Source organism: Delphinus delphis, chromosome 17, assembly GCF_949987515.2.
Source record: "Delphinus delphis chromosome 17, mDelDel1.2, whole genome shotgun sequence".
Classification (NCBI taxonomy): domain Eukaryota; kingdom Metazoa; phylum Chordata; class Mammalia; order Artiodactyla; family Delphinidae; genus Delphinus; species Delphinus delphis.
In genome coordinates, this window is record NC_082699.1 from 3,344,156 (window position 1) to 3,632,513 (window position 288,358).

Below are 288,358 nucleotides of genomic sequence, written 5' to 3' on the forward strand. Positions count from 1 at the left end.
GCAATGAGAAGCCAGCGCACCGCAACGAAGGGTAGCCCCCGCTCGCCACAACTAGAGAAAGCCTGCGTGCAGCAACAAAGACCCAATGCAGCCAAAAATTAATTAATTAATTAATTTAACAAAAATGACCTTATGGTCAAGCCCATTCTGACACATGCTCAGTTCTGATGCTGTGCATTATCTGCCCTACAGGACCCCTTGCAGCTGCTGGCCTTCAGGCTCAGAACCACAACTAGTCCTGGTGGGGAGGAACCATAACCTCACAAACAGATTGAGCAATCGACACCAGGGCTCTGCGGCCTTGACACAGAAAACTAGGACTTAACTGTATCGTGTAAGAAGGGATTAGCATCTATATTTTGCTTATTATGATAATACATATAATGTAAAATTTACCATCGTAATTATTTTTAACTGCACAGTTTTATTTTTAAACTTGATAAGCTGCTTAAATGCCTATTACCTTGAAGAAGCTGACACCTCAGGGAACAGAGAAATCAAACCTACTTCTAGTTTGCTGAGCTGAGAAAGAACAAAAATACTGTGCTCCAGAGATGTCAAAGTAGCAAGGTTCCCCTGCAACCTGAGGCACCAGGCTGGGCACAGGGGCAGCGATATGGTCCCCGGAGGGCTGGACGGTTTGATGCTGGTGCAAAGCAGCCTCCCCGGAGGGAAAACAAAGCAGGCTAACCTGCTCACTTCTCTGTTTTCATATGGGTAACAACCTCAACTTCAAGTCATTTTCTCTGATAATGTTTTGTTCTCGGATTTGTACCATCCCTGGGGTTATGATAGAGTTAAAAATATAATATAACGCTATAAGTAAAACTTATCAATTATAAACTATATGTTAGAGTTGAGAATCACGTTAAGAATTTCCATAACTGAGAACATGTCTCTCTCTCGTTTCATCACTTGTACTACAAAAGGAGATAAAAATAAGACGGGCTTCCCTGGTGGCGCAGTGGTTGAGAGTCCGCCTGCCGATGCAGGGGACACGGGTTCATGCCCCGGTCTGGGAAGATCCCACATGCCGTGGAGCGGCTGGGCCCGTGAGCCACGGCCGCTGAGCCTGCGCGTCCGGAGCCTGTGCTCCGCAACGGGAGAGGCTGCAACGGTGAGAGGCCCGCGTACCGCAAAAAAAAAAAAAAAAAAAAGACTTGCCCTGAAGCTCCATGAGGTTGGTATGAATATTATCTGTTGGAAACATGGGGTGAGACTACTCACAAAAACTATAACATGCAATTCATCCAGATAAAACTAGAGTTTATTAAGAGAGCACCCTAAAAGACAACGCTCTTTATTTGGAAGGCTAGGAACCAGAATCCTAGCTTTAAAATTCAGGAAGGATCTGTGCCTGTCCACAGTCTGCATACAGATATTAAAATAATCCCTAAATGGTTCCCTTGGTGTAGGTCTTATTGAAGAAGCAGAAGAATATACTGAGAAGCCAGAATCACACACAAGCTTTCTTTGTTTACACACGAAAGGAACTTACGGAAAACAAGTCCTATTGTTTAACAGAAAATTTATATCATTCTCTTTCCTCTGAAATTCACATTTACAGTCTTTCCCTCCACAGAAATGTACCCTATTTAAATATATTCTTATGCCTAAAAGTTTTTAGCGATCACTTTTCTGCAAGATAGATAAAGATAAATGGATAGATATTCTTTCTAATTTCTTAGCAGTCTTGTTTTCCAAATATGAAAAAGCAATGTCTCCTGGATTGAGTTATTCACATCAATGTATTACAAATTTTAATAATTACTAAACATGAACGGGTAAATTTTTATTATATTAATGGGGCTAAAGGTTGGGTCTTTTCATGTATCCATTCATGAAGATTATTGATTGCTAAAATAAGACAGGGGTAAGTTTTAATTGTACACCTGTTTGCCATTCACATGGCCCTCAGTGTTAAGAAGTAACTGTACCCATAACGAGTACATGGGAGAGGAAGGAGTTTTCTTATAGCACTGTCACTGAATGTTTGAACTGCTTCTGACTTATACGGCCCCTCCAAAAAAGCACACACTGACTTAGCTTGAAAAAACTATTTTAAACGATCTATTGGCTGACAGTTCACTTAGGTCCTGTTTCAGTCGTGTTGACAGCAAAGATGTGAAAATCAATTTGACTTTGATTTGTTACCAAGTCAATCCTCTTTCTCAATGTGGGGAAGGCATTTCAAAAATAGGCTTTTTCAGAATTCCCTGGCGGTCCAGTGGTTAAGACCCGGCGCTCTCACTGCCGAGGGCCTGGGTTCTGTCCCTCGTTGGGGAACTAAGATTCCACAAGCTGCGTGGCACGGCCAGAAAAAAAAAAAAAAAAAGGCTCTTCCTAGACTTCCAAATGCTGCTCATTAAACTTGATCGTCTTTAACTTACAGATACCTAGTTTACCAAGTTGGTATACGACTGGAGTGAAAACAAAATGTATAAAACTGAATGTTGAATATTTTAGGATTTTTCCCATTGACTATAAACTAAAACATACAGCTTCATACTAAATTTCAATATTCTTGGTTGTGTCTGTCTGCCTTAAAAAAACACGACTCATGTAGAGAAAATACGAATTACTGTATAGAAATAAATGAACAATAGTTAATAATTTTAAATGGTTAAATTTAGAATCATGAATTTGACAGGATGACAACAGCATGCCAAGACTTTAACTGTATCACGAATTAACTGTTAAGTAAATTAAACTGGTTTTCTGACCTTCAGGGTATTGATTGGGTACGGGGGATATTTCGTCTCTATTCATGCTTAGAATTCTCTGCTTGTAACAGTATAGGATAATCTTCTCTTTGGAAATAAACAGCCAAAAGAAGAGATTCTACTGTGTGGCTAGCAGGTATGGAGCTTACAAAAGACATATTAGTGATTGTTATTAAGTACAATGTACTCCCGGCCTTCAACAATCTGGCAAGCGTGAAGGAAAATAGTTTTTTTGCCCTTTGAGTCTGAATAAAACTTTGTGAAAATGTAAAACAATTAGGTATCTGCTGGATATGCCTTTTTTTTGCAAACATGTAGCATTTATCTGCCAGAAGTAAACACGAATCTTTTCACCTCTTCCTCCTTGAAACGCTACCATCCTGGGAACTGCAACATGGTCCACGGAACGGGCCAATGAGAGGGGTCTGTCTCGTTCCTGAAGTGTGGAGGGTTTGTCTGGGAACGGATGATGCTTCCCAGGATGCTCTTCACAAACCTTTACTACCTGATTCCGCGGACACTTCGAATAAGACCTGCAGCTTGGCCGTGAGCTTGTATCTGGATGGATAGAATGCCATGGCCTCAATCTGTAACGAGACTCCCAAGCCCAGCTCTCAGGGAGCTCTCCCTAAAGAGGAAGCACTGCTCTCAGCAGTCAGGACATGAAAGATGAGGGCACAAAATAAAAAGTGGCATTCTCACGCTGCCCCACTCTGCAGTGTATCTGAATTCAGAACATCCCAGGATTGACCAAAATACTGTTTCTAATGTCACATTCACTCAAGAGCAATCTAGTTAAGACGCAGAAAACCCCACACGGGTTCATGGAACTTTGATGAAAAGAGCTTCGCCAAGACCAAGATCTCAGATTCTTCTTGTTTTGTGAAGTGGGAGAAAGAGGAAGTGAGGAGAGGCATGACCTCAAGGTGCGGCCCGTGTGGAGGACACTGTCACAAAAGATGCAGGCAGATGCTGAGACTGCCGTCTGCTTCCTTCCCCACGGACCGGTGGTGACCCGTCATCAGCTGCGATGCCGGCTTGGTGGGGTCCTCTCTGTGGGTTCCATGGTGGCCCGTGTCTAGTTGATGCATTCTTTCCAGGCGCCATGTTTAATAGGCGCATCTTTGCAAGATGGTCCTGAGGGTGGGTGTGGGAGACCACACGGTGGCTCTTCCACCCGAGCACGGTGGCTCCCTCTCTCCTGAGTGGGTGGGAAAGGTCTCATCCCGCCGGGATCAGTCAAAGCAGAGAACGGGTCATCCTCAGAGAGAGCAGGGCTGGTTAAGAATGACCAATGCTGTGAAGTCTGTTAGGTGAGGACTGACAGGTACCTGCCCCATCCAGCAACAGGGATGTGGGCGGTCAGGTGATAAGAGCAGTCACACGGGGGGAGCAAGGGAGGCCGCCAGGTGACTGAAGACTGAGAAAAGGCCCTGTGGAAAAGTTACACAGACCTCGAGTCTCATCTTTTCCTCTGTGATTCTCTTCCCCATTTCTCCAAACCAAAGCAATACATCACTCCTGGCAACCACATGAAACATTTTTTTTTTCTTACAGGATTCATCACATCTGCCTTATATTAAAGCTATGATTCCTCTCTTCCTGTATTACAAACTCTTCAAAGATAGAAAGTAGCATCTCTTACACATTCTTTTATACACACACACATACCTGGACACACACACACACACACACACACACACACACACACACACACACACACACACACACACACACACACACACACACACACCTGGACACAATAAGTACTTAGGTCAGTCTTGCACACAGCAGTTTTTTCTTCTTTTTTAATATCTTTATTGGAGCATAATTGCTTTACAATGGTGTGTTAGTTTCTGCTGTATAACGAAGTGAATCAGCTATACATATACATATATCCCCATATCTCCTACCTCTTGCGTCTCCCTCCCACCCTCCCTATCCCACCCCTCTAGGTGGTCACAAAGCACCGAGCTGATCTCCCTGTGCTATGCAGCTGCTTCCCACTAGCTAGCTATTTTACATTTGGTGGTGTACATATGTCCATGCCACTCTCTCGCTTCGTCCCAGCTTACCCTTCCCCCTCCCCATGTCCTCAAGTCCATTCTCTATGTCTGCATCTTTATTCCTGTCCTGCCCCTAGGTTCTTCAGAAACTTTTTTTTTTTTTTTTAGATTCCATATATATGTGTTAGCATACGGTATTTGTTTTCTCTTTCTGACTAGCTTCACTCTGTATGACAGACTCTAGGTCCATCCACCTCACTACATATAACTCAATTTCATTTCTGTTTATGGCTGAGTAATATTCCTTTGTATATATGTCCCACATCTTCTTTATCCATTCGTCTGTCAATGGACACTTAGGTTGCTTCCATGTCCTGGCTATTGTAAATAGAGCTGCAATGAACATTGTGGTACATGACTCTTTTTGAATTATGGTGTTCTCAGGTTATATGCCAAGTAGTGGGATTGCTGGGTCGTATGGTAGTTCTATTTTTAGTTTTTTAAGGACCCTCCATACTGTTCTCCATAGTGGCTGTATCAATTTACATTCCCACCAACAGTGCAGGAAGGTTCCCTTTTCTCCACACCCTCTCCAGCATTTACTGTTTGTAGACTTTTTGATGACGGCCATTCTGACTGGTGTGAGGTGATACCTCATTGTACTTTTGATTTGCATTTCTCTAATGATTAGTGATGTTGAGCATCCTTTCATGTGTTTGTTGGCAATCTGTATATCTTCTTTGGAGAAATGTCTGTTTAGGTCTTCTGCCCATTTTTGGACTGGGTTGTTTGTTTTTTTGATATTGCGCTGCACATAAATTTTGGAGCTTAATCCTTTGTCAGTTGCTTCATTTGCAAATATTTTCCCCCATTCTGAGGGCTGTCTTTTCGTCTTGTTTATGGTTTCCTTTGCTGTGCAAAAAGCTTTTAAGTTTCATTACGCCCCCATGTGTTTATTTTTGTTTTTATTTCCATTTCTCTAGGAGGTGGGTCAAAGAGGATCTTGCTGTGATTTATGTCATAGAGTGTTCTGCCTATGTCTTCCTCTAAGTTTGATAGTGTCTGGCCTTACATTTAGGTCTTTAATCCATTTTGAGTTTATTTTTGTGTATGGTGTTAGGGAGTGTTCTAATTTCATTCTTTTACATGTAGCTGTCCAGTTTTCCCAGTACCACTTATTGAAGAGGCTGTCTTTCTCCACTGCATATTCTTGCCTCCTTTATCAAAAATAATGTGAACATATGTGAGTGGGTTTATCTCTGGGCTTTCTGTCCTGTTCCACTGATCTATATTTCTGTTTTTGTGCCAGTACCATACATACTGTCTAGATTACTGTAGCTTTGTAGTATAGTCTGAAGTCAGGGAGCCTGATTCCTCCAGCTCCGTTTTTGTTTCCCAAGATTGCTTTGGCTATTCGGGGTCTTTTGTGTTTCCATACAAATTGTGAAAGTTTTTGTCCTAGTTCTGTGAAAAATGTCATTGGTAATTTGATAGGGATTGCACTGAATCTGTAGATTGCTTTGGGTAGTAGAGTCATTTTCACAACCTTGATTCTTCCAATCCAAGAACATGGTATATCTCTCCATCTGTTGGTATCATCTTTAATTTCTTTCATCAGTGTCTTATAGTTTTCTGCATACAGGTCTTTTGTCTCCTTAGGTGGGTTTATTCCTAGGTATTTTATTCTTTTTGTTGCAATGGCAAATGGGAGTGTTTCCTTAATTTCTCTTCCAGATTTTTCATCATTGGTGTATAGGAATGCAAGAGATTTCTGTGCATTAATTTTGAATACTGCTACTTTACCAAATTCATTGATTAGCTCTAGTAGTTTTCTGGTAGCATCTTTAGGATTCTCCATGTATAGTATCATGTCATCTGCAAACAGTGACAGTTTTACTTCTTTGTCAATTTGGATTCCTTTTATTTCTTTTTCATTTCTGATTGCTGCCTCACCTGGCTTTTAAAAGTGCTTTGCCAAAACCCTTTGGGGAGCTCGGGGCTTTTAGGGCATGAGCCACCTCGTCTCCTTGCATGGCCCTGCAGTAAACCTTTCTCTGCTCCAAATTCCTATGTTCCGGTTTGTTTGGCCTCACTGTGTGTCAGGCACACGGACTTGCATTAACACGGGGAAGGTGTGCCGAGGTATCTCCACTTTAATACAGAGCAAGTCCACTTCTATCCATGATAAATAGTGGGGTTCCACTCATTTTAAATAGGGTTCTACTGCATGGCCATCTAGTTGCTTATCTAGTAAAATCTGGGGCTCGTTTTGACTTTAGAATATCTTTCATAGGTGGCTGCCCCTGATTTTCCTTGTCTCAACCAAGTAGTTGTTAAAGCTGAGTGCAAATCCCATAACCTTGGGTAAGTCGCTGAACCTCCCTCAGGGCCTCCTCTTCTCTAAAAGAGGGGTAACAGTCGTAGCCTCACAAGAGGGCTGTTCTAAGCTTCAGGAGAGGTAAAGCATTTAAAGCACTCAGTGCAGGCCTTCCACAAAGCAGGCACCCTCACGGCACACTCACTGATTTTAGAATCACTACCGCTCAGCAACATTTTATTCTACACAAGTCTAATAGGAAGTTCCTGCCTTATCCAGAGCCAAAGATCTGTCACCAGACAACGCAGGATGGGTCCGACCTACCCCAGTTTCTTCAATGCGTTTTTGTATGACCTACTTTGAAGTGCAGCTCACACATCACTGGATGTTCTCTGGTTTTCCACTGTTTCTCACAAATCATGATGCCCAAGCCTGAGCATGATGCTCTAGCTATTCCCACGCCAGCATCCCAGGGCTGCCCACCTCCCTCGTCACACATGCTCTACTGCTGTAAGGGAATGCAGACGGCACTAGGGTTGACGGCCACGTGGCCTGTGGACCCATAGCAGGAATGTTCTTCGTGGAAGCCCCGAGCCTGTATACACATCTGTCAAGATGCACCTGCCCGGCTACTTAAGGAATTGGGATTTTCTGGACTGTGAGTCTCAAAGGTGACAATAGTTATGGGGACTTCCCTGGTGGTCCAGTGGGTAAGACTCTGCGCTCCCAATGCAGGGGGCCCGGGTTCGATCTCTGGTCGGGGAGCTACATCCCGCAGGCATGCCACAACTAAGACCTGGTGCAGTCAAAAGAGATAAAGAAATTTTTTTTTTTTAAAGAAAGGGACAACAGTTACATCGGAAAACCAAGCCCACTCCTCATACTTCCCTCACTCCCGTGTCCACCTTGCCCTCTAGAAATCGTGCTGTTTGTTCCTCAAACAAATAGCGCTGTTTCTTGAGTCCAGGCCTTTTCACAACAGTGCTCTCGCAGGTAACGACAGTCTTCACACCCTCTCCTCTCCCGCCGGCTGGTGAACCTCTACTCAGCCTTCGACATTCAGCTCTAGGATCATCTCCTTTAAGACGTCTTCCCTGAAGCCCCAGGCTAGGTTAGGGGTCCTAAACTGGGACCCAATCTGTGCCCCTAATCTATCTATTCTTACCATAGCTATCTTTGAGGACCTTGATAAATGCTATTCTTTTTCCCCACCTGAACGTGAACCCACTGAGCATAAGGCCCAGTGGAATCCTTGTGACTAATACAGCTGCCGCTGGAAGCTTCAAGCAAGTAAGTTCCGCCATATTGAACCCCAAATCTCGACTCACCCTCCACCCCCGTCACGGCAGGGGTGGGCACCAGCCAGGCTCCTCCCAACAGGGGCAGACGCTCCTGCAGGCAGCTCACGCCCTGGGGAAGTGGAGATGAAGGACCGTGATCCACGGGCCAAGTTCCTCCTCCCAAACTCACCATGAGCTCAATCACTCCCTCTCCTGGACCAAGTGAGGGAGGGGCCCGAGAGGCCGGGTGGGTTACATGCTGGAGCCCTCTGCGTGTAAGGGCAGGTCACGAGACAGAGGGCACGTGCGGGATGGGGGGCGTGTGCGGGAGATGCTCCCTTTCACTTCCCTCTGGCACTTAGCAAAGCTAGCGAACATCTTCACCTAGTGCTGCCTCTCCTCTCTCACTGAACTAACTGTAAGCTGCTTGAAGACAATGCCTATTGTCTAGTGCACGTCACACCTGAGCTGGATTCACTCTCCTTGAGATCTGTGTCCCTCCCTTCAACTCACAGACACCAGCCACTCAGGGACATAAGCTCTGGAGCTTAGGTTTTACATTTCAGTCTATGATCCAGTTTGCGATCACCTTTTTATACGGTGCAAGGTATAAACGGAAGTTTATTATTTTGTGCACGGATATCCAGTTGCTCCAGTAACGTGAGTTACCCTAAATATATCACCACAAATATTTAACTTATAAAACTTGAAAGTTAAGCAATACCTTTTCCCTTCTCCCAAGTAAAGCAAGGACACAAACTCTGATCACGAACCTCACAAATCATGTTCCATTACGTGCAATATTTTCGTTCTACTTTGTTTTTATTTTAATCTTCCAAATTAGGCCTCATTTGTTTAGTTTTATTCCAGCAAGCTCTGTTTCCAGACTCTATTCTGTCCCTGGTTTATACACTGATTTTTATGCCAGTACCACCCTGGCTCTATTGAAAGCCAAGTACTGTTAATGCCTCCAACTTTCAATTCTTTCAAAATTGTTTCAGCTCTTCTAGGTCTTTTGCATTTGCACGTAAACTTTAAAATCGGTTTGTCTATTTCTACAACAAAGCCTGCTGGTATTGCTGTTGGGATTGTATGGAATTTGTGGACCAGCTGGGGAGAACTGACACCGTTACCCCACTGCATCTCCACATCCATGATCATGATGTATCTCCTCATAAAGTTCATCCTCTTTCATTTGCCTCAGCAATGTTACAGCTTTTAGTGCACAGATCTTACACATATTCTGTTAAATTTTTGAAGTATTTTTACATTATTTCCTTTTTTTTAAAACAACAAATATTTATTTCTTGTTTTCACGTCTTCAAGGATTAGAAGAGGTCTCTGCTCAGAGTACGCACTAAGGGACACGGATAGCAGATTAGCCACGGTCTCTAACATCGCCAATTACTGTTTTTACACTATTTTCAATTTCAGTTTCCTGTTGTTGGTTGCCAGCACAGAGAAATGTGTGTTTACATATGGACCTTATGTCCTGTGATCACCCAGGACCACACACCTGGGCCTCAGGGATGCTGGCCTTCTGCCAGGCTGATGATGGGCACCAATGGCCCCACTCTTCCTGCCCCGCTGTCACCCAGCTCACCTCCCCCCTCTCCTCTCTGCCTCAGGGATTTCTGCTGAGGGTTTTCTAGGTATTCTCCCGTGTGTATCACCTCACTGCCTATTACTTTCGTCTGAGCCTCATGCCAACATCTCAAAGGAGAGGTCTGGGTCAGCATGGCTGTCCTCCCGGGCCCGCACCCAGACTGCACCGCAGCCCGGCCTGGCCATGGCCGTCTCCTGATTTGCTGCCTTTGGGTCAGGCCCCCATTCCGAGCCGTCAGCTGTGCGGGTGCAGAGAGTTGCAGGGAGCCGCCAAGGCAGCATCCCTGCACAAAGCCCCAGGCAGGACCACTGCTCTGGAGGCATTACGGGCACGGCTGCTCTCTTCAGAGCAAAAACCCTCACTTTTTCCATCTTTGCTCCCGACAGTTTCTCCTGATGTCTGTGCCGCCCGGGGGGAGGGTCCCAGCCCCACCCACTAACACATCACACGGTGCGTTTGCTTCCCCTTTTACTCCATCACAATCTGGTCTCAGATGTTCAGCATTCAAAGAGAGACATGTTAAATGCCAAGAATAATTGCTGTAGAAGAAACGTTTTAGAAGAAAATAGAATCTTAAGGATAGGACTTGTTCTGTTATTCCAAAGGTAGACCTTGCCCCAAATGTTGAAATTTACTAGAAACTGATACTGTCTCAAAGCAAGTAAACACTCTTAACTAGAGCTGTTTGCAATAAAACAGGTAGCCTGTCACTGGTATACATTGAGAAGAGGCAGGATATCTGTCATGCTACATAAAATAGTCACATGTAATGATTACAATCTGTTCTCACTCCTTTACACGTACTAATTTTAATTCGCACCACCTCAAATGTTAAACATTGTTAGAATGGACAGACGCAAAAATCCCTCCAACTCTGAGGCCGTACACACTGGCACATCCGCCCCCTCACTCCCAGGGTTAATCTAGGCTTATTCTAACATGGATCTTACATGTCAACTTTGATTAAATTTTGGGAGTTCGAGTTAAACATTCTCTCGGCTTCCTACCCAACCCCACTCAAATGCTCCAATGGATAAAAAAAGAAATAAAAACAAATCAAAAGGAATAAACCCACAAAGAGAACAAGAGAGATGACAGCAAATACAGGAGAGCAGATGGACAAATGGCAACTGACTTAGGTTTCTGCTCTTGTCCCTTAATAACAGCCTGCCAAGGGGTAGGCGGGGGGAAGGTGATGGAAGCAAGTCACTTAGCACACCAGATCACCCACCCCCTCTTCCCCAGGCTCAGGAACTGGAGCCAACGGGTGTCCTGAAGTTAAAACTCTGGATGTGTGACAGTGGGATTCCCAGACCCCTTCTGTAACGTAGTTATCGTTACTGTTGGGTTACATCTATTTTCTTGCACTTTGTTTTCTATGTGGCCCCTCTCTTCTTTGTTTCTGTTCCCCCCGCCCTCTCTCCAGGTTAATCAAGTATTTCTAGTGTTCCATTTTATCTTCACTAATGGTTCTTTGGCTGGACCTCCTAGTTTATTGTTTTAATGGCTGCTCTAGGGAATTAAATGTGCATCCTTAGTTCATCACAGTCTACATGTTATACCCCTTCATGTATCATGTAAAAACCTCATGAGAGTGTAATTCCATTTCCTCCTCCTTGCAACCTTTGTGATGTTGTTGCAAATATGTTATTTCTACCTGATACATGGTTATTCAATAGTTTTTGTACATTGGTTCTTTCAGCTAAGCTCCCTGATATTTTCTTTCTTCCTTTGAGAGGGGAAAGAGACAAAGGCACAGACAGGTACCAGAAGGTAAGGCATCTTAGAACCAGCGTTCCTTCAATCATAGAAATGTTTCTTCCACTTTTTTTCTATTTTTGGAAGAGTAATCAACTCTCTTTCTCTGCTAAGAATTGAAAGGGAATGTGTCCTCAGTGTCGGATTTGCATGAATGTTGAAGTAACATAACATTTGCAGTAAAAGTCAGTCTTCTTTCCAACTGACTTTTCCACTGGAAACTTTTTCAGAAAGTTAAAGGAGCCACATCTCTTAACCAGAACGAACACTGTGTACAGCAAAATAAGGGAGACATTTCAAGCTCAAAAGTGATTTCATCACAAGGTTCAGATTTGGAAAGTGACTGACACCTACTAACTTTGAATGTTTTCAAATTTTAGTCTCAAATATTCTCTATTTTCAAAGGCAAAGGATGAGAATGGAGCACCTTTTAAGCAATTATCAAATAAATCAAAAGCATCGAAACTTGGCTCTGTGCTTTCCAAGATTTGACAGCTAGAAGGTATGAAATTATTTACATTTTAACTATATAAAAACTAACCTCAATTACTCCGATGTGGCTAAACAGGAAGTGTGAAGATTTTTTTCAATTGGATATGTTCTATAAATCTCGTATTTGTGGCTGTCCAGGTACAATGTGAGGGAACAAGCTTTACCTGCCAGTAAGATGTCCCTTTCACACATCTTTTAAAATATAAGGGTCAATATAACCCAAAAAAGTTTTCCAAAAAAAATTTTTTTAAACAATAAAACAAGTTAAAAATAATTTTTAAATGGGTAGAGGACTTGAATAGATATTTTCCCAGAGAAGACATACAGATGGCCAAGAGACACAGGAAAAGATGCTCAACATCACTAATCATCAAGTAAACGCAAATCACAACCACAATGAGCGATTACTTCACACCTGCTAGAATGGCTATTATCAGTAAGACAAGAGAAAACAAGTGCTGATGAGAACGTGGAGAAAAAGAGACCCTATGCTATGCACTGCTGGTGGGAGTATTAACAGGTGCAGCCACTAAGGGAAACAGTACGGAGTTTCCTCAGAAAGTCAGCAGCAGAACTGCCATACAACCCAGCAATTTCACTTCTGGGTATTTAACCAAAGGACATGAAAACATTAATTCAAAAAGATACCTGCACCCCAGTGTTCACAGCGGCACTATTTACAATTGCCAAGATATGGAAGCAACCAGAGTGCCCGTCAATAGACGAATGGATAAAGATGTGGTACATATAGACAGTGGAATATTACGCATCCATTAAAAAAAGAAGAAAATCTTGCCATTTGTGACAACATAGATAGACCTAGAGAGTATTATGCTAAGTGAAATAAGTCAGAGAAAGACAAATACTGTATTATTTCACTTATATGTGGAATCTAAAAAACAAATAAATGTAACAAAATATAAACAAGAGTCATAGATAGAGAGAACCAACAGGTCGTTGACAGAGGGGAGGGGATGAGGGAGGAGAGAAATAGGTGAGAGAGGTACAAACTTCCAGTTGCAAAATAAGTGAGCCACAAGTATGATGTGTACAGTGTGAGGAACAGAGTCAATAATTATGTAATCTTTTTTTTTTTTTTTTGCGGTACGCGGGCCTCTCACTGTCGTGGCCTCTCCCGTTGCGGAGCACAGGCTCCAGACGCGCAGGCTCAGCGGCCATGGCTCACGGGCCCAGCCGCTCCGTGGCATGCGGGATCCTCCCGGACCGGGGCACGAACCCGCATCCCCTGCATCGGCAGGCGAACTCTCAACCGCTGCGCCACCAGGGAAGCCCTATGTAATATCTTTATACAGTGACAGATGGTAACTAGACTTATTGTGGCGATCACTTTGAAATGTATGGAAATATCAAATCACTATGTTGTGTAACAGAAACTAACACAGTGTCGTAGGTCAACTGTACCTCAAGACAAACAAGCTCATATAAAAAGAGATCAGACGTCTGGTCACCAGAGGTAGGGGGTGGTAGGAGAGGGGTTGGATGAAGGTGGTCAAAGGTACAAACTTCCAGTTATAAGATAAATAAGCACTAGGATATAATACACAATATGATAAATATAACTAACACCGCTGTATGTTATATGTGAAAGTTGTTAAGAGGGTAAATCCTAAGGAGTTCTCATCATAGGGAAAAAATATTTTTTCTATTTCTTTAATCTTGTATCTATATGAGATGATAGATGTTCATTAAACCTGCTATGATCATTCCATGACACATGTTAAGTCAGATCATTATACTGCACACCTGAAACGTACACGGTGCTACATGTCAATTATATCTCAATAAAACTGGAAGGAAAAGAAAAAAAGAGGTGATTCTCAGGTTTGGAATTTGACACTTGGGTAACCAAATATGGCTTATAGCTTGTCAATGGATAGAATATTAGCTGGTCTTTTTTTAAAAAAAGGGTTACCTACTGAGATTTTGTTTGTCAGAGTTAGAACTCCACTCTGTTAGTGTTTGCGGTTTACTTGAAAGTGAAAGTGGCATTATATTTATAGGAGGATTTAATCACTGAATGTTAAAAACATTAAGCACAGAAAAAAATGAAAGTGATTGTTTTGTAATTGTTATAAGTTCTATAAGCTGAGTGTGAAGACTTAAAAGGAAAAAAGTGCCTAGAGAGAGTTAATTTTAATATTTGGGATAATAATTAAAACATGGGCATGGGAGTATTGCTCCCCATGTACAAAAGCACTTCTTGGGGATTAGAGCACCAATGATTTCCACCAGGACGACTGTCTACTTTGTAGCTACAGGGCTATGCAAAATGAAACTAAAATCAGAAAGTACGACATCAGAGAATCAACGTGTTCTTACGAAATTCAGATTTCACTGTCTCTGGTTACCAGAACTTCTAGAAATTGAGTGTCTTAAGAACCTAATAACTTTGCAGACCATTAATACCTTAACATGAAAACTGATCCTTTGCTAATGCAGAATCTATAATTCCACTGGCTAGTATTCTTCCATGTTTAAGAAGTAAAAATGTCTGGGTCTAAGCAGTTTTAAAAATTTAGAACTTTCAGTCAAGAAAAAAATTGGTTTGATCAGACTACCTATTTTCTTGGAAAATAGGAAGTCAACTCTAAGAAAAATCACTGAGTCACACGAACCCACCGACGACCATTATTTCAACTAACTCTTCCCACAAGATCTCTACGTTGAAAATGAGACAATCCTTCATGCTTAAACAGGAGATGGATCCTATGAGTGTCTCTCTGTAGAAGAAAAACTTATCAAATAAACTGTCTATTAGCCTTACAACCTTTACTCAACAACTCAACATTCAGAGAACTGCTAGGAATGAAAAGTGAAAATAAAATGAAAATGAATGAAAAATGAGACTCAGAGAGACCAGGCCATAAGGTTAAAAACAAAAGGCTCAGATCTGGGGGACGTGAACGTACAGGCCATGGATGTCCCGCTGAAGGCCTGGCGTTCCAGAATAAGGGGCTGGGGCTGGGGGTGGGATAAAATATCTACTAGCAACATTTAAACCAAAGCGTATTAAGAGAAAATAGACTTGAGGTACCAAAATCCAAGAATAAAAGTACAGGAAATCAATGAAAATAATCTAAAGCTAAAATTCCTCACTGTGCTCCATAAGCAAATCTTCTAGACCACAGCATCACGTCGAGTTAATTTAACATTTTAAAGTTCTCTGAATATTAGCAGAGGATTGCCGCAGTGTGTATGTGTGGATGGACGGACGGATGGATGTGGATGGACGGACGGATGGAAGACAGAGATACATATAATTTCAAAACATTTATTTACCATTCACTATTTTGCAAATACAATTCTCCCAATTTGGTTGGGACAAGAGGTATTTGTGTTAAAGGCCAAGTCAGGAACAAGGAAAGACAAAAACATATTTGGAGTGAGAATCCTTTAATAATTCTATATTCATTCCCAGAGAACAATAAATACAGAAATTACAAGCAGTATATGTAACAGTAATGTTTTCCTTAGATACAGAGAGCACCTACTTTAATACAAAGTAACGGGCAAACACTCGTGTTGAAATCAGCACTGGGGAAAGCTACACAACAGAAGAAAATGACACATAAAATGAGAAATTGTTTGTTCTAATCACTGAGACTCATACTCCAGGTCTTCTGCCCCAGGCGAAGGGGCGCTGGAGACCCCGCGGCTGAGCGCCCGTTCAGCTCCGGGCAGCTGCAGTCTGCGGTTGCTCAGACTGGAGCTGTTTACCAAGGTATTCCCTGAAACACAGAAAGGAGATAGCAAGGGAGATTAGAACTGAAACAACAAAGAATCTCTTTCAAAACTGAAGGACAATATACACTGTCGTCTATGCTTACTTTAACATCTAAAAACTAGTAAAATAGCCCCAGAAAACTAATCTTGTCCAAATTTCCAAATTACCTGTACTGTATGAATTTTAAACACTCCATGAACCACAGACAAACAAGGCATGACACACACAAACAAGTAATTCTGCATCCAATCACCGGCAACGTCTGCTTTCCTGTTTAGAGAGTTGTGTCTGCTGCCACCGCTTCTGCAATCTCACAAGTTCAAAATCAATGTACGTATGATTCCAAGTAAGTGGCCTGATACATGAGAAACACATTTCCTGACGTTAGAAAGTACAAGTGTTTATCTCTAAGGATTTACACAAGAGCACATGAAAACAATCACTGAAAATAACATCCAGAATCACGACACTTAATCAGAGCTACTAGTTACCCAGCACTTACTCTGCACTGGCAGAGTCTGAAACCTTCACCAAGATGGTCCTACTGAATCCACAGAACCATCACCAGAGCCGAGAAGCAGTATTCTCATTTTGCAGACGGGGCAACTGTGGCTTAGAGCAGTGGTCTCCAAACGTTTTAGGTGACGTTTTGCTTCAGAAAATTATTTGAATGGTCTGTGTATACTTCACTCTAAATTGCATACAGATACCACTGTTGATTCCAGGACAGAAAACAATCTCTTCCCTATTTTCCTATGAAGGATTTGCCTAAACTTTCGTTTTTGAACTACCTAATAAGGACCAGAAAAAGAGATCTTTTAAGAATATTTAAAAGATCCCCTCCTATAAAAAGGGAAAAGCTTGAGTTTTGGAATAGGGACTGGGTTTACATTCCGGAGGCTGGCAAAGCTGCCCAGAGCTCACGCTGTGAACCACCAGGTGGATCTAGTCCCTTAGGGCTGTGGTTCATCTCCCATGCCAGGACAAAACTAGTACGTAGGGGACAACAGTGAATACCGGGACGTGGGGAAGATAACTGATTTCCTCACATAAGAGGCGTTGCTGAAGTAGGGTCACAGCAGGAGGATTAAAACAGAGGGAAGAAGAGTTTTTCCAGCAGAGAATTTAAAAACACACCCAGGGGGATTCTGTGGCGGTGCAGTGGTTAAGACACCACCTTCCAATGCAGGGGATGCAGGTTTGATCCCTGGTCAGGGAGCTAAGATCCCACCTGCCTCTCGGACAAAAAACCAAAACATAAAACAGAAGCAATATTGTAACAAATTCAATAAAGACTTTAAAAATGGTCCACATTAAAAAAAAATTTTTTTTAAACAAAAAATTTTAAAAAACACGCCCAGCCATAGCTTCCTCCCCAATGTCTTCTGTTCTTGTTTTCCTGGTCAAAGGTCTTTATTACAGATAAATAATAATGCTCCATCCACTACACTCTCAGTTTTTCCCTGCATACAAGGTGGCCTCGGGGCATTCCCTTCCTCACAACCTTACTGCTCGGTGAGTACAAAAACCAGGGCCCTCTTTCCTTGTCTGCTAGGTAGGGTTTATGCAAGCTAGGATTTAAGCGAAGGACAAGAACACACATAGATGTAAGGGTTCAACTAAAAACCCGCACATCAAGAATCCCAGATGGAACTCTGTGAGCCCTACTTGAGGTAGGTCACAGGATACCAAGTCTACTGGGAGAAGAGCCCAGATGGGACTCGCGGACAGAGGAATCAAATTTCCTCCTCAGGCTTTCCTGAAATTGTCATTTGCTATGGCATGTGGGTTGTTAAATTCAGAGGGAGCCGAACCAAGGCGCAACTGAAAAAGATCCTGTCCTACAGAGAGAGGACCCAGCCTGCGCGAAGCTTTGGAGAAAATCTCCTCCTGGGTTCGGCTCGTAAAGGGTTGTGGTCTGCTGTCCTGACATCAAATGTGGTCAATTAGAACATTCCCGAGATTCACCCAAGCTGCCTCTGAGTCCTGTGTGACCCCAGGCACAGGGCAGTCCGGACACCAGTAGCCTGGGGCTGGGAACACACAAAGGTGGCTACGTCTGCACTTTGTTACCGGCCACCGTGGAAACCTGAGTACAGGTGTGCCCACCCTTATCCTCTCACCTCTGCAGCATCCTGGGAGTGGGCATTCTCATCTCCATCGACAGGGGAGGGAAAGCTGCAATCACCTGCTCAGGAGCAAAGCAGGCAGGTGCACGGGCCGGGGCTCAGGTCCACTCCTCTCTCTACTGTGAGGCTGCGCGGCCTCCAAAAAGAGGCCAGAAAGGTGCAGAAAGCAGACACTGCGCCTATCTTTATAGTAGGAAATAATAACAGGTGTGAATAATTTCTTCAGGTTAAGGTTACGTCACTGTCAGGCAAGAGGAAAAGTGACTATGGACTTTTCTTCAGGGGATGACAATGCATCTCTGATAGGACGCCAGAAGAGCTACTTAAGTGAGTTAATCTGAGTATTGAGTCAGTCTCGCTAAACACGAAGATCAATACAGTAAAAATTCAACGCATAATTCACTCAAAGGGTATCCGATTTGTACCAGCAATCTACAGGAGCTGGACATTAATTCTTTGCTTCTACTACCTAAGAAGCAGAATTTGAGAAGTGTAATATTCTCTTCTCTTTAAACTTCATCCATGACTTTGTGGGGGAACAGAATTTGCTACCCAATATGTCTCTTCAACATGAGGATTATTTTAGGCTGATTATTTTTTAAAAAAACGAAAGCCTTGGCAAGTTCGCTTCTTACCTGCCCCTTAACGGCCTAAAGAACTCAGACAAAGGCCCTGGTCCAGGAAGGGCACTGTCACCGGAGATCTACAAAGAACACGGGTCGGCGCTGGGGGGAGCTGCACAGGGCCGGGAGACCAGAGTCCTCTGTGTGTCCCACTGTCCCCGCGGGCCCAGCAAGCATCTGTCACCAAACATCTGCTTTCCCGCCTCCGTGTGAACTGCCTTCTCCCCGCTGAAGTCCCCCCCCGCACCCCCTTCTCCTCTCTCAGATGCCACATAGTTTAAAGCTGAGTTATTCCTCCAGCTTTTATCATGATTCTGAGTATTACACACAAAGCAAATTTTGTTTTTATGAACCGATTTTCCTATGTAAACCACGAACCACGTAAAAATCACAGTGCTCCAAGGTCACCTGGATTTTCTCCTATGTTTTCTTCTAGGAGTTCTGTGTTTTACATTTAGGTTCACGATCCATTTTGAGTAGCTTTTGTGGATGTCCGGTTGTTCCAGCACCATCTGTTGAAGAGACTACCTTTGCTCCCCTGTATTGCCTTCACTCCTTTGGCAAAGATCAGTTGACTATACTCATGGGGCCCTATTTCTGGGCTCTCTGTCCTGTTCCATTGACCCATTTGTCTACTCTTTCACCCACACCCCCACTATCTTGATTACTTAGCTTTATAATAAGTCTTCAAGTCAGGTGGTGTCAGTTTTCCAACTTTGTTCTTCTCCTTCAATATTGTGTTGGCTATGCTGCGTCTTTTGCTTCTCCATACAAACTTTAGTATCAGATTGTCGAGGTCCAAAAAAGAAAAATAACTTGCTGCGATTTTGATTGGGATTGCACTAAATTTATATCAACAGATCAAGCTGAGAACTAACATCTTGAAAATATTGAATCTTCCTATCCATGAACATGGAATCTCTCTCCATTTACTTAATTCTTCCATGATTTCATTCATAGTTTAAAAGTTTTCCTCATGTAGATCTTATACATATTTTGTTGAATTTATACCTAAATATTTCATTTTGGGGAAGTGCTAATGTAAATGGTATTGTGTTTTTAATTTCAAATTCCATCTGTTCATTGTTGGTACATAGGAAAGTGATTGACTTTTCTGTATTAACCTCATATCCCACAACCTTGCTGTAATGGCTTATTAGTTCCAGGACATTTGTTTGTTTTTGTCAAATCTTTAGGATTTTCTATGTACATGATCATGTCATCTGAAAGCAAAGGCAGTTTTATGTCCTCCTTCCCAATCTGTATACCATTTATTTTCTTTTCTTGTCTTAATGCGTTAGCTAGAACTTCCAGTACAAAGGAGTTGTGAGAGGGGATCATAGTATCCCTTTATTATCCTTTTACTTTCCATGGGATCTGTAGTGATGTTCCCTTTTTCATTTATGACACTAGTTAATTTGTGCCTTCTCCTTTTTCCTTAGTTAGTCTGGCTATAGGCTTATCAGTATCATTAATTTTTTCAAAAAAACAGCTTTTGGTTTCCTTGATTTTCTCTACAAATGTCCTATTTTCAATTTCCTTGTTTTTTTATTCTTACTTCTTTTCTTCTGCTTACTTTGATTTAATTTGCTCTTTTCTTCTCATTTCATAAGCTGGAAACTTAGATTACCGACTCTTGAGCTTTCTTCTTTTCTAATATATGCATTCGGTGCTATAAATTTCCCTCTAAGCACTGCTTGCACTGCATCTCACAAATTTTGAAAAGCTGTATTTTCATTGTCACTTAGTTCAAAATATTTTTAAATTTCTCTTGAGATTTCTTCTTTGACCTCTGTGTTATTTAGAAGTGTTGTTTAATCCCCACATATTTGGGAATTTTCCAGTTATCTTCCTGTTATTGATTTCTACTTTAATTCCACTGTGGTCTGAGAGCTGACACTGCATGATTCCTATTTTTTTTAATGTGTTAAGGTGGGTTTTATGGCCCAGAATGTCTTGGTGAATGTTCCATGTGAGCTTGAGAGAAATGTGTATTCTGCTGGTACTGGATGAGGTAGTCTATAGATGTCAATTCTATTCAGGTGATTGATGGTGTTGTTGACTTAACTGTGTCCTTACTGATTTTCTGCCTGCTGGATCTGTCCATTTCTGAAAGGGGGGGGGCTGAAATCTTCAACTATGATAGAATTCATCTATTTCTCCTTACAGTTCTATCAGTTTCTGCCCCACATAGTTTGATGCGCTGTTGTTAGGTATATACATGTTAAGAATTATTATGTCCTTTTGGAGAACTAACCCCTTTATCTTTACAGAATGACCTTTCTTATCCCTGATAAACGTTCCTTACTTATAAGTCTGCTTTGTCTGAAAGCAATATAGCTACTTCTTGGTTCTTTTGATTAGTGTTAGCATGGTGTATTTTCCTCCATTCATTTACTTCTAATCTGTATGTGTCTTTATATTTAAAGTGGGTTTCTTATAGGCTACACATAGTTGGGTCATGCTCTTCGACCTGCTCTGATGATCTCTCTCTCGCCGGGTGCAGTTAGACCACTGACACTCAGAGTGATTACTGATGCAGCTGGATTAATGTGTACCATATTCATTTCTGTTTCCTATTTGTTGCCCTTTTTTTTCGCTTTTTTTTGCGGTACGTGGGCCTCTCACTGCTGTGGCCTCTCCCGTTGTGGAGCACAGGCTCCGGACGCACAGGCTCAGCGGCCATGGCTTACAGGCCTAGTCGCTCTGCGGCATGTGGGATCTTCCCAGACCAGGGCATGAACCCGTGTCCCCTGCATCGGCAGGTGGACTCTCAACCACTGTGCCACCAGGGAAGCCCTTTCGCTCCTATTTTTGTCTTCCACTCTTTTTCTGCCTTTTGTGGTTTTAATTCAGCATTTTATATGATTCTATTTTCTCTCCTTTCCTACTCAGCACGTCAGTTATACTTCTTTTTTTACTTTTTTTAGTGGCTGCCCTAGAGTTTGCAATATATTAATTTACAATTAATCCATGTATACTTTCAAATAGCACTATACCACTTCACGGATAGTGTGAGTACCTTGTAATTACCAAATAATCTTAATTCCTTCCTCCTGTCGCTTGTATCATTGCTGCCACTTATTTCACTTATATATAAACATACATAAGCAACGTGTATAAAATACATAGAAGCGTACATACTCAAGGATATTGTTGCTATTAGTTTTTTGAACAAACTTCTATGTTACATCAGTTAAGAATAAGAAAAATAAAAGTTTTTATTTTACCTTCAGTTGTTCCTTCTTTGATGCTCTTCCTTTCTTTATGTAGATCTGAGTTTCTGACCTCTATTATTTTCCTTCTCTCTAAAGAACTTTTTTCATATTCCCTGTATGGCAGGTCTACTGGCAACAAACTCCCTCAATTTTTGTTTCTTTGAGGAAATCTTTATTCCTCCTTCACTTTTGAAGGATAACTTCACAGGGTACAGAATTTGGTGAGTTTTCTTCTCTCAACATGTTAAATATTTCACTCCACTCTCTACTTGCTGACATGGTTTCTGAGAAGTCAGATGTAATTCTTACCTTTGTTCCTCTGTAGCTAAGGTGTTTTTTCCCCCTGGCTTCTTTCAGGATTTTTTTTTTCCACCTTTGATTTTCTGTAATTTGAAAATTCCATGTCCAGGTGTAGTTTTTTTGGTGTTTATCCTGCTTGGTGTTCTCTGAGCTTTCTGGATCTGTGGTTTGGTGTCTGACATTAACTTGGGAAATCCTCAGTCATTACTCTTTCAAGTATTTCTTCTGTTCCTTTCTCTCTTTCTTTTTCTGGTATTCCCACCACATGTATTTTACCTCTTCTGTAGTTGTCCCATCGTCCTTGGATATTTTGTTCCGTTTTTTTAGTCTTTGTTCTCTTTGCTTCTCAGTTTTGGAGGTTTCTACTGATATATCCTCAAGCTCAGAGAGTCTTTCCTCATCCGTGTCCAGTATAACTTATAAGTCCATCAAAGGCATTCTTCGTTTCTTTTACAGTGTTTTTGAGCTCTAACTTCTCTTTTCGGTTCTTTCTTAGGATTTCTATCTCTCTGCTTAACTTGCCCATCTGTTCTTGCTTGCTGCCTACTTTACCCACTAGAGTCCTCAGCATACTAATCCTAGTTGTTTAAAGTTCCCAGTCTGATCTTCCAACATTACTGCCATGGCTGGTTCTGATGCTTCCTATGTCTCTTCTTTTTTTTTTTTTTTGCTTTTTGGTATGCCTCGTAGTATTTTCTTGATAGCTAGACATGGTGTGCTAGGTAAAAGAAACTGCTGTAAATGAACCTTATGTAACGTGGTGGTGAGGTGAGGGAGAGGAAGCTTTCTGGAGTCCTTTGATTGGGTTTCAGTCTTTCTTGAACCTGGGCCTCAGGATTGTGAACTTCATGAGTGCTCCTCAGGGTTTTTTCTACCCCTTTGGGTGAGACAGCATGATTAGAGACAGCTAGAGTTGGTTATTTCCCTTCCACAGGTCAGTCAGACTCTGATGACACCGCAGCAGGCTGGGCTCTGGTTAACTAGTTTCCCCTGCGTGCAGGCCTTGTTAGAACGGAACAATAGAACTATTTCAAAATGGTTCCTTTCCCCTCCCCCTGCCAGAAGCCCAAGGGAATTTTTCTCAGATATTTACTGTGGGAACCTGGTCTGGCTTCTGGAGAGAAATCTCCCCATATGGTGGGGGCCCCCCATGACTGGATCCCCTGGAGTTTTTAATCCTCAGACTTGTGCACACGGAGCCTCCTGCAATTCACCAAGCACGGCCCAGCTCTCCTGCCAGGCACCGGTCCCCCGCTGGTCTCCACATGTGAGTCCTGCTCAGGTAAGCCACAACTCCCTGTATTCACCTGCCTCTCCAGTCTCGTCCTACCTTCTCCCCTATGGATCCAAGAAGGACTGTTGATTTTTTCAGTCTGTTCAGCTATTTACCTGTTGTTGAGATGTAGTGGCAACTTCCAAACTCCTTACATGCATAACTGGAAACCAGAAGTCCCTCCGTTTCATTTTGAATGCTGGTTCCAGACCAGCAAGTAGTTACAACAAAAAGCGATCTGCACAATGCAGAGTATGCCCCTAAATGATCACAGTATGTGCAAATCTGGTTAATGTAATGTGCTGTGTGGGAGAAATGTCTGTGCTGTTAGAAGGACTCTTAAGAAGATAGTATGCAATAAGCAAAGTCCACGTTTAGCGCTTCTTATAGACTCCTTTTTCTTTAATTATATTTAGAATGTAAGATTCTTACACGAGAATTCCTCCACTAAAAATATCATAAGAATAATGTGGAAAACTCCAGGTACTCAAAGACAGACCACAATTTTCTAAATTAGTTTTGGAAAATGTTAAACCCAGAAATGTCATGTTTATTTAAAATCACATGGAATGTTTTTTAACATGATTATTAATGCTAAAAAGTTAAAACTTACATAAGGGTTTTTTTCCTTCAATTCTGTTCATAAGTAACTGTTTTAATCACTGCATTTATGGCTACGGACTATTTACAGAACAACTAAAATATACTAAGCAGAGGTAAAGGTCCGAGAATAAAGGAGTATCACCCACACCCTCGGCTTGCTGCGTTCCTCTCTATTTACGTACACATGAAAGACAGAGAGAGGGTGACACTCTCACAACTTATTATTCTGTTTGAAAATAGGTTGAAAAAGAAGCTAGAAACAAGGAGAAAATTCTACAGGAAATCCTCTACCTACAAAATTCAGTGTTTCTTTCCTGAGGTCCTGAGCTGTCCATATGCACATACTGCTGCTTCTGAATTAGAGGCTGATGACATTTAAAATCATTCGGTAGGAGAAAAATGATGACATTTTAATGATGTTAAATTATAAAGTATAAACTGAGGGTCTATATAAAAGTTCTCTAAAGTAAGCTGTCACTGTTTACATATTTTGCCAAATTTAAGAATATAAAAATCCAGCCCTGCTCAGAAGAATGAGGGACATACCAGGAACTGCACATGGGGACGGGAAGATCAGAGCCTGCACGTGCCACTTACAGAGCTGTGGATAGGACTGACCCGCTCGAGGCCCCCTGGACTGAGGAGACCCTGGTGTGTGCCCAACGCACACCCCAGCAACTCCATTAGGCCCCCCATGCCACCCACAACAGTCAGGGTTACACATAACCCACCCGTCAGTCCACGTAAACACAGGTGTTAAGTGGAAGGGAGAAACAGTTCACGGAAATAATTCTGCAATCAGTCATAAAATCGTGAAAAAGAATTAAGTAACATTTTCACATGATATACAACTCTATGCTCCATGTTCTATAAATCAGGGATAAGTCCTTCTCTACATTATCAAGAAAAGTAATTTAACTCCCTAGAGCAGAGTCTAAATCAAGACCCAGAGACAATGCAGTTCCATGATATTGTGAGTATCCAATATCCAGTTTATACTTAAAATGTAATTTTTAACTTAAAACCAAAAAAAAATTCCCCTCAGTGAAAAAGAAATGTTAACTTTACTATATCCAAAATTACGATTTCGTCTAATCAACAGAAACTGGTAAAAATGCAATGCCAAAAAATCTAAAAATCATTTATGGTAGAAAAAGGTAAAAAAATCAAGAGTGCGCTGGAAATCTGGAAACAGCCAGGGAGGGCCTCGGAGAAAAACAACAACAGAGAGAACGTGCAAAACTGTCAGGAAAAGCTGCTGCTGCCATTCAGACAGACTTTCATTCTACTTTTACCCATGGGTGTATTTTCATTATCTTCAACTAATTCATTTCACTGCATTGTACTAAAATATACCCTTTCTAAAATTTTGTTTTAATTAAATCAAAACAAACAAAATGTTGAGAGGAAACCAAGTCAACTGTGTTTTCAGGTTTTATTTGGTGTGAAACATCTTTCGGACACCAGTCCCATGGTTTAGGTTAAAAAGCCTCTATTTTAGGAAAGTAGAAAGGCAGACTTTACCAGCATGATTTACTAAAGGCAACTTGGTTACGTGCATAAAGATACTGATTCAAAATCCTTTTACATTTGGGGAAAACTCTGCTGAAAATTTACTTTCCAATGGCATTCTATTTGGTCTCACACTAATCTGATGTTGAAATGAACTGCTATGACTTGAGCAATTTTCACTCTCTGGCACAAAGTGCCAGAGAAATGCGTATGTCACAACGAAAGACACAGGTCACGTGTGAGTTCTAATCTGCATATGAAAATGCCTTTCTCAAAGAAAGCACAGGAAAATGCTGACACTAAGCTTCTCCATTCCAGGGGACTTATCATAACTAAAACATTAAAGCTAAAATAGCTTGGTACATAACTAGAGAGGAGGGGGGAAAAGGATATTCTCTCATCAGCTAGTCAATGACAAAGAGCAAATAAACCAGTTTTTGGCTATAGAGACAATTTACCTTTCCTTTTGTAATCGTACATCAAAAAATTTACTGAGGCCAAATCAGATTCCTAAATTCAAGAAAAAGTTTTCAAATTTTAAATGTTTCATCTTTTAATTCATGATCATTTGCACAATAAAAATTCTTAACCAAAAAATTTTCTCCACTGGCAAAGGGAAAACTCCCAGTCAACATCCTATTCCATACCCAGCTTTTTTTCCACATTGGAAATATACATTAAAAAAAAAAGGGGGGGGGGCTTCCCTGATGGCGCAGTGGTTAAGAATCCGCCTGCCAATGTAGGGGACGTGGGTTCAAGCCCTGGTCCAGGAAGATCCCACATGCCACGAAGCAACTAAGCCTGTGCGCCACGACTACTGAGCCTGAGCTCTAGAGCCTGCGAGCCACAACTACTGAGCCTGCGAGCCACAGCTACTGAGCCTGCAAGCCACAACTACTGAGCCCACGTGCCACAACTACTGAAGCCTGCATGCCTAGAGCCCGTGCTCTGCAACAAGAGAAGCCACTGCAATGAGAAGCCTGCACACGGCAACAAAGAGTAGCCCCCACTAGCCGCAACAAGAGAAAGCCCACGCGCAGCAACTAAGACACAAGGCAGCCAAAAATTAACTAAAAAAAAAAAACTAACAATAAATTCTTCAAGAGAAAGAACTATTAAAATGAAGTTGTTTTTTATTAACAAAAGAAGAATTATGCTTCAACAGCCCTACTTTCAGCAAAAGGGGAAAATAAAACTGTATTTAATGGAAACTTCAGGAAAATATCTGTCAATAAAAGCTCACTGATTGCAACAGCCTCCAACTCTATTAAATGCCAACATTCTGTAAACGTACTTCATGAAAGAAACAGAAACAAACCAAGAGAGAGAAAATTACTAAATAATTAATTTACATTGAAAAATGTTGCTCAGGGTAAAGTAAAAGGAGGGAATCCAGTGGAGTATTCTCTAGTTTCCTGACAGACTTGAAAGATTTTTCTCTGCTAAACAGTAGATAAAAAACCATTTTTGAGTGCCCCCTGCCTTGAATCCCATTCTTCTTGCACAGACAATATGAAAAGAGTAAAAACATTTTCAGTCCCTCAAGCACCACGCGCACCAGCTCTGAAATCTATCCCTAGTCCATCTACTGCTTGGTACCAACTGTTACCATTCTAGTCCATGGCACGAGCCATCCCTACCCACGGCCACAATGAGAATCTATGAAACGGTCTTCCTGCTGCCACACTCACCCCCAACCATCCACTCTCCACAGAGGAGCCTGTGAGACCTTTCAAAGTACAAATCAAATCCTGTCACTCCCCTGTTAAAACCTTTAACCACGACTTTCAACTCATCCAACAGAAGGACCCACCAGACCCTCCGTGATCAGATCCCGGCCACCTCGCCTCGCCCATCTCCTTTCCTTCTGGCCTCACCCACTCCTTCAACTTGCCCTCGAAGCCCAGCACTGCTGACAGTTCCCTGTGGTGGCGACTGGCGCAATGCAGGATGCTGAACAGCATCCCTGGCCTCGACCCACCAGCTGCCATTAGCACCACCTCCCAGACCCCAGCTGCCACATCCAAACATGTCTCCAGGCATTGCTCTTAAAGAAGCCAAGCTCCCTCCTGCTTCCTGGTCCTTTCCCCTCCCGTTCCCTCCACCTGCAATCCAACCCCCAACACTGGAGGTGGGTGACTGGTTCCTTTCCATCACTGTCTCAGCCTGGCTGCTGGGACCACTCAGAAAGGCCATCTCTCATCACCCACTTCCATCACATCTGTCGCCTGGAGCCAGGCGTAACAGGGTACAAATTAAGTGCTCAAAGAGCACCTGCTGGAAGAATGCATAAATGTCAGTATTCATGAGTAAAGTACTTAAGTGGCAGGATCCTAATATTTAATACATGATGTCACGGTGGCAATCCTGGATCCTCTGCTATCCTGTATCTGCCTGCATCTTTCACACCTGAGCATTTGCATGTGCCATTAATCTGTCCTTTGGAACTATCAGTAGCATTACCGTCAGTTAGCGCATCTTTCCCAAGGATGGGGAATAGAGAGGCATCTGAGTGCAGAAGAGCGCGGAACAGCCAACCTACTGCTAAAACAGCCACAGCCGAGAGAGTCCAGGGGTGTCTGCTCACGGACACAGATGGTTCACCATTGTATCTAAGTAGTCACTCTAATTTATCTTGTTTTGAGTACAAAAAGGTCAATAATTTTGACTTAAAAAATAAAAGCAAGAGGAAAAACATGACTCTGGCTACTATTTCAAAGGCAAAAGGCTGTAACGGACGAAATGTGAGAGCTGAATCTTCACTGATCAATCAGCTTTTACTGTTTTCATGTGAACGGGTAAAAAGCCATTCAGGTTAACCATACGCCGAACAGTTAAACCCTGCAAAATTGTAGCGTCTCTAATCAGTAGTCGAGATGAATTCCATTGAACTCTCAAAAAACTTATTCACCTATGTCTTAATGGTCCTTTTAGTTACTTCTGGAGTTGTTTCTGATACTAGTACTTTGAATATACATTTCTTCAGAACACTAATGCAGCTGTTTTTTCTAAATCATCACATCACTGCTCTGAACGGCTAAAATGTAACTCTAGGTATTAATCAAAATCACTGCTTTAAAAGCCACCACTCATCGGAGCCTTTCCACAAGAACTTCTGGACGGGAACGTGAGGCCCAACAGAGCAGCAGGGGGTGGGCGGCACCTACCAGTTGTGCACCATGAGCTTCTGCACGGCCAGGAGGGCGTTGTAGCGCACCTGCTGGTCCTCGTGGTGCATGTGGTTCATCACCAGCTGCTTCCCGCCGAGCTGCTCGATGACCCTGGGGGCCAGAAGCCACGTGGTGAAGACGCTGCAGTTACTTTCAAATGCAAGCTGTTAGCAGAAAGGCCCAACTCCGAACTGCCCAGTGGTTTTACAAAGAAAAGTTACCATTCAGGTAAGTAAACCAACACACGTGTCTTTTTTAAAATATCATTTTCTCCAAATCACAGACTTAAAGTTTTTATATATTTTCTCTTGAATCCCTAGTGATAAATCCAACTGTTATTCTCATTTCCTAGTCTGGGCAAATGTCATCAACCTGGACTGCTGCAGTAATCTAGATTACAGTGTTCTATAGGCAGTTGAGTAGTAACTTCTTTATCACCAGGATTTGTGGCTTGCTTAAAAACCAGTATACTGAATACCACCGTATGTCTGAAGTAACATCAGATCAATACTAAGCCCAGCAGTTGCCATGCTGTGAACCAGATACGGGCTCAGATGCAGACAGCAGAGAACACGAGGTTAAAAAGCACCCCGTAGGAGCCATGTTAATTTCCTGAAAAAACTTGATTTGTTAAGATATCTGCCCTTTCCTGTAATGATGGAACATGAACATGCCACATGACCTGCTGGGCAGTGAAACAAATGAGAAAATTCCTGCTGTCAAGAACACCAGGAAGACTGACAACCGGCACTGCTTTCTGTCACTGCCCCCTCAACCCCCTGAAAAATCCAGTTACTACAGACACAAAAGCAAAGTGAAAATGGTTATTTGCCTCACGAACGGAAGGAGGTTCTCTGCTCCTCTGGGGGGGAGCGGGGGTGTGCAAAGAGCCGGCGAGTGTCTTTAACCCCAGCCTGGGAGTGTGGGAGCTGCGGTCGGTGCTGCCTGCTGCCTGGTGAGTGACATCGCCACCACACAGTCCGTGACAAGCGGCACCTTAGTGCAGTAGGGCTTCTGGTGGTTTAAGACAACCTCGCAGATGAGCACATGGGGTCAGGGGTGAGGGAGAGGCTTCATCTGTACGCCTTTTTATGTCTTATTTTTTAAAGCATCTTTTTAAAAAAATGTACTGAATTGAGAAAAATAATGCAGTATAATTATACCCAAACTTTATGAGTGCTTGATACGTGCCAGGAATGTAACAAGCTTCTCCAGACAGCATACAACAGCCTCAGTCTCATTTAATGCTTTCTCCCTCAACTCCTATCCTTTCACTGTTAGCGTACCTAAGTGATTTCACATTACCAAGCCAGCCTCACCTCCTCTGCAAAGCCTTACCTGTCTCCTCCCAGAGGGAATTCCTCACTCCTCAGTACTTGGAAACACATCCTTCCATTACTATATATCTACTGTGACTTTTCTTACACGTGTTATATTTCCCTTTATATTTGGAACCTACTCAGGTCAGTAACAATATAACCACAAATAATAACTTAAAAATCACCAGTGCTAACAAAATGGCTTTTGAATTAAATCACACAAACCAAAGAAAACCCTGAACGTGATATTTCTGGTGTGATCTCTGCTGGCTACTGCACAACAGTACTGTACACATGTGCTTATGTTTTCATACTTCCCATCTTTAATTAGGTTTATCATTTATCACGATTCCCGGTACTATGGTCATCTTGGTTCTGCTCACTCCGTCAGCTCCTCAGCTGAATGAGTCTACTTTACAGGAGTATATAAACTAGGACCTCTATGTGGAATGCCTCGGGACACCCCGAGGAAACCAAGGCTCCTCACTTACCGCTTGCCTCGCGGGTAATGCCGAACGTACTCGCCGACATCATGGGCAGCAACAGCTAAGACTTGTGGGTCATCGGACACCTCCAGAAGTTTGGTCAAAATCCTGAAATAAATTTAATACAAAGAGAGATTGATTTCTAATTCTTTTCTAGAGCACAACAGAGCAAAGGTATAATGCCAATACTCTCCTGAAAATAAACATTTACAAATATAACTATTTTCTACAAGTTTCACTGCTACACACGATACACTACACATGATTTACTGCAGGTAAGTTAGCAGCTTTCAAACCTTTATACACACATTAACAGGTCACTTTCAGATTCACAACGTCCACCACCCACAATTCCCACAATACCAGGGAAAGGGAAGAAGGGAAAACATAGGGAGTTTTTAGGGCAGTGAAACTATCCTGTGTGATACTGTGACACAGCAGCAACTGTACAACAGAAAGGCATGAACCTGAACGTAAACTATGGACTTCAGTTAAAATAATGTATAAATATTGGTTCATCAACTAACAAACGTGCCACACTTAGGCAAGACATTAAAAATAGGGGAAACTGTGCCTGGTGGAGGAAGAGAGGGTATATGAGTACTCTCTGTACTCCCTTCAATTTTTCTGTAAACCTAAAATTATTCTAAAAATTAAATTCTATTAATTTTACCAGTTATAGTAAGGTATATATGTAGTAATTCTATCAAGAAACTGAGAAGATGACCCAAAAATGGGAGATAATATTTGCACAGCATATTATCTGATCAGGGATTTACATCCAAAATATATTAAAAAACTCTTACAACTAAATACTAAAAAGAGAACCCATTTAAAAAATGAACTAAGAATCTGAACAGACATTTCTCCAAAGATATAAAATGGCCAATAAGGACAAGAAAAGATGCCAGACTCGTTAGCCATCAAGGAAATACAAATCAAAACCATGATGAGATATCACTTCACACTCACTAAAACGGCTAGAATCAAGAAGTCAGACAATAGTAAGTGCTGACATGGAGATGGAGAAATCAGAATCCTCATACACTGCTGGTGGAAATATGAAATTGTACAGCCACTTTGGAAAACAGTTGAGTAGTTCCTAAGATGGTTAAACAGAGTTACCATATGATTCAGCAATTCTATTCATAGATGTCTACCCAAGGAAGAGAAATAAAAACGTACGTCCACATAAAAACTTGTACACAAATGTTTATTACCAGTATTTTTCATAATAACCCAAATGCCCATCACCTAATGAGTGGATAAATAAAATGTAATATGTCCTTATGATGGAATATTATATGACCATAAAAAGGAACAAAGTACTGCTAAATGCTACAACATGAATGAACCTTGAACACCTTATGGTAAATGAAAGAAGCTGGTCACAAAAGAACAAATATTATATGATTACATTCACATGAAATTTTCCTAATAGGCAAATCCATAGAGACAGAAAGTAAAAGCTTAGGGCTGAGGGCGTGGTTGGGCAGAGAAGTGACAGCTAAAGGATACAGGGTTTCTTTCTGAAGTGATGGAAAATGTTCTATAATTGACTGTGTCGATGGTTACACAACCCAGTGAATATACTGATTTATACACTTTAAATGGGTGAATTGTGTGGTATGTGACTTATATCTCAGTAAAAAAGAAAGACACTTGCACATATTAGGTCATCTTTATTATAACAAAGGGAACCGTGCAAAGCAATGGGGAAAATGTATGTTATTTTCAATAAATGTTGCTAGTTCAATTAGATATCCATGTAATGAAAAAAACAAATCTTGTCCTACCTTATACACCTTACCCAAAAACCAATTCCACACGGAACGGAAATCTAAATGTGAGAGGTTAAACGATAAAGCTTCTAGCAGGTAACACAGGGGTATATCTTCAGGACCTTGGGTAGGCAAAAACTTCTTAACCAGACACAAGAAAGCACTAGCCATAAATAATAAACTGAGCTACATCAAAAGTAAAGAGTTACTGGCATTTGACGTGGTAGAAGAAGAGCTGTGATGAATACATATGACCAAGAAACCTATAGAATTCCCACAAAAACAAAAACAAAAACTTGAACAGGCACTTCTCCTGGGAAAAAAGATATCCAAATGGCCAATAAGCACACGAAAAGGTATTCAACCACATGGTAAGGAAGAAAATAGAAATTAAAACCATGGAATATCTAAAAATTTTAAGAGGGACAAAAATGTGTCCACGAGTATGTGGAAGGATGGGGGTTTTTCAGAGTGTAAACTGGCATTTAAAACTTACTTCAAGAGCTCATAATTCTTCTCATTTAACCTCACAGCATTTTCTCTCCAAAATTTCTCAGATTTGTGCACAGGACTCCATTCCAATCTTCCAGATTTAAGTTCTGAACTATATTCATCAAATGAGCTGTAAAAAGATTTCAAAGTTTATAAGAATCTGAGAGATAGATACTCCAAAATTTAATAATTTAAATTATTAAACCATGACACTGCAGTACAAAAATAAAAACACATACCTCAGTACAATATTTCTAAATGTGACTACCCACAATGCAGAGGTAATTCATTAACTGAATTAGCCCACTACACATTAATTAAAAACAAAACCCTCTGTACATGTAACAAACTAAAATGCACTTTAATTCAAAAATTATTCACTATGTATCAAGCAACAATTATTCAAATCTTCATAATATAAAACTGCTTTAACGTGGTTAGCCAGTGAACAAAGTGACAAGACATGCTTATACTTTCTTTCAAGTAAAATTTTCAAAAAGAAGTAGCTATTTAATACTGATTGATAATTCAGTATAACAGAGATTCACTGGTTAAGCTGATCAGAGTAACCTGTTAAATAAAGCAGTAATTTAATGAAAGGCTATTTAGTATAAGAAGTAATATTGTTTAACTAATATGCTAAACCTGTAACAATATAAAGAGACAAATCTATTTCAACTGCTCCCATCACCATGTTAGCTGTAAGTAAACAGCAATATTTTTCACATTACCAAATTCAACATGAAAAATCAGTAAATAATAACAATTGGCTGGCATGGATTAAATAACTTAGAAAGCTATCACTAACCTTATTTACTTTTTTAAAAGGGTCTCAAATCATTATTACAGAAGAACCAATGATAATTTTTTAAATAAACATAATAAAATACAATTTGTATAAACTGCAAGCCTATTGCTGGCCTATTATATTACACACAACTTATTCATATTTGAAATTATAAAAAGACAAAAATCACCTGCCTTCCTCCACAAAGCCCCATACACACCACTGATGGGTGACAGCTCCCACCTCTATAAACGCTTCTGGGCCTTGAGCTTATGGGCTGCACTGAATTATCTGGTAAACACATTTTTGGAACACATACTATACTAAAGGCACTTGCTGGACACCTCATGGAAAATCCTACAAGGTTAGCATTTTTATCACTATTTTACCAAAGGGAAAATTGAGACTTTAAAATGTCAAGAGGCTTGTTCAAGGCCACACGTGGACAAAGTGGCCAAACAATTCAAACTGGAGTCATCCTGGCTCCCAAACCCAACCTACTTCCAGTGAGTAACTCTCTTTTTAAAATGTATCAATAGTTCAAAAACAAAGAATGCATGGGTTAATGGGAAAAATCATCAAGCTATTATTAAACAAAAAAGAACCAGGACCAGAAGAATACATAGAACCCTATTTGTGTGTGTCTGTGTGTGTGTGTGCGCACGCACATGCGTGCATGCTAGGGGGAGGGGGGCTAGGTTTTTTTGGGAATGAACACAAGAAACCAGAGGGGCAGGGGGAAGTAGGTGGGGAAGATGGGGGTACTGGTGTGTTGTCCCTTCTGTACTGTATTGTATTCTGTAGTGTACTGTATTCTGTACTGTATAAAAAAACGGATTTTTTTCTTTACTGCATGTACATCACTTGCATAATTTTTAAAATAAAAAATAAATAAAACCAATAGGGACTTCACAAAAGCAGGAGGGCTTCCCTGGTGGCGCATTGGTTGAAAGTCCGCCTGCCGATGCAGGGGACATGAGTTCGTGCCCCAGTCCGGGAGGATCCCACATGCCGCGGAGCGGCTGGGCCCGTGAGCCATGGCCTCTGAGCCTGTGCGTCCGGAGCCTGTGCTCCGCAACGGGAGAGGCCACGGCAGTGAGAGGCCCGCATACCGAAAAAAAAAAAAAAAAAAAGCAGGAAAAATACTCTTTCCATATCTAAGCAAACCTCCTCCACAAATTAACAATGACTGCTGCTTAAAAAAGATTTTAAACCAGGGGGAGATTCTCAAAGGGTGGCACCCACAACCCGTGGTAGAACACCAGGTCACATTTTAGACAACAGAGAACAGTGGGGATCTACACGAAAGAGGAGAAATAACACACAGCTCTGACCAATGGTTGCCATGATGGTGAGCCAGTGTTTTCATACCCCTCAATTTTCAATAGAAGACATGATGTTTTAGTGCAATCTTTTGAGTTTATAGTTCATAACAAATTTAAATTTCCTTAAAATATGAGGCAAGTCAAACAAGGCCCAATATACCCAGCCTGTGAGAATTAAAAAGAATAACATACCTAAGATCCTGGACACTCTCACCAAGTTTCTCCAAGAGAAATTTTATATCTTCACTGATATCTTCGTCATCATACTTCTGCTGTTCCAAGTTCTCCAACTGTTTCAGAACTTTGCACTGAATCATAGCCAGAGCATACTCTTGGCGAGTTTCTCTTTCAGTTGATTTTTCTAAGAAGTTCTGGGTTAGACAAAGACACAATGAGAAATGATATAATCTGTTATGTGATGTTCTCTGCACCTGCTTTCACATCCTCTCTCCCCTTCCTGTTCTCAGGTTAACTATCACCTTAAGTGGATGACTGGATCACAAATCCTGACTTATTTCCTAAGCATCTGTCCCACATCAGGGGCATCCTTCTGATTCCTTCCTTACTTACTGGCTTACTAAACATTTTAAATTATTGACCTAGACAAGCCTCAAAACACTGAACACATTTACAGTGAGGTCCATCACCATCCTTCCTCACAGCCCTGCTCTTGAGGTCACCACCATGAACACTCCATTTCTTGGCCACATGGAGCCCTTAGGATGCTAAGAAAGACTGTTTCCTCAAGTATCTCTCTAGTTCCCAGTCACTGACCTTTTCCTCCGTCCAATCAACCTGTAAGTGCACAAAGGACGGCAATTAAAAAAAACTCTCTTGCTTCAGTAATTACCAGAAAAGTTTTGTGACATTCAAGCAAATTTCTCAGTTTTCTTCTGCGATTTTTAAGAGTACTGATGAAATCAGCAAAGGAATCTAAGTATTTCTGAAGATAAACTGTTCACTAAATTAACCAATATTTCAGAGCAAAACCATGCTCATGCTGAGGTCTAGAACAAGGACAAACAAGCTCTCAAGAAAGCCACCTTCACAAAGTTGGTAAAGAAGGCCTGTCAAATCTCCCACACTCAAAAAAATCCTGGAATAACAATTCTAAATCAACTGTACCAAAATTTTAAATTTCCTTATTTTTGCAAGGAAGTTATATTTCTAATAATTATGCTAAATAAATGCAGAGAGAGATTTAGCTTAGCATATGGAAATTAGTAAGATCGATCCCTACCAAAATTCCAATTTTCACAGAAATAGGAAAAGCAATGCTAAAACTTGTATAGAAATATAAAAGAGTCCAAATATCCAAAGCAATCCTGAGAAAGAAAAATAAAGCTGGAGAAGTCACACGTACTGATTTCAAACTAAACTACAAGGCTACAATGATCAAAACAGTATGGTAATGGCATAAAACAGACAGAGTTCAATGGAACAGAATAGAGAGCCCAGAAATAAGCCCGTACATATTCAGTCAACTAATATTTGACGAGGGAGCCAAGAAAATCTATTGGGGAAAGGATAGTCTCTTCAATAATGTCAGCAGGGAAACTGGATAACCACATGCAAAAAAATGAAATTGGACCCGTATCTTATACCAGTCACAAAAACTAACTCAAAAGGGATTAAAGACTTAAACATAAGACCGGAAACTGTCAGACTCATAGAAGAAAACATAGGGGAAAATCTCCTTGACATTAGCCTTGGGAATGATTTTTTGGCTATGACACCAAAAGCACAGCAAAAGTAAAAATCAACAACTGGGACTATATCAAACTAAAAAGCTTCCGCACAGCCAAAGAAATAAAAAAGCAAAATGAAAAGGCAGCCTACAAAATGGGAGAAAACATTTGCAAACCATACATCTGATAGGAGGGCAATATCTAAAATGTATAAAGAACTCATTTAACTCACTAGCAACAACAACAACAAAAAAGCACAAGCCAATTAAAAAATGGGCAGCAGATCTATATAGACATTCTCCCAAAGAAGACATAAACATGGCCAACAGATCATGAAACAGTGCTCAACATCATTGATCATCAGGGAAAATCAAGTCAAAACCACAATTAAATATCACTTTGCACTTGTTAGGACAGCTATTATCAATATTAATATTGATAATAGCTGTAATATTAACTTTAAGTATAATGGAAAAGGTTAAGGATAAATATTGTGACACCAAAACAACCTATAAGAAATAAAATACTACAAAGCAGCACAGTTAAAAAGCCAATAGAAAAATTAAACTGAAATTCTAAAAAGAACTCAGTTAACGTAAGAGAAGGCAGGAATGGAAGACAGAACAAAAAACAGATGAAACAAACAGAAGAAAATAATAAAATGGTAGACCTAAATCCAACCACACCAATAATTACTCTAAATATCAGTGAACTAAACACTCCAATTAAGAAGCAGAGATTATTAGAACAGATAAAAATTCAAGACCCAAGTATATGTTGTCTCAAAGAGACAAATTTTAAATATAAGACACAGATAGGTTGAAACTAAAAGATGGAAAACCATAAGTGGAAGAAAGCTGGCATGTCTATATTAATTTCAAATAAAGTAGATATCAAGACCAAGAGCACTGGGACTTCCCTGGTGGCGCAGTGGTTAAGAATCCACCTGCCAACGCAGGGGACACAGGTTCGAGCCCTGGCCCGGGAAGATCTCACATGCCGCGGAGCAACTAAGCCCGTGAGCCACAACTACTGAGCCTGCGCTCTAGAGCCTGCGAGCCACAACTACTGAGCCCGCGTGCCACAACTACTGAAGCCCATGCGCCTAGAGACCATGCTCCGCAACAAGAGAAGCCACTGCAATGAGAAGCCCGTGCACCACGACGAGTAGCCCCCGCTCGCCACAACTAGAGAAAGACCGCATGCAGCAACAAAGACCCAATGCAGCCAAAAATAAATAAATATAAATAAATTTTAAAAAATAAAAAGTTAAAAAAAAAAGAGCTTCAAAATACATGAAACAATAACTGGCCGAACTGAAAGGAGAAACAGACAAATCCACACTAACAGCTGGAAATTTTAACAACTCTCTCTCTTAGCAATTGATCATTGATAGAACCACTAGACAACAGAATCAGTACAGAGATGATCCAAACGATACTATGAACCACCCTGATTTAATTGACATTTACAGAATGTGATACCTCTGCAAAACATGCATTCTTTTCAAGTACCCAGGCTACATTCACCGTGACAGACCGTGAGATGAGCAGAAGACAAATTTCAAAGAACTGGAACCACATAGAACATGTTCTCTGACCATAACGGAATTCAAATAAAGACCCTAAACTGTAGGGTGCCTTGAATTCTGATAACATCCCCCTTTATGAAACTCCTCCCTTCACCCCTCGCTTTTGTGAGATTTTACTTATTAGTCTACTTAGTTTTCTCTGTTACCTTTTCCAGTTACTTTTCTTACTATTATCTCTCCTAAATTTAGAAACATATCAAAACTCTTCTGTTCATATGGTCCTACATATTGGTTGCCAGGAGAGTTACACTTCATATTTAAGATATTATCATAACTAACAGTTTCAACTATAACCTCAACCCAGTCAGTGTAACTGGTAAAGAACAGCCTGACGGCGCTCTTCTGAAACCATCTCTCCTCTCGATTCTCTAAGACAACAGCACTTCGAAATTTAGTCATGTTTGACGCTCCCCTTTCCTTCAAGCCTATGTCAAATCAATCAATAAACCTTACTTGTTTTTCCCTCGAAACATGTTTTAATTTCATCTCTCCATCTCATTACAAAGAATAAAAAGGTTGTGAAAAATATTTGGAAAATGAATTTACCAGAAACAAAACCTAGATCATCCGGCAGCAGTGTACCCTTTAAAGTCGCTAAACTCAATGGCATCTTCACCTCAACAAAATCAAAAGCGTAAATATCATTTTGGCCTGTGTCCAAGTAACGGTGCAGAGCAACCTTGACTTCACTAAGAACAAAGTGGAACCAAGTGACCATTCAGATCCTTCCTTCACCAAAACTGCTAACCTTGTAACATACATGTTAAAGCAGTGCTTCTCAAACCATCTGTGGTGAAGACCAGTTCTGTTTGATTTTCAATTTCCAATCAGTCAGGAACAAATACTTTTAGTAAAAAATACAATAAAAATGAATTTCTAGAAAAATGAACTTTAAAAGACATGCAAAATACAAGCTCAAATCTTATATTATTAACAGACATGTCAAATTACTGTAAGTTTCTAAATGCTTGCTCTCACTTTCTGTACTTATCCCTTGCAGGCTGCTAACCAACAGCTGACGGAACTGCACCGAAGCAGCGCTGTTATTATGGGACTCACCCCAAGATTAAAAATGTCTCAGTCTTACCAAACCTCTTCCAAACCTGGTATCTAATAAACAAGAGAGATAAATTCCTGAAATAAGGAATGAGGGATGGACCTAGGAATAAAGTTTCTTGATAGCAACACTTCTATGTCAAAGCAGTGAGCAAAACAGTCCCCATACGCCCAAACCAGAGCGGGTGTCTCTGGAGGGGTTATGACTGTGAACTGTCTGCAGAGGAAGATGTAAGTCTGTGTTTGTCTGTGTCTGTGTGTGCATATGCGTGTGGGTGTGAGTTAAACATCATGGTTAGTACAGCTAATGTAAATCCAAATTCAATTTGGTGGTATTTCTTTCTAAGCTTTTATGCTGAAAACCATGCAGTTGTAAAATACAATTTATCTTATTAGCTGACATATTACGGAGGCTCTTGACTAAACAGAGCCAAAAAGAGAAAAACTCTACACAGCAAATATGGTCTTGAATGTCTTTCTCAGTCACAGCCTCAAAAAACATTCTAATTTATTTTAGAAACGAAAGACTGACATATCAAGTTAACCAATGGAATAGCATTCATGGAGACCTGGAGTTCAGCACCTGCTATGAATAATTGAGACAGACATTTTCAAAAATAAATTCACCCAGCCAAATGGAAAGAAAAAAAAATTAACAGCTGCTAGATTTCTTCAGCTCACAGCAGCTCAGCAAGCTTCCAAAAGCACAAAACTTCCCCTCCTGAGTTTCAGGATGTGGGGCAAAGTGCATAATCAGACAATCCTCAAACAACCTCATCGGTGAAATCGCTATTAAAGGTTACAGGAATTTGAGAATAACGAAGAAAAAAAAGAACACGTCATTTTTTACACCTATTCGATGGTCTAAATCAAATGGCTTTACTATGTCCTTACTAATGGCTCGATTTTAACTCAGTTGTGTACATCAAAGTTCGGGATGTCTAAAGATGTTCTTCTGATATTCAGCCTTCAGTATAACCATGCAATGATTTATCCCAATTTATCAAGGAGAGTCCAAAAAACTAATATACCTGTCAATAGGTTGCATGTATTTTAAATAATCTGAAATCCAAATTAGACAACAGAAGCCGAGAAATTAGCATAAGTTCAACACATTGTGGGTAAAAAACTGAAACTGCAAATGAAGTATAAATAAGATTTTTAAATCTTGCTAAATAAACATTAGTAAAATATTCATGCTGTCTTTTCTAAATCAAACAGAACAGCACTTCATCTTTGCCTAGGTTCCACATTAACTTAGAATGCAATTTCTACGGGTGGGCGTTAAAGAGGCAAATTGCTAGTATTTTATGCTTTTATGGAGCGAAAAGGCAGGAAAATAAATACAGATTGTATATTTACTATTGCCAGCCATCGTCTGTTATTTCGTTGAATTCTTACCCAATCTTGAAGTGAGTTAAGTATCACTAACCACCTTTCACAAGTGGAGAAATCAGCTTTGAGAGTTCAAACCACTCTCCCAGCAACCTCGTGCTGGGATTCACCCCTAGGCGTGTCTACTCCAGAGCCTACACTCTTGCTAACACACCACGTGGAAAGGAAAATTAGAAAAGGGTTATGCTATTGTACCCCTCAAATCTTCATAAAAAGCAGATAATCAATCTGGAGAGCTCCCAAGTCAGGTCAAAAGAAAACTAAGACTCTCAGTCTGGCTTTATACTTCTTGTGACTTTTTGAACTTTGTATACCGTAAACACTCATCATGGTGACTTCATGAAGTCTCTCCATCAGAAACAGATTCACACAAAATACAAAGTCCCTAAGAAAAAGTATCTTGTCATATTCATCCTTCCATAATTGGTGTTCAATAAACATCTGATGCATTGAGAGGTGGACAGATAATCCATGAAATGGGGGATGGGGGGAGGAACAGGAAAAAGAAAGGATAGGATAGGATAGGATAGGGAAGGGGGAGGGAGGGAGAGGGGGAGGGAACAGCTCAAAGGTAGGATCCAGCTAATATCAACAAACACCTCTCACCTACCATGTACCCATATTAGAGGTACCTGCTTCCAGTGACCCTTTTATCTAACATAATAATGACTTAACATGAAAATCAATGGGAGGAGGAACTAGAGAAGGGACAAAATACTAAGCAAGGTCTGTGGGAAGCTCAGCTAGAACAGCTGCCACATACATTATGCGCAAAGCAGTTTATGCTGGGGGCTGTAGAGGGAGGGACAAGACAGGGGTCAGGGTTAACAGATACGAGCTACTGTGTGTGAAATAGGTGAGCAGCAAGGACATACTGTATGGCACAGGGAACGACAGCCATTGTTGTGTAATAACTTTCAATGGAGTATACTCTATAAAAATACTGAATCAACGTTATACGCCTGAAACTAATGTAATATTATAAATCAACTGAGATAATAAATAAATAAGTAAATGATTTGATAAGACAAATGGCTTGTCTCAAAAAAAAACCAAAAACGGACTTCCCTGGTGGTGCAGTGGTTAAGCATCCGCCTGCCAACGCAGGGGACACGCGTTCGAGCCCTGGTCCGGGAAGATCCCACATGCCGTGGAGCAACTGAGCCCGTGAGCCACGACTACTGAGCCTGCGCTCTAGAGCCCGCGAACCACAACTACTGAGCCCGTGCTCCACAACAAGAGAAGCCACCGCAATGAGAAGCCCACGCACCACAAGGAAGAGTAGCCCCCGATCACCACAACTAGAGAAAGCCCACACACAGCAACAAAGACCCAACGCAGCCAAAATACATAAATAAATGAATTTATTTAAAACAAAAGCATCTTATGCTGAGCTTTAGATTAAATCTCAATCCATTACTATAAATTATTATTATCTGATTTCTTCCTAAAACTCACAGCACTCACTGTATTATCTAAATGACGCTTATAAAAAACCATGTAAGGGGGCTTCCCTGGTGGCGCAGTGGTTGAGAGTCCGCCTGCTGATGCTAGGGGATACGGGTTCGTGCCCCAGTCCGGGAAGATCCCACATGCCGTGGAGCGGCTGGGCCCGTGAGCCATGGCCGCTGAGCCTGCGCATCCGGAGCCTGTGCTCCGCAACGAGAGAGGCCACAACAGTGAGAGGCCCGCGTACCGCAATAACAACAACAACAAAAAACATGTAAGTTTATCAAAACTGACGGGGAAAGATACAAGTGTAGAGATATAGTCTATGAAACAAGAGAACAGCTGAAGTAAGACCCTGAGTTCTACAGCAGTTCTTCCCACACCTATATTTCACCTTAAACAAGTCACCTTATTAACAAATTATCAAAAGAAATAATTTTGTGCTAAATGTTTACAATCTTCAACATTTGGAAAGATAGATATTTTAACGTAAAAAATATGTAACTAACATACAGAAAAGGGTAGGTAGATATGAGCTGAAAAAATACGATTCACTTCCATGTTTATCACTCAGGCAACTGTTGATCTTTCTATTTCCTAGAAGTGAAAGTCATACAAAGGGAAAAAAAAAAAAATCCAAAACATCTTTCTAGGATAATCTAATTGCAAATATATTGAATCAGGATGACTATCTTTCCTAACAGTTCACCAATTAAGAAAATCTATTTTTTTAAAAGAGTTTTCATGCCAACTTCATGAACAGCTTCCAATTTAGAAAAAAGCCCACGCACTAAGAGCAAGTAGGGACTCTCTGTATTCCTGCCCAATATATAATTACTGGAAACATAAATTTGCACTCTATTTTTTTTGCGGTACGCAGGCCTCTCACTGTTGTGGCCTCTCCCATTGCGGAGCACAGGCTCCGGATGCGCAGGCTCAGCGGCCATGGCTCACGGGCCTAGCCGCTCCGCGGCATGTGGGATCTTCCTGGACAGGGGCACGAACCCGTGTCCCTTGCATCGGCAGGCGGACTCAACCACTGCGCCACCAGGGAAGTCCAATTTGCACGTTTTTGAAAGGTGATTTGACATTATCTATAAGAACTGGTAAAAAGTATATTCTTTGACTCAGCAATTCCATCTCTGGAACTTACCCAACCGAAATACTCATCAAAGTGGGAAAACATATGTAAAAGAAACTGGAAACACCTCACATTTCCATTAATAGGACACTGATTAAATAAACCACTTGACACCAACACAGTAGAATATAGCCACTGAAAAGAATACTGAAGATCTAGTACAGGAAAATGAAAACACATTTATTATATATTGTTAAGAATAAAGTTACAGAACAGTATTTATAGCCTGACACCACTCTTATTTTTAAATACAGAACAAAATTAGACACCTATTTATGTATTTATCTCTATTTGCTTAGAAAAATCTGAAAGATGTTGGTGACTGTATCTGGCAAATGTGGTGTCTGCGCCATTTACGGCTGCAATACATCTGCACAACCTTTTATTTTTGATTTGTCGTTTGTTTAAAGAAAGCGTAAGAACAAACAGTGGTTAAAAACACAAATTCTAAAGCCAGTAGCTTGGATTTGTAGGTCTACCATCTCCCAGCCACTCTTACGTGTCATCCATTTAGATGGCTTCCCCCCACTGTCCACTCCCCCTGCCATGAGTACAAACTGGGATATTTTACTCCAAGCTCACCAAGATGCCACAGTTCCATAACTACATGGAGAACAAGCAACTTTTTCCCACCTGCTAAAAGCCCTGAAATATACTCCACAGTAAAAAAAAATGCTTTACACACACACACACACACACACACACACACACACACACACACACACAAAAAACACGTACCCGGAATGCTGCAAGAATGATTCTTGTCACTTTCTCTTTGACCGATTCTTGCAGGATGTCAGACAGAACAGGAATGATGTTGTAGCGTCGCAGGTGTTCACACATCTGAGGACTGAACGCCAGGAGCCATATAGAAAAAATCATCTGATACTGGAGCTGAAAGCCACACTTGTTACTCAGAACTCCCATGATGCTGAAAAGGAACACACGTTGAGAAAACATTTAACACGACAGCACAACAGAGAGAAGAAATAACTGATTGTTCTTTTGCGCTGATGGATCAGTCTCTCTGAATCACGTCCTCTCTTTTCCCCCCGAAGGAACGAGCAAGCCAGACCCCTGCTCACAGAGGGCCAGTCCTGCACGGCGTCACGTAAGCCTCACTCCAGAGTCTCAAGGACACTACCGCCCTCGCTGCAGAGAGCACGGTCCACAGAGGGAACAGTAGGAGGACCCTGACGGACATTCAAGAAGTAAAAGCCTCAGGACATGATGACACAGCGGATGCACATCTCAGTGAAGCCAGACGGTATAATCAAGATTTTCAGTCTGGACTGAAAGATCCAAGAGGATCATTTAGAGCTTTAAAAATATTTAGAAACTCGACAGAGAAAAGAGGAAATGAGTTTGGAAAAAGCCTTTCATGAGTCTGAATTTGACACACAGCCAATCATCAAATTTGGGGTCAGAACCTCAGAAGCTTCTAGTTCAGCCTCCCGTCTTACTGTTAAGGAAACTGGGAAAGCGGTGTGAAAATGACAGGTTACACCAAGGAAAGCGCTAAGGAAATTTCCCTGGGGCACGCCTGCATTCACACAGGGGACAGAAACCATCAAATCAGACGGTTAAACAGCGACCAGAGGGGTTAAAGAGAACTCAAATCCACAGAATGTACAACGCAGAGCGAGCGCTAATGTAAACTTAGTCAGTAAGGACATATCAATATTGGTTCATCAGGTGAAACCAAGGCATCACACTAACACCAGCTGCTAGTAACAGGGAAGCCCGTGGGAGCACAGGCACATACGGGCACTCTGTGCTTCCAATTGTTCTGTAAACCTAAAACTGCTCTCAAAAATAAAAGTCTATTAATAAAATTAAATACATTTTAAATCTAATTTTGCGATTTACAGCTACTAACTTAGTGGACGGCTTGTATTTGTGCTGTTTCCCCATTTCTGTGATTTGCATGCACTTATAAATTCGCTGAATTGCCCTTAATGTTCTCATGCATGATTTCTCCCTTGAACCTGTTCTACTTTTGGTTGGTACGTAAGGCCTGCTTGTATTTAATATTGATGTCAGCATTCAACAGCGGTCAAAGCACAGCATTTCACACTGTCAGCACCCTGGTACCTGGCTTCCTTTGCGCTCTGCCTGTTCCACTTGTTAAGGTCAGCCTGCTACACTCTGGGATGCCGTGGCTGACAATTCATTTTCCGGGTTCCCCATTTCCGCTTTCCCCACTGGCTCAGCGACAGGAGGTACTCGCGGCTGACTCAGGGATGGAGGAAGAAGGGACCTCTCCTGTCGACCTCCTGTTCCTGCCAGCATCACTTCGGCACGCTTCTTCACCCGCCGGCAATGGCTGAATTCATCCTGCACGGGCTGTGGCAGAACGAGCGTCCCTGCACCCTCGAGACACTAGCACCTGCCGTCTGGGTCCCCGACCTCGAGGGTGGGGACCCAGCCCCAGCTGAGCTGTACTGTCCCCTCCAGGCCTGAACTTCACTTCATGCAGCCCCTCCTGCAGCCCGTGAATCCTGGCAAGTCCAACCTCTTACCCTTTGCTCCCCGCTTTAGGGGTAGTAGGATCTCTGACACTTGAGAGTCCCTTTGTTTACACGTTTTCAGAAACCCAGTTCACAAGTTTATACCTAGTTTATAGCTAGGGAGAATTTAATTTCTTCACATTAAATTCTCTCTGTTAAAAGGAAAAACTTTTAACGATGAGAGGGGCGAAGGAGAGCTCAAGGCCAATACACTGGTGCTGAGATCCAGACGGAAGGTCTCAAGGGGAGGCGTGCTCAGCGATGCGGACACCGCAGAGAAGCTGAACAGAGTAAAAGTGTGCCCACGACAGACGGGATTCTATTGCAGAGACAAGGTAGTCTTCTATACCCAAATATCAACCACAGAAATGCCCTTATGAAGCAAAATAAGGCCCCTGTTCACTGGAATAAGGCAGGGATTCCCTTAGGGCAAGAACCCAACTCTGAATCCAGTGAGGCAGGAAGAGCGAGCTAAGGGGGACAAAGGACACAAAGGCCCAACAGAAACCCAAACATGGTCATTTAACAAGTATCTGTTGAGGGTCTATGCGGCAGGTACAGTGCAAGGCACAGGGATAAAATGGGCAAAAACAAGACACTGTCCATGTTCCTTGAGAGCCCCGTGCAGGGGGAGGGAGGATTCCCAGAGGCCGTGGCCCTCGAGCTGGGCCTGAAGAACCAGTGGGTGCTAATTACCATGTAGGTCTCTGCTCTCCCTCGCAAACTGCTGAGTTTAGTGTTACTTTTAAAGTCACCGTAAAAGTTACTAAAAGATGCTGTGGCATCCTATGTGCTACCTTTGTTAGGTGTTTCATGCTTTCCAGCTAGGCTGTATATCTCTTAAAGGAAAGGACCACATATGTTTCCTTTACTCCCCATAATATATGGTATAACATCACGCAGAGAGGGCAAAAAAACACAAACTGTCAAATCCAAAATCAGAAAGGAGGTTAAGGTCCATGACGCCAAAATAACTATTTTGTGCTCTGCTTTTTTAATGATGATTTTTCTTTTTAAATCATGCCAACGCAGGGACTAGGGAGACAAACAGCTGACCACTGGCTGACATGCACACTTCCTGCTGTTCGTCAGACCCATGGGCCCCTCGCACCTCACCATGCGATATTGTTTTTTTAAACTTACCTTTCATTTATATACTACTTTATACTTTCAAAATACTTCAAATGTCAGGATATAAATGTTCATAAATGGCCGTTGGATTTGGGGAAGCAACTACCCCAGCAAAAGCCCCGTTTTAGCTCCAGTATTTAAAAAATCAGTGCTAATCTTCAGACTTCCTAGTGAAGTCAAAGCACACTCTTGATCTTACACGGGCCCAGAAACATTCAGAAAGAGTGTGTGTCATTCGTGTAACCAAGAAGGAAAGAAAGGAAACTATGCAGAGATAAGAAGGTCCTGGGGTCTTAAACCATCAGTCTCCTCTTCCACTCTCCTCAAACAGGGTATGCTTACAATTTTTTCTCCTCTCAGGATCCCTGCTTGTGATTTGAGGAACACCAAAAAGGAAAAAAAGAAAACATTCGACCCTAAACAAAAGAAACGGCAGAGTAAAAAGTACGTGTTTTCTTTCTTATAAAGTGAAAAAAGGGGCTTCCCTGGTGGCGCAGTGGTTGAGAATCTGCCTGCTAATGCAGGGGACACGGGTTCGAGCCCTGGTCTGGGAGGATCCCACATGCCGCGGAGCAACTAGGCCTGTGAGCCACAACTACTGACCCTGTGCATCTGGAGCCCGTGCTCTGCAACAAGAGAGGCTGCGATAGTGAGAGGCCCGCGCACCGCGATGAAGAGTGGCCCCCGCTTGCCGCAACTAGAGAAAGCCCTCGCAAAGAAACGAAGACCCAACACAGCAAAAATAAATTAATTAATTAATGTCAGATGCAGGCTTGTGACATCCTCTGTCACATAGGGGAGGACGTAAGTCAGGCACAGCAGATAAGCAAAGCTTTCACTTTAAAAAAAAAAAAAGTAAAAAAATTCAATGACTTTTCCAAATTGCCCTACTCTCAGCAAGTTAACATATTCTACCTTTATTAATGCCTGTTCTCAACCTAAAAGTCTCTGTATTAATTTGATTACTACTAACCTTGTTAGTGGGCATTAGCATATCAAAGTGTGTATCATATGATATCATATGATATGTATCATATCAAAGTGGAATATTCTAGATTGTACTTATGCCTGCTCTTGTTGCTAAACTGAATAGTTAATACTACTTACCATCCTCCAAAATATTAGTGCCAACAATATTTTGAATAGCAGCATTTCGTTAGCCTCGGTCCACTGGACCAAATTCTAGTATTTAAGTTTATTTTTTGAGCAATTATAACTATTTGTATAAACTGGTGTTTCATGACTTTTATTCTCTCTTATAGGTCTTCCAAAGAACAAAAAAGAAAATCTATTTTTTGTTTAATAGAATAAAATTCAATTTATCTTGCAATTACAATACAGGTCCATGGACCTATTTATAAACCTAAGATACACTATGTGATCTTGGTGAGTTTGTTAACTATAATTTGAAGAATCACACTATTTCATCATCCTAGATCTTATTTCATCATTATTCATCCATTATTCTCAACTATGCTAATAAATATTAAAGACTAAATTATAAGAAAATTGGAGAATGACGGAATCACCTAGGAAGATGATATAATAGTGAAAGAAATAATTAACCTTTCTTATTGTATTGCCCAAAATATTGCATCACTTTTAAGAAAGTAAAAAGACTGGAAACACCATCTGTGCAGTCCACCTTTAAGTGTCTGTGCGGAAAAGAGTTAACGTCATGGTCCGGAGACAGCTATCCTCAGAAAGGGCTGCCTGCAAAGCTGGCCCTTGGCTGACTTGAGGGAATTTGACTGGTAATCCGTTCCCTACACGGAAACCAAAGTTCTCCGAAATGACAGGGAAAACTAAACTGTGTGCACAAACAGGATGCTTGTGCTTGTGTTGAGCGCCTGCTCTCCTGCTGGAGCCTGGAACGTTCCATATGAGGTAGAGGGAGCCGACGTGACACACCTCCAGGGAAACCGGGGGCCCTGAGTCGCTAGAGAGTCTCCTGCACAGGAACCTCACACAAGACATTTTTTTTAACAAACCTTCTTTTAGATGATTAAATGTATTCATTTCTTTGAAATTGTCAAGGAGAGATGCTTTTAAATGTTACTCCACAGTCAAAATAAAGGGCGCTCACCAGTTCACCCCGTCTGCTTCCACCCAGGCAAAGCGGTACTCGTTGACTCGGAGCATCAGCTGCAGACACCCGGCCACACACTGCACGTACTGAGAGCTCTGTGCAGGGAGAAGCACAGTGTTTAAAACTGGAAAGCACTTCAAGTCACAAGGTCATGCAGATACCAAATTCTGGAGTGGTTTTTACTAGAGTTTATCATCTGAAAAGTCTAGAAGTCTCAAATATTTCTTCAAAAGTCAATCCTTGTTGCTCTTCTCTCGTCCTCCTAGAAACGAAGCCGACTTCTTTTGCCAAATTAAGCCTACACGGCTCAAGCCCACTGAACACATCCAGTCAGGGAAATAAAGGAACAAAGTAATTATGCCTTTGATACGGTTTGATAAACAGCTTATTATCTTGCAATGTTTCACTTAGCCCTGAATAGAAGCACGATACAGAGAATACTGCTCTTCATAATTACACAAGTATCAAAGAACAACAATAAAATGAAAGAGATAGAAGCGTATGCTTTGAGACAGACCCATATCTGAGTGACCGTGAGCAAGTTTCCGAACCTTGTCAATGCTCAATTTCTTCATCCTTACTGAGGATCATGCCCCCAAGCACCCTGAAAGGGTCCTCTTAGGATTAAGTAAAGTAATTCATTTAGCACAGAGCTAGACATGTCACAGAAACTCAATAAATAAGAACTTAAAAAATAAAACTATACAGCACATAAGAAGTCTACTTAAACACTTGAAAAAGACTGATTTTTTTTTAAACTATCAGTTCAACAGGCACTATGTTAGAGAAATTGAGGTTAAATCTGAAGCTTGAAATAAAGAGAACAAACATCCCCAAGAAGCTGCTCGCTCCTCCATGTTAGGAAAGCTGGTAGTGACACCTGGCCTGGGCGCCTCCCTGAATACCTACCATGAGCCTTACACCTATAAGAAATGGAGCGACAAGCAAGAAGCTGCTTGCTCCTCCATGTTAGGAAAGCTGGTAGTGACACCTGGCTTGGGCGCCTCCCGGAATACCTACCATGAGCCCTACATCTATAAGAAATGGAGGGACAGTCTTAAAGAACATGCTAACAAAAAGAAAGAACGGAGAGGATCGTGGATGTCATATAAATTCACAAAACCTAATATACATGATGCCACTTCAGTTCCATGTTTTAACTTAAACTAAGTTTGCTAAAACCTAACACTTCAAAGAATTCCAGGCACTCAAATACAAAAACACTATGATATATTTGGAGGAATAATCAAAGTTATCATGAAAAGGTTATCTTAGATTTTACCAAGAAAGGAGTGAACACAGTTGCCCAAAAGCACACTATATCCAGTAACTTAATTTGCCTGAAAACTCAAAACATTCGCAGAAATTAATGACAAAAAAAAAAGTGAATTTTCAGCTCGAAAACCATCTTCCATAATGGGAAAAATATATATATGTATTTTTCCAATTAGGTCAGCAGCTAACTAACCCTTTGTGCAAAGAATTCCATCTTCCTTGTTTAGAGAGACAGCCTAAGCAAGGTTTCTACAATAATGAATGAAAGGCAGCCTAGGGCACTCTCTCCTCTTCCACTTATCATCGATTTCCCCTCAACTCGAGAATTTCTTGGTTCACTGTTAAGTCTTTTTCTTGTCTGTGTCCACTTACCCTACTATGTTGAAACACATGACACATTTAAAAAATGGATTCTTCGTTGCTAGTTACAGCTTCAGGACTCACATATAAATGAGCATATAAAAGATGCTGCCTCAGCACTGTTTACAACAGCCAGGACGTGGAAGCAACCTAAGTGTCCGTCGACAGACGAATGGATAAAGAAGATGTGGCACATATATACAATGGAATATTACTCAGCCATAAAAAGAAATGAAATTGAGTTATTTGTAGTGATGGACCTGGAGTCTGTCATACAGAGTGAAGTAAGTCAGAAAGAGAAAAACAAATACTGAATGCTAACACATATATATATGGAATCTTAAAAAAAAAAAAAAAGGTTCTCAAGAACCTAGGGGCAGGACAGGAATAAAGATGCAGACACAGAGAAGAGGGGGAAGGGTAAGCTGGGACGAAGTGAGAGAGTGGCATGGACATATATACACTACCAAATGTAAAATAGATAGCTAGTGGGAAGCAGCCGCATAGCACAGGGAGATCAGCTCGGTGCTTTGTGACCACCTAGAGGGGTGGGATAGGGAGGGTGGGAGGGAGATGCAAGAGGGAGGAGATATGAGGATAGATGTATACGTATAGCTGATTCACTTTGTTATAAAGCAGAAACTAACACACCATTGCAAAGCAATTATACTCCAATAAAGATCTATTAAAAAATTTTAAAAAGATGCTGCTTCTAAAACTTCACTCTCTCCTGTGATGCACCATGAGGCAGTCCAATTCCAGTCCAGAGATTATTTTCAAAGTACACAGTGAAGGCAACACTGATAAATGACTGAGGTACTGCCTTCAATCAAAGTAAATTGTATCACTGCCTTACCTTTCTCTCACATTGTCCTGTTAGTCTCATGTACAAAGTCATTCAATGGTTTTTTTAGAAGAAAATAATCAGCCTTCAATCAACCCAGCGAGCCACCGACTCTTCCCCCACACAGAGGTCATTCAAACACTGCTGGAGAAGACTGCACAGCCACGCAGAGCCATCAGGAAGCTCTGCTCTCGCCGCCACTCCCAGAGCCACGCTCACACCTTCACCTCTACCCTCCTGTCCCGCTCTCTTCCCTCACCTCAGCACTGAGAGAAAAAACAGAGACCATCAGCTAGCGAGTCACTGAGCTGCCAACATCGCGCCCCCAACTGAACTTCCCTGACGGCCCTTCTCACCTCCCTCTCGCCGAGCAGAGGCAGACAGCTCTTCCTGTCCAGGACCCACGGCCCCAGCAAGGCCTGTGTCCCACTCCTCCCACACAGCATCGCATCAGTCCGACCCCTCCCTGTAGCTCCGATCTGTTTGACAGGTTTCCTCTCCTCAGCCCCTAAATATACTCAATTTTTCCCGTCTTAAAATTATGCCTAAACCTTGTACCAATCTCAGCAACTTTCTTCCTCCCAACGCATGAAGTTTTCTTGACAGAATTATCACCAGGTTCTTACCTCTCTGATACCTTATCACTCCACCAACATGGCAAATGCCAGGACCAGCAGTGACCTTAAAGTGCCAGGTCCAACAGTTACTCTCCCCCAGAGAACCAGACCTCTACCTCCAGCTGCTTCCGGGAAAGCTCTCGCCCCTCCTTTCTCCAGCTGAACTGACTCACAGCTCCAATGTTAACTCCACCACCATGAAAGAAAGGCAGTAATGCAGCCTAACAGTTACGAACAAAGGCTCTGGAACCAGCCTGCCAGGCTCAGCCACTTCCAAGCCGTGTGCCCCTGAATGAGCCTCCCACCTATAAAATGGGATAACAGGGCACATCCCATGGGGTGTGGGGATAATCTCATTAGCTAATATATGACAGACTGGGCTGAGAACCAGCTACAATGTGTACTCTCAAACACACAAACCTCCCTGGTAGAGAAAAACTAACTTTACTTCTCAACACATTAAGAGAACATCATTAGATCCATTTTCTAATATTGCTGAAAATGCAAATTCTCCTATATTATGGTGGAATAATCACATAAGGAAAACAGCAACTGACAGAATTCACCTTCCTGGTGAAGAGGGTCTCCCAGATCCATATTCTGCAGAATTACAAAGTAATTCAAGAAGTGAGGAATTACAAAGCAAGTAGGCAACAAAAGATAAACATAAAAACTGCAGCCACATTGTACCAAAGTAAAACTCACGCTATAACAATGTTTACAGACCAATTTTCAATATCTATCTCCATAATGCTGGGATTTAAGTACAAACTAAATGAGAAAAAGTAAAGATAATATTCCTCTAAATTTTGGAATCAAGGGTGCTTAAAAAAAAAAAGACGTCTGCAGTGCAGAGAAGAGCACCTGTCTCAGATGCAGTGGAAACACACGTGTGTCCAGTGGTATCAGTGAAGCACAAAGCTGAGTTTGCAGAACACACCATCGACCAAAATAAACCCCAGAAGCCAGTTTTACATGAAATCCTCCAGGACTGGTGATTAACCAATCCCCAAAGTATTCAATGTGTCATGACTATTAAATGAATCTTTTCTCATAGAACTAAAAAGTGAGTGTGCACATCTTATGTGTGGAACAACTGGAACTCTCCTACTTTGTTGGCGACGTGTAAACTGGTTTAGAAAAGTGACTGGACTGCTGGACCTAAATTCACATGTAACCTGTACCCCAGCAACTCCATTCTAGAAGTGCTCCAGGCGTAAGTGGTTACATCTACCAAAGGCCATGTACAAGGATGTTCATAGCAAGATATTCACAACAGCCAAGAACCAGAACTAACTCAAATGTCCATCAATAAGAGCATGGATAATATACATTTAGTATATTACTACACGGCAATAAAGAGATGAACTACTGCCAGGTGCAACGTGAGTGACTCTCACTGACACAATACTGCACAAGAATTCGGATACACAAGAGTTCACACTGTGTATGATCCCACTTTTATGGAGTTCAAGGTCAGGCAAAACTAATGCATAATAACGAAAACCTTTGTGGGAGCCGAGGCTTAGGAAAGTATTGAGTAGGACACATGATGTACAAATGCATTCAGCTGAACATTTAAAAATCTGTCTATTTTACTCTATGTAAGCTGTAGGGGAACAAAATTTGCCATTTTACATGGGTCCCTTTGGCACGAGGATTCTTTTAGGGTGGTTATTTTTTTTAAAGCAGAGGATTCAAGAAGTCTGTCTTTGTACCTGCCCCTTAACTGCCTAAAGAACTCAGACAAAGGCCCTGGTCCAGGAAGGGCACTGTCACCGGAGATCTACAAAGAAAACGGTCGGCGCTGGGGGGAGCTGCACAGGGCCGGGAGACCAGAGTCCTCTGGTGTGTCCCACTGTCCCTGGGGGCCCAGCAAGCATCTGTCACCAAACATCTGCTTTCCCACCTCCGTGTGAACTGCCTTCTCCCCGCTGAAGTCCCCCCCCCCCCGCACCCCCTTCTCCTCTCAGGCGCCACATCTGCGGCCTCATATTACGGGGCCCCTGTACATACGTAATTACATCTGGTTTTCTCCTGTTAATCTGTCTCACGTCAATTTAATTCTTTGGCCAGACAGAAGAACCCAGAAGGAGCAGAGCATAATTTTTTCCTCCCCAACGAAGTTGTGACATAAAAATAAGTGACCAAAGAAAGGAAGGGAGGCAAAGAGGGAGAGAGATTTTGTCAGTCAGAAGTTCTGCCAATTTACCTTTGGCAAATCACTTTAAACTCTTCAAAATTGTTGTCTCATCAATAAAGGAAAGCAATACCAGCCCAATTTTTAAAAAACAGCCTTAAATTAAAAAACAAAACAAAAACAAAAACCTCTGCTACTCAAATCTGAACTCACATCAGTTAAACACAAAATAACTGTAAGGTACATTATCATCATTATTATTCTTGTCATTATTATTACTTCATATTCAGGAACTAAAACAAATATAGTGCAAGAATTCTCTTGAAGTTGGCTTATTAAGAGAGACCCTCTAGTCAATACTCATAAAATACCTATATTAAATTAATACCTAAATTAACTTAAGATAATTTCATCTTAGACTTAAGTCTTAACCAAGAAAGTAATTTCACTGTTAATTTACAAATTTATAAATCTCCTTCAAGTACTACTTTCAATCTAATTTTCTTAGGCGTATAATTTAATTACATGACTACTGGGATTCTTTATTGTAGGAAAAATTATTACAGACTTAAGAAATATGATTTACTTTATAAATCACTGCTTTGTATGCAACTTCCAAGAACACATCCAATGTACAATATTAGGTTACCTTATTATTGTTATTGATGCTATAGTTTGAAAATGATATGTAAAAGAAAGTCTGGTACTGAAATACTTTACCATTTAATTTTCCTTTGCATTGCCAGAATATACGCAATCCTTCCAAATATCTGATCAGAAAGGCAAAACTGACAGGTTCTCATCTGTTCTCCTTTTCTTAACATTTATTCTTCGCATATATTTTAATGATCCACAATGTTTAAAACGTACTAATCTTGTGATAAGAGGATACAATGAAGGTCACCCAAACATTGCTGCAGGTGAAGAGCAAACGCTCTGGAAACCAGCACCAAGACACGTAATTGACTGTGAACGTCTCTGGGTCCTCACAGACTTTACAAATCACAGGCTAGAGGGGACCAGAGTTAAACAAGAGGCCTGCACTCTGCGAACTCCTGACGCAGCCCCTCATGTCTGCTACTCAGGTAGCACTTTTGATACACTTATGGACAAACAGTGAAGAACCAAATCGTTAAAGTCCTCCAACTCTTCTGAAAGACTGAAAAGTCTTAAATTAAAAACAGAGCCTTAAAAAAGTCAAAGCAGTAACACTACCTTCACATTAACAAGGATATTATTAGAACTGTCAGAGAAAACAATTTAAGGAATGTGGCCAAAAGCCAAAAAAGCTAAGCTTTTTTTTTTCCCCTTTCATTCAAAATGCTGTTATTACATGCTAAAACATGGATGAATCCTGAAAACATACGCTAAGTGAGAGAAGCCGGTCACGGATGACCACGTATTACGTGACTTGTGTACAGAGAGTGGCCAGAAGAGGTGAATGCAGAGACGGAAAGTAAGTGAGGGGTTGCCAGAGTGTAGGCGAGGGGGTTAGGAACGGGGGTGACTGTTTCGGTGGACACGGTTTCTTTCTGGGGTGTGGAAAGCGCTACAAAATCAGATGGTGGCAATGGTTGCCCAACTCTGTAAATATGCTAAAACCAATAGCAAATGGAAAGCTTTTATGGTATGAGAAACAGATTTCAATAAAGCTGTAAACAAACAAACCAAAAAGCCTACAAAAAACTGCAAGTTAACTTGCTCGCTCACACGTGCCAGGTTTCCATGTGGTCAAGAGCCACGTGGGGCTACCAGGGTGGACACCGCAGATATAAAGAATGCTGCCATCACCCCGGAGAGTTCTACTGGACAGAACTGCTCCAGAACATTAAAAGGCAAGATAAAATGAGCAATATGGAGAACCTGGCAACTTACATTATTTACTACCAACGAAACCATGTCCATCCAGCAATAAGTGCGGCCGGACCTGGTCTACAACAGAGAACAGGACGCGCGAGTGGAGAGTCACCACGGTCCCCTGCACACAGGTATGAAAGAGGCTGGAGAGAGGGAAAAGAATGCCCAGATTCTCCTGACTCCTCCAAAGGCTGGGAGAGATCACGGTGTTCCTCTTTTTGTCAGGGCAGCGGCCCAGCAATCAACATCTAAGCCTGGGCGACGTCCTCGGAAAAGTAGAAGATTGATAATTCCCGTGCAAGAGCCAACAAAGAACTGAACGGACGGCTGAAGGTAAGTTAGGGTAAGTACATGTCATGTGATGGAGTTTATTATTTTTACATTTAGGTAAAAACAACACAAATCATTTTCAGAAGATTTCATTTATATAATGTCATTTAAATAAAAACGTCTGTAATGATCCACTCATAACTTATGATGATGCTTCTGTGCCATTTTAAAAGTCAAGACTGTTGCATCCTGCTAATTTCTCATTTTGCTGTGAAGCTCTGTTCTGTTTGTTTTATACTGACATCAAGTGGCAGCAGCACAGAATGCAGTTTACCAAACCTTTTCTATGCTGTCTGAAAACCTAAAGGGATTTTAAGATAGAACGTCAATATTCTTTACAAGTCTGAGTAGGTGAGGCAACCTGGAGAATGCCTAAAGCTCCCAGTCCAGTCCAGGTGCCTCAGAATCCTCTCGGTAAGGAATGCGTCTCCTTGGGGGTTCTGCCACCGTGAGCGGATGACCTTGGGCAAGCCGGTGTGCCTTTCCACCCCACTGCTCATCCCTAAAACGTGGCTTACGGTAAGACCAATGTCAAAGACGGGGTGTGAGTATTCAAGGAGATGTAAATGCAAAACGACTAAAACACTGCCAGGCACACAGGAAGAGCTCCATACATACCAGCTACCAATTCTGATCCCCCTACTGAAATACAAGTATCAAAGGAAGCGCTATCACCTCTCTGTCAACTTCTTTAAGTCTCTGCCTTCCAAGCTGCCAGCCTTCTGAGAAGGTAGGAACCTCCAGCAAGGGACAGGGAGGATGTTCAGGTGTGAAGCACTGAAGGGAAGAGAGGGGACATCAAAGGCCAGCTTTTCTTCACTCACAATCACCCCTGATGCTAATACCGTTTGGGACGTACGTGTCTGAGTCGACCAGATAAACCACTTTGACTAACCACTGCCAATTCAATAGATCAGCGCTGTTTTTCCCACACGCCGGACAGAAAAGAGCAAAAGAAGAATGTCACGTCACCAGAGCTCACACCTCACTGCGTGAGCTCTACTAACCTCCAAACACTTTAATAACCACTTAAATTTATTCCGAAAACACCTTTTAAAATTTTTACAAATAAGTCTAATTAGACAATTTTTCAAATCAAACAATTTTTCAAAATTTCAAACCGGTGGAAAGAAACTCAAGTCATATAAAATAAGGACTCCCAATTTAAACATCTGCTTATGGCTGAATATCTAGACTTCAAACCTACCACCTCCTTCCCCCACCCTGGCCCCAAGACTGCTCACTTAGTTCTATACCCTGTTCTGATTTCAGAAGACGCGTGGCCATTTTCCGGCTTGACACACTCACTGTTTGTCAAGTCCCTCGACCCGTGCCCCAACAGAAGCCCCACTCCTGGCTTTGAGATGGACTGTGTCACCCTCTCTAGTCTACGAGCACACACACAGGGGTGTGGCCTGCGGGTTATGGACACGGACCCTGCGTGGCCCCCACACAGCTTCGCTGAGGTCTAGCACAGGCCAGTGGGAGAGACCATCCTCGGAAGGTGCTTTCCGGTTTCCCAGAGATATTTTTCCAGCAAAGGAAGCTGAATACGCCTCACCTACCTTTTTAACTCTTCCCCCACCTCGCTCTCAGCTGGCGCTAACCACGCCAACCCATACTTGTCCAAATCTATTGGCAATTCTTGAACTAGTCTGAAGACAGCAAAGTTAAACCACTCCCAACCGGGGGGGATAACCCTAACCAGGAAAGGAACTGGGGGGACATGATTAGTTTTAACCTTTAACCTTTTGGCTCTACATAAATGTGGGGCAGGATTGGCCTGAAAAAGGGGGAGGGAGAGTCTGGCCACCACGTAGGCCCCCATTAAACCCTGAGCAACTCAGGCAAGTAGTGGGTTTTCGTACCAGTGGGGAACGGAACTGTTTTCAGCTGCCTGGCGCAGGGTCCGTGGATCTGTCAGACGATAGCGCCTGTGAGACAGCTGAAGTGTTAAGAGAGGAGCTCTGGTTACTCACTCGACTTGTGCATCTGAGTCCAGACTTGCTCTGATTCTCAGGCCTGAGATAAAGCCGCCTGAAGAGAAGAGCAACAGGAAGAGGAAGCCCCACATCCACCGACAGCAGGAAGCAACCGCACGGCCCAGAAAGGCCTACACGCAGCTTTCACACCACCATTAACCCAACCAAATCCGCGGATTTACATCCGGGGGACTAGGGAACATCTTCAAAACGTTAAATGTCTGGGACTCAAAACAACTTAAATTCAGGGTGTTAGGAGGCCAGTGAACGAACAAGGAATGTACTTACATCGCTTGAAGAGACTGTTCCTGTTTCAACAGCGACACCGCTACCACGCAGTTTCTATTATGAAATAAATAACTTATTACTTAGTTTTGTTTTTAATTTTATCCTACTTCATCAGCTTATGAAAGAGAGCTAAGCAAATTTTATCACTGTTTTCCTAATCCTACTGAATGGAGTATCATCAATAAATAATAAAAAACGTGGGGATGATACGAAATATTCTAAACGTCGTTACACTCTTCCGGATAATATCTTAATCAATAAATTATTTTAAAAGGAACAATAATAAACTGAATACTAAGTTCCAATTACATTTCATAAGTGAAGCGAGTGCAAATTTCCAAGTCTCAGGATTTACTTCCTGAGTCATTTTTCCAATGAGACAACTGTGTTAAGCTGAACTATCTACACTATATTCTGTGGCAAAGCTTTCAAAACAGGTGCCTGATGATGGGAAGATACTACATGGAACTTAAAAAATTAGGTTATCCACGGCAATGCTAACACATTATAATGATAATCAGAACTTCACCTGTTACACAGAAATGACCAAAGAAAATTTAAGGTAGAAAGTCAGAAGCTGAATAGGCAAGAGAAAAGTGATAATGAATTTCTGAAAGGAAATTTTTATTTTGTTTTATTCAATAACTTATCTACTAAGTGCCAGGCATGAGCCCCTATAACCCAAGTATAACGGTTAAACTTTTGGGAAAAAGTCTCCTAAATGTCTCTATGAAGTCAAAGAACAAAATATCCAAATTGGCACCTAATTCAGACTTTTGAAAGTCTACTTCTATCAGAATCATGAAAATGTGGTCCTTTTTATGAGGGAGAAAACGCTTACGATAGAGAAAAAGAGACCTTGCAGATACAGTGCTATCACGTGGCGTTTAAGCAAAGTAGAAAATAAAAGCCCGAACAAGCCTCTGCTTCATGCCTGTCACTACACCCTGATCAAAGGCTGTGGACAAGTGTCTGCCCACAGCAAGGGTGGTAGCCAGCCAGAGCCCAGCGGAAGCAGTGACCAGACTCTGAGGCACGGCTGGACGGGCCTGAAGCCTCTCCCTGGGGCAGGATGTGCAAAGCAGCAACGCCAGACAGTAACTGAACAAGGCCAAAGACTCGGCGATAAAAAGAGCAAGCGCGCTGGAAAGATACAGAAAGGTCTTTAAGAGCGTCTGTCTCACACCAATTCTAATGAAAAGTGTTCCAGACACTGAAATCTCTGCTTCCACTAGTGACCGGAGAAATATGCCCCCAACTGCTGGACATGGTTACAACCACAGCTAATCATTCTAAAACTAACCAATTATCTGTGAGGCAGAGCATAAATGTTACTCGTACGGGGAAAAGTCTAAGATGAAACAACCCAAAATGTTAGCGGCACACTGCAGCGTGCATTCTTTGCTACCAGATCTCATTTTATGAGTCCAGACAGCATAAAGCCTTATTACCACCAGACCATGCCTAACACTAAAGCAGAATGAAGTTTCTTCAAAGGGAGAACTAATCTCATAAGAGGAAAAAAGAAAGGGGGGGGCGGGTTACCTCTTTAACTAAGCGCTCTGATCCCAAATGATACACGTGTAGAAATAAATACATCTCATCTTCACATAGTATTTTTCATGTTCTAAGTATCTTCTTTTTGAAATATCTCACAAACTCAGTAAAATCTGCAAAACTTGCGACTCTTGTAAAAGTACTTTTAAAAACTAAGCCCAAAAGAGTGTTAAAGTATATGCTGATGACAGAAAAAATAACTGATTTTGTTCAAGACACTTCAAAATCTCCCTATCCAAACAGAAAAGGTTAGTAGGCTCCCCCCGCAAAAAGGCAGGCAACGATAAGACAAAAAATAAATCAAAGCAAAATGTCATGGTGTCTCTCTCATACTTCAAATTAAAATCTACTAAAATCATAAAGTCACCAGCAACCTAAATTACAACTTTCCAAACCTTCACTTCAAATAGGCCCTTACTTGTCATCTAGCCCTGAGGCCACCAGGCCTCCCAGCACAGCTTCTCCTGGCCCATCCTCCATGTCCCGCCCACACCAAAGCTTGCCCCCTCCTGCCTTTCCTTCCGGATACAGATACGCCGCCCTCCCCACCCAGGTCAGCTCGCTCCTCTCGGCGGCTCGCTCCCTCCAAGCACCCTCACCACCTCTCACTTGGTCACCGGACACCTAAAGGAAAAGCAACCCTCTACTGAGCTGTCAGGAGTGTCCGGCCATCCGCCCTGCGCTGGGGAACCGAGAAGACAAAAGGGAAAACTCGTCATCTGCCAGCCGTCACCCCCGAAAGCTGTCCTCCTCCACGAAGAAACGGGCTCGAGGGCCCTGACAGCAGCGAGACCACAGCAAGCAGTCTTCGTGTTTCCCTTTGGACTTAAATGCAACCCCACAAGGACACGGTAAAATCCTAAGTGGGAGTCACTGAGGGAGACATCCTCTCGGGCTGGAGAGAGCAGCCCCAGGCCACCCAGTGGTGCCTGGGACGGCCTCCTGGCCAGGACTAGAGGCGGGCTGCCTAATGAGCTGTCCCGTGCTGTCTGCAGTCTGAAGCCCTCCTGGCAGCAGCCAGGGCCAGTTTATTTATTGGTGTGACTGGTCAGACAGTTTGGCCTGGGTATGTGACCAGAGGGCATAAAGGAACCACTGCACACTTTCAAAGAACTCTCCCCAAACCAAGACTCCTGGCACCGATCTGGGTGGTCCAGGGTCCCAGGGCAGAGATGCTTGCCCATCGCACTGTCTCTCCTCCTCTCTCGTGAGCCTCACACGAGTGTACCCTTGGAGTTGTGTGCGTCCTTCCAATCCTCCAACCCGTGTGATCTCGGCAGCCACCTTCCTGGAAGGGAAATCCTCCCTACCTCCTGAAATGCATGAAGGGAAAATCCCGAGTGGCAGAAGAGACAGGAAGCTCTGAGCTGAAGCCAGTTACAGGCAGAAAAGGTGAAGCCCCTACCAGACCTGCAAGGAGCACGGCTGACTCATCAAACTCAGAATGCCTCTTTTTTAACAGAGTTTTTGTAATTTCACATAATTACCATGAATAGCTTTAGAGAACATGGACGTTATGTTCTTTTCAAAGATACTAAGAAGAATGTCTTTTACCTGTGAACTCAGCTGAGTCTTTATCCAATTGAAATAGTAATTTAAGTCACTGCCTTCCATCAATTCTTTTCCCCAAGCTGCTAACTTGGCAATAATTCTTGCTGCCTGAAAAATAAGAAATACATTTGAATATTATCCTGATTCTAAAAATCACACCACAGACCCTAAGAAACAGGACTCAACCATTTTGCTGCAGGATTTCTTTTAGCACTCAACTCCTCCAAAGATAATAGATATTTCATTTTTAAAAATATTTCTAATATGGTCAAAGGTAGTTTTAAATAGTTCCGTTAATGTGAACCAAAACCAGTTGTGTTTGAAGAATTTCACGATATTCCCTGCATTATTCTGAGTTTCAAAAGTAAGATTAGGATTCATTATAAGACCAGCAAAAATCAAAGAACACAAAAATCCTTCTTTGTGACTTTCACCGAATCAGTTGCCAGAGTTCTGAGCAATGGCCAGCCGCTGCCTCGGCCACTCAGGCCCCTGCGAGCTCTCGGTTCCAAACCTGTGTCTCGGTATAAAGTATATCCTGGGTATTGGTATAAAATATATCCTGGGTATTGGACAGTCATCTCTCTCAGTAGAAGCAAACACCCTTTTCTCCTCACTCAAAAATTTCTCAATTTTCTTCAAGCTATAAAATGAATCACGAAGGGAGGGTGGGAGGGAGATGCAAGAGGGAGGAGATATGGGGATAGATGTATACGTATAGCTGATTCACTCTGTTATACAGCAGAAACTAACACCATTGTAAAGCAATTATACTCCAATAAAGATGTTAAAAAAATGAATCATGAATTTTTTTATTAAGTAGGCAGTATAAGTGTATTTTATCAAATCATCATGTTGTACACTTTAAATATCTTATAATTTTGTCAATTACACCCCAATAAATCTGGAAATATATATAGATATAGATATACCAGGGGGAGTGGGGAAAAGCAGTATAAAATACCACTTCTCCACCCACAAACCCAATTTAATAAATATTCTCTGAGTACTTTCTATAAGCAAGTTAGTGTTTCAAAGCTCTCATCATTCAGCAAGAGTTAATCCTCGTAGAGACCGTGAAGGCTGATTAGCTAAGCCAAAAATACACTGAGGTCTGTTCCCAGACTTGCACACAGCGAGCGAGGTGACAGAGGGCAGCATGTGTCGTGGCACATTCGGGAGCCTGCACCACGGGGGAGGGGGGACAGAGCCCAGCACCCCGACGCCCTCACTTTGCAGTGACATGTGGTCGTCTTCACGCGCCTCGCTAAGTGAGTTCACAGACACGCTATCTAACTTAAACTGACCTGTCACAAAACAGATAAGTGACACGAAAGGATCCCTGTAAGGAAATTGTGTAAGCACAAGCTAAGGGGCAAAGACAGAGGAACCCGAGGCCTGGCGTTTCCTCTCCGAGCACAAGCTCTTCATCAGCACGGGGTAAACCAATGAGCATGACCCTCAAAATGTGAAAGATTAGCCAAAAGTAACTGAAATCATAAAGAAATGGAAACACAGACTTGGCTACACCATGAATAACGATGAATCTTACCCTAAATGTGTATTTGGCCTTTAACATATTTGTCAATTTTATTATAAGACCATCAAAATTAGGAAAATGTTTAAATCATGTTTCCAGACAGTGAAAACAAGCCTCTACACAATTTGAAAGAAGAAAATATATTACTGTTTTTTTTAAAGTACTCTTTAAAATAGTTTATTTCATGGGTCATCCTTTTTAATTTTTTACGAATGTTTCATACAATATATGAACATACTAGTACATAAATGAACATAGATATATATGGAGAGAAAGAGAAAGCGTGTGCTCAAAACTGTTTCACTGACAGTGGATCTTGCTGTGAAAATGTAGACATCTAAGAAATGCAGCCTCAGGAGCGTCCCCTGCAGCCCACAATACGCTAGGAACAGAAAAGGCCTGTACAAGGACTGATTCTCTGATCGTCCTCTCAGACCTTCTGCTCAGTGTTAACACTTCAAAAGATAGCCTTTCAGGCTAAGTTTAAAACAGAAGTGTATCTAAGATATTAAAAAGCAATTAATTAACTACTTAATTAAAATAAAAATTAAACACAACAGCCGCTTCAAAGCAAAATGTAATTTCTATAGTAAAATGCAGTTAATTCTGTCACAGACCACCTAAAGCTGTTTGCACATGGGAATTTACCACAGGCTTTATTTTTAAATTTCTATTTATTTATTTGTTTGTTGTTTGTTTGTTTATGGCTGCGTTGGGTCTTCATTGCTGTGTGCGGGCTTTCTCTAGTTCCGGTGAGCAGGGGCTACTCTTCGTTGAGGTGCGCGAGCTTCTCATTGCAGTGGCTTCTCTTGTTGCGGAGCACGGGCTCTAGGCACACGGGCTTCAGTAGTTGTGGCTTGCGGGCTCTAGAGCATAGGCTCAGTAGTTGTGGCGCATGAGCTTAGCTGCTCCACAGCATGTGGGATCTTCCTGGACTAGGGCTCGAACCCATGTCCCCTGCACTGGCAGGAGGTTTGTAACCACTGCGCCACCAGGGAAGCCCTACCAAAGGCTTTTATCTCAATGAGCTCATCAAATGCCCTACAAACTTGAACTGTGTCAAAGCAACCCTGCCTCCTCTGACCTCCCAACACCCCACATTACTAAGATCCAGTAAGGAAGCGCTGCTTTGAAAAGTCAACGTCAGAGCGGTCACTCCTCTGGGTACTGGGACATTACCAAGTCACAACCGGCCCGGGTGCATTTCTTCCCTGAATCAGAAATGTGACCAATTCAAAACTTACCATATGAACAGTAAAGAGATCCTGGCGATTCAACATGGGCAGAAAGTAGGACCAGGCAGTGTTCTTGCTACGTTTAGCATAGTCAAAGAAAATGCTAACGCGCTGGTGATTTTCCTAAAAGAGAGAAAGAAAAAAAAAACCGGAAAGAAATAAACATCACTGATCAGAACGCATTTTCCTAAAGAATGTAACGATTATACACTGCTTCTCAGCCTTTCATTTTATGTCCCCCTCAATCCATGTTTTCTCTTTCCAGTTGGTATGAGATTTGTCTCCCTGTTATTATTACAATGGGGCAGGGGGTGACGATGGGGGCAGGGGGAGATAGTTTTAAGTAAAATCACCTTTAATTATTATGATTAGTTTAAATCAGGTGAGCCACGATAACAGACCCCCCGCAGGTGTAGCAACTGAGTTACATCTCTCCTCAGCCTGCCCCTCAGTGCTGTCTGGACACCTCCACCCTCCTTCCACACAAACAAAATCGGGAAGGGCAGGGAGATCCCAAGTCAGCTCTCAACGGGAGGACCAGCAGGAAGCACTTCAAGCTACTCACAGACAGGCCAGGGAAACAGGGCATCAGAGAAACCTCGGACGTCTGGGTTACCCTTACACACTGTGACAGGAAAATCGGGGCACATAACGACAGAAAAAACAGCATAGCATACCAGCAGGTAGATCAGAGGAACAATTACTTCTTAGTTGAAACCATGCAAACTCTACCTGTCACCGAAATTTTCTCCGCATATTGCTGGCTGAAATCCACTATCTGGTTCACTAAGTGAACACGGTGGTTAAGTAGCAATATTTGGTAAACAGCACAAATAACCACATAAACAATAATTTTAACTCTCAGATCAACATTTAAATCTTTTTAAATACAGTGGTTTTAACTTTGGTCTGTGCTAGCAGTTACCTATTTGAGGAGTAGACTACTATCTCTTTAAGTAACAAATTATTATAGTCTAGACTAACAACTGAAATAGTTATGATAACGAGTTCATCAAAGAACTCGAAGTTCAGGTAGGTCTTCATTAACTCCACTGGTGGACTATTTTCAAAGCTAAAATTGTAATTCTCATTGTACACGTAAATTAACAAAGTCCCCTACACACAGAAAGAGAAGAAGCTGTCACACGTTTAACTAAGGTTAAAACCCATCTTCCTCAACAAGTCCTTCATGGATCTGATTCCTCCTTAAAAACGCACCTCCAGCCACTGCCACTCCAAGCACCCAAATCCACATCTTTAACAGAATAAGGATAAAGCCCTCTCAGAGGCACTGAGCAGCTGATACTAATATGTGAGCACAGAAAACATTTTAATCTTCAAAATTATGTGCTAAAAACTAAACACGTGAGGAAAAACAAGCAATTCTTCCCCCAAAGTATTCCATTCGGATGTGTCAAGAATAAAAAGACTGGATTGGAAATGTGTAACAATAGTCTTTAAATGGCACACAGACTCACGTGGTGAAAGTGTGCGCAAATTTCTCAACGTAACCAAAATTTTACCAATAAGATCAATTGTCAGAATACGTTTAATCAGTAGCGAAGGATAATGGCAGCTACCTACGTCTAAATCTCTCCACAGATCTTTCATTAACACAGGTCAACAAGAACAAATGAAACTATACACGTGAAGATGTCCTACTTCGGACACCGCCTTGATTGGCAAAAATGTAAAAACCTGACAGTGCCTTCTGTTGGCAAAGCTGCAGGGAACAGGCATTCTCACACGCTGGTGGGAATACGAAATGGAATATTTGGCAGTATCCTAACAAAACTGCATACGTGGCTCTCCTTTATCCAGAAATCCCATTTCTAAGGATTTACCATGAAGTACACTCCCAACAATAGGAAAATACATTTGCATAAGGTTATTATCTTCATTATTTCTAATTACAAAATATCGTAACTGCTTTTTGCCCGACATCTAAGCGAGGCCTCAGTGGTAGCAGCTGCTCTCCAAGCTTGAGATGCCCCCAAAGAGAAAGATGCCAGAAAGTCGGACACTAAGGACAAGGACCCGGAGAACGATCTAAGGGCAAAGCCAAAAAGAAGAAGTGGTCCAAAGGCAGAATTCGGGACAGGCTCAGGAACCTGGTCTTCGTAACAAGGCCACACGCGGCCAACTAGGTAGGAAGCTCGCAACCCCAGCTGTCGCCTCTGAGAGACGGGAAGATTCGTGCTTCCTTGGCCAGGCCAGTCCGTCAGGAGCTCCACAGGAGAAGACCTAGTGATGGCTTTTAAAACAGCTCAAGTAACTTACACAAGAAACACCAGAGGTGGAGATGTCCCAGCTGCTGGGAAGATGCATGAGTGGTCCCACCAACTGCCCATTTTGAAAAATAAAACTTTATTAAACCCAGTATATGTGTATCTGAACCAACCTCAATGGCTATTACATCAGAGGCCGATTAAGTAAAATATGGTATATCTACTAATGTCCTCTGTAGCTGTCAAAAAAAATATGGGAGATTGAACTGAAATGGAATGATTTCTGGCATATTGTTAAGTGAAACAAACAAAATACAACAGACTCCGTCTAGTATGTATTTCTGTATAAGAAAGAGAGGAAAATAAGAAAATACATGTGTACCTGTACGCAATAAGAAAAACAGGAAGGACAAACAGAAGTCTATGACATTATGACCTACAAGAGGTGGGTGGGAGTGTGGGCAAGGGGGACTGGGGACACACCTTTCTGTATAGTTTTGACTTCTGGAATCATGTAAACGTTTTACATAATAAAAAACAGTAAAAACCAACAGGGATGAGGAAAAAAACTGAAGTAGATTACAAACAAAAATAAATGAAGCTGACTATTTCTGGAAAAATAATATAACCACACTAAAACAAACTTGAACACAATACTCTGCACAACCTTGTTTAAAGACAAAGTACTGCAGACAAATACTGAACTCCAGGCAAAGGGCTTTTTTTCGGGTATGCGGGTCAGCAATTCTGAGCCGACTTCCTCTGTATCACGGGTAACAGAGGACGAGATGACTGTACCCACTCGCCGGCAGAGAAGACAATCCAGCATGGAACGGGGGCCTGGCATGAACTCGGGGGCGGGGCGGTGGAGGGCACAAACCGGAGATGCTCTGTGTGAACTCATGGTTCTTAATTTACGGGTTTGTAAACGTGTATAAAAATCGAGGGAATTTGTGCATGTGTGAGTGTGGGTGGGTGGGTGTGTACGTATCAGTAACACCAGGGTCTGCAGGCCAGCTCACGGCCTCCTCATTCTAGTCCAATCATAGTAACAAGGGTTACCAAGGCAGACCACAACACTCCCCATTTATCCTGACCTTACTTTCCTAAAGGAAAAAGTGCCAAGAAAGACGGAGATCATTCTCAGACGGGCCTGCATCAGTCCAGGCTGGACAGCCATCCTGAGATGATTAAATCACAATATCCCTGTAAGTGATACGATGGCCCCTAGATGGGCAGCACCCTTCCTCCTAACCTCCGGGTCCTCGGGAACAGTTCGCCCAGTGGTTGCACACAGTAGGCCAGCGATAAATGCTCTTCCTTGTAAAATGACAGACAAACGCCCTCCAAGCAGCCAGACTGACTCTTTTCTTCAAGAGACAGGCAGACTCTTGCGTCTTCAAGACTCTTTTCCCTGAGACGTGCAGACAGGCCTTGGATTTTGCAGCCAGTTGGCCTGTTTCAGAAAGACTGCTCTCAATACCAACAATCTAAACCTAGATTATACTTGAGCATAAAATACAATATTGTGGGGGCTTCCCTGGTGGTGCAGTGGTTGGGAGCCCGCCTGTTGATGCAAGGGACGCGGGTTCCTGCCCTGGTCCGGGAGGATCCCACATGCCGTGGAGCGGCTGGGCCCGTGAGCCATGGCCGCTGAGCCTGCGCGTCCGGAGCCTGTGCTCCGCAACGGGAGAGGCCACAGCACTGAGATGCCCGCGTACCGCAAAAAAAAACAAAAAAACAAAAGAAACAATATTGTGAATAAGAGAGGCCCTCTGTGTTTACGGACAACAAAGCAGTAAACAGAAACTTCACATCACTGGAAAAGTCTCAGATGATAGCCAAAATGCTCTCCAAAAACACCATGTTTCTGAGGGCAAGCACCTTGACTACAGTCAGCACTAAACTCCCAGGGCCTGGCCCTGGCCCGGGACACAGGGGCACTGAAATCTGCTGAATGACTGGAAGAAAAGAGCCACATCATCTGTGAGTAGGCAGAGCATCCGGAAAGCCTCAAGGGATGCACCGAGCACTGCTGCTGTCCAACACAGAACTCTGAGGAAATACGGAAAAAAGACATACTGATTCCCCGACATCCTAAAAACAACACAAGAGCCAGTGTGTGGGCAGCCCCATCTTTACCACCATTAGCGAATTACAACTCACACAATGAAGAAACATATACTATCACACTCTGGAAGGGGACCAGTGCTCTAGGTGAAAGCTTACAGAAGTGCTGTTCCTGGGAGAGCACAAAAAGGTGAGGACCAAACGTGTCAGGTGAAGAACACACCCACCTGCAGCGTGTCATCAACCATGGTGAGTATGTACTGAACCGTCTGCTCTTTGGAGATGTGAGTCATCAGATTTATAAATGTCTTAGCACACTAGAAAAAAATGAAATGAACGTTAACCACTGTTTTCAAATGTGCAAACACAACATTTTAATGGAATTTCATTAAAATATTATTTATCTTGCCTAAGTTAGGAGGCAGTTATAGAAAATGCCTGCCTTTTACAGATACTGTGATGAAGTATGGGAGGACCAGACTAGAGCTTGCATCAGTTTTTTAATAATTTCTAGTGACGTCAAAATTTTTGGGCTTCCCTGGTGGCGCAGTGGTTGAGAGTCCGCCTGCCGATGCAGGGGACACGGGTTCGTGCGCCGGTTTGGGAAGATCCCACATGCCGCGGGAGCAGCTGGGCCCGTGAGCCATGGCCGCTGAGCCTGCGCGTCCGGAGCCTGTGCTCCGCAACGGGAGAGGCCACAACAGTGAGAGGCCCGCGTACCACAAAAAAAAAAAAAAAAAGTTTACTATTTTTAAATAGACAGACCTCACCACTATCAACTCTTGATACCGTAAAGACTAAGCTACGTAGACAAATCTAATATTATCATTCGTTTTGGGGTTTTTTTGTTTGTGTTTTTGGTTTTGGCGTTCTTTTGCTTTTACTAGGAAACAGAATACCAGAGCAGCGCAAGTACAGGAATTCAGTACAGGCACTGGAATCAGAAGGCTCTGCCCAGTCTCCACCCTATGATTTAACACCTATGTCACAGACTCTCTAGAGTTCAACAAAACTGGCACCCACGATAATGTTTCCTCCCAAACTTCCCAGGATTGTTGTGAGAATCAGGCAGAATCGTATACGGGCTCCTTCGGCCAATCAGGGCACCGTATCAGAAAATCTGATGGACAGCGGAGTTAGATGTTATTCTAGTGAGAATACAAAGTAGAAAAAAATTGCTTAAAAAACAGACAGGTTAAGCAACTTTGAAAATACTGTATACTCTGAAACAGTAATTTCCATGCTAGGAATCTATTCTAATTCGAAAAAATTTTTCAGAAATGCAGAAAAGGATGGAGGAATAAACATATTCAATAGGACATTTTTTCCAAAATTAACAAAGAAAACTAGAGATCTCTCAAATGTCTTCCAATAAAAAAGAGTCTTTAGTTAAATTATGATGCCTACCTACAGTGGACTATCACATGGTCATTGAGAAAACTTCTAGAATGTCTAATGACACGGGGCAGTGTTCATGGTCTAATATCTCAACTGATCACCTGACTGCCTTCAGTCTGAAGCATCTCCTGCTTCTCCTCAGGACTTCTTTTCTTTTCAAATCTTTTAATGAATTCGCAGTCTTCGGAAGAAATCATCTGCCCCCTAGAAAGAAAGAACAAGGTTTTCGTTCAGCAAGAGTTGAAGAGCCACTGGGACCAAGTGATACAGGATGCCCTGCGTCTCTCCTCTCTCTGCGAGGGCTGACACCAGACCCTGGTGTTCCACGGCCCTGCCGTCTGAGTCCAGCCGCACCACCTACTACTCATGGGCCTCCCAGGCCCTGACCAGAGCTAATTTACCTGCAAAATGGGAACAAGAACCACATGCCTTTAAGGGGCGGAATTGAGGATGAAATAATTCACATGAGGTGGTTAGCACAGGGCCTGGTCCACAGGAAACACTCACTAAAATGCCACCTCTGGGCCTTATCCAAGTCTCAGCCTATCTCCGTCCCAAGCCAATTTACTTGGCCATCTAAGTTATCAAGACAAAAACCCCTGTATACAACTTTCTGCAATCATGTCCTCCAGCATATTCTTTCCTTTCAGACCCAGAAAAATGTGACCAAACCCTCTCTGAAAACACCCCCATCCTCCCAGCAATCAGCCCGCACTCCATCTTCTTCCCCACTCCGCAGTGCTAACTTGTGATCTGAACTCCAGGCCGACCTCTCCCAGCCCCACTCACAGATCACATATATGACACAGGCACTGCACATCCTACAGGAGCAGAACTGAGGTCACGAATATATACCCCACACACACTCTATCCCCCAGCCAGGCTGATGGGACGATGGAAGCAAAAACAGACACTGTGCCCTGTTTCCATTAAGACTAAGCACTTCACCTATCACAGTTGGTCAGGAGAAAACGCACTCTGCACCCCAGGCTAGACCAAGATAATGACGCCAACCTGTCTGGTTCCAGTCCCAAAATAAATGAAGTCTTTTTTCATAAACCTGAACTCCCTAGCTCAAACAATTTTACCCCCAAATTTGGCTATGCTGACATGTAAAAGCATGCCATACCTTTCAAATAGGACAATCACAGGAAAGAGATGCAGTTTTTCTACCACTGAGAAGGTGTACTATGAAGGTTATGCTCAGTAATCTGGAAATTCTGCAGCTTTCTTTTGTATTTTTACTTGGCAAGCCATTCCTTCTGAAGTCTAACTTCCTTGCATTTGTCCCAAGGAACCTTTTTTTGCTTTCTGTGTTTAAATTATTTCACCTGTAATCTTCCTCTGACAGTCCCACAATCTAACAGGCCATGGACTCCGGCCCCTTCTGTGATGAGCCAAGTCTGGTCGGGCCCCGTCCTCACAATTCTTCCCCCTGACATCACTCTCGTCCCCACTTCCCCGCTGCTGGGGTGGCTCAGCCCGATGGCCCCGGTCCAGCGGGTTTCCTGCTTCCAATCCAACCCTCCTCCACAGCCCCCTGACCTACACTGCCAGGCAGCTTTGTCAAACACCCCCCCCAGACTGTTTTACTCCTTTCATTTGGTCAGACTGTGAATGTGAAAGGCGGTTCTACCTAGCACCTAGGCAGAGGCTTTCAACAGTGACTCATTAAAACCTATATGAGCACGTCCATGTTACTTAACCTACGTAAGCAGCTGTCTACTCATCTTTAAAATGAGGATAGGGCTTCCCTGGTGGCGCAGTGGTTGAGAGTCCGCCTGCCCATGCAGGGGACACGGGTTCGTGCCCCGGTCTGGGAAGATACCACATGCCGCGGAGCGGCTGGACCCGTAAACCATGGTCGCTGAGCCTGTGCGTACGGAGCCTGTGCTCCGCAAGGGGAGAGGCCACAGCAGTGAGAGGCCCGCATACCACAAAAAAATAAATAAATAAAAAATAAATAAAATGATAGAAAACTTATTTCACAGAATTGCTATGAAATTACCATGAAACAAGATGTGACTTACCAAGCACGCTACTTCTTTTCCCAAAAGCTTGTCTCCACGGCACCCCTCCAAGTCCTCTGCTCACTCATGATCTAATCAGCCAGTATTAGCTGGCAGCCAGCTATATGCCAGACACCGTAACGAACAGGCCACACAGCAATGAACTAGACATCCCTCCCTCCGTGAGCTCACATTCCAGAGCAGAAACCAGAAAATACACAAGCACAAAAGCAAATACTTTTTAAAAAAATATACACACACATATCATAATGCCAGGATTCTAAAAGTTTATTAAACAAAAAACTAAAGCTAGGTAGGGAGGAAAGGACATATTTTAGCTGGATTAGAGAAGACCTTCCTGAGGTCACCTGCACAGACACCTGAAGGGAGTTAATGAACCAAGTGATCCAGGAGGAACTTCCACAGACAGAAGTGTGAGTCCAAGGACACAGGGGCAGCAGGGAGCTGGCTGTGTGGGAAAGAGCAGGAACGCAGAGCAGCTGCAGGGCTGGGGGCACCGGGGCATGATCTGAACTGCACTGTTTCTTAGTTGAAGCAGAGTTGATTTACAATGTCATGTTAGTTTCACGTGTACAGCAAAGTGACTCAGATATATATATAAAATCTAAATCTATATATAGAGAGAAAGAATAAGATCTCTATCTATCTATCTATCTATCTATCTATCTATCTATATAGGGGGAGGGAGAGAGAGAGAGAGAGAGAGAGAGAGAGAGAGAGAGGGAGAGAGAGAGAGAGAGAGAGAGGGAGAAAGAGATTCTTTTTCAGCTTCGTTTCCCTTACAGGTTACCACAAAATATGGAGCATAGTTCCCTGTGCTACACAGCAGGTCCGTGTGGGTCTGACCCACATTGTCTGAAATGACTCTCACTGCCCTGTTGAAACTGTACCTCCGGGGAACAGTGCCAGCAGAGACCCCCGGCCAGGACCCGCGGGCACGTGTGAGATGCGGGCAGCCTGCGCCAGGCAGCAGCAGGGCACCTGGAGAGAGGCGGTCAGACTGGGGACGGGGCCTGGATGTGCGGACCTGGGCCTGGACGGGATGTGGACTGTCAGGGACAAGAAGAGAGGAGACGACTCCTAGGTGTCTGGCCTACAGAGCTGGCACGTGTGGGTGCCACACTCTGGCCTGCAGCAGCCTGGGCGGGGCTCCACCAGCCGACCTGAAGCTCCCCGAGCCCTGCGCGTCCTTCTGAGTCTCCAGTCCCCGCCCGGAGGCTCCTTGCCTCCCGGCAGCTCCAGCCCCTCTGCCCATGACTCCCACAGGTATCTTCATGTGCTCCCTGAGGACGTCCCCAGTGCTGCTGGGTGATGAGTCACTCCCTCCTTTTGTTATCTGGGAAAACTTGACATATGTCTCCATTTTAATGCTCACCACAACGCATTATTTAATTTTTCAGTTAAAGGTTTGCTTCCCCATTGAGTTTTAAACTCGGGAGGAAGGACACTATTCTAACTCTCGCATCCTCAGGACAGTTTTACTGGATTCCAGTTTGACCGGAATAGCCACGCCCATTCGTTTATGGACTGCCTACCTGAATGATTAAGAAGTTTAATCACATGTAAATACACTTTAAGGCACAGGACTTCCATAGTAACATGTTAATGTGTGAGAGATACTGGCCTTTGACACTGGGCGATTCTCCCATTGGTTTTACTCTATCAGAAAACAATGTGGCATCAGATTCACTGGTAACTCACGGGTCCCGTCCAGCCCCCAACAAGCTGTGAGCGCTCTGGGGCTGCGGGGAGGACATCTCACTCCCACTAGTGTCCCCACAGCCAGCTCAACAGAGGCACACGGCTGACACGTGGGGAGCATCTGTGTACAGATGTACAGAGTAGATGGCTTCTATAAAGGAAACCCACGAGCTGGACAACAGAATAAAGGACAGAAGTAGGAAAAAAGGGAGACTATGACTTGTGTAGTGGGGAGGCCATAGAACAGGAGGAACAGCAGAGAAAGCAATTAAAAATCTCCCTGTAACTACGAACATTCCAAATGCCAATGTGAGGGAATGCCTGCCCGTCAGCCAGTGCTTTATGATCAAGTTCAATATTATTCTATTTAGGTTATAAACAGTCGGGCTTTATGAACATGAAACTCCTTGTCTTCTAGTCTAAACACACTCTGGACTAAGATTAGGAAACAGAGCTCAAAATCCTCATTTCACAGGGGACGTACACAATTACACAGATACAGATGAGCAGAGGAAACATCAGGAAGTCCCTCTCGCTCCTGCCCTTGAACCTGTGGCCTCACCATGATCCACTCCCTTAGCCCGGGAAACCAGAACTCATCCTAGATACTTTTTCACCCTCATACATCAAACTGATCACTAAGATCTTCTCCAGTCTCTCCAATTCTAGCCATTCCCACAACCCAAATACTGCTCTAACCTGTCCCTAGCTCCAGGCTTACGATCCACAAATCTACCCTCTACACTGAGGGAAGAACAATCCAACCAAAAGGCAAATGTGATTATCTAACTCCTGCATAGAACTATCAGTTATTTCTAATTCCTCCAACAGTGAATTTAAAACTGTGTTCCTAGGGCCCAGAAATAGACCCCCAAACATATGGTCAACTGATCTCCAAATGATCAGTTTATATATCTGACTTCCTTACTAGACTACGAGTTTATCTCTTTGTAGCCCCAAAGTCTGGAAATAATGCCTCAAACTTGGCAGGTGGTTATTAAATGTGTGAGGAGTAACTAAACTAACAGAAATAAATGGGATCATTTTTGTACACTACATATACCTCTTAGAACAAAGCAAACTGCTAAATATAAAACTAAAGCTTTCCCAATTGGTTTTTCAAAATATGCATGCAAATCTTAACTGAATTTCCTTAATAACTCACCGTTATGAATACACCAAAATAAACAGATATGAAGTAAAGTCAACATGATAAAGTATGATCAAGGATAAATGAACACTCACTTTAAGATAAGTACAGAACACCCACATGCTGAATCTTAACACACACAAGGAGGGGGAAAGAACTAAAATTTATTGAATGTATTCAACACACCAGTGCTTGTATTCAACTGTGCTAATGCTTTAAATACACGATTTCAGCAACGCTCCCATGGGATATGTATCCCCATTTCACATTTACTTTAGTGAACCTCAGAGGAGTTAAGGGATTTGCCGAAGATCAGCAAACTAGTAGACACAAGAACCAGAATTCAAACTCAAGTCTTGAAACTCAATCGCCTGCTCTTTGCTAGTTGTCTGAGCCCTTCTGCAACACCACCCGTCCCCATGCTGATCACCAAGGCATACGGGGCGGGGGGGGAGTCAGGCAGGCTCTGCCAGTCATCCTCTTCCTCCCTCCAAGGCCTGAACACTCCTCCTGTGCTTCCTATTCATCCAAACAATACCACTTTCCAGGCAGAGAAGCTCAGAAGTGCTGTGGCCACTGCTGCCTCCCAACCAGAGCCCCAAGCTGTTTCCATCACACTAAGCTGTCTCCCTGTGACAGCTAATTATTCTAAGGAGGAAGTGTTTTCTTCCACATTTATTAGTATTTTTCCAGTATTTCTCTCACAGAAGCATGACCATGAAAAAGTCTGAAGCAAAGGCACATGATTACCCATGATTCACAGCAAAGCAGCACTTACTGAAGGTAGGACTGCCAGTTCACTTTGTTGGCACGAACTTCTGCGGCCTTGGCAGCAATGATGTTGGTTGGAACGGCTGCATCCACGGCACCCCGGATGTCCATCTTGGTCTAAATTTATGATCTTGAATGTTTTTCTGCGGACCTTCAATTTTGATGCAAGGGAAAACCAGAATACAAGGTGTGTTTGTTTTTTTAACAACTACTACTATTATTATTAGCAATAGCATCATTATCACCTTAATCTCTACAAGCATTCAACTCAAATACTAAATATCTGAAATATTAAATAGTTATGCCATTATATTTCAAATCTTGTCCCGTTATGCACTGTTCCATAGAAGTGTTCTCTATAGGTTTTTACTTTTCCACATAAGGTTTTCTAATTATTGGCACCAATATCGCAGGAAGATTTTTAAAGTAACCATGTAAGATACTGAATTAAGAAACCATGCTTAGAATAGGCATACAAAATAGGAAAGTATTTTAAATGTATACAGTTGAGATCAACTTTCCTCTTCTGACAGAGAAAAAATAAGAACCTGCATAGTACAGATAAGACCAATTATTTTATTTACATTTACTAAGCCTAATTTTAAAGTGGCATATGAAAAACCTACATGTCCTTTCTAACATTATTTACTCAAATTAAAACACCCAAAGTGGGAATGCAGTATCTTAGAAGACACAGCTTTCTTTTTTCAATCAAAATTTATAGCAGCTTCAAAGTCAATATTGGGAGAATTTTTTGAAACAAATAAAGATTACAGTTTAGGCCCAGCCAACAATGAGAGACTGGTCTGATAATATGATGCTACAATAATGAGCTTTTAAGTAATTCTCACTCCTAAACTTAAAGATAAACGCTTAAGCCTGATTTTATCACGACACAAAATATAAGTTCCGGTTTACAAAATATAAGCTCATAGTTATGACCACAAAGCAGCTTAAACCACACCCCGAATTCTATTCCAGGATCCCAATGACGTTAGTCAGTTTGGAAGTAACCTCTACATCTGAGGATGTGCTGCATGAACAAACACGGGCAATGCGGACTGGCTGGGCCCAGGTGAAAACAGACTCCGTCCGGGCCAAGCTGGAACCTGGAATCAAGCGGGCTCACCCCAGCGGCCCCTCCTGCGGCGGCTGAAGGTGCCTCAGGGCGGTCACCTAGGTCCCTGAACAACTCGAACCCCCAGCCGGCCCAATCCTGGGGAAAGCACACCTTTCACCCGTTCACCCTCTCTCCCCTGCCCTTCTCTGCGGGGAAGGCTCCGCAGTTTCGAAAACCCCGCTGAGGCCCGGAAGGCAAGAAATCGGGGAACCGGGGCCGGAGGAAGGCAGGCGGCGCCTGGGCGGCAGAACCCAGCGCGCTCCAGGAAAGCGGAGAAACCGCAAGCTCGCCTTGCCGGGGTCGGGGTAGGAGTCGGGGACCGGGGCCGGGGCCGCAGACGGCACGACCCGAGCGCGGCCTCACCCAGCGAACCCGCGGGACCCTCCAACTCACCCCGAGGCGGCGGGAAGATGCGGCGGTCCGGAGTCGGGACCGCCGGCGTGCTGGGGCGCCGAGTCGGGTCTCCTGCCGAGTCCGCAGGCCTGAGCGGCGGCGGGGACGCACCGCCAGAAAGCGAGCCCGATTCGGCACCGAGCGCACGTGAAGGGCCTCACAGGCAGGAGGAAGCCGCAGTGGAACAACAGAAGCGCAGGTCACGTGAGCCGAGGCACGTGACCGCCCGGAAGACGGAGGCCGGGAGGGCCCAAAACAGCCAGAGGAGCGCCCTGCGCGCGAGAGGGTTTCTCTGAACGCGGGGCTGGGGGCGGGGCGGACACGCGGGGACCCCGCACCCCGAGACCCGGCGGCCCCGGGGACGGAGTCCGAGGGGGAGAGCCGGGCCAAAACTCATCTAGCTCAACCGTCATTCTGAAAAGTTTAATTTAGTGCTTTGAAATCGGTTGACTTTCACTTGGGTTTGACAAGTCAGTGAAGCAGGCGTTCTTATTCAGAGTCTCAATATGAAACTGATACTGAGACATGGGTCACAAAAGTTATCTTGCCCTAGGGCTGCAGATTTAGCGAACAGTGGATGTTCCATGCCACAGCTGCAATTATACTAAAAAAACAAAACTATTCCTGTTTAATTAAAATTCAAATTTAATAGCACCCTGTATTTTTCTGAAAACCCCGTTTTGAGCCGAAGTTTTCCCCAGTCCAGGCCTCAGCTTCCCTCTTTGTCTTAAGATAGTAATGAGTAACGCTACACTGCAACTAGTGAGCGGGTATAATATTATAGCATATTGTTTTTGATAACTGCTGAAAGAGATTTGTAGGTATAACCAATACATTTCTCCTACAAATGTTAAATTTAGGTCAAGTTTTGAAAACAAAACTAATATTATACACTGATTACAAATAAACACAGTAGGAATAGTATATAATATTGCATTCTTTTTCTATTGCCGCTGTAACGAATTGCCACCGATTTACTGGCCTAAAGCAACACAAATGTATTATCTTACAGTTCTCTAGGGCAGAAGTCTGAGGTGGGTGTCACTGGGCTGCGGATGTCTGGCTGGGCTGAGTCCTCCACGCCGCTCCCCATGCGCCGGAGGAGGATCCATCTCCTTGCCTTCTTCAGCTTCCTCTAGGAGTTGCATGGATTAACATCCATCAGCTTCCACGCACTCTGAGATGTTTATGCTCTTAGATGCAAGTCTCTCCATCCTGCCTGTTACACTTGACCCTTTAGGAAATGTCCTTATACTTGGGAATAAAGCAAAATAAATACACATTTGTCAATAAGTACTTTACTCACCTTCAACAAATTGTAAAATTCTTTTCTCATACAAACTCTCCTTCCTGCAATCTCCAGGACACTTGCTTTACAGAGAATTCCAGGGAATGCCAGTCAATGCTGCAGTTCCACTAGTGTACACACACACACACACACACACACACACACACACACACCCTCAAATATGAAAAAATGTTTACTAGGATCTCAGAAGCACTGTGTGTGCAATGTTTTATTAGGAGACTTACTTAGATAAAAATCATTAACAAATTAAACTTAAGAAGATGAAAGAACGTTCATACAAATAATTTTTAAGTAGAAAGAAGTTTCTGAGAGGGAGAATGTTTACAAGTGTCGGGAAAGTGCTAAGAGAAATTAACAAACGTTCAAAGGAAATGTTTCCTCCAATGTTTGACACCAGAATAGAAGATGCAGAAATGAGAGTTGGGAAGTGAGGAAAAGGCTGGTGGACCTAAATGACATCCTTAAAGAGAAACGCAAACGATTTGGTTTGCAGGGTGGTGCAAAGCCGTGGTTTCCGGCCCCAGGGTATGGAGATGTGGAGGCTGGTCCCAACTGTACTATCACATGTAGCCCTTGGACACATCACCTGATATCCCACGCATGTTTCCCCATCCACAAAATGAAGAAGATGATGGGAAGGAGGACAAGACACTCTTGATGGTCCCTTCCAGCTCCGGAAATCATACAGGTCAATTTGGGTCTACTGATACCACCTATTCCATTTTCGTTCTGAGAATCGACAGCCAAACACCAGGTCCTTAGACCCTCAGATTTTCAGTTTATTCCCAGGGTTGGGCAACCATCACTGCAATCAGTGTAATAACATTCTTCATCTCCCCTAAGAGAAACCTCTTACTCATTAGCCATCATTCTCCATCTCTCCCCAGACCCTCCTACCCTAGGCAACCCCTAATGTATCCGTACGTTCTGTATCTGTAGATTTGCCTGTTCTGGACATTTTCTTATACACGGAGTTATACAATATGTGGTCTTTTGTGACTGGCTCTTCCCACTTAACACAATGTTCCAGGTTCATTCACGTGGCGGTACGTACCAGTGCTTCACTTCCTTTTATGGCTGAATAATATTCCATTGTGTGGATATACCTCACTTTGTCTATCTGCTCACCAGTTGATGGGCATGTGGGTGGATTCCAATTACTGGACATTTGCGTGTCTTTGGTGAACATATGTTTCACTTCTCTTGGTTCAGTGCATATCTACAAGGGAATTGCTGCCGCCAGACTGTTTCCCAAAGTGGCTGCGTCATTCTACACTCCCACCGGAAGCGTGTGAGAGTCCCAGTCGCTCTGCATCCTCACTATCACTTGTGATGGTCTTTTTTACTAAAGCCAACCTGTTGGGTGTGATGTGGTATCCATTAGTGATTTTGACTTGCATTTCCCCAGTGGCTAAAGATGTTGAGCATCTTTTCATACGCTTTTTGGCCATCTGCATGTCTTCTTTTGAGAAATGTCTATTTAGACAATTCACTCATTTCTAGTTGTTTTTTTTAAGAGCTCTTTTTATATTCTGGATACAAGTCCCTTATTATGTATGTATGATTTGCCATATTTTCCCATATTTTGTGGGTGTCTTTTCACTTTCTTCATGATGTCCTTTGAAGAGCAAACATTTTTTATTTTGATGAAGTCAAGTATACCTATTTTTTTCTTTTGTCACTTGCGCTTTTGGTATTGAACCTAAGAAGGCTTTGCCTAATATTTTAGGCAAGGTCACAAATATCTTCTCCTATGTTTTCGTTCAAGAGTGTTATAGTCTTAACTCTTATATTTTGGTCTATGATTCATTTTGAGTTGTTTTTTTTTAATAAATTTATTTATTTATTTTTGGCTGCGTTGGGTCTTCGTTGCTGCACGCAGGTTTTCTCTAGCTGCGGCGAGCGGGGGCTACTCTTCGTTGCGGTGTGCGGGCTTCTCATTGCGGTGGCTTCTCTTGTTGTGGAGCACGGGCTCTAGGCGCACGGGCTTCAGTAATTGTGGCACGCGGGGCTCAGTATTTGTGGCACACGGGCTTCAGTAGTTGTGGCTCGCGGGCTCTAGAGCGCAGGCTCAGTAGTCGTGGCGCACAGGCTTAGTTACTCTGCAGCATGTAGGATCTTCCCAGACCAGGGCTCAAACCCATGTGCCCTGCATTGGCAGGCAGATTCTTAACCACTGCGCCACCAGGGAAGTCCAAGTTCAGTTTTTAATGTGGTGTGAGGTCCAACTTAATTTTTATGCCTGAGGCCGTCCCGTTGTCCCAGTACCATTTGCAGAAAAGACAGTTCTTTCCCAATTGAATTGTCTTGGCACCTTCGTCAAAAATCAACTGACCGTAAATGTGTGGGTTCATTTCTGGACTCTCGAAACGTTGATATAGGTGTCTATCCTTATGCCAGCACCCCAGTCTTAGTTACTGTAGCTTTGTAGTAATTTTTCAAGTTGAGAAGTGTGAATTCTCTAACTCTGTTCTTATTTTTTAGATTGTTTTGGATATTCTGGGTCCCTTACAATGTCATATAAACTTTAGAATCAGCTTGGTCAATTTCTGCAAAAAAGGGAGCTGGGATGTTGCTGGGGATTGTGTTAGTTTTGTATGTCAGTGTTGGGGGCCTGGGATCATTTTATAAAGGAAACTTCTCCAGTTTGTAGTCCCCAGGAATACATACCTGGGATCCTTACCTCTGTGCACCCCCAGAGCCAGCAGAGGCTACTTGGGCATTAGATACCATTTGAGAAAAAGGTATTACGGTCTATCTATTTGCACTCTGTTTAATAATCTTATATTTATAAAGCACTTTACGAATAGGAAGCATGATGTAGAAGCCAAGTCTTGGCTTAATCATTAGAGGACTAGTTACCACCTAAGAAAATCACTTCAACTAATTCTATATGACCTAAGTAAAAAGTGGAATAATCCTTGGGCTTAAGTTTGGGTATGAGTTTCGCACACATTTCCATCCACAAAGCTGACTGCTACTAAAGGGACCTTTTAAGAGACCTAGATAGACCAGGTGGCTCCTCTGCCTCTTGAGTGTATAGCCCCAAATTGTCAAGTATCACACACTACGAACACAGAACTTTGCCATGCAATCTATTTCCTTTATCATGATATACTAAGCAATATAGCACTTGAATCATGTCTTTCAGTTTTGATTTAGCATTCAACTTGAATTAGGAATACGCTGCTACCTGTAGAGGGCAGTCATAACATACCCGGATGCTCAAAATCAGAGGCTCATCCTGGAATAGAGCTAACGGTCTGTGGATAAACTGCTGACCCACAACACAGATAATCCTTTTGCTTCAGTTGATGTAACTTTGCAGGGAGGAGCCCAGCAGACTGAGCGACAGACCAGCACCAGACAAAGGAAGAGAAACAGAGTGGACCCTGGGCTGGTGGTGTTAAAATCAAGCTACAGGACTCATTTGGAGACTATTGTAAAAACATGCCTAGGCTTTCCCCAGACAACCAAGAAGAACTCCAGAAACATTTCTCCAGACCATCTATGCCGATACAATTTCTGCTCCCGCCCAGGGCTGAGGAATATAATGCGAACATTTATCAAACAGTGGAAAATGAAGGAGGCACCATAGCCAGGCACAATGTCAAGGTAAGACCATCTCCACAGTCCGTGACCTTTCTTGACAAGGAAAGGGTTTATCCAGAAAGAATATAAAACCGCAAGCAAGCTTTAGTGCCAGTGATCACTTTATCTTATTGATGATTTATCAAAAATGCTTCCAAACCAAACCCAAGAGAGAAACTAGAACCTTGATAATAATTACCTGATCCTTCCAGTTTTCTCCAATCTAAACAACTTCCCTTTACCAAGGCAAACAATCACATTTTGTTTGTTTGTATGTTTCAGGAGGTAATGTTTTAAAAAGCAAAAAACCTAGACATAGATTTTTGTGGTTCTTGATATTAACCCTTAGATATTTTTCTCTGATATAAAAATTATATCCCATATAGTAATGAAAAGCTTTCTACAAAAATTGCTCGAGAAAACAAACTGATAAACTAATACAGGCACATAAGAACATTAAGGGGCTTAGGGTTTTTTTTCCTAAAGTCATAGTTTCCTAGGTGAATTTCCTAAGCGTGAATTTCTGCCACTAGATAACACGATTTCCCTAAAGAGTAACCATTTTCCTGCTCAGTATTGTGTGTATCTTTGCAGAAAGTACAGTTTAAGTCTGTAAATCCTCTTAACTATAAATAGAACCACCTCTTAAAAGGTTATTCATGTGGAGGGAGATGGGCACGTGTTAATACCTCTGACAAATAATGATCAGAACTCAGAATTAAACGCTGCAAATCCTACGACAGCAAACCTGTCCAAATCCTGTAACACTAGAAAATCTATCTGTCCCTATGCTCATATCCTCATAATAATCATTATTTATTTGTAGACTCTAAGTATCTGGATCTGCCCTTTCCCCAATGTTATTTTAACCGATTGGCACAAGGAGAAGAAAAATTGTGGGTTGTTTTAGTCATTAGGAGCCTTTTTCTGTAGGAATGTACTGACCTTTACTTTCGAGCTTTCAGACAAAAAATACATGAATTTCCACACCTCCTCCTATCACCGAAACACTAGGTCTTTAGGAAACTAGAATGAAATGGGATAGAATGGCCAGAAGTCCTTAATTAATGGGCATCTAAATGAAGGCAACACACACAAAAGAGATTTCTAAAAGGTAGAATTTGGAGACAACTCTGAGGAAGCAGGCGGCAATAACAGCATATGTCGTGTGGGCATGTATGTAATATACATGTATGTATAGATATAATATGTGCAAACACACATATCATTTCAAAGATCTAACTGCCTTGGAGAGTATGCTTTAAGCAGAGTCATAGGCAAAGGACTGGAAAGTATCTATGAACGTGCAGTACACATTCCGACAGCGTCCTGGAATCGACAGCCCTGGGGTGCTGGGCCCTCCGAGCTGCCATCCTGACCTCATTAACCCAGGTAATCAGGTCCCAGCCTGTGCAGCAGCAGGTGCAAGCAGTCAGGAGTGATCCAGTTGGGATGCTACTGGCCTCTCCACTCAGTGTTGCCTTTTTCTATTGCGTCTGAACATAGATGCACATTGAGGCGGCCATGTCCCTTCATCTAGCAAGGATCAGGATGGTAGAACTCAATGCATTTAAGTCTACAAATATCACTGAGTCCCTACTATCTGCAAAACCTTGGGCTAAGTTTTGAGAAAGAGAAAGATTTTGTCCTTCCTCTCTACAGACTCCCAGTATTATCAAAACTGCATCCTATCAGCATGAGTCCTGTCAATACTAGAGGTTATCTATGTGATTCCACCCTTTCAATCAGTAAGACACTGAGATGGAATATGATTGATATGGAGTAAAACAACTGAAAAAGGCCTAATGAAAGAGTGGAAAAGGTGACATTTAAGGTAGACATGAAATAATATCTAGAAATGGAGAGAAGTAAGCAAAACATGGGCTGAAATGTGTCTAGATGCTCAGAGGCCACGGTCTTCAATGCACAACTATCTGTAAAACTTTTAGGAAAATGACAGGATATCTTTATAACCTAAGGCAGGCAGAGTTCTTTTTTTTTTTTTTTTTTTTTTTTGCTGCATGCGGGGCTCTCACTGCTGTGGCCTCTCCCGTTGCGGAGCACAGGCTCCGGACGTGCAGGCTCAGCGGCCATGGCTCACGGGCCCAGCCGCTCCGCGGCATGTGGGATCCTCCCGGACCGTGTCCCCTGCATCGGCAGGCGGACTCTCAACCACTGCGCCACCAGGGAAGCCCAGGCAGAGCTCTTATATAGCAAAAGCATAGTTCATGGAAGAAAAATTGATAAATTGGATCCCATCAAAAATAAAGACCTTTGCTCCGCCAAAGACCCTATTTAAGAGAATGTAGAGACAAGTTACAGACTTGGAGAAAATATTTGCAAACCCCATATCTGACAAAGACCTTGTAATTAGAAATATAAAGAACTCTCAAAACTCAAGAATAAAAAACCCAAACATTCCAAGTAGGATATGGGCAAAAGACGTGAACAGGCATTTCATCAAACAGCATACACAGATGGCAAATAAACACATGAAAAGATAGTCAGCATCACTACCACTAGGGAAATGCAAGCTAAAAACACAATGAAATATCACTACTCACCTATCAGAATGGCTAAAATGAAACATAGTGACGAAACCAATTTCTGGCAAGGATGCAGAGATGCTAGATCACTCAAAGATTGCTGGTAGGACGGCAAAATGGTACAGGCAGTGTGGAAAACAATTTGGCTGTTTCTCACAAAACTAAACATGCAACTACCGTACGGTCCAGCAATTTCACTACTGGGCGTTTATCCCAGAGAAATGAAAACCTATGTTCACACAGACTCCATATGCTAATGTTCACAGCAGCTTTACTCATAATAGCCAAAAACTAGAAACAACCCAAAAGTCCTTCAAGGGATGAAGGATTAAATAAACTGTGGTACATCCGTGCCGTGGAACACGATGAACCAACTAAGAGGAATCAACTACTGATACACAGAAGGAATGAACTACTAACACTGCCCCTGGGATCGGTCTCCAGGGAATGAGGCTGAGTGAAAAAAGCGAATCCCACAAGGTCACATTCTGTACGATGCCATTTATATACCATTGTTAAAATAAAATCAGAGAAATGGAGACTAGATTAGCGATTACCAAAGACCAGAATGGCGAGGGTGGTGGATGCAGCTACAAAGGGGTGGTTTGAGGGAGCTTTCCAGGGATGGAATGCTTCTTTATTTCGATTTCAGTGGTTACACAAACCTACGCATGTGATAAAATTGCATGGAACTATACTCACACACACACTTGTGAAATCTGAGTGAGCTCTTAGAATTGTACCAATGTCAGTCTCCTGGTTTTGATGTTGTACGACTTATGAAGTTCCCATTGGGCGAAACTGGATGAAAAGTGCGTGGGACCATTGTGTAGATCCTTTTTTGGAACTTCCGGTGAATCTATAATTATTTCAAAATAAAAAAAAAAAAGTAAAAGCCCTCCAAAGGCAGGTTAGACTGAAATAACAATACATTTACGTGTTGCATAAATGTGTCGCCTACATTCACTGTGGTTCTTCCTGTTGTTCTTTTTATTTGAATTCTTAACCAATTTCATTAGGTCAGTAGCACTGACGTCGTTAGACCTGTTTTAGAGATGAGAAGACAAGTTTGGAAAAACTTTTGGTTCCACGTGTGAAGTCAACTGAGTGGTGATTTGAACCTAGGTTTTTCTGACACTGATTTCATTACTAATTCGATAGATGCTGGCAGTGTTTTAGAAGCAGGCTATAATCTCGTGGGCTTGAAGCCAGTAGCCTCAATAGTGATTTCTCTGTGCATTCTGCCCAAAGCAGCCCAACACGGCCACTAGTTTACTACAAAATAAATTAATATTCCCCAAACATACACACGCACACACACCACACACATACACTCACGAACTTGGCTTCGTCAGAATTCTTTTTTCTCCACAAGGATTTTTGCTTCCTTCCATTCAGGGCACAAAGTACAAGCAGGAGGTGGGGTGCTCCCTGGACCAGTCACTCTTTCTAATAGTAAACGTGAGAGAGAGAGAGGAAACTTTCCAGCCACACTGGCAAGAAGTCAAGTCATTGACCCATCCATCCATCAATACAGATATATACGCATATGTGTGTGCATTCCTTCCCTGTAATAAAAGTGGGCAGAGCTTAGACAAGAAAGTGTTCTACACAAAATTACTGTTCGTATCATTTCAATGTCGATGCCCCTCTAAGAGCACAGACTCCTAAGTGCTCTCCTGTTCCAGATGTGTGACCCCTTGGGCGTCTGATCAAAGCACTTGTTTTGAGACATTACACAGTAAAAGGAGAGAAACCAATTCCAAGGCCCCAAAAGGCACCTATGAAGACAGCAGAGCTTTGTGTGGCAAAAACGATAGAAGAAAGAAGAGAGGAAAAAATACCTTAGTGAGAAAGGAATTATGCTTCTAGTATCCAGCACCTTCACATTAACGTACTCAGAAGACAAAATTGTTCTGTCCTGCCTCCAGTTGTGAAAGGGTAAGTTCGCTGAGAAGGACAAAGGTGGTTCTTATCTTTCCGAAGACCCTCTGAAAAGAATTCTGTACCAATCTGCTTAACACCTGAGAGGCTCGCAAACCCGCTTAGGGAAAGGCTCACCTGGAAGTCTGTCGTGGTTACATCTTCCGTCCTTGGCGCGCACGGGTGAGCCGGGAATCCTTGGGTTCCTACTGCAGGTGTCTCCAGGGGAGCAAAGGCAGGAGGGCTCACCAGGCTCCAGACTCAGGGGCTTCTGGGAAAATGTGATTCTTCCCGCCAGTGGGAATATCATGTAAAACCCAGTGTGAGCGTCTTCATTCTCCACAAGATTTTTCTACTCTGAAAACAACTATACAAAAAAGATCCACATCAGTCCTATTCTTCAAAGTTTTAGAAAAGTTTTAGATGAAAATTTTTAAATACAAGGTTTGATCATGTTTACCAACTTTTTTTTAACATTTAAATAACTGTCTTTCAGGCTTTTACATTAAAGATTGGGTTTTCGCTGCTGGATTCTATTTTTAGAGGCGAACATCTCCACCAGCACCACCAAATAATTCGGCTGAGCAAAGGTAGACTATGTTTATGGGCTTCTTTGCTCGTCTGAAGTTTTTCTGAATGAGAATGGGTTAGAGGATATATAGCATTAGGTAGTTTTCTAACTTAGCTTGAGTTTGAAACTTAGCTTTTGTTCTTTCTTTTTTTTTTTAAATGAATATATTTATTTATTTTTGGCTGTGCTGGGTCTCCGTTGCTGCGCGCGGGCTTTCTCCAGTTGCAACGAGCAGGGGTTACTCTTCATGGCGGTGCGCGGGCTTCTCATTGCGGTGGCTTCTCCTGTTGTGGAGCACGGGCTCCATAGTTGTGGCTCGTGGGCTCAGCAGTTGTGGCTTGCAGGCTCTAGAGCACAGGCTTCAGTAGTTGTGGCACACGGGCTTAGTTGCTCCGCGGCATGTGGGATCTTCCCGGACCAGAGCTAGAACCCGTGTCCCCTGCATTGGCAGGCGGATTCTTAACCACTGCACCACCAGGGAAGCCCTTAGCTTTTGTTCTTGAGACTGTAAACCTAGAGTTTCTGGACACACAAACGAATGGCAGTATTTCTAAAAGTGGTGGCTCTGAAGTGCTTCGTGTATGTTACCAGTCACACCAGGCTCAGGGCACATGGTAAGAAGCCTCTTATTCTTTGGTGTCTCCGGATTCTCACACATGGCTTGATTTCCAGGGTGTGTGACAAGAGCCACACAGGGCTTCTCTGCAGCCCAACCAGCATCGCTGCCTGGAGAGTCAGCCTAAGGAGCCAGGTGCTTTCTGCTGCCACTGGTAGCTTTGTTGTCGGTTGACATTGACTGAACCACCATGGCATACTCACATAGGACACAGAAGACATGTCTTAATAACTCGTGCCCGTGTTACATTCATTATAATATTCAAGCAGATGTTGCATTTCTGAAATGACTGAAACATCACCAAAAACTGGAGAAAAGGAAGCTTTGCATGGAGATAAGACATCCTGTTATCAATTTTGAAAAGGAGGGAGACTTTTAATAGCAGATTGGACACCACAAAAATTAAAATTATCAAAGTAGGAAATATCAAAATAAAGAAATGTTTGAAAAAGTCTATTAGAACACAGAGAAGAAAGATAAATTAAAATTATGAGGGAGGAGAGGAAATAAGGGATACGGAGGACAGATCTTCAAAATTCACCTTAGGGATAGATAAAAGGAACAGATTAAAAGGGGATCTGAGCAGTGAAATAGCAATAATCAATTTTTTAAAAAAATACAACTTTATATTCCTGATATAAATAAGATTTCATATAATAATTTGAGAATACATATTGTATTCCGTCAGACAATAAAAACTAAGTCTAGTAATATCTTCATAGAATGTTCAAATTTCAAAAATTAAGACACTATTTCTATAAATATCCAAAAGGGGGAAAATGAGATTACCTACAAGGAAACAAAAAAGAAACTTTACCTTATAATTCTCTGAAGCAGTAAATAACTGAAAACAATAGACTTATAACTAGAGAGCTTTCAAAAAAAAAAATTAAAAAACTGTGTCTCAAGACTTATTCATAGCCAGGTGTCATTCATGCCTTAACACAAGAGGAAGATATTTTAAGATATGCCAGGATGTGGATGACACATGACACAATTGCACTTCCTGTATAATCACATGAAAATTCTTTTCGGAGCAACAAAAGATAGGGCAAAATGAGAACCCACGAATGAGAGTCACAGTTCGGAGGGATTGGTGGTAACTATTGAAACAGTTAATCAGATGGAACTAATAGAGGTAAAAAGTGACTGTAAAGTGTGACTATTCTTTAGAAGTCTGGTTATATCATAAAAAGAAAGGGGAAAAGAATGAGGGAAGAGGCTTACCTCTTCAGATTAACTGGCAGAGCAAGGGAGGAAGGAGACATCGGGCCTCCCTTCTCGTGTCTGGTGGAAGAAAGCTGAAAGAATTCTGCCTGGACAGCATCTCTAAAGCGGAGGGAGGGGCGCCTTTGAGGCGGTGGAGCCAGATGCCGGCAAAGGGAAAGGCAGTGATGTCCCCTTGACTGTCTAAAGAATGTCCAGCTCAAACGGGACTGCAGTTATGCTTTTTAAAAAGTCCCAAGAGGCACGCGGAAGTGTTTGCAGAACAAATGACTGTGACTTTCAACTTGTTTTAAGATAATCCTGGAGGAGAGGAAGGTAGGGCAGATAGGAGGCGAAGCACAACTGGCAACATGCTGATAACTGTTGAAACAGTGACGGGTATGAGGGTTTGTTAGTATATTTGCTCAGTTTATTATTTGTTTTAATTTTGAAAATTAACATAATAAAAACATTTTTGTTAAAAATCACAAAGACTAGAGCTTAGAATTTACCCTTTAAAATTAAATAACAAATTAAATAAATACGGAAATACAGCTTTCCATATTCTATTTATACACCACAGTGGGAGCAGCTAGTATATGCTTTAGGCTTTCACTGGATAGCGAGATTGAACTTAACCTTGCAGAAAAAATTTTAAATGGCAAAAAGATCCTGTCTGGAAGTCTAAAAAGTATACTGTAAAAAATCCTTCTTGGCCTCGGCGTGCTGTTTAGACTTTTATTCATAAATTTTATCGCTCTCAGATTTTAAATTTATGGTTAGGAAGAAATATATCTAAGTCTCATTTCCATTGTGCAAAAGATCTCATAACATCATGTTGGCTTTCCTGCCAAAATCAAGCCAGCCTTCACCAAACCATAAAACCACTGCAAACATGTTAGAATATTTAAAGTTTTGCCTTCTTGCAGGGTAAAGATGTAGATGAAATTTACAGGGAATCTTAGATAGTAATCTTGTGTTATAGGTTCAATACGAACCGTTTATTTCCATTCCGCGCATAAAGCAATTCAGATCAGGCTTGTATCATTTGAGAGCTTATTTTAGAAACCTCTGCAAAATGGTTTTACAGTTACTGCATTTTAAATGACTGAAATAAGTAGTTTTAAAATGAAGCAACTATGTTGAAAGATAATAGTTTAAACTATGCAGTGACAATTGGCATATATTCAAATATTCAAGAGTAAAACCCAAATTGCAGACCACGTAAGCAACTTAATTTGACGTCGATGATGTAACCAAATACGTTTTTCCGTAAGAATCTATTTTGCTGATGTGATTTTGAATTCTCGACACTAAAAATCATAAGGATTCATTTTCAAGTGAGAGACCATTCTAAGGACCGTTATTCAAAAACAGACAGAATGAATTAAATATCATAAGCGTAGTCTCAACACACTTTTGTAGCTGCCCGTTCAAACGGCACCTGACTACAAGAGAAAAGTACCCAGCAGGGAGGCAGGAGCCGAGCAGCTCAGAAACCTGACCCCGGGGGTCTGTGGAAGGTGGTGGAAAAGGCTCAGACCAAGACTTGGCTGTCGCTGCCTCTCCACGGCCTCACTGCCAGTGCCCAGGAGAGAGTCCAACCCAGGGGGGTCTGGTGCCTACGCCTGGGTCAACAGCCCTGGCCATTCCGTCGGCTGTGAGACAGCCTTAAATAGCTGTCCAGCGCGAGTTTTAAGGGACTGCAACTTTGAAGCAGCGTGTGGACCTCCGAAGGCAACCACGTACTCAAAGGAGAGAGCCCCGATTTCGATGTTTGAGTTCGGGCATCTTGACATCTATCGCCCAAGGGCTTTATGATCACATCTCAGAGATAAATCCATCCTTCTCCTCTGTTTATCCCTAATTAGCAAAGATCCGTGGATAGGCCCTCCACAACTGTACACTCCCTATACATCCCCTCCCCGAGGGGACATGGGTGGACGCTGAAGTTTTCGTGTGGCCCTCTCTGCTCTCTTGAGTCAGACTAGATGGATCCAGTGTGGGTCACCTGATAACTCAGACACATGGGGACATGACTATTTTTACCTATAAGTCATCAGGAAAGGTTGCTTGAGGTTATGTAAAAAATCGTTGAGCAAAATACGGCCAAATGGAATGAATAAAACACGGCTAGAAAGAAACCATCAAAAGCATTTGATATTACCAATTTCGCTCCACATTTCCCAGTTCTGTAATAAATCTGCTCTCTCTGCTTCTGCAAGTTAGATTTAGTCCTGTTTATTTGAGATTCTGATCTGCGACCATTTGCCCAGAAGGTCACATGTTCTGAAGGATGTATTTTTTTAAGTTTTCAGTGGAAGAGAGAGCGTTGTTCCGTCAGCACCATCCTATACTTAATTATACGGACACTTTTGCTGCAGAACAAGTTTGCTGGATTGACAAATAAGGATACGATCAGCAAACAAGAGCCAGGTCCTATCGCTGCCTTTTCTCTGTTTTTGTCTTTTCCTAAAAATAGCTGCAAAGTGACTGTTTTTATGTTTTGTTTTGTTTTGTTTTTTTGTTTTTCTTCTGCGGGACACGGGCCTCTCACTGCTGCGGCCCCTCCCATTGCGGAGCACAGGCTCCGGACGCGCAGGCCCAGCGGCCATGGCTCACGGGCCCAGCCGCTCCACGGCATGTGGGATCTTCCCGGACCGGGGCACGAACCCGCGTCCCCTGCATCGGCAGGCGGACCCCCAACCACTGTGCCACCAGGGAAGCCCAAAGTGACTGTTTTTAACAACTCACTAGTGTCAGCAAAATCTGTAGGGCTCCCCTTTCCCAGAGTTTCTGTCTCAGAGAAGAAAGCCAGGCATGTCTGTCATTTGTTGGCCCCTCGGGGAGCCCAGGCTCTGGGGGCCCGTCATTGCCCCATGTATATTCTGACAACATTGAGAGAGGCAGGTTATGAGGGAAGGAAGCAAAGGTCTCCCCGGCTCCACAGCCATCAGCCTGGGTCCAACCGGGAGATGAGAAGTTCTCCTCCCTCTGCGCCCACGCACACCTTCCCCAGTACCCCCAGGCATACCCTGGGCATCTCAGCCTCTCGTTCTGGCCCTCCTCCCTCTGCGCCCACGCACACCTTCCCCAGTACCCCCAGGCATACCCTGAGCATCTCAGCCTCTCATTCTGGCCCTCCTCCCTCTGCGCCCACGCACACCTTCCCCAGTACCCCCAGGCATACCCTGGGCATCTCAGCCTCTCATTCTGGCCTGGTTTCTCCCATTAGGAAACAAAGGAAGTTCACGTTCATTTGGCACTTAGATGTAAATGAACTAATGTATCGTTCCTGCTCACAAAACCTGCAGGGAATGCTAGTATTAGATCCCCGAGCATGAACTCTTCCAAGAGTGTAATCGGGGGCGAATAAACTCTGACCCGGTGTTTGGCGGCCTCTGGTCCCTCCCCAGAAGCCACGCTGTGGCCTGGTCCTGCCCCGGCCCCATCTGGCCGGGGCTTCTTCCGCGGCCGCCCTGCATCCTCCCTGTGTCCTCCCTTCACCCCAGAACCTCCTCTGTCTGATGCAGTCTCGGCCAAAGGCCAGATAACTCTGCTTGGCTCATCCATCAGAAATGGGCTGTTTTTTACAGACATGAAATCACAAGGGGGAGAGAGAAAAAAAAAAGAATGCCTTTGGATTGTAGGAAATCGGGGAAGTGGAAGGCTGACTACATTTTCAAATTCCTCCTCGCTGAGTCAAGATTCAGCACCCAGCGGCTTTCTTGCCACACAACCCTCCACCTCAGGCGCAGATGCAATCACCACGCTGAGGACCCCAAGAGCAACGCAGCGCTCCCTTGTTTTTTAAAAGACTGGAGGGAGTGAGGGACAGTAAACGCTGACATCTGGTGGAAATGCAAGCACTGCAGGCTTTCAAACCAGTAAAACTTGAGGCTGGGCTGTAACTAATCAAACTCTGATGACTCGAAGACGTCCTTTATCCCAACTACAGGAGTTCAGTTACGCGCATCCTTCCGGCCTGCCCAGGTCCAAACCGCCACCAGGCAGTGTGATGCCACAAAGCAATCTCTTTGGAATGGCAAGCACGGGCTTTGAATGCAGGTCCAAGTTGGGTTCGAGTCTCTGAGTCTTGGTTTTATCCTCTATGAAATCACCACAGTTATACCTGTCACATGTAATTTCATTTGGTTGGTTTTTTTTTATCAGATACTTCGAATATTGAAAAACAACGTGCGTCCAATGATCCAGGCTTCCCCGGGGCCCCCAGGACCCACGTGCTTGATGTGTACCCGGTGTCTCCCAGCACAGTTATTAACCTAGTTATTCCCCTCTACAGGTGGGGCCTCACACCTGCTGGGCACGTGGTAAGAGCCCAGTCAATACTGATTGGCTGACTGATTAATAGATAGAAATGCATTATTGCCCTGCTTCCTTCCCACCACGTGGGTGAAACCCTAATCAGAGACGTAAAGTTTTCTCTTGAACTCTTTAACCTGAGGTCACTGTTAAAATCTTTCTTCAGCCAAATGTCTCATGTCGCAAAGGAAATTAATGACAGCTATGAATCCTGAATGGCCCCAAAATGTGTCATTTCAAGTCGGTGGCAGCCTCCAGCTTCCTCAAGGAAAACACCCCTTTTAAAATGCCGGGCAGGGCTTCCCTGGTGGCGCAGTGGTTAAGAATCCACCTGCCAATGCTGGGGACACGGGTTCAAGCCCTGGTCGGGGAAGATCCCACATGCCGCGGAGCAACTAAGCCTGTGTGCCACAACTACTGAGCCTGTGCTCTAGGGCCTGCAAGTCACAACCACTGAGCCCGTGCACCACAATTACTGAGCCTGCGCTCTAGAGCCCGCGAGCCACAACTGCGAGCCCACAAGCCACAACTACTGAAGCCCGCGCGCCTAGAGCCTGTGCTCTGCAACAAGAGAAGCCACCGCAGTGAGACACTCGTGCACCGCAAGGAAGAGTAGCCCCCGCTCGCCGCAACTAGAGAAAGCCGCGTGCAGTAATGAAGACCCAACACAGCCAAAAATTTTAAAAAATAATAATAAAATAATAATAATAAAATACTGGGCAAAGCCATCCAATTCAGCCAAGTCCAGCTCGAAGAAATCAGGGTCCTCTGACAAGTTCTCGGGCAGCTCGGAGAGGCTCGCACAGAGCCCATGCAGCCCTTCCAGCCTGTCACAAGCTGCCTGCCTTGGACAGAACAATGGCTCCCCTTGTTCTTACCAACCTGTTTGTTGATTTTTGTGCTCCTCCAATGTGACACTGGTGGATCCGGCCCAACGATGGGGACAAATGGAGTGCAGGTGTCCCCTTCGGCGTCAGGCCTTCTCGCAACACCCATGTGTACGCAGTTGGGTCAGATTCTGTCCCACTGTTTCTTGTCTTTTGCAATTTAACAAGACATGAGACACATCATCTAGAAGTTAAAAACCATGACTTTAAAAAAATCTTTTCATGACAGAAAATGTCAAATATACACAAACGCAGAGAAAAACAGCATGATAAAACCCTAGGTACCCCTTACACAGCCTGCACAATCATCAAATCCAGGTCATGTCATTTCTAAGTTCATTCATTTAACAAATACTGATTGAATACACATTATGTCCCAGGACTGCTTCAGGCTTTTCAGGCATGGGTCTGAATAAGGCACAGTCCTGACACATACTGGGCTTGGAGCCACGCAGGGAAACGGCCTGTCACTGTCCCCACCGAGGGCAGGAAGTGCTGTGGTCAGAGAAAGGAGACGGGCAGCTGACCCAGCCTTAGTGAGATCCCCAGGGAAACGGCATCTAAGCTGAGCCTTGAAGGCTAAGTGGGAGATCACCCAGGGAGAAGAGGAGGCCCAGACTGGGAAAGGGGCGTGATGCCGGCAGAGGCAACAGTTTATACCGAGAGCAGGAATGCAAATGAACAAGGGGATTTTAGGAACCGAAGGAGGCTTAATGTGATTGGAGCCTGGAGTACACAAGAACGGTGAGCACGCTGGGTGAGTGAATGGAGTGTCAGCAAGTCACGAAGGGCTTTTACGCCACATCAAGTCCTGTAGACACATGAGGGGCCGCCGAGTGGTTAGAGGGAGGGAGTAACACGATCACGTCTGCCTCTTAGAAAGGTCACCCGTCCTGCAGGGTGGGGAACGGATTAGACTAGGCAGAGGCGCGGTGTAGACGCCAAGGCGGGACCTGTGGAGGAGTCTGCTGCAATTTAATAAACGAGCCAGCCAGTCCAGCGGGGACGCTGCAGTGCACGCCTGGGGCGCTCTAGAGCTTTCTCTGTGGATTCCGCTCTGCGTCTCCACTTCAAGGCAGGGCCAAGGTTTGGGCTTGGGGCTGGTGTATGTGTGCTTAGGATTCAAACGACAGCGGTGTTACCAGCTTTTACATACATGTACACAACTGAAGAAAGAGAAGACTGCTTACTGTGGACGCCTCTGTCCCCTGCACTTGTCAACCTTATACTTGCGGGCCTCTCACTGTTGTGGCCTCTCCCGTTGCGGAGCACAGGCTCCGGACGCGCGGGCTCAGCGGCCATGGCTCACAGGCCCAGCCGCTCCGCGGCATGTGGGATCTTCCCGGACCGGGGCACGAACCCGTGTCTCCTGCATCGGCAGGCAGACTCTCAACCACTGCGCCACCAGGGAAGCCCCATGGATCTTTTTTATTCTTACCATTTCAAAATGTTTTCGTTAATTTACATTTTTAATTAAAATATTTGAAATGAGAATCGTGCAGCCCCACAGCTGTGAACGGACGTGATGGCTGTGGTCACCCCACATAGGCAGGATGGACCCCCTGCCCGGCACCTGCCCAAGATGTGGTTCTGATGTCCAGACCAGTGAGGTCACACGCACACCAGAGAGCATAGAAAGGTTTATTACTCACACGATGCAGCCTCTGAGGAGGGCAGGATGGAAGCAGGTCCAGAAACGGCTTGAGAGAGCAGAGAAAGGGGATCTGCTTAGCATTTCCATGGCCGAGCCGGGCCGAGGGTTCTGCTTGGCAAGGGCCAGGGCTTACCTGGTTGGACCTTCCCGCGGCAGCCAAGGGAGAGGGCACCTGGTGTCCTGTATCAGCCGCCCAGATGTGAGACAGAAGGGGGACAGTGATGGGACCTGGAAGCTGTCAGCAGTCGGGCATTAAAAACGAAGTCAAACTCTTCATTACCCACTGTCTGTTACACTGATACAGAGCCCAGAAGTCTCCATCTGGCCAGTCAGCAACCTCCATTCCCCCATAAAGGCAAACGCTCTCCACTCTTACCAGCTTCTCCATATCCTGCAGAGATGGTCTTATGTATATAAAAACACGTAAACACACACGCACACACGTCATTCCTTTTACTAAAGACCAAAGGATGGAAACCAGATAGCCCAGGGTTTGCTTAAACTCCTTCACACTTGCTCTGTTTTCTAGATAAGAGTCTTTGGCGAGGCCATTTCACCTTTCTGAGTCTCAGTGCGGCCTCCTGTTACATGGAGATGAGACATACCCGCTTGCCGGACTGTGACAAGGAATAAACGACGTGTCGAACAACCAGTGTCTGGAACAGGGGACACGACGTCCCTTTTACCTTGCTTTCCTCCTACTTCGCCGGCTGCTCTTTTTCAGCCTCTTCTGCAAATCCCTCTCCCTCTATTGACTCTGACATATTGGAAATTCCCTAGGTTTTCATCCTAGGCCTTTTTCTCACTCAACTTGTTCTCCCTGGCTAATCTTGGCTGCGTCGACAGCTTTGAGACAGCTTACGGGTGATGATTCAGCTCTCTCTCCTGCAGTCCACACATGAATGTACAAATGTTTACTCATCACCTAGCTTGAAATGTCTAGGCATGTCAAAATTAGCAATCTCTCTTTACCGTTCCCCAAACTTTTTCATGATGGTGAAAGGGTACCATGATCTGCCTGGTTTTGAACTAGAAATTTAGAGGCATAACCCTTGACCTTAATCTTATCCTCATTTCCTACCCCTAATCAGTCTTCAAGTTTTGTCCACACTATTCAAAATTATCTCTTGATCCGTTTAGTTAGTTATCTCCATCCCTTTTAACACTTTCCTGGATAAAGTTACTATCATCTCCCAAAACGTGTACCACAGCAGCCTCTTCTCTGGTCTCCTCTTTCGGGTCATGCCTGCCTCTAAGTGACACCGGAAGTGAGAAATCTTCCTAAAACACAAACCTGACTGTGTTAACCCCCCGATTCAACTTTGTCCGTGGCTCCCCATTTCCATCCGGACGTGTCAAATCCTTAAGCGGCTTCAGCCTTGTTCTATCTTTTCATCTCTTTCTAGGGGTCTTACTCCATCCCAATAGCTCTCAATATCATTTTATGCTAATGATTCCTACATTTACATCTCCAAGGTTCCCACCTCTACCCTGAGCTCCAGGCTCTTTCACAACAGCCTTTGGAACATCTCCATCTGAGTGACTCACGGGCACCCAAAACTTGTGTTTACCTGGACTCCTGATTTTCCTCCCCCGTGTCCTCATTTCAGCAAGTCACCCAACTGCTCAAGGCAGAAAACCTAGGAATTTTCCTTGAGTCCCTTTTTCTCAGCCTGTACCTTGAATCCACCTGACTCCCATTAATTCTAAAATGTATCCCGTATCTGTCCACTTCTATTTTATTCCCATTACCTGCCCAGGCCATCCCCCTCTCTCACCTGCACCAGTGCAAAGCCTCCTGCTTCACTGTTCCCATGCTTGCCCTCTTCCAATTCACTCTTATGCAAAGCAGTCAAAGGAGTCTTTAGGGGCTTCCCTGGTGGCACAGTGGTTGGGGGTCCACCTGCTGATGCAGGGGATGTGGGTTTGTGCCCCGGTCCGGGAAGATCCCACATGCCGCGGAGCGGCTGGACCTGTGAGCCATGGCCGCTGAGCCTGTGCGTCCGGAGCCTGTGCTCCGCAAGGGGAGAGGCCACAGCAGTGAGAGGCCCATGTACCGCAAAAAAAAAAAGAAGAGTCTTTAAAATATATAAATCACACGATGTCACTCTCTTGCTTAAAACCTTAAAAATAAAATCCAGGGACTTCCCTGGCAGTCTAGTGGTTAGGACTCTGCACTCCCAGTGCAGGGGGCATGGGTTTGATCCCAGGTTCAATCCCTGGTTGGGGAACTAAGATTCCCCATGTCACATGGTGTGGCCAAAAAAAAAGAAAAGAAAAAATAAAATAAAATAAAATAAAGTCCAGAATCCTTACTATGACTTGCTTGCCCTTTCAGTCTACTAGACTCTTACACCCCCTCATTCAGTACATACAAGAGAAGGTCGTTCTCTTCCCCACTCACCTTGAATCCGAGCACCTAAGATATTGCCTGGAACTTCAGAAAATAATAAGCAGGTGATTAATGCTTGTTGAAAGAATGAATAAATGAGTGGCTTACAAGACCCTTCTTGGTCTAATCCCTGCGTCTGCTATTCCTTTTCTACTTTCCCAAATCACAACCTAGGCTGCACTAAACGCTAGGAATAGGATGAGAGTTGGCAATGTCTATCTGGCAGCAGAAATCAGGATGAGAGAACCCCAAGAGGGGGGTGACAACGCTACGGCAGAGCCGCGACTGGTTAACTCAGCTGCCGCAGCCTGAGCCCTGGCGGCTTTCTCAGGCTCCTCTCTGCTCACATCGTCAAGAGTTTTGAGTGTTTTTTCAATTGTGCTACAATATAAGTAACGTAAAATTTACCATTTTAACCATTTTAAAGTGTATAATGCAGTCGTATTAAATGCATTCACAAGGTTGTGGAACCATTATTACGATCTATTTCCAGAGGTTTTCATCAACCCAAACACTCTGGACCCACTAAACAATAACTCCTCTCCCCCCCGCCCCAAGTAACCTCTCTTCTACTTTCTACCTGTATGTCTGCCTATTTTTCATATCTCGTATCAATGGACTCATTCAGTATTTGTCCTTTTGTGTTCAGCTTCTTTCACTTAGCATAGGGTTTTCAAGGTTCATCCATGTTGTAACCTGTGTCAGAATTCTATTTCTGGAGATTGGTTCAAGACGGCGGAGTAGAAGGACGTGGGCTCACTCCCTCGTGCAAGAGCACCGGAATCACAACCAACTGCTGGACAATCATTGACAGGAAGACACTGGAACTCACCAAAAGAGATGCCCCACATCCAAGACAAAGGAGAGGCCGCAAGGAGACGGCAGGAGGGGCGCAATCACAGTAAAATCAAATCCCATAACCGCTGGGTGGTGACTCACAGGCTGGAGAACACTTACACCACAGAAGTCCACCAACTGGAGGGAAGGTTCTGAGCCCCACGTCAGGCTTCCCAACCTGGGGGTCCGGCAACGGGAGGAGGAATTCCCGGAGAATCAGACTTTGAAGGCTGGTGGGATTTGATTGCAGGACTCTGACAGGACTGAGGGAAACAGAGACTCCACTCTTGGAGGGCACACACAAGGTAGTGTGCGCACTGGGACCCAGGGGAAGGAGCAATGACCCCATAGGAGACTGAACCAGACCTACATGCTAGTGTTGGAGGGTCTCCTGCAGAGGCGGGGGCTGGCTGTGGCTCACTGCAGGGACAAAGACACTGGCAGCAGAAATTCTGTGAAGTACACCTTGGCAGGAGCCCTCCCAGGGTCCGCCATTAGCCCACCAAAGAGCCTAGGCTCCAGTGCTGGGTCACCTCAGGCCAAACAACCAAAAGGGAGGGAACCCAGCCCCACCCATCAGCAGACAGGGGGATTAAAGTTTTACTGAGCTCTGCCCACCAGAGCAACACCCAGCTCTACCCACCACCAGTCCCTCCCATCAGGAAGCTGGCAAAAGCCTCTTGGATAGCCTCATCCACCAGAGGGCAGACGGCAGAAGCAAGAAGAACTACAATCCTGCAGCCTGTCGAACAAAAACGACATTCACAGAAAGACAGACAAAATGAAAAGGCAGAGGGCTATGTACCAGATGAAGGAACAAGATAAAACCCCAGAAAAACAACTAAATGAAGTGGAGATAGTCAACCTTCCAGAAAAAGAATTCAGAATAATGATAGTGAAGATGATCCAGGAGGTCGGAAAAAGAATGGAGGCAAAGATCAAGAAGATGCAAGACATGTTTAACAAAGACCTAAAAAAATCAAAGCACAAACACCTAGAAGAATTAAAGAACAAACAAACAGAGATGAACAATACAATAACTGAGATGAAAAATACATTAGAAGGAATCAATAGCAGAATAACTGAGGCAGAAGAACGGATAAGTGACCTGGAAGACAGCATGGTGGAATTCACTGCCGTGGAATAGAATAAAGAAGAAAGAATGAAAAGAAATGAAGACAGCCTAAGAGACCTCTGGGACTACATTAAACGCACCAACATTCACATTATAGGGGTCCCAGAAGGAGGAGAGAGAGAAGGGACCTGGGAAAATATTTGAAGAGATTATAGTTGAAAACTTCCCTAACTTGGGAAAGGAAATAGCCACCCAAGTCCAGGAAGTGCAGAGTCCCAGGCAGGATAAACCCAAGGAGAAACAGGCCAAGACACATAGTAATCAAATTGACAAAAATTAAAGACAAAGAAAAATTATTAAAAGCAACATGGGAAAAATGACAACATACAAGGGAACTCCCATAAGGTTAATAGCTGATTTCTCAGCAGAAACTTTTACATTAATTTTGTATCCTGCAACTTTACCAAATTCATTAATTACCTCTAATAGTTTTCTGGTGGCATCTTTACCATTCTCTACGTATAGTATCATGTCATCTGCAAACAGTGACAGTTTTACTTCTTTTCCAATTTGTATTCCTTTTATTTCTTTTTCTTCTCTGATTGCTGTGGCAAGGATTTCCAAAATTACGTTGAATAATAGTGGTGAGAGTGGGCAACCTTGTCTTGTTCCTGATCTTATAGGAAATGGTTTCAGTTTTTCACCACAGAGAATGATGTTTGCTGTGGGTTTGTCATATAATGGTCTTTATTATGTTGAGGTAGGTTCCCTTGATGCCCACTTTCTGGAGAGTTTTTATCATAAATAGGTGTTGAATTTTGTCAAAAGCTTTTTCTGAATCTATTGAGATGATCACACGGTTTTTATTCTTCAATTTGTTAAGATGGTGTATCACATTGATTGATTTGCCTATATTGAAGAATCCTTGCATCCCTGGGATAAATCCCATTTGATCATGGTGTATGATCCTTTTAATGTGTTGTTGTATTCTGTTTCCTAGTATTTTGTTGAGAATTTTTGCATCAATGTTCATCAGTGATATTGGTCTTTAATTTTCTTTTTTTGTAGTATCTCTGTCTGGTTTTGGTATCAGGGTGATGGTGGCCTCATGGGATGAGCTGCAGAGTGTTCCTTCCTCTGCAATTTTTTGGAAGAGTTTGAGAAGGGTGGGTGTTAACTCTTCTCTGAATGTTTAATAGAATTCACCTGTGTAGCCATCTGGTCCTGGACTTTTGTTGGTTGGAAGATGTTTAATCACAGTTTCAATTTCATTACTTATGATTGGTCTGTTCATATTTTCTATTTCTTCCTGGTTCAGTCTTGGAAGGTTATACCTTTCTAAGAATTTGTCCACTTCCTCCAGGTAGTCCATTTTATTGGCATAGACTTGCTTGTAGTAGTCTCTCATGATGCTTTGTATTTCTGAAGTGTGCGTTATAACTTCTTTTTCCTTTCTAATTTTATTGATTTGAGTCCTCTCTCTCTTTTTCTTGATGAGTCTGGCTAATGGTTTATCAATTTTGTTTATCTTCTCAAAGAACCACCTTTTAGTTTTATTGATCTTTGCTATTGTTTTCTTTGTTTCTATTTCGTTTATTTCTGCTCTGATCTTTATGATTTCTTTCCTTCTCCTAATTTTGTATTTTGTTTGTTCTTCTTTTTCTAGTTCCTTTAGGTGTAAGGTTAGGTTGTTTATTTGAGATTTTTCTTGTTTCTTTCTCTTTTTTTTAATAGATTAGTTTAATTAATTAATTTATTTATTTTTGGCTGCATTGGGTCTTTCTTGCTGTGCGGGCTTTCTCTAGATGTGGCCAGCAGGGGCCGCTCTTCATTGCGGTGCGAGGGCTTCTCACTGCGATGACCTCTCTTGTTGTGGAGCACAGGCTCTAAGCATACAGGCTTCAGCAGTTGTGGCCTGCAGGCTCAGTAGTTGTGGCACACAGGCTTAGTTGCTCTGCGGCATGTGTGATCCTCCCAGACCACGGCTCGACACCATGTCCCCTGTGTTGGCAGGCGGATTCTCAACCACTGTGCCACCAGGGAAGCCCCTTTTCTTGTTTCTTGAGGTAGGACTTTATTGCTATACACTTCTCTCTTAGAACTGCTTTTGCTGCATCCCATAGGTTTTGGATCGTCGTGTTTTCATTGTCATTTGTCTCTAGGTATTTGTTGATTTCCTCTTGGATTTCTTCAATGATCGTTTAGTTATTTAGTAATGAATCGTTTAGCCTCCATGTGTTTGTGGTTTTTACATTTTTTTCCCTGTAACTGTTTTCTAATCTCATAGCACTGTGGTCGGAAAAGATGCTTGATATGATTTAAATTATCTTAAATTTACTGAGGCTTGATTTGTGACCCAAGATGTGATCTATCCTGGAGAATGTTAAGAAAGTGTAATCTGTTGTTTTCAGATGGAATGTCCTAAAAATGTCAATTAAATCTGTCTGGTCTGTTGTGTCATTTAAAGCTTGTGTTTCCTTATTAATTTTCTGTCTGGATGATCTGTCCATTGGTGTAAGTGAGGTGTTAATGTCCCCCACTATTATTGTGTTACTGTCAATTTCCTCTTTTATAGCTGTTAGCATTGGCCTTATGTATTGAGGTGCTCCTACGTTGGGTGCATAGATATTTATAATTGTTATATCTTCTCCTTGGATTGATCCCTTGATCATTATGTCATGTCCTTCCTCGTCTCTTGTAACATTCTTTATTTTAAAGTCTACGTTACCTGATATGAGTATTGCTACTCCAGCTTTCTTTTGATTTCCATTTGCATGAATATCTTTTTTCTATCCCCTGACTTTCAGTCTGTATGTGTCCCTAGGTCTGAAGTGGGTATCTTGTTGACAGTGTATATATGGGTCTTGTTTGTGTTTCCATTCAGTGAGTCTGTATCTTTTGGTTAGAGCATTTAATCTGTTCACATTTAAGGTAACTATCGATATGTATGTTCCTGTTACCATTTTCTGAATAGTTTTGAGTTTGTTTTTGTATGTCCTTTTCTTCTCTTGTGTTTCGCACTTAGAGTTGCTTTCACATTTGTTGTAGAGCTGGTTTGGTGGTGTGAATTCTCTTAGCTTTTGCTTGTCTGTAAAGCTTTGGATTTCTCCAACAAATCTGAATGAGATCCTTGCTGGGTTGAGTAATCTTTGTTGTAGTTTCTTCCCTTTCATTACTATATTGTGCCACCCGCTTCTGGCATGCAGAAATCTCTTGCATTCCTACACACTAACAATGAAAGATTATAAAGGGAAATTAAGGAAACAATCCCATTCAGCATTGCAACAAAAAGAATAAAATACCTAGGAATAAACCTACTTAAGGAGGTAAAAGATCTGTACTCAGAAAACTGTAAGACACTGATGAAAGAAATCAAAGATGACACAAACAGATGGAGAGATATACCATGTTCTTGGATTGGAAGAATCAATATTATGAAAATGACTATACTACCCAAAGCAATCTACAGATTCAATGCAATTCCGGTCAAATTACCAGTGGCATTTTTTACAGAACTAGAACAAAAATCTTAAAATTTGTAGGGAGACACAAAAGACCCCGAATAGCCAAAGCAATCTTGAGGGAAAAAAAACGGAGCTGGAGGAATCAGACTCCCTGACTTCAGACTATACTACAAAGCTACAGTAATCAACATAATATGGTACTGGCACAAAAACAGAAATATACATCAATGGAACAGGATAGAAAGCCCAGACATAAACCCACACACATATGGTCAACTAATTTATGACAAAGGAGGTGAGGGTATATAATGGAGAAAAGACAGTCTCTTCAGTGGTGCTGGGAAAACTGGACAGCTACATGTAAAAGAATGAAATTAGAACACTCCATAACACCATACACAAAAATAAACTCAAAATGGATTAAAGACCTAAATGTAAGACTGGACACTATAAAACTCTTAGAGAAAAACATAGGAAGAACACTCTTTGACATAAATCACAGCAAGATCTTTTCTGACCCACCTCCTAGGATAATGGAAATAAAAACAAAAATAAACAAATGGGACCTCATGAAATTTAAAAGTTTTTGCACAGCAAAGGAAACTATAAACAAGACAAAAAGACAACCCTCCGAATGGGAGAAAATACTTGCAAACGAATCAATGGACAAAGAGTTAATCTCCAAAATATATAAATAGCTCATGCAGCTCAATATTAAAAAAAACAAACAACACAATCCAAAAATGGGCAGAAGACCTAAATAGACATTTCTCCAAAGAAGACATACAGGTGGCCAAGAGGCACATGAAAACCTGCTCAACATCACTAATTATTAGAGAAATGCAAATCAAAACTACAATGAGGTATCACCTCACACCGGTTGGAATGGGCATCATCAGAAAATCTACAGACAACAAATGCAGGAGTGGGTGTGGAGAAAAGGGAACAATCTTGCATTGTTGGTGGGAATGTAAATTGATACAGCCACTATGGAGAACAGTATGGAGGGTCCTTAAAAAACTAAAAATAGAATTACCATATGATCCAGCAATCCCACTACTGGGCACATACCCAGAGAAAACCATAATTCAAAAAGACACATGCACCCCAATGTTCACTGCAGCACTATTTACAATAGCCAGGTCATGGAAGCAGCCTAAAGGCCCACTGACAGAGGAATGCATAAAGAAGATGTGGTACATACATGCAATGGAATATTACTCAGCCATAAAAAGGAACGAAATTGGGTCATTTGTAGAGACGTGCAGAGACTGTCATACGGAGTGAAGTAAGTCAGAAAGATAAAAACAAATATAGTATATTAACACATATATGTGGAATATAGAAAAATGGTACAGATGAACTGGTTTGCAAGCAAGAAATAGAGACAGATGCAGAGAACAAACATATGGACGTCAAGGGGGGAAAGCGGTCGGGGGGTAGGTTGGGATGAATTGGGAGATTGGGTGACGTATATACATTAATATGTATAAAATAGATAACTAATAAGAAACCTGCTATACAAAAATAAATAAAATTCAAATTAAAAAAAAGAATTTCATTTCTTTTCATGGCTGCATAATATTTGTTTGCTTTTTAATTCATTTGTCCAACAAATATTTATCAAGCACTTCGTTAAGGGCCAAGAACTATTCTAGGCACTATGGATGTTGCCAAGAACAAAAGGGGAAAAGTTAACTACTTACATGGTACTAATAAACAAGTGAACATGTAGTATGTCAGATGCTAATAGGTTCTATGGAAAACCAGTATTACAGGGACAGGTGTATAGGAAGAGGATATCCCAGAGGTAGGGTGGCACCATTCATGTAGGGCCTTGAGAGGGAGTGCAAGGACTTTGGATTTTACTCTGAAAAAAGTGGCCAATAGCAAGTTTGGAGTTCGGGTTAGGGTTAGGGTTAGGGTTACAGGGTGACAGAAACTGACCTACATTGTAAAGGATATATCTGGTTTCAGTACTGAGATTAGACTATGAGGGAAAATGAGGCAAAAGGGAAGTAAAAATACCACTTAGGGGCTATTCCAATAGTCCAGGTGAAAGATGAGACCTGTAGCAGGGTGTATTTGTCAAGGTTCTCCAGAGAATCAGAACCAATAGGATATACATGTGATAGAGAGATAGATAGATAGATAGATAAATGAAGGAGAGAGAGAGGGGTTCTAAAGAACTGAATTCACGTGATTGTGGAGGTTGGCAAGTCTGAAATCTGCAGGGCAAGCCAGCCCTACAGATTGGAAATTCAGCTAAGAGTTGGAAATTCAGGTATGAGTTAATGCTTCAGTCTTGGTCTGAAATCCACAGGGCAGTCCAAGCAGGCTGGAAACTCAGGGACGGTTTCTATGTTTCAGTCTTGCGGCCAAATTCCTTCTAAGGGAAACTCTGTTCCGTGCCTCTTCCTCGATCCTGGTGGCTTGCCGGCAACCTTCGGCATTCCTTTGCCTGTAGACGCGTCACCTGATCTCTGCCTTCACTTTCACATGACGTTCTTCCTAGGTACCTGTCTGTGTCCAAACTTTCCCTTTTTATAAGGACACCAGTCATACTGGATTAGGAACTCATCCTACTCCAGTAAGACCTCATCTTAACTAATTATACCTGCAGCAACCCTATTTCCAAATAAGGTGATATTCTGAGGTCTTGGGGGTTAGGACTTCAACAGACAAATTTGAGGGAGACCCAATTCAGCCTATAACACAGAGTGACAGCTGTGTTAAGAGAATATGAGAAGCAGGACTTCCCTGGTGGCACAGTGGTTAAGAATCCACCTGCCAGTGCAGGGGACACGGGTTCGAGCCCTGGTCCGGGAAGATGCCACATGCCTCAGAGCAACTAAGCCTGTGTGCCACAACTACTGAGCCCGCGTGCCACAACTACTGAAGCCTGCGTGCCTAGAGCCCGTGCTCCACAACAAGAGAAGCCACCGCAATGAGAAGCCCGTGCACCACAACCAAGAGTAGACCCCGCTCGCCACAACTAGAGAAAGCCTGCGCACAGCAACGAAGACCAAACACAGCCCAAAAGAAATAAATATATTTATTTTTTTAAGTAGATTTAAAAAAAAAAGACAATATGAGAAGCAGTTGGATTTGACTGAAGAGTATGAAGGAAAGAAAGGAGTCAGGGATGCTCCAATGTTTTTGACCTGAATTAAAATAATCAAGTTGCCATTTACTGAGACGGTGAAGATTGCAGGAGGAGAAAGTTTGGAGGGGAAAATCAGAGTTCAGTTTGGGATATAATTCAAATAAATATATGGATACATTCAAATAAAGACCCACCTCCTGTCCCAAGCTCCTCACTTGGTTTGGAATACTGGCAGGGTGGCAGAAGGCCCTGTTATCTCAGCGAAAACAGAGGAGATAGAGCCTGGGAGTGTTTCCCTTCCCCACGCGCGCGCACACACACACACACACACACACACACACACGTCACCTAAGTGGCCCTCACTTCTGGTGCACTCCACTTCTGTTCATGGCCCACCTTCCTCATTACCTTTGTTCCATCATTCCACATCTCCTTATGACACCTCCCCATAAGCCTTAGAAAGTTATTAAGAGAATGAAGTCAGAGTAATTAAGAGCTGCAGAGGTACTCTTTTTAACAGCTGTACTTTCACTAGCAACATTAAAATTCTAAGTGAACCTTAATAGAAACGTTTAATTGTTCAGTTGGCCTCAAATTAATATTAACCTGTGACTCTAGTATCCATGATCTGTTTGTCTTATATATTGTTGCTTTTCCCATCTGCATGATTTACAGTCAGTACAAGCAAAGATTTGCCTCTATAGTTTTCAATCACTCTGAATTAGATTCTTAGATCCAAGTGGAAAAATGACTTCTCTAAACAATAGAAAATTAAAATGCATAGTACGGCTAAACCACAGCAAAATAGAATTTTTTTAAATAAAGTTCAGGAAAAGAGTAGGTCATCTCATAAAATTAAATCTAATTTTAATTTCCATTCTGACTGTGATTTTAATCCTAAAGTTCTCAGAATGTTTTGGTAATAAAGTGGGTTAATTCTGCCATGGAAGTTTCCTTTATGAAAGGGTACTATTTAGGGGTGAATGAAAATTTTTCAATTTGCCTTTTAAAGGGGTGAGACTTTCTTGGTATTGATTAGGGGTGTGGTGATTTTCTCCTCTGCATGGTTCAGTAACCACCATGATCAATTAGGCGAGTGGATACTCGATCAGAATAAGGTACTCCCTAAGTCTTCCGGATCCCTAAGGAGCAGTGCTTTCAGGAATACGGATGCCAAGATGATTCCCTTTGGCGGCTAAGTTTTTGAAACCTTCAGACCGTCATCTAGAATCTGGCCTGAAAGGAAGACAGGGCTTTTTGGAGTGATCAGTACCGCCGGCGGCTGAGGTCCTCTCCTCAGATAACGGTTCTCAGATCGAATTTTGTGGCTACATTGACACTCCGTGCTCTGACTTTGCTAGAACGACCGAAGGAAGTGGACGCGTTTCAGCACCCGACACCGGTCATGCTTCACAGCCCCGCCAGTCAGAGAAGCCTCCGTCCCTCGCAAAGACAGGAGACAGAACTGGGCAGCCGGCTGCTCATCCGGAGGGAAAAGACCACGCCAGGGAAGAGGAAAAGGTGAAGTTCTCCGGAGACGCACAGGAGCCGGGCTTGGCGTTTCTGGGGCTGAGTCAAGGACTTCCCTTCTGCCGGAACATTTCCCCTGCTTCCCTCCCAAGCGTCTGTCTCGGAGCGCAGCGCAAGGCCTAATGAAGCGTGCCCAGCAAGGGGCGTCAAGCGGCTGGGGAAGCAGGGCTGGGGCGGGAGGGGGAGAGTCAGGTTACAGGTTCACACATTCTCGGAAAACCATTTCGAAACCTGAGCTGGAGACGCAAACGCCCGGACCCACGCAAGGCCGGGGGCGTGCCCTTCGGGCCCCGGCAGCCGGGCGTGCGCTCTCCGCCTCGCTCTAGCACGTTGCCTGAAGCCGGTCGGAAAGGCCGCGGGCGGAGCCGTCATGTTCCGGGCCACCGGGGACCGCGGCGCTTCTCTCTGGGCATGCTTAGCATACGGTCCTTCCTGCCCGGGGCCGCGTCCGCTGGGGTGCCTGCGGCCACGGGCACCGCGCTGGAGCGGACGCGGCTGACGGCCCACACTCCCCGCAGGTGCGCACGGGGTCAGCAGCGGCCCGCCCGCGTCCAGGGGCGCCGCCGCGGCCGAGCCCCCCTTCCCACCCACCCCGGCCAGGGGCGAGGCGCCTGCGGCCCTCCCCAAGAGACAGACGCTGGGCGCCGAGTCCCGCTCCGAGCGTTTTCCGAATCGCTCATTTCCCCCTCGAGCGAGCTTCTGGCGCTTATCCAGGAGCCTTCTGGGCTCCCAGCTCCAACCCCTGAAATAAACGCGGCGCCTGTCCAGAGAGCGGGGGAGGGGAGAGGCCCGTGTGCACGCGGAGAAAGAAAATACCGGGAGAACGACCCCGTTCTCTAGGAAAAGGTAATGAGGGGAAGCGAAAGAGTGTGAACTTACTCGGAAATGCAAAGCGAGTTCCACTCTCGCCGGGCGCATACAAACGAGGGAACGACGAATCAGCCGACGCGGCCGGCGGCGGCCCAGGAAGAGCCTCATGCATGAGAATGGGTTGCTAGGTTTCCGCGTTCCTTCCGACACCCGCTTCCCACAAGACATCCACAGGCGGAAGAAAGCGGGCCGGGCCCAGCCAAGGCAGAGCGGGGGGGACCGCGCCAAGCCCCCGAGGCCGCTCCCGCCGTCAGGACCCTGGAGAGCGGCAGCCGCGCCCCGAGGACCCGCGCCTCGCCGCCCGGTCCCTCGCCTTCGCGGCTTCCCGCCTCCCCCTTCATTTTTCTTGGCAACCACTTCTCTCGCTCTTCACCAACAGATTAAATTGCCTTTTTGTTTTGCTTGAGGGGGCTGTTTGGATTGGCTGAGTTAGGTTCCTGTTTGTAACTTCACTAAGTATTAGTGGACCAAGAAGCCCTGAGAGCTCCAAAACGAGAGCCTGAACGAGGCGGGTGACCTTAAAAAGCCACTGAGGGACTTCCCTGGTGGCGCAGTGGTTAAGAATCTGCCTGCCAGTGCAGGGGACACGGATTCGAGCCCTGGTCCGGGAAGATCCCACATGCCGCGGAGCAACTGAGCCTGCACTCTAGAGCCCGCGAGCCACAACTACGGAGTCTGCGCGCCACAACTACTGAAGCCCCCGCACCTAGAGCCCGTGCTCCGCAAAAGAGAAGGCACCGCAATGAGAAGCCCGCGCTCCGCAACAAAGTGTAGCCTCCGCTCGCCACAACTAGGGAAAGCCCGGGCGCAGCAACGAAGACCCAACACAGCCATAAATAAATAAATTAATTAATTAATTAATAAGCCACTGAGTTCAATCCTTTACTTCGTAAATGAATCAGACCAACTCAAAGAATAAAGAATCTCCCAAGGTTTGCCAATGGAGTTCATTTCGAGGATGAGTCTAGACCCCTGGGCCTCTGACTTCTAAATTAATGTTTCCCTATGCCTTCCAAGAAAATAATACTTTTATCTTAACCTCGGCCGCTTAGCTCTCCCAAGCAACAAGTGGAGGGTGGAAAGGCCTGTGTTCGGGGAAATAAGATGGACACAGCGAGTGTGGAAAGGGGGGCTGCAGACTGTGCTCTTAAGTCCTGGTCTCCCCTGACCCCCGCACCCAGCACCACCAAAGTCACATGGCCAGTCCCTTTTCCCCCAGCCTGAGGACCCCTCATCTTCTGCCTGTATCCAAGCCTCCCATGGACACCTATCACAAGGACCTAGTTAACCTCATACCAACTTCTGGTAGAGCTCTGGACACTTTGGAAGGTGGGAAAGGACAGGGGAAAGAGGAGGCAGAGCCAGAGCCAGAACTGCAAAAGTGAACTGGGAGATCTTCATCCGAAGTCGAAAGAACCAAGAGAGGTGAACACAGACGCTCCTGTACACGGCACCTTACAGTGAAGGTGCCTACGAATTCCCTGGGAATGTTAACATTCCGATTCTCATGCGGTAGGTCAGGATAGGGTCTGAGGTTCTGCATTCCCAACAAGCTCCTGGGTATTATCCAAGCTGCTGGCCCAGGGACCACACTCTGAGTAGCAAGGAGTTTGAAAGGGGTGGGGGGAGAATGGGAGGGAGGGGAAGCAGGGAAGAGAGGGGAGGAAGGAGAGAAGGGGATCTCCCCTGCTACGCAGAGGCCTTTCCTTTTGCTCTCACCGACCTTCTCTTGCACCCCGAAAGTAACGCCTCGAAATGCCGCAGTAACTGGCACTCTGCACCTTTTCTTCAGTCTGTAGCGGGACCCGACAGTGACGGTGTGTGATTTTGTTTCTCTCCTCCCCCTCCTCTCGCCCTGCCCGCCGCCGGCCCTGCACAGCTCCCAGGCTCGCCCGCTGCCCCGAAGCTGCTCGGCTTCCTCTCCGGCACGCTCTCCGGCCTCGCGCGCTTCTTCGCTCACCTTCTCCAGCGACCCCTTCCTGGGGCTCCCCTGCGGCGCCCGGACTTCTCTCTTCTCCTCCCCGTCCTGCCAGCCGCTGGGCTCGCGCCGCGGCAGGAGGAGCGGCCGGGCCGCCTCTCGCTCCTGCTCAGGGCAGCTCTGGCACTGCCCGGCCGACCCCCAGGGGGACGCCTGCCCCGGGAAGAGGACGCCGGCGCCGGGCAGAGCCCGCCCAGGCCCGTGAGTACTGTGCTCTCCGCCGCCCAATCCGCGGCCTCAGCGGGACGCCAGTTTCCCGGGTTCCTCCCTAACCCCAACTGACCCACTCCACGTGGGGCGAGCAGGGGATCCCGCCAGCAAGGGGAGAAGGGGAGGGAGGCGGGTGGGAAGGTCGAGACACGGCCGAGAACGCTCACGGAAAAGGCGCCGGCGGCCCGCCGGACACCCCTCCCCCCAGGAGACCCTCGAAGCAACTCTTCTCGGGCCACTTCCTCCCAGAGCCTACGGAAGAGGGGGGAAGCCCCCCTCCGAAGCCGCTTCCCGAACTCACGCGTCGCTCTCCTGCCCCTCCTCCAAGCCTCCCCCGGACGAGCCTCCGCCCCCTCCTCGCGCTCCCACTCCCCAGCCCCCGGCTACGGCGCGCTCGGGAGGCCAGGGAGGAAATGACGTGATGTTATTTTAGTGTCAGGTCGGCTTCCAGCTTCAGTTTACCCCGCCGATCTCGGGCGCACGGCCCGGAGATCGGACAGCGTCTCCCGAGGGCACACCGGGGGCTCCAGGGCTCCGTGCCCGCAGAGCTGGTCGGCGGCGGGGTTCCCGCCACCCTCCGGGTCCCCCCCTTCCCCGGACTCGGGAGTTAGCCACCGCCCCCCGCCACCCAGCCAGGTGGGACCTTCGGCTCCGGCAGGCGGGGAGGGGGCGAGGAACCCCTTTCCAGTTTGGTACCTCCGGAGGCGGAGGCTGCAGCCGGGTGGGGCGGGGATAGAGCTGTAGAAGCACCCCGGGAAAAGGGAGATGATGGGGACCGGCCTCCAGAGGCGGAGAGTCCACGGCCGGACCCTCCGGGTACGACCACCCCGGCGCGCCGCGCACCCCGCGCGCACACACGGGTGCCTCCCCCCGCCCGCTCCATTCACAAGATCCCAGCGCGCTCTCCCGCGCGCCCAAGCATAGGGAGAGCCGAGGGGGCTCTGCGGGGCCCACACTCTCGGTTCTTCCTAACCCGGGGCTGAAGAAGGGAACCACAGTCCCGGCATGGATGGGGACCCCCGCCCCCCGCCCCGCCGCAGAGGAGCGCGCCGCCGCGGGAGGGAAGCGAGCCCTGGGTGGCCCGGCCGGGGAGGGGGGAGGGAGGGGCGGGGAGAGGCAGAGGCGGGGGGGGGGGGAGAAGAAGGCGACAGGAAAGACGGAGAGCCGGAGGAAGAGGAAAGCCGGGGAGAGCGTTCGCGGGCGTAGCGAGGGCAGCACCTAGAATTATCATAAAAATAAGACACTCGCGGGACGCATGCGCACGGCCGACGGAGGCGCGCGGGCCGCAACTCCCCCTCGGGCTCGCGGGGCAGACGGTGGAAGCGTGAGTACCCACTTCCTCAACGCCCCCTTCTCCCTCCCGGACTCGCCTTGTGGCTTCGGGCCGGGAGGTGGCCGTGGCCGGGGCCGGGCGGGGCGCGCACGCTCGGCTGGACCACGGTGGCGGGAGCGGGTCAGCGTGCAGGGCGTGCGGGGCTTGGGGTGTGACCGTGTCTCAAGGGGCTCCGCCGGGGCGTCCGCACGGTTCGACCTCTGTGGCCCGGCGTCAGCGAGTGGGTGGGCTACTGACACCCGAAACAGACCGGGGAAACCCCGGGCGCCGGAGGCGGGCGGTCTGAGCGCAGGTGGGAAGGAAGCGGAGACGCTCCCGGAATCGCAGCGGAGACGCGCCACTACGGCGGGGACCAAGGAGCCGGGCGGGAAGCGGGCGCCCGCCGCGGACCCCGGGGGCCTGACTCGGTGTCGCCACTGAAGCTCGGAAAACCGAATGGACAGAACCGTCCCCACGCTCTGCCCGAGCCGCGGGAGGGGGGGGGAGGCGGGCGCCGCGGGTATTTTTCTTGCAGGAACCCGGCGATTGAGTCTTCCGCGCTCTCGGGGTTACGCTCGGAAGTTGGAACGAGTCTGGCGCCCGGGCTGCGGGGACCTCCGGGACGGCGGCGCGCGGCAGGGACTGGGCTTCAGGGGGTCGGCGGGCGCGGCGACGTCCCTCCCCCGGGGGTGGGCGGAGTGGGCGGGGGAGGGGTCGCAGAGGCGGCGGGCTTCCGGCGGGCTTGGCTGGTGCGCCCGGGGCCCTCCCCCGGCGGGGGGAGTGTGCGGGAAGGGATGGGCAGCGGGGGAGGGGGGCGGCGGGGGAGGGGTCTGGGGAGGGCAGGGCGCGGGGACCCGATCGGCTTGCGAGCCCCCGGGAGTCGCCAGCGTCCGAGGAGAGCCCGGGCGGGCGGGCGCGGGGCGGGCGACGCGGCCTCGCCAGCAGCTCAGCCCCTCGCGCCCCCCGAGGCTGGCCGGGTGGAGGAGTGAGCGCCGAGGCCGAGTTTCTGGCCGGGAGGGGGCGGGCGCTCCGAGGGAACTCGCTCCCACATCCCTTCCTCGGGAGAATCCCGCCGAGGCCGAGCGCTCTTTGTCCGCCCCCGCCCAGCCGATCGGCCGGAGGTCGCGGGTTGCGGCGACCGCAGCCGGTGCCCGCAGCGCGGGCGGGCAGCAGAAGTCACTCGCCCGCGGGTGCTCGCGGTGGCCCCGGAGGCGGGGAGCTTCTGCACCGTCTCGTTACCGTCCTGGGTCAGCCCCCCCTCCTCTGGAGCGCAGGTCGCAGGGCCGCTGCGTGGCTTGGCTTCTTTCACTTCTGGTGGTTCCAGATTGTGGAATTGACCAAACAGGGGTCCGAGTTCACGAAATGGTGTGAATTCCTCCCCCGCCTTCGCAAAGGAGATGTGTCATGGAAAGACTCTATCTGTAAACTCTTAGTTTTTTGCTCACAACCAGATTTTCTACTGGGCTTCTTCCGGTTTATCTCCTGTTCCTTAAGTGGCGTCTTTTGTATCAGTATCAGTATCGCATATGAGGGGCAGTATTGCCTACTGGGTAAGAGCCCTGGACTCAGTAACTGTCTAGATTCAAATCTCAGCCTAGCGGTGTGACCTCAGGCAAGTTGCTTAACCTCTCGGTGCCGTAGTTTTATCATCTGTAAAATGGGGATAAGAAAAATACCTGCCTCACAGGTTGGCTGCCAGCATTCAGTAAATTAATACAGCAGAGCTCTGACACACACCAAACAAAAGTTACTATTACTATTGTTATTGTATTGGTGCTAAATTGGCTAAGTAGACGTCAAAATATTAAAAGATGAGGAACAAAATGCACATTTTGTTTGTTACAAAGAGTATACGTGATGAAATAGAAGATGTCCGTCAAAATAGAAGATGTCCATGCTAAATTGGCTAAGTAGACTTCAAAATATTAAAAGATCAGGGACAAAATGCACATTTTGTTTGTTATAAAGAGTATATGTGATGAAATAGAAGATGTCCGTCAAAATTAGAAAAATAGAAAATGTTTAGAAAATGTTTTCTATGTCAGTATCTAAATTTAAAAACAATACATTTCTATATCATCTGGGCCCTCTTATTTCAAATAATTATGAAGTATTTATATGCAGTGATTCAAATAGCATTTTAAGAAAATTATCTCTAACCTTCAAAATATTTCACTTTGCAAAACAGATATGCATTAAAACTATTTATTAGGTCATGGTATATACAGAAAATCTGATGTCTGCATTAAAATATTGCCCGGAGTCAGTTTTACTTAAGAGAATGTGGAAATGTAGGAGCTAGACATGCTAACTTGTCTAAGATCATTGTAAACATTTTAGCCAAAATGCCCTTGATATCAAAAATATAGAATGATAAAAGTCAGATTATTTATTTACCTCCTTCACTTTACAGGTGGGGAAACATTCAGAGAGGTTAAAGGTCAGATATCTGCAGCTAAATAGAGGCCGAAATGGGATTAGAATTAGGTCTTCTGGCTCTGCCCAGGCCTCTTACACACCACATGGGTGATTTCCTGTTTACTGCAGATTTATGAACCTTTAACAAATAGGAAACCAGAAGGTATGATATAAGGAAAAAATATACAAGCATGTGTTATCAGCGACATAAGAAAGGCCGGGCAGTAATGTGGCTACTGCTGGCCGACCACTTTATCATGGTCCCTCACATCAGAAGATACGACCAACATGACTTGCTTGAGTTATGGGAAGGTCCCAGATCAAGCAAGAGGTAGAGCCAGCGTTAGAATTTAAGGTCCCACATTCGGCTGCATATTCTGTTAATCCCTTGCAGCGGTTTTACATTAGAAATCAGTTTTGAGCTTTTCTTAAATGTTTAAAAATCTCCTTCCTGATGGCTTTGAAGGTCTTTCCTGTAAGAGAGCTTTTTAGGAAAGTCTTTCAGGATTACATACCAGGAGGTTTTATTATTCCAGATTTTGTAGACAAGCATGCGTGAAAAAGGAAAAAAAGCTTTCTTATTTTAATGCAATTGCCAGGTGACTGGTTTCGTTCCAGACACTTGAACACCAGTTCCGAAAGTTCTGCTGTTTTTTCATTTCTGCATGTGTCCGTCTAATGACATTCACCTTTCACAAACAGACGCAGCTGGTGGCTTAAAGGTCCAGACCTCACATAAGCGGTTTAGAAATTACACGGCAGAGCTTTTCACGTGAGTGTCTGGCCTTGCAAAGTTATTTACAGGAATGCTGTGTCTGCCAGGGAAGGCATTCTAGGAACTGTGCCTGCGTCCCTGAAGAAGGAAACCATGGTTCTCTCCAGTCGTGAGCGCGACGTCTTACCCTTGATTTTGCCTCTCTGGACACATGTTCTTAGACAGAAATCCAGGGCATTAAGCAGGGAGTGACTTTCTAGCAGGCTCCCAAGCCGGTCCAGCAGAACTGAGTTTTGAAATCACACGTATCAAGTCAGGTCCCATTATGGTTATAACGTGAATCACTGTTCTACTGGGAATATTGCCGATTTGTTTTCTGTACAGCGACCAGGTGACTCACAGTGTGAGCTTCTATTCAAATACCTATAGTGTCAGCAGCAACTGATAGGGTTCACGCCGAGTCAGAGCCTAGCATTTAGTACAGTACAAGTGAGTCACTGACTACCCGACACTTCTGAGATGATCCCTGAATGTTACCTTGAGCAGCCAGTTCAAGAGTTTAGACGGCGCTGCACGGGGTGAGTCCGTTCCCAGTACCATTGAATGGGCTTCTGCAGCAGCTCTTCACGGCAAAGCCTTATATGACTGAGTGCCCAAGGTGATATTCCGTGATTATGAATTCATAGAATCCAGCTGATTAGATTTCAGCTATTTGCATGGGGAGTCATCTGTGAAGAATGAGTAATATGCTCTGTTGCCCAGCAGTGATATTTCACTCGAGTTATTTCAATGATTATTACAGCCAGTTGACCTTGATGGTTTGGGAATGCTCGATTTCTAGTTATTAATTAATTTTACTTTACATTGTAAAATCCTTCTCAAGTACATATCAGTGTTTGGATTTTAGACAACAGCATCTCATGCAAAGTCACCCAGCAGTTGGACTTCCTGAGGTCCTGGGTTGACCACGTGCACCTCAGCCCAACGGTGAAGCGGAGGGAAGCATCTTTTTCTCTGGTTTGTCTCTGTTTGTGCCCCTGTCACCTCTGATGTTAACTGGACGGTGTTTGCTCCAGAGCTAGAACACGAGTTTGTGGTGCCCGTCGTTCTAAGGCTGCAACACACCCAGCACTTCCAGCCCTTTTGGGGCTGTTTGGCTAGGTCCACACAGGCTTGTATAGCTGTTCCGTTTCTGCAAGACACTGGAAAGAACTGTGCAACCCATGCCCTACCCAACACTTCTAAGTGACTTTTATGTCTCAGGGTGTGGTGATAATAAGATTTAAGGGACCAGTAGATTCCTAAATTTATGTAAAAGCCTTGTTGATAAATAATGGCAAGAAGTTATTATCCTTGGAATCAAGGTTATAAGACTATTGTTTTTAAAAGTACATGTATGTTTTTCTCTATTTGTATTGTAGTGGATGCAAGAGAAACCCAGATGTATGGACTTTACCATATACCCTTATTGTGTTTCTACAAATATCCATTTCTGTGATGACCCAGATTATATTTTGTGCATCTCCTGCTCTATAGAAAGGTGTAGATACTTCTTTCCATTTAATAGGGACTGCACACGAAGAGTCTAGTTCTTCCAGGCTTAATGCAATTCCTGGCAAGTTCAGGTGGTTAGGACTCTTTAATAAATTAGACTATTTATAAAATGGAAACGAAGTTTCATGTACGTTTTCTAAATTTCAGTGAGGAACTGTAGCTATTTTTGTGAGAGTCTTGCTTTTTTTAGCTTCGTTTGTTATAATTTATAGTAAAATGTACACGTTCTCAGTTACCCTCGTGTTACCACTGTCTGGATCAGGACTTCTCAGCCTCAGCACTGTGGACATGTTGGGTTGACTCCCTCCCAGTGGGAGGCTGAACGGTGCGTTGCAGGATGTTTAACAGCATTCCTGTCCTCTACCGCTGGATGCCAGTAGCATCCCCTCCCTGGAAATGACAACCAAAAATGTCCCTAGGCATTGCCAAATGTGCCCTGGGGGCTCACCACTGCTCTAGATCAAGATACAGGATATTCTCAACCTGTATCTATAAGATCCCCTCTTGTGCATTCACTGTTGTTGCATATCTTGTTATTTTTCACTGCAGTGTTCCTTTGTGTGAATACACCCCAGTTCACGTATCCATTCCACTCTTTTTTTTTTTAATTTATTTATTTTTGGCTATGTTGGGTCTTCATTGCTGTGCGTGGGCTTTCTCTAGCTGCGGAGAGCGGAGGCTGCTCTTCGTTGCGGTGCACGGGCTTCTCTCCTTGCACAGCACGAGCTCCAGGCACGTGGGCTTACAGTATTTGTGGCTCACGGGCTCGGTAGTTGTGGCTCGCAGGCTTAGTTGCTCCGCGGCATGTGGGATCTTCCCGGAGCAGGTCTCAAACCTGTGTCCCCTGCCTTGGCAGGCGGATCCTTAACCACTACGCCACCAGGGAAGTCCCTCCATTCCACTCCTAAAGGACATCTGAGTTGTTTCCACTGTGAATAATACTTATGTGAACATTCTTATTCATGTCTTTTGATAAACATTAAGCCCTGATTTCCATTGGATGCTCAGAATGAAATTGCTGGGTAATAGACCCAGTGTATGTTTAGCTTTATTAGATACTGGCGGTTTTTATGCGCCAAACCAACTTACACCCCTACCAGCAACATATGTTGCTTCACATCCTCACCAGCACTTAGTATTGTACACGGATTTAATTGTAGTCATTCTGGTGTCCATAGCGGTTTAGCGTTGTGGTTTTCGTTTGTATTTCCCTGATTACTAATGATGCTGAGCATCTTTTTTCAGCCATTTGTGTATCTTCTCTTGTAAACTGCCTCTACAAGTTTTTGACCTATTTTTCTGTTGTATGGTCTGTGTTTTTCTTATTGATTTGTACGAGTTTTTAATATATGCTGGATATAAGTTATTGTCAGAAATGTGTGTGTGTGTGTCTGTTTCTCTCTCTGTGTGTGTATTGCAAATCCCAATCTGTGTCTTGCCTTTACACTCTCATTCCATCACCTTTCGACTTCTGTAGTTTCTGCTGAAAAGTCATGCTTCTATGAAGGTGACATGTCTTCTTTCTCTGGCTCATTTAAAATTTTTCTCTTTGCTTTTGGCTTGCCACTGTTTGAACACAGTGTGCCTAGGTGTGGTTTTATATTTGTCCTGCTTTGGATTCACTGGGCTCCTTGTATCTGTGAACTGATCTCTTTCATCAGCTTTGGAAATTTTTCACTCAATATCTCTTCAGATATTGCTTCTTAGCAGTTTTCTCCCTTTCTCTCCTGCTCTGAGACTCAAATCATACGTATGTCTTTTATTCGATCCTAAGTTTTGTCCATTTTTTGTCTCTCCTTCAACTTGGATACTTTCTTTTAACGTGTGTTTTAGTTCACGTGACCTGTCTTCTGCTGTGCCCAGTCTTCTGTTAAACCATCTAGTGATCATTAATTTCAAAAACTGTTTTATTCTAAATGTAGTATGTCCCTTTGATGCTTGTTAATACATTTCAGTTTTCTGATGAAATTCTCCATGTTTTCATCAGTTTTTTCATCTAATTCTTGCCTACTAAATCCAGTGTTGAGGTTTTTATGAGCCTGTACCTGTTGTTTGTTTTTTAATCATTGATCACATTTTTCTGTCTCTTCATGTATCTAGTAATTTTTGTTGTATGTAGACATCATATATAAAGAAACTGTGTAGGTTTGGATTACATCTTCCACCAACAAGGAATCTCCCTTGGAGGGATTTGCTCTGTGAGAGTGAGTAGCTGATGACTTCAGTCCTAACAGGTATTGAAATGGGTTGGGACGGGTTGCAATTTTAGTAAGACTTACTTAAGACTTACATAATCTCGGTTACTTCCCATTCTTCAGGTGTTTTCTCCTGGGCTTCCGGATTTAGAGCCTAATGGGCTTCAGTTAGGCTGAAACCTAAATCTCCTCAGTCTTGAAAGACCAGGAGACTCACCTTCAGAGGCTTCTTTCTGCCCCCGCCTTCCACAGGTGGCTTCCACAGTCTGGTAAAGGTCACGAGGAGGGCAGCCGTGTGTCTGAGGGAGACCTTGTTATTGAAGGGAGACGTGCTCTCCCATCTGAGACTCTAGCCTCAGCCCATGCCCTGAGTCCGCATACGCCCTCTGGGAAGGAGACACATGGTGACAGACTGCTCCCTGGGGAGGAGCTCTCCCTCAGACACTTTAGTTAATTCAGCCTTTTTGCCTCCACAGCTCTTTGATGTCTTTAGAAATGGGATTTCAGTTATCCATCTAACATTTTTAGTTGTTGCTCAGGAGCTGACCTATTACCATTTTTCTTGAATTAAGTTTCTTTTTCTTCTATCTTTGAATCACATTTTTTATCTTTCTATAGTATCATTTGTTTCCAATGCAATTTAGAAAATGAACATTAAAAATTTTGCCGTGTATGAATATAAAGTGCAATACATGTTTTGTGAGTTTAAAAATGTTAGTAGGGGGCTTCCCTGGTGGCACAGTGGTTGAGAGTCCACCTGCCGATGCAGGGGACACGGGTTCGTGCCCCGGTCCGGGAAGATCCCACATGCCGCTGAGCAGCTGGGCCCGTGAGCCATGGCCGCTGAGCCTGCACGTCCGGAGCCTGTGCTCCGCAACGGGAGAGGCCACAACAGTGAGAGGCCCGCGTACCACAAAAAAAAAAAAAAAAAAATGGTAGTAGGAAAAGAAGTACATTATAATCCCTGCAGCTCTTCCTGCTTCAGGTTGCAGTTGTGTGGTGTGAAAAGCATGAGCACTGGAATGAAAGAGAACTGGGTTTGAATTTTGACTTTCTTGCTAGTTCTGTGAGCCTCAGATTCCAAAGATGTACAACGGGGATAATTACACTTACTTTATAACAAGAAATGAACAGTAGAGGGTTCACGAGAGTATTCAGTTAAGTGGTAGCTGTTATCATTATTCCTCTAATATTCATCCATCATTATTTTAGGCCCCTGAACATGGATAATCTGATTTTAAACACATATTTTGATATATTTATATCTGGTACAGATTCTGAAACTTTTACCATTCAAACAGGGTGCTGAAAAAAGTTCTTTCATATGAAATGCCTATACCTATAACTTAATATCTATGAAAATATTACTAAGTAAGTTTATGCATTCATATTTTGCCAAAATCCTTCTCTTTTTAGACCAAATAAATCCAAGTACATAAATAAATAAATTTTAGTGGCAGGAAGAATGACATCCAAAGCAGTCTGCTCTCAGCAAAATTCACATCTAGCTACTTGGTGTTATATCCACTAGGGTTTATTATAAGATGTTGGCAACAAGAAGACCATATTAGGAAATATGAAGAAAAGGCTAACAGTGTTTTCTGGAAAGGACAGCTGGTTGTTGATCTTTGCAGAGGAGAGTCTGTGGGGTCTGTGAGTAATTTTAATGTTATCTCCACGGTATTTAAATATAATTAATTTTTATATTAAATTTCCTGTTACCCCTCTGCTCTTTTATTTTGACTTCAGCATTTGTTTCTTTTAAAAAAAGACCTCACTAATATATGGGAACAATTAAGTTCTACTCTAAATTTAGAATGGAAATAGTAGTCCTGGGGGCAGTTGGATGGCTCTGGAGTAGCAGGCCTCTCCGGAAGCCCGCCCCCTCCCCAGCCAGTGGGACAGCGTTCGGGACAGCGTTCCGGCCTGCATCCCTGAGGCCCAAGATGCATCTGTGTTTAGTTCTCTAGTGTGATAAGAGCCGGCTTTGCGGGTCTAGCATCTGCCTGCACTCTTTACAATCTGTACGCAGATTTAAATCAAGGCACAAGCATTATGGGGTCTCGGGACCTCCCTGGCGGTCCAGTGGTTAGGACTCTGCATTTCCACTGCAGGGGGCACGGGTTCGATCCCTGGTCAGGGAATTAAGAATCCTGCATGCCATGCAGCGAGGCCAAAAAAAAAAAAAAAGAAGTATGGGGTCTAGTTTACAACAAGCTAGAATTTATCAAATTCTCATTAGAGCTAAGTTTCTGCTAAAGCAAGTAAGTTATTTCTAGACCTTTAAATGACTTGGAAGTTCTGTACTGTTCTTTTGGCAAAATGAAGTACTTATTAACAAAAACAACTGAACAGCATACCAGACCAGGTGGAATAAATGTGGGTTAAAGGAGGGTGAATACAATGACACAGAGAGGTATGAAAAAAGTATGCAAAATCTAATAACATGCATAACTAACCTGTTTGTCGTAAACACATCTCATAAACTAACCCCCAAAAGACATATTATTTTTTCCCTTATCTTCGAATGATCTGTTCCAAATCATGAAGGAAATAAAACTATAAATTCTAAGTTAGATAGAGCACATATTTGTTAAAATATATCAGAAGTAGTCTGAGAATCAGGAGACTGCACAGAGATTATTTTTTAATGGAAATCGGTCCTTTATGAGCCTTTTTATGCATCCCTTAGGATGGGGGTTTTATTCCTAAATCCCCGCGTCTGACTGCCTTATGTGTTCTCACAAAAGGAGAATCGAATGGCTGTGGTTCCCTACAGAGTCCAAAATGCACAACCATTAAACATTTCGATCCATTTCAACTTTAGGTCTGCTTGTTCAGCGCACTAGCCATCGAACACTTCATGCCGAGGGCGTGGGGACCTAAAATTCAGGAGATAATTTGGTGCAAATTGTAGAAAACCAAAACCTTGAGGAACAGAGATCCTGTCACACACCCCTAGGAACAGCAGACAAAGACGTCCCATCGGCCCGGCCGCCGGGAACTGTCTTGGGAACACGAAGGCAGTATAGAACCAAGGTGACTGTGTGCTGGTGTATCCCTTAGCCCGTTCTGACCAGCAGCACACCGCCGATGGGTGTCCAAAAACAACGCCAGTCTGTCTGACCGTAGCCTGTGCACAGCTGTGGTGCGAAGGGTGAGACTGTGCGGGTGTTGAGAGGGACCCGTGCCTGGAGCCGGACGGCGTGGATTTGAGTCTGCGCGGGGACAGCTCCACAGAGTAAATGGAGTAAGGTGTGGTTACTGCTACCTTTGCTCACTTAGACCGAGGGGAAGTTGTGCATTCGTGGGAGATTGTTAGGGGAAAAAGCAGCCTCTGATAGAGTTTTCATTCTGGTGTCATGCATTACCATTGACGGCCACAGGAGGGGACTAACAAAGTCTGGATTCTATTTTAAAACAGTAACTATTTTAGGCCTTGAGGGCCATGTGGTCTCTATTGCAACTACTCATCTCTGCCACTGTAGCCAAAAATCTGGGGGATAGAGCAGAGGGAGATGCATTTTGGAGGGTGTGCAGTGGGTTTGGAGGGAAGGGCACAAGCTTACCAATGAGTGAGGTGAAAAGTCTAGGGGACTCCTGGGATGTGAGTGGATGGTGCACCGTGGATGGACTTGAAGCAGACAGGGGAGGAAACAGCGGGGGCAGGGGATGGGACTTGAGTCCGTTTAGACGCTGGCGTCTGAGACGTCCACGAGAGCTCCAGTTGTGCAGAATCTGCACTGTGACGTGCAGGGAAAGGATTTCCGTGGCACTTTTTCCCCCCAAATACACACTTTAGGATTTCTGATAGACCGTGGTTCTGGGCTATGATGTAGCACTTCCCTCCGGAGCCCGGCACTGGTCCCCTTATGGACCATGCCCCAGCGCTGTGGGATGCTCTCATCCCTGTCTCCCCAGCATCATCTCTGTGCTGGGGCACACCAGCACAGCATGGCCGCCAGTCCCCGCTGTCTTCTCTCTCCCTTCTTCCTTGGGTATTTTTCTTTCCTCTTCTGATGTGTCTCAGCTGTCAGTCATGGAATGCCACTGTCATACCCAGTGAAATGCACAGTGCCCAATTAGCTACTGTACCTGACTCACATGCACTTCATGAAACAGAAAGTGGGAATGACTTGGCCAACAGCAGCTCAACTCAGGCAAGTGACTTATGTAAGGTCACACCCATGAGACACGCAGAGTTCAAGGCTCTTAGTATATTCACAGTGTGTAACTATCACCATAATCCACTTTAGAACATTGTCACATTTTCATCATTCGAAGAAAAACCTACCACAGGTAATTGTCACTCACCAAGTCTCTTTCTCCTGCAGCCCCTGGCAACCACTGATCTACTTGTTGTTTCTACAGATTTGCCTGTTCTGGACATTTCATATAAATAGAATCATATAATATGTGGCCTTTTATTTTTTTTATTTTTTATTTTTGCGGTACGCGGGCCTCTCACTGTTGTGGCCTCTCCCGTTGCGGAGCACAGGCTCCGGACGCGCAGGCTCAGCGGCCATGGCTCACGGGCCCAGCCGCTCCGCGGCATGTGGGATCTTCCGGGACCCGGGCACGAACCCGCCCGCGTCCCCTGCATCGGCAGGCGGACTGTCAACCGCTGCGCCCCCAGGGAAGCCCAGTATATGGCCTTGCATATCTGGCTTTTTTCATTTGGTAACGTCTGCATAGCTCGCCCAGGGAATGACAGCATCGTAGAATAACAAGAGCTTAGTGAGCACCTTCCTCCTTCAATTTTCAGGTGAGAAAGCCGAGGCCCAGGGAGGTGGCCGATGGCTGAGGTCACAAAGCCTAATGGTGGGAAAGCCAGGGCTGGGCCCACGCCTCCTCCTCCTCCGTCCGCAGCGGGCCGTCCTCAGGCTTCCCAGTGACAGCACAAAAGTGCTCTTTCGCTCTGATTGACAGGCCAACAGGTTTACACCCCCTTCTCCAGTCCTCCCATCCTTAGCTTTTCTCAGCTGCTTTGGTCACGGCTTGCCTTCCCTCAGAGGCGGTTGAGGTTGCTCGTAGGCTGGTGAATGGTCAAGGTGCCAGATGTCTGAGAGCGAACAGGGAGGGGCCTCGCTAGCTGACTCCACCAAATATAGACCCAAAGGCATAGGATCAATTTGTTTATGATCTTAGAACACAATTTAAGAACTTGCCGTGGTCTTCTACGTTAAATGTCATCAGTAAGTACTAAGTCAGAGGAATAATTACGGCATTGGATTAGCACTTCGTGGTTTCAGAGACCTCTCGTGTACCTTCTCTCATTTACTACTTCTATCAAATCTCAGTGTAGCTCATATCATACAGATGAGGAGGTGGGGGGCTTAGAAAGGTGAGGGAACTTGGTCCAGGCCTCACAAGTGCAAAGGTCAGGCTGGAAGGACCTCTGACTCAAAAGCCCACGATGGCTTTTCCTACGTTCCCACTACACGGCTTTTTAAATTCTTGATCGATCGCTCATGTTTCCCAGCGGTCCTTCTGGAAGGGCCAGCTGTGGGCTGGGAGCCCGAGACATGCAGGAGCCCCCAGTTAAACCCCCTTGGGCCTCTCTGATCCTGGTCAGCGCAGGGCTGCTTGTCCCGTGATGACCTCATCAGGTGCCCCTCCACCACGCCCACTGTGCTCCCTGGGACCCAGTCAGTCATCAGCAAGATGCCCCTAGTTCTCCACATTGTCCCCCGATGTCCCTCCCCTCTTGTCTCTCCCTGAAGTGTGGCAACTCTTCCGAGGACAGCGCTTCTCCCACGGCCCTGGTAATCGGGGACATTTTTCTGCTGAAATTGCACCATTTACGTCCACTCCTAGAAGTCAGATGGGTGTCTCTCTGCTCCCGTTGCCATTCCCAAGACACTTCCTCACTGTCTTCCCCCAAAACCCTCCCTCTTAGGTCTGACACGGGACACCACATGAGGAACCTTGAAGACGTTATGCTAAGTGACGTAGGCCAGTCACAAAAAGACATATTTTGCGATTCTTCTTATCTGAGGAACCTAGAAGAGTCACATTCACAGAGACAGGGAGTAGAACAGTGGGTGCCAGGGGCTGGGGGAGCGGGGAAGTCCGTGTTTAATGGGGACAGAGTTTCAATTTGGGAAGAAGAAGAGCTCTGGAGGTGGATGGAGGTGAGGGTTGGAAAACAGTGAACGCGCTTAGCACCACCGAGCCGTACACCTAAAAATGGTTAAAGTGGTGTGTTTTCTGCCACGCGCATTTACCACCATAAAGAAAACACTTCTCCTGAATGCATGTCCTAGACCGAACCCCCAGTACTGCTCCCTCCAGCATCTGCTCACCCTCTGATCCCTGCCCCTCACGTAGAAGACTCTAGCGTGTGGCCATCATTTCCTCTCCAGCGCCGTTCCTGTCATCATTCTATTTCTTCAGCATCCTTGTCAATGACCTGTGCTGTACTCTGGTCTCCCAGCGCCTTGATTTCTCGACCCCAGAAGTCCACTGCCTTCCCCCACGTCAGCTCCCACCTCAGCCATCCCTGGAGTCGGCGATGACCGCCCGCACCTCCTGGGAAACCTCATCCTCAGACCCCATCCCCGCGCCATGACCGCACCGCCCTTCCTGCACACTCGCCCGCTCTCATCCTTTCCTCCACAAGCTCCCTGGTCTCTGAGGCCTCCGGCCCATTCCCCCCTCCCTGGCCCTCACCTTTGCTCACCTGTGCTCACCTGTCCTCACCTGTCCTCAGCAGCCTCCATCCTTCCTCATCCTCTGCCCTTCCTGCGTGATCCAGGGACATGCCCATCTCATTTGTGGTTGCAGTTCCTTCTTAGAAGCCTCAAGCCCCACACGCCATGTCACAGTCCTCTCCTCAGGTGCCCTCTCCTCAGAGACCCCCCACTCTTCAGAGACGCCCCGAGGCCCTGACTGTGACTGTCGTCCCCACGTCATGCTCTAGGGTCTCAACCGTTTCCCATCTTGGCAACACTTCTCGGACCCGGAGTTCTCCAACCTATTTGTTTTCATGGCTTGTGTCTGTTTCTCTCACTGGAACCCTTGGCAGAAACAGTCTAGTTCACCCCCGTGGTCCAGCGCCTGCAGCGCTGATGCATACAGGGGGTGCTCGGTACACGTTTGTGATCAGTTCAACAGGAGAACACTTTGAAAACAAACGCAAGTCGTGTTTTTAACCTCTTGACGCTGGGTTTATAACTGGGTCGCTCTTTACCTGAACCTCCTGAGAAGCCATCAAACAAAGACTTGGCATATTTTCAACATTTGGGAAACCATGAAACGGAGCAGCCAGGAAGGACGTTTAGAAGGGATCCCCTCTACCATTTCTCCTGATGTCTTGCTGACAGTATCCCAGGATGCTGGACAATACTAAAGTCCTTTGCAATAAGTGTGATTGTGCCTATTGGACACCAGATTTAGGCAAAGAACTGTGTAGGATTTCTGCATCAAACAGACACCACCTCAGTCATTATTTTTCTTTGAAAGCTTCCTCCTCATAATGCTTTCCAGGTCTGTGACACAAGGGTCAAAAACTCTGGGAAGACAAGGAAAACACCTTGCAGCGGAGGAAAATCGCGAAGGAACACCTGAATAGGAGAGGGGGGCAAGCAGGCATCTGGAGTCCGTCGTGCACGCTTCGAGTGGGAGGGCTTCCCGGGCCCGTGTGCACTACCCTGCGGTTGTTGCGAGGCTCATGCGGTCAGTGCCCTGGCCAGGGACAGGTATCCCGGTGGTTATAAAAGCGGGTCCCCTCCCCCTCTTGCATTACCCTGTCTCCTGCTAGACTTTCCCGATTGTGTTTTTAGCTTTCTTTAAAATGATGCCCTGCAAATAGAAAAGCGCACATATGGTTTGGTACATTTTCACAAACCAAACACGCCTGTGTAACAAACGCCCTGTTCGCACTGTACGACAGCACGTTACCAGCTCCCCGAACTCCCTCCTCAAGGCAAGCACTCTTCTAACTTCCCAAAAGCAGAGAACAGCTTTGCCAGGGTCTCTATTCTCTGTAACTATATAGAGAGTATACAGGTTATCATTTTAACCTTGGCTACATCTGCACTCCAGCAAGCCACCTTCCACAACGGTTAGGTCCCTGAGCCACAGCACACAAGAAACTGCGAGAAGCAAACCATATTCCCGACTGGCTTCTGCCTGTGATGTTGGCAAGGTCTGTAACCCGATGACCCAGGCTGACAACCCGGCCATCTCCATGCTTCAGAGCCCAAGCCAGAGCAGCATCAGGCAGCCTGTCCCTCTGTCCCTCAGCCTTCCCTTCTCAGCTGTCCAAAATGAAAATGTATTTCCCAAGCCAAAGCACATTCATCCAAAGGTCAACTTCCTCCCTAACAAGTCTTACCACCTACAATGATGCTTCAGAAGGCAGAGTAAAAAAGAAAAACCTCAGAGGGAGAAAGGACATCCTTGCACAATTTAACCCGTTTTCTAGTGACCTGGGACAAGCAAAGAGGCAGAGTGATTGATATGAGCCTTCCTTCCTAATCCAAGGCCCCGCGATGTGGACCCGGGCTGTGGCACGTGGAGAGAGAACAGGGGGCAACAAGAAGGACATCCAGGAGGTAGATTTCCTCCGGTTTTGCTGTGAGTTGGAAGTTGAGGGTAACTTCAACTAGACAGAGAGTAACGCTGCTCACCAAGGTAGAAGGCGGGAGAGGATGGGTGGGTTTGCCCGAGGAATGATAAGTTCCATCTTAGACATGAATTTTTCCGTGTTGCAGATATTTTGTCCTGTTTTTTCTGTAATTTGCAATGATGGCTCAGAAATTCTTCTTAGAGAGCCTATTCCTTGCTTTACTTTATTTCCTTGAAATACTAAAAAGTTAGCAGAAATTCTCACCCAAACCTGAGAATTCTCACTCTTTAGCGACTTGAAAATTGCCTGAAACAGCCCCAGAGCAAAGATTTAATAAGTGTGCAGTTCTTTCAGAGGTGCCCTGGGCTGAGCGGTCATCGGGAAGGCAGCCACCTACAGTCTCCTTGAGAAACTCCCATGGCCTCCTGGGGTACAGAAAGCCCATGGTCAAGATTTCAGTCAGTACTTGGCAAAATACCCTGTAATTGTTGATTGGTATTAAGAAAGAACAAGTAAAAGCATGCATAATTTGTTAATTTCCTTCCAATCATACTTTCTTATTATTTCTAATAATTCCCGAAGGCAGTTGTAAAAGTGGAGTCATACAATATGTTCATTTAGTAACAACAGAAGAAAAAGACATTACTGTCATAGCCTTAAAACCTTTGGTGGTTCAAGTTACAAACTTGGCGACAGCGAGATCAACAAAATAGTAAAGATTTCCATTCAAAGTCACTGAAAAACAGATGGTCACATACGTCAGTAGTTTTTTAAAAGCTCAGGACATGTGTAAGCATCCATCTGGAAGTAATCATAATTCTAAAAAGTCTACTGTTATTATTAAGCTTTCGGTTGACTTCCCTTACTAGAACAGTGAACCAGCTATTTCTTAAAATAGTCCCGAAATTATTCAGACAATAAAACCAAAAGAGAAAATTTTGAGAACTCATAGTTTTGCACAGCGGAAGAGTTAAGCTCTCTCCCTCTAAAACCCACTATAGCTACTAACAATTGTTAGCTTTCTGTGTCGTATGAAGTGGAAGACACAGCTTTGATTTGATGTTTGGTCTATTTGTGCTGAAGTTAATTCAGGTAATTCCAGCTCGTCCTTAATACTTCATGAGCCAGAGTGAGTTGGAGTTTTTCTGGTGACCAGTGTGCCACAGGATAAGCTGCCGGCATTCTCCAACTTAAAACCCGCTGACTGCAAGATCCCAGAAACAGTAGAAACATTGCCATTGACTGAATTCGTTTCATTTCCCAGCTGCTAATAACAGGTGGGAGTCTAGAGCAGGCGGAGGGCCTGTTTGTGTCTTAATTGGCTTCAGGTGATCTGTGTTTATGCCTGGAGCCTGGGATTCAGAGAAAGATGTATTCACCTGTGGCTGTTTTCAGAGCAGGTGGCTAAACCCAGGGAGAGTTCAGCAGTGAAATCTTCCCTGCTGCTTTCAGTTGGTCTGTTTTTCAAACTCCATTGTGTAGATTCTTTTTTAATTTTATTGAAGTAGAGTTGATCTACGATGCTGTGTTAATTTCTGCTGTGCAGCAAAGTGATTCAGTTATACAGATATATATTCTTTTTCATATTCTTTTCCATTATGGTTTATCAGAGGATATTGAATAGAGTTCCCTGTGCTCTACAGTAGGACCTTGTTGTTTATCCATTGTGTAGATTCTTTTTTTTTCTTTTTTTTTTTTTGGCCATGCCGTGCAGCATGTGGGATCTTAGTTCCCTGACCAGGGATTGAACCCGCACCCCCTGCATCGGCAGGTGGACTCTCAACCACTGCGCCACCAGGGAAGCCCCCCATTGTGTAGATTCTTGAATGAAAGAGAATCAACAGCCAAAAAAGACTTCCTGTCGGATTAATCAGCCTCAAAGCCCCTCATCCTCAGAAATAGCTCCCATCTGGGTTCTGGAAGCCTCGCGCTCAGCACACCAGATTGGCCCTCCTCCCTCACGAACAAGTCCCTTTTAACAGTCCCTTCCCCAGCCTGTGCCCTGGATTCCTTCCAGTCCTACCAGGGGTGAGGGGCTTGGGCTGAGAGGGACCTGGATCATAGCTTCCTCCACCCCCACCCCCAGGGTGAGCACCAGACCCCAAGGAGAACCTGCAGGAGGCCCACCCAACCCTCCACCATGTCACCACCTCCACCGAGCACACCCTGGATGTGCTCGCCCTGCAGGCAGTGTCAGTGCAGAGCCTATAACTAACGTGAATCTGTGAAACATCATCTTTTGCATCCAGAGGGGAAGTATGTTAGGAAAAGCTTCCCCAGGCTGGGAAAACTTAGAAGGTAGAAAGACCAAAAGGAGGCTAAAATTAGGAGCAAGTGGGGCTAAATGCTCAGAAACATGACTGCAGAGAACAAGGAAGTGAGAGTGTCTCTGGAGGATGCTGTGCAGAGAATATTCCTGGAAGAGCGTTCTTTTGATGCACGTTGGTACCAGTCAAGGGAAGCTCAGAAAACAGCAAAAGAAACATGAACAGACGTGGCTCCGGAGGAAAGGAGCTTTGTTCCTAATACAGAGCAGCAACAAAGACCCGGTCGTTCGAACAGGCTCCAGAATATATCGGGAGGGGTCTTTACAGGGCGAGACTGAAGAACTAAGGTAAAAGGACCGCCCTGGCATAGTGCTGTGAGAGGAGGCTGGACACTTGAGGTCCAGGAGGGAGATTCTCCTTCATTTACTAGATAGTAAACTTTTCTAAGGAGAGACTTCTTATCAACTCTTGGATTACCCTGAAGTAATGTTTGTGTAGGAAAAGGCAGAATAAAAACTTGATTCTCTGTCCTTATTTACCAGTTTTCAAAATCAGTTGGTTCCCTAACATTTTCTAAAAGCAACAGTGAGTGTTTTAGTATCACTATGAAATCAGGGATGTACACACATATGATGTTTCAGTTCATTGCAGTTACTATTCTTACTGATACTTAAACTTTCTCATACTTGGCAGGGGGCAGCCTTGTTTATATTTGCTCATGGCTCTGAAGTTTAGCATTTGTATATAATCAAATCTGCCAATCTTTTGTGGTCTCCGGGGGGAACAGTAGTTACATTGTGATACATCTAGGCATCTAAACTATGAGATATTAGCCAACTATTGAATGAACGAGATGGAGCTACGTGTACTGTCCAGGAAGATTTCTGAGACATTTTTAAAGTAAAAAATATACGGCACAGGGTCACACATAGCATCAAGGCCATTTAGATAAGCATACTAAAACTATGTTTTAAACTAAAGTTAATTACATGTTCTTAATTTCATAGAAGTGGTCCTGGAAAGAACCACATCAAACCTTAAAGCTGGTTATTTCTGGGGGTGGGAAGAGGATTGGAAAGTTCAGAGGAGCTGTGATTTCTCTGTGTACCTCTGTGTTCCGGATAGAAGCCTAGTTGAATGTTCACCAGCGTGTATTCATGTTTTGTTGGGGATTTTTGTTTGTTTTTTAAAAATTAGTTTTATTATTTTCAAGCTCAGGTTTAAATTAATATTTTGCCTTTGATGAAATCTTATATCTGCAATTTCATTTGCAAATGGTTTCTGCATTTTGGGCCAAAAGAAATGAAAAAACTGACTGGAATGTCTGAAGACCTAAGTGCATGTCAACATTTCTAAAAATATATTAAGTGAAGTAAGTTAGACAAATATCATATGATATCACTTATATGTGGAATCTAAAAAAAAGTGATACAAATGAACTTATTTACAAAATAGAAATAGACTCACAGACATGGAAAACAAACTTATGGTTACCAGGGTGAGATAAATTAGGAGTTTGGGATCAACATATACATGCTACTATATATAAAATAGATAACCAACAAGGACCTCCTGTATGGCACAGGGAACTCTAGTCAATATCTTGTAATACCTATAATGGAAAAGAATCTGAAATATATATATATCTGAATGACTTTGCTGTACACTTGAAACTAACACAACATTGTAAATTAACTATACTTCAGTTTTTAAAAATGGTTTAAATTTTTTTTAAAGTAAAAGATAAAAAAATAAAAATATGTGCAGTCTCAAGGGAAACAGCATAATGCATTGGAGAGAAAGAATGACTCTGTGTGTGTGTTTGTGAATTCTAATCCCACATATGCTATCAACTAGCCATGTGTCTGTGGACAAGTCACTTTAGCTCCTTTGGCCTAAAAATTAAATAGATTAGACCATGTTCAGGTAAAAGTAAGCATCATAACTGGAACTATTATCACATTAGTGTATTTTAAAATGCACATGTCTGCACTGAGCTATCAAATTTCTGAAAGAGTCCCTTGGACTGACAGGCTGGTACGAAGAAAGCATTGGCTGAGGGCTCGGTGACCTGGGCTACAGGTCATCTGTGTCACCTCAGGGGGTGACTTAAGCCTCTTTAAGCCTTGGTTTCTTTAGTGAAAAGAGGAATTAATAACTGTCTTTCCTGGCTAACGAAATTGTGGGAAGGAAGAAATTAGGTGATACGTATAAAAGTCTCCTGTAATCTGTAAAACCCCACAAAAATACGAGCATTATTCTCTTAATTAGCCTTGAATGCTGCTCAACCAATCAGACCTTTCAGGTGGGATGTTAATGGAACGACGTTTTCTGTGTATGGTACAGTAAAGCTCTTTAGCACAGCAGAAGTACAGTCATTATTTCATATGAGGTATGATGTTAAACAAAGCATCTGTTTTTGTTTGAAGTGTTCCTTCATTCAGCCAGCCTCTTCTTACCATCCACTCTTCTAAGCACAGAGGTTCCAGCCCTTCTGTGCTCACTTCAGTGTGATGACTGAACCCACCCGTAGAAGGGATAAGAGAATCCCTTAAGATGGTATTAGACTCTACTTTTCTACCTCTGTTTTCATTTCTCGAATAAATGGACAAATAATCTGGGTATACCCAAACACAATAGAAACAAATCATTACTCGAGAAGCAAAGCATTTGGGTTGTGCCTTTGTCTTTTCTGAGACACTTAAGTTGGAGAAACCTAATTCATTCCAGTGTGGGCAGTAGACCACGTGTCCTAATGTGAAAAGAACCTCAGTGCTTTGTCAGGTGAAAAATAGAGGTACGGGGTGGTGTGTATACTATGCTCCCATTTTCTTAAAAGTGTGTAAATGTGTGTAGCTATCTGGAAGGACATACAAAAAACAGATAATGATGTTTTCCTTTAGGAGTTTTCATAGCAAATCCTTCAGTATTGTCTGGTTTTTCCTACCATGGGCGTGTGTTATTTTCATTTTTAAAATGACTTTTAATATAACATCATTAGTAAAGTATCACCTTGTTTCATCAGCTCAGCTCTAGATTAAAGACGCGAATGGGGAAGATGCATTCTGCAAAGAAGCATTAAAATGGCTTCACAGGAGCACCTGACTATGTTAGACATTGTCGTGGGTTAAATTGTATCCCCCCCAAAATATGTTGAAGTCTAATATGGCTGAATGTTCGTGTCCCCCTGCAACAAAATTCATAGGTTGAAATCCTAACCCCTAAAGATGATGGTAATAGTCGGTGGAGCCCTTGGGATCCCTCATGAGTGGGATGAATGCTCTCATAAAAGAGGCTCCAGAGAGATCCCTAGTCCCCTTCTCCTTGTGAGGACACAGCAGGAAGGTGCCAGCTCTGAACCACCAGGAAGAGTGCCCTCGCCAGATTGCGACCTGCTGGCTCCCTGATCTCAGGCTTCCAGCCTCCAGAACTGTGAGAAGTAAATATCTACTGTTTATAAGCCCCGAGTCTGTGGTCTTCTGTTATGGCAGCCCTAATGCGCTAAGACAGAGTCCTGACCCCGGTACTTGTAAATGTGGCCTTATTTGGAAAAAGGGCTTTTGCAGATGTAATCAAGTGAAGATGAGGTCATTCTGGATTAGGATGTCTTTATAAAGAGAGGGAGCTCGGGACACACAGAGGAATTTCTCCTCTCAAATTTCCTTATGTTCTGGTTTAACTCTTTCAGAGCCCATCATGTCCTACTGATGATAAGATTATGTTTCTAAAGGTCGTTGAGGGTGGTTTTGAATGTATGTCCTGTAAGGTTCTTGGTTCTCCTTCATCAGGATCTTGTCTATGATTCTACACCTCATGGAACACGGACTCGGGTCTCAGGCCCTTCTAAGAGATAAGATTTTTTTCACACAATACTTGATGTTTCATCATATTCCCAATGCGTAATTCAATAATGGCTATTTTTAGAATTTGGAAACCATAATGAAAATAAATAGCTATTCATGGAATCCAACCACCAAGTTCAAGCTTACCAGAAAATAAGAAATAACTTTTCTGAGCTAATCATGGTCTGGTTAAAATTTTTTCTAACTAGTTACTGCTTTCAACTCCAAATTACCAGAAGATTGCGATCAAGATTAAGAATTTACCTTGGGGAACTTCCCTGGTGGTGCAGTGGTTAAGAATCCACCTGCCAATGCAGGGGACATGGGTTCAATCCCTGGTCCGGGAAGATCCCACATGCCGCGGAACAACTAAGCCCATGCGCCACAACTCCTGAGCCTGCGCTCTAGAGCCCGCAAGCCACAACTACTGAGCCCATGCACCGCAACTACTGAAGCCTGCACGCCTAGAGCCTGTGCTCTGCAACAAGAGAAGCAACCACAATGAGAAGCCACCACACCACAACAAAGACCCAGTGCAGCCAAAAAAAAAAAAAAAGAATTTACCTTATTTACCTTGGCTTTTGCTTGAACTTTGAAAGAATTCTCTTGAATGCTGGGTTCCTAGGACTGGAAAAGCAATGATTGAGTAGGATTATCTCTTAGCTAAGATCCGAATAGTTAATAAACTGCCAACCTGTTCTTCCCATTTCCTCAGGCTGCCATAAATTATAGAAAATGTTTCTGAGGTCACTGACATTGGTTTTACATTCATCTAACTTTTGAGCCTCGGGATCCTCAAGCAAAGGCAGCCAGTTACTGGGGCGTCGTGTATGTGGCACACTTGGGTCATCCCAACAGACACTGAAATGACGGCCAGCAGTCTGTGCCAGACACACACCAGGGGAAGAATAGAACAGCAATATCAAAGGAGCACTGATTCCACGTTCCTTAGAAAAAGCCAATGGAAATGAAATGTGTGTGGAGTTCTCCCACCCATATGATGGAGGCGAAGAAAAAGATGCAAGCTAGTTTGGCTAATCAGACCACATATCAGCGTCTGAAAGGATGAACCGAACTAACATAATTGACAATGGCATATTTTTTAAATCTTGTAAATAGGTAGCATTCATTTAATATATGTTGTTAGTCTTCATATTAACTAGCTATGACATTTTAAAAATTAATTCTCGGACATATGTCTATGTATAACTGATTCACTTTGTTATAAAGCAGAAACTAACACACCATTGTAAAGCAATTATACTCCAATAAAGATGTTAAAAAAAATTAATTCTCTACAAATATTTAGTGACACTAAATATGCAACTCTCCCATAAGCAACTACCTATTTGCATTTTGAACAAGCCTGCTGTAATTTAAAGCATCTCGATCTGACCATTAAGATGACTAATAATGAAAAGTTCCGGTAAATTTGAAAACTAGATGAGAGGGATGGATTTTTTTCAGGAAATGAAAAATACCATATTGACTCAAAGCCAGGAAGAAACTATGAAAAGAACGGAAATCAAAGAGTAAATTGAAAACATCGTCAGCAAGCCACACCTGAAAGGTTCTAGTAATTTTACCGGCAGATTCTACGTATCTTCAGGGAAAAAATAATTCTCTTAGAAAAAAACAAAGATAAATAGATTTTAAAACTCCCTAGAAAACATTACCAAATCAATTTCAGCAGTATAATAAAAGAATAATCATCTTTTAGACCCAACAAGAGTTTACTTAGTAAGGTAAGTGTGATTCAGCATTAAGAAATGCATTTGGAAAAAAAAAAAGAAAAAAAAGAAATGCATTTGGGGGGCTTCCCTGGTGGCACAGTGGTTAACAGTCCTCCTGCCAACACAGGGGTCACGGGTTAGAGCCCTGGTCCAGGAAGATCCCACATGCCACGAAGCAACTAAGCCCGTGCACCACAACTACTGAGCCTACACTCTAGAGCCCGCGAGCCACAACTACTGAGCCCACAAGCCACAACTACTGAAGCCCACGTGCCTAGAGCCCGTGCTCTGCAACAAGAGAAGCCACCACAGTGAGAAGCCCGCACACTGCAACAAAGAGTAGCCCCCGCTTGCCGCAACTAGAGAAAGCCCGCGCGCAGCAACGGAGACCCAATGCAGCCTAATTAATTAATTAATTAATTTAATTAAAAAGAAAAAAAGAAATGCATTTGGGGCTCGCCTGGTGGTCCAGTGGTCAGGTCTCTGTGCTTCCACTGCAGGGGGCTCAGGTTCGATGCCTGGTCAGGGAACTAAGATCCCACAAGCCACCCAGTGCGGCCAAAAAAAAAAAAGAAATGCATTAATGTGATTCATTTCATTAACTATTCAAAGGAGGACATTCATATGATCATCTCAAAAGATCTTTTTTTTAATGCGATAGAATTTGACATTTTGGAAACTTCATTAAGGAAAATTTTCAAACATACACAAATGTAGTGAGGCTAGTATAACAAATGCCATGGTCAATGACACAACTTCAACAATTATCAACATTTTGCTTATCTTTATATTCATGTTTTATTCACATTTTTAGCTTCCTCTCAGGCTGTTATATTTCACCACTGCTCAGCAGGGCCTGGGTATCACGACCACTCCCGCCACTAAACATTCCAACAGCTAGTGACTGAGTGAAAACCATGCCTATTAATTTAGAATTTTGAGGAACTGAGAGATGATAGCTTGTTCATAAATTTTATAGGAATGGCATATGTTTCTGTGTACTTGTGTATTTAAAGCTTTAAATGATTTTAAGTTGTCAGAATTACTGAACCATGTATAAGAATTCCAAGAAACCATACAAGAAACTGTAATTACCTTCAGAGGAAAAATTAAATAGATTCTGACACCAAGTTGAGACTCTACAAAGATGAACTGAGACATAGAACACTGAGAAAAGAAATGAGGGATTATAAATTAGGAAAATGGTTAACATCCCAGGACTAATGCAATACAAATGCCAAAAGAACATAACCAGCAAGCATTAGTCAATGTGGAAGAACACACTGGAGAAACACGTTACAACTGTAAACAGTGCAGTACCTTTTAACACAGTCTCAGCAACATACACCTCTCATTTTGTCTGATGAAAGACTTTCATGTTCAAAAGAAGACAATGAGATATCTATATAATCTTTCCAGCAACTATCAAAAAGGTATAAGTCCATCAGTACGTGAGTGGATAAGGAAATTGTGGCACATCTATACAATGGAATACTGCTCAGAAATACAAAGGAATGAACAATACAACAATCACAAAATAACTATGCTGAATGAAGAAAGCCAGATAAAAAAGAGTAGATGTCGTATGATTCCATTTATATAAAATTCTAGTAAATGCAAATTAATATATAGTAAGAAAAAGCAGATCAGTGACTGTCTGGGGCCGGGATCCAAGAGGGAGGGATCCCAAGTGATGTGAAGAAACTTTTGAGCTTGACGATGTGGTCTTGACTGTGGTCATGGTGTCACAAGTATATACATGTCAAAACATCAATAAACATGTGCCATTTATTGCATGTCTGTTAGACCTCAATAAAGCTGTTTTCAAAAGTGTATAAGAACAGGGCTTCCCTGGGGGCACAGCGGTTGAGAGTTCGCCTGCCGATGCAGGGGACACGGGTTCGTGCCCCGGTCTGGGAATATCCCACATGCCGTGGAGCAGCTGGGCCCGTGAGCCATGGCCGCTGAGCCTGCGCGTCCGGAGCCTGTGCTCCGCAACGGGAGAGGCCACAGCAGTGAGAGACCCGCGTACCACACACACAAAAAAAGTGTATAAGAACAGACTTTGATGAGATTTGCCTCTGCTTTCTGAAGGCTATATTCAGTCATGAGCAACCTTGTGATGTTCTCTAAGAGTTTACTCACTAAATCAAGATTCTTCCAGGTAAGCTGGCAGTCTTTATCCCCAGGTTCTGCATCTGTGGATTCAACCAATCTCAGATCAAAAATACTGGGAAAAACTCCAGAAAGTTCCAAGAATCAAAACTTGAATTTTGCCTTGCACTGGCAACTATTCGCATGGCCTTTACGTTGTATTAGGTATTACAAGTAATCTAGAGATCATTTAAAGCGTCCAGGAGGATGTGCACAGGTTATGTGCAAATACCACATCATTTTATGTAAGGGACTTGAGCATCTGTGAACTTTGGTATCCTGGGGGTCCTGGAACCAGTCCCCCATGGGTGCTGAGGGACAACTGTATTTACAAAGAAATAGGTGTGTACGAACAAATAAAATATATTAACTATTAAAATAGGCTGGCACAACTTATTTTATACTATGTAAAAGCAATATAAGAAAACTTGCTTAACTTGGTAAAGTTATCTTCTCCCAGAAACCTCCGACACACATCACACACACAGGGAAAATACTGTCAGTCTTCTCATTAAAGTCGTGAAGAAAACAAAAGTGCCTGACAGTATTTCTACTCTTCAATATTTACTGAACTTCCTGGCCAGTGAAGTAAGACCAAGGAGAGGAAAGAGGTATATACCTTGGAAAGGGACAGAAAGTAAAGTGTGATTATTTATAGACAGTATCTAACTAGGAAACAAGAGATTCTAACAAGAGAATTAACAGGAAGACTCGTAAAACTAAGAGAAGTCAATAGGTCAGATAGAGTGTCATTAGCCTTCCTAGACTCTGAAGTAACTATTTAGAAACATGAGGCTGGGGGAGGTATTTACAACAGCAGCAAAAATTGACCTCTAAAATATTCAGGGAAAAAAAAACTATCAAAAATATGCAGAACCTGTTTGAGGATAACTCTTGAACTGTACATAAGACAGGGTTTAAATGAATAGCTATTTCATGACCGACTGCGGAGACCCAGTCTCGCAAAGACGTTGAAACCCACTGACATGACCACGTCACAATCCTTCCTTCTTCTGAGAAGCAATGGGGATTTTGTTTTTAATGAGGCAAGGTGCATCAGTATCTCTGAGAAAATAAGTTACCCGGAGCATCTTTGGCTGAAAGCACCTTTGTTTGGACACTGTGCTGGCGTGTCCTTGCCTCTCCGTGTCCTGAATGAAGTGAAACCATTGTCAGTCTCTGGCTCCACTGAAATGCCACGGATGCGGTGAGAACGTGATGCCAGAGGAGCCCAGCTTCTCCCCCAGGGCGAATCAAAGGGGTCCACTCAGGAGGCTGGACCACCCAGGCTGGGCGCTGTGGACGGTGTTGTAAGCATTGTTCTGGCTGTGGAGGAAGGGACAGTAAATCCCTCTGATGGGTCTCTCGTTCTGTCTTGGAACTTACATCCCAGGATGATTAAAAGACAAGGGCCAATCCTGAGTAGTAGTTACCGTCCAAGCTCCTGAGCTCACCGCAGGACAGGCCAATAAATCTAGAGACGGGCTGGTGAGGCAGGGAACAACTTCGGAGAGCCAGCAGACCAAGAAGTCGGTGGACTAAGGTCTCAAAGAACCATTTTCCGCAAATCAGAGTTCAGGCTTCTTTTATACTCAAGGAGGAGGGCGTAAAGTCGAGCACTTCCTGGTTCTAGCCCGCCTCCGGACGGGGCTGTGTGAGTTTCTTTTTTTCTGCAGCCATCCACAGGTGGGCCTGGTCAGGATGTTTCTTGTGAACTAAACAAGGGTATTTTAGCTTAACGCTCATTACCTGGGAGGCAGGGTTCTCAGAGATGGGCTGTTATGTATCCTTTAAGCTTACAGGCAACATCCCTTTAGTGATGAACTTGTAATAGAGCAATGGTTCTTCCCTATTACACAGTCATCCCTGATAGGTACTGAAACAGATGTCATTTCTCGCAAATCTTTCTCGTAAATCCAGTGTGGTCCTAATCAGATTCCCACATGGTATTAATGAGTTGATTCCAAAATTCCACTGGAACACAAACAGGCAAGAACAGCCAAAAAGGGTTTTTGGTTTTAATTTATAACCTTTTTTTTTTTTCCCTAGCTGTGCCATGGCAGCTTGTGGGATCTCAGTTCCCCGGCCAGGAATTGAACCCGGGCTACAGCAGTGAAAGCCCAGAATCCTAACCACTAGGCCACCAGGGAACTCCCTGGTTTTAATTCATGAAGAGAATTTAACTTACCCAATATGAAAACATACAATAAAATTATGATAATTAAAACAAAGTCCAACAGCATATAAGGATAAGTAATAGTAGGGATAGATAAATCTAATGTTGGAATAGAATATCAAATTCAGAATTTGATTCCAAGGATCTATTTAAGGTTCTTTAACACAGATTGGATTTTTTTTTTAACCTACCAACAACTCAAACAATTGTATCAAAAATTAAAACGGACACAGCAATTTCTCGTTTCTTATGCTGCGTTTATATTTCTCTCCTTCAACCATTCCTGTAGTTCTCAGGCAAGGCGAGGGATGAAGCGTTTTCCGACCGCGCAATGCCCAGGGAAGAAGGCCAGGGCACCGTCCCTGCAGGTGGCAGGATGGGTGTGGGTCACTGTCCTGAGCCCGGCTCGCGTCCCGGGCACCCCTGAGCAGGACTGCGCACGGGCGCGGCTCCAAGGGCTTTGCAGCTGCGATCCAGCTGCCCCTGTAACTGCCCCCGTCCTCACGATGGTCCAGCGGGGGCCGGGGGGGCGACTCGAGCTGTGAAACGCACCTGTGGTAGGTCCTCACCACGATGTCTGAGGGATGTGATGCCAGTGTCTGTCTCCTTGAGCCAACTGTGAGCGCCTTAGCACAGGGAGCCCCCATTCGTCGTTTCACTCCTAGAATTTATCACAGTGCTTCCAGACAGGGAATAAATGTTTGGTCAATGAACGGATTGTAAGCACCAAATGTTACCAAAATTAGCAGAAATGATCTGGAGAGAGTCACGCTGCATCTTCTCAATGATCCAAACGACAACGGAATCGGAATCTCCAGCTTGTGTGGTGCTAAGTCTGCCCCCGCCCCCCTTTCACTTTCCCTGTTGCAGCCGATGGGATCAGAACGCGTGGAGATGCGAAAGCGGCAGGTGTGCGCCGCCCAGGGGCCCGCAGCCGCCGCCCCAGGCCCGCGCGGAGTGGGGAACCGGGGGCCCAACGCTTGCTGCTTCTGCTGGTGCTGCTGCTGTAGCTGCTCTTGGTAAGGTTTGCGGCTTTTCATGATCGCGCTCCCGGTAGGAAAACGGTACCCTGAATGGTGCCAGTTTGCGATGAATGCAGTAAGTGCTTTTAAGCAACTGCTACATGCCTGCCTCTGATGTGGGTTCTGTAACGGACGACAACAAAAACAAACAAACAAACCAACCCAAGAGGAGGCTGCGTCCTAGCTCTGGAGAGACCTATGCAAATCCCTGAAATCAGGCTAACTAATGTATATCAAATATCTAAAGAACAACCTAAGGCAGCTGACGATTGAATATTACTATCTGAGCAGAAAGGAGTGAACTCAAGGCCCTCCAGTCGGTAACAAAGGCTTCATGGAGGACTTAGAATTTAATCTGGGTCTTTAAGTCTAGCGTTATGAAGGAGAATGAGCCTGCATTTTATATTCCGCTGCTTCTGTTTTATTAATATTGTTTTTTAATAAAGAAAAATGTCAAAAACTAAGCTTGACAGAGAGAGGAAAATCTAAAAATATAGACTCACTTACTAGTAGTGGAAGATACACAATCATTGCTTTAAAAAAAGAGATACAACTTGAGCGTTTGAGTCACTGTTGAAGATCTGGAGAAACAGGGCTGATTTACACCCAGAAATCACAGGAACGCTAGGTTGCACTTCTGAAATCTTGGATATGAAACGTGCTTCGTGACAGCCAAATGTGTGCGTAGCTTTAGGCAGTTCAATGATTGTAAATTTATTTGGGCTTGACTGCAAGTTAGACCAGACCTCACTATCCCGTGGAGAAGAAGGAAAACTGGGATTGATCAGGGAAGTAGAACCATTAGAACTGGGGGTGGGCGGGCTGGAGGCTGAAGGTGAAAAGTCCAGGACGGTTTGGGCTGTTCCTGCTTGCCTCGGGCTGGTGTTAATTTCCATAAAGTTCCAGGCCGGTGCCTCTGAGGATGGATGTTACCCTGATGCTGGGAGGTCTGTCCATTCGGGACGGAACCCCAGACTCAAGTGGGAATATGGCGGGGAGTGGCTGACCAGAGCCTAGCAGCCCAGAGTTTAAAGTGAGCCTTCAGCCCTGACAAGGGGTCTAGAGGACCCGGCAGGAGACGGGAGGAAAGGGCGCGTTGGCACCCCTGACGCACCGAGGTGTCCAGGACCCCCGGTAGTCGGGGAGGGGACCTACCAGGGGTGAAGAGACTGCACTGAGGCCCCTTTTCCACCCTTTCACTCTGCTCATCAGGCTCAGTGAGATGATGCCTTAGAGGTGTGCAAAGGTGTCCCTGTGCAGGAGGAATGCCGCCTGGCATTTACCCCATCCCCCCTTCCCTGCTCTGGTGCCTTGGGATGGCACAGGAGGTGGGGACCATGGCCTGAACAATGTCTGGGACTGATGGTGTATGGGCGACAGGTGGTGATGGGTCCCAGAGCAGCCTCCTCCAACTAACGTCAACCAGGGCGAATAAAATATAAATCTGTACCTGGACATCCTCATCACAGCCAGCACCTGTGTAGCACGTGGTACGTGTGTCTACGAAAGACAAGAGAGCAACGTCTTCAGAGTACGGGAGCAAAGTAACAGAAAACTTAGTCAAACTATAACTCAGGAGTGTAGGTAAAATAAGTCATTTTCAGACATACAAAGGCCAAGAGAGGTAACTGCCTGCAGAGCCTCCCTAAAGAACTAAGGATGTATTCAAGGGTAAAAAGGGCAAAAACTGAACCCAGAGGGCAGTCATGGGGAACGGGTAACACTGATGAATACAAAAGCAGCTGTAAAACTTGGCATTTAATTTTGTGTTAGAAAGTGTAAATCCAGAGCCATAAACAAATAACCTCATGTTAACAATCAACAAGTCAAATACCTCAGTCTTTCTTAGGACAAAACTATAACATTTTCTTTCAAAATTAATGGTATTTATGCTTAGTCAGAAATGGAACATCGATTTTTCCACATCAAGGGAAGGCAATAAGAGAAATACTGGGGCTCCCCTGGTGGCACAGTGGTTAAGAATCCGCCTGCCAGTGCAGGGGACACGGGTTCAAGCCCCGGTCTGGGAAGGTCCCACATGCCGTGGAGCAACTAAGCCCATGTGCCACAACTACTGAGCCTGTGCGCTAGAGCCCGCGAGCCACAACTACTGAGCCCACGTGCTACAACTACTGAGCCTGCACTCTAGAGCCCACGAGCCACAACTACTGAAGCCCGTGTGCCACAACTACTGAGCCCGTATGCTACAACTACTGAGCCTGCGCTCTAGAGCCCACGTGCCACAACTACTGAAGCCCACACGCCTAGAGCCCATGCTCCGCAACAAGAGAAGCCCACGCACCGCAACAAAGAGTAGCCCCCGCTCACCACAACTAGAGAAAGCCTGCAGCCAAAAAAATTAAAAATTTTTAAAAATTAAAAAAAAAATACTGAAAACTTTATCAGCATATAGCAAAGGTGACTTTAGCAAAAGAAAGAATGAGCTATTCTATAAATACCCAGATTCCTGGCATTAGGTGACCAGCTCATCCCAGTTGCCTGGTTGGTTTCAGCATTGAAAGTCCTATGTCCCAGCAAACCCATGAGCCCCAGACCAACTGGGAAGGTTGGTCACCCTACCTGGTATCCAAATCCATAGAAACAGATTTATATTCCTGTATTGCATCATGTAAAAAATTAATCTCCCAAGATCAACTCCAGATGGCTTAAAAGCCTAAACGTGAATATCCAAGAGGAAGACACAAGATAATATCTTTATGATCTTGGTGTTGGGAAGAATTACTTTTAAAAAGAAAAAGGAAAATCTGTAAAAGGAAGAGATTCATAAATTTGGCTACATTAAAATATTAAAATGTGCTAGGAGGAAAACTAAAAACACATTTCATCCAAAGACTTGTACATGAACATTCATTGCATCATGATTCATCCTGTGAGAGGGGTCATAGCAGCATTAATCTGATTGAGAAAAACTGAAAATATCTGGATAGATGCTTTGTGGTGTAGTTATGTAATGTGACACCATCCGGCTTTTAAATGCATGTGCTTTTAAAGGAGAAAAAGCAACTTGTAAAGCAATGCATATTTACAAAGTTTGGAAATATGTGCATATCTGTATATTTTTATTTATTTATTTATACATTTTTAGAGAGGGTAGGGTAACTGTGAATGGTAATGATAAAAAACAAAAAAATAAGTGTGCTGGTTATCTCAGGAGAAGAAAGGGGGAAATAGGTTGGGGAAAAAGTGCGTGGAAAACTTCAACTGTTCCAATATTTGATTTCCTTGATTTTTTTCACAACGTGCTTTTGAGATTTATCCATGTTGAGAGTACACAGTGAGTCCATTTTTTTTTTCGGAGTGATTTTTTTTATTCGTTTACAAGAGTCCATTTTTAAGAAAGGTAAATGGGAATTAGTTTTCTAAGCCCTTGTATTATCTTTCTCAGAATCCTGCTTTCTGGCCTTCAGGCGTTTCATTTTATAAAAGGAGTCATGCAGAGTCTTGATCTCTTGAAAATAACCTTTTTGTTTTCCTTTCTAGAAGACTGAAGAATTTTTTCCTCTTTATAACAACTCTAAACTTTACTGAAAGAGACCTAAGCAGGGGTCTTCTTTTATTGAATATTTCTTCAAAGTGGTGAGCAACTATTTTGGCTTCTATCAATATTTTCTTATTCTACTTTAACAATAAAAATAAATTCAGGTTCAAAAAGTCGACACAAAATATATTACTGTTTTTCAAGAACACATTGTCTCCTAAGAAATATTCCTACTTTTAAAAAAATGAGACATGGAAAAAATGCCAAAGCTTAAGTACCTATTGCATTATTTATTCATAATACAACTTACAGTTCTTTTAAGAATCTTGTGTCAAATTCATCCTTCCTTTTCCTCTTTGCTTTTTCATACCCACTGTGTAGTACTATTTTCTCTTACGAAAGAAGTCTATGACGTCGGGCAGTATTAATACTCCTGCAGAGAGCGTACCACCCAGATGCCTCTCAAATTCGTTTTTGTTTTTGTTTTAAGAAACCATCATTTACTGAAACTTTAGCCCTGGCGTCATGAAAGCAACAAGAAAAACGAGTTCCTGCATGTCTAATGACGGCACTTAAAGAAAAATAGAACTACACACAAACACACAATTACTGAAAATTCATAAATGCCTGAAAATAGAATAAAAGACTTTTATAAAATGGTGTAAAGAATGTTAAGGAAAGGCATAATGAAAGAATAGAAAAGACAGTACAGAGGCAATAGTAAGATAAAGCAAACTCAACTAATCAATGATAAAAATCCATTTTGATATTAATGGGAAACTAAAAGCATTTCTGCTAAAATCAAGAACAAGGCAAGGGGCACTTCCCTGGTGGCACAGTGGTTAAGAATCCACCTGCCAAGTCAGGGGACATGGGATCAAGCCCTGGTCCAGGAAAATCCCACATGCCACAGAGCAACTAAACCCATGTGCCCCAACTACTGAGCCTGTGCTCTAGAGCCCATGAGCCACAACTACTGAGCCCGCGTGCCACAACTACTGAAGCCTGCGCGCCTAGAGCCCATGCTCCGCAACAAGAGAAGCCACCGCAATGAGAAGCCCACGCACTGCAACGAAGAGTAGCCCCCGCTCGCTGCAACTAGAGAAAGCCCGTGCACAGCAATGAAGACCCAACGCAGCCAAAAATAAATAAATAAATTTTTTTAAAAAAGAACAAGACAAGGCTGTCCAGGATCTTCCCTACTATTCAACACTGTGCTTTAGGGATCAGACAAGAAAAAACAACTGGAGGCCTAAGAATTGGGAAAGAAGAGGAAAAGCTCCCTGTTTGCTGATGATAAGAGAATTCCCTTGAGAATGCCAGGGGAATTGTTGCTAAGCTGACACAAACACAAAAGAGAGAAATCAAATTAACAAAAAATAATAGCTTTCAGAATGTAAAGAACTCTTACAATTCAAAAATAAAAAGACAAACCAATTTAAAAATGGGTGAAGGATCTGAATAGATATGTCTCCAAAGAAGATGTACAACTAGATGATAAATACTTGTAAAGATGCTCAGATGTCATGAGTCATTAGCAAAATGCAAATCAAAAGCACAATGTGATACCACTTCATAACCACCTAAATGGCTAGAATAAGAAAGACAGACAACAGTAAGTGTTGGCAAGGGTGTGGAGGAATTGGCTCCCTCCAACGTTGCTGGTGGGCGTGTGAGATGGTGCAGCTGCTTTGGAGAACAGTTTGGGCCTTCCTCAAAATGTTAACAATAGAGTTACGACATGACAGCATTTCCACTCCTGGGTGTCTACACAAGAGAAATAAAAACAGACAGCCACACAAAATCCTGTACATGACTGTTCATAGTGGAATTATTTACAAATAGCCCCGACATGCAAACAACCTAACTGTTCATCAGCTGATGAATGGATAACAAATTGTGATATACACAGGCAATGGAATGTTATTCAGGCACAAAAAGGAATAACATAGTGAAACATGCTACAACATGAATGAACCTTAAACCAGTATGCCAAGTGAAAGAAGCCAGCCACCAAGGACTACATATGGTGTGATCCAGAATAGACATGTCTTAGAGAACAAACTAGTGGTTACCACTGGGGAGAGGGAAGGGGAAGCGGCCATAGAGGGGTGGCGGAGAAAAGGGTTACTATGGGATTGTATGAAATCATGTGTGTGAAACTTCTGAAAATTGTAAAGCATTGTAGAATTTAAAGAATCTTTCATTCAGTGAAAAAGAATACACATATTTCTAGAGACAGGAAGCAGATTAGTGTATGTTGAGGGCTGGTGTAGGTCAGAGGTAGTGTGTTATGAGCAGTGGCCGCGAACAGGTCTGGGGCTTCCTTTCGGGGTAATGAAAATGTTGTGAAATTAGATAGTGAGGGTCATACAACCTTGTGATTATGCTAAAAAACACTGAGTTGTACACTTTAAAGAGGCAACTTTATGATGTAAAAATGATGGTTCAGTAAAGCTATTAACACATTACCTTCAAACGAACAAACAATAAAGTTAGAAGATGAGATGGAAGTGAAAATTCCATTTACTGTAACAACAGAAATACCTGGAATAAATTTACAAATGAAGGTACGAAACGTGTATAAGGAAACAAACTCCCTTGAAAGATACAATAGAGATTTTGATTGTACACTTTCCTGGCTTTCTTTCATACTTTCATATGTGTGCCTGTAAATACATAAAATCTCCATTTTCACTGGGAAACAAAGTCTGGAGAATGTATAGCTTTTTTCAAGGTTCAGGAAACAAAATGAAAACCGAAAACATTCCTGAAAATCTGATCTTTTTACTACTTTCTAATGGACATGTTTTATGAAAAGAAATATTATTCTAAATGTAAACTCTCTCAATGAGTGTAGACCATAGTATTATAAATAGAATTAATTTTGCTAATAGTTTATTGTCATACTTTTGGTTTTCTTAAGAAAACAAAGAATTGTCACTTTTATCAAGAAAAGAAATTAATTCAACTTGGTAAGCTGGAGTTCTCTGAAATATTTGTAAAAAATCTTTCCTTGATACAGAATGATCTCAACTAACACGTGTTTGTCTTATTTCTTGCAGTCTCACTGTTAGAAACCAAGAGGAACAGAGACTCAGGAGTGCTTCCTATGAACTCAGAACAGAGGACCTTCCCATCTGTGAAGAAAGGTGAAATTTCATAGTGTTTAGCTCACTAAATCGACAGAAATGCCAACCTTATTATTTTTTCCTTCCAGTTTTATTGAGATATAATTGACATTCAGCACCGTGTAAGCCTAAGGAGAACAGCATAATGATTTGACTTGTATACGGCATGAAATGATGATCAAAATAAGTTTAGTGAACGTCCATCCTCTCGTAGATTCTCAACCAGATTTTTTTGTGTGTATTTTTGTTTCAATAGAACACACAGTTTCTCTAACTGCAATTTAATAATATCAAATCATAATGTTGCATCACATTTTCACTGCAGAATTCTTTTTTTAAAAAAAGTTATTTATTTATTTATTTATTTTGTGGCCGTGCCGTGAGGCATGCAAGATCTTAGTTCCCCAACCAGGGCTTGAACCCAGGCCCCCTGCACTGGGAGCTCAGAGTCTTAACCACTGGACCACCAGGGAAGTCCCTGCAGAATTCCTTTTAATTCATTGTGTGACAGGGAGAAAAATCAGTTCCACTGTTAATCTAATGCCTGTTAATCACAAATAGAAATTGATGCTTCTTGGCAAAACATATGATGTCATTTTATTTTTATGTGATTTACTTTTTTAAATAAAAGAACATAATGAAATACACAAGTTAGGGTTTCAGGAAAATTTTAAAGGTCCATTTTTTTCTTAACTATAAATATACTTTAGTAAATGTATTATTTTTTAAGTATTTTGAGAAAAAAGTTGGAAAAACACACAAATTACTTTCCACAATGCCAAATTTTAAAATTGTCTTTTTTCCTTCCTGTATTATCTATGGATTTACTTCCACTTACCTATTCTTATTCCTTTTCTTTGTGTTATGCCAATATAACTGCAGGCAATAGACAAATATCCTAAAAGCATTGTTCAAATAGGTCTTGTCTTAAATTATTTATTTTTGAGGGGGGAAAAAACAAGTAACCTAAAAGTTTACTTAAAATATTTTTCTTCATTCTTTATTTTATTTATTTTTACCCAGATATTTCAGAGTCTAGGATGCATATTAAAATCTTCCACAATTCATGAGTCTGTTAAAAACAGCTTTTCTCTTATATAGTTCAGTATACTGTATTCTGCAGTGAGGCTTGAGGCTTTGAGTACTTCTGGAACCAGAAAGCCCTCATCTGGTCCTGGCTCTGTCCATCCTGCCTGTATGACCTTGGGCACTTAGCAGCCACATTCTGCCTCAGTTTCCCTGTGCGTAAAATGGGGATAATAACGGTGTATTGTGACTCAGCCAAAGAAGGGTTGTCGTGAGCACTGAGTAACCAGTAAAGCACTGAGAACAGAGCCAGGCAAGAGGGAACGATTCCATGTATATCGGCCATTATTTGTTCTCAATCGTATCCAATAATATAAAATGACTGTTTATCCAATTTGATGCCTTTTGCTTCCATTTCTATTTAGATATTAATCGTATTCATCTGCATTTCCCTCACATATCTTTGCCTGTCTATTTGTAATTTTTGGTAGTATTTTGTATGCTTCCCGAAAATAGCATTATGTTGGATTTTTGCCCAGTTTGAGTCTCTGTCACTCAACTGGGAATTAAAATCCAATTACATTGGGTCAGTTGTCTTGCTGATTACGGATATGTTTAATCTTCTAGAATGTTTGTTGACTATCTACTTACAATACACCCTAATTATTTCCTTTTTTTTTTTTTTTTTTTTACTGTATGAACTGTGCTTTCTTTGCTTCTAGGTTCTTTGGTACTATGGAAAAGACATGTTTTCTCTCTCTCTCTCTCTTTTTAAAGGGTACTACTGATTACCCTTAAGTTTTTCAGTCATTCTTTTATATGTATTTCTTAAATTAAAAGGAGTAAGAAGATATATTTTGAATCCCCATATTTAAGGAACATAACTTAGCATTCTTTTTTTTTTAATTTAGCATTCTTTACTAAGCCTTGCCAATTTAATTAACCTATCTAAAAAGAATCTGGTATTTTTATGTAGATTGCTTTAAGTTACTATTTTTAAATTATCTTTTAAGCATCTTTTAAAATATTTCTTTCAGGGAGTTCCCTGGTGGTTCAGTGGTTAGGATTCTGGGCTTTCACTGCTGTGGCCCGGGTTCAATCCCTGGTGGGGTAACTGAGATCCCACAAGCCACATAGCCAAAAAACATGTATATATATATATTTCTTTCAAAACTAATTTTACTGGTTATGATAGAGATTTATGTTTTCATACAGAATACTCTTTTCGTGATGAAAAGCTTAAACACCTGTTATAAAAAACAGAAATCAGACAATACAAAAGTTTTACAATAAAAGCTCAGTTGTCCTCTTACTCCAGACCTTGTCCCAATCTCCAAATATAAACCTTCAACAGTTTTTTTACGTATCCTCAAAGGAACTATCTGTGCATTTCCACACAGTTGTACTTACATAGGATTCATCTATACACACTGAATCTAACTTTGAAACTAAACTTGAAATGACTGTCTATCTGTCTGTGTCTCACTGCTGGCTCAGCTGACTACTCGCTTTCTATGACCCATTTTGTCTCGTCTTCAGCTTTTTTATTTTTTTTGGCCGTGCAGCGCGGCTTATGGGATCTCAGTTCCCCACCCAGGGATTGAACCCGGGCCATGGCAGTGAAAGCCCGGAATCCTAACCACTGAAGCACCAGGGAACTCTCTGGTCTTCAGCTTTTCACTGGTGTTTCTCTGCTGGGTCACTTATAATCCATCTTAAAGATAGGAAAAGGACATAGAATTTACATTGTAAACTTTGCATATGGGAGAGAGTTTTTTCTATCATCATCATATAATTAGGACAAGTTCACTACATATCAAATTCTTGGCGGTACAGTTTACCTCCCAAAACTAAATGGAGAGAGAGCCTTTGGCAGTGTGGCAGATTAGATCATCTGGGGGCCTTCCCAAGACAGAAGAACAGATTTTGCATAAGTCTAAAAGTTTTTGCAACACTGGGCTCACAGAAAGTAAGGAAAAGGACAAAGCACCTGAAAAGCAAAACCAAATAAAAAGTAAGCAAAGCCCTGAGCAGTGACTGCTAAGCACAGGACAGAAGGGTTTTCTCTCAGAGCCAGTGCAGAGCGGGTAGGGCAAGGAGCTTAAAGCCAGGATTCCACGATTCAGCCCTGGTCCACGAAAGGAGCAGAAGTGGTCCCCAGTCAGTAGGAAGCACACACACATCCTCTCTGGAGGAAAGAGAATACCATCAAATGTGACTCTCAGTTTCCCAAAGATTAACACCAACCAAAAATTACAAAACTAGAAGGACACAACCTACCACAAATGAGAGTCAGTAGAAACAACACTTGGATTTAGAGGCCAAAAGACTTCAGATGTTAGAATTATCTGCAATCATATAAAGTAATGGTCTCTGAAATGTTTAAACCAATTAAACATGGAATCACAAAAATGAGTAGGCTGAATTCAACTACCAGAATTGTCCAGGAAGGGAAATTCCCTGGCGGTCCAGTGGTTAGGACTCTGCGCTTCCATTGCAGGGGGCATGGGTTCAATCCCTGCTCAGGGAGCTAAGATCCCACAAGCCTCGAGGCTCGGCCAATAAATAAATAAGTAAATAAATGAATAAATAATAAAATAAAAATAAAAGCAGAGTCTTTTAAAAAAAACTAAAGAATATATTCTTCAGGGATACATCCATACATAAAAACTATGAAAAGAAAAAGGGTAAGGGAAAAGAAATTAATAAGGATCATTGTTAAACAGATTGTGTTTTCTGGCCTCAATATAATGAAAATGTAAGTAAAAATAAACTAAAACAGGGTAAGCCCCAAATCAAGAAGAGCAGCTCCATCGGGGATGGAGGGGGGCATCCAGAGGGCAGTGTGTGGACCTAGCACCCAGGTGAGTGCACTGCGCGGATGGCCTAGGTCTCCAGGTAAAAGGTGAATCCGTAAGTGCTCAGTTCGTCATCGCTGTTCATCACTTGCAGTTACTGGACAAACTTATCTTCTTTCCTTTTCCTCTTTAACACTCTCTTTTGAATCTTTTAGAACCCTGGGCAGACACTGCCCCACGACTGTCCTAGAAGCCAGGTGGTCAGGTCTGACTTGGGTCTATCACAGCCACCTGGGGAGTTTGTGGTCAGACGGTTGTTAAGAATTTTTTGTTTTACTTTTATAATTTAAAACCTTTGCCAGGATGTGCCTAGATGTACGGGCTTGTTCTTAGCAGTTATTCCAGCAGTTTGGTTTGCAAGCCCTTTGGCAGCAGTGGTGCCGTCCAGCTAGACAGTTGGAGAGTGCCACACGTGTTTCTGCCGAAGGCGCGAGGAAATGAGAACAGCCCTTTCTCTGCCTAAAAGGGCCTAAGGGCACATTTTCATTCTCAGAGCAAAAAAGACACGTTTCTCGGGATGCAATTCACATCAGCCACCAATACCTCTGCTCCCTTCGCCCCTTTCTCCCGCCCCCCCGCCCAGCCCGGGTCCCAGCCTGGAGGAGGCCAGCGCCTGGGCCCAGTCCTTCGACAAACTCATGCTCACGCCTGCGGGAAGGAACGCGTTCCGGGAGTTTCTCCGAACGGAGTTCAGTGAGGAAAACATGCTCTTCTGGATGGCGTGTGAGGAACTGAAAAAAGAAGCTAATAAAACCACGATTGAAGAGAAAGCACGAATAATATATGAAGACTACGTTTCTATTCTTTCTCCTAAAGAGGTACGTACCCACCAGAAACGTCCCCCAGGAGGCCGCGGGTGAAAGGAACCCCTTCGGTGTCTGGTCACCCGGCCTGGTCAGGGCTGCTTCCACCATTCATGGTGTTCAAACGCCTTGCGGTGTGGTCCCACCAATGGGGGCCAAGTGCCCCCCGAAATCAGTCAAAGATTGTGTGCATTTTCCTGGGAAAAGTATCTATAACTTTCATCCAATTCTCTAGAAGTAGGCGTCTATGCATTTTGCTGTAAACGCTGTTTTTAAATGACAGCCTATAAGCATTCCTTTAAATAAAATTATCCTTTTAATCTGAGCAAAGTCTCATTTCAGGTATCCTGACTTTAGATGGAAAGAGCATCACTTATATGATGCTGATGCTGCAGAGGTTCGCCCCAGAGTGGCCCTTTGTGACATCAGAGAAATGATCAGAGGAGTGAAATCATCAGGTTTCCATCTCTCAGTTTTCATTCTTCCAAATCTAAAATCTAGGAGGTTACGTTGGCGTCAAACCTAAGTGCCTTGTAGCTCCGATGGTAAAATCCCACATGTGCCGCTCAGAATGTAAAGCTAATAAAACAGGACCTCTCCTGTCAGGGAGCTCACAGACAAGGGGGCAGCAGACATGGGGCCCCGGGTGCGACATCTTGGGGTCGTGACAGGCTGGGGGACGAGCCATCACTGGGGGGCGGGGGGCATGAGGAAGAGGTACCTGGAGAGGCCATGGATGGGCCAAGGATAATGAGGAGGAAATTACCAGAAATGCAGTGGGCTGAAGGCATCCCACGGGACAGGACTAGATGGGCCAGGGATAAGAGCATGGGGGTCACAGGAACAGTGAAAGCGTCAGAAGGTTGGTGGCTGAAGGGTACAGTGCTTACCAAACAATTGGGGCCGGTAGCCAACAGCAGGAGGAAAAGAGGATTGTCCGAGAGCACGGAGAGGTTTGCGGACCAGGCTGAGCTGAGGTTTATCCGGGAAGAGCTTGGATTTTAACCTGGTAATATCACCAAACTTGGATTTTTGAAGACCACATGATAGATTATGAAAAGAAGACCAGAGGCAGAGGCCACTTAGAGGACGAATTCCAACCCAGACATGACGATGGTCCAACCAGGCCAGCTGAAGAGAAGCCAGAGAGGATGGCTTTGATCTGAGTCTGGAATGACTGCACGTCTGGTTTAGGCAGACAGGGTGGGGACCATGCTTGGGAGAAAGACAGTGGGACTCAATATCGCTTCCTTAAGTTTGCAGTAAGTTGGAGATATTCCATTGACAGATGTACAGATACGAAGTTCAGAAAGTTCTTTCAATTTGGGGTTAACAAAAAGCAAGAGAATTTTTGTCCTTTAATGTATGGCTTCGACATATTTTTATTTTGTCATGACTTTCCTTTTTATTTTTTAAGGCAAGGATTTTCATCACTGTCTTTCAAAGCATTATACAACCAGAAAACTTGGCAAATTTGTAAAGCAAAGATGATATAAAAAGACGACCCTTTCCTCCCAAATATAAGCATCTATTACTTGAAATGTAAAAGCTTGAAAAGTTTAAAAGCGTAGACCTTGGGGTCAGATGCACTGGGGTTTGAGCCCCAGTTCTCTCATTTAATAGCTGCATGACCTCGGGTGTGTTTCTGAGCCCCTCTGCACCTCGGTTTCCTCCTGTGTAGGAAGGGGAGGTCCACACTTGGCTGAACATTTGGGAAGAGTGACAAGGGGACAATGTGAAGTCCTGCACACGCCGGGCAGAGCGGGCTCACCCCAGGTGACAACCCTCAGCAACCCTGTGTCCATTTCCCGTCCTAAGCAGACCCTGTCCCCACCAGCACTTGAGGGACAGTCTTCAGATGGAGGTTGTAGAGAATGAAACAGTTCCATTTGTGCCTTAACTGTTTGTGAACTAGAATGTATTTATTTATTTATTTTTGGCTGCATTGGGTCTTTGTTGCTGCGCGCAGGCTTTCTCTAGTTGTGGTGAGTGGGGGGCTACTCTTCATTGCGGTGCGCGGGCTTCTCATTGCGGTGGTTTCTCTTGTTGAGGAGCACGGGCTCTAGGCGTTCAGGCTCAGTAGTTGTGGCTCGCAGGCTCAGTAGTTGTGGCTCGCGGGCTCTAGATCGCAGGCTCAGTAGTTGTGGCTCGTGGGCTCTAGAGCGCAGGCTCAGTAGTTGTAGCGCATGGGCTTAGTTGCTCCGCGGCATGTGGGATCTTCCCGGACCAGGGCTCGAACCCATGTCCCCTGCATTGGCAGGTGGATTCTTAACCACTGCACCACCAGGGAAGTCTCCTAGAATATTTTTTGATGTTTTCTGCAGTAAACCTTAGTCTAATTTTCTTTCTTTTTTTTTTAAAGACTTTTTTTTTGATGTGGACCATCTTTAAAGTCTTTATTGAATTTGTTACAATACTGCTTCTGTTTTATGTTTTGTTTTTTTTGGCCGCAAGCATGTGGGATCTTACCTCCCCGAGCAGGGATCGAACCCGCACCCCCTGCTTTGGAAGGAGAAGTCTTAACCATTGGACCGCCCAGGAAGTCCCACGCTTAGTCTAATTTTCTTTTTTTTTCTTTTACTTTAAATTTTTTAAATTTCACTTGTTACAAAGAACTTGAATTATAATTGTACTTTTAAAAATTAACAATGGAAATTTAAAAGAAAAAAATATATATTGTGTGTTTAATTACATTTCATAGAATTATTATCCCTGAATCATAATTCTGTTAGTATACCACTATAGAGATTATTTCTTAATATTTAGGTGAGAACCATTTCCTTCTGTTTTTGAGAATAATTCTGTAAACTCATTTCCAGTAATGGCATCTTCCCTAAATCAAAGGTTTAACGAGGGAGATGCAAGCAGAATAATCATGAAAACACAAAGCAATACAACAGCAACAAAAAATTTCTAACTTCCAATAACAGCTCAATTTAGAAGAGGGTTTATATCTTCAGAACAAAAGCATTCCTCCTTGACCTTCTAACCAGTCAAAATCTGTGTGTTCTACAGAAAACTGTGATGTTATTCCCCTAAAAGCACCCTTTACTGCTTCTGCCTCCATTAGATTTCCTAAGCACTAGTGTTTTGGGTTTTTTTTACATCTTTATTGAAGTATAATCGCTTTACAATGGTGTGCTAGTCTCTGCTTTATAACAAAGTGAATCAGTTATACATATACATATGTTCCCATATCTCTTCCCTACCTCCCACCCTCCCTATCCCCTCCCTCTAGGTGGTCACAAAGCACCGAGCTGATCTCCCTGTGCTATGCAGCTGCTTCCCACTACCTATCTATTTTACGTTTGGTAGTGTATATATGTCCATGCCACTCTCTCGCTTTGTCACAGCTTACCCTTCCCCCTCCCCGTGTCCTCAAGTCCATTCTCTCGTAGGTCTGTGTCTTTATTCCTGTCTTACCCTTAGGTTCTTCATGACATTTTTTTCCCTTAAATTCCATATATATGTGTTAGCATACGGTATTTGTCTTTCTCTTTCTGTCTCACTTCACTCTGTATGACAGACTCTAGCTCCATCCACGTCATTACAAATAGCTCAATTTTGTTTCTTTTTGTGGCCAAGTAATATTCCATTGTATGTATGTGCCACATCTTCTTTCTCCATTCATCCGATGATGGACACTTAGGTTGTTTCCATCTCCTGGCTATTGTAAATAGAGCTGCAATGAACATTTTGGTACGTGACTCTTTGAATTATGGTTTTCTCAGGGTATATGCCCAGTAGTGGGATTGCTGAGTCATATGGTAGTTCTATTTGTAGTTTTTTTAAGGAACCTCCATACTGTTCTCCATAGTGGCTGTACCAATTCACATTCCCACCAACAGTGCAAGAGGGTTCCCTTTTCTCCACCCCTTCTCCAGCATTTATTGTTTGTAGATTTTTTGATGATGGCCATTCTGACTGGTGTGAGGTGATACCTCATTGTAGTTTTGATTTGCATTTCTCTAGTGATTAGTGATGTTGAGCATCCTTTCATGTGTTTGTTGGCAGTCTGTATATCTTCTTTAGACAAATGTCTATTTAGGTCTTCTGCCCATTTTTGGATTGGGTTGTTTGTTTTTTTGTTATTGAGCTGCATGAGCTGCTTGTAAATTTTGGAGATTAATCCTTTGTCAGTTACTTCATTTGCAAATATTTTCTCCCATTCTGAGGGTTGTCTTTTGGTCTTGTTTATGGTTTCCTTTGCTATGCAAAGGAATTTTCTAACAAGAGCAAGCAGGAGGCTTTCTCCTCTCAGCCCACAATGAGTGTCGAGTCCCCCCTCTGGCAGGAGCTGAGCTCCTAAGACCTGGGCCCTCACACTCCGGAAGCTTCTAGGAGGGCATGGCCTGGTGGTGAGGGCAGCCGTGGGGATCAGCTCAGGGTGGCTGGGAGGCTTCCCAGGACTGGGGAGTGACGTGGAAACCAAGACCTGACAGAGAAGTACACGTAGTCAGGCCATTCTAGACAGTTCCCCTAGACAGCCTCCTAGAACAAAGACAAGCTAGTTCTCGCTCCTTCTTCCTTTAAATCCCAGGCGAATGCCAAGTTCCTTGAATTCTTGAGTGGAATAGTGAGGCGGAGCTGGGGAGCCAGTGGGAGCAGGTCATAAAGGGCCTCCTAAGTTTAAACTTGGAACTTGTAAGCTCTGTGCTTAATCCTGAGCCCACCGACACCAGCACAAGGTCCGAAGGCGAGTGCTGGGTCCGGGGGTGGTGCAGAGAGGCCCTGGACTGCCGGCCCAAGGCCAGTCAGGAGGCTGGTGAACAAATGCCGTCGAGGTGGTGGCTGACCTCCACGAGGGTCACGGCAGAGAGGCGGGGGAGGTGGCCGGATTCGAGCCGCGTCAAAGAGGCGGCGTCAGCAGGGCTTTGTGCCCATTACAGAGCCAGAGGGAGGGAGAGGGTGAGCAGGACCCTGACTTGCAGGGGATAAGCGCCTCCAGCCTTCCCAGGAGGAGGTGGATAGATGCATCTGGAAAGACAGATCACTGAAGCCCATGCTCAGTGACTTGGATAAGCACACTTTCAGTTTTATATTAAACAACAGCACATGCATTGCGTATCTATCCTGCCCCCCTGGTGCAGAGACGGTCCAGCCGAGGTTCCTCACGCGGCAGGGAAGGCGTGTGAGCCCCTGCTGTCCTGTTCTCGGCTGTCTGGCTCCTGCGGGCCGCTCTGGTCTGGGATGCGCTTCGTCCAGGACGAGCAGACATCGGAGTGCAAGGAGGCAGCATCTCCCGGGACGTCGTGGACTCCCCATACTTTGAATTCATTCTCATTAAGCCCTGGCCAGCTACCACCTTTGTCACCCCTACTTTATGGAGCAGGTTGTTTGGGGTTTTTTGCCGCACCCCGCGGCATGCGGGATCTTAGTTCCCCGACCAAGGCTCGAACCCACACCCCCTGCGCTGGGAGCTCGGAGTCTTAACCACTGGACCGCCGGGTAGGTCCCTAGGGAGCAGTTCTTCAGGACACAGTTCACTTTGCCTGAGGTCCCACAGCCAAACAGCGACAGAGCCGGGAGTTAAGCCCAAGCCCGTGGCACTGACCCTTCCACGGTGCTTCGGGTCACTTCTGCCTGACCCCAGCCTGGAGCTCCAGGTTTTAGTCCTAGTGTTCTTAGGCAATTCGCCAGGGGTAAGTCAATGTGCGCTACCTTTCTTCCTTGCGGCCACAGTCCCCTCATTTTAAAGAAGTAGTGCAGCGCTGTGGTTTTCTAAAGCAGTGCGATCCCCACTGGCATCACCGAGAGAACTCATGAGAAATACAAACTGTCAGCCGCCCCCAGATCCACTGGGTCAGAAGCTCTGGGGGGGCCCCCCGCACTCTTTTCTAAGGAGCCTTCCAGGGGCTTCTGATGCCTCTGAAGTTTGGGACCACTGTTCATTGTGTTCAGCTCCTCTTTCAACAGCTTAGGTTTGGGGATGACCTTGCTGGGTCTGGGATTTTTAAAAAAACAAACAAGGTATGGGAGTTGGGGTGTATGTCCAAAGAGGCCCTTGTCTGACACAGCCCCATGTGTCCCCGCCGGCAGGTCAGCCTGGACTCCCGCGTGAGGGAGACCATCAACAGAAGCATGGCCGAGCCGTCCCCTCACATCTTCGATGATGCCCAGCTGCAGATCTACACCTTGATGCACAGGGACTCGTACCCCCGGTTCATGAACTCTGCTCTCTACAAAGACCTGCTTCGCTCCTTATCTGAGAAAGCAGTGGAAGCCTAGGATGTTCAAAATATTTATTATTAATAAAACAAAGAACTCGTGGACTCCGTGTAGGACAGGGAATTTAGAGGCAGTAGTGTCTTCTGCTGGGTCATACTCGGGTTATTTTAATAACAGACTCTTCCTTCTGCAGAAGGCTGTATATTCACCAAGTAAATTGCGGCCACCTTTTGTGATACTTTTGGGAAAAATGGGGTATGGCTGTGTAGAAAGGTAGTATATTTACACTTACAATGACAGTAGCACTTTCTCAGTGACAAAGGATACACAAGAAGACACCACACTGCCTGCAGCGTGTACATCCATGGGAACAGGACCCAAATTCCCATTTTATAAAGATGTGACCGCTACCTGTAAAACTGGTATTCTACTTTATCTTAGGATACATGTATGTAGATGCGTATTATGTGCGTGTGTATCTTACATGGTTAATGTAAAGCCCTGGGCTCTGAAGTGGATCAGCCTCAAATGTTTGATAAGAGAAGTACTGCCTAGAAAATGCTCTTGTTGAAAAGTTACCTTTATTACCAGAATCTGCCAACCTGAAGAATGAATTTTCACGTAGGTGGTGTTCATCACAAAGCGTTCAAATAAGCGTATCTCCATTTTTACTATTGAAAGAAATATGGGCATTTTCACTCTAAAAAAATAAAGCACAAGAGTTTTATCTCAATCTTTTTTTCACATGTCACTATTTGGGAAATATAAGATTAAGTAAGTGGGGACACATGCAAGATTCTCTTCTAGCCCCCAGACTAGGATTTTCTTTTTCGATCCCACTATTTTTATCACAGGTGAATAGGATAACTTCATAGCTCACAGTAAAAATACCGGTTTGTAGGCCTAAACCATCCCGAAGAAACCCATCACTAGGATGAAAGAAAGGCATCCAGAACCCGGAGGAGTTTGAGTAGTGGGTTGGAACGTGATTTACGCGAGGCCCTAATGGGATGGCCCTCCTCCTGGTCACCTCCCTCCCTGGCCCTTCAGCCTGATGATTCCTTCATATGCTCTTCAACCCTAAGCCCTCATCCTCTTTCTCAGCGAAACACCTCACCTCCCCCTTTACTGTGAAAATCGTGCCGCTAACCCTACACCTTCTCACGTGACCTACAAATCCGCGTGGATCAAGGTCTATGCCCACCTTCACAGCCCAATCCCAGAGAAGGTGCTCTTTCCTCCTTTTCAAGGCGTCAACGCCTCGTGTACTTCTGGGTTTTTTCTAATTTTATTGAAGTAGAGTTGATTTACAATGTTGGGTTAATCTCTGCTCTACAGCAAAGTGATTCAGTTACACGTATATAGATTCTTTTTCCTATTCTTTTCCATTACGGTTTATCCCAGGATACTGAACAGAATTCCCTGTGCCGTGCACCAAGACCCTGCTGTTTATCCATCCTCTGTATCAGAGTTTGCATCTGAATTCTGACTCCCATGTTCTAGGGCCCCATTTCTTCTTTAGACAAAGAGGAGGTCACTGGGATCAAGGCATCAATGCTGCCCTCCAGCTGCTTACATCCAAGTAAGGATGACAGACGTGTGCGACAGTGGCGACAGCAGTGGGGAGTACCGATCCAGAGAACAGCTGAGCTCTCGACGCCCTGGAGGCTACTGGAAGCTTTGGGGGCGGAGATGACACCAGAGCTACAACCTACAGAACAAGAGTGTGTGTGGGGGGCGGAGGTGTAGGGAAGGCGTTGATACTTGGAGCAAACCCCAAATGGTCCAGTTCCGGCCTGTCAAGTAGAAGGTGAGTGGAGATGCAAAACATGTGGAAGAGAAGCTGGAGCCGGGGGCCTAGGCTTTAGGCTGGAGTATTGACGGGGGGTTTGCCAACACAGGGACTGGCGGGAGGGTTAAAGCCTGAGCAGGGCTGAACGCACATCCCTGCCAGGTGGACAGAGAAGCCAGCGCTCCCGAAGGACAGTTAGAGGAGCTCATCGTCCCCATACCGGCGCAGGGAGGGCCGGGGGGTGCCTCTGGGGACGCAGCAGCCCCCGGAGTGGGTGCTGCCTAGACTCGGCTCTTAGATTCCACCCCCCTTGACTTCTTTCCACACTGGAAGCTTCTTTGGACTCCACTTCAATGCAACTCCAAGGTTTAAAAAAATTTTATGTAAAATCTGACAGGCTGATCTTGTTGGGATGGATGGCACTCCATTTGGAAAAAATGTATATATAAACAAATATAAATTCCAAATGGTTTAAAGGTCTAGAAGAATATTATAAGAATATTGGAAGAAAATGTAGGCAACATTTTTGTAACTTCAGATGGAAAGCATCTAAGCAAAATGTAAAATCTAGAAACCATAAAAGAAACACTGAGATTGGATTATGTAAAAATTTAAATTCTGTACAACATAAAAACATAAAAGAATGCAAACACAAATATTACGCTATAAGACACACTCAAGATTACTATGCAGAATGTATTAGGAGTGTCTACAAATTAGACAACTCTGTAGACAGAAAAGGAAAACCACAATATAAACCATTAATGGAAAAAATCAACTGGCCAGAAAATATGAACACAACATACACAAAATGATAAATCATGTGAACTCAGAACAACGAGATGACAGTGGTTACCGTTTCCCCCTAGGTTTGCGAAAGTCACAAGGATAGCTCACATCCAGCATTAGCAAGGTGTCAGGAAATGGGCATTCCTGCGCTGTTGGCAGGTGGGTGAACTAGTCTTGACTTTTTGGAAAGCAATCTGGCAATATCATTCTGCATGCACATGTCAACTAGCTGAATCCACCCGACAAAACATCACAATCTACCCACAGGGGAACAGGTTTTCAAGGGAATGGTATATACCCGCAGACTGCTTGCCCTACAGTGAAGGGGACTGGCATACACCTCCATGCACTGGCAGCGAGTGTTCTAAGCTAAAACAGCAAACTGTAGGGTATGTAAAATGTGTCCATTTATAACGTTAATAATGGCCATTCCCCAAAAGAGTCTTCTCACCAGTGGAACTGGATACTGTTCCAAAGTCTTATTGCTGTAAATTACCGTTTAGTCCTTACAACCCTCTACGGTAGGATGCTCATCTTTACAGATGAGCAGGGAGAGGGGTGAAGTACTTGGTCAGTCTCACAGCTGGTACATGGCAGCTGGGTTTGAACCTGAGCAGACCAGAAGCCCACGCTCTTAACCGCTATGCAGGGCCCATTTCCAAGGAAAAGAGGACTAGATAGCCCGGTATGAGCATGTACACACACGCCGACGTAACAGAGAAACTACAGAGCCAGGGAGATCATTTTCTCTAGTTCACGACTTTGACATAGAAGATGAAGGTAATCCAGCCAGTCTCCCGGGCTGGTATTTGAGCAGCCGTCCAGCAGGCCTCTCTGTTTTTAGAACTCACAAAGGCCCAGGTGGCCAGTTTTTCTCATTGAACATGACAAAATAAACATCTTAAAAAAATCATTCTTCATATATAAAGATGATACTGTCTTACACAAGTCAGTCAGGTTTGTTTGTTTTTTTCCTGTTACCAAATTTGGAGCTAAACCATTACGCTTTCCTGACATGTGTAATCAAAAAATTTCAATTTTGAATCATCTAAAGTACAGCAGTCATCAAACAGGGTTTTTCCTGAGTAATGCCAACTTAATCTCACAGGGGATGAAATTGTGGCCTTGACATTATAATCCATCCACTTGAATTAACTGTCCCAGTGGAACATTCTGGAAAGGCGAATAAATAATCAAAATATTAACTATAAGAAAACTAGCAGTTAAAACTTGATTAGCCTCAGAATGGGAAGTCTGAATAAAAAAATAATTATCTACTTAAAAAACACAAGAAGTTTTTTAAATTAAAAGTATGGTGACTATAGATAACATACTGTATCGCTTTGTTGTGCAACAGAAACTAACACAGTACTGTGAAGCAATTATACTCCAATATAGATCTATTTTAAAAAATACTGTACTGTATATTTGAAAGCTGCTAAGGGAGCATATCTTAAAAGTTCTCATCATAAGAAAAAAATTGTAAACTAGACTTCGCTGGTGGCGCAGTGGTTAGGACTCCACACTCCCCATGCAGGGGCCCCGGGTTCCATCCCTGCTCAGGGAACTAGATCCCACACGCATGCCGCAACTAAGGAGCCCGCCTGCTGTAACTGACCCAGCACAACCCAATTAAGTTAATTAATTAAAAAAATCGTTAACTAGATGTGGTGATGGATATATTGTGACAATCACCTTGCAGTATACACATAGGTCAAATCATTATGTTGTACACCTAAAACTAATAATGTTATATGTCGATTACAGCTGACCCTTGAACTACATGGGGGGTTAGGGGAGCCAACCCTCCACCAGGTTAAAAAGTTGGCCCTCGTATCCTAGGTTCTGCATCTGTGGACTTAACCAACTGTGGGTCCTATGGCACCACAGTACGTATCAAAAAATCCACAAATAAGTGGACCCAGGCAGTTGAAACCCATGTTGTTCAAGGGTCAACTGTGTACCTCAATTTTTAAAGTTTTTAATGGGGAGAGGATTAATGAGCATTTGATCTTACGGATATGTTTTTAAATATGAATTTAAAAAGAGGGGGCTTCCCTGGTGGCGCAGTGGTTGAGAGTCCGCCTGCCGATGCAGGGGATGCAGGTTCATGCCCCGGTCCGGGAAGATCCCACATGCCGTGGAGCGGCTGGGCCCGTGAGCCATGGCCGCTGAGCCTGCGCGTCCGGAGCCTGTGCTCCACAGCGGGAGAGGCCACAACAGTGAGAGGCCCGCGTACCGCAAAAAAAAAAAAAAAAAAAAAAAAGATGAAGGCTGCAATTATTAAGGGGGCAGGGATGGACCCATCAGTGAAACAATCCCGAGATAAATCAGCCTGATACTGACCTGTGACTTTAATGCTCCTTCTGGATCAAAAATGCTTCTGCAGTTAACTGGAAATCTTAGTAGTGTTCCCATAGGTTTTTTTTTTTTTTTTTTTTTAATTTATTTAATTTTTGTCTGTGTTGGGTCTTCGCTTCTGCACAACGGCTTTCTCTAGTTGTGGCGAGCGGGGGCCACTCTTCATCGCGGTGCGCGGGCCTCTCACTGTCATGGCCTCTCCCGTTGCGGAGCACAGGCTCCAGATGCGCAGGCTCAGTAGTTGTGGCTCACGGGCCCAGTTGCTCCGCGGCATGTGGGATCTTCCCAGACCAGGGCTCGAACCCGTGTCCCCTGCATTAGCAGGCAGATTCTCAACCACTGCGCCACCAGGGAAGCCCTCCCATAGGTTTTGATGTTCTGCTATCAGTACTTTCATTTAGAATCATATATTTACTTAAATATTCATCCAAAACAATTTAGGATGAAACCATCTTTTTTCCGTTGCTTGTTACAGAAATCTAAATCTAATTTAACTACAAAGGAAACTGACTGGCTTTCATTAGCAAGAAGTCCAGGGTAGTTCCAACACCCACGTGGCTGGACCGAGACCTTCTCCCCATTTCAGCCCCCCCCAGGCTCATCACACACAGAGGGTCTCTGCACACTGTTGGTAAAATGGTACAGGGAGCCCCAGGGGCAGCTCCTGCTGGCTTAGCTCATCCAGGAGAAACACTGCTTCTCCCATCTTTCATAAAGTAACCCCAGGGAAGGAGCATGGGGTGGGGTAGGACAGTGAATGACAGACCTACCAGGTCACATGGAGGCGAGGTGTCCCCTAAATGAATCAGAAAAGATGTTTGGGAACTAGTGCCAAAAAATCGAAAGATACAGTTATGCCCCTCCCTTGCCAGTATTCTCACAATTTTGCCTTTTTATTATCAGCTATACTTTCCAATGGCATTATTACAAAAATAACTTGGATACACACTGTAAACTACATATAAGAGTGAAAAAGCCTCTTTATGTCAAAGCAGCTCAGCTTTCCAATTATGAAAACACTTGGGCTAATTTAACCGGACTGCAGGGCACATCACACATGAAATGTTGTTCCTCTCTGCAGTCAGGGCCATTAAAGAAAAAGTAACCATAATTAGCTGTCTTTTTACAGCACTGGGGAGAGGAAGCAGAACAAGTCATTGGAAGCAGTCACCTGTGCTTTCATTTTCCATCCCCCACCTGGATGAACAAGTACCAGAGTACACAGGTCCGATCCAAACATTTTTTAATTAATAATAAAACTGTCGCATCACTTTGCAGAACTTCAGTACCAAAAGAAACCTCCCGAGACTCGAGCTTGTTACTTCTTCCTCTGGAGCTGGAGTCTAAAACATCGCCAACACTATTTACCTACCCTCCTCCCGCAGGTCCTCAATTGTGGAAGTCTTCAGGTCCCAGCTCCCACACAGTCAAGAAATGTAACACAAACACAACCAAGAAAAACTACTTCACACGCACCTCCTATGTGACACCCATTCTTCTAGGGGCTAAATACAGCAGTGAACAAGTTTCCCATAAAAACGTATGGACTCCACCTTCCCTAAGTTACAGCTATTGGCCACAGCACAGCCACATGGGGAGACTTCCAAGCACACTTGTCTACTGCTCTGGACTGATTTCACTGCAGCTTCCTTCAGCCTAATTCTTCCATTACTACCTAGGAACTCATCAGGCAGTAACTCTGTCCTACTCACTGTGAGGTAATAGCACCTTCAATGTTGGTATTGACACTCTACTTATTTTTGAAGCTTACAGAAATATGTGGATTTTATGTCAGTGACTATTCACATTACCTTTCCCAGTGGGATATTCAATTCTCGAACGGCTAATTTGCTCCAGCTAAATGGGGTGGAGGTGGGGCCCGCCGGGGGCAGGAAAGAGGAACTGTTGATGAAAACTCCTTAAATCTCATCACTTTAACTCTAGTTTTTATTTTGATAATTCAACTCAAATCCCCGAATTTCACTCTGACCTGTAGACAATCGCTGTCAAAGTCTAGTCTTGTTAATACTTTAAATATTCTTCCATCTGTGAGGCATACACAGATTTGACGTCTGCGTGTATGTAAGCATTTCAGAACTCCCGCCATGGCTTCTCAATGTTCATACCAACGCTCATCACCCTCAGGTGAGCAGGAAAACCAAGGTGGCCATTTTCTGCTTTCCTGGGACAGTGCTTCGCTAACTGCCACTACACCTTTCTAACTGACTTCCTGTATGTGTTCATTTAACACAGTGACTCTGTCCTGGAAATAGACGCTAGCAAATATTACCCTTGAGAACATTCACTTCCAGTTACTTTATAACTGGCTGGCATTTTCCAATATAAGGTTCACTATTTGGTCTCTCATATTACGTTAAGTGCACACAAGGGATGCACTCACGTGCTCTGCTCAGAACCAGCCTGCATCCCTCACCAGGGGTCCAGGAAAGAAGACAAACGTGCTCTGTACTACTGCTCAATACTAGTCCCTTAATACTTACAACCAGGCAGCCATCACTTAATTAAAACTGGACTTTAAAATCACCTTAATAGTTGGGAAAGTAGAACTTTTTAAACAAAAAGTAAAGCAAGCATCAATATCTAAATAAAAATAACAAAATGTGATACATGATTAATAACAAGAAACTTTATTGAATTAACAAATTTAAAAATGGATCACTTAATTTAAAAGTGGGACTATTTTAATTTTATTCTTATTAAATTCATTCTTTCAAAAATGCACGTTATTTTTCAAATGATAAAAGGTTACTCTGTGACCTGACGAAGTAGAGGTGGGATGGTACCAATGGGCCAATTCCTCTATGTGGGGTCTGAACATGGACTTTTAGATGTTGTTTTCTCTATTACATCAAACTGACCTCCAGTAAGCAGTGGAGAAGAGGGAGAGAAGGGGAGTGCAAAGCAGGTACTCAGATCTCTCTATAGAGGTTTGAGAGCGCAGACGGAGCACAATGAAATGTGGACTTTGTAACAGTGGCCTTAAGATGTTCTAGACCAAGTGTGAAAATCATTTTTTCTTATTCCTAACAAAACAGATGGCACACACTTAACTGTAAGGTCCTTCCTGCAAATGAGCTGCGTTACAGCCCACGTATTAGTCTGTTCCACAACCTCATTCTTGTGTGACAGAAAGAGAGTCAGGACAGAAATGTGCTCCATTAGTCTCCATACGGAAAGGTCACAGCGTTAATGATTTATATAAACCTTAAAGTCCTTGGTCAGCACAGATTTCCAAATCAAAGTTAAGTCATGAACTGTTTATAAGAACAACACTATCCTAAAATGCTAACGTTTTCTTCCCAGTATGTCTTCCTACAAAACGAAAAAATGGTCAAAAGTTTTCATTCTTTGCCTGAGCTGGGATTTAGGAAAAGCCTACTAGACTACAACAATGTTCTGCAAAAGTAAAATACACTACAAAGTCAAACAGGTAAATAAACAACAAACCAAACTGATTTCAACAAAGTCAAGTCATGTTTCCAAAAGTAAAATCTATTACGAACAAGTAATAAACATGTACAAGAAATTACAAGAAATGAGGATCACAGTTAGTTACAAATGCAAAATAATAACTAATTATCCCAGACTTGTGAACATAATAATTAAAATCAATTTCATATGCTAGTTGAAATATTATGTACAATTTAGATAAGCTGGTCAAGTATTATCTGAATACACACCATGTTTGATAAACTTATAATTACATTACCTCTTCTCCTCTTTTAATATTTGCAGGTACATGCCAATATAGGAAAAAATGTAATTTCCATTTGTGTATTAACTGAGAAGAATAACATTTTTACTGTGTATGTTTCAGATTGTAAAAAAGTTAAGGTACATTTTCCTTTAAGAAGGAAAAAAAAAGGTAAAAATAAACTGCCAAAAGTTTAATATCAACTTACTTATAAAAATGGAAAAAAAAAGTTTTGAAACAGATACCATACAATTATCATGTGGTCTCCTTACTGCTCTGCAACTACAGAAGGCATTTAAGGAAGGGATCCTATGTCAAAAACAGAGACTAACCCAAGGGATATATGTTACTTTAAAAATCTGATTTGCAGGAAAACTAGTTGGTTGGCCTAGTCTTAAAGCTAATTACAAAATCCATTTTCTTAATGGTCCAGGTGTTTTGCCAATTCTTCCAACTCAACAGAACTGTCAAAAAAGAAGAAATATTTTGTGAGACCTTTAAATACAGACAGTGGGGTGTATCCCTTCCCACATTTAACACAGCATACACCTTAAATTGCTGAAGAAAGAGGCATTTCTAAAAAAGATGCTGTGTTTTCCAGACATGAATAGTCACCTATATTAAGTGTTTGGCTCTTCCAACTTAGAATTACTAGGAATACATAAATAAAGAAACAGTGTAAAATATTTTCTCAAGTACCTCTCTCCTTAATTTCAGGTTAAAAAAATTAATTCCAAATTTGAACTTCTAGAGTAAGCCACCGTAGGCATCAGCTTTCTACATTAAATTGAATTTTCTTAAATCCAACAGAACTATGTCAGCACTTAAGCAGCCAATTGCCTGTATTCAATACAAACTGCAATATACCCAGTCATCATCATCATCATCATCATCATCTTTATCATCACGAGGCATCATGTAAACAAATCCAAGAGCCCTCTGGAAAAGCCAGATTTGCCCAACAGGACTGAAAAAAATGAACATCCCTCTCTTAGACCAATTAAAAAACCTGCCAACTCAGGAAGGGAGACACTGTTTCAAGCCACGAAGACACTCTCAATACCATTAATCTCCCGGCCCAGAACGAATCTTTGTAATAAAATGTGTACTGTCCTCAAGCCCAGAGAAAGTGCCGAGAGCCAAAGTCTCACACTATACTCGTGAAGGATATTCTCCCATTGTCTGCCTTTTAATTCACTTCTGTTTTCAGAAAATGTTTTAAACTATAAGAATAATTCAAAATAAGCATTAGACTAAAAAGTCTAATGTAAGTATAACTTAAAAAAGAAAAGAATCTTACACAAATTTCACAAAAGCTAATAAAAACAGCCAGCATTTTTGGTGCACCAACAATGACCAGGCACTTTAAATATACTATATCTACCACTCACCACACCCTGTAACGTGGGTCATGAGAACATCACGGTTCGGTAACACTAAGTAGCAAAGCAGTTCAAAGCCTGTTTGGCTCCAGGGAGTATCTTCCTACCGTGTGAGCCCCCCCAGTCCCACACTCCTAGTATCCCCACCTCTGTCTCAGGTATGATGTGTAATTCTTCTCTCAATTTTAAATTATATTTCTGTGGCTCACAAAAATCACTCAAGAATGAATCATTCAAATAACCTAACTTGCCTGTGCGGGGCTAATTCAAGAGAACACAGGCCGTACAAAGGAAGGCTTAGTGGAAAGCCTACGAAACCACGGCGGTGCTCATCTGGATTTCCTAAAATAAACACTAAAACCATCGGGCTGGATTTCAACAAGGCAGAGTAGTTTTTCCAGAACCAAAGTCTATAAAGACAAGCCATACACTTGTGCGGGTTTTCCGGAAGAACAAGAGTGGAAGCAGCTGACTGGATACAGTAGATACAGGACTGTGACGCTGTAATGCACAGTTAAGATTCAAACCTGTCATTTCTGCAGCAAGACGACATGAAGGTTGGCAAATTAAGTCAACCTCTTTATTTCTAGTAGGACGGCAAACAGTACGTTCCACGACAGACGCCAGCCACGGCCTTGCCCAGCACTGGGCAGCGTGAGCACGTGCACACACCGGGGCATCCAGGCAGCCCCCGAAGCAGACCCGAAGAGACCAGCCCATGGAGAACCACCCCATGTAAACAGGTGAGACGGGAACCCCAGGAGGCATGTACCTTCCACCGGTTTCCACACTCGTTGCAGACAACAAACGTTGTCATTGGTTCATCAGCACTCCGCGTTTGGACCTGTAGCAAAGTCGGGTGAAAAATACCACTTTTCACAATACTACAAAAAGTCCAACCTAATTAAGAACGGTACCACAGTAAAATGTATAAGAGCTCGAAACAAGCTCAGATAAGCGAAATAATGTCAAACAAACACACGTTTCCAAACTTCATTTTTCTAAGTCCTTGTCGTTTCATCTTTTATCTGTTCATCTAAAGTCACACATTATACTACTGATAAATGGCTAATAAATATGAAAATTTTTCATCATAACTAAGAAGCACAGAAATGTTAATTAAAAGACATATCAATTTTCTCTTACAAATTAGCAAGGATGTAAAAATTACAAAAATATTTCATTATGACAAATATAAACTGCCACCAACCTTTCTAAGTTAGGCAGCAACAGAGCCTTAAATACCCGTCTTCTGTGACCTAGGAACTTGATATCTGATCTATCGTAAGATGGTAATTAGAAACACAAATAAAGATCTGTGTGCAGCTCAACATCACTGATCATTGGGGAAATGCAAATTAAAACCACAAGAAAATATCACCTCACACCTGTTAGAATGGCTATCATCAAAAAGACAAGAAAAAGCAAGTTGTCAAGGGTGTGGAGAAAAGGGAACCCTTGTGCACTGCTGGTGAGAATGTAAGTTGGTGTGGCCGCTGTGGAAAATGGTGTGGAGGTTGCTCAAAAAATTAAAAACAGAGCTACCATACGATCCAGCAATTCTGCATCTTGGTACACAGCTGAAGGAAATGAAATCAGTATATCAAAGAGATTATCTGCACCCATGTTCTCTGCAGAATTATTCACAATAGCCAAGACATGGAAACAACCTAAATGTCCTTCAACAGATAAATGGATAAAGAAAAAATGGCATATATTCATGATGGAATATTATTCAGCCATAAAAAAGAAGGAAATCCTGCCATTTGAGACAACATGGATAAACCTGGAAGGCATTATGTTAAATGAAATATGCCAAACAGAGAGACAAATACTGTATGACATCACTTATATGTGGCATCTTAAAAAAAAAAAGCTGAATTCACAGAAACAGAATAGATGGGAGGACATGGGAAGATGTAGATCAAAGGGTATAAACTTTCGGTTATAAGAAGAATAAGTTCTGAGGATCTAACATACAGCATGAGGACTATTTTGTTAGCGTAGATCTTAAGCATTCTCACCAAATGAAAAAAAAAAAGAAAGAAAAAAATGTGAGGTGATGGATGTGTTAATTATCTTGATCTTGGTAAGCATTCCATGACGTATGCGTATATCAAAGCATCACATTGTACACTTTAAATAAATACAATTATATTTGTCAATTATTTTTCAATAAAGTTGGGAGGGGAGATCTGTGTACAAGGATGTTTGAAGAGTATACTTTTATAATAACACAAACACTGGAAACAACCTGAGCATCCAACAGGGAAATAATGAGATAAGTTAGAGTCTACCCATCTGATGGAATATTATACAGCTATTAAGATGTTTATAAAGGTTTAAAAAAACAAAGGAAAATGCTTACACAAAGTGAGGAAAAGTATATAAAACAGTTTACAGTATTTAGCTGCAACTAGGTTTTTAAAAAATCCACAAAATACTACAAGCACCAAAATATAGAACATTGCCCTCTCTGGACGGCAGATTAATAAGTGATTTTAAATTTCTTGTTCATACTTTTCTGTATTTTCAAAACTTTCTATAAGTAGGTATACTTACAGAATAACAAATAAACTAAACATTATTTTTATAAAGTGCTTAATTTTCTGTCAATCAAAAAATGCAATCCCCTCAGTCTCTCTAGTAACCGGAAACAATTAGTTGTTCTTTAAAGGGAAAATTTTGAATTTAGCAGATTACAGACATAGCACAGCCTATTTAGCAAATGAAATTAATGACAGTGAGAAAAAATTTTTTCACATATGCACATACAATCAAAACAACTATAACACAGCTCTTTTCAGTGGTTCAAGAACAAAAAGGAAAGTCAGTCACATCATATATGATGTGATAAATGAAGATAAAAGCCATCAATATGTTGCAAAAAAGGAATAAATATCTGGAAACCAGTTAAGCTAAAAGTACCCAGGCTCCGAGTGAGGGAGAGCAAAGAACTTTCCCTAAACTACATGATCCTGCCAAATAAAAAGAATTGTAGCCTGTTTATACACTAACCAATAATCCAGTGCTTTTTAGCTCTTAGAGAAAAAACATGGCCATTTTATTAAATTCTATAATATTTCATCAATTTCGGTTTGTACAGCTTTCACAGTAACAATTCCTATAGAAGTGTAACTATTTCAACTTATTTTCAATTAACTGGAATCTGCTAGTATTAAGAATGCACTGTTATACTTAAGAGATATCTCCTCTCAAAAAATACCAAAATACTGGTAATTATCTTTACTACTTGTTTTAAAATAGGAGTTGCAAGCATTCTTAGTATGAAAATAAGACTATAAACAATCACAAACCTGTGTGTAAGTGCAGTTCTTCTTCTTGCATTTGCCACATGTGAACAAGTCCGTCTGGGTCCCACCTGTCTTGGCCATCTGATGCTCTCTGATGGCTTCTTTGGTCAAGTTTTTCCGCATCTCTTTGAGCTCATCACTGGCCATCTCCTGTTCGGAAGGTGGCAATACCACTCAGTTACGGGCATCTTCTATACATATGCGGAATGCTTTTTACACTCCCTTAGTTTAACACTAACAAGATCAAAATCAACTTTTAAAGTCTTAAAAAGTGAAAAATTAATATTTTTCCTCAAAGAACTCATAAGAGTTTGCTTACTCTTAAAATTTTTTCAAATACTTATAAGTCTGCATGTGAAAACTGGATTTAATTACTGTTCAAAGGCTTATAAACAACGTAAACCTGTAGCAATGAGCACCTCTCGTATCCAGACTATGGTCTCTACTATTGCACCCACCCACCCCCACTACCGACAAAGGAACCAGAGGCCTCTGGAGGAATGTCTCGTTCCAGTTCTGAGTCAAGAAAAGCAGAAGATAAGTCAGAGTCATCTTGTGCCAGAAAGCACGGAAACTACCTGATTACTCTGAGTGAGTCACACGGACAGAGGAGCTACATGCAGGACCTCCCACTGGCCAGAGAGGATGATTTCTTCAGCCAACAATATGAATTACGGAAAAGACCAATCCCCACTGGATAAATAAGAAGTCACAAGTCCGTGACGACACTTAAAAAAAGAGAGCACAAACGTTTGCAAGAATGGCAACAAAAGCCCCCACTGGCAGTTAGTAGGGCGCCAACTCCTCCTTCTGATAACTGTTAACCAAAAGGAAAGAATTACACATTCACCCTGCCTTTCCTGTTCTAACCAACAGTGTAACCAAGAGCCTTCAACTCAGGGAAAGTGCTTATCAAAGAAATCTAGCTAATAAATGTGAAAGCAATGACACAATTTTAGAAATCTCTATTTTGCAACCCCTAATGAAATCACCAATTCAGTGGATGAACACATAGATGAAAGGCTGATGGAGAACTTTACAACGGAGGGATCAGACTGTCAGTACACAAACCCCTGATCAATTTCCGCACCCTAAGAGTCGAGCAACAAAACGTGTCTCCTGATGTGATGCAATATGAAATAAGAAGGACCACTGATGAAATATTTATGCAGGAAAAGTTAAACCTGCATGTAACCAAGCCCATAGAACTAGCTTCCAGTTCATAGAAAATGAAGGGGACAGAAAAGTTAAATAACATCATGAGGAAGAAACAGGCAATTCATACTGTGAGATATACAAGAGAAAAACTGGTCTCTTCAACAGGTCAATGTTATGAAAAAAAGGGGGCACGAGCAGGAGAAGAAAATGCTTTAGATTTAAATATGTACACACAAAATCTTAAGAGACCAAACTTAAGGTAACATCTAGACTTTGGATCCTGATACAAAATAAATGAACAATCGAACATAATATGAACATGAACTAGATATTAGATATACCAAGGAATTATCATTAGATTTGTTACATGTCATGATGCCAATGTAGTTACATAAGAAAAGTATCATATTTTTAAAGATATCTCTCAAGGATAGAAAGGTAAAAGGATATAATGTCTGGAATTTGCTTGAAAATAATTCAGGGGAGGGCTTCCCTGATGGCGCAGTGGTTGAGAATCCACCTGCCAAAGCAGGAGACACGGGTTCGAGCCCTGGTCCAGGAAGATCCCACATGCCGCGGAGCAACTAAGCCCATGCGCCACAACTACTGAGCCTGTACTCTAGAGCCCATGAGTCACAACTACTGAGCCCGTGTGCCACAACTACTGAAGCCTGCGTGCCTAGAACCCGTGCTCTGCAGCAAGAGAAGCCACAACAATGAGAAGCCCGCGCACCACAATGAAGAGTAGCCCCTGCTCTCCCCAACTAGAGAAAGCCTGCGCAGAAACGAAGACCCATCATAGCCAAAAATAAATAAATTTATTAAAAATAAATAAATAAATCCTGGATGTCATTTCTAAAAAAATAGTGATAATAATAATTCAGGGGAAAAGAAAGAAAACAGAAAAAGGGATAGATGAAGAAGGTGACTAGTTATTGAAAATACTTGAACCTTAGGTGATGGATATATAGGATTTCATTATATTTTGTTCTCTACTTTGTGACAGTTTTAAATTATTTTAATGAGGTTTTAAAAAATGAATTTTAAAAATATAACATTTTTATTAACTATATAGAAAGACAAATTCACTGTCTTGGATGCTTAGTCAGATAGTGAGACTGCAGACACACTGCAGCTATTATCTATGAACAGCTACATCTATAAATAGCAGACAATGAATTCCATTTTCTCCACCATTTTCTAAATAAATATAAGGAATAGTCAATAAGATATAACCAACTTTACAGTATTTAACCATGAAAAGAGCTTAGAGGTTACAAAGTCTGTTTGCAATTAGAGATTCGACTCTTTGATTCTAAATGGATCTACAATAAGTAAAAAACACTTTTGTTTTTAGACAATAATTTATTAAGGCAATCACCCAAAGATCACGGCACAGTTGTGAAAGGAACAAAATACTGAGGCCAACAGATTCAATCACCTTAAGTATTTGTCTGGTATACTGTATATATAAGTATATTAGAATAGCTAATAACAGTTTATTAATATGTAGTATTTATACAGTACTTTATGATTTAAATAGACTTTACACTTGATATCATGGAATACTGTCATAGAAATGTACAAATATACTCACCTCTGCCGTCATTCTAGCAAACAAGTCAGGAGGAATATTCCCACACAGCACATTTTTCCTTAAATTTGGATTCTTAGCATCCTTAAGATTTGATATCCTACTTCGTACTCTATTTTTGTATTTCATGTCCGTATTCCTTATTTCTTGATAGATAGGTACTAGGCCATTAAGGAAAAAAAGGTTAAGTTATAAAGGTAAGATAACTTTTTCCTATTCTGCCGCAATAAGAATTCCTGAAATTTCTAAGCAGTGTTTCCAATTTAGATTAAGTTAACAATAAGGCACTGTTTCTGCCTGATTTCTTGATCTGTAACTGGCAAAAAATAGTGATCATACTTTTATGCTATGAATGAGCAATACTTTCTCAATGTTTAATGCCAAGCAAGACACAAAGTAAAAGGGTTTCAAAAGGTAACTCAGATATGCAATCTGAGTGAGAAAACTTGAGAATAAGAGCTTGAACTTACACATGCTTTCCCTTGCCCAAATCTGCATTCTACCAAGGATCCTAAGAGTCTCAAGAAGACTACACAGGGACTTCCCCGGTTGGCACAGTGGTTAAGAATCTGCCTGCCAAGTCAGGGGACATGGGTTCGATCCCTGGCCCAGGAAGATCCCACATGCCACGGAGCAACTAAGCCCGTGAGCCACAACTACTGCACCTGCGCTCTAGAGCCCGCAAGCCACAACTACTGAGCCCGTGTGCCACAACTACTGAAGCCTGCGTGCCTAGACCCCGTGCTCCGCAACAAGAGAAGCCACCGCAATGAGAAGCCCACGCACTGCAACGAAGAGTAGCCCCCGCTCACCGCAACTAGAGAAAGCCCATGTGCAGCAGTGAAGACCCAACGCAGTCAAAAATAAATAAATAAGGGCTTCCCTGGCGGCACAGTGGTTAAGAATCCGCCTGCCAAGTCAGGGGACACAGATTCGATCCCTGGCCCGGGAAGATCCCATATGTCACGGAGCAACTAAGCCCGTGAGCCACAACTAGAGCCTGTGCTCTAGAGCCCGCGAGCCACAACTACTGAAGCCCACGCCTAGAGCCCATGCTCCGCACCAAGAGAAGCCACTGTAATGAGAAGCCTGTGCACCGCAACGAAGACCCAACACAGCCAAAAATAAAAACAAATAAATAAATTTATTTAAAAAATCAAATCAAATCAAAAAAAAAGAAAAGGCTACACAGCACCCTGGAGGGCCTTCTGAGAGAAAATCTTTCACAGTAGCCCTGAGGGATCATTTCCTCCTTGGCTCAGCAAGAAGCTAGTTTAGCAGGTGGCTTTCTCAAGAGAACAGGCAACAGCAGGGGCCCAGCTCCAGAGCAGCTCCCTTTCTAACAAGGCCATTTCCTCAACCAGGACAGTCCCACAGTCACACTGTCACCTAGATGTTCCCTGTTCTCTGGACCCACGTGCAAGACCCCTCCCTCTCCCAGAGCCCTTCCCAAGGCCCCCAGCATGAACACACTCCTGTCCAGGATAATGAGCTCAGGGGATTGTATACACTTTGCTGAGTACCCCCAAAGATGAAACCCTACTTCCCATTTACTAGCATGTGTGTTTTCCATGCCCTTCTGCACAACTTCAACTGAGATGCTACGTTCTCAATTTGCAAGGCAGAAAAATAAAAATACTATCAGTACTATGTGTTTTACTTTTGAATGACAGGAAAACAAGAATAATAAAATGACACGGATAGCCCTCCCCTTTCCCATCAAAACAATCAAGATAGAAACTGAAGAATAAAACTTTGAATTCTTTACAGGAAGAAAAAATAATCTAGCGGATTTCTTAAAACAATTATGAATATACACGCAAAGGATATCTTCCTCGATTTGAGATCCTAATTCTTCCTCGTCAGCTCCAATAGCGATGTAGTCATCTAAACACAGGCACAGAGAATTGTCATGAAAAAGTGATTATAACACATTAAAAGAAAATTTCAATACAGGGTCAGTTAAACTGTATTCCTATTTCTTCAACCCCACTTGCCCTGTACAAAGAATCCTTTCAGTTTAGTTTCATTAGAGTCTTGTGTCTCTACTACCCACTATGCTCCTCCTCTGGATTCACCTAATGTCCAAAGGGCTCCTGCATGGATGACTCCTTATCCCTCAGGAGTGGGGAAGTAATGCATCCAGCAGGCAACTCCTCACTTCACAACTCCATAAATTCTCGTTGCTCCAGCAGAGAGTAGAGAAAGTTATAAAGAACTGTCTTGTCTCCTGTGACTCAGGCTTCAATGCCAAGAAACCATTCATTTCATCTGCCAGTCACATATATGGACAAAATCAGAAGACTCCTATGCAAATATTCAAAGGGATAGAAGGAAATAAAAAGAAACTAGGAAGAAAAAGAAAAAATATATAAAGAGACAGTAAAGGAATCAGAGTAGAAAGGGCAGAATAAGGAGAAAACTAGGTCATACTAACTGTGGTTCAGTACAATAGAAAAGAAAAGGGATGAATTTGTATAGGAGGGTAAATATTTCTATACATGAAACTTTTAAAAGCAAAATTTTACATAAGAATGAGTACCTCCAAGTTAAATTAAAGCTCCCATATACAACTCAAGCTCTCTTTTCCACTTTAAAAAAAGTAGGAAATGAAATTATGAATATAAAACTTACTATATGTCATACTAACATTTAACAATGGGACCCAAATACAGTATTGTTAACTCCCAATCTTGAGGGTAGAGTACTTAGTTTGCAGATTAAACGTGAGGAGAAAAAAGATTGCGAAGAAAAGATTAAATTACTACAAGTCAGGGGAAACATCCACATATTAGAAGGAACCTATTTCTCAGAAATACACAGTAATAAGCAGAGGTCCAGTTTGCACCCTCCTCTCTGCCATCAGTAACCCCCATCACAGCAGGCCCTCCCTGAGCTGGGCACTGGCAAGCAGCTATCATCAGGATCCCACCGGGAGGACAGAAACAAGGAGGTGGACAGGGCGGCAGTGGCAGCCGTCAAATGACTGACCACCGAAACTCACGAGATGTACGCGAAACTCACCTCCCGTTCGGAGAGCCGCAGCAAGCATCTCCCTACACTTTAACCGCACAGAATCAGAAGTGCTTGGTGCCCGAGGAAAAGACGAAACGTAAGTGTCTCGGGCATTTGTCTCATCCTTTCTGCTGCTTACGTTGCCACTGGAGCTACTGAAGTACACGTACACACACACACACACACCAAAAAGAAGTCAGGAAAACTCTCTTAAAGTGAACATCGTTACTATCACTCTCTAAAAACAAAAATTTGGGGCATAAATATATGAAACTGTATTTCAGTGACTTACATGAAAAAAAATTGCCTGCATATAGATTAAAAAGTTAAAATTTTAGTAAAGATGACACAAATCTCATGTCTTTTATTTTTTTAACCTTGATCATCCTTTTAAACATTAAACAATATTTTTCATATAGAAAATACACATTACAGCTCAATACAACTGCAAAGCAAGGATCTTGGTTATGACAGGGGTAAAGGGATGGCACCAGAGAATATGACCGCTCTCGACCAAAAACAGAGGGGAAAAATGCTTGAAAAACCCTGTTGCAACTAGACAACCAGGGAGGTTTACACATACAACACCCACTTTAGGATAAAAACCACGTGTAGTGAGAAGTAGTTGTGAAAATACAACAATGTCTCTTAATTTCTCCCCAGAAACATCAATTCAATCAGGACAGTTGAGCAATTTTTCCAGTCAGCCTAATCATTTCCACTACTTCTGATTAACTTCCTACATTAGATTCTTAGCAAAATACCTTGCTGACTGGTTTCAGCTAACTTTATCCCAGTGCAGATTTCTGCCACAAACCTTTCCAGATGAAGCCAGCCCTCCACCCCACGGATGTGAGTGGCTGCGCTCACAGACAGCCCACGCAGGCAGGGCGGCCGCTCTGCAGGCCTTCAGAGTCCTGCTGCCCGTCTCCCAGAGTGCCGTCTACACACAGGTCTGTGTCTGCGGCCACCAGCCCGAGCTTCTCACGGGCAAAGGTGAGCATTCACTCAGTTCACTCCTCTCTGTGCCCCGGGGCACAGCACCCAGCTTTCAGCGCACACCAATGAGCACGCCCTGTTTACAAACGCCACTCTCGGCTCCTTCAAGGACGAGCTCACTCTGTGCCCGTGGCCCAACGCCTTGCTCGTCCCTGGGAGCTGCCAGGAGGACGATGGGCCTTCTCTCCCCTCACGTCACCACCTCTGGCGCCACTTCTGACATTCTAAGCAGCTAACCGCACCACTTTCTCCTTAAATCCTTACACCAAGGCGTAAAACCCTCCTCACCTGCAACTCACTTAGATCTAACCTTCTATCTTCCTTTAGATGATACCTCAGATTCATTTCTCCAATATTTTACAATTTTTCTTCACTGTTTGAATGAGTGAGAGTGTGTGTATGTGTGTCTGTGTGTGTGTGTGTGTATGGAGATACCAATCACTTACCTCGTCAGACTTTGTACAAAATAATCCTATGCTTTTGTAGAAAGGCTCTATCCCTAAACTTCAATTACTTAAAACTGATGAAAATATACTAAGAACTTACTCCTCCTTCAATGTCTATTTAAAATATTTGTCTATACCTTTATATATTATATTCCAGGCATTAAATCATTCATTACTTTGAATGTAACACAACTGAAAGCATGTGTTAAAAAATCCATAAATTATGGCCTGTACTTTTCAAAAATATCAAGGTCATGAAAGACAATGACAGACTGAAGCATTACTCTAGATTAAAGGAGCCAGATATGATAACCAAATGCAATGTGACCCGAGATGATATTTTGGGAAATTATTTTTCCTTTGCAACAAAAGATATTATTGGGACGCATGGTAAAATATGAACAAGGTCTGCAGATCAGGAAAAAGTATCAGATTAATGTTAATGTTCAGATATTGATATCTGTATTGTGGCTATCTGTGAGAAAATGTCCTTGTTCTTAGAAAAGACACATTGATGTATTTAGCATTTAGGGGTATAAAGGGCATAATGTCTGTAAATTATTCTTGTCTGGTTCAAAATAAAACTCGTGTGTATATTCATTTATACACACATATGCAAATACATATATAAATATCACTGGGGCAATTTGGGAGTTCTCTGCACTATTCATACCATTTTCTAAAAGCCCAAAATTATCTCAAAATAGTTAGAAAAAAACTGAATAAACTTTATTAACAACTGGTGTTTAACTCTATCTTTAGCTTACCTTTTTTATCATCAAGTTAGTTAGTACTTCTACATAAAAAAACAGTGTAGGGGATATTAATCACAGCTGATTAATAAAAAATGAGGAGTACGTTATCAATCTGGGGAAAATACTGAGAAGTAAATGGAGTTAAAGTAGGTGGCCTAAAATGTGCGTGTGTGAGAATCACCTGAAGGGCTTGTTAAAACACGTGGCTGGCACCACCACCAGAAACCCTGGTTCTGTAATTCCAGGGTAGAGCCCAAGAATCTGCTTTTCACAAAGCTGCCAGGTTTGCTCCTGGGGACCACCCTTTGAGAAGTACTGCTCTAAGTCAAAGTCAAGCCTCCCAAGAACAGAGGGTATGTATTTAATCTACTGAATAATAGGCACATCCCTGATCACGTCAGCATGGGGACACAGCACAGTTCACTGCATGTCACAGGAAAGAATAAATGCAAAGGCCTCTTAAGTGGCAAAGGAATAACTTGAACTCTTCATTACTGAACACGTTTTAAGTTCTTACAACAAACAGCTAAATTGGGAAGGAAAACAGAACCATGAAGAGGAGAAACAGATTCAGGGACAAAAATATCTAAAACAGAAATGTGGCAAATAAAGGAAGTAACCACATGAACCCTAGTCACCTAGTCAGTCCCCCCACTACCACCTCTCCCAGTGCCACCCCAGGGCCCATCCAGCTACACTCGCCAAGTGCAATGTAAATCATTTCTCTTTTACGTAGTATCTTCTAACTCTCTTTTAAATTTCCAAGAAATCTTATAAGAAATCTTAGATATCTGGCTATATACATTTATACTGATTCCGTGTGATTGGAAAAAAGAAAGTACAGACATGGGATCAGAAGACCATGGAGGAAGTGACGGTCAAATAAAACTATGACCTTCAACATAAATGAGTTTCCATAAAGTGAAATACCTTTCTTCTCTTGCTTCAGGGCTATTCTGTGATGTAACTGCAGTATCTTTTTTCTTTTCTTCAGAGTCTTTATCTGTTGATGGTCCATCTGAAAATTTATGAAATTCCTAAGTTGTTAGCACTTGTTTAAACAAAACAAGACAAAACACAACATGGGACTGCTACATGTTATCAAGCTATTTATGCAACCAAAAAAACCCCCACTAAAATCCTAAGTTTTTAACAAGTAAATGAAGTTTATGCAAGCTATTCTATTAGCATATGTACATGGGTGCTCAGTCGGCATTCCCAAATAAACTCCTTCATTTGGTGGGAACCATAAATTCATACGCCAGTGGTAACAAAAGGGAGAAAAGTATTCAGAACAAGGGAAGGAAGGAATATGGCAAAACATTAGCACTGTCATTTAAAATACTGAAAGTGCAAAGCATATACAGCTATATCGTTTTGATAATTTTTCATGAAGTCAAAAAATTTGAGGTGGTACTCAAAATACAAATAAATATTTCAGGGATAGTAAACAAAGGACATTTTCATAGGATACACTTCAGGATTATTAGTTAGGCCTACCCAGCACCTCCTCTACCTTAAAGAATCTGTAAACTAATACAGATTATTAATACTAATAGAGCACAAGCTTTAAGACTTAAGGAAGTGAGCAATTAGGCATGGGGAAATAAAGTACGTAAAATAGGCTGGGTCAAGGCAATACTTCAGCACTGAAAAGAAACATTCATGTTTAAATCAACCAAAACAGCCTTGAAGCTAGGTTCAGAAAATGTTTGGATCTACTGTGTAACCCACTTTGATCTACATTTTGATCCCTACATGAGCTACATAAATAAGAACTACATAAATAATTCCATTCTCCACATCCCTCTGTATAGAATACAGAAGAACAAACATCCAACTGTGTGGCAGGACCACCTAGGCAACTCTAAGCATGCCCTCGTGCTCAAGCTCCCATCCCAAACCATTCCATCCAAATCTCTGGCAGTGAGGCATGAGCGTCACCAGATGACCTAATACACCAACCCGGATGACACTGACTGACCGAGAATGGTCCCAATCGCAATTCTAGAACTTCACTTGTAAATGTTAGGGTGACCAAACCTGAAACACAATTCAAGTCCCTATGACACACGTCAGTTCTCACACACCAATTTTATTGCCCCCTTTATTCTATAATTCCCCTGGAAGGCCTAAACACACCACAGTATTGTGAGGTAGAAAACAAAGATCAATAATGACATTACAGAATATAGCAAAGACTGAGACGTATTCCCAAAGTAACAGGTAGAAAGCTTCGGAAAGGTGATATAACCAGGCGATACTGTCTAACAAGCGTCCAGTGATGGTGGGGGAGCAGTAAAGCAGCTCTAGTGCAGTGTGTACTGGGGCAGTCCTCTGAGAAGGCAGGGCAGTAGAGGTATGACCAGTCTTAAAAACATTCCTACTCTGTGAACAGAGTGCCGTGGGTAATAGAGCAGAACCCCGGGGAAGTGCTCCAGCGCTGGGCTCAGACTGTCTGCAGATCACATCCCACCCTGGCTACTCACTACCAATCCAGCTGCGCACAAGGTGCCTAATCTCTCAGTGCCTCGGCTGCCTCATCACAAAATGCGGGTTACAATAGCACCGAGCACACCGGATCGTCAGGAGAACTAAACGCACTAATACAGGTCAATGCTTGGCATATCTTTTTTTTTTTTTTTTTTTTTGCAGTATGCGGGCCTCTCACTGTTGTGGCCTCTCCCGTTGCGGAGCACAGGCTCCGGACGTGCAGGCTCAGCGGCCATGGCTCACGGGCCCAGCTGCTCTGCGGCATGTGGGATCTTCCCAGACCGGGGCACGAACCCGTGTCCCCTGCATCGGCAGGTGGACTCTCAACCACTGCACCACCAGGGAAGCCCAATGCTTGGCATATCTTAAGTATTCAAAACTGTGCTACCTGGAAGCAGTAGATCTTCCAGAAATCTAGCTAACAATCTAAAGAAAAAGTTTTAAGCAGAGAGAGATTCATCACCCAGTAGATTATTCTGAAGCCAATAAAAATGAGCTATGATGATGGAAAAATACAAAAAAATTCCACTAAAAAGACAATATAGGGCTTCCCTAGTGGCGCAGTGGTTGAGCATCCGCCTGACGATGCAGGGGACACAGGTTCGTGCCCCGGTCTGGGAAGATCCCACATGCCGCGGAGCGGCTGGGCCCGTGAGCCATGGCCACTGAGCCTGCGCGTCCGGAGCCTGTGCTCCGCAACGGGAGAAGCCACAACAGTGAGAGGCCCGCGTACCGCAAAAAAAAAAAAAAAAAAAAAAAGACAATATAAGTATACAGAGCATAAGTAAAATTATAGTTGAAGCAAAATTCATGTACCAGGAGGAAAAAGAGGAGAAAATACAAGATATTAACTGACAGTTGTATTTAGAGAGAGATTTAATAAGGATGATTTTTCCCTCCTCCAACTCTCCAAATTTTATTTAATGAACATGTAAATCTTTTAGGATAAATAAAAACATTTTTATAGAAGAACTTGTACTGATATTAGATACCTCCAATAAGTATACAAGAGTAAAACTTCTTTAAGATTAAATGAACATAACTGCAATGTCCACTCTTTTCTCCCACAAAACGTAAACCATTCTTTCCAGAAATAAAAATGTACATATATGGTCCTTAATCAACTTTCTGTTGCTAATTTTAATTACTTTAGAATGTGGAATTAATTTAAAATTTAAATGAAATATAGAGTTTCAGTGTGTCTTTAAAGATCAGCCTTTTTAAAAAAGCTTTTTATTCGGAAAGAACTCAACAATTGCACAGATGTTATAAGAAAGTATTACAAACAGCTTTACTCAGACCCCCCCCAACTGTTTAACATTTTGGTACACTTCCTTCCTCACTCATTCATCCCCCAGCCCCCGGCACGCACATACACACGCATGTGCAGACACATACACACTCACACGCACCACTGTGTGAACAAAGATACATCTCTTGAACCACTTGAACCACTGGAAAATGAGTAGCAGATACTATGCTCCCTTATCCCTGAATACTTCACTATGAATTCCCTAAGAATAAAGAAATTCATGTATATAACCACAGTAAGTAGATCCAGCAATGATACAAGATTGTTTACCTACCCACTGACCTTATAAAATTCCGCCAATTATCCCAATAATGATCTTTATAGCAATGTTTCCTTCTGGTTAGGAATCCAATACAGGATCATATATTACATTAGTTTTCTTAAGATAAGACTTTCTAAATTTTATAGGCTTTACAATTTTTGGTTCCTAGTTTCCAAGTTCTTGTAAGTAACAAGTCTTTTATTATTACTATTGCTGTCTATGAAATTTTAAAAGCTTCGCTTTTTCTATTTTCTCTTCCATATAAGGCTGATAACTGCTAGCGAAATGGCTCATTCCAGGGCTGGGTTAGATAAGCCCAACATATTTTGTGATGCCAGAATGTCAGAGAGATTAAAAAAAAAACAAAAACACACAACTGAAGGGAGCTTGTCAAAGGGACACAGGAATCAGTTTGAAGGGGTGCCCACTGGTCAAAGCTGGGACAATATAAATACCAAAATAAATATGAACAGTAATGGATTATAATCCATTATATAGAATAAGAATCCACGTGCCCACACTAATAATAGAAAAAGAACTGGGAGGTAAAAGGAGGGTTCTTTCTTATAGAATGATAACGTATAAATACTGAAGAAGTAGAAAAGCTAGAAAATCATAACTTTGCAACTGTCACTGTAAAGGGTGGTTTCGGCAACAATCGGTGGGTACTAACTGGGGCTGGGGCGGGGGGGGGGGGCGGGGGGGGCAGGGGGGGGCCCGATGGGGAACAAGATGGTTTCAGGGTCTTAAAGTGACCACCACAGAACTCCTACTAGATACAAGAGGAAAAATCATAAACGATGCAGTGCACACCTCGGCTGGGTCTCAACCTTAACACCACCCTGCCTCTGCACGTGATACCTGGAAAGACACAACACACGTATGCAGTACCTCAACTGTGGATGTGCAACCAGATCTAGTCATGAGAAAATGCCAGATAAACCCCAAATAAGGACATGTTATTAAAAACAAAGCAGGGAATTCGCTGGCGGTCCAGTGGTTAGGACTCCGCAATGTCACTGCCATGGGCTCGGGTTCAATCCCTGGTCAGGGAACTAAGATCCCACAAGCTGCGCTGTGCAGCCCCAAAAAACAAAACAAAGAAACAAAAACCCACACACAACAACAAAGGGGGGAGGGGGGAGGGGCATGCGTTCTTCAAAAGTCAATGTACTAAAAGAACTATTCCACATTGGCAGACTAGATTACATGGTCCTGGACTGGGTCCTGTTTTGGAGGAGAGAAAAGCTGGAAGGATCATTACTGGGACAACTGACAAAACTGCAACATGCACTGCAGAGTAACGTACTGCACCAATGTTAAATTTCCTGAATTTCCTGTATTATGATTACATAAGAAAATAAACTTGTTCCAAGAACACACACACTTAAGTATTAAAGAGTAAATAAAGCATGACAGAGGCAACCTATTCACAAATGGTTCAGAAAAAATATGTGTGTGAGAGTATATACATACAGAGGAGAGAGAATATGACAGAACAAATATGGCAAATGTTAAAAATTAATGATCTAGAAAAAGGACACGTTGAGTTATTTTTATTATTCTTGCAAATTTTCTGTAAGTTAGAAAACTATTTCAAAAACCTTTTCCATAAGTGTCACACCTTCCCCCCAGAGGAAAATTTTCTTCTTAAAGAGGCAATTCAGTTGTAAATGTTGAAAAACAAGAAAGCTAAATCTTACTAGTTTAAAAAGTAGAACCCTCAAGGAAGTCAGACTAAAGCCGCCTCCCGTATTATAAGGCACTGATTTCAAAACATCTATATTCATTAAGAGAAAAAAAATACAACAACCCAATATCTGAAGAAACCAGAACATCATAAATATATGTAATGGAAGATTGATTATACCTAATAACTTTTTCCAGGATTTGATGAGGGACTTTGCTAAAGATGTAACTTCTTCATCTGTGCTCTGCTTGCGAATAGCATTCACTGACATTCCGATTCTTGTGGACTGCAAGGCAATGACAAAAAAATACGTATAAGCGATTTTATTTCAGGCAATTCATTGTTTCCTTTTCTTCTTTCCCAGATGCCTGTGTCCATTTTAGAACAGAAAAAAAATCAATTATCTGAATTCTTTTAGTGGTAGACTGTAGACTTAAGACACAGACGTCTTCAAATCAAACATTAGATGCATCAAGGTTCTCATCACTGAGACCTGCAAGCATGTAACCTGCTACTAAAGTAAGGCTGGTTAACTAGCACAATGAAATCAGTCTTTCCCACAAGAGAAGAACAGAAGATAAAGTGTCTGTGTTTGTACACAAGGCAGGCTGATGCAACCACGGCTAACACACGCACTTTGCGTCTCTACATTCTCCTACAGATTACTCTGTACACCGCCTGTTGCAACTTGTAAGGACACCAAAACAAATACCACCACCCACAGAGGTTTAAACACCAGCACATAATCACAGATATTAAGAATGGATGTCACAGAACACAGATAATTTGACTGTGGCGACACTACATGCCCAGGATTATGCTGGGAGCGTCCATATTCATTACCCTTCCTAACAGCCCTTTAAAGTCGAGATCATTATCCCTATTTTTAAAGATGAACAGACTAGAAGTATCAATAAATAACTGCCCAGCATCACACCACTACTAACTGGCAAAACTGGATTTTAATCCAGGTCTGTTACCTCCAAAGTCCATGCTCTTTCCAACACATCAACGGTTTTCAAATTGTGCTTAAAGAACACAAAGGCAATGACAGGCCAATTATGGATGATAAATTAAAAATGGTAAATTTAGTAAGTTCAGGTTGTCAGTAGACAATCTTTCAAAATATGGATATGGAAGAACAAAATAACAAAAGGAATTGTTAGTGAGAAAATAAAAAGAGAAGGGAACTCCTGCTATAAACTTTAAGGCCGAGAAATAAATGGGTCCTTAAGATTTCCTTTTAAATTATTCAAAGTACTCAACAAAGAGAATCGGGACAGTTGCTCAAGAGTCTAGAATATGTGTCTGGCTGGAGTGCCCTGTGTTCTCTCTTGGAGAGCTGAGCAAGGCGGATGAAGGTGCCACAGCAGAGAGACACAGAGGACTCATGACCCTAAAACTCCAAGATGATTTGAGATTAGTGTTTTGGGGATTTTTTTCCCACAGAAAGTGGCTTCTTTCTTGTAGAAAATAATACGTTCTTAGAACTCTTTTCAGTGAAGAAAAGACTTTTAGAACTTTAGAATGCTTTAGAACTTCTCTAAAGCACTACTTTGTTAGCTGGTGTAGCAGGCACTTCAATGTAGAAAACCTTCCAGAGGTAGGTGCCTGGGCGGGCGGCACAGCTCAGTCTCGTCGTCTCCGAGCCGCCCCACAGGATGCTGCTAACGTGCTGACTGCTACCACCCCGATGCCTGTGGCGCCCCTCCTTCCCCAGCGCCTGACCCCCGCCTAGAAGAAAACCCAATTTTGGCATGAGTGGAGGAAATAACTTGAGTCACTAATACAGTTCTGGAGCTTGGGATCAACACAGATTGGCAAAGAAAATGGGACTTTAGGAGGTGGTCAGAGGCGAGCAAAGGTATAAGATTATGAACAAACCGTGTACTGTAGAGTGACTGCTTTTTAATTATCACAGAACGTTCTGATCACTAAAGAGACCAAACCTAAGCTCTGCTTAAAACCTAAGAAAACCCATAAGGAGAACACAGGGATCTGTAATAAACATGCTCACCTAAGGGAGAGATTGTCCAGTCAAGAATAATGAGAAACGAGGCTGTGGAGGTAGAGTGAAACACTAAGATTATTTGAATAAGTTTGTTTCTTCCTTTCAGGAGGTATTTTGGGAAGAGTAGAAGAAAGTAGAAAGAGGAAAGGACTATGAAGCTATCCGACAGCACTGCTCTAGGATATAAACTCAGCTACACAGCAGAATCTACATCTGTTTCACAGGCATCTCAAAACCCAATGGATCCAAAATTATCCTTTATCTCTTTACCCTTCCACCTTTATTTCCTTCTCATCCCAACCCCACCACATTAGGTTTTCTTGAATTTTGCTTTACTGTAAAATGGCACCATCTACCCAGTCACCACGGCAAACACCTCAGTCATCCTAAACTCCACCTTCTCCTTCACCCCCCCCATCTGGTTGGCTACCAATTCTTGTAGGTTGTCCCTCAATAACAAGTACCCCTTCTCTCCGCTCCTACTGCTACGCCCTTAGTTCAGGCCCTCATCACTGCTCCCTGAGCACCTGCGTCAGTCAACAAGCTTCCCGATTCTTCCTCCCTGCAAACCTGGGCACGCACTCCCCCGCCCCCTGCCACCGGGCAGGATGCTCTCAGGACCGCAGCTGCAGCCTGCATGCCAGCCAGCCTGTGTCTTCAACCCTGCATCAGACTTCCTCCACCTGAACAGGTCGCACTGCTTCCACATCCTGCTTTCTCTGCTGGAATACCCTTCCTGGTCCTATCTGCCTAGGGAGAACCTATTCATGTTTTGAGACTCAGTTTACACTTTATCACCATATGAAGGCTTTCCTAAGCCTCCCAGGTTAAGGTTAAGGAATCAGATTAAGAAGTAAACTTCTTTGTGCTTCTTTCTTGCCCTACCTATAACAAACACAATAAATCCCCCATATACAAACCTTCAAGTTGCGAACTTGCAAAGATGCGAACGGGTGTTCGCATGTCCAATCACATAAGTTAGTTCTATTTGAGGAGGCACTGTTAGTTTTTGAGGCACAGGACCCAAACGCAGAATGGTACACGAAGGTTGCAGAGGCCGTTCAGAATGCAATCCAGTGCTACCATGTCATCTATGATGAGAAAAAAAGAGCTACTACCCAGACACCACTGGACCGTTTTTTCAAGAGGGTAGATAGACTTGAATCCGGCAAGGAACCAGAACCTGTGCCATCAGCGTCAGGCATGAGTGAAATGGCAGGTCACCCTCCGTCTGCTATTGCTGAGGATACTTCAGCTCTACCATCGCCCACCTACTCTCCCTCCTCCAGTCAGTAACTCTTCCTGCCTGTTCACTCGATGGCAGCCCCTGGATGCCAGCTGTTATACCGTGCTATTGTACTTTCCAAGGTACTGTACTGTAAGATTAAAAATGTTTTCTTTATTTTTTGTTTGTTTTTTTATGTATTATTTGTGTGAAAAGTATTATAAACCTATTACCGTACAGTACGATATAGCCGATTGTATTGGTTGGGTACCTAGGCTAACTTTGTGGGACTTACAAACAAATTAGACTTATGAATGAGCTCTTGGAACAGAACTCATTCATATGTAGGGGACTTACTGTAAATCCTATACAGACGTCTATCTGGGCAACTATACCTTTCTGTTTGTTTACATGGCAGTTTTCCTCTACTAGACTTGAAGCTCAATGAGGGGGAAAGACCATATTTTATTCATCTTTATAACCTCAACACAATTTCTAATCCTAATAAAAACTCAAATGTTTGTTATATAAATAAACTTTCCAAGGAACGAAGCAAAAAAAAAAATCCGAAGTGTGTTATAAATGATAATCCTACCCAAACTCCACAGCCTCTATAAAACTACCCATCTCTTAAACAAACGATGAGGTTACTGTTGTTTTCCATGTGGCTATCCCCACACAGAACTGCTGGGATAAGGCCACATCTAGGTGGTAAGGTACGGACACAAACTCAAGGTTATTCTCAGAGCTGATTTGCCAGAGCTGCTGATCCTTGGACAATCTGAACTGAGAAGACAGGACTTAATGACTTGCTTCCCTTCTCCTTCTTGGTTCTATTCTTAGAGGAGGCATTCTTAACCTTTTTCCCACCATGGATCCCTTTGGTAAACTGAAGCTTATGGACTCCTCCTCAGAATGCTTTTTAAATGGATTAAATAAAATACATAGGATTACAAAGAAAAGCAGTTATATAAAGTTACAAAATGTTTTCTTAAATGTGATACAGTAATATATGTGCTCCTTTATTGAAACATTTAAATAAGATCTAGCGTAACATATAAGAGCTACCATGATAATGGGCAAAAACACGCGTCAGTATATCTGAGGTTAAAATATCTGTGATTTCTTTCAGTTAGTCATAAATACTAATTCAACTGTGGTTTACTGCCTTCATAAGTGAAAGAAATGCTCGATTTCAGTTAGATATTAGTGAAAATACATGTGATTTCTTTTCCTCAACCACGTACACACCCCTGTCACCCTTCCCTAAATTCTGACTTAATGGAATGGAAATATCAAAGGCGGCACTCATGGATAATAAGAAATGTGTAGTAGAAAAGAGCCAGATTCATCTCACAATTCAGCTTCCTTTTTAACATTGTGACTTGTGTTAAAGTTGTATTTTTATGTTTTAGTCCAGCTGCAACATTAATAATGACTCTACACAATGACGACGAGACACCCGACTGTGCACAGGGCAGGCCGGCGCTGAGAGAGGGAGAAGAGCGAGCGACCCTTGCACCCTCACCCTCAGGCCAGCTTCACGCAGCACAGCTGGCGACCACAGATCCAGAAAGGGAAATCTTGGGAGATCAAGTCAGGGCCAAGAGTCCAACTTCCTTTCATAGTGAGTTTCACTCCCACTGTCAACCTCTGAGGGTATGTTTTATTCTTCCTGAGAAAGGCAACATTTTTCTATAATGGTAACTTAGTAGACTACTGATTTACGGTTACCATCTCAAAAAAATAAGTTAATAATGTTTCACCATAACAGGAAAATACAAAAATACCTATTCAAAAATTATGATACATATTAACACATACCTGTAATAATTCCAAGGTCATGGGAATATTCTTAAGCTCCTTCAGTAAATCCAATGCTCCAGCCTGTAAAATAAAATAATTTCAAACTGAATTTCCCAGATAGTAAAGCAAGGAGTAACTAGAGATCTAAATTTATATTTTCCTATCCACAATTCACTACGGCTCACTTATTCATGTGAGGAGAATGGTATATAGATATATAGATGAGAGAGAGAGAGAGAAAGAGTTTTCCAAACAGGGGTTGCAACTCACTAGAGGATCATAAAATGCATTTACTGGGTTATAACCCACACCTAAGTGTTGTTTTGTGAAAGTTTACTTTCACCAGTATTTGTCTATATGTGCCCCAATTACAAATATAAAATGTTTCTTACTGTGGTGGTACAACACATCCCAAAATTCATGGAGGGCAGCTGCCTGGGGACGTGGGAATGGCAGCAGTGGGGAGGGTCCCCAAAATGCCGCAGCACCTCCAGCATTCCCGAGGGGCATCACTTCCCTGGAATTCTCACGAGGCCCCTCTACCTCGCTGCTCAGTCACAAGAACACTGCTGTCTACCTGATTCTTGCAAAGCAGTAAAAAGCAAATTCTAAAAGGAAATCCACAGTTAATATCTGCGTTAAGCTCGCAGGCCTGTCCACTGCCAGGTGCCACCTAGAATCAAAGGCTCCCACGTTAGCTGAGGAAGACGGAACAAACCTGGAAACTTATGGAGAGCGCTAAGGTTAAAAGGGGAGAAGCAACAGCGCCACCTGCAGCTTGTGGCCAACGTTCCAATCTGATATTCACTCCCATCGGCCATATTTCAAGCTCCTCTAATACATCCACTTCATCAGTCATATTTCGTTTCGTCTAATAGTGACTTAATGTACTATATTTGGACAAATCATTATTCTACATATTACTAACAAAAAAACTATTAAACTACGGTAAACTTTTTTATCACCTCTTTTTACTTTCGCAATTCCTTCAGACTTGGAATTTTTATCATGTATCACCATTTACATACAGAAAAAGAAAAATATAATCAAAACTGGCTAAGGCGGTTCTAAAACTATATCGCACTCAGAGTCTAATGCTTATAAACTGTTCACTGACTCAGATTCAATAATATCTGTCTTTAGCCGACAAAGAGTTGTTATCAAAACACTAGTAACGCAACACTTCACACAAGAATCCATAAAAGAGCTCAGAGCCACTAGCTCTCTGTGGGCACTGAGGTGCACGCGGGCCTCACTGCCTTCGCCTCCGCTTCTCTGCTACCATTTGGTCCCTCGAGGGTCGAAGAGCACTCCACTACTCTCTCAGATTTGCTTCCAAGCCACTGACACCTGTTCCGCAAATGTCGATGCTGGGTTTGATGCTCTGCCTGTGAAAGTACATCCCAACGGCCATCTGGCCAGCAACATGTGTAACTCATTCTGCTTTCTGAAATGTTAAAATATGAAAACTAGCACCCTACAAACCAGTGAAACACAGCACACCCAGGGGAAACAGAAAGCCCTGCAACATATCCCTCATATGCACCCTAAAGGAAGAAACAAGCATGGAACCTCATGGTATCAGTATATTTCTTTCTTAAATTTAAAATCAAGCAGAGGTTTCCAGTCAGATAATTTTTCCATTTAAAGTTGACAGACAGACTTGGCTGTAGAGAATAAAACAGTATTGACTCTTATGGCCACAAACAGAGACATCATTTTAATTTAACCCAGTACCTCATAAATAAAAACTTAAGTTCAAAAGAAATTACGAAACAGACTATTATGAAGGATGTTAATGATCCACTGCTTACAGATTCCTTCTGATCATAAAATTCTATAATTTTTCTTTACAGGCAACTAAAAATAGTAAAACATTAGAGTTGTTAAAAAATAAAACACTGACTTTAAATTTACTATTAATTACAAATTTCTATAGGCATGACATTTTTGTGAGCGAGTATCTTCAATCCCGTATCTGCAAATCTCCAAACCAAAATCCTTTGAAAACCAAAGACTTCTCATTTCTTACAGATTTTCAGTAAACTCACTTGGCAGCAACATCTCATCTCAACAGTTGCATAAAGCTATTTATGTTCTACTTATCCCACTTAATGCGAAAATGCTGCATTTCACTACAGAAATGCTAATATCTGATTACTGGGAACTTCCCAGATCTCACTGAGGATATTATGAAATATATGATGTTTCTACTATATCATCTTTATAAACCTGAAAAATTTGGAATTCTCAAATATATCAGACTCTAAAGGTTTTGATTGCGAGATTGTGGGCCTGTATCCTTATCTACCATAGATGTTTTTCTTCTACCCATGTCTCCATGGTCTTTCTGAACGATTTCTGACCTAGGATCAATTAAAAAGGAAGACAGGACTTCCCTGGTGGCGCTGTGGTTAAGAATCTGCCTGCCAACACAGGGGACACAGGTTCAAGCCCTGGTCCGGGAAGATCCCACATGCCGTGGAGCAACTAAGCTCGTGCACCACAACTACTGAGCCTGCGCTCTAGAGCCCACGAGCCACAACTACTGAAGCCCACGTGCCTAGAGCCTGTGCTCCGCAGCAAGAGAAGCCACCGCAATGGGAAGCCCGTGCACAGCAACGAAGAGTAGCCCCCGCTCGCCGTAACTAGAGAAAGCCCACGCGCAGCAACGAAGACCCAACGCAGCCAAAAATAAACAAATAAATTTATAAAAAAAGAAACAAACAACTATGATGATCTGTGTGAGTGAAAAGCGCAAAAAAGAGATGATCGTATATTAATTCAGTGACAAAAGCTTTTGAGTGTCACTGTGTGCCAAGCGCTGTGGTAAACACTTTACATGCAGTATCTCATTTCATCTTTACAGTAAGCCCTACGGAAGAAGGGAATCTTATCGTCCCCGTTTTAGAGGAGGAAATTAAAGCCCAGGTAAGTTAAGAAACTTGCACAAGGTCACATGATTACTAACTAGAAAAGGTGAGATTTACCCCATTCTGTCAAAGGACACTTATTGCCTCTCAACAAACACCCAACTAGCACCATATGCCAAGCTCTGCTCTGTGTTGAGGACACAGCAATGAGCACAACAGAAACCCTTTCTGACCTCAGCGAATTCAAAAATAGGCAGAAACCTTTGAGCATCTACTTCAAACCCTCAATTACACAAGAAAAAAACCTTAAACTCAGAGAAGGTAAGTGACTTGCCCAAGGCCACACTGATGGGTAATGTAAAGGGACAAGAATCCAGTTTCCTGACCCTTATACCACTGCTCTTTCCATTCCATAACCCCTCCCCCAACCCCCGCGGCAGTTCCGCTCTGTGAACTCCGATGAACAGCATTATCAAACAGTCCCCAATCATCACCTGCCTCTAAAGGTCAAGTCTACTAGATTGCAGCATCTCCTATAGACAATGATGCAAGAGAAAGAAAGATCCTACCTTAACTTCCAGAGTCAAATTTAGTTCATAGTACTGGCTAAAAAATAAATAGCCACCACACTACCATGTTACATAGGTGGTACTTCTACTTGTTATCAGAAAGAAGTACTTTTATAAAATATGGTATACTGGAAACCCAGCATATACAAGACTGTACAGGATACAAAACTCCTTCTCTTCAAAGAGATGTAAGAGAAAAGGAGCAACATGGAATATACAGTTAAGAACACGGGCTATACATATATGGTTGATCTAGATTCAAATCCATGTTCTGTCATTTCCAAATTACAAGATATTGGAAATGTTACTTGGCCTTCTCAAGCTTCAGCTTCTTTATATGTACATGAGCATAATATGCCAACCCTGAGTAGTTAAAATGGTCAAATGAGGTAATGTAACACATATGAAGTATCAAATTAGAGTGCCTAACACAAAGGAGATGGTTGATAAGAGGTATAAAAGATACAAAAAATTGTCTGTTTCTACCATAACAATATTCTCAAAAAGCCATAAAGCCAGCATTTTAAGAGAGCATTATTTAAGCTCAATCAACTCAAAAACAATTCTTACTAAGAATTATGATGAGATTTTAAGGTCTAAAAAATTAAGATGCTACTTATTTTTTTAAAAAGGAAACAAATTATAAATGTTTGAGTCAGCAATATCACTATAAACTAGGAAATATAAATTTACTATGTCGCCTCAAATTTGTAGTTATTCTACACCAAAAGCACAAGCAACAAAAAAATATATAAAATCAACTTCATAAAAATTAAAAGCTTGTGGGAATTCCCTGGCAGTCCAGTGGTTAAGACTCAGTGCTTTCACTGCAGTGGCCTGGGTTCAATCCCTGGTGAGGGAATGAAGATCCTGCAAGCCACGCAGCGTGGCCAAAAAATGAATAAATAAAAATTTTAAAATAAAAGCTTTTATTTTATTAAAGTATATTAGTGGTTGGGGTAGATATGGTGACGACGTAATGGGTTACTTAATGGACAGTTTCTATCTGGAGTGATGAAAATGTTCTAAAATTAGATAGTGGCGATAGCTGCACAAATCTGCAAATATATTAAAAACCACTGAATTGTGTACTTTAAAAGGGTGAACTGTAATGTACAGCTAAATAAAGCTGTTATAAAAGATTGTGCAGTCATTCTAAATTTCGATTTATGCTAATTAATCTAACCCTAATATGGAAACCAAAGTTTTCTTTCTAACCCAGGTACAATAAAGACTTAGAAATGTACATATTTCAGGTATCCCTGCTCCTAGGAAATTCTAACACCTAGTTTCAGTTTCTTTCTCTGCAATTTAATTCTACTCAGCCCTAAGCCTTCAGTGCAGAAAAAATACACAAACCTCAACAACGCACAAAATGTGTCTGTGAGCTTGAAAATTCTACGCTCTCACCTGACTCCTCTTTCTACAGTCTAGTGCTATAAATCCTTTACAAAGATAACCCAGAAGGTTTTTTAGCCTTTACCATATCCTAGGCACTGCCAAGGATTTCATATTCATCTAATCTTTACTAAACTATCTCCAATTCACTACCAAGAAAAACATTTTAGAGATGTTAAGAAACTTGCCTAAGACCACTCAGCTAAAGTTCAGAAGAGCCAGGATTTGAACCAAGATTAGGAGTCAAAGACTTGCTTATTGATAAAGTCAAAATGACAAGAAAAAAGCTATGTAGAAAACAGCTAACACCCTGGGGCTTCCCTGGTGGCGCAGTGGTTAAGAATCCACCTGCCGATGCAGGGGACACGGGTTCGATCCTGGTCCGGGAGGATCTCACATGCCATGGAGCAACTAAGCCCATGCGCCACAACTACTGAGCCTGCGCTCTGGAGCCCGCGAGCCACAACTACTGAGCCCGCGAACCACAACTACTGAGCCTGCGCTCTAGAGCCCGCGAGCCACAAGTACTGAAGCCCACATGCCTGGAGCCTGTGCTCCGCAACAAAAGAAGCCACTGTAGTGAGAAGCCCACACACCGCAACGAAGAGCGGCCCCCGCTCGCCGCAACTAGAGAAAGCCCGCGTGCAGCAACAAAGACCCAACACGGCCAAAAATGAATAAATAAATTTTTTAAAAAATACATTATTAAAAAAAAAAGCTAATATCTGAAAATTTGGCACTAATTCACATGGTTCATCATGGCCTCAAAGCGTGTACTGTTTAAGATCAAGTACACACGTGGGGCAACACCCTGGGTAGTACCCGGTCAAGATATTGTTGGGGTATTTAGGGAAACCCGTCTGCCCCACGACAGCAAGTGCCCTGGTCGTACAACTGTACCCAGGCAAGGTTCAGATACAGATGCAAGGGTCTTCTAGAGATGCTGTAGTTGAACAGAGTAGTACTGGCTTTGAAGCAAAATAGATTTAGATTCACATCTTCATTTGGCCTCTTTGTAGCTATTAGGCTTAAGACAATTAACTTTCTAAATACTTCATTTTCTCATTTTTAGAATAGAGATAATGCTTATCTCAATAAACTGTCAGGAATAAATGAGATAAGGTAGGTAACTTAGTAGAATGCCTAGCTCAGAGTAATAGCTCAATAAATGATAGCTGTTTTATTATTACTTAAAAGTGACACCTACGGTTTTATTAAAACAATATCTAATAACAGCACTTAAATTTCAATTCATAGGACAACTATTACTTTTCAAGCAAAGTTTACTTTTTCACAGTATCAAAATAATATAAAAATTAACTCAGAGAAAATCTGGAAACCACACACACAAAAAAGAGAAACAAATCTACCATAATCCTAAAATGCCCAGAATGACTTCTGTTAAATTACTGAACACTTAAAAAGCTATTTATGGGCTGCTGATGTGCTCTGGAGGGCAGGGAGGGAGAGTCATTCAGACCATTTCCCTTTCTCTATCTCATTTGCCTATTTGAATTTCTGTAAGACAGACAGGAAAATAGAGGAGGAATAAAAAGTAAAAGAGCCAGTCAATTTTCCCTTTCTCTTGGGGGAGCAAGTTTTTACATTGGTGAAGTTTTGCACTACTAGAAATGTAAGATTTGAGAAGAACAATGAGCCTTGAGGACTATCTTGGAGCTTATCCTCATTCTCCTGCGGGCGCATTATGTGTTTATAATTTGAGAACTGCACACAAATACAAAGTGGTCTTCTCCATACTTGCTCACTAAGGAATTCCTCATTTCTAGGAAACATCTATTTCAAGGAAAGGAAACAAACAAAAACACCTAGTGCACTATATGATTAAAAGGTACACATTTTATAGCCTGAGTTCGAGAAAAAAATTACCCAAGTAACAGCCTTTTTCCCTAGGAGCCAGCTTCTACTAGGGGAGTCCAGGGTTCTCTAGGCAAAGAAAAGAAACTTGCCAGTTTAACGGGAATAACAGAAACGTTCAGCCAATCAAATATACAGAACTCATCACTTGCAGTGAGGAATGAAAGGCCTGTATCAACAGAAAAAATAAATGGCACAGGCAACGTCTGGAACAGAAAACAAACAGGAAATACTTAAAAAAGCCAAAATTGCAAATACTGATTAACAGGGTATGAAATTACATGCTGGGCAATGCACCTGCTAAAGGAAAAGAGGAGCCGACTACGTCTGAAGTCTTAAGAATTCAGTGTTTAACACTACTTCTGCCTGCTGCCCAGCAGAAAACTCGGGTCCTGGCTTAATCCACACTTCATTTAAGGAGGTGAACTGCTTAGCGGTCTGATTCAGTTTCTTATTCTGTAAAATGAACGCAACACAGCTGTCGTGAGTCCCCAAAGAATTCTGCACAGATGCTTTGTAACTCCAAAGTGCTGTGCAAATCAGAGCGGCCCTTTTCTCCTTCACGTTAGTTTGACTTAGAATTTCAGAAGTTTAGCTGAAAATAGACGACTCGGAAGCAAGGGACTGCAAGTGGCCCACACAGGTGGACAGAAATGCAGAAACTGGAGCACCTCCTACAAACCACAAGAGAACACGTTCACAGGAACACATTATCAGTAACAGAAAACGCCGCTGGTATCAACCATAAACCACTTCGAGAGGACCAACAACGACATGTGTCCAAATCCAGCCGGCAGCACAGCCTCGTCAGTGCGAGTGCCTTCAACACGGCTCCTCGCACGCCGCGGCCTAACGAGATGCACTTGGTCAAAGAAGTTTAGCCACTTGCCAAGTACACTGGCATAGTTTACCTTTTTTTAATTGCTAAGCAAACATGCAGGGTGGTTGAGACAATCGAGGGAATGTTCGGCCTTCTTCAGAAATAAGCTCCAGGAAATTCACATTCTGCTTTAACAGTTTCACGTCTAAAACTGATCACAAACCACTGTTTGATGTTGTTTTCTCGACGCTGGCCAATGAGCCCAGAAAAGAGAACGGATGCTTTCAAACAGGGAGGGCTCTCTGCACTCTTCAGCTAAACCAACGAGGCTTTACCACCGTGACGTTTAAAATAATGAGCAGCATTATTGCCTCGACGGAGTTGACCAGGCTGAGCTAATCACAAGGGGCCTCGGGCGCCCAGGGCGGGTCCCAGCGCCGGTGGCCGCGGGACCGGACGCCCTCCCTGGGGGCCCCCCAGGACCCCTGCCCGGGACGCGGCCGCGGGACAGGACGCCCCCCCAGAACCCCTGCCCGGGACGCGGCCGCGAGACAGGACGCCCCCGCCACAGAACCCCTGCCCGGGACGCAGCAGTGGGACAGGACGCCCCCCAAGAACCCCTGCCCGGGACGCGGCCGCGGGACACGAAGCCCCCCGCCCAGGACCCTCTCCCCAGAGCGCGGGCCTCGCCGCCGTCACGCGGCACCCGCCGCGCTCACCGCGGGCCGGGAGCCCCCTCAGGCCGACTGGCCCCCGCCCGCCGCCCGGCCTCCCTCCGGCCCGCGCCGCCCGCCGCGCTCACCGTGTTCTTCTTCTGCACCATCTTGTCCATCTTCTTGGCAATGCGGACCACCTCGTCCTCCATGGCTCCGGCAGCCCTGCCCCGCGCCGGGCCGCGGGGGACGGGAAGCGAGCGGAGCTGGCGGGGCGGCGGGCGAGCCCAGGCGTCGGCGAGGGCCCTCAGCAGGCCTGACCGAGGCGCTTCCTCACTCACGGAGCCCGCGGCAGCGGCGGCAGCGGCTGAGGAGGCGACGCTCCTCCCCCGCAGGCAGAGCCAATCGAGCTCCGCGCGCGCCGAGCAGGGACCTCCAATCGAGGACCAGCTGGGCGACGAGTCCGCCGGGCCGCAGGGCTTCGCCGGCTGTCGTGAAAGTGGGCGGGCGGCGCGGCCGAGCTTTGCGCGCGCTCCCTCCGGCCCCGCCCAGCCCGCCCAGCGGACCCCACCCCCTGTCCCCAGTCCCCCGGTCCCCCTTCTCCGGGCTGTGGCGCCCGCAGAGAGCCCCGGGACGCCGAGCCCGGCGGCTTTTGCAGTCAGTCGGAACCCCAGCATTTTCCCCGCCGTCGACGGCTGCCTGGAAATCAGATTCCCCATCCCCCTAAATAGGCCTTTATCGTAGGAATGTGACCATTGTAAGCGCTTCCTCTTTAAAGTCGTTTGTAAGCGCCGTAAAGCCGGAGACCCAATCTTGTTTGTTTCCTGACTCAGAATGTTGGACGCAGTACCTTGAATACAGTTGAATAATAGTTGACAGTAACGTTCTCATCAAAGAAGTTAATAATCTCGCCTGCTCTGAAGGTCAGTGAGGAAGTTGACGTCCTAAAGAGTTCTGACCAACAACATAAAGCCAAGGTAGAAAATTGAAATTATCAGTACTGGAGAGTATAGGCTCCTTCAATAGGTCTTTGCCCAAGTAACGCCCTTGACTACCATCTCGTGCAGTTTGCAGACCTATCCCCACACCCAATTTAACCATCATTAGTCAAAATTCACCACCTAATAATGTTTTTTCTATATTATGATGTAAGGTTTTGTTCTACCTCAGTTATTTGGGGGAAAGAGTAACTTGAACCATGTCCCTTTTTCTTTATTTCATTTATTTCTTTTCATTTTAAAATTGTCTTTTTATTATTGATTCCCAACTTAAATTGCAGTAAAAATATACGATTGCAAAGTTACTGGTTCTAAGGTATTTATTGAGATTTGTTTTATCAATTTTTATAAATATTCTATGTGTCCTGGAAAAGAATGTGTATTCTATAACGGCAGATGTGAAGTTCTATATGGGCCCATTAGCCCGAAATTAATTTTATTGTTCAAATACTTATACCTCAGTTTGTTGTCCACTTGATGCATCAGTTAATAATGAGTATGTACAAATCGCCATTTATGTTTGTAGATTTGTACATTTACTCTAATAATTGTCATTTTTGTTTTTTTCCGAAGAATCAGCTTACTATACTTTCACTGTGGTAAAATACACATAACATTGTCAAATGACAAAACTGAAACAATTTAGTGATGAATCTGATGTGCTTTATCCAAAGGAAAACAATCCATGGATTGGGGAGTACCTTGCCTCACAAGCAGTGGTGCACTTTTCCAGGGGTGTTGGGGGCAAGGGTTAGTTTTATAGAGCTTACAAAAGGCAACCTGGAAACACTTAATTTTGTTAAAATGGCAATGATAAATCTTCACGACCTTGGATTTCGCAATGGTTTTATAGGTATGACACCAAAAGTACAAGCAACAAAAGGAAACAGATAAACTGGACTTTGATAAAATTAAACAGGTTTGCACATCAAAGATTGCTATCAAGAGGAGAAAAGACAGCCCACCAAATGGGAAACAATATTTGCAAATTATATCTGATAAGAACCTAGTGTCCTGGACATACAAAGCAGTCTTAAAACTCAGCAACAAAAAGACAACCTAGTTAAAAGTTGGGCGAAGGACTAGACATTTCTCCAGATGTATAAATGGCCAACAAGCACATTAAAATATTCTCAACACAATCAGTTAATAGGGAAATGCAAATTAAAGCTGCACGAGATACCATTTCACATTCACTAGGATGGTTAGAATAAAAGTATGGATAAAAACAAGTGTTGACAAGGATGTGGAGATAGCGGAACCATAGTACAAATCTGGTGGGAATGGCATCAAAATTTGGGTGGGGGGAGAGATTTGCCATCGTTCCTTCAAATATTCTTGCTGCCTCTCTCTTCTCTCCTAGGACTCCATATACTTGATGGGTTCCCACAGATTTCTTAGGCTCTGTTCATCTTACATATGTAAGATGTAACCATTGGAGAAAACTGGGTGAAGTGTACACAGGACCTTTCTGTACTATCTTCATAATTCCCTGTCAATCTATGAATGCTTCAAAAGAAAAGTTGTGGGTTTCTTATATACAGTGGTAGGGATGATAGAAGTTGAAATATTCTATGGTTCTCCTATTTTCGGAAAGTAGATGAGAAATAGTCATTCCATTTAAATATTCACAATGTAAGGTTAACTAAAAAAGAATACAACGATATGTAGCTTCCAAACTTGTAGGGGTGGGGATGAAATAAAGCTCAACTTTTCTGCATCCTCACCAGCATTTGGCATTGACATTATTTTTTATTTTAGCTGTTCTAATAAGTATATAGTGATATTTCATTTTGGTTTTTTCACTTCCCTAATGGTTTAGCGATGTTGAATGTATTTTCATCTGCTCGATTACCATTGAGTTTTGAGAGTTCTTTATATATTATAGGTACTGGATATTTGGGTATATGGTTTGTAGATATTTTCTCCCAGTCTTAATTTGTCTTTTCATCCTCTTAACAGGGTCTTTGAAAGAGCCAAAGTTTTAGATTTTGAGGAAGTCCAATTAATTTTTTTCTTTGAGGTATTATACTTTTGCTGTCTTATTTAGAAACACTTCAAGCCCTAGATCCTGAAGATTTTCTACTGGGTTTTCTTCTATAAGTTTTATATTTGATGTTTAAGTCTATGATTCATTTTAAATTAACTTCTGTATAAGGTATAAGGTTTAGTTCAAGGTTCATTTCTTTGGCTTTGGATGTCCAATTGCTTCAGCACCATTTGTTGAAAGACTATCATTCCTTCGTTTAATTGCTTTTGTACCTTTGTCCAAAACCATTTGGCTGTGCTTGTGTGGGGCTATTTCTGCTTTATTTTGTTCATCTATGTGTCTCTCTCTGCCAATAACACATAGTTTCGATTTCTGTCACTGTATAGTAAGTCTTGAAATCCAATGGATTTCTCCCACTTTCTTCTTTTGCAATACTGTTTAATCTATTCTGGTTCCTTTGCCTTTCCATATAAATTTTAGAAAATCTTGTGTATAGCTACAAGAATCTTGCTGGGATTCTGAGAGGTATTGCATTAAATTTTCTATCCATTTGGGGAGAAGTAACATCTTTACTATATTGAGTCCTCCAATCCATGAACACGATGTTTGTCTCCATTTATTTACATCTTCTTTGATGTCTTTCATCAGCATTTTATAGTTTTCAGCCTCCAAATCCTGTACATTTCTTAGGTTTACACTTAGGTACTCTTTTTTCCTTTTGGGCAATTATAAGTAGTATTGTGTTTTAAATTTTGGTTTTCACACGTTCCTTGCTAGTATATAAAGTACAACTGATTTGGGCAGGTACTTCATTTTTATCGTGTTTCAGCTCCCAAGTTAGTATTAGTTTCATGCAGTCGGTTTTGTTTAGTTACCCAAATGTTTACCACTCTTTCCCCATTCTTTGCATCTCTCCTTTCCTCTGGCTCATTTTTCTTCTGAAAGAACACCTTTTAACAGTTCTGTCAGTATTCTTTTTCTCATACACTTTCTATGACAAAGTGGTTTTCTTTTGCCCTCACTGTGAAATGAGTTGACCTCTGTAGAAGTTCCCAATTGTCCTTTTCTCTCCCACTTTGATGTTATTCCATTATCTTCTGACCTCTGGTGGTGTTTTTCTTAAGTATATGCTGTGTGACACTGAAAGCAGGCTCTCTCTGGTTGCTATTAAGTCCTTTTTCTATGGTATTCAGTTTTGCTTTGCACCATGAAATGTCTCTTTAGAGACTTAGTAGTTTATTTATACTCTTAGTAACATTTTTCTTCCTGAATCTGAGATTTCTTACCTTTCCTGAAGTCTGGAAAAATGTCAGTCATTTTATCTTCATATATTGCTTCTGTCCCATTCTCTTCTCTCCTGCAACTTCCATTAAACTTTACATTGGACCTCTTAATTTTACTTTTCTAGTCTCTTACCCTCCCCTTTTGCTTGCTGGGATTTCTCCTGAGTAAATTCCTCAGAGCTTTCTTTCATACACAATTTCACATACATACACGTCTGTTGTGTCTAATATGCAGGGTTTTTTTAATATTTATTTATTTGACTGTGCCAGGTCTTAGTTGCGGCATGCGGGATCTTTAGTTGCAGCATGTGGGATCTAGTTCCCTGACCAGAGATCGAACCCAGGCCCCCATAGTGGGAGTGTGGAGTCTTAACCCCTGGACCACCAGGGAAGTCCCTAGTATGCAGTTTAATTCATCCATTTGAATATTTTTTGTAGGTCAGATATTACAACTCAAAATCTGAAGAACAAGGAGTATGGGGTTTCAGCTTGGGAAGTTGATAAAGTTCTGGAGGTGGATGGTGGTGACCGTTGCACAACAATGTGGATGTAATGAATGCCACTGAACTGTATAATTTTAAAGTAGTTAAAACTGTAAATTTTGTTATATTTTACCACAGTAAAAAATCTGAAGAATAAAAAAAGCACATCCGGGCTTCCCTGGTGGTGCAGTGGTTGAGAATCCGCCTGCCGATGCAGGGGACACGGGTTCGTGCCCCGGTCCAGGAAGATCCCACATGCCGCGGAGCAGCTGGGCCCGCTGAGCCTGCGCGTCCGGAGCCTGTGCTCCGCAACGGGAGAGGCCACAGCAGTGAGAGGCCTGCGTACTGCAAAATAAAAGAAAACATATCCAAGGCCGGCCTTCTCCCCTCCTTTCCTTACCTGCCTCATCCTCTCCCCCATCCATAACCACTTTTATTAGGTTCTTCTTTGCATCCTTCTCGCATTTGAGGTTTTCTTTTAATGCAAATTCTAGTCAAGTCAAATATATGGTCTTGTTTCCTCCCCTTTGTTTTGTACCTTATTTCTTCATCAATAATGTATTCTGAATCCTTCCCAAATTAATAGAGCATCCTCATTCTTTTTTTATAGCAGTGTAACGATCCATTGTGTAGGCGGAGGGTAGTTTATTTAGCTGGTCCACTTTTATCCCACGTTGGGTTGTTTCAAATATTTCACCATCATAAACAATGCTTCCCCATTAAGATTTTTCACTTGAGTGGTTATTTTTCACTTCTAGACGTTTTCTTTTTCAAAGCTGCATTTTCTTTCTTTCTTCTTCTTTTTTATAAATTTACTTATTTATTTATTTTTGGCTGTGTTGGGTCTTCATTGCTGCGGGCGGGCTTTCTCTAGTTGCGGCGAGCGGGGGCTACTCTTGGTTGCGGTGCGTGGGCTTCTCATTGCGGTGGCTTCTCTTGTGGCGGAGCACGGGCTCTAGGCACGCGTGCTTCAGTAGTTGTGGCACGTGGGCTCAATAGCTGTGGTGCACAGGCTTAGTTGCTCCGTGGCATGTGGGATCTTCCCGGACCAGGGCTCGAACCCGAGTCCCCTGCATGGGCAGGCGGATTCTTAACCACTGCGCCAGCAGGGAAGTCCCCAAAGCTGCATTTTCTGATACTGTGTCCTTCTCACTTGTCTGTTCTTTTCTCTGGTTGGTTAACTCTCTCATACTATCTATCCTTTTAAAGTTCCTGAGAGCCCAATGATCCCTTTACCTTTTGTGTCATCTCGTGTTCCTGTGTAGGTAGTTCTCTCATAGGCTTCATCCTTTGGGGGTGTTCAGCTCACTTTTGGCAGGGCTAAATTAACCAGCCTGGGTTGAGAATGTCACTCTCCATAAAGAATCTGTTTGGGGACTTCCCTGGTGGCACAGTGGTTAAGAATCCACCTGCCAAGGCAGGGGACACGGGTTCGAGCCCTGGTCCGGGAAGATCCCACATGCCACGGAGCAACTAAGCCTGTGTGCCACAACTACTGAGCCTGCGCTCTAGAGCCCGTGAGCCACAACTACTGAGCCCACGCGCCACAACTACGGAGCCCATGTGCCTAGAGCCCGTGCAACAAGATAAGTCACCGCGATGAGAAGGCCGCCTAAATAAATAAATAAACAAACAAATAAAAAGAATCTGTTTGCCTCTTCCAGGTGCCCGAGGGTCAGAGCCAGTCTGAGGAAATTCTTTTTTTTTTTTTTTTTTTGCCTCCTCTTGCAGCATGCTGGATCTTAATTCCCCGATCAGGGATCGAACCCAAGCCCAGCAGTGAAAGTGCCGAGGCCTAACCACTGCACTTCCAGGGAAGTCCCCAAGGAAATTGTTGATATTAACTTAGAAGCTTATGTGTTTCCAGGCCACATTAATAGTATACATTCAAAATCCAAATATCTATGAGGACAAGCTTCTGGTTAAACAAATTCAAGTGAAGAGCTCCCTTCTCTCTCATTCAGAGCCCAAGCCAAAATAGACAAGATTCCCCATCGCTTCCTGGCAGTCAGACTTTTTTCCAGTTCATATGACAAAGAGCGCAGCCCTTAAAAGGGTGCTAGCTTCATAACGGTGAGTAATTTCTGAGACACCCCAAGTCAAGTGTGCCGTGTGGGTTTTAGGTCCCTTTTGAGTTCTCTCTGGGTACCGCAGGATGTAATTTCTTTAGGGCAAGCTGATTTTTACCCTGGTTTATTTAGCATTTCTAGGTGTTTTGAATTATATGAAATATAAGTTTGTGCTGTATTTATTTAGTTATTCATTTATTTATGTTTAGAAGCATTTAAATTACCTCACAGGGGCACAGGGCAAGGCAGGGGACCACAAAGTAATTAAGGCACATCATTTTGAACCCTGGCTCTTACACATAATAGCTCTGTAACCACAGGCAAACAGTTCATCTCTCCAGGGATCAGTTTCCTCTTCTGTAAAATGAAGCTAAGGTTGATGTGAAGATTATATGAGTAAAGGATATAAAATGCTTAGTACAGTGCCTGCCTGGAATATATTAAGTACTTAACGAATAAACAAATTTTCACTTTTTAGTAAATTTTACGAATAAAATGGTATGTTGTTAGGAGGGTGTCATGTATCTACTTCTAAAAAGTAGCAATAAGAAGAACTTCAGCAGTAGGCAAACCTCCCAATGACTCACATACATAGACACTGTCGTTACCTGTCGACAGACGTAAACAATACCATGCTCTGACCACATCTGATTGTGAACCAAGAGTTTCAAAAGGATGATGAAATCAAAGATTATCACGTGAAATATGATGCTGCTGTGAAGAAGGATAAATCTAAAAAAGAGCTGTTGAAGAGAGCACTACAGTACAGAACTCTCTTACCAGGAGGGCAACCCCAAAATGGAACAAGCAGCCTCACAAAAAGGGGAGCTGTCACTTTATTCAAAAGCAGAAGCTGAAGGACTGCTTAAGAGGCAGAACAGACGGGATTCCTTCCTGGGAAGAGTTAGAAATCAGCAGTGAGATAAAAGGAGAAGAAACTACTTGGATAACTGATTTATGACACGAATTTAAAAAAATCCCATGAATACTACATGGAAGGAAAAGACAGAGCAAAACACCAAACTTCTTAAATAGGTTAGGAACACTGAAAATCAAACTGAAGATTTGTTCAACTTGTTAATAACACTGAGGAATAGGAAGCCTGGGCCCCGCCTGGAGAGAGCCAGGCGGGGGCCACACCACCATCAAACTTCCCTCTCAATGTGTGTTCCTGGGATTACACTGTCGCTTTCCTCCTTTTCCTTACAGACAGCCATTCCAAGGAAACGCAAATGTTAAAAATCATATTCCAAAGAGCCAGTCACAGAAAAGTCAGAATTACATTTTATTTCACATTGATAGAAACCGTGAAAAAGATTTACATTTTCCCACGTTACAGCACATTTCAATGGAATATATTTCTTGCCATAAATTAGATCTTGCTGATTTGTGTAAGTGAAACAACAGTTTACATTCTTCAAGATAAAAGCAAAATGACTTAGTAAATGATTGTTTAAAAATTGTAAATCCAGACATAAACGTATGGCTTCATTATTAACATCCTACACTGTCCATACGAAATCATTTCCGTCATCAAGTAGCACCCATTTATAAAGATGCGTTCCTAACGGTGTTCTAGTCAGTTGGAATACAGCAGAAAAATTAACAACAGTTCAGAAATATCAGGCGAACATTTTTGCTACATATTAAACTGGGTGGTAACTACACCATATGTACTGAGTTCTGACTAACTTTTATTACCCATAAACTTGTTTTCAAATAATGTTAACCAATAATCTGAAAAATCTATTTAAAATCAAATAATTGCTACTTTCATGTTTGCACAGAAACTAACTTAAAAAGATCCTCTCTGACTACAGTGAAAATTTCAAATAAGTCCACTGGCAGATAAAAGTAAAGCAAATTTTTCAAATGGATTGTTCATTTCCTACAGCAGTCGGTTTCAAACATATGTGCAAAATAAGTAAACTAAAACTCTACGCTATGAGGAGAATCATCTTAGAACAAATCATCTTAGAAATTACAGTTTGTAAGATCAGTCTTAAATATTTCGGAACATACGAGAATATGACCTAATTATTCTTTCACTTAATTACAGAAAAATACAACCACAGAATTATCCTCGTTACCTGTAACTCTGCAGGCCTAAGCTGCAGACAAAGGTCCAGTTTAAGAAGTAGTGTAGAAACTTTGAAGGGATGCCTGGCTTCTTTCTACAAGTATAAATACACTTTCAGTGCCGTCACATCTGTGATTCAGAATGTCAAATTACAGCACGTATTGACAGCAGACGTCCATGGCAAGTAGGCAATATTTGGTCTGTTATGAAGGATAAAAAAGAAGAAAGAACACTTTTCTTTTCTAGAGAGGAAAAAAGAGTGTTAAATAGAAATTATATTCAGGAAAGAAAAACCTGGTCCCCAAAATAAGAGGGCCATTAATTGAAGACAGCAATATTTCTTTTTATTGACACTTAGAAGCATTATCCCTATTATTAGGAATAATGTAATAACACCTCATTCTTATTATGCATTATAATCATTAAGTACATATGAACACATATATAAAAATACAGATACTGCACGGTGACTAAGTAATTTGGGAATAAGTCCAGAGTCTTAAGTCACAGCACGCATAGACTTTTTATGTCTTAACTGCTCATTTATACCTGAGCAGGTTTTCATTAAGCATACTAATAATTTTCAAGTGATGTAATGAAAAATCTGGTTACAGTATTTTATTATTTTGCTGAATTACATATGAGAGAAAGAAGCTAGCTGCTTCACCTACTTTAATACTAATATATTCTGGATCATGTTATACAAATACATACATAGAAACTTAAAAGATCATAAATTTCCCATGAGGAGATTTATTTAGTCTGTGTCATTGGTGTGTATTTGCAAAACATTTTAACACTGCAAACATCAGAGGTTTCAAGATCGGGCACAGAAAAAACTTTATGACGATGATGCTGGTGTGCGCTTCTCCACAAGGCCTCTTAGTGACGTCAATCAATAGGAGGTAGGAGTTTATCAATGAACTGCTTGACATCCATCATTTCCTGTTTGGAATAAAGGGATTATTAATATGCAGTTACACAAATCAGAAATTAAATCCCTACTAAATACCACTAACTAAAACCACATTTTTACTACAATTATATAAAAAGTGGTGAAAAAGAAATGAGGCACCGATAGAAATTAGAAAACATTTCCCACGATGATTATTATCGTAATTCAATGATCACTCTCACGTATTACGAAGTCCTATGAAAATGGTCTGCATTTGCACTGCTTGAACAAAATAAAACACTGGGGGTGGCGGGGGGAGAGGAAGGGGGTCTAAAAGTGACAATAACTACACAGAGAAGACTTGGTATGTACACAACTGCCGTCAACCAAGTGTCCGTGCCCAGCTTCTAACACTCCCTCATTAGAATGAGATGCGAAATCAACAGTACCAGATGCTTTGTGCCTTTCCAAAGGATTCACACACAACCAGCCAGCTGAGGCTGAGGGGAGCAGGTCCCCAAGGCAGGCCTGGAGAGACGCAGAGGTGAATCCACCACAGAGGAAACTGCTCGGCACCTCCCGCGTCTGGCCCAGCTTTCTCACTTCCCTCAAACACATCTCCTGCTGCCACCGCCAGACCCACACAGGAGCACGCAGGAACCTTCGCCCGCATCGCCTCCTCACTCGGGAAAGAAGGCACGGCACGGCGGTGGCCTGTCTCACCCGCCGTGTGGCCCCCACTGCGACCCCACCTCCTCCAGCCCCACCTCCTGTCCCTTCCTGCCCCGAACCGTCCGTCCAGTGTTCTCCAGTGTGGTGAACAGTCTCACCACACACACACAGCCGCCTGTGTCTGCCCCTTGAAGCCTCAGTGTGCTGACTCAGAGGCACCAAGTCTGGAGTCCTGGCATCTGTGTGTTTGTTATGCTCCGGGAGCGGGGGGTGGGGGGGGGTGGGGGGGGTGGGGGGGGTGGGGGGTGGGCGGCGGGTGTGCTTTGAAAACCACTGCTCTGGACCTTCAGCTCCTCCCTCCTGGTACCCGGCGTGTTGCCCTTTCTGGACTCAATGCATCATCAGGGGCTCAACTATGTTCTCAGTAACGCCTAGAATCCCAGGTTCCCCATCTTTCTGGATAAGTCATATTACTACCTGCCTTCTCTGTCCCAAAGCAAATGATTTCGCCAGGCTGACAGGTGCAAAAAATGTTAACTTGGACTGTCTCAATGCTTAGCAACTGATTTTTATTCTAGTCCTTTTCAAGCCTCCAAACCTATCCTGACCTCGTTCTTACGATCACCCGTCTCAGTTTTTCAGAGCACTTTTAAAAAACTCCTAATATAACACATATCACATTCTGCTTTCTATATAGTTACTTGGATATATATCCTTCTCCCTATTCAAAATTTTCATTTTAAGTAAACTACTTTAGATTTTAACAAAGAAATGATTTTATTTGTCCTTGAACTATTTACAGTGTTTACATGTAATAAGAAATTAGTGAATGTCTGTTGAATTAAGTTGCGTAAACTTTGATCTAAGTCCTACTAACCTATGGTTCAATGTGAATTCATTAATTAACTTCTTTAAATCCCCAGTCAAATGTTATTTATCTTGAAAATATCACATGCAAACAGTTGCAGACATGTCCCTATAATCACTGCTTCCAAACACTTACCTGTTGACATGAACTGTGCGTCATGCCTCCATAGGTTTTGAAGGTTACATTGGTTGGATTTACCAATGTCTTTAGCCTTTCAGCAGTAAGAGAACCAAACATTAGGGGAACTAAAGGATCCGAATCTCCATGGCACTGAAGAATAGAAATGTCTCTATTCACGCCACTGATAGGACCCTGCAGAAAACAGAACAGGACTATAGGGTCATTTATCCAAGCGTGTGGAGCATCATGCTCGGCACATACAACACGTGCTTGCTCACGTTACAGGTGATCTTTGGCCACAGAAATAAAATTCCTCCCATCCTTATACCCCCCCATCTCTTTATTTAGACTTTTATAGGACATATGATTACCCTGCCTTGTACTGTATGTTTTCCTAATGAATCAGTTCCTTGAAACACATTGTATCCTAATCATATGTTCGGGTGGCTGGACACAAGAAGTATGTTTTAGCTGAGTCATGTTCTTTGCAGCTCTTATTTGATTCTTTCATTTTATTTTTTTTTTAAGAATGTGTATTTAATTACTTAATTAATTAATTTTTATTTTTGTCCGCGTTGGGTCTTCGCTGCTGCACGCGGGCTTTCTCTAGTTGCAGCAAGTGTACGGGCTTAGCTGCTCCGCGGCACGTGGGATCTTCCTGGACCAGGGACTGAACCCGTGTCCCCTGCACTGGCAGGCGGATTCTTAACCACTGCGCCACCAGGGAAGTCCCTCTTATTTGATTTGAATAAGAAAGTTAATAAACAGCACTTACTATGTGCAAGACACCGAAGGGTTACTATATAGTGATAAGAAAAACCCCCTAGGTTTAAGGATGAATTTGAAAATAAAATAACACCCGCATCCCCCATGTGTACTATATATTGCTTTATACTGTTGAGTATTTAGAAATTACATTCTACACTAGAATTCTGCCACCAAGCAATGAACATACTGGGCATTCAAAAACATCATTTCTATGTGTAAAGAATAGCCCTAATTTTGATATGTATCTTAAAATGTACCAAAGACTTCAAATATAGAATTAATGACAGTAAGGGCTTCCTTCCTCCTTCCCTCTCCCTCCCTTTCTTCCTTTCTCTTTTTAAGGACTCATTTCTTATTCTATTCCATGCAACCCACGGTAGAGACAGTGCAGTATACAGGTAAAGCCTAGCGATAGTACATCACAGAAGTCTACGGCAGTTCTTTTTAAAAACGGGTGACTGATGTAGACTACGGGCCTTGAGTGACACTGACGTGTCACCGTAGGTTCACTGGTTAAAACAAATGCGTCCTGTGCTGTGAGATGCTGATGGGGGGCTTTGCGTGGACGGGGACGCGGGTATATGGACACCTTCTGTACTTGCCGCTCAATTTGTTGTGAACCTGAAACTGCTTTAAAAAATTAAATTTATTAATAATCATAACGTGACGGTGTCCTCAACATCATCTGCCACCCCTCCGCTCAGTGACGCCGCGCTGCAGGCGTGCGCCAGGCACCTGTGGAAAGGAAGCCCGCAGGGGCAGCCAACAGCTGAGAGCGGTGACGCCAGCCAGCTTCTGCTGTGTGGTCAGTGCCGTGTACAGAGACAAAGCTCCTCCCTGGAAAGACAACAGGGAAAGTCAGTGGGACACAAATTCTGCCGGCAGCAACGGGAGTGATGCTTGTTCTCAACACCATTCATAAAAAAATCGAAGCGGGTGGCTGATGCCCAATACAATAGGCAAACTGGTAGAAATACATGCACGCCCTGCCGTGTCCACAAGGACCTGACTCTCCACGGTGAAGACCGTCATGAGACCACAGCGACTGCCCAACCAGCCAACAGCAGAGCCCGCTGCTGCCCTGACAATGCCGTACGGAAGTTCCGAACTTATAGTTACTGTTTTCTTTGTTTTGGCTGCACCATGCATCAAATGGGATCTTAGTTCCCCAACCGGGGATCCAACCCACACCCCCTGCAGTGGGAGCGCGGAGTCTTAAGCAGTGGACCACAAGGGAAGTCCCCTAGAGTAACTATCTCCTCCTCAGCAAACACGTAGGACCAAAATCTGGTCTTAAACTGGTATTACTTTCCAAAACAAGAACTCATGAGAAGAAGCCCGCGGTGGACACCTCTGGAGCACTGGCCGCCAGCTCACAACACCCATATGCTGGGGCCTGCGTGCCCTCTGACCCGTGCTGTTACCAAGACTGACTCTGCTCCCCTCCCAAGGACGACCCCACCATCTACTCAAGAACGGGAACCACTGAGGGATCCTTGAACATGGGGTGCGGCTGAAGCACCCCCGACCCAGGGACCAGGACAGATGCAGCGGCGGTCAGGAAGCGGCCGGCACAGCCCCTGCGCCGGGGTCGCTTTGTGGGAGTCCCTACCCTGATCTCACCCCACCGGGATTACAGGGAAGTCCGCAGGGCTCGACCACTGAGAATCTGTGACAAACAGAGGGAAGGAATTCTCCTGTCTTCGACCTTTTTATTCCATTGCTCGTCTGCTCCTGGGAAGGGGACTTACACCGGCGTTTAGGCAGAGTTTCGTTCAGAGAGGTACAGAGTGTTAACTCAGGCCTAACTGCATGTGTACTAGCTATTTTAGAAAAATACATTCCAGGTTCCAATCAGTTTCCTTAAAAAACTGACTTTCAAGACATAATCTATAGGGTGAAGGCTATCACTGAAGAGAGAAAACTAAAAAAGGAAAAGAGCATGACACACTCTCTAATTAATCAATCATTATTTCTGGTCCATTCAAACTTAATTCAGCATTAACAGTAAGCAATATATCAGATTCTAGAACATCTTCTAAAAACAGGACTCCTCCATAGAAAAACGATGGAAACTACAGACTTCTAGATAAATATACTGATGACGCCGACATATCACCCAAACTTTTATCTTACCTGAGAAAATCCTCCCAAAATAATTCTGTTAGAAGGAATGCCATTCTTCACCTCTTGGTCTATCAAAGCTTTTACTAAAAATAACATAAAAGTTAAATCACCAATACTTTCAAAGTTAAGCCCACTGATATAATTTAAATAGGAAAAAAATTAATAACAGAAAACCACAAAGTATATTAAAGGTCAAAACAAGTGAAAAACTTGGAGCACTCTATTAAAATACAAAACTAGAATGGATTTTCAAAAACTCAAGATTTTGCAGCTGTTACTTAAACTTAAACTGTTCAATTATTTGTTGCATAATCTGTAAACAAGTTTTTTCTCGCATCAACAGATGGGTACGGATAGTCCTTTATCCATGGTCCATTCTGCTCATATACATTTTACAGTTCTTTCTCTTCAATGAACCATAGGCATTTGTACCTAAAAGCTGTTATTTTAAAATCGTAGGTAGTTAAGTAGTTTACATGGTTTGTGACTGACAGTGTTTAAACAGTTCACTATATTATTTTAAAAAAAAGAAAAAAAGACACAGTATACTTTTCCCTATAGCCAATAAACAATGCGGGAGAAAAATCAAATGAATTCTTTTGTTTCTGCAAAATACTCTGACATGCATCATTAACTGTATTACTTGATTAACTCCTAGAATTTCCTTTTTCTTTATAATACTATGTTTTTGATAACTGTACCTTTTACAAATTTATCTCCTCTCATTTTTGACATATGTGTAAGTTTCATCTTCTTAAGATGAAACTTGCCAACTTTATATTTCCTTTTTACCAAAACCCTGCTTTTATTAGAACACTGCAAAAACCCCAAAGCCCAAATTAAACGTTTTTTTCTTTTTGTATAAATTTAGTTCTTAGTTAGAATAGGCTGAAAAGCAAGTGGTACCCTGATGAGTGTGTGGAAAACGGGCTAGAGGAGAGGACAGGAGTAGAGAGGTGAAAGCCTTGCTGAGAAGCCTGAGGCTTTACTGAGGGGGAATGCAGGGCCTGGGCGGGAAAGGAGATGCAGGTGGGCAGCAGCAGCCCTGCGCTGGGGAGGAGCAGGGAGCTGGGGCCACTTTCCCTCCGTTTCAAACGGCTTCACTCCTCTGGTTACACCAAGCGCTGAGATAAAGTTAAACCAGGTATGGTGACAACAGTCAGCTGTGGAGTGACGGGTCCTGATTCCAGGCCCTGGACGCACCCCGAGCCCTTTCTTCTTTGTTCACGGGCGCATCTTCCCGGCCCCAAATGGAGACACCCCTCATTCCTAACTCTGGGCCTCAACCCGATTCTCTCCAATCAGACATCACGTCAGACACGAAGAATGCCACGGGCCAACCCTACCCGGGGAAGGGACTTTCACCCTGCAACCCACTGGGCCTGGCCGTCTGCTCCACAAGGCCCACCCTCCCTGATAACCCACCCCCAGACCTGACACGAGCTCTATTATAGGTTGACAAAACCCTAGCTCTAGGAGTGTAGCATTGATCCACTTTTCGATGGTCCTAAAAGTCAGTGTCCTTGGTTTGACATTCCTTAATATCCAATATGTTTTGAATGCACCTTCCCTGTCTTAAAGTTAAGAGTTCTTCTAAAAAATAAAAAGATTTTTAAAAAGGAACCTACCTACCGTTTTTGGTTTTTAAATGAGTTTTGAAAATTTCCAACAAATGTGAAAATAGGAAGACCGTGCAGGGTTCCCTGGGTACCTATCACCTTGTGTCTGTAACGAACGCCTCACAGCCAGGCCTGCTGCATCGAGGCCACCAAGTCATCACCCAGGTCATGAGGGAGGCCGGCCTGGCCACCGCGCTGTCTACTTGTCAATGTTGCAGTACATACGAGTCAAAGACACACGTGCTTCTGGGCATGGGCTAAAACCAGACTTCTCCCGGTAAGTTAGTGTTCTTTATGCTTTCACCCCACAAGTAAGCGGGGTTACCATGTTCATAAGCGAGGACGTGACTGGAGACCCTGCAAAGCAGAGCTCATACCGTTACAGGAGTGCCCAGTGAGATGATTTGTAGGAATCGCCTGGCAGGTCCAGTAGTGTTCGAGCAGGGGCCCCTCACTAAAACTAACCATTACCATAATTTTCGTTATATATCATGACATCATTGGTAGCCTTATCTATGTCCTTATTTCAAATCTCTTTAATGACAATAACTGGTCACAGCCATCAACCATGCTGCAATTTTCTCCACTGGCCTATGTCAGTCAAAGCAAAACGACGCATCCGACAGCACTCAAGCCTGACAAGTGCCGTTCCTCCCCACACGCCTCACCTTCACGGGCCATTATTAACGAGTCAAACAAGACAGTGAGCCATCAGAAAGGAAGGACAGCACCACCTGCGTTTACATAGTATGTAGTATTTCATCAACAACAAGAGCACGACTGAATCTACTATAAAACTTTTCTTACTTACCACTTTCTGCTGCCTGTTTAATTCCAGTTTCATCTTCCTGTGAATCTGGTGAAAGCCCAATGATGTCAAACCTGGAAAATAAGGCAAAATTCTAAAAGAATCATTCAATTCTAAGAATATCTACTCTTGATAAGAAGATGGTAATTTTAGAGAAAAAAGGCTAACCAAAGATATTCTCTAGAACATTAAACTCAAATTAAACTGTTTCTGGGGACTTCCCTGGTGGTCGAGTGGGTAAGACTCCGTGCTCCCAATGCAGGGGGCCTGGGTTCGATCCCTGGCCAGGGAACTAGATCCCACCTGCCACAACTAAGAAGTCTGCATGCCGCAACTAAAAGATTCCACATGCCACAACTAAGACCCGGTGTGGCCAAAATAAATAAATAAATATTAAAAACAAAAAAAACTGTCTCTGGAGGCCAAACAGTCAACTTAAATGCGTGAATGTGACATCCTGTAAGTTCCCCTCACACCAACTAGATACAGATTGTATGAAAAAGTCACAGTACCATGTAATTTTAAGGTAGAAACACCTGGAGAATGACCTAGTCCAACCTGACACCTGACAGGAGTCTCAAACCACAGCCCTAAGATCTTTGGAATAAACTCCAGCCCCTCGCTTCCCTCCTAGTGCATCGTAAGTCAGCCGTCTGGAAAGAGCTACTTCACCACGGCACCTGCGCACGCGCGGCCCACACCTACTGCACACAGGCCACCTCCATCCACATTCTGCAAAACCCGTCACCGCGCACTGCAGCCACCTCAAGCCGGAGGCGGGGGCCCTCCTTTGGCCCCGACTACCTCGCTACCCGCTCGGTGCTTCCACTATGGTCTCGAGCAACGTGAGGTAGAAACTTTGCTTCTGGACAGGAATTGTGCCAGAGCGGGAAGGTGGAAGAATCAAAGGTCAAGGGAGGCAGGAACCTGTAAAAGTTGCCAAGCAATGTCCAGCAGATAAAAACGAAGGTGCAGGGTGGGTTCGAGGTGAGTGGGAACAAGCAGAGGACAAGGTGGCGACAGGCTGGAGTCCCCAGGAGGCCTCAACAGGCAGTGCAGAGACGGGGGAGCAAACTCCCAGGGGGAACAACTACGCTTGACAGTCAGGTCTGAAGTAAGTGCCTTCAGAGATAGAACAGTTCCAGACGACAAAGCCCAGGGGATGCTGTGGGTGCCTGAAGCTGAGAGAGGAAAACGTCAGCGGAAAGAGAAGAGTCCAGGAAGTGACAAGCCGGTCAAGGCTTGTGAATGGGTCACTGACATTGGATCCCATAGTCACCTGAAAGGTAAGACGGTGGCAGGAGCTAGAGGGGAAAGGGAAATAGGAATCAGGTGTCAAAGTCATCAGTTTTGAACAGACCTGACGGCAGATCTCAGAGCAGCAGGAAGAAAGCATGGTCTGTAAGTGGCTCAGAGAACAAAGAACCGACTGTAAAGCACACAGGGAACGCCTGACATCACGAATGTCTCGAGCGGGCTCAGCAGGAATTGCTTTCCTTAAAAACTGGCCAGCTCTCCAGGAAGGCGAGAAGGTGGGAGGTGGAGAGGCCACGGCTTCACCAGAGTGGATGCCACACGGGTGCACGAACACGTTTGGGTACTGAAATCAACAAAGGTTTATCAAGCAGTGAGAGGTGCTCTCTGCGGTATCTCTATCCACCCACTCTCTCCTGTTTCTCTACCTGTTGGTGCAGCTCCTTAAGATTTACCCCAAATCTAACATATAAAACCTGAAATAGTCAAATAAAGGTTAAATTTATATAACTTTGCAACTTAAAAATAATTAATTAAAAATTGCTATATGCAAAAGCACTTCTGATTAAAAAAAAAAGTATAAGTAAAAAGTTCTTATTGAATAAGTGAAGTCTTACTTACCAAGAAGGCATGACCATGTTCATATTTAATGTTACAGGCATAACTGGTCTACATGGGGAAGAAAAAGAAAAGGAAAAATAAGTATAGTATACCAAAGTACAAAACCTGATAAATTCCATCAACTGAAGATGATTACTTGAGGCTCTCACAAAATTGAATGCTACAATTTGAATAGATGAGCTGCTTCACTGCACGTACACCTGCACAATTCTGTTCTCCACACCCTCCAAATGGTTCTCAAGACAGAGCCGCAGCTGGAATGGACTAAGCTTGGCGAATAAACAACATCTTCCTTCTTCAACATCTTTATTTGATACTTTCAAACCAGACACGAGAAGGAAAACAGTAACCAAGACAGATGGAAATTTCTGAGACTCTGATTAAGGGGCTAAGGACACAAGCAACTTACTGCACAGGAATGGTGACATCAATTCCCATAGGCTCAAATTACATTTTTGCTTATTTTCTAGTTCTTAGCTATGTACCTGCTTGTTTAAGAGACCTCTAAATAAATAAGGGAAATATAAGTCTTGCCTAAGTGTCCATTATACCCAACTCAATTCTGTGATGAAAAACTTGCTGGACAACCTGAATGCAGCTAGGTACAAAAGGAAAGAAAACCAAATACACTCTAACTACATCTCACCACCATCCTCCTGACTCATGAAACAAGTTTACCTTAGAGGTCACAAAATCTTAGCAAAATTTCCACGAAAACATAAACTTCCCTAGGTTGGGAAATAGCCTTAAACTAAATTCAATCTTGGAGCCAATAACAGTGTAGCAGAAATTCCAACACCATCAAGAATTCTGTCTTGCAGACACAGAGAACAGACTTGAGGACACAGGTGGGAAGGGGAGGCTGGGACACAGTGAGAGAGTGGCATGGACATATATACACCACCAAATGTAAAATAGATAGCTAGTGGAAAGCAGCCGCATAGCACAGGGAGATCAGCTCGGTGCTTTGTGTCCACCTAGAGGGGTGGGATAGGGAGGGTGGGAGGGAGACGCAAGAGGGAGGGGATATGGGGATATATGTATATGTATAGCTGATTCACTTTGTTATAAAGCAGAAACTAACACAACATTTTAAAGCAATTATACTCCAATAAAGACAAAAAAAAAAAGAATTCTGTCTCTGGCATGAGTCAGATTAATGAGGACACCGCAACCCTTTCAGGATAAAAAGAGGGGGGATGTTTTCTTACATAATCTCGCATTTTTCCTCTTTCACATTTATCGACTCTGCTGCTACGACCACTTCCGAGGATGAATTACTAAGCTATCAGCATGTATCTCACCCCACCTGTTTCTTCATGGCTACTGCTTCTCAGCACACTTTGACCTAAGACTTGCTCATCTTAGTGATTTTCTGAGTTTGCTCAAAACTTACTAGTTTCTTTCTGACACCGACAAATGTCTTCAGAATTCAAAACCAAACCTCACAGTCTCCAGAGTCTGTGCTCTTTCCACGCTGCATCACATTGCCTCGAACTGATCAAATTTAGGCGTGTTTTCAAGGTAGTGGAGATTTCTCCCAAACCTGACAGGTAAATCCCCTTCAGAGACAGCTCATGGATGTCCTGAGAACTTAACAGCACTTGTATGTCTACAAAAATTTTTCTGGCTGTGAGTTCAACTGATCTCCAAGAGAGCATTATTTTAAATTTCTCAACAAAAAGGATAAGAAAAAAATTCAACGTAACCAGGACACATTTTAGTTTCACAGAACTTACTAATCTTTATTTTGAAGCTGAACATTTAAAAGATAAAAATTAATTATATTCAAATGCTTTGCTGGAAAAGTAAAGCTATCACGATTGTTCCTCTCCAGACTCTGAATCCCAAGGCTGAAAACTGAAAACACTTACGCGTGCGGGCAGATGTACTTGATGTGGGCGCTTCTGATACCTGCAAAGGCTTCTGCCCACCCATGCCTGGTGGAGAAACCACATGAATAACGCCATTAGATACTGCTTTAAATTCCAGTAAGTTAATAACAGAAGAGTAAATCTGTGAGGGTAAATTTCAACCCCTTAAAAGACCACCACCAATCTAGAAACAACCCAAAGCTTATGATTTCAGCTTCACCTGCGGATAAAAATGATCTCTCGTGATTCCTGAAGAGCAGTGTTTTCTCTTGCATATACTTCACTGGGCTTTATAATTTATAAAATACATTTTTTAATCTCTTTATAACCTCCCAACAATGTGCCTAACAAAGTAGGCAAGACATGATATAATTCATTTTATATGAAGAAAAAATTCTCAGAGGAGTAAAGTAAAGCAGCTGTCTGATATTTCTCCATGCTTACTACACCATTAAAAATAACAACCTATGGGACTTCCCTGGTGGCGCAGTGGTTAAGAATCCACCTGCCAATGCAGGGGACACGGGTTCAAGCCCTGGTCCGGGAAGATCCCACATGCCACGGAACTAAGCCCGTGCGCCACAACTACTGAGCCTGTGCTCTAGAGCCCGCGAGCCACAACTACTGAGCCCACGTGCCACAACTACTGAAGCCCGGCACGCCTGGAGCCCGTGCTCCACAACAAGAGAAGCCACCGCAATGAGAAACCCACACACCGCAACGAAGAGTAGCCCCCGCTCGCAACAACTAGAGAAAGCCCGCGCACAGCAACGAAGACCCAACGCAGCCAAAAAAAGAAAAGAAGTTGAAAAAGTAACTTTAATTAACGTTCTCTCCTTATGCGTATATGTACATATATATGGTCAAAACAGAATATGAGGCGTCATCAAAATCCTTCTGGCCAGAAATAAACAGTTAATCTTTCTACGTATTTCCTGCCAACTTTTTCCATGCATATCACTTGAGAAATAGATACAGATTTCACAAGAATGGAATGATACTATACATACATACAGCTCCCTGTGTCTTTACACTTGACATTACACCTGATACTTTCCACATTTTACCTCTATTAGAGGGTAAAATAAAGGTAACTTAAGACCTTTTTGGATTAAATAGTTTTGAAATAAATGTTAAATGCTTTTCTATTAACTACTTCTCTATTTTAATCCACCTTCCCCCAAAGTGTTAAGGAAATACAGAAAACTTAATAACATTATGAACATTAACACTTATGTAACACTGCACTGAGTCAGGCACTATTCTAGAAGTTATATATGGGTGCATGCATGTGCATATGTGTGTTTCCATGTGGGTTCGTGTGTGTGTGTATGTGCGACTTTAGTGTGAAAAGTACAAAACATGTTGAAAGAAATGAAAGAAGATCTATATAATGGACATCCTGCATTCTGGAAGACTTAATATTCTTAAGATGGAAGTGCTCCCCAAAGGGATCCACAGTCAATGCAATCTCTACGAGAATCACAGCTGGCTTTGCAGAAACTGACAAGCTAACTCTAAATTCATTTGCACACTCAAGAGACCCAGAACAGCCGATCTTGAAAAAAAAGTATTGTTGGAGGACTCACACTTCCCAATTTCAAGTTACTACAAAGCAACAGTAATAAAGATTGTGACACTGAAAAGACATACAAATCAACGAAATAGATTTGAGAATACAGAAATAAACCCTCACATTTATGGTCAGTTTATTTCTGAACAGGGTGCCAAAACAAATCAATGGGGAAGGAATAGTCTTTTCAACAAAAGTAACTGGAATAAGTGGAAACCCACGTGCAACAGGATGAAGTCAGACTCCTACCTCACACCATGTACAAAAATTAACTCAGAATATAGCAAAAACCTAAACGTAGGAGATCAAACTATAAAACTCCTAGAAGAAAACATGCGAAAATCTTTGTGACCTTGGACGTGGCAATGGTATTTTAGACATGAAGACAAAAGCACAAGCAACAAAGGAAAATACTTTAGTAAATAATAAACGAGTAGGAGTTTTGGGTTCTAGCCCCAACTCTGTCTCTATCTAGAAGTGTGGCCTCAAACAGTTCATTCAGTCCAGTGGTTTTCGAAAACGTGTTGCCGTCTGGGAACTTGTTAAAAAGTCTGCGTACACTGGTTCCTCGATTCCAGCCCAACACCACAGGCTTTTTCCTAGTCGGTCCCCCTTCCCGTATCAGTAATTCCGCGAGAAAGCTGGCTTCAGCTCTGGCAACTCTGGGCCAGCAGTGCAGGTTGGGACCTGCCTCCCCCCAGGTGCCCCACCCATAGTCATGCTTCTTGCGTGGGAACACCCCCTCCCCTCACAGCTGACCGTGACACCGGAAAGCACAGCTCTGACGAAGGGGAGCGGGGAAGGAGAAAGCCAGGCCCTCTTCATGGAAACCTCTCCCTCCCCTCCGTATATTCCAGGCTTCGCTGGTCTGTATCGCCCATCTGTGTGAGATTTTTCTAGGCCAGATTGTAAAAGTTTACAAAACAAAGTTTCAAAGGCAGAAGTGGTTAAGTGGGTCAGATCTTACTGAGAGGTCAAATAAGGAGAGGATTGAAAATAATACTGTAGACTGCCAACAAATAAATACCAAATGAAGGGACTTTTTAAAAGAGCAATAACAGATCCAGACAGCAATCGTTAATGGGTGTTAAATCCACAGGTGAAAAATTGGTGAGAAACAGATATTTTCATAAAATCCAAGTATCTCCCCACAAAACACTTTTTAAGTGCAATTATATTTATTAATTTTACTGTGGAGAAACCTGGCAGACACTACCTTAACCAGATAATGCAACACAGTATCATCAGCAAAGGCACAAAAATCAACACAGTGTGGTCCCAGGACCACCACAGCAACCTCTGCGGTATCCCTGCCGAAAGGGAGACGTCACATAAACCCAAACTGAGGGACATCCTACCTAGGAACTGGCCCATAGGGGAAGAGTGTCAAGGTCACCAAAGACAAGAAAATGGACTGCTCAGGACTGAAGGAGCCTCAGGAGACGTGACAGCTCAATCTAACTTGAGATCCTGGACCCAGAAAGGACACCACTGGGTCAACCCAGGGAAAGGCAAGTGGGGCTGGTGGATGTGATGGTAGCTACAGATCAGTGTTAACGGCCTGATTGATGGTTATACCATGGCTAGGTGGCCATGTCCTTGTACTTACAAAATACACACTGAAGCTCTATGGAGTCATGAGGCAACATGTCTGCAACTTATTCTCAAGCGTGTGAGAAATGTTAACAACTGCGTAATCTGAGTGACAGGTAGAAGGACCTCTAAATACTATTTCTGCAACCTTCATGTAAACTTGAAGTTATTTTAAAAGAAGTAGTTAAAAATTTTACATGACAACACAACGAGGGAATGTAACCCTCGAAGTAAATCTGTGAGTCCAAACTATACAAGTGGGGAGGGGCAAGCTAATAGACATCAAAGGAGTGGCAGGATTAGAAAATCACATCACAGTAACAACCTACTCCAGCAAGAATCATCCACAGACGCGAAAAATATCAGGTGAAAGTCTGATGTACGATTTGCATCTCCCCACGACTCACTCTACCTACACAGGGAGAGTAGGTGCCGTAGAGAGACCCAGAGGAAGAAAGAGACCACCTTTATCGCGTGATCCAGGTCGGCATCAGTAATGGGACGGACCGTCCCACGTGCCTCCTGACGTGATGCAATGAACAGGCCGTACCATGTACATGGTGTTCGTACCAAAAATGCACAAGCTGAACGTCATCGTGAGGAAATGTCAAATAAACCTAAATGGAGGGACCAGCCTGATCCCTGCAGAAACGTCCATGTCACGAACGCCAAAGAAGAGCCGAGGGACTGTTCCAGATTAAAAGAGACTGAAGAGCTGCAGCAGCTCAGCGCAGTGCTGCTGGGATGGAAGTGCAGGCGGACAGGATTACTGCAAAGGACACGACTGGGGCAGCTGCCAAGGTCTGTTAGACGACAGACTAGACCGGATAACAATGTTAAATGGCGCTGAATCTCCTGAATTTGGTAATTTTCTGTGGTTACATAAGAGAATCTGCTTGTTCTTAGGAGATACATGTTGAAGTCTGGAAATAAAGAATCATGGCATCGGCAATTTATTCTCCCAAGTTTTGGCAAACACAGTAACATATTCGATAGAGATCAGTGAATCTGAGTAGAAGGTTTTAAGGAATCTGTTTTATTCTTGCAACCCTTCTATAAATTTGAAAGCATTTCAAAATAAAACACTTTTAAAATGCTATCAAAAATAAATATGTATCTCTGGGTTGTTCAACTGTTTTTCACTCTCTTCTCAAGCATATTTGTATTTGAATTTTTTTTATAAGACAAATGTAACATTTTCATAATCATAAGACAAGCTGTTTTTATTTTGGAAGGAAAACTGATCTTAGGCAATATAGTTTGAACTAACACATTTTATTATACATGTTATGCATAGAAACAATTTTGTGGTCAGATGTGTTTCCTGCAGAACTTTCCAGAGCTTTAAACATGCTAGTGCATACCCAGTAAATCTTCTAGAGGAGACTATGCCGTATCATATTTCCTAGACACTAAGATATAATCTAAGTGGCACCACTGAAAAAAAGCCTTTTATAAAAAAAAAAAAATCACCACCACAATAAACACACATATCGTAAGATGAATACCCATCTCAGTAACATAAAAATGTGGGGGAAATGACATATTAGAATTGAGAAAATATAGAATTATACAGGGTCCCCCAATCTTATTTGGCCATCAGAGACTTTTCATGAGAACACAGACTGCAAGACCCAAGTTCCCAGACAGCACACACCTTGGCTGGTCCTGCAAAAAAGAACCTTAACCAAGAAAGGCAAAGCTGCCCATTTCCATAGCTGAGTCGCTTAATCCCTATCATCCTCTACGGTAACCTGACAAAAGAACTTTAGTCCTCCAAAAAGTAACTCAAACATTGAATTGCCACTTGTCAGATCGGCTGGTTCTGAATTTCGTCATGTGCTCATGGAAGCAATCTAGCGTCAGCTTTCTTTCGTGCCCTCCCCCAAAGTAAATACTGTCAGAACTGGAGACCTCTACTTCTTTATATAAACTTAATTCTTAGTCAAGATGTCATGGCTGCTCTTGGTGTTTTTAATCTCACACTGTTCATTTTTTCCATCACTTTCACTCTTAACTTTGGTCTAAAGAATCTGGCTAAACTGGGGTCCACAGAGAATCTTTCTACAACTGAAGATTTTACCCCCTGGACTGATTCTTCAGACCCTGAAGCTCTCTTTATTGGGAAAGTTACAGGTGAACTAGATCCTCCCTGGGTCTCAGCATCAAGAAGGGTTTGGTGATAAAACAGAGGTCCTCTAAAACCTCTGTTTAGAAAAATAAATAAATAGTAAAGTAAGTCTGTCCTTTTCATAGGACTACCTGATGGCCAGAAACAGTCCTATAACCTTTCCCATAACTCCATGCAAGGCATGTGTCATGTACCTCTACTTGGGAGGCATAAAAGGATATTAGGAACCACTTTCAAGAATTAATCTGGCCCAGTGCCTCCTTGCAAAGATTTAATAGTTTCTTGGCTATCTTATCAAAATTTATCTTCACTTTTCCTCTAATTCTTCAATTTTGTAACAATGTTATAACAATAATTTGATCGAAGTTTCAAACAGATAACCACTGATTTAAATTTTAAAAAGCTCTCAATATAGAAAGAGACTGAGTGAAAGATAAACCATGTGGCTACAGTTAGCACAACAGAATGTGTTTGATAAGCCTCCAAACAAATCTTTGAGCTGCATTCCCTGCCCTTCAACTGATTTTTTTCTTTTAAGGGAACATCGGAGCTCTCATTCAGAATGTTCACATTGCTATTATCTCACTTATCAAAATCAACTAGTTCTTCTCAACCTGCCCTGAAATTTTACCTCCTCTGGAAAGCTGTCACTTGCATCTCTACAAACATACCTCCCATCTCTGGTATCCACTACACACGGCAACTCAAGGAGGAGTTTGCAGTTTTAATATGTTCCAGACAGAGGAGGTGAAGAATGACAAAATAAGAGGATGAGGGGAAAATTCTGGGGGTTTTCAAAAAAAGAAAGGATTCTATCTCATGACTGGACTGTACGAAATATGACTATCAGTCTATTTTTATACAATCCTAGAATTCTTTGCTCGTGTAGAGTTGCATGACCCGTTTCATTAGGGTACTAACAATGGTACCTACCCTGTGTCTCCCAATCCATGAAGGAAAATCACCTAGAACGGAAGAGGAACAATGAGTAAGCAATGCCTAAATAAACCCAGCGGAATGTTACACACTCCAGAGCCCCAGTTAAGGTGGAGGCCGGAATCACAGAACACTACCTTCAGCAAGTTAATCAATCTCTACAGACCTCGCGTAAGGGGCAAAAGCACTTAACGTCTCTCGGTGCATTTCCTAAGATAATTAACGTGGGATTTTAGCACTTAAAGAGGTCCCAGTTAGACAGGCTTCTGGGCAAATGATCACATTCCAAGAAAAATCGTTTTGTCTCTTTAGGGTCAAACCATGAAAGTTCTCACGCGTACAGTATAATTTCTCCATCCCAAAAGGGAGCTTTCCGGCGGCTAAAAGTAAGTTTGAGATCCTCACGCACAAGTTTCCTAAGGAACAGCACCTCTGATCGTAAAGGACACTAAATCTTCAAACTTCTTTAACTGAGGACAGGGGTGCAAGGTGACACAATCAAGGCATCTACCTCATGCACAGACAAGGCAGCAACGTGCTCCAGAGCCACCTGGAGTTGGGGCGCCGTCCACTCAAGCGGGTGCCTCCGGGGTCCCGGGGCGGATCCGCGCGCAGGGCCCGGGGGATGCAGGGCCGGGGGCGCTGGGCCTCGGTGCCGCCCGCCCGCCCGCCGCGACCCCGCCCCCTCCGCACACAGCCCGGCCGGGCGGCGCCCACCACCGCGCCCGACCCCCCGGACCGCACGCCCCGTCCCAGCCCCGGCCCGCCGCCCACCGGCCCGCGACGCGACCCCTCGCGAGGCCCCCAGCGCCGCACTCACCACGGCGGTGGCCTTCCGGACGGCGGGCACGATGGCGGGCAGCGGAGCCGACATGTTATTGCCGCACATACACCGGCTCCACCGACCGCGCGTCGGAAGCGGAAGGCGGAGCGGGCGCCTAGCCGCTGCCCAAGGGGGTGCAAGCGCCGAGTCCGGCCCGCCCACGGGCGCGCGCTCAGGCGCGTGCGCGCCCACGCCGCGCCGCGCCGCGCCGCGCCTCGCCGTACCGTCCCCCGCCCCGCCCCGCCCCGCCGGTCGCCCCGCGCGTCACAGTGCCCGGCCGCCCGACGCCGCGTTGGCCGCGGCAGAGGGCGGCCCGAGCTGACCTCCGGCCCGCGGGCCGCGCGTGCTCAGTGCGGGCGGCCGGTCTGGGGGGCGGGGCCGCGCGGTCACTCCCGACCCCACTCACTTGCAAAGGTCGGGAAGGACTGGACTTGGGGAGCAGCTTCTGCGGTATTTCCACTGGGGGCTGCACAGGTGTGTAGTTTGGGGGCCCGCGCCTCGCCTCCTTTGAACTGCAACTGGAGAGGGAAGCACTCAGTTGTCACCGAGTTTCCACAATTTGCTGATTGGTGGCTCTGGAGGTCCTACTGATTTAGGCCCCAGAACACATGACCCCATTCTACAGCGGTGGCCCGATGCCCATCAAATACCTGGTAGGATCTGGGAGGGGCGGAGATGGACACACCTAAAGGCAAAATGCCCTGACCTTCGGAGGGTTACAGTTGACCACTGGAGAAAACACACAGTGAGAGCTGTGGTTCCGTTTTATTTGGGGACTCACTGAGGGCTATGCCCTGGGACACCTCCTCTCAGCGCTGAGGACGTGCTCTGAAAAGTTTGGGCGGGGGGCGAGGTCAGTGGGTAGATGATTTTGGTCCAAGTGTGCATGCAGTCAAGCACGTGTCTCCCTAGAAGGTTGCTGCTAGTCAGAAGAGATTTAATGGTCTTAGTGCTTTTCTGAATGTGGGAAGATGCAAGAGTTTGGGTTCATAAAAATTTTCACCTGCAAGTATCTAATTATCCGACGTCCTGTTCTGCCAGTTTTCCCCAGAGCACAGGGTACCTCATTCCGATCTCAGCCCTGAACTCCTTTCTGGAGGTGCTGAAGGTCAGCGACTGCAGCGGCTACTGACTTCACCCTTGTAGAACCAGGTGTCAAACGACAGTTTTTAGTTGTCACAATCTAGTGGAGAAACTTAGAGGATATATACAGTCTGTTAAAAGGAGGATAACAGGCCCAAAATGGAGTCACTTGTGCTAAGCCCACATCATCCCCAAACTGAAACTTACTACCTAAACTTATTCCAGTTTCAATCTCTGGCAGGATGTAATCTTAAAGTCAGTCTGGAATTTCCTAGTCGGCGCTAGTGAGTTAATCAGCCTGTCTAGACCCCTTCCATCCCCCAAAGAAAAATGAAGTAATCTGCTCTTTCCTCGTTGCCACCCTCTTTCTGCCTTTAAAAGTCTTCTGTTTGTGCGGCTCCCCGGAGCTCCTCTCTACTTGCTGGATGGGGTGCTGCCCCATTCATGAATCGTTGCATAAAGCCAATTAGTTTTTTTATTTATTCTGTTGAGTTTTGTTTTTTAACAATCCTTAGGGAGTCCAGTGTAAGGGAAGGGGAAGCTAGTGAACAAAGATCTTAAAAACAAAAACAAAACAACAAAATCTCCACTTTAATTATATGATAGCCAGAATGCTTGAAGTTTGGGGGTCTTATTCATACTCTTTTATTTTTTCCCCAATCATTCTTATACTGGATCTGAGTGCTGATAATTTTGTGGGCTCTCAAAAATGTTAAGTTGGTGCTGATTTCTCCAAAATAAAAAGGCTATTGGGATTTTCAGTGAGATTCTCATGAAGCTACAGACCAATTTGAGGACGTCTGACAACTGAGTCTTCTGATCCAAGAACTAGTGTGAATTTTTAGGTAATCTTGGATTTCTACCAGTAATGTTTTATTTATTTATTTTTAAAGTGTTTCTTTGTTTTTATAAATTTTTATTTATTTATGGCTGCGTTGGGTCTTCGTTGCTGTGCGTGGGCTTTCTCTAGTTGTGGCAAGCGGGGGCTACTCTTCGTTGTGGTTCGTGGGCTTCTCATCGCGGTGGCTTCTCTTGTTGCAGAGCATGGGCTCTAGGCGCGCGGGCTTCAGTAGTTGGGGTTCGCGGGCTCTAGAGCTCAGGATCAGTAGTTGTGGCGCACGGGCTTAGTTGCTTCACGGCATGTGGCATCTTCCCGGACCAGGGCCTGAACCCGTATCCCCTTCATTGGCAGGCGGATTCTTAACCTCTGTGCCACCAGGGAAGCCCTCTGTTAGTAATGTTTTCTACTTTTCATTGTATAGGCCGGAATACCTTTTGTCAAATTTATGCCTAGAAAATCCATATCTTATGCAATTGTAAATGGTATTTCATATTTCAATTTAATTATTTATTGCTAGATACAGGAATTTAATTTTTGCATACTGGCCTTGTATCTGAAATCTTGCTATACTCACTTAAGTTTTAGTAGCTTTTTTTTTTTTTGGTGGATTTTTAGGCAATTATATACTTGAAAATAATTTCCATGTATCTGTGTATTTCCCAAATTTCTTTCACAAGTTCCATTGTGGTCAGAAAACATACTTTGTGTGACTTCAGATTTTCAGTTCTATTGAGACAGGTTTTATGTCACAGCATATGGTCTATTTTGTAGACTGTTCCATGTGCATTTGAGAAGAATATGTATTCTGCTGTTGTTGGGCAGAGTGTTTGATAGATGTCTATTATGTCCAGCTAGTTTTTAATGTTGTTCAAGTGTTCTATAACCTCATCAGTCTTCTGCCTATTTATTCTGTCAATTTTTGAATGAGGGGAATTCAAGTCCCCAACTCTTATTGTTGAATTGTCTATTGTTTTCTTTAGATTCTGTCAGTTTTTGCTTTCTGTTAACAATTTTTATCTTAAAATCTATTTTTTCAGATATTAGCATAGCTGCTCCAGCTCTCTTATTGTTGCTGTTTATCTTTTTACATCCTTTTACTTTGACAGCTTTATTGAGATATAATTTACAAATCATACAATTCATCCATTAAAGTGTACAATTCAATGATTTTTGGTACATTACATCATTAATTTTGTAATTGTAGTGAAATGTATTTAACATAAAATTTGCCATTTTTGCCATTTTAAAGTGTATAACTCAGTAGCGTTAATTGCATTTAAAATGTTGTGCAAACTTCACCACTGTTTCCAAAACTTTTTCATCACTCCAAACAGAAACTCTGTAACTGTTAGGCAACACTCTCCATTCCACCCTCTCCCTAACCCTTTGTAATGTCTAATCTACTTTCTGTCTCTATGAATTTGTTTATTCCAGATATTTTATGTAAGTGGATTCATACAATATTTATCCTTTTGTATCTCACTTATTTCATTTAGCATAATGTTTTCAAGGTTCTTCCATGTTGTGGCATGTATCATATCTCCATTCCCTTTTATGATTGAATAAAATACCTTTGCAGGTGTACACTACTTTTTGTTTATCCATTCGTCTGTTGATGGACACTTGGGTTGTTTCCACCTTTTGGTTTTTGTGAATAATGCTTCAATGAACATTGGCATACAAATATCTGTTTGACTTCCTGCTTTCAGTTCCTTTGGACATATACCATCAGCTTTCAGCATTTGACCATGATGTGTCTGGGTGTAGACCTCCTTTCAGTCATGCTAAGAGTTTATTGAGGCTCTTGGATACGTAATGTTTCTCATAGTGTTTGGGAAGTTTTCAACCACTATATAGTCGATATTTTTCTGCTCCCCTCCCTCCTTTCCTTCAGTTACTTCCATTACACAAATGCTGGTATGCCTAATGGTGTCCCACAATTCTGTAAGGCCCTGCTCAGTTTTCTTCATTCTTTTTCTCTGTTCCTCAGATTGCGTAACCTCTAACAATCTGTATTTAAGTTCTCTGACTCTTCCATCTTTCAGTTCACACTTACTGTTGTGCCCCTGTAGTGAATGTTTGTCCAGTCACACCCTTGATGTTCCCTCCAGAATACTCTTTCTCATTTTTTGCAATATAGAAAGGCTGAGAAATTTCCAAATCTTCTCTTTTCCTTCCTTTTTCTAACATGCCCCTCAAAACTCTCCCAGCCTCTACCCATTAACCAGTTCTAAAGTCACTTCCACAATTTTAGATGTTTGTTAGAGCAGTGCCCTAATTCCTGGTACCAGAATCTCTATTAGTTTGCTAGGGCTACCATAACAAAGGACCACAGACTGGGTGGATTAACAGACATATTAATTTGTGCACAGTTCTGGAGGTGAGATGTCTAAGATCGAGGTGTCGGCAGGGCTGGTTTCCTCTGAGCCCTCTCTCCGTGACTTGTAGGTGACTGTCTTCTCCCTGTGTCTTCACAGTCTTCCCTCTATACAGATTGGCTCTGATTTGGGACGCGGGTATAAATCTGAGAATTTATAAACCATTTAAGATCACCTTGGGAGAACATCTGCATAGAAACAATAAATTTCAATATTTAGAGGTCAGATGGTGTAGGAGGAGACAGTAAAAGTGAGAGAGGTCAGCCAGGATGGAAGAAAGAAACCAGAAATGTGGGCTATCCAGAAATCGAACAAGGAAAATATTTCAAGTGGGGGTGGCCAACTGCTCTGAGTGCTGCTAAGAACTCACTTTAGAAGATAATTTCTATTTTTTAGCTTTATTGAGGTACAATTAATATATACAAATTGTACATATTTAATGTGTACATTTTGATGAGTTTGGACATATGCTTACACTTGTGATACCATCACCACAATCATGGTAATAAACATTCCATCACCTCTTAAAGATTTCTTGTGTCCCCTTGCTTTGTTTCTTGTGATAAGAACGTTTAACATAAAATTTACCATCTTGGGACTTCCCTGGTGGTCCAGTGGTTAAGAATCTGCCTTCCAATGCAGGGGATGTGGGTTTGATCCCTGGTCGGGGAACTAGGATCCCACATGCCTCGAGGCAACTAAGCCCGCGAGCCACAACTACTGAGCCCACGAGCCACAACTAGAGAGGCTGCATGCCACAACAAAAGATCTCGCATGCTCCATCGAAGATCCCGCATGCCGCAGCTAAGACCTGACACAGCCAATAAATAAATAAATATATATATATATTTTTTAAAAAGATTTACCTTCTTAAGTTTTTAAGCACACACCACACTGCTAACTATAGGCACCATGTTGTAATGTTATAGATCTCTAGACCTTATAGATCCCTAGATCATATAGATCCCTAGATAGCATTCACTCTGCATACCTGGAACTTTACACCCAGTCACCAACAACTCTCCATTTACCCCACTCCTAATCCCTAGCAATCACCAATTTATTTTCTACTTATATGAGTTTGACTATTTGATACATGATATAGGTGGAATCATGCAGTACTTGTCCTTCTGTGACTGACATTTCATTCAGCATAACATCTTCCATGTCTATCCATGTTGTCACAAATGGTACAATTTCCTTAAATTTTAAATTGGAATAATATTTAATTTTAGGTCTATCCCATATTTCCTTTATCCATTTGTCTGTCGATGCACATGGGTTGTTTCCATGTCTTGGCTACTGTGAATAATGCTGCAGTAAACATGGAAGTGCAAATATCTCTTCGAGATCCTGATTTCAGTTCTTTTGGATATATACCCAGGAGTGGGCTTGCTGGATAACGTAGCTCTATTTTTACTTAAAAAAATTTTTTTAATTAAAAAAAATTTTTTTGGCTGCACTGTGCGACACACAGGATCTTAGTTCCCCCAACCAGAGATTGAACCCCCGCCCTCTGCAGTGGAAGTGCAGAGTCTTAACCACTGGACTGCCAGGGAAGTCCCCTATTTTTACTTTTTTGAGGAACCTCCATACTGTTTTCCAAAGAGGCTGCACCATTTTACATTTTTTTTTTTTTTTGCGGTACGCGGGCCTCTCACTATTGCGGCCTCTTCCGTTGCGGAGCACAGGCTCCGGACGCGCAGGCTCAGCGGCCATGGCTCACGGACCCAGCCGCTCCGTGGCATGTGGGATCTTCCCGGACCGGGGCACGAACCCATGTCCCCTGCATCGGCAGGCGGACTCTCAACCACTGCGCCACCAGGGAAGCCCCACCATTTTACCTTTTTATATTCTGATTAGCAGTACAAGGAGAGATTGATAATGTAGGAAAGAAAGGGGATATGAAAACTACAAAATTCTTAAGCAGGTGGGAGGAGTCCAGATCACAGGTGGAAAGACTGACCATTAGCAGGAGAAAAGCCACTTCCTTCTCTTTAATAGGATATAGAGGATGAATGCTGTTCTAGGGAAGGACTGTACATTCACTGGTGGGATGTGGAAGAAATTCTCCATCTCATGACTCCTTTTTCTAAAGTATAAAGGAAAATCATTGACAGAGAGAGAGAGGGAAAGTAGATACAAAATAGTCATCATGGAGAGTGAAAAAGTAAGTTTTCTAGAACACTGAGGTAGAATGACCAATTTGAGGTTTATGGCCATGAATTTAAAGAAAGTCTATCAACCTGAAAGCCAGTCTCTGGGGCCAGAAAAGAGGAAAATACTGAAAACTGGTCTAGAAAGAGCAAATACAGTAATTGTAGCTTCTTATTTACACTAAATGATGATTGAAAGTGTACAGGTATATTGATAATCCATGACAATGGATTAAATTGTCAGTAAATTGTTAGTAAATAGGCAGCTAACAGAAGTTGGAAATGAGAAAGGGCAAAGGAGTGACAGGGGAGGCGTGTCAGTATCTTCATCTTAGAGGGAGGAGCTCATATATACTTCTGAAACTTGAACATCAAAGAAGCAGTTCTTATATTATTTAAAGTTCTTATATTATTTAAATCACAAAGTTTACCATGAGAGAAAATACTAGAAGGAAGTAGTTTAATATAGATCTTCAGCTATCATAAAACAAGTGAATGAATATACAATGTCAAAAGTTGATAAAAAACAATTAGTGTAGGGAAATTTTAATTTGTAAATATGGAGGCAATCACCAGAAGAAATGAAAACAGAAAGTTAAAAGTGATTGCCTATGAAGATCTCCTGCTTCTCAGTGTAGGCGCTTTTGTACAGCTGCATTTTTTTCATAACAAATGAATGCATTATGTACTATGATAAAATCAAAACAAAAATTATCTAGGTGTGAATGAAGACCTTTGAGTCAGCACCAACCTTTGATAAAACTAGGTAATTTTTTTGAAGGTGACATTTATTTTCAACCCTTTTCATGCTCTCTTCTCTCTCAATATTTGTTGTTTCCCAGTATCAAAGCCATTCACTTCTTTCCCGCCCTTGACTTCCTTCCTTCCTTCACTAAGAAAAATCACATCTCCAGTTTTTTTTACTCAACTTTGATCTTCACAAAATTAGCCTATTCTTGGTCCCATTCTAAAAATGACTCGTCAGTAATAACTGAATCACTGAAATTCCTTTCCTCCTCCTGTTCCCATCCCTGCCAAAATATTATTTAATGTGTGACCTCATTTAGGGAGATGAGATGGGAGACTTTTATGTGCATGCTTTTGTCTTGTTGTTTTTTAATCTCAGAAACAGTTGAGTTGATCTTTTTTTAATTTATTATTGTTTTATTTATTTATTTTTGGCTGAGTTCGGTCTTCGTTGCTACGTGCAGGCTTTCTCCAGTTGCAGAGAGCATGGGCTACTCTTTCTTGCGGTGTGCGGGCTTCTCACTGCAGTGGCTTCTCTTGTTGTGGAGCACGGCCTTCAGTAGTTGTGGCTCGCGGGGCCCTAGAGCGCAGGCTCAATAGTTGTGGCGCACGGGCTTAGTTGCTCCGCGGCATGTGGGATCTTCCCCGACCAGGGTTTGAACCCATGTCCCCTGCATTGGCAGGCAGACTCTCAACCACTGCACCACCAGGGAAGTCCTGATGTGACTCTTCATGTCATAGTGTATTATCATTATGGTTCATACACAGTACCTTGTGTGATTAATTTATCCCCTTTTATTTTCATCCCCAACTCCCATTCTTACATCCTTGAAAATTTTAATTAATTAGCTAAAAGGAATCAATCTATATTGACAGACTGTCACAGCACTGGGATAGGTGGAGGAAGATTATTTGGGAGTGTATGAGAAGGAGGGCCTTCCCAATGGACTTCAAATTATAGCATCTTTATAGGGTTCACTTCATTCTTTTATATAATGACTCAGTAGTCACTATTAACCAGGGCTGGAGTCAGGATGACTCTTAAATAGTTGCTGAGATGTTTTCTTACTACAAGGTCTCCTTAATGTGATTTAAACAGGGTCTAGGACAACACCCCAAGCATGTGGGTGCTTAATAAATATTATCCTGCAATGATGATGATGTAAAACTTCTGTAGGCTTAAAGATCGATGACTTATTCACCATACACCCTTAATTTACATTCTTACAACACAGATGAGACTCATCAAATTATTTTGACTGTTTTATATGCTTGGTCAACATGTTGCATATGGGCTAAACAAATATGTAGCCTACAATTATTACTTCCACTATCATTAACTGATGTCCACCAATAACATTACATAATGTATACAACAAAAAGCATCTACTTCACAGAAGAGCAGCACACTGTTTTATATTTCCTGTATCTCATTTATTCAATAAAATTTTTTTTCGATGATAAAGAATATTATTGGAACTAACACTCATCTAGAGCTCATTACTTAGTGAAAACAATGATTTTCTAGATAGGGGGAAAACTATGTATCTTTCTGTAGATTAGGACACATTTTGCAACATATTTTGCAATTTTCTTCCCAGAAGTATGAAATTTCTAACAGAAAGATGATGAAATATATTGAATTGAAAACCCTTAAAGGCAGGAACTAGCTTCTATTTTTTTCACTATATTTCTTTCTACACTTCTAAATAGTATGGACTTTTATCTTCATATTGTTTTATAGAACTCACATATTTGTATTTCTCTTGTAGTGCTATTTGTTCTACAAAAGGCCTGATTTTTTTTTAACTTTTCAAAAATACTCATTCTTGGGGAATTCCCTGGTGGTCCAGTGGTTAGGACTCCACGCTTTCATTGCCAAGGGCCCGGGTTTGATCCCTGGTGGGGGAACTAAGATCCCACAAGTGCATGGTGCAGCCAAAATAATAATAATAATAATAATAATTCTTGGAAAATCTCCCCTACTAGATTTCAAACAATCTGGGAGAAGATCCTGTTTGACTTCATCCAGGTATATTTTTCAGTAACAAGTTCAGTGTCTCGCTCATAAATATTGCTCAAATAAAGGAATGAATGCAACTTTTTCTTTCTGTGTTTTTTGTGGGGTTTTTTTGCCAGGTCACGGGGCTTGTGGGATCTTAGTTCCATGACCAGGGATAGAACTCGGCCCCAGCAGTGAAAGCACAGAGTCCTAACCACTGGACCACCAGGAAGTCCCCTCTGTAGTTTTTCACACTTGATTTAAGGTAACTTCAAAAATGTTTAAACAGAGAAGTAGTTGCCCTCCAAAAATTTATTTCCACCTTCACCATTTGTGATCACCAGTAGGGATGAGCAGAACAACCCCCCAGCAAGACAGTGAAACATAAAAAGAAAAATAAAAGAAAGGAAAAGAAAAGAGCATGGTCCATATTATACTCACTTAAGACAAAAATAGGGAAGCCGATACTTTTGAGTGAAAATATTGTTATGTATTTTGTGCTGCAGATATTCAACTTTATATTATAAAAAATACTACTTATGTAATAGGAGGCAAAGTGTGAATCCTGGCTCTGCTGCTTGCTATGAGCCGTCGTTCAAGCTACCGCCCTTGTCAAGTCCGAAAGGCAATAACATCTACCCCACGAGGGGTTGTTCAGTTGATGAATCGAATGAGGGTGACTCAGCACGCGACTGACACACAGCCAAGCGCTCAGCGTGGCTCCTTCAGTATTAACAGCAAGTGAAGTTAGCATGTCTGTGACTTGGTCAAAGCAACCCAGACGCACTCGGACAGGATGCAGAATTTGCGTCCTATTCACGGGTTGGTACCAGCCAGACACTGTAATAGCTCGACCCTGAGTATTATTTTCGAATCTCAAGGTTGCCAGCTAAAAGTCGGAACTTGCCATCTGCCTCTACAAGGATGAAGTCGGTAGCCACTGCAGCCGCTGACCTCCAACACCCCTTGAAAAGACTTGAGGGCTGAGATCAGGAGTAAGGCGCACTTTGCTCTGGGAAAACTGGCAGAACAGGTTTTCAGATAGGCATTTCCAGAAGATTTTATGAGCCCAAATTCTGGCATCTCCTTGTATCTAGAAGGGCACTAGAATCATTAATGGTGACATCTGCTCCTGTGACCAGCAGCAAGCCTCTGCCAACATGTGTGCTTGATGACACTACCTCCCTTCACGTAAATCACATATATACTGACTTCCGGAGCAGTTCCTCGGAGCTGAGGGGCTATCTCCCATGCTATAGCCCTCATCTTGCCCCAAATAACAATTAACCCACAACTCTCCGTTGTGCAATTCTTTTCAGAGGACAGGGCGTATAACTGGCTCAGCTCCAAACCGGTACTTCAGCGCCCAGGGTATCTTATTCTGGGCCCCACGTGGAGCTCGGAGAAGACCCTGCGCCTCTAAGGACCAGGCTGGGAGACACATCAGGCCAGTGACTCCAAGCCCTCTAACGCACACACCGTTTTCAACGCGTGCTTTGTGCGGCGGAAGAGAACGCAGCACATTCCGAGCCAAGGTCAAGGCACGACCTCTCAAAACAGGATCCCATCCCCAACGAACTAAACATAAAGCCGGCGCACCGCGAAGATTACACCCTCGCACACCTGCCGCCACCGCGAATGCACCCGGCTCCCGGCATGCCCCGCGGCTGGCGGCGCGGCGCGCCTGCAGCACGACAGGGGCGGGGCCTCGGCCGTAAAGCAGTGCCGGAAATTACGTAGCTCTGGCGGCCCGGCGTCCTTGCGGTTTGGCGGGCGCGCCGTTATGGCCGGCCCGGTGCGGGGCGGAGGGCCCCAGGCCTTGGACCTGCTGCGGGCCCTTCCTCGTGTGAGCCTGGCTAACCTGAGGCCGAACCCGGGCTCCAGGAAACCGGTAAGGCTGCGGGCGGCGCGGGGGCCCTCGGGGTCGCGGGTCCAGAGGCGCTGGGGGAACCAGGGGCCCCTGAGCCCCTCTGCTTAGGTGACGCGGGAAAACCTGCCCACGTGGTCCCAGTTCTCTGTAAGGTTCAGGTTTAGAGGCTTAATTACGTCAATTAGGGCGGGGGAGCGAGGTCGCAGGAAGTACAAATGATTGTCTCATTTAAAATTGGGTTTAACATGGAGTGCTTTTCCATCATACCTTATTTTCATGGGAAAGATTTATTACATTTGATGTCTCTTTTGCAAATCATTGAATATAGCTAGAAAAGCTGTCATGGACATACTGTCACTTTAAAAATCAATTTGTTGCTTTCCTGAAGTGACAGGATGTAAAGTAAGAAAAATATTTTCCTTATAAGTTGGTATTTAAATAAAACGCTATATATGGGTAACAATGGCATATTGACAATTAATTCCAAAAGAAATGCGCTTGCGTATCATGCAAACTTTGCTTGTTGTGGATGTTTAATTCTACAATTTTTTTCAGTTCCAACCTGTCACAGTCTCCTTTTTTTCATCTCATTCTTGGAACTTTCCCTTTGAAACACAACTTGGAGTTTGGTTGCAAGAATTAGCTACATCTTCGGAGGCAGAGTTGCTCATGTGGAGTGTTTGGACTTCAGAGCAGCTAGGATGGTGCCTGGCACGTAGTGGGCTTGGCTAGTCGTGCTTGGTTGGATGAATGAAGGGCGTAACCAAAAGATACAGTGCAAAGGTGAAATGCAATTTTTAAAAGTGCATCTGTAGATCATAAAACATTTTTCTTTCCTTACAGGGAAGACGACCAAGAGGTCAGAGAAGAGGTAGGAAATGTGGCAGAGGCCACAAGGGAGAACGACAGAGAGGAACCCGGCCCCGGCTGGGCTTTGAGGGAGGCCAGACTCCATTTTACCTTCGAATCCCAAAATACGGGTTTAATGAAGGACATAGGTAAGTTTGCTTTTCTTCTTAGTGTAAAATACCTAATTCTCACTGAGAGTTACCTAAAACTAGGTTGGTAGAAATTTAAATCCACTTTGAGGCAAACTTTCATTGCTGTTTCTCTGAACCATTTTTGGTAATGAAGTTTAGCCTGAATTGGGGAAAAAGCCAGACATTGCACTGACTTGCAAAATGGAGATAATGGTGTCTGCTCGCGAGGTTTAGGGCGATTACATATATAAAATCTGACTCATTTTCGTCACCCAATAAATGGTAATCACCATTACTTTGAGTTCCATTAATGTATAATTTACATAGTGGGTTAAATATTTATTTATTTGTCTAAATGAGTGAAGTAGATGCCTAGGCAAATAATTGTTGGTGAAACAAAGTAAGTACTTACTGGTTTTGTTTCATTGCCCCCAAATCAAGGAATATTACATGTTTATGCCATACTCAGGGGTTTTATTTTGTTAAACCATATAAACTGATGGAGGAAAACCCAGGACAAAGCTCTGAGTTGATCTGGAGATCTTGCTGGAAGGTAAGTCTGGCTGAGTTTTCCAACTACTGTTACTTTGTTCTGTAGCTTCAGACGCCAGTATCAGCCTTTGAGTCTCAACAGGCTGCAGTATCTTATCGATTTGGGTCGAGTTGATCCTACACAACCTATTGATTTAACCCAACTTGTCAATGGGAGAGGCGTGACCATCCAGCCATCTAAAAGGGATTATGGTGTTCAGCTGGTAGAGGAGGTAAGTCTGAATTAGATTGTTTTTGGAGTTACATAGATGGCTATTTCTGATTTGCATATAATCGACACCCTGCCTGCTTTATTTTTATCCCTTTTGAGTTGTCATAAACATTATGTAGTGGCGATCGTGTTATACTCGTGGTTTTAGAAAGCTGCATGCTGTTGGTGGCGGGAGGCAGGGGCGGCTCTGTTCCCTGGTCCTGGGATGTTCTTCTCCTGTGTACCCATTCGTACTTCTCCCTCACTCTGTTTGGTTCTCTGTTCAAATGTCATCCTAGTAGGAAGATGTTTTTGACATTCTTTATAAAGGAACATTCATACCCTCATACCCGACCGTCTGCCTTATTCTGCCCAAAGGATTTTTCTTTGAGTGTATGAACACTTGACACTTATTACCAAGTAATGTATTTGTTTTTCATTGTTTTTCCTCATTGTGATGTCAGTTCTTTGAGAGCAGGTACTTTGATACATTGCTGTATTTACAACATTGGAAATATTGGCTTGTGATAGTCACTCAGTATTTATGGAAGACAGAAATGAATCAAATTCAGTTCTAATTTTAGGGAAGCGGTTTTCTATTTGTAGAAGTTGGCCAGGAGTTTCATAAGCAAATGAACTTGTAGATTGTTAATCAACTACCTGTTTCTTGTATGTCAGTAATACGATATTGCTGTGTAAGTAACTTAGTGTCCACTAGAGGGGAGCATTGTTTATGGGAAAACCTTTTAGATTCCTTTGAAAAAGTACACTTGTGGATAAAAGTTTTCCAAATAAAATGATTTGAAGAGACAATACCAAATACACCATTAAACCTCAGTATTCTACTTGAGGCGAATAAGGGAACACAACTGTAGATTAACATATGGAAAAACCCATGACCTCACCAGACATTAATGCACATCCCAACAGCTTTCAGGCATGTGTCTATTAAACTAGCAAAAATCATTCTGAAATCTACACCAGGACATTGGTTGAATAAGTACAGTTATACATTATTTACAGCTCTGTAAACTGCTTGCCCTTTTCTGGATTTCAGATTTGTAGTAAATAGTGGATAATAAGACTCTTTTGCTCTTTCAGCACAACATTACCAATTTGGGAACAGAAGTCCTAAGGAAAAACAAAATAAAAGAAACCTAATTGATATAATGAAATGCTAAATATTCTTCTTATAACACTGAAAATGCTGGAACTAACCCCAATGCCCAAGGATGGGGAAATGGTTAAGCAATCTGTGGAATAGTAATTAGAAATCTCAAATAATATGGCAAGACTTTGTTTTATTGAGTCAAGAGTGCCATTGACTGTAAAAATGCCTACCAGTATCATAGATGGGAAAAATGTGAGAAAATGTGTCTTAGAATTGATGGAATATTTTGAAATTGGGAGCCAGCTTGTTTCGGCCGTACCAGAATAGCAAAAAAAATTTTTATTACTACAAAAAGAATGGTAGGGCCACCATCTTTTTATTTTGTCAGAATCTGTTCTGCAATTAGAGTAAAATATAGCACATCCTAATGAAAGTGCCCAGACGGGACTTTAAAAAGTTGAGTACTATTTTTATTTTTGTTGTTGTCTCTGCCCCTTTCCCTAGAGTGGCCCCTCCCAAGCTCAGATACTTTGTTCTTTTGCTGGCTCGAGCCCTCTTGCCCCCCTCTTTAACCAGCTCTTGGCCTCTTGCTTACTTATGGGTCAGGAAGGTAAGTTTTTGTCTGTGTCACATGGCATAATGTGGTTAGGAACGCAGGCGCTGGGACTAGACTCCCCCTGGCTTTGTGATCTTGGGCAAGTTGCTTAACCTCTCTGCGTTTCCGTCTATGTGTTGCCGTCTATGACATTGGTGTGGCAGTGATTCTGTTGGTCTAGAGTTGTCTTGAGGATTAAACAATCTGCTGTTACTGAAGTAATGGGAATGTGTATTTATGTTGGTGCCCGCCAAATGCATAAAATGGAATTCTAGTCATCCCTGCTCATAGGGAATGAAAATTGGTAAAACAAGTTGGCCTAAAAAACGTGGAAGAATTTGGTGTTTGATAGGACCTCAAAGCAGAGGTATTTAAAGTAGGAATAGCTGTCACGTTGCAGGCCCTTTAGAGGAGAAAACACAGTGTAGACGGGAAGCTCATGTAATTAATTCACTTGTAGCCAAGCCGTCTCCTCACAGACCTTGTTTTGACGGGTGACAGGGTGCTGACACCTTTAAGGCAAAAGTTAATATTGAAGTACAGCTGGCTTCAGAGCTGGCCATCGCTGCGATCGAGAAGAACGGGGGTGTCGTCACGACGGCCTTCTACGACCCTCGGAGCCTGGGTAAGCTTGTTGCCTCGGGGTCGCATGCTGACTGCCACACTGAGGGTTTGACTTGCTCTGCAGCTCCCTTGGCTTCCTGTTTGAGGGGTTTCTACTACTGGTGTGGCTGGTGGCGCTCCGCCTTCTCATACACCTCAGCCAGTGTGTCATAAAAAGGTTTTGTTTTTTGAAACATGGGGCTTCAATATGCTATTTCCCACGTTTAGAAATTCACTCGCTGTTGGTGATGCAGGAGTAACTTTGACTTTCAAGATGCAGACTTTTGAAAGTCAAGTGTTTCCATTTGCTTACTTAAGACAAACCTGTTTAATAAAAAAAAAAGTTTTGGGAATTAAGTTTTCCTCTTGGAAATATTTAAAAATTAATAATTAAAAGAATACCATTATTAAGAGAAAATCATTGTGTATATAGGCAGTATTTGCATCTCTCTCTTTCTATTTAAACATTTTTTTTAGAAATACTGTGCAAACCTATTCCATTCTTTCTCCGTGGACAACCCATTCCCAAGCGAATGCTCCCCCCTGAGGCACTGGTAACCTATTACACTGATGCAAGGAATCGTGGTTACTTGGCGGATCCTGCTGAATTTCCTGAAGCGAGACTGGAGCTCGCCAAGAAGTATGGTTATATCTTACCTGATATCACGAAAGACGAACTCTTCCAAATGCTCAGCACTCGAAAAGATCCAAGGCAGATTTTCTTTGGTCTTGCTCCTGGGTGGGTAGTGAATATGGCAGATAAGAAAATCCTCAAACCTACGGATGAGAATCTCCTCAAGTACTACAGCTCCTGAGTTCCTTCCAAGAGAACAGATGGTAAAAGAGCACCAGAAAGGGACCGAAACACGTGTGTTTCCCGTTGCATTTGCTTAATTTGTAATTCTGCAGTTGTTGGTGTTTTCTGTGTAATCATCTCTCTCTTTCTTACCTAAATTAAAATAAAAATACAGTAAGCAAGGACTGCATAGAGGATCTGGTGGATCTGTGTGCTTCTGTCTCCGTTCTGAGCTCCCTGGTTCTCTGCCCAAGGAAGAGTGTAACTCTTAGTCAATTTCCGGTTGAGTCTTCCATCATCTTTCCATCCAGGTCTTGTCTTACTGTTGCAAATCAGAGTGGACGTGCAAGTGGGATGGGATTGCTTTGTTGGCTGCTTGGTCAAGGTCAGAGGGCTGCTAATGAACTGGTGAGCCTCTTACTCGGTAGCCGCGAGGAAGCGCTGCTGCCCAGTGTCAAGGCAGCAAGCCTTCAGCTTGGGATGATTAAGATGTGGGGTGTGAGTTGAAGGTTTAAGACTGGTGAGTAGCTTCTAAGCAGTTCAATATTTGCTAGCAAAATTGAGACCAGAACTCCAAGGGAATTCATTTTCTCAACTCAGAGTAGACAGAAATGATCAAGCCAGTATCATTTTTTTCCTTGAAGAAGGTAAATGTTCTAATTCTAATTGATATGATTTTACTTATAGACTTTGGAAACCTTTGTTATTCAGTCATTTTAAATGTTTTTGAAAAAATGGTCAATGATTATATAAGCCATAAAAACAACTGGTCATGTGAAAGTTAAACTCAGTTAATTTAAAAGGTTCAGCAGTCAGTAAGTCTGTTGTATCTAAGCACGTGAAAGCTTAATTTATCCTGATGCAATTAAATCTTGAATAATTCATGATAATTCTTCAACAGTAGAAATAAAATGATTCCTGCTTGTTTATTTTATGAAAATAAAAAAATTTAAAAACCTAAACAGTGCATTATTTTGTTACCTTATCTACCTCAAATATAGCTGAGCTAAGATTCCGTTTATAAAGTAATTTAAGTACGAAGAGTGTATTTCAGTTTTTATCCAGGATTATTTAGTTTGGCTTGTTATTAAACCATTTCTTAGTACCCAGAACTTATAAGAATCACTACTAGCCCCATCTTCTCGGATAGTCACCTATGAATTTCAGAGGATGGGCAACAATTTAAAAACATGTTTTTATTTTTCAGAGACACAAGTGACAGGTGTTTTTGAGGGAGAGTGATGATAAAGCACCAGAAACCATCTACTTTTTTCTGTGCCTCTTTTTCTAAACATTTTGGCCATAAAGCCATCTTACATTTCCTATGCTAGGTATCTAAAAAGTTTTATTTGAATATTGTATATAGAAGAAGAGAGATGGTAGCAAAGAAGAATTCCAAGGTGCAGAGAAAACGTGTTTTTATTGACGATTACAGTGACTAAGAGTCAGGAATAGAATACATTTTCATTTTTTAAAATCACGGGGAAAAGTCCCAAAAAACTTTCTATCATTATAAAAGTAGTCCATGCTTGTTTTGAAGTTATGTAATACTGCAGTCTAAAAAGTAGAAGTCCATGTTCTCTTACTGTTGCCCATCCCTGACCTACTACCACTGTTTAGTTTGTTTGGAGTCTCTTTTCTTTTTTTGAATCAAAAAGGCATAGCCTGCAGGGGGCTTCCCTGGTGGTGCAGTGGTGAAGAATCCACCTACCAATGCAGGGGACACGGGTTCGAGCCCTGGTCCGGGAAGATCCCACATGCCATGGAGCAACTAAGCTCATGCGCCACAACTACCGAGCCTGCGCTCTAGAGCCCGCAAGCCACAACTACTGAGCCCACGTGCCACAACTACTGAAGCATGTGTGCCTAGAGCCTGTGCTCCACAAGAGAAGCCACCGCAGTGAGAAGCCCGCACACCACAACGAAGAGTAGCCCCCGCTCGCCGCAACTAGAGAAAGCCCACACGCAGCAACGAAGACCCAACTCAGCCAAAAATAAGTAAAATAAATTAAAAAAAAAAAAAGGCATAGATTGCAAATAAAGGCAGTGACCTTACTTCTTATTGTTACATCTAATACTGTTTCAAAGGCACTTTCCGTTAGGGAAGACTACGCCCTATTCTTAAGCCATTGCTATAGGATCCATTAGGCAAGTCCCTTCACCTTTCCCAACTGTAAAGTGCAGTGACCCATAATCTTTGTATATTACAAGCTCAAATACCATGACGATTGAGGTGTTGCCTTGGTGCTGAGGAAAGCTGCTTTGACCTCAACCTATTTGCACAGAAATGAACTTCCTTACATTTAAACACATCCTGTCCTGTGTCCGGCCTGAAGCAGGAGACAAGCCTGAGAGACCACTCATTTTCTGTGCAGAGTGCCAGCCTCGCTCTGGGTGGGTTACTGCCCCCCGGACGTGCTGCTAGAGGTTCTGTTTTGTGGTTCACTTTGCAGTTTTGTTGGAGGGGCCGGAGTCGCCTCGACAGACAGTTCTTCACGGGAAATGAGGGGGCAGTTAGTTGCGTGAAGGTGGATGACGGGGTCTCCTCGCCTTCCAGTCCCAGGATGTACTCGTGAGGCCCTTACGAGGGTCCCCGCACCACGTAAATGACTCAACTACCCTGAGCAGCAGTGAGGGTGGAAAAGGAGATGGGAGATGGCAGACGTCAGACTCGCTGAAGTTGGTCGTCTTGGGGGCCTGCAGGTGAAAGGAAGTCCGGATAGAATGATAAAGGGAAGAGTGAAAACAGGAAACAGCTGCCTGGTGACGTGTCACCCTCAGGGCGCAGGGGCTTAGTCACAAACAGCTGTATCCTGGGCTTAATCGAATAATCGTGCAGATCATTCTTGGCCAAAACAGGCACGTTCCACAAAATCCGTCCATTCTGCTTTATGAAGCCAGTCCTAAAATCACTGCGTAGCAGGGAGACTCAAGCTGAATTATGTAACAGTGCCGGGTGCTGCTGGTCATTTCCAAGGATGAAGAGTTCACATCACCTGGAGATCTAAGTAGAAAAGCCAGACGCCCTCCGTCTGGATTCCAGTCCTTTCCTGGTGTGTGGCTTCAGCCTGTTTTCAGTGTACGTGGCCTGTGTGGGTCCAAGACCAGAGAAGCTTGAGTTGATATGCATTGGGAAAGATCTTTTCATGCCTGGAAGTAGTAACTGGATTTCCTCGGTTTATTTTCCTTTTTGAATGTTACTTTATTCTTTGGAATGTGGAGCGGCTCTGCAAGGGCGGAGAAAACGCCAGACGGCAGCAGAGGGACCCAGCTCCGCGTGTGTCAGAGAACAAAGCATGCTCCCTGACTTTAGTTAGTGCAGATCCTGGTGGCCACGTCTGGGAGGCTGTGCTGCAGACAGTGTGCCAGGCGTGGCATGGTCTTGCACGTGTAAACTTCAGTGCTGCTTCAGGCCCCAATGGCAGCCGGATGACCTGGGGTGCATCCTTTAACTGCAACACCCTCTCCTGTGGTTGAGGGCTCACTGGGTTACCAGGGAGAGGCTCCAGGCACGGAGGCCAATTTGCAGAATTGCCAGGAGAGTTGCCCTGGGCTCAGAGGCCGGTACTAGCTGTGTGACCGTTACTTAACCTCTCCGAGCCTCGGTTTCACCATCTGAAAAAGGGGATAATGACAGATCCTAACGCATCCAGTGATGATGGGGATTGAAAGACGTCAGTATTTGTGAAGCACTTACACTGCGCCTGACACAGAAGTGCCTCTGAGTGTTGGTGAATTAAGCATCTTACGTGGTCCACCTCGTATGTGGTAGCTGTTCCATAAATGTTACTTCCTTTCCGCCGTAAGATTCATCCAGTCTGTGGTCAGCATCTTGTCGATGAAAAGAAGGGCATGCTAAACTTCATTATGTTAATCAGGATCTGCTGAGAAAGGACATTTTGAGATGATCATATGGTTTTTATCCTTCAGTTTGTTTATATGGTGTATCACATTGATTGATTTGCATATATTGAAGAATCCTTGCATCCCTGGGATAAATCCCACTTGATCATGGTGTACGATCCTTTTAATGTGCTGTTGGATTCTGTTTGCTAGTATTTTGTTGAGGATTTCTGCATCTATAGTTATCAGTGATATTGGTCTGTAATTTTTTTTTTTTTTTTGCGGTACGCAGGCCTCTCACTGTTGTGGCCTCTCCCGTTGCAGAGCACAGGCTCCGGACGCGCAGGCTCAGCAGCCATGGCTCACGGGCCTAGCTGCTCCGCGGCATGTGGGATCTTCCCGGACCGGGGCACAAACCCGTGTCCCCTGCATCGGCAGGCAGATTGTCAACCACTGCGCCGTGTGCACTTGAGAAGAAGGTGTAATCTGCTGTTTTCAGATGGACTGTCCTATAAATATCCGTTAAATCTGTCTGGTCTGTTGTGTCATTTAAAGCTTGCGTTTCCTTGTTAATTTTCTGTCTGGATGATCTGTCCATTGGTGTAAGTGAGGTGTTAAAGTCCCCCACTATTATTGTGTTACTTTCAGTTTCCTTTTTTATAGCTGTTAGCATTTGCCTTATGTATTGAGGTGCTCCTATGTTGGGTGCATATTTATTTATTTATTTAAAATTTTTATTTATTTATTTATTTTTGGCTGTCTTGGGCCTTCTTTGCTGCACACGGACTTTCTCTAGTTGTGGAGAGCGGGGGCTACTCTTCCTTGCAGTGCATGGGCTTCTCATTGTGGTGGCTTTTCTTGTTGTGGAGCACTGGCTCTAGGTGCACGGGCTTCAGTAGTTGCAGCACACGGGCTCAATAGTTGTGGTGCATGGGCTTAGTTGCTCTGCGGCATGTGGGGTCTTCCCAGACCAGGGCTTGAACCCATGTCCCCTGCGTTGGCAGACGGATTCTTAACCACTGCGCCACCAAGGAAGCCCAGGTCCTCTGCTTTGACAAATGGAGTGAGGGACCTGCAGAAGACTCTTTCCAACTCTATAAAGAATTGGAAAGAGAATTCTCCTTTTTTCTACAAGTGAGGAAGCACAGGCTTTCAACTAGACACACACACACACACACACACACGCACGCACGCACGCACATACGCATGCGCGCCCCTTAGCCATCAGAAATGAGGCAAGACTGCCACCTACTGACCACATGTGAGCACTTCGTGGGAATTTCCAGGTGTGATCTTGGTCCCACTTAATTAGGATTGTTAATTATTCATGATTTATACATTCAGCAAACCCGAAGTGCTCACACAGCAGGCCCAACAACAGGCACTGGGACTACTAAAGTCAGAAAGGCAGAGTGATCACCTTACACGCACCAGTAGAAGGGAATGGAGAAGCAAGTGAAGGAGAAATTGAATCCCAGAGCAGTAGGTGCTGCAGGTAACCTGCTCCCAATACTCTAGTTCACCTTTAATTTTGAAGGAAGTGGAAGCTGCCTCTGGGCACGGCAAACCCAAGTTCTTCCTTGGTGGCCGTCGGTGACAGGAGGAGGAGGAAATCAAAGCCAAAGTAGTAGCAATGGTTTACACTGATTTTCACTTAGCTCCCCCAGAAACCTGTGAAGTGGCTTGCCAAGTTTCCAGAAACGACATTTATAGCACGTTAATAGCACCGCCTAGCGTGTTAAGGACACAGGAGAAACTCTCACTTTCTGAGACTTTATATTAACATACACATTTGAAAACCAGCTGCAGACTATTTAAGAAAGAGACGCCCCAGGAGGTGTGCGCTCAGGAACTAGCGTTACCTGTGGTGGCAAAGTGGTTTAAAGGAAGAGATTTTGAATGAGATGGTTCTGCATGTGTGTCCTGAGTGGGCTGCTGACCCAGGAGGTCTGTTAAAGCTCAAAGCTTCAGCAGCTTCTCTTGTGAGATGGCAAGGTCCCTCAGATGGCCGTGGTGCTGGGTGTGAGAGGGAAGGTGTACGTCATCGGCAAGTCTGGGCACAATGGGGGTCCGAGAAGTGGGAGCACTTGTTATTTTGTGAAGACATTGTATGGACGGCTTCGGGGAAGAGGGTCCCCATAACACAGATTTCTCTCCTCGTGCAGCAGAGTCTCGGAGCACACACTTAGCCGGGGCTCCCTGCACCTGCCACCTGTCATTGCATGCCCACCTGCTTTAGTCTCTCACCTGGAGAACTCACCTACCTAGACCAGCGGGCTGGGCACCTGCTGTAATTTAGCCAATGCCAGCTGCCAGGGAGATGAAATAGAACATGGAAACGCTGCTCTTAGAACTGTTCACAGTAAGGCAGTGGGCAAGGGAATACGTGAGCATGTTCTTAGATGTTGTACTTACAAAATAAGGGTTGAACGTTAAAGGGAATTCACTTAGGGCAATTGGTTTTTCTGCAATTAGTAATCAACATCACCAACACAACTAATATAGTGCCCCTTGTAGAAAAGGGGGAAAACAAGTCTGACTTATGAACTTTTAACATCTAAAAGGGTCTTTACATCTAATTACAACCTTCTATTTAGACAACTAGACTTATCATCAAATTCATGGAAATTCCATGAATGAGCAGCATGTGTATCCCCAGGGAGCTTGTTAGCAATACAGAGTTTCAGTCCTCACCTCTCACCTGAGTAATAATCTGCATTTTAACAAGATCACGGATAATTTCTGTACACGGTCAAGTTTGAGAAGCACTGGTACCGTTTATGGAGCTTGCGTGTTGCAGTACCGCACCTAGGGCACTAGGTGGAGCCATTTCCCCAGGTTTCTTATACTTCAGGGTGCATTTAGAACCACAGCTGTAAATCGTTTTTTGCAATAAAGTTCTTTTCCTCCACTGGAATAACATTTTGCTCTTTAAACAAAGAGAAAACAAAGAGCATAACAAAAAACGTATAAAGTTGTATTTGATGAATGATTGTGGAGAAGGAATATCTTTAAATTTCTCTATTAAGGTCTAAAATATTTTAGAAAGACTAGAACAATCATTGTTCTAAAAGTCCAGGCAAATATTTGAAAGTGATATGACATTATTTGTATTATCGCTTGGGATGGAGCTACAATAAAAATAGGTATATTAAATTGAAGAACTTTGGCTTTGAACTACAGGTGCTCGCCTGTGTATGTATAGTTTATTTCATGAAGTCCATCCATTAAAGAAATGACATAAATAAGCCATGATGAACCTTTAACCCGTGAAACCTCATCATCAAAGACTTCTAGTCAAGGTCACTGGTAAAAATGAACTTCCTGCTTCTTTTCTTTAGAATAAACAAAGAAATCTATAAATTCAGACTCCAGCCTTACCAGCTACGGGGAACCCTGCGGCTGGGCTGAGTGATACAAAGAGAGCTGGGAGCAGCCGCTTGCCCTGCACCCCTGGGCCACACAGCTGCTGCCACGGGCCACCCAGCACTGGCAGCTCAGCCCTTTGGCGGGGGTGAGACCTGTGGTAGCTCCTCGGAGCTCTGGCTTCTCCACCTCCAGGTTTCAGGAGCGGGATCCTTGGAGAGAGCTTCCCAGTTTCCGTGGGGCCCGACTGCACTGGAGAATTCAGGGGACCTTTTCTACCAGCGCCTGGTCCCCCTTCCGTCCCAGCAGATACTCCCCCTCTAAGCTGCTGTTGTAAGATACAGATGAGGACGGCTCAAACAACCTGACAGAGAAACGAGAAATTCAGAGAAGTAGTTCGTAAGCGCGTGAAATCTGCACCGCCTCACCAATGATGAGATAAAAACCAGAGGATCCGGGGCCGGTGAGCCTGTGTGGAGCTGGGCTCTCTTTTCCTCCTTAATGGGACTGCATTTGGGCACAGGCTTTGAGAGTGCAGCTGGATGGTATTTGTCAAAATACAAAATACGCATATTTTTAGGCTCAAAGCCACATTGTAAGCCAGAAATGGTGTTGGAACACTAGAAGCCTGACGTCCTGGCCTGCAAATGCAGAGGGAAGGCAAGTGCCCCTCCTCCGCTTCCTTTTCCTGGGCGCCTGCCACCCAGGTCTGCCTGTGCTGCTTATTCTCATCTTACAGGTAAAACCGAAGAGCTTTGGTCCCTGTAGCCAATGACTTGCCAAGTCAGGATTTCACAGTATTCTTCAGATATTTCCCTTAGAAACACCGACTTGCACCAAAGCAAATGCAAGGGGGAGGGACCGATAGTGGTGAAGGGTTAAAGGTCTTATATTTTTCACGAAGGATTGTGAAATGAAGGCCATTCCAGTTGGGCAGAGCAACCCATCAGCTGCCTCCCGCCGGCCCCCCCGGTCATTCATGCAGTGGGGGCTGGCCTTTGTTCCACTCGCTCCTCCGACGGCCCCTCCCCGGGGAGAGCCCTTCCCATCCCCCACCCCACTCTCACACGTGGGAAAGGTGTGTGAGCTGTCACGGTCCGAGATAGAATTCAGTGTTCCAAGCCCTGACATCACACAAAAGAGAACCAGCAAGGCCGTTCTGGGCTCCCAAGAACACTGGGTAATCACCGAGTTAAGCTTAAATAATTAGAGATGGAAAAAGTAGGAAAAAACAGTTATTTAGGCACCTGCACTGAACCCCAAGGAACGTCCCTTCCTTGCTGGGGCTTCTTTGAGCCATTCTGAGTGCTGGCTGCTGGTCATGCACGTTGAGCTTCATCCCAAGGACACGGGCTACCTGCAGGGCTGAAGAAACCAGGTTCACTTCTCCGTCCCTCTCCTGGTAGCTCCCACCCCGATCTCAGGTTTCTTTGAAAGCACGCAAATGGTAGAGCAGTCAGCTCATTGTACCTTGTCTTCCGGCCACACTGCTCAACCTGCAAAACTCAGAGGAAAAGGCTCATCTTTGTAAAACATTCATAATTTGCTACAAGCATTTCTTTTTTTTTAAATTGAAATATAGTTGATTTACAATGTTGTGTTAGTTTCACGTGTACAGCAAAGTGAATCAGTTATATGTGTGTGTGTGTGTGTGTGTGTGTGTATATATATATATATATATATATATATATATATATATACACACACAATTCTTTTTCAGATTCTTTTTCCTTAGAGGTTATTACAAAATATTGAGTATAGTTCCCTATGGCTACAAGTGTTTATTCAAAGTAGAAAAGAACTGATGTTTATTGAGTGCTGACAATGTACTACAACTAGGTTCCCTATAGAAATGAACTCCAGGTCGTGACCACCTGCTGGGCCCCAGGCAGGAACGTCTGTCCTTCCTGGGACCTGAGGCACAGCCCGCCCAGCGTCTGGAATCCGGCGTGGTCACCAGGCCTGTCTTGCTGCACACGCTTGCTTGTCTTCCTGGTGGCGTGGAGGGTACACAAACCCTCGCTGTCTCAGGCAACAAACGTGTTGAGGGTCACTTGGAAAGGACCTTGTCTGTGCCCTGAAAGCGCAGCCCCCCCGGGGGAGGTCAAGAAAGCAGCACTCGGAGGAGGGGTGTCTGAGGCTTGACGCCAGTCCAGGAGAAGACGGTGCAGAAGTGCTTTGCAGAGGGGCTTCCCTGGTGGCGCAGTGCTTAGGAATCCACCTGCCAGTGCAGGGGACACGGGTTCCATCCCCGGTCCGGGAAGATCCCACGTGCCACGGAGGAACTAATCCCATGTGCCACAACTACTGTGCCTGCAGTCTAGAGCCCGTGAGCCACAACTACTGAGCCCACGTACCACAACTACTGAAGCCCACATGCCTAGAGCCTGTGCTCCACAACAAGCGAAGCCACTGCAGTGAGAGGCCAGCGCACCGCAACGGAGAGTAGCCCCCGCTCAATGCAACTAGAGAAAGCCCGCGCACAGCAACGAAGACCCATGCAGCCAAAAAATAAATAAATAATTAATTAATTAAAAACCAAAACAACAACAACAAAAAAAGAAACGCTTTGCAGAAGTGCTGCCGGTGGCTGGTGCCTGGGGTGACAATGACCAGACCAACAAGCCATTCGGAAGGAGATCTGGGCTCCAAATTGAGAAAGGTCCGGAAGTATCCTAATTTATTTTTCCTTTTTATGTCTGTATAAGACTGCCATGGTAAAAACCTGCATCTGACAAGATCTAAGAAGGATTTTTTACCAAATGTAAAATAAAAAATTGGAGTGATGAGAAAGCGCTGCATCATAGTTTAACTGGCAGCGTTTTTCTCCTTCTTAGTGGCTCATAAAATAGCACATCTTACAGTTGACAACATTTTAGGCTTGTTGAAATACGGTGTTTTAGGTTGATTTTACATACGAGGAACTGAGGCGCAGAGAGGTTAAGCGACATGCTCAAGGCTGCACAGCCGGTTGCTGCTAAGATGTGGACAAAACAGGCCGCCTCCGGGCAGCCCCCCGCGCCGCGGGGTGTGGGTCTTGGCTGTGGTTTTGGTTTGCCTCCTGCTGCCCGGCTTGCCTTTGTTCCTGCCGTTTTCTGAACCCGGGTCTCCAGGCGGTCTGACCGGTTCAGTGCATACGTTTCTGCTGGCATCCGCCCGGGTCAGCTTCTCTTGCTGATAAAAACGCCTTGAAATGGCGGCTGCTGTGGATTCACCAGGACTGACCGGACCCTGAGGGCACAGGGAGTGAGAACTGGGCTAAACGGGCTCCTTTGCATTTATCTTTTCTTCTTCCAGTTCTGCCTCTTGGTGATGCCCTCTGGCCTCCCGTATTTCCCGCTGAAATGCGACCCTTGCGTTTTCTGTACCTTCTCTTCAGGAGTAGCTGGATGCCATTGGGTGTTCGCAAAAGTTCCTGCCATCACGGTACCCAGACCGGACTGTGTACGTTGAGAGCACTCTGAGTGTTCCTCTGTAGTGATGCAGACACTTGTAAGTTTATTGTTTGTAATTATGTGTTTGCTGTCTGGCTTCCCCATTAGGCTAAGGTCACGGGCATAGGGGTCTGGGCTGTCTTAGGCCTGGTACCAGGTAAGCACTCAGAAACCATATTACTGAGCTGAAATTTCAGAGCCTGAGGGCCTCTGAGGCCCTCTGATCATATAGTGCTGGTGTACAGATGCAGGAGCAGGTGGAGGTCCGGGGAGAGGATGCGCCCCGTTCTCCATCACCGCGGGGGAGGGGCTGGCAGCGCCGGGACCCAGACGTCTTCGCTCCCAGTTCGTAGTGCCGTCCGCCAGGCCTGGGTCTCTGTCTGGGACCCACTGTATACGTCCTTCCTGAATATTCTATAGAGAAGAAGTCAGCGCCAATTTATCACAGCTACACAAATGTGTCTGTAAACGGTATTTTGCGGTGGTTCAGCAGTGGCTTGGGGATTGACGAGGAGGAAGCTGAACAGTGGGCGAGTGGAGCGGGAGCCCAGGCATCCCGCGTGGAGTGATACTGAGTAACAAGAAAACGTAGCCCGAGCTGCGGAAGCTGCCGCCACACGTGGCTGCAGTAGCTCCTCAGGAGCGAGGAGCCAGGCGTACCTCTTTGCCCCGTTCCCCAAGCCTCAGAATATGCGCTTTGCTCCTTCAGCAGGGACAGTGCTGTCTGGGCCGGCGGTGGGGAGTGACGGGGTGTTGCTGGATGCAGGGACCCGGCTCTAAGACATCTCTGATTCAGCCCCTGTTTGGATAAGGCTGGAACCTGAAATCCCCTCCCGGGGCCTTCCCTGGCGGTCCACTGGTTAAGACTTCGCACTCCCGGTGCAGTGGGCGTGGGTTCGATCCCCGGTCGGTCGGGGAACTAAGATCCCGCATGCCTCGCAGCGCGGTCTAAAATATAAATAACTAAATGAAATCCCCTCCTGTATGGTACCTGCAACATCCTTTCCCTAGACCAGGTCCCTGGAACCACCTTCCTCGGGCGGGTGTGCCCCCCTGCAAACAATGGCAGCTTGACCAGAGCACGCTGGACTAGGGGGGCGGGGAGCCCGGGTCACCCACACTGTGGTCTGGAAAGGAGTCGTGCGTCCAGTCCTCAGATGGGGTCAGCGGAAGTGACGTCAAAGGCACACTGCATTGTGCCTCAGACAAGGTGTGAGAGGGGCCGCCCTTTGCTAATGTGGCCTGCCTGTAATTCCAGTCACACCGAAGGAGGAGAAGAAAGGGGCTCGCAGCTCTTGTCTGACACCTGGGACCCTTTAGGAGGACTGTGAGAATGCGGCCATGCCAAGACAAAGGGATGCAGTAAAGATTCGTGTCAGTGCTTGCCGTTGGTCACACTGGCTTCCTACTTGACCTGAGGGGCCTGGGTTCGGGGGATGCTCTGAACAGGAGCTCCAGGACGCCCACCTGCAGCCTGCCCCAGATGCTGTCACCTTCTTACGGAAAGATGGGAAGGACTCGGGGTGTGTGTGTGTGTGTGTGTGTGTGTGTGTGTGTGTGTGTGTGTGTGTGTGTGTGTGTGTGTGTGAGAGAGAGAGAGAGAGAGAGAGAGAGAGAGCCACAGAGACCAGGAAAACACAAGCCTAATCAAACCATCAAGTCCTAGTTTACAAGAAGGACAGGAGCTTATTAGCTACCAAGGGGATTAATTGTATGAATGGGAAACAGTAACCACTGGAAGCAAGTGGTAGTGGGGAGTCCAAGCTACAAGCTAGGGGGAGGGACAGGCAGGTGTGTTCTCAGGAGTCCTTGCTAAGCACGTGGCTCATTACAAAGACCTTCAGAAGGGCTGAAGTTAACCTTCAGCGTTGACGGGTCCCTCTTCTCTCATGCTAGACAGCTAGTCAATCCGTCACGGTTTCCTTATTTACAAATGGCACTCCGCGCAGCCTCTAAGCATGAGATTTTGCGGATGAGGATCCATGACACTTTCACACACAAAGGCTAATCGAGGTGTAGAGAGCAGTCTTTGGAAGAGAGAAGAGGAAACACCACCCTCTGGCCTGCGGTGCCGCCTCCGTTGGTGGTAGGCGTCTGGACCACAGAGGAAGCTGCAGCGAGTATGCTGGCTGCCCCTGCCCTGGACCACTGTCTCCCAATCCGTAGAGGATGGCCTGTGTCTTCCGTGGACGCCAGCTCTGATGGTTCATCACCTCGTGGTCCTGGCTTCATTCTTAGTGACTCTTCTGCATGCTGGCTGTTGAGATAGGGCTGGAGACATAAAGCCTCGTGGACAGAGGCCTCGGCCTCCCCCGACACCATGCTCCCAGGTCTCCCGTGGAGCACAGCAAGCGGCCCTGCTCCTCTCCCTTAAGATGCTAAAGGGCCTTAGGGTCATTTGACAGCCTCCATCCCTCGCTTAGGAACCGCAAACTATTTGCTTTGTAAAAGCCCTTTGTTCGGACTTCCCTGGTGGCACAATGGTTAAGAATCCACCTGCCAATGCTGGGGACACGGGTTCGAGCCCTGGTCCGGGAAGATCCCACATGCCGCGGAGCAACTAAGCCCGTGCGCCACAACTACTGAGCCTGCGCTCTAGAGCCCACGAGCCACAACTACTGAGCCCGTGAGCCACAACTACTGAAGCCTGCGTGCCTAGAGCCTGTGCTCAGCAGCAAGAGAAGCCACCGCAATGAGAAGCCCGTGCACTGCAGTGAAGAGTAGCCCCCGCTCGCCGCAACTAGAGAAAGCCTGCGTGCAGCAGCGAAGACCCAACGCAGCCAAAAATAAATAAATTTTAAAAACCCTATGTTCTCTTAAAATCCTTTTTGGGTAAGCTTTTTTGTCACTGGTTTTTATGATGCTGCTGATGTACTCGGAACCCAGAGGCCAGTTCACTTTCCAAAAAGATAATCTCTTAGAAATGGTTCTATTTCTTTCTCCGGCTGTTTGGTGTCAAGATGACAAGTGGCTCGTAGGTGTGGGGTCTGTGTAGGAAGTCTCCGGCATGGCCACACTGAGAATGTTTATTGTAGAAAACAGGGAGCTTTTGCCCTGTGAGGTCACCTCCTCCGAGCCACCAGTGACTTTCTGATATTCTATCACAGGAAATTCCTGGTGGGCCACAAAAGCACTCTTCCGAGTGCAGCTGCAGAGAGAGAGAACATAATTGCTGCATTGGACAGTAAGGTCTGGGGACCCGGGTTCAGGGGTGGCCAGCACCTGGGCCCTGTGAAATACAAACTGGGAGGCTCTTTGTACAATCTCAACATAATCCAAGGAACAAAGGTCAGCTGACCTCTCATTGTAACACATTTCATGCAGAGAAAAAGGTACAAGAGGATGTCTTTTGTGTCCCAGTGCTGCAGTGGGGAATTATATTTAGATTGGGTTTCTTTGAGGCTGTAGTAACTGCCCACCTCCACCTCCATCTTTTAGCCAACACTTGCTGTTAATTATCCACATCTCAGCTTAATAGTTTGGGCAAGACAGTGGCGTGTTTGAAGCATCAGATTTTGAATGGAAAACTGTCTTACACCAGTGATTCTGGACCCAGAACATTACTACGTGCCAGTACTTTCCAGTCTTTCTCCAAAGCCTCAGTTCCCTGCCTGACACAGGCCAAATCCCTTGATTTTCTGGGTCTCGGTTCCCTCATCTGTAAATAAGGGAGAGTCGTGCATCTTGAAGGCCTCTTCCTGTTAAGATCCTGGGATTCTAGACTATTATATATGAAATAGATAACCAACAAGGACCTACTGTATAACACAAGGAACTATACTCAGTATTTTGTAATAACCTATAAGGGAAAAGAATCTGGAAAAAAAATGTATGTAGAACTGAATCACTGTGGTGTACACCTGAAACTAACACAGCATTGTAAATCAACTATACTTCAATAAAAATAAATAAATTCATTAGAAAAAGAAAAAGATCCTGGGATTCCAGGCCTTTCCATATCTCTTCCTAGCAGAGGAGCAGACATGTTGGTCATGCTGGCGGGTGAGGAGGCTGAACCCCATTCTTCTGGGTCCCGCCAGGACTTGAGAATGTTCCAGTGCATGTGCTTTTCCCTGGAACACCGTGGCTCTGACGGTGGTGTACCTATTAGAAGGAGGAACACCAGCCTGAAAGGACACTCAGGTTGAATTAGAGCTTGACTTCTCTGAAATAATTACAACCCCTTATTTGAGGTTTTTTCTGGGCTCCTTGAAGACCACTTCCATAGTGATTTTTTTCTGGAGTCCCGTGGAACAAACAAACGTAGTTTCTGCATTAAATCTTGAATATCTTCTACAATATGGTTTGAGTGCCTCCAGTGGGCCAAGTAGCTTGAGCTGGTTCACCTTGAAGGCCAAAACTTCATGTGATGTTTTTGAGATGCTGTCATAGGACTGGCCAGGAGAACTTAAAATGTGCCCATGATTCTCTCTGCAAGTCGGATGGAAGGCTGAGTTAGGGCATGAACTGGAGGGGCCAAGGCCATGACAGAGTCGGGAAGCAGTGAGTCCAGGGTCTCTGTGGTCTCTGCTGGCAGCCTGGGCTTTTGAGCCACCACTGGCAGCTGCTCCTCACCTCCCAGCAGCCACAACAATTCATGGAAATTAATAAATGCATTTATTGGGAGAGGTCATGGGTAAAACAGGAAAATCAGTCCCCCCGCTTCCCAGACAAATACTCCAGGATCGAGTTTCAATAGAAACCAGTAGCCTCCTTCACAGCACTGAGTATTAATAGCAAGCAGAAGCGGTTCAAGTTCTTAGGTAGTTCAGCAAGGTTAAGTACGCTTCTTGTGTTAGTTTAGTCAACAAATGCGTTTGGAGGAGGTTTGTCTCACAAAATACCGGGTACTAGAAATTCTGGAATATGAGGGGACTGCGTTAATGAACCTGGCTGTCCTCCCCTCAGGCTGTGGTCAGAGAGAAACAGAATTATTTTTGCTCAAAATTGACATAGAGTTCAATAGGGTGAGACTAGGGTGAGAAGGGTCTTTTCAATGAATGGTGCTGGACAAATGGATATCCACATGCCGAAGAGTGAAATCCAACCCCTTCCTTATATCACACACAAAACTAACTCAAAATAGATCATAGGCCTAAATGTCAGAGCTAAAGCTATTACATTTTTAGAAGAAAACATGAGAGTAAATTTCTGTGACCTTGGATTAGTCAATGGCTCTTTAGATATGACACCAAAAGCATAAGCAACCAAAGAAAAAATAGGTAAATTTGACTATATCAACATTTAAACTTTTGTGCTGCAAATGATATACCAAGAAAGTGAGAAGATAACCCACAAAATGGGAGAAAGCATTTAGAAATCACATATCTGATGGGAAAGTGGTATCCAGAATATATAAAGAACTCTTCCAAGTCAACAAAGAGGTGTTACAGAATTTTTTAAATGGACAGAATTTTTTAAATGGGCAAAGGATTTGAATAGCCATTTCTCCAGAGAAGATATACAAATGGCCAATAAGCATGTGAAAAGATGTTGGACATCATTAGCGTCCCATTAGGGAAAAGTGAATCAAAACCACAAAGAAAGGGACTTCCCTGGCGATCTAGTGGTTAAGACTCGGTGCTTCCACCGCAGGGGGTGTGGGTTCGATCCCTAGTCATGGAACTAAGACTCCACGTGCCGTGCCGCGAGGCCAAAAAAAAAAAAACCCACAAAGAAATACCACTTCAAACCCACTAGGATAACTATAATCAAAAGACAACAATAACAAGTGTTGGCCAAGAGATGGAAAAAATGGAACCCTCCTAGATTGCTAGTGGGAATGTAAACTGGTGCAGCTGGTAAGAAAAGCAGTTTGACAGTTCATCAAGATATTAAACATAGAGTTACTCTATGTTTCCTCTTGTACGTGCCCAAGAAAATTGGAAACACACATCCATACATAAACTTGTACATAAAGGTGCACAGCAGCATTATTCGTAATAGCCAACACATGAAAACAACCCGAGTGTGCATTAATTAATGAATGGATACACACCACGTGGTGTATCCAAGTGTGGGGTACAGTGGATGTTATTTGGCCATAAAACAGAATGACGTGCTGATACCTCCTACACCAGGGGTCCCCAACCCCTGGGCCGCAGACCGGTGCCGATCCTCGGCCTGTTAGGAGCCGGGCCGCACAGCAGGAGATGAGCGGCGGGCGAGCGAGTGAAGCTTCATCTGCCGCTCCCCCTCCGCTCCCCGCCGCTCGCATTACTGTCTGAACCATCCCCCCGTCCCCTGTCGGTGGAAAAATTGTCTTCCACAAACCGGTCCCTGGTGCCAAAAATGTTGGGGACCACTGCCCTACACCATGGGTGAATGGGCTGAGCTGCATGAGTGAAGCTGGGCACAGAAGGCCACGTACTGCATGATCTGATTATGTGCACTGTCCAACATAGGCGGGTCTAGAGAAAGAAAGTCAGCTGGTGGTTTTCTCAGGCTGGATCAGTGACTAGTTGGAGGAAAGACTGCTAATGGGTTTTGATATTTGGAGAGATGTGATTACCCTAACCTCAGACCACAGCGCTGTGGATAGACTAACGCCGTGCATATTTCACATGGGGGTAAATTGTATCCGAATCCACCCTTAGAAGAATTGACGGGTAGGTAGGTGGGTAGGTAGGTAGGTGGGTAGGTAGGTGATGAGACGTTGTGATGTAGCTGCTGGCTCTGGGCTGCTGCACCCCACGCCCCCCTTTCTCCTCCTCTCAGATCCTGAACCCAGGCCGCCAAAGAGAGGCCTTTTCCCACTGGACTGTGACAAGGGGAGGGGGCTCCCCTACTCCCTCCTCCTACTCATCTGAGTCCCACAGACAGAAAAGAAGTCCCTCAGGCTGCTTTTGGTTATGGAGAAAATAAAAATATGGTAAATCACACCGAAAAAACTTACATACAGATTAGCATGGCTTTCTCTGCAGGGCTTAAAAGATGGCTTTTAGGTCCTCCTAGAGTCTTTTTAAAGTATAAATATTTGCACATTACAGATGTGACGCTCTGTGGCACGCTGTGTAGTCCTTTCCCTGTCACGTGTTCACAGTACGTACATACATATTGAATGTACGCTTTATTTTTGCTGTTCCATTCTTCTCTTTCAGAATCTTAGTCCCTTTGTTCCTCATTAATGTGATTTACTCTGGAATCCTTGTTAACCACAGCTGGTGGGGGAACCATGAGGACGCACCTCGTAGGGTTTCTTGCAGAGTGTGGTGGGACCCAGCTCCGTCGGCTGACCTCTGACCCCACCTCCGCATCACACAGGGGACACGCTGCCCGGAGCTGCTCCCAGGGGTTCTAAGACCTGTGCCCGGGATGCCTGGGACGGGCCCCTTTGGTGCGAGGACTCCCTGTCAGCCTCACTGAACCTTTTCCAGAACTATCCTTTAGTCTCCCAGACTTCAACCGTCCTCACAAAACAGGGACCACATCACGTGGGACACGGCTCTTGATCGCCCCTGGCAGATGGACCACGCTGCACCCTGGAACCTCTCAGGGCTGTCAGTGCCAGTGACACATTTTTGGGTTACGGTGTCATCCGATTCTGAGCGCGGCCTCTGCCAGCGCCCCGCAGCCCGTGAGACAGCGTCTGTGTTTGGCTTTCTGGACCATTTGCATCCTGACAATGGTGAGCCTTTTATCGCCAAAGGCGCTGACAGTCAAGTATTTGATGGAACTTCGAGCTCTGCGCCACTCGCAGGCATCCAGTGTGGCTCAGCATGGAAACAGCCTCCTGCAAAATCGACTGGAAACAGTATGGGACTCTACGCCCTCACCTGTTCCTGGCCCACATGCCTGAGGGAGAGGGTCCGGTCGCTGGATCAGGCAGTCCCCAGGAAGGAACTGTCTTCTCTCGGCGGCCTCCAGGGCAATGATCAGGATGAACAAGGTGGGGTGACCATTAAGACCTGGGAAGGGGTTCTCCTACTTGCAAACTGAGGACTTAGCCTCCATCGTTTTAGTGATGCTGGCAGAAGGCAAGAACCCGCTGGGTCAGAGACCAAGGACATGGCCACTCATGGCAGTAGCAGTTGGTCAGAGTCCCGCGAGCCTTCCCCACAGAGCAGCGTGGTGAGGGGCGGGTGGAAGCTGCGCGTGTAGGGGTCGCATCCGTGAAAGGAACCCCAAGTTTAAGGAGCCCCGAATCTTTAATAGTGAACAGCAAGCCTGCGTGCTCCTTGCCCCAGAGGGAAATGTTATTACCCCGGAAAGTTAACACAGCTGCCCCTGGATCTGGAGCGAGAGATTGCCTCTACCCTCCAAGGCTGTTTGCTGGACAGACCTTCTGGAAGAAGGGTCTAAAACAGAGAGCCAGTGCCTTTGCTCATAAGGCATGTGGCAAAGCACCCCAGGGAACTGTGTCTCAGTAGGTATCGAGACCTATTTTGAACATTTGGGGATTCTGCCCTTATGAGAGCTGGGTATGATGCTCCTTTCTTTCACCTAGAGGTAGCTTTGGCTGGCCTGGAGGTGCACTCTCTGGGGGCAGCCCAGGCAAAGGGAGGCCTTGAACTTCCTTCTGGTTCAGCCACGTGGATTCTCTCGTTGGGTTAACGTGGCCCTAGATCATGAAGATAATGACCACATGCTTGAGGACCCTTTTTCCCAATTCCTCCTACTGTGGCCTGTCTGGGGACTAAGGGATGTGATGGACTGAATGGTGTCCTCCTCCCCACGGTTCATATGCTGAAGTTCTAACCCCTGGTGTCAATATATTTTTAGATATGGCCTTGAGGGAGTTGAATGAGGTAAATGAGGTCATAAGGGCGGGTCCTAATCCAATAGGACTGATGTCTTATAAGAAGAGGAAGAGACACCAGACCTCTCTCTCTCTCTGCACAAGCACAGAGGAAAGGCCATGTAAAGACATATTGAAAAGGCATCTGTCTGCAAGCCTAGAAGAGAGGCCTCGCTAGAAACCAGCCCTGGCACCTTGATCTGACTTCCCAGCTTCCAGAACTAGGAGAAAATAAATGTCTGTTGTATAAGCCCCCCAGTCTGTGGTATTTTTTTACGGCAGCTCATGCTAATAAATGTGTTCGTCGTCCATTTTATAAACATGCCCTGGACTTCCCTGGTGGCGCAGTGGTTAAGAATCCTCCTGCCAATGCAGGGGACACAAGTTCGAGCCCTGGTCTGGGAAGGTCCCACATGCCGTGGAGCAGCTAAGCCCACGCACCACAACTACTGAGCCTGCGCTCTAGAGCCCACGAGCCACAACTGCCGAGCCCGCGTGCCACAACTACTGAAGCCTGCGTGCCTAGAGCCCGTGCTCTGCAACAAGAGAAGCCACATCAATGAGAAGCCCGCGCACCGCAACGAAGCGTAGCCCCTGCTCGCCGCAACTAGAGAAAGCCTGCTCACAGCAACGAAGACCCAGCGCAGCCAAAAATAAATAAATAAAATAATTTAATTAAAAAGAACATAAAAACATGCCCTGTTCGTCTTGCACTTGACCCTCCCAGAGAAAGGTCTTGGTGAGAGGAGGGGAACATTTAAGATCAGAGGTGAAGTTATAGGTGCCAGGCCGGCCACACCGATTTTGCGCCAGTAGAGGGACAGCACCTCCCAGGCACCTGGGGAGGGGACCGTGGACTTCAGGACTTGCGGGGGCTTGAGGGACATCAATGATCGTTTTCGAAGCCTTTCTCAAAAAGGAAAATGGCCTAGTGCAGCTCCTTTACACTGTCGGGAGGGAATCAAATTTGAGACTGATTGGGTCTGCCATCCTCCTCCAGGTGACTTTGACCATGAGTGCTCACTCTTTACTGAGAAGCCTACTGGAAGTGGCAGTGGGGGGCCCTCACATGCAAAAACAAAAGCATCCTCCTGACACCACTGGATGCCTTCCCTACCTCCGCCCTCTCCGTAGCCACGGCTCCACTGTTCTGCGGGCTGAATGGATACCGCTGCTTGGGTGGTGTATCCAAACAGGACAGGTTGCAGGGGATGCCCTTCCTAAAAGCAAGGACTGGACTCAATTTTTCAGACTGAACTGGGACCCACAGACCTACCAGCTGGCTTAGATGCTGCATCATTGGCGTTGTCCGTCTTGTCACAGAAACCCGGGGTGTGGGTCTCATTGAATGGCCCCAACAATTGTGAACTTCTCTCCAGGGGCATGGCGTGCACTCCCAGTGCTGTATGTCTAGTCTGGAAGCCAGGGGTTAATCTGCCTTTCTTATGAAGACACAGGGACCTGACCCCTAGGAGTGGTCCTGGGAGACCTGCAAGTATTTAAGAAAATACTACCCGGAGATCACATAACACTCGGACAGCCGTGGGGCCCTCCCCCAAAGCGGCAGTACCTTGGTCCTCAAGGGAGCGCCGTGGAGGGATGTTGGCTTCTTATTTATGTGCCCCTGTGAGCAGTTTCTCCTACAGCAGGAAGCATCCGATTAGAAAAGGTGGTGTGGAATCTGCCCCTGATTTTAGCTGAAGCAGTCAGTGATATGACCTCATCCTTGAAAGCTGGTTAGGTCGGTCTAAACTCATTGGTCAGGGTTGTTATGGCTGATAGAATGCCCTAGACATCCTCCTTCTGTACCTGGATTAATGCCTTGGGCCAAGTTAAAAGAGCAACACAGAAAGTTAAGGGAAAAGCCACTTGGATTTCTCTAAGGCAGACCCTGATGGTTTGTGAGATTTGTTCAGCTCGTTGGCTCCAGGGCCCTGGGGGGCACGGTTGGGGTCAATACTGCAGGCTGGCCTCACCCTACTGCTCGGACCCTGGGAGGCAGTAGCCTTAACTAAGGGCCATGAGACTGCTTGAGGGGCCGTGGTCCCAGCCTCTGCTAGTCAGATAAATTGGAGTGGATGACAGTGGTATTTTTATAGGAGTGTCTACTAGGAACCAAGATGGTGCAGAAATGAGGGGTGGGTATTGTGTGGAAATAATTCTCTGTGGGTCTCCTGAGTTCCTGTAAGTCATGCCAGCGGAAGTACTGACTTACTGGACTTTGAGTAAGAGCGAGAAACAGTTGGAAGGTTTGGGCGTGATGAGATTTACGCTTTGGCAGGATGGCTCTGGAACCAGTCCTGAGAGATGAGTAAGGAGGCAAAGGAGAACACCAGGTGGTCACTTGGGGGCTCAGCCTGGGTGTCGGGATGGACCTTTCAAGAGGTGGTTGGACTAGGTATTTTGAAGGTAGAACAAGCCGAATTTGTTGATGGATTAGATGGGAGTGTTCGAGAGAGAAGCACAGCTGTCTTGTGGGATGGCATGAGCTTTCAGTGCCGCGAAGCTTGTGATTTGTCGACTAATATAAGTACTCAGTAAACAGCAGCCTCTCTGGACACACGGTCCTCGTCTGCCTGGTGCCAGAGGAGGCATGTTACTGCCCCTGCCATTTGGTAACTGAGATGTCACTTTCCCCGGACGCCTTTCCTGATGCCTTTGGGCAGGCTAGGTGTCTTCCACGTGCATCCGCCATCCCCCCTCCTTTGCACGTGGCTGCTTGTAGCCGAGCCCCGTGGACCGTTCCTACCACTTCTGTTCCCCTGCAGCCGGCCGGCCTCACCTCCCCTGTTCATTACTGAGCCCTCTGCACCCAGGACCACATCTGCAAGACAGCCAGCATTCAGCCCAGACTTGCTGATTATGGGTAACAGCTTTATAGTGATATTGTCGTGGGAAAAACGGTAGTTCCTTTATCTCAAGAATGGAGTTCGGCGTTCCGTCCCGGGGGCTCCACTTACACTGAAGAGGCGGGGACAGGTAGCTCTTCTCCCTGGCTAGCTGTGGCCCAAATACGAAGGGCCAAAGACTCATGGCTCTTCTGGTATTCATTTTTATTTAAAAATATTTCAACAAGATGTTATTTATCTTAATTACTAAGTTTTTTGGTATCTGGGAAAGGACTGTATTTTGTGCCCTGAAGGTGCTTCACCCACGTCATCGTTCCCCTGCTGGAGAGGCAGGTCAGTGACAAGGAGGGTGATGTGGGCTGTGGGTTTGGGGCATGACATTTTTCTGAGTGTTACATGGAGAGTTTTTTTGTTTGTTTTTTAATTTTTATTATTTTTTATTTTGGCCGTGCTGTGAGGCTTGTGGGATCTTAGTTCCCCGACCAGGGATTGAACCCAGGCCCCCTACAGTGGAAGGGTGGACTCTTAACCACTGGACCGCCAGGGAAGTCCTGACAATCTTTTTGTTAAATATTCTTTTACATTATGGTTTGTCATAGACTATTTTTTTAACATCTTTATTGGAGTATAATTGCTTTACAATGGTGTGTTAGTTTAGTTTCTGCTTTATAACAGTGAATCAGCTATACATATACATATATCCCCACATCTCCTCCCTCTTGCGTCTCCCTCCCACCCTCCGTATCCCACCCCTCTAGGTGGTCACAAAGCACCGAGCTGATCTCCCTGTGCTATGTGGCTGCTTCCCACTAGCTATCTGTTTTACATTTGGTAGTGTATATATGTCCACGCCACTCTCTCACTTCGTCCCAGCTTCCCCTTCCCCCTCCCCGTGTCCTCAAGTCCATTCTCTATGTCTGCGTCTTTATTCCTGTCCTGCCCCTAGGTTCTTCAGAACCAATTTTTTTTTTTAGATTCCATATATATACGTGTTAGCATACGGTATTTATTTTTCTCTTTCTGACTCACTTCACTCTGTATGTCATAGACTATTGAATATAGTTCCCTGTGCTCTACAGTAGGACCTTGTTGTTTATCCATTCTGTATGCAAAAGTTTACATCTGCTGACCTCAACCTCCCACTCCATCCCTCCCCACCCCCCTCCCACCTTGGTAACCACAAGTCTGTTCTCTGTGTCTGTGGGTCTGTTTCTGTTTTGTAGATTGGTTCATTTGTGTCATATTTTAGATTCCACATGTAAGTGATGTCATACGATATTTGCCTTTCTCTTTTTGACTTTCTTCACTTAGTATGGCCATCTCTAGTTGCATCCGTGTTGCTGCAAATGGCATTATAAAATAGGTTAATATTTCTTATCTCACAGGGAGATAAAGAGGCTAATCTGATACACATCTATATGGGTACATAGACCTGTGTACAAATGCTCAGTATACTTTAGGTTCCCTCCCTTTGCCAAACTCCTTGGAATTCAGGAAGGAGAAGCGGGCACTGTAATTAAGTTTGGAAGGTAGATCTGCTCATCAGCGTTAGGTTCCCAGAGGGCCGGAGGGGGGCTGGGACACAGAGGCTAGCTACTACTTTTCTGAATCTCAGTGGCTGCCCACCCTGAGCCCACACGATATTAGATCTTCAAGCAGACACTGGGCAGGCGTCCCAGACCCCACAGATATCCTCAGGTCAAACAGGAAACTCCCTCCGGCCGTCGGGTAGGAGGGGGGGAAAGTGCTGAGTCATGACTTTGTTTCCTTCTGATTCTGTGTGGTTCTTATCGTGTCCTTCAGGAAACATTCCCACACCCAGCTATTAATAATGATGATGAAATGAAGTGTCTGACTCCATGGGACTCGATCCGGGGTGGAGGTGAGGGTCACCTGCCCGGCTGAGCTACCCCTGTATCAGTCCAGGAAGGAAGGGACCTCTCTGGAGATAGCAGGGCGCTTGCTGACAGGCCTCAGCTTCACGCAACGGTGCGACCCCGGCCTCCCCGAGGTCGCGGCCGGGCGGGAGTGTGGATGTTGTCATTGGCAGCTTTTCTCAACCATTTCCAAGATCCCTTAGTGGGCAGAGAGCCGGCAGAGACCTGGCATCTACGGCCTCACAAAGCCCGGGATGCTGGCCCCATCGCATTGCAGGATGAAGTATTTGTTTAGATTAATAGGGAGCTCCACTCACAGCCTCACAAGGTTTGAAATGCCTTCCCGGGGGACTTGCTCTAACCCTTTATTCCCTCATCCCCCTTTTCCGTTAAAGCACGAGATTTCACTGATGCAGGCCCGTCCCTTCCTGTCCTCCTCCTCCTGTCCTCAGGTCTCCTCCGTGGGCCTGACCAGGGCTGACAAGTGGGAATGGTGTCAGATAATGATTTCTGTTTGGTGCCTAGAACTTTCCAGAAATTATGGTCACTCGAGTGAATCACAAGAGAGACGCTGATTCTATTTTTCCTCTCAAGAGGGCAAGGACAGTTATGGCCCTGCCTCTCTGAATAGGTTTTCTTAGGCAATTGCGTTATTGGCTTCAGAAGCTCATTCTTCTACCCACAGCCTGAGTGGAAAACTTCACTCAGGTGATGGGATATATAGTTTGCTCTCATTGCCCAACAAATTCAGATCTCATCGACATAAAGGAAAGTTTATTTCACCTATTTTTGGTCCCTTCGCCTGATCGAATTCATACTTGAGGAGTTTTAGCAACAGAATTGAATTTCCAGCATTGAGATCAGGTTGATGATTAACTCAAGGAACCCAGGAAGAATTCCGGTTGCAACCGGTTACCACAAATAGAGGCGTCAAGCTTACTAGAGCAATAAACCCGGGGCAGTCACTCCACGCCCGCGCCTGCACCGCTCCCCACGGCAGCCGGAGCCGCATGTGGCTCTTTAAATTTAAACTAGAATTAGGTAAAACTAGAGAGTCAGCTCCTTCCTCGCGCCAGGCACATTTCATGTGCTCACCGGCTCCATGGGGCTTGTAGCACCTGCATCACGCAGGCAGACACGGAACCTTCCCACCGTCGTGGAGAGTTCTCCGGGACAGAGCTGGTCCAGGCTGCTCCGTCACTGACATCACATGAGGGGGCGCGTACGCCATGAAGGGCAGCGCACGCATGTCGCTTGTAATTAGGGCGGACGCAGACGGGATTCCAGATTTCCTAGACGGAAGTGTGATGGGATAACGTGGCTCTCGGGTGCACGTCTGAGCGTTTTACAAGTCAGCTCTCCGTCCCGCTATCATCCGCAGCGCTGAGCACCCACGTTTCCTGGGAGAAAGGGGAGGAAATCCCTGTCACTGTAGCTCCCGGATTCCCAGGTGGTCCTCAAACAACCAGCAACCCCCCTTATAAGCCTCCGGGGCTTCTTTCATCCAACCCTGAGCCTCATGTTCTACGGCGGCACAGAGCCTGTGGGGGGCACGCAGCTGTGCTCCCCCCAGCCCCACCCCACGGTCATCCCCACAAGATGCAGTGGAGATGGTACCGCAAGGGGAGGGCTCCCACCTGACTCTCACCTGTGTCACATCTTAGCTATGTGACTCTGCCAAGTTCCTTCACTTCCTTGAAGCAAAGCTTTTGTTTTTGCTTCCTTTAATTTGTGTAAATGGGGATAAGACATTCCCTTGGCAGGACGGTGGTAAGAACTGATGGAGCTAATGAGCGTGAGATGCTCAGCACAGACCCGCACGCGGGATCCAGCACGTTAGGGCTGCGATGAGCAGCGGCTGTATGGACCCAAGAGCTGTCCTCAGTTCTGGGAGAAACAGTGCTTTTCTTTCTCCTGTAAAGCAATGTAAGACGCTCAGATACTTTGTTGTCCAGGTTTAGGTCTGTCTAAACATCTGTGGGATGTGGCTGAGCAGCTTCAAGTAAATGTGCCAGCGGCAGTGTGTGTTTCTGTAAACCCTGTTGACCGTCTACCTGACAGCCAGCCTTCCCCCCTTTTTCCTTCGGTAACAGAATCCAGATTTTGTTTCAGTGTCTGGTGTCCAGGGCTCCCTCCCCAGGCCCAGAGGGTTGAATCTTGATTGGTTCAAGTGCTCAGGTTAATATTATTTGTCTTGCCGGTGACGTAATTCTGAGAAGTGAGACCCAGAGAAAGTGTGGGGGAGAGGCAGATCCAAGGATGATTTTCTGTCCATAAAAATGAAGGAGAGACACATGGAGACGCTGGACCCTGTTCTTTCACCCAATGTGCCGTGTGTAGTGACTGGAGCTATTGCCCTCTTGTGCCTGTGAGGGGACAGACCCGAGGACAAGGCCAGCGTGCCTGGGTGGCAGCAGGGGAAGAAGGAAAGACCCTAGTCCAGAAGGACATCTCAGCTGTTACGTTAACCAACCCTACAATCACCCTATTTCTAGAGTTCTTAGTTGAACCAAATTAAGAGTTGGAATTTTCTGTTATTTGCTGCTGACAGCAGCCTAAGTGACACATAATACAAATAACCAATACGTTTGCACTTTTAGTTACATGTGTCTTACATTCCAGACTCAACCCTGTGTCCTTCATCTTTGTACAATCTCATGGCATCCATCTCAGGGTCCTGCATGTAGTGAGCACTTAACATGTAGTTGTTCAGTGAACATGGGCGTGAAATACGGCCCCTGAGGTTCCAGACGACTTCCAACGGACCGACCACCCCAAGACAGCAATAGTGATGGTTGGTGGGGAGGCCAGGCTGAAGGTGATTACTTGGATGGACTCTACCTCGTCCTAGTCTATGTGGCGTGTCACCCTTCTAGGAACTCTGACTTTGACTCTTTCCACATCGTTTAGCCCTCACATCCCAAGCGTTGCCAAGCTCTGGTCGTATTACTTTGGCCTTTCAGCTTATCCAGGGTAATCAGGTTTTAGGGGAGAACTGGCTTACACTGTCCAAGCAAGTGAAATGGGTCTGACACAGAAAGGCCATGTAATTTTTCTAATGGGAGCTGTGTCTTTTCAGGAGGGACGTTTATTAGGGAAATGAAATCAGGACAAAAAGGCTGCCTGGTGCATGGGTGGAGACAGAAAACGAAGGAGCCCTCTTGATGGTCAGTCCCCTGGATGCCGGCTCCTGGTCTGGGTGGCCCCTTCGACCCCACTGCCCCCTTCTCGCCACGTCCCCCTGCAGCTGCCCCCCGGGCCCCCCTCACTGGGGGTGTGGCTACAAGAAGACGTGAAGAGTCCTCGGTGGACTCTGGGCTTTCTTTTCAATTAGTGATCATTTCTGATGATCCGCATGTGTATCCTCACTCTTCTCACAACGTCAGCGTCTCGAAGGCTGTGTGTTAGCCACACAACAGGCTCCCCCCGGCCGAGCATCATCGCCGTCCACCGTTCCTACCCGTAGGCTCCTGGGCAGTGAAAGTGCCGGGCGGCTGAGCTCCCTAGTAGGGTGGTCCCCGGGGAGAAAGGTTCAGTAGGGACGGATGATTTTCTGTGGGGCGTGAGGCAGAGGGTTCGCGTAAGGTTGTGAAGAGCTGTGTGGTTCTTTATCCCAAGCCCTGTGTCCTTATCCCTGGCCGGCAGCTTTCCGGGTTCCTGCTCTCATCTGAAAAAGGGAAGCAGAGTTTTCAAGATGAAATCTCACTGGGATGCTGTAAGTGATTCCATCTTTGTAGCAAGAGATTTGGACTCCTTCATCCAGATTAGAGAAGAAAGAAATGAGTGAGAGAAAAAAAGAAAACGTACCCGGGAGGGGAGTAACAGAGAATACAGGTCAGGAAGGAGAGCTTAGTGATGGAAAAATGGAAAAAGAAGACAAACTAATTAGTTAATGTATAAAATAGATAATCAACAAGGACCTACTGTATAGCACAGGGTACTCTACTCAATATTCTGTAACGACCTATATGGGGAAGAATCTGAAAAAGAATGAAAATATGTATATGTATAAATGAATCACTTTGCTGTACACCTGAAACTAACACAACATTGTAAATCAACTATACTGTAATATAAAATAAAATTTTAGAAAATTAAAAAAAGAAAGTAGTTAGAGGCTTAAAAACAAGAAAGAAATAACCACAACACTGAGAGCAAAGAAAATTCACTTACAAGAAGAAAATAAAAATGATCCATGAAATAGAAAAAGAAAACAACTAGGTATAAACCAAAGTGAAGAAAATTGTGATATAAAAGAAGGCTGACATATGTCAACCTGACCACTTTTACTAAAATAAAAGTACATTTTCAGCATGCATTTTAAGCATTTAACTTTTTTGCTGATACTATAAATATAGTGAAATAGCTTTCTTGATGTCACAAATGACGGTTGCCTGCTATGCCTTTCACCGTCCTTTTCTTTACAGAACCTAGAATATCAGAAGTGAAAGAGGCTTGGAGAATATCTAATGTTTGATCACTCTGGAGGGAAGGAAACCTCAGTCTGAAGAAGTAGCTTGTCCAGGTGGTGTGGCTGGGTGACACAGGAGAGCCAGGACTTGACCTTCCCCGAGGTGGGGCTCCCAGCCGCTCTGGTGGCCGCCAGGCTCCCCCTTTCCCTCTAGCCTCCCAAGTTTCAGACCTTTTCCTGTGCCCCTAGCTAGTAAAATTTAGTTGGCCTGAGGCTCATTCTTATTGCGCCTTATGAATTTGAATTAGTATTAAAATTACTAAAGAAGTAATACTCTAACGTGAATATACATCAGTATGGAAACGGTTACTAAATAGTTAACATTGTAACATATTACAGCTTCATAGCTAATATTTATAGAAATTTCACTACGGGCTGGGTATTATGTTCAATGTTTTACATGTATTGACTCATTTAATCCTTAAATGAGTAACAATATAACATGGTAATGATGGAATTATTGACAACTTAGCTAATATTTATAGAAATTTTACAACGTGCCAGGTATTGTGCTCTTATGGGTTGAACTGTGTCCCCACAAAATGCATATGTTGAAGTCCTGACCCTCAACACCTCAGAATGTGACCTTATTGGGCAATAGAGTTGTTGCAGATGTGATTAACTAAGATGAGGTCATTAGGGTAGGTCCTAATCCAATATGACTGGCATCCTTCTAGGGAGGGCAAATTTGGACACAGAGGCAGACACAAATACAGGGAAGAGCAAGTGAAGAGACACAGGGAGAAATGGCATCTGCAAACCCAGAAGAGAAGGCTGGATCCTTCCCTCGTGGTGCTCAGAAGGAACCAACCCTAAGAATGCTGGATTATGGACTCTGGCCTCCAGCGCTGTGATACAGTAAATGTCTGTTGTTTAAGCCACCCAGGTTGTGATGTTTTGTTACAGCAGCCCTTGCAAACTAATATAGTACTAAGAGTTTTACAGGTATTAACTCATGTAATCCTTACCATCAAACCTATGATGACATCCGTACTGAAGACTGACAGGGAAAAGTTAGATACCGGTAGAAGGAAGCAGTCAACCTAGTCCAGAATGCGGAAGAGTCCACGAGATAAAATGACACGCTTTCTCCAGCAAAGCAATGTTTTGATTTAAACGGAGAGAGAGAGAGAGAGAACTGTTACAGAATAAACATGGCTTAAGATACGTAGTAACCATGTTCAGCGTTTGGAGCTTATTAGCATTCTGAATTAATAAACCAACTGTAAAAATACATCTTTGAGACAACCAGGGAAATTGGCTATGGACTAGATATTAGATGATGTTAAAGAATTATTGTTAATTTTGCTGGGTGTGACATGGCACGGCATGGTGGTGATGTTAGAAAATGTATAACCTAATTAGCCAGAGATGGGAAAAAGCCTTGATACCTGGGATTTGGTTTAAAGGAATTCAGAAAAAAATATTTGGGACTAGGTGATGCACTAATTTCCATAGTTCATTCTACTGTTCCCTCTACCATTAAAAGTATGTTTGAAAATGTCCATAATAAAGAGGAAAAAAAAGCTATGGGATTCTACTATTGCTGTGTTACAGATGAGGAAACTGAGGCTAGGAGAGGTTGTTTCTTTTTTTAATCCATTTATTTATTTATGGCTGCGTTGGGTCTTCATTGCTGCACGTGGGCTTTCTCTAGTTGTGGCGAGTGGGGGCTACTCTTCGTTGCGGTGCACAGGCTTCTCATTGCAATGGCTTCTCTTGTTGCGGAGCACAGACTCTAGGTGCGCGGGCTTCAGTAGTTGTGGCATGCAGGCTCAGTAGTTGTGGCTCACGGGCTCTAGAGCGCTGGCTCAGTAGTTGTGGCGCATGGGCTTAGTTGCTCCGCAGCATGTGGGATCTTCATGGACCAGGGCTCGAACCTGTGTCCCCTTCATTGGCAGGTGGATTCTTAACCACGGTGCCACCAGGGAAGTCCCTAGGAGAGGTTTTGTAAGTGCCTTGGAAGAGCTGAGCTGTGACCAGTCAGTCTGGCCCCAGAGTGTAATTCCAAACAGGTATTTAAAAGTATTAATATTTAATGACAACGTGGTAAATATTTCCTATCCATTCAACACCGGTCTTCTGAGATGTGCCTCCCTATCTGGGTATATCCCCATTGGGTACGTGGGGACGAGCATCCCCATTTCAGAGGTGGAAGCAGACGTCAGAGGTGATTTGTGAAAGGTCACATTTTCACTGCAGAAAGTGGAAACCAAGAGTGGAATCCAGATTTCTTGACTTCTGGTCAAATGCCAACACCAGATCGCGTGGCCCGAGTGCTTCGCGTGTAAGAGGAAGGAGTTAGGGCTAGGATTTCTGGATCGCGGTCCCCTGTGGATGCTTCCCCTTGGTCAGGTCACTTACTTCCGTTATGGGCCTCAGGTGTCCAGCGTATGAAATGGAGAGAAGGGCCTCCACCCCCATGCCTTGCCCACGGGACCAGCCCTCAGGTGCTGAGACCTGCAAACATGCAAATAGGATGACCCACCGGAAAAGAGGGCGGTGAAGAGCAGAGACGCCGGCCTCTCCTCTCTAAGCTGGATCACGTATCAGGTGGTGTACACAGAAAAATGTGGTCAGCGGCTTCAGAAAAAGACCATTTAATGTGGAGGCAAAATGGGGCTTCGGGAGGTTCCCACAATTGCCAAATCATCAGATTTACGCTCCTAAAATTTCAGCCTGAGATAAGAGTCAGGGCATCCCTGGGCGACTTTCTCCTGGCACTGTTGTGGATTGTGGATGGTACCCTTTTAGCCCCAACTTCTCAGAAGCAGCCTGTGCTATCCATCAGGGCCTGTCCATCCAGTTCAAGTTCACGGTGATAAATCTCGAGGCCTCGGAGGGTCCTCACAAAGGTGGGTGTGGTCTGCTGATAGCATGCATGATTAAGTGCTTTCCTGTGTCAAATATAGCCGTAATATACCACAAACAGGCAGTCGAGTTTTATACAAACTGATCTGGCCGCTATCAGCTGCTCTGACATTTTATACTAATACTTAAAATAAATCTAGAAACAGGAAAGAAAGTACAGAATTATTGTTTCAAGCGGGCTGTGCGAGCTTATCTTCAAAGTGGCAGAGCTTCTATTGTGTTCAGAGGATGGCTCACTCCACTGGCGTAAAGGTTAGTGGCCGCGGCCGGTTCCCACGTGAGAGCTGGCCCAGGGCTCCATCGTTTTCCTTTCCTTCGTGCTCACCTGGGGACCTCTCAGTGTACCTGGAAGCGACAAATACTGTTTAGAAACTATTTAGAATTTCTCCTTAAAATCAGCCAAACGATCATGATGCTGAGGGTCCTACGTAAACCTTGGTCTTGACCTCTACATCTTTGCATGTGTGTGTTTCCTGGAAACAAAAGGAAGCTTGTGCTAGTCTGGATTTTCTTTTTGGAATGAGAGCCTGAGGGAGAAGTGTCCCATGAAATTAGGTTTAAAAACCCTAATTTTTTCTAAGAGAACATAGAAATCATCTCTCTCATCCAGTAATTCTCAGCTCCTGCAATGCATTGGAACCACTGGGGGAGTTTTTTAGAAATATTGATCCCAAGGACCTACGACCAGAATCCAGTTTAAGAGTTCTGGAAATTTCTAGGGGCATTGGTGTGTTTAAAAATCTCCCCAAGGGAGTCTAATGGCAAAAGGGTGGAGAAATACTGCTTATTCCAATGGCTCATGAGACAGAGTGGCATCCGAGGCTCAAAAACGAGGGGCAGCTGGGGTCCCACAGAAAGCGTGAGGACAGAGCCGGGCCGGGACGCAGCGCTCTTCTCACTTTGTTCTGTGCTATAATTTGTCAGTACCCTTAACTGAAATAAATCTAAGAATGGATTGAATGCTAAATACTTAGTTTGCAACCTTGGGGCTGGGTTTCTTCCTCATAGCTTTATTTCATAATTCAAATTTCTTTTTTATTGTAGACATATCATAGGACTTTATTTTTATTTTATCATTTCTGGAAACTCCTTTATTTCTCGGTCCCTCCTTCGTCTCTCATAACAGTTTCATGTAGATTTAAATTATGAAAGACTTCAGAAGGCGGACGCTGTTCTTCACTCTGTAAAATCGAACCAATAATTAAAAATAACATAGCAAAGAGGACAGAGTGGAGCTGAGTTACGCTGGGTGGCTGCGTTGAGGACCACTTCTGATTTTATTTGTATGAATAAGAAAGCTTATTACTGCACGCATTAACGTCCTCGTTTTTGGTGAATATTTTCAAAATTATTTTTTACGTAGTAAAAAATCCTTGGTAAACAAAGCAGTGTAGTATTTGATTATGGAAATTACACTTCCAGGGTTTTCTGGCTTAGTCCTATTTTAAATACCCTGTCTTGGGAATTCCCTGGCGGTCCAGTGGTTAGGACTCCGTGCTCTCACTGCCGAGGGCCCAGGTTCAAGCCCTGCTCAGGGAACTAAGACCCCACAAGCCACGCGGCACGGCCAAGATAAGTAAGTAAGTAGGTAAATAAATAAACACTCTATCTTTAGAGTCCCATAAAAAGTAGAAAGGACTTAGAAGTTTCATGACAGGTGATGTCCCTGAGATCATACTTGAAGTGTGAAAACTCATGGTCAGCGCACGTGTTCCAGTTTCTGGCGTGGAAAAGATGGTCACCCTGGAGATACCTCCGTGATGCTGGTGGAGCCTGTTCGGGGCCCTAAGACTTAGGTGTGGGGCACTGCTGGCCTGCTGGTGAGGACTCCTTCTCACCCGTGTGGAGCAAGGGCTCCCGGGTCCAGGGCGACAGCGCGGCGTGGAGGCCCCGGAGCTGCTGCCCCATGAGCTTGTCCAGCTGGCACATCTGGAGAAGCCCAGGAGGCTGCTTTGGGTGGTCAGGACCCATGCCCGCTCTCCGTCCCCTTTGGGCATGCAGCCCCCCGCCCCCTGACTCTTCCCGTATCACTCGCTCTGCTGTCTCCGCCCCCGTCCTGTGTGCTCTGGGTCCTTACTGTGTCCGGAGTCAGGCCTGACACCGCCCTCTCCTGCCGGGCGTCACAGCAGCCTCTTCACTGCTGTCCTGCTTCACCGTCGTCCTCTCCCTGTTCCTTATTCTCCTACAGCACCTGGTCACGCTCCTCTCATACTCAAGAACCAGGAGATTCATCTAAGACCCCACCATCTCCTCCACACACTTTCCAACACCAGCCCTCGGCCTCACCCCCGGCCTTTCTTTAGGTTCACCCTCTACACCCCAGGATCTCAGAAGTGGCACTAGGGATCACAGATGTCTGCGTCCTGACCCCAGAGGGCCTGTTCATTAATCTGAGGGTCAAACGTGAGCCTGGGGACTGTCCTGCGTCCCCCCAGGTGACTGCAACGGGCAGCCGAGTTGGAGGAACCTCTGCTCAGAGCCTGTGAGCTGCTCCCCTGGCCTTTGCACAGGCTGCTCCCTCGGTCTGAATGTCCCCTCCCACCCTCGTCTCTTGGCCACCTGTCCACAACTTCCTCGCAAGAGGAGGCTATCAGAGAGTTCAGTGTGAGCGGCTGGGCTTGGCGGCCAACAGGAGATTCAAGGGAGATTCCACACTGAGAGGGCCAACAGATCATCATTTTGTAAGAATATGAGAGGAAGGGCGTTATGTGGAGAAGGGCCCTCCCTCCTGGAAAATGGGCTTTGTCTCTTAATTCTGGCTGGCTGTGCTTCCAGGCCACGTCTTATAATACAAAGGAAGATTAGAAACGAGATTCTTTGGGGAGCTCGGAGGCCATTCCATTTGTGAACTCTGTGTCCTCTACAAATTCTTCGCATAGCCTACTTGCTTATGCGCGACTCTCTCCCACCACTGGGTGTTCCAGCGACACGGGTCCTCAGGCCCCCAGGTCTGATTTGCCTCATTGAGGGGGAGCAATGGAGGCAGGGAGGGGTTGTTAAAACATCTTCAGGAACTGTACCAGTCACAAGCATCACGCCCCAAAGATAGGATCGCAAATTGGCTTGGACCACCCTGTTCTCTTTGTACAAATAGGGAGCGATTCAGTTGATTAAAGCAGCTTGAAACTGATCATTTCCTCCTCTGACCATCTAATGATATTTCACACTCTTCCTCCCCTCACGAGCATCTTGGACATTTTCTTCTTCTGATCCATGCAAGACCTTACGGACTTGACTTTAGAAGACTGTAGAGGAAATTTAAACAGAAGCCCAAGTTCATGGAAATACAGGACAGTCTTAGGTCAATCCCAGTCCCAGCCCCACTGTATGCACCCTGATCAGACGAGACGCTATTCAAGTCACTGTGTTTAGTTCCCAGGAGTAATAGTAAAGAACACGCAGTCTGGATTCATTTGTGCCAGCTGCACTGTGTACTAGTGAGTGACCTGAGCACATTCTAGCCTGTCGACCCCAGTTTCCGCTCTCAGGAATGGGTATGATACCCAGAGTTTGGTAGGAGGTTTAACCTGGTGGTGTCTCATGAAGAACTTACCCGGCACTTGGTAATAAACGTAACTTGAAAAAAGCGATTAGGATTTTGTTTTTCCTGGCAGAGTCTTCATCTGGGCATCATTGCACCACTTTCTTTAAATAGATTAGACTAAATAGTTCTCACGAGTTAAAGGTGATACAAGAAAGAAAGAAGACCCCCTGCCCAAGGTCAAGTCCTGGTGTCACAAGGGGCCATCTGTGCCTGACCAACGCAATCCTCAGAACATGCATTTTACACCTAGGTCCCTGAGGAGAAGATAGATTTCAGGCCACAGAGGGGCCCCGGGTCACAGAGCTGGTTCTGAGGCAGGGCTGGGACGAGCTTTCCAGGTACCCTGTTACCCACACACCTGGCTTCCAAACTGTGTCGGGCACGGCTTCCTTGATCACCCAGACCAGGGGCTAATTTATCCCATTGCACCATTTACCATCCCATGGTGCCTGAATTAACCGGATGTTGAAGCACTTATCACTTCTGAAAGGGCAAATGGGTAACAAAAATATAGGAGAACTTTTTCGTAAGGACACCTTTCCTGTGCCACGACATAACAGCTACCCCTTGAAGATCAGGTGTGACTTGCAGAGGGAAAGGGGGAGGACTGACGTGGAGGGGTAGGAACCTCTCCTCTATGCCTGGGAAATGAAGCATTGCACAGTTATTTCCAAAGAATGGACTTGCAAAGTTACAGCGTTTAACTAAACAGACACTCAAGCTTCTAACTGAACAAGAGAGAAATACTGAATTTTATGCCTCTGTAGCCCTCAGGTGTGGCAGAGGATGATGTCTCTGTACTGTGTATGGAGAGGGTAAAGGGGCTTGTAATCAAGTCCTTGCTTAGCAGCATGATCAGAGCTGGAGAAATCCTAAAGCTACTAGGAAAATATTTCCCAAAAAAGAGAAGAATTCACCAAAAGAAAGACTTGAGGAGCTGTAAGACATTTAGGGCTAATGATATATGTACCGGCATTGTCCCTCCCTGCCCCCCACCCCAAGTTTTTCTTCTTTTAATTAACTCACAAATAAGAAGCCCTGGATGACAAACTGGGTCACCCGCCCACCTATGATTTTTACACAATCTCAGACCAGGTTTTAATGCCGCTTGTCTTTAATCACCCCATCACACTGACAGAGTCCTTGTACGTGGAATCTTGGGTCTAGCAGCCATGAGCCTCAGGTGTAATGCAGACCCCACCTGTGAGGTGAGTGTAGCTCAGGTGGTCACACTGACCAAACCAGGCACCTCCTCAGCCTGAGTGTCACCAAATGCCTTTGAGGTTTCTCACGCAGAGGGAGGGGCCTGGCTGGCATAGTGATGACATTGTTCAGGGATAGAGGTGGATTCCTCTCCGGGTCTAGGGGATTGCTTTGCTGTGACACCACCTGGAGGGCCAGGACAATGCTTCATAAAGCTTAGACCTGCAGCCGTAAACTGGACAGAACCTAAACAGATAACCTGTGGGAAGGTCCTTCACCTGAGTTTCTCAGTACCTGTGGGGAAGTCACTGTGAGATTAGAAAATGTAATTACATCTGATAAAGTGACTGCCGAGACTTTGTTTGAGGAGGGGGCTTTATCAGACCTATTGTGTGAAGGTTAATGGAGGTGCGGCGGATCTCCTGCCACTGCTCTCTCACCTCCGACAGATGAAATCTCATCATATTAGAATGTTTGGAAAGTAGCTCAACAGCCCTTAGGGCTCCACCACGTTCTGATTGGCTCCATTTGGTCTCAGCTGGCCGTGGAGCCCTGCGATCTGCACCCGCGTTGCTGTGTGATTCTTCTGCCCATGGCAGGTCCAGTGGACTGGTCCAGGTTCTCGCCCCACTCCCAGCTCCTCCGCACCTGAGCATGTGCCTTGCAGAGGACTGGCTTTGTTATCTCACTGCTCTGTGTCTCTGCTTCTCTCCCCCACTAAGATGGAAAGGCCCTTAAAGACAGGCATGCACTGACTTTGTATTCCCAGAGCCTAGCACAGATTTTGTTTTGTAAGAGTCAATCCCCACATGATTGCTGACCTGAACTCAACCTACTCAGAGAAATCTTGGGTTTTCCCGTTGGTGGTTATTGGAAAGGCGGGTGAGGGTTGAGTGGACCAGAGGAATCCGTGAGGACCCCTCTCCTGCCCCTGCCCCTGCCCCTGCGGGCGGGTTTACTAAACCCCAGGGTTAGGGGAGGGGGGGATGGGTGGGTGGGCAGAAGCAGAAGAGAAAATCCACGTCGTGAGAGGTCACTGTTTACTCCATGTTGACTGGATGGGCTCCTCTAAACTCCTCACTTCACAGATGGGGAAACAACTCACAGGAAGGATTATCACTTAACATACTTCTTTCTACAACGACCTTCGTGACAAAGGTTCCAGGTGACATCAAGTCACCCACACCCCCTAAGTATTCACTGAGGCTGGTGAATAGGACCAGGCTTACCTATAGATAAAGTACATATTTCTCTTCTTTTACAATCAGGTAGGAAAAAGGATAACACTCTAATGAATCAGAGGATTGGGTTTTAGATCTGAAGAACTGGACCCAGAGAGTCTTAAAAATACATAGCAGAGCTAAACACATAAAAAGCAGATGCTTTAAGTTAAGAAGATCAAAACACGACTTAGAAAATGTCGCCTACATCTCTTTCATCCAAAACTAGGTTTGATCAATGTCCTGTTAGGAGAAATGTGGGTTATGGTTTGTGTCCCAAACCTCCTCCACCCTCAGCCTATTTCCACCTTTTCCACCAAGCTTCAACCTAACGGGCTCCCTGCTAAGCCCGAGTAAGTTGTCAGTCCTCCGGGCACCCTGACCCCCGTGGAGGAAAGGAGGAAATACAGCTTCTGCAAACACGGAAAGCAGTTCTCAACTAGTTCTCAGTGTGAGTGGCGCGGGAGTGCGGTCAGTGCTTGGAAGAGGCACACTTGAGCGTGCAAGCCCAACCCCCAGCCTTCCCTCAGTGTTTGTTAATCAACCCAAAAGACACATAACTTTTTATAAAGCACTTCCACCTACATTAGGTCTCTTTGTATCCTCGTGAGGACACTAGGACAGTCATCACCCCCATCTTGTAGTTGGGGGAAGGGATGCAACAGAGAGATGGAGCAGCAGGCCTGTGGCCGCCCAGGGCAGGCGGCGTCAGAGCTGGGATGCTTTCCTTGCGTGTCCACGCCACAGGCTCCTTGACCAGATAGAATAGTATATTTTAGACTCTGTAACTCACCCCTTTTCAAAGGAATCAGCCTAAGAGACCCCCAGCCTCTTCTTCCTGTTCACCCCACGTCCAGCAGGGGTCTTGTACCAAAGCCCATCTCTACCAGGATCCTCCGAGCCAGATAGGAAGGAAAAGACAAACGTGCGACCCCGGAGCACGTGGCAATGGCAACATTTTCCCTTCTTTGAAACATCTGGGTTTTCATTTCTTTGCTTCTCCGTAGAAACCATCAGCAAGCAATGCAAAACCTCCCCATTAGAAGCCAGCACCTTCCCCATCTGGGCGGTGAGATAGGAAATAGATGATTTCCAGGGAATTTTCCATCATTCCAGTGCCTCCTTATTAAACATCTCCAGTTGGCTGGTTACCCAGTCCTTGTGCGTTTGTGGCGAGATGTCACGTGACCCAGAAATCTGGGGCAACAAGAACACTCTTTCGCCATAGGGGTGGTTGTTTCAGTGCAGGGATTTTAAAATCCTCTTGGTACTAATTCCCATTCCAGGCTTATTTAAAGCAAAGCAGTCTCTTGCAATTGAAGTTGGTCTTCAAATTCCCTTTAAAATGAACGTATCAACCCACCCGCTGATTTGTATAAAGCCCTTAAGAACATCTTCCATCTGTGTGAAGCATCCTCATGGTTCCACAGGTGGCTTTGCAGATGGGCAGTAGGGCCGGCAATTCTAGAGATAGTTTTCCCCTTGTTATCTCTCTGGAAATATGTGCTCTAGTCTTTACAGTTAATAAAGTCAGAGCAAGGTGAGAGATTTACAGTGTCCTCCAAGCGGATCAAGGAGCCTGTAAACCATCCTTACTTACATGGCCAGCAGCATGGCAACACAGGCAGTGAGAGCAGAGCCATCCTCGGGGTACAGTCCGGGAGACTGAAAGTGAAGGCAGAGATCTGGAAAACTCGCATTTAACCAACTTGTCTTTGCATGGCCACAATGGGACATTGTTAGGCCTGGGTTCCATGAAACAATGGGCTTCGATAGGACATAAGACCCATTCAGAAGGACAGCTACATCCTATCCCTTCAGGCAGTCCGAGTGCCCTTTCAGTTTGTTCTTGCTACACACAATGTATGTGTATCAGATTATTTGTCCTAATTCTCTTCCTGCCCTCCCTCCCCCATTACTTTACTTCTGCTCCAGGCTTCCAGTGAGTCCAGGGTGGTTTTTCTCTCTGGAAATGCTGGGTCATTTGTCATGGGATCCTGCTGCTGAAATACGCAGCAGCATTGCTTTTCCTGGTCATTTAAAAATGAGATGAGTACATTGCATGAATGGGTTCTAAGGACAGGTTGGTTAGAATGTGTTTGTACCCCAATTTCTCCAAGTGTGAAATCAGCCCCCAGATCAAATTCCTGGCTGTACATAAAAAAGAACGAAAGAATGCCATCTGCACCAACATGAATGGACTAAGAGATTGTCATACTGAGTGAAGTAAGTCATATCATATGATAAGACAAATATCGTATAATATTGCCTATATGTGGAATCCAAAAAAATGGTACAAATGAACTGATTTACAAAACAAACAGAATCACAGATGTAGAAAACAAACCTATGGTTACTGGGGGGAAAGGGATGGGGGAGGGATAAATTGGGAGATTGGGATTGACATATATACACTACTCTATAAAATAGATAACTAATAAGGACCTACTGTATAGCACAGATAGCTCTTCTCAATACTCTGTAATGACCTATATGGGAAAAGAATCTCAAAAAGAGTAGATATATGTATATGTATAACTGATTCGCTTTGCTGTACAACACAACATTGTACACCAACTATACTCTAATATAAATTTTAAAAAAAACCAGCCAAACAAACAAACAAAAATCCTGGCTATAATCAGATGAAGAATCTACTGTTTGGTAACAAAGGGTCACTCTCATTTTTATAGGGGAATGCATGACAAATGTAAAGCATCAAAGCCTCCATAATTTTTGCAAAGAATATAATCTACTAAAGAGAAAAATGAAAAAGAATAAAACTATGGTCATAAAGAGGCCTGTTGTAGCATAAACCTGAATATAATATTCACATCCAATATTGTAAAACTTTTATATGTGGCCTGTTCTGGAGCTATTTTATAGGATAATGTGAGATCTGTGCTGGTAAATGAATAATGTCACATAAAAAAGTGGGATGTAAATAGTTTAATCCTTGCCGGAAACTATGAGAAACCATGTCTGCAGGTGGGCAAAGACTGCAGGATAACAGCTAAAAACAAAAATAGTCACAGAAGGGAGGAGAATTATGGCTCTTTAAAATCTTTATTTTTAACATTTTAAATCATTTTATCAAGAAAAACGTTCCAGGGCTTCCCTGGTGGCTCAGTGGTTGGGAGTCCGCCTGCCGATGCAGGGGACGCGGGTTCGTGCCCCGGTCCGGGAAGATCCCACATGACACAGAGCGGCTGGGCCCGTGAGCCATGGCCGCTGAGCCTGCGTGTCTGGAGCCTGTGATCCACAACGGGAGAGGCCACAATGGTGAGAGGCCCGCATACCGCAAAAACAAACAAACAAAAAAAAAACGTTCCAGTGATAAGAGGACAATTCGTGTGGGGGTGATAATTTGTTCAAAGGGTCTGGAATCCAGTTCATTGCCCGGGATACTTTGCTTTAGTCTTGCAAGTTACATTTGCTTCCGCCATATTCCCAGCGATGGCCAGGACAGTGGGCCACATCCTGACTTTGAGTCATCACCCAGGACTCCTGGAATGCACAGTGAGGGGCCCCAGAAGGAGGATTACCTTTCCTCCTTCCTGTGAAGTTGTTACAAGGGGAAAGGAGAAAATTAACAGGAGTCAGTCCATCCAGATAACGCCCTACCAGTGTTATCTCCAATCCAATGAGTATTAGATATTCATTTGTGAGAAGGGGAAAATGGGATTCAGATGTTAATTAAATACTCAAGGTCATTCAGTGAGCAAATAGATATGGCAAGAATTTGAGCCCAAGTCTGGGCAGCAGAGGCCACATTCTTCCCATGATACGACCATGCTGTTTGCAAAGAGCACACCTTCCTCTGTCCCAAATGCAATGCAACTCCATTAGACCAGAGAGGACTCTGAACATCACGTGCCCTGGCCGGGAGGGCAGTGCCAGCCTGGGTAGTGATCAAGGGTGCTGCTACACTAAGCACTTTCGTGTATATTCTCGACCTTCACCACACAGCCCCATCTTACAGTGCAAGCCGAGGCTTGGAGAGGTTAGCAGCTTGTGCTGGGTTACACAGGATTTGAATGTCTGGCCCCAGAATATCAGAAGTGCTAAAAAGAAATACCAGTAAAACACATTTTCTGCATTTCTCAGATCTAAGGCAAATCAGAGGAGAAAGATATAATCAAGAAACATAAAATAAATAAATGAATACAAAGACTTCCTTCCTTTTTAGCTCTAGTTCATCACAGAAGGTGTTAAAGGGTGGATTCTCTGAGGGAAGTGCCTGAAACTTATCAGGGAGATAAGGTAAGGGCGGCTTTCCTTGGGGTTGAAGCTCACCTCCTCCCAGCAAGCCCAGTACCTCCTAGAAATGCACAGTTAGCACCCCCATCTCCTCCCTGGGAAAACCCAATTCCCTCATTTCTATCCTCCTGTAGCTCTTACCCCTTTAATGCAGAATGCTTTGTCTTATTTTTGTTATTTTTTAAAATTTATCCTATTGAGTATAATTGATTTACAATGTTGTGTTGATTTCTGCTTACAGCAGAGTGATTTAGTTACACACACACACACACACACATATATTCTTTTTCATATTCTTTTCCATTATGGTTTATCACAGGGTATTGAATATAGTTCCCTGTGCTCTACAGTAGGACCTTGTTTATCCATTCTGTATGTAATATTGAGAGTTTGCGTCTGCTAATCCCAAACTCCCAATGCATCCCTCCCCCACCCCCTCCCCCTTGGCAACCACAAGTCTGTTCTCTATGTCTGTGAGACTGTTTCTGTTTTGTAAATAAGTTCATTTGTATCATATTTAAATCCCGCCAGTAAGTAATATCCTATGGTATTTGTCTTTCGCTGTCTGACTTAATTTCGCTCAGTATGATTCTCTCTAGGTTCATCCACGTTGCCTTATTTTTTTCACTTTTTGGCTGAGTAGTATTGCATTGTATGTTTTCCTTTTTTTTTTTTGTATGTTGTACTTTTAAATGAAAAGAACTGGCCATCTGTGGCAGAGCCCGCAGCCTTGTGGTCATGCCAGCCCCCGGTTTTCTGAGGCAGATGACAGGGCTGCCCAGGACATTTGAGGTGTGAAGGCTGACGACCCAGCGCCTCCCACTTCTAGGCTCTGCAGTCAGAAAGCCTCACCCAGGGGGTCTACCACACGGACGCTCAGGCCGTAAACATCATTCGGCAAAGCGGGTAGAAGTGGCCTCACCTCGCCTTGTGTGAAAAGACCGCTCGAGGGACACGCAGCAGTCCAGCAGTTTCGAGCAGAGGGCGGCATACTGAGTCCTGGGCCAAATTTTTGTAAATGGAGTTTTATTGAAACAGCTACACTCATTCATTTAGGTGCTGCCCGTGACTGCTTTCCTGCTATGACGGCAGAGCTGAGTAATCTCAGCGGACTCTGTGACCCACCAAGATAAAATACTTACTATCTGGCCCTTTACTGCAAAAGCTTGCTGGCCTCTCCTTGAGGGGCTGCATTTGGAACCTTTCTGGTTGGTACTAAGCAATCAGAAATCCTCCTAAAGCAAAGGTGGGGCACAGACCCTGCAGGGACCTATAGCCTTGGGGGCCTTTCTGAAGGATGCTGGTGACAAGCTTCAGTATCGTTAGTCCCTGTTCATGCAAGGATGGGCAGTGTCTAAACCTTAAAAAAATTTTATGATAAAATGCACATAACATAAAGGTTACATTTTAAACCATTTTTAAGTGTACAGTTCGGTGGCATTAAGTCCATTCATACGGCTGTACAACCACCACCACCATGTACCTCCAGAACGTTTTCATCTTTCCAAACTGGAAGTCCCAACATTTTACACCAGTTCTCCTGTCTTGAATGTTTTAGCCAGTAAGAGCCCACTTCTCACATTCATTATGATAATTAGTAAGTCACTGGTGTCGGCAACGAATACCCATTTTTGATGGTCAGGATGCCAAAAAGCATAGCCTTAGTGCCAGCTGGGATCTGCGGGACAGAAGGCTGGAAGCTGCCTCTGGGTGGTGTCTGGGATGTGCAGCTAGTGGACGGCCCCTGGGGCATGCATTCCTGATCACACGTGCGGGAATTCAAGCTGAAACTAGCTGGCACACACACTTGCACACTGAAATAATTTAAAGTAAGTCTCTGACACCACTACAACCAGCACAAAGAGTGATCCTGGATGCTGAGCAGGGGCTCAGTAAGTATTTACTCGGGAGAAAATAATGGAAAGAATGAACAAGAGGGGAGAAGTTGGCTGTCGTGAGTCACAGTCTTAGGAATCTGACACTTGGCATTTTGTGGTTCTGTCTTTCAGGAACACGATGCTTTTCATATTCTCCCAACACTGATAAGAACAATGGTCTTGGACTGGACATTGCCTAGGGGTGTCCCCAAGTTCTGCTTTCCTAGAATTCTCATGTACAGTCACCGCCCGTCTCTCCTGCCCACCCAGCTTCCCTGATCCCTGGTCATTTCTCGGATTTCCAGCAGAGCTGAGTGCACAGGAGGATGGGGTCACTTCCCCCGGTCTCCAGCACAGACGCGCCACGGAGCAGTGGCCAGGGTGGGAGCTCCGCTGGAAGTTAAGATGCGCTGAATGGTCGCTCTCTCCCCTGGTCCCTTTCCCCTGATGGAAGACATTTTCACACACACATCGAGGTATGGGGAAGTCATTCTGGCTTATACATGACTTAACTTAAGCTTAGTGCTAACAAACTAGGGAGCGTGTTTGTGGCCTTTTAAACGTGCATCGTACATCTGCTTTAACCATTAAAGAAAAGAATGCATTTAAAAGTCAAAATGGAGTAACTGTGGTTCAGGCATCCAGAATGGAGCCTGGTGGTCATCATGGATGTGGCTTCAGATACGTTGTTCGTGCGTCACCGAGAACTTGAATTTTGAACTGTATCAAACTCAAGGACACCACCAACCATTTTCAGAACACTATCTGGGGACAGCTGCCAGCTGCCACCTCAGGGTCTCAAGGTCTCCCCTTGAGTGTGCAACCACTTCAGACCCCACCCGATCCTTGCTTAACAAGCACCCTCACTTCTTCCCAGCTCCCATTATAATTCTTGAAAAACAACTTCCGTTACCTAATTCTGCGGTTTTTGCCTTTATAAGCTCGCCCCATTTTGTAGCTGGGCAGGACACAGTTCAGGTGCTTCTTGAATCTGTGTCTCCTGGGCTATAGGCCTCATTTTGGCTCAGACCAAACTCTTTTCTAGTCCTTTGGTAGATTGCTTGTTGATTATTTCCGTCGACACCCCCAAATCTGGCCACAGGCCCCTGGGAAAGGGGGAAGTGAGGAGAGCTGCGTGTGCGCTGTTACACTGTGGATGGTTTGGGGGGGGTGGATTTACCGTTGGAGGAGGGGAACCAGTGGCTGCACGAGGCCTGAAAAAGCACGAGGGTGGGGACTTCCCTGGCAGTCCAGTGGACTTGGTGCTTTCACTTCAGGGGGCCCAGGTTCAATGCCTGGTTGGGTAACTAAGGTCCCACAAGCCACAAGGCACGGCCCCCCCAAAAAAAAAGACCCTACCAGGGTGGACACTCCCACAAGCAGATGGAGAGATCTAGGAGCTAAGGGGTGCGCAGAGGTGTGCCAGAGCGGCCAGTCGCACACTCTCTAGAGGCAGAGGTCCCCCAAGCCTCCTCTCCACATCCCTGTGGCTAGAATGTTTGGGAAACATAGGGTACTGTCTTTGCCTGGATTGGCTGTGGTTAAAACAGAAAGGAAGGCACAAGTAGAATGTAGCTTCTGCAGCAGACGTTTAAATAAGCCTGTTGGAAGTTGGAAGGGACTAGGGAAATTTACTGGAATGGAGTTGGTCTGGGGACGCAGGCAGGAAGGTGGCAGTGACAGGGGACATTGTATGTAAATGTGGGTCGGCAGGTGGGTCACTGCTCTGGATGTTGGGTGCCCACCCTCCGCCCCCTTCCTTCACTGCCTGGGGCCTCGCGGGTCCTGTGAGGGCAACCTCTTTGTTTTTCTTTAACCACAATATTCACGAGGGCAGAACTCTGGTTCTCGGGCAGAGTTAGACTCACTGGCTAGCCGTGGGCTCGCATCCTCCTGTCTTATGATCAGGACCCTGGGATGAGAGTGAGTGATTTTTTAAAATATTAATTTTGACATGAATTAACTTGAGATTTACCTTGTCTTCAGCGTTTGATCCTCTGGGCTACGGTTGGTTCCTGGACTTGCCTGTCCATACCATCACAGCGCT

At 43.9% G+C, this 288,358-nt stretch overlaps 4 protein-coding genes across 10 annotated transcripts; 2 read left to right on the plus strand and 2 right to left on the minus strand.

The window, feature by feature from the left end:
- Positions 1-15,474: 15,474 nt before the first annotated feature.
- ATP6V1H (ATPase H+ transporting V1 subunit H) lies at positions 15,475-111,401 on the minus strand. 4 transcript variants are annotated; one of them, XR_009522577.1, is made up of 18 exons: positions 111,292-111,393; positions 94,399-94,587; positions 86,939-87,167; positions 78,442-78,685; positions 77,432-77,703; positions 75,926-76,069; positions 70,368-70,470; positions 69,096-69,185; positions 64,580-64,693; positions 61,799-61,903; positions 58,688-58,741; positions 48,992-49,089; positions 44,003-44,195; positions 35,137-35,315; positions 32,837-32,962; positions 30,566-30,667; positions 28,753-28,946; positions 15,475-15,931 (listed from the first exon to the last, which is right to left on the minus strand). XR_009522577.1 is itself a non-coding variant. In XM_060035376.1 (17 exons), exons 5-17 carry the CDS (start codon positions 76,027-76,029, stop codon positions 15,871-15,873), a joined length of 1,443 nt encoding a protein of 480 aa, XP_059891359.1. In that variant the 5' UTR covers positions 76,030-76,069; positions 77,432-77,703; positions 78,442-78,685; positions 86,939-87,167; positions 111,292-111,401; the 3' UTR covers positions 15,475-15,870. The 4 variants fall into 4 exon arrangements, 3 of the variants coding, with proteins under 3 accessions (XP_059891359.1, XP_059891358.1, XP_059891360.1); XM_060035376.1 differs by lacking the exon at positions 94,399-94,587 and having other exon boundaries at positions 28,753-28,866; positions 111,292-111,401; XM_060035375.1 differs by lacking the exon at positions 111,292-111,393 and having other exon boundaries at positions 28,753-28,866; positions 94,399-94,583.
- A 768-nt stretch (positions 111,402-112,169) lies between these two features.
- RGS20 (regulator of G protein signaling 20) lies at positions 112,170-159,677 on the plus strand. Of its 2 annotated transcripts, none has more exons than XM_060035379.1 (5): positions 112,170-112,335; positions 141,328-141,476; positions 148,044-148,130; positions 152,577-152,811; positions 158,836-159,677. In XM_060035379.1, exons 1-5 carry the CDS (start codon positions 112,285-112,287, stop codon positions 159,022-159,024), a joined length of 711 nt encoding a protein of 236 aa, XP_059891362.1. In that variant the 5' UTR covers positions 112,170-112,284; the 3' UTR covers positions 159,025-159,677. The 2 variants fall into 2 exon arrangements, with proteins under 2 accessions (XP_059891362.1, XP_059891361.1); XM_060035378.1 differs by lacking the exon at positions 112,170-112,335 and adding an exon at positions 112,769-112,843.
- Positions 159,678-166,533: 6,856 nt separating this feature from the next.
- On the minus strand, positions 166,534-227,071 carry LOC132440436 (transcription elongation factor A protein 1). 3 transcript variants are annotated; one of them, XM_069541559.1, is made up of 17 exons: positions 226,853-227,044; positions 226,030-226,061; positions 219,800-219,865; positions 217,926-217,973; positions 216,054-216,124; positions 213,633-213,706; positions 212,232-212,333; positions 210,744-210,920; positions 191,102-191,164; positions 186,222-186,327; positions 181,215-181,302; positions 178,094-178,239; positions 176,900-176,956; positions 175,073-175,227; positions 172,321-172,467; positions 169,776-169,847; positions 166,534-168,085 (listed from the first exon to the last, which is right to left on the minus strand). In XM_069541559.1, exons 1-17 carry the CDS (start codon positions 226,919-226,921, stop codon positions 168,077-168,079), a joined length of 1,482 nt encoding a protein of 493 aa, XP_069397660.1. In that variant the 5' UTR covers positions 226,922-227,044; the 3' UTR covers positions 166,534-168,076. The 3 variants fall into 3 exon arrangements, with proteins under 3 accessions (XP_069397660.1, XP_059891363.1, XP_059891364.1); XM_060035380.1 differs by lacking the exons at positions 210,744-210,920; positions 212,232-212,333; positions 213,633-213,706; ... (3 more) ...; positions 226,030-226,061; positions 226,853-227,044 and adding an exon at positions 199,421-199,657; XM_060035381.1 differs by lacking the exons at positions 166,534-168,085; positions 169,776-169,847; positions 172,321-172,467; ... (4 more) ...; positions 186,222-186,327; positions 191,102-191,164 and adding an exon at positions 207,366-209,118 and having other exon boundaries at positions 226,853-227,071.
- A 10,718-nt stretch (positions 227,072-237,789) lies between these two features.
- Positions 237,790-243,721, plus strand: MRPL15 (mitochondrial ribosomal protein L15). The gene is made up of 5 exons (XM_060035382.1): positions 237,790-237,953; positions 238,776-238,930; positions 239,511-239,676; positions 241,862-241,985; positions 242,441-243,721. The coding sequence occupies exons 1-5, from the start codon at positions 237,846-237,848 to the stop codon at positions 242,776-242,778; spliced, it is 891 nt and encodes a 296-aa protein (XP_059891365.1). The 5' UTR covers positions 237,790-237,845; the 3' UTR covers positions 242,779-243,721.
- The last annotated feature ends 44,637 nt before the right edge of the window (positions 243,722-288,358 follow it).

Excerpts from the sequence above, each read along its gene's own strand:
- ATP6V1H (XM_060035376.1), bottom strand. The coding sequence starts at position 76,029 with ATGGACATCCGGGGTGCCGTGGATGCAGCCGTTCCAACCAACATCATT. Across the intron at positions 69,186-70,367 it reads TTCAGACTGAAGGCAGTCAG|TGTGCTAAGACATTTATAAA; the intron begins GTGATCAGTTGA and ends ATTTTTTTCTAG. Across the intron at positions 32,963-35,136 it reads GAGAGTGTCCAGGATCTTAG|CTCATTTGATGAATATAGTT; the intron begins GTATGTTATTCT and ends ATCTTTTTACAG.
- RGS20 (XM_060035378.1), top strand. The coding sequence starts at position 112,775 with ATGCGCACGGCCGACGGAGGCGCGCGGGCCGCAACTCCCCCTCGGGCT. Across the intron at positions 141,477-148,043 it reads TGCTGCTGTAGCTGCTCTTG|TCTCACTGTTAGAAACCAAG; the intron begins GTAAGGTTTGCG and ends TATTTCTTGCAG. Across the intron at positions 148,131-152,576 it reads CTTCCCATCTGTGAAGAAAG|CCCGGGTCCCAGCCTGGAGG; the intron begins GTGAAATTTCAT and ends CCCCCCGCCCAG.
- LOC132440436 (XM_069541559.1), bottom strand. The coding sequence starts at position 226,921 with ATGTGCGGCAATAACATGTCGGCTCCGCTGCCCGCCATCGTGCCCGCC. Across the intron at positions 217,974-219,799 it reads AAGTACATCTGCCCGCACGC|ACCAGTTATGCCTGTAACAT; the intron begins GTAAGTGTTTTC and ends TTCCCCATGTAG. Across the intron at positions 178,240-181,214 it reads CCTGAAGCAAGAGAAGAAAG|TAGCTCCAGTGGCAACGTAA; the intron begins GTATTTCACTTT and ends CGTGTACTTCAG.
- MRPL15 (XM_060035382.1), top strand. The coding sequence starts at position 237,846 with ATGGCCGGCCCGGTGCGGGGCGGAGGGCCCCAGGCCTTGGACCTGCTG. Across the intron at positions 238,931-239,510 it reads GGGTTTAATGAAGGACATAG|CTTCAGACGCCAGTATCAGC; the intron begins GTAAGTTTGCTT and ends TTTGTTCTGTAG. Across the intron at positions 241,986-242,440 it reads CTACGACCCTCGGAGCCTGG|AAATACTGTGCAAACCTATT; the intron begins GTAAGCTTGTTG and ends CATTTTTTTTAG.